At 42.7% G+C, this 287,078-nt stretch overlaps 1 protein-coding gene and 2 long non-coding RNA genes across 3 annotated transcripts; 2 read left to right on the forward strand and 1 right to left on the reverse strand.

The window, feature by feature from the left end:
- Nucleotides 1–32,655: 32,655 nt before the first annotated feature.
- Nucleotides 32,656–34,268, reverse strand: LOC309373359. The gene is made up of 3 exons (XR_014169994.1): nt 34,241–34,268; nt 33,097–33,246; nt 32,656–32,993 (listed from the first exon to the last, which is right to left on the reverse strand). It is a non-coding gene; the product is annotated as an uncharacterized lncRNA (long non-coding RNA).
- Nucleotides 34,269–78,538: 44,270 nt separating this feature from the next.
- ANGPT1 (angiopoietin 1) lies at nt 78,539–231,091 on the forward strand. The gene is made up of 9 exons (XM_081918873.1): nt 78,539–79,377; nt 161,284–161,439; nt 165,353–165,474; nt 179,316–179,548; nt 187,597–187,724; nt 190,825–190,926; nt 201,172–201,341; nt 216,320–216,450; nt 227,466–231,091. The coding sequence occupies exons 1-9, from the start codon at nt 79,081–79,083 to the stop codon at nt 227,624–227,626; spliced, it is 1,500 nt and encodes a 499-aa protein (XP_081774999.1). The 5' UTR covers nt 78,539–79,080; the 3' UTR covers nt 227,627–231,091.
- LOC309374893 lies at nt 110,140–116,485 on the forward strand. The gene is made up of 2 exons (XR_014170753.1): nt 110,140–111,000; nt 114,626–116,485. It is a non-coding gene; the product is annotated as an uncharacterized lncRNA (long non-coding RNA).
- Nucleotides 231,092–287,078: the final 55,987 nt, after the last annotated feature.

Genomic DNA, 287,078 nt, shown 5'->3' on the forward strand with positions numbered 1-287,078 from the left:
AATTACTAGGTGCTACACAGTCTAGCATGCTGCACTTTTATATGAGTTTCTGGAACAAATCACAAATTGGAGCAGAAATTTTAAAGTGCAACTGTTTGATTTCCCTCTCTAATCTTATACCAATAAACATATTGGCAAGGAACCCTTTTCGTTTTTTCATTTGAGAGTGGAAAGATTTCAGCAGGGCGTCAGGAGGTTCAGGAGGATGCAAAGGTCCCCTCTGGGAGACATTCAAGGTTGCAAAGGAACATTTAGTGGAATTATTTTCTTGTTTATACTTCAGAAAAAGCTACAGAAATTTTATTGACACAGAACCACCTCCTCCCACCATCTTTTTGGAAGCAACTCTTTTGTGAAGTGAAGAGTTTTGTGCCTTTGGCACACACGCCAAACACGCAGGACCATTTAAATATTTACAGAAGCTTTCCCCAGCCTGGTGTCTCCAGAAGTTGTTGGCCTACAACTCCCATCGTGCTTAACCAATGGTCATGCGGGCTGATGGGAGTTGTAGTCCAAAACACCAGGAGGGTATCAGGTTAGGGGGAAATGGTGGTTTATAGCAATAATCAGCAGGGATGGAGAAGATGTAACCTTCCATAGGTTGTTGGACTCCAATTCCCACCAGCTCCAGCCATTGTAGTTAAAGGCCAGGGATGACAGGAGATGCACCCCAGAAACTTCTGTCTCATCTCAGGCATTTAGATTGTTAATTTTCTTCAGGAACTGAAGGTATTTGGCGCTATGTGTTTGGTGACCAAGTCTGCATTAAGGGATAGAGGGGTTTGCTTTATGATCTGACCACCTTTTTGTCTGTATTGTATCAATGTTTTAACATTGTACTTCACACTGGATTTTTTGCAAGTCACTTTTAAGCCTGTTTTTGAGAAGTGGCTTGTAAACAGAAGAGAATCAGGCACCATCTTTTTACAGCTGTAGGTGGTTCCTCTTCTCCTTGACCTTTGATAGATGGACTACTATTACTCATGTCCTCCAATGTATATCTTGTTCCGATGTGGCATGTGGTATTTCAGAGTTTGATTCTTCCTATTTGTTTTTATGATATGGTCTTTCTGTACATGCATTCTGCCTTGGGACCTTATGTTGAAAAGAGGGCAACAAATACGACGACTACTACTAATGGCTTGTATCCAATGTAGCACTATGTAACCATCCTATCAGCGCAAGGATTTCCACTTGTGCAATGGGTCTCCCCCCCCAGTCCCCCTAAATCTGTTCTGAGTGTTCCCCCAACCCTCCAGAGCAGATTTGGGGAGGGCATGGGATGCACATAGGAGGGAGGATGGGAGAAGTCCCATTGCACAGGCAGAAATCCTTTCATTGATGAGACAAAGGAGTTGGATACCACCACATAGAACAAGAACAAGAACAAGAACAAGAACAAGAACAAGAACAAGAATAAAAGCAGCAGCAGCAGCAACCACCACCACCACCACCACCACAACAACAGTTAATAATAACAGTGATAATAATTCTTCACTGGAGTGAGTTGGACACAGAAACAGGTGTTCCTTCAGGAATAATCATATATGATTTGAACATTAGTCATGTTATACCTGAAGGAGTGTCTCCACCTTCATCGTTCTACCTGGACACTGAGGTCCAGCTCCAAGGGCCTTCTGGTGGTTCCCTCACTATGAGAAGTGAGGTTACAGGGAACCAGACAGAGGGCCTTCTCGGTAATGGCGACCATCCTGTGGAACACCCTCCCCTCAGATGTCAAGGAAATAAACAACTACCTGACTTTTAGAAGACATCTGAAGGCAGCCCTGTTTAGGGAAGTTTTTAGTGTTTGAGGTCTTATCACATCAATAATAATAATAATAATAATATTCTGTTGGGAGCTGCCCAGGGTGGCTGGGGAAACCCAGCAAGATGGTCGGGGTATAAATAATAAATTATTATTATTATTATTATTATTATTATTATTATTATTATTATTATTTGTAGGGATAGCTCATTTCCTGTCAATATGGCATTCCTGCTGGTCCATAAAGTTCAGCTTGCACAATTAACCTGTTTTCAGGAAGGCAGGGAGAGCAAATGGGTCGGGTGAGTCTTCCTTAAAGCAGCCGCTGTGCATCCTTCCTTGAAGATTAACTGCCTTGCTGAAATAAATACATGGTGCATTGTGACACTCTCTGTGTGCATCCCTGCTTGCTCTGGGTGGCTTCCAAGGACCTCCTAGAAAGAAGAGTTTTAATGTCGAGGGATTGCTGCTCTAATGAGAAATATTGGAAATATGTTTTACTTAACGGCCATGTGCTTTGACATCTCATCATTCCTATCTAACAGATGGCTTAGTAGAAATCTGGCACGGGTTGCTTTGAGTCACGGAAACCTCTATGAGCTGCGGCTAACTAAAAAAATGAAAATAAAATTCTCTGGAAAAGCCATTTCAGAATGGGGCCCTTTTCTAATTAGTCCAGTGATCTGGAAATGAAAGAAGAGGGGTGGAGAGGGAATCCTGCCAAGCTGGGCATATTGGGCCAATGCCATCACTGCACCGAGGCTGTTGGCCTCTTAGACAGTGATATGGGGGGACCCCTTGCAAGACGTGCTTGAGACCCGCTGCTCATTACCACATTTTGTGGTTTGAAAAGTATGTGTGGGAAAGTATGTTACGAAGAACCTCCCAAGAATACAGCATGTCTAATGCAGATGTAGCATGAAGACCTTATAATATGCAGTGGGGGTTAAGGAAGGGTTGATAACATTGGTGGACTAGGGGTGTCAGCTACCGCAGATTTCAAACTGGGGGCAGCTGGTCTCATTAAGCAGCTGAATTTCCCGAGTACTGACAACTGAGTCAACAGATTCAAGAACTCCTTTGTCCTGCTGGCAATAATGACATATATATATATATCTTCCCAAACTTTGTCAGCTCTTTCGTCTGAAGACTTGACATTGAGCTGCTCTCCAGAGCTTTGCAAAATCTTCAAATCCCTCCTTGCTCGATAGTCTTGACTTTCTAGATTTTGCATTTTTTGCCTGGTTCTAGACATCAAAGGTTGCTGTTTTGAGAGCTATTTGTGCGTGCCCAGAGCAGGGGGTGCCCTCTAGATCAGTGTTTCCCAACCTTGTGCCTCCAGCTGTTTTTGAACTACAATTCCCATCATCCCTGACCACTGGTCTTGCTAGCTAGGGATGATGGGAGTTGTAGGCCAAAAACATCTGGAGGCACAAGGTTGGGAAACACTGCTCTAGATGTTGCTGAACAACAACTACAACTGTTGGTGTTGACCTTTAAAGCCATAAACGGCCTCGGCCCAGTATATCTGAAGGAGCGTCTCCACCCCCAACGTTCTGCCTGGACGCTGAGGTCCAGCGCCGAGGGCCTTCTGGCGGTTCCCTCATTGCGAGAAGCAAAGCTACAGGGAACCAGGCAGAGGGCCTTCTCGGTAGTGGCGCCCGCCCTGTGGAACGCCCTCCCATCAGATGTCAAAGCGATAAACAACTACCTGACATTCAGAAGACATCTTAGGGCAGCCCTGTTCAGGGAAGTTTTTAATATGTGACATTTTAGTGTATTTTTGGTCTCTGTGGAAGCCGCCCAGAGTGGCTGGGGAAACCCAGCCAGATGGACGGGGTACAAATAATAAATAATAATAATAATAACTCCCTTCATCCTTGACCGTTGGCCATCTTGGCTGAGCCTGATGGGAGCTGAGTTAATGTATAAAGGGTTTATGCATGCAGAGAAAAATGCAAAGAAAGGGTTAATTTAGGCGCACTGGTTAATTTTAGGTGTGCTTGTCCTGCACTTGCAAGTAGTTAAGTGTGAGTCAGCAAGCATGTGAGAGTGACTCAGCACAATCTAAAATATAAATACCCTTGTGTTTGAAGCAAGATTGCTCTTTGCCCCTGCTAGAGTGTAATCTGTGTTCAAATGCTGCACGGAGAATATATTACAACTGTATGTAACCACTAAGCTGTAGAACTGCATAAAGGAACTGGCCCTACCCAGACTGCCTGGTGTTTTTCTATTCTATTGGCACATTCCACTGGCTTGTTGAATGAGCACTCTACGCATGCCCCAACAATGTATAGTTCAACAACATCTGGGGAGCACCACACGAACTAACCCCCATAGTGGCTTTGAGGCTCATAGGACAGAAGAAAGGGAAGCCAACAGCAGGTGGAGCCATAGCCAATGACAAGCAGAGCCAACTAATTCTTGCTTTGTCACCATCCTCTTCCCTGTTGAGTTTTGTAAAGGCAACACCAAGACAAAGGGAGCGGACAGCCATGTTCATTGCCTGAACTGGTTGCAAGTATTAAGGCAGGCAGGTGGGGGTTCATTGAGGGCAGACAGAGGTTGGTGGGGAAATGTCTTAGTTCACCTGATGGACCAACCCCCCTGGTTATCGCTGACTTAGAGGTATATTATGCATCTTAAGGTAAAGGTAAAGGAACCCCTGACCATTAGGTCCAGACGTGACCGACTCTGGGGTAGCGGCGCTCATCTCACTTTATTGGCCGAGGGAGCCGGCGTACAGCTTCTGGGCCATGTGATCATGACTAAGCCGCTTCTGGTGAACCAGAGCAGTGCACGGAAACGCCATTTACCTTCCTACCAGAGCGGTACCTATTTTATCTACTTGCACTTGATGTGCTTTCGAACTGCTAAGTGGGCAGGAGCTGGGACCAAGCAATGGGAGCTCACCCCGTTGCGGGGATTCGAACCGCCTACCTTCTGATTGGCAAGTCCTAGGCTCTGTGGTTTAACCCACAGCGCCACCTGCATCCTGGATTATGCATCTTACTGAATCATAATCAACAACCCTTTCACCTAATCCTATCTGTTTTTTGCCCAGCATAGGATTGGGTCTAATCAGTACAGTGGTACCTCTGATTAAGAACTTAATTCGTTCTGCAGGTCCGTTTTTAACCTGAAACTGTTCTTAACCTGAGGTACCACTTTAGCTAACAGAACCTCCTGCTGCCACCGCACAATTTCTGTTTTCATCCTGAAGCAAAGTTTTTAACCTGAGGTACTATTTCTGGGTCTGTAACCTGAAGCGTCTGTAACCTGAAGCGTCTGTAACCTGAAGCGTCTGTAATCCGAGGTACCACTGTACAGAAAAATGCTGTAACACCCTGGAGTGTAAATGATTTTTCATACAGGCCTAGCTTTCCTTACACAGAGACAATTTCTATGTAGCGGAACGATTATGTATGTTGACATTTGCAAACATCATGGGGCATCTGTTTCCACACACAAACACATGCTTGCAAGCTGTAGTGGCTTTCATGCATGGTTTGCACAAGAAAGTCTTGAGTTTAGTCAACAGCACATCCAATAGAATTGGGAAAGGCTCCTGTTTGAAACTCCAGAGAGATCTGCCAGTTATTGATGCTACTGTTAATATTTTATTAATAACCTCTTTAATTGACTCAAAGTGATGTACAATAAAATCAGGAAAAGAAAAACTGAAAACACAAAAAACTGCCTATACATTGAAAACAAAACTAAAACCAAATAGAATAGACACTCATGGCAAAGTCCCATTTAAACAGCTGTGAAAGGCTTTTGGAACAAAATTGTTTCCGGAAAGCACAGGCAGTGAGCACCTGTCATATCTCACCTGGAATGCTACTCCATAGAGTAGGGGCAGCCCCACTAAAAGCCCTGCTATGAGTTACCACAGAATGGGCTCCTGAGATCTTTGGAATTTTCTAGAGAAACTTTCCCACAGACCACCGTGAGCTACTGGCTGTAAGGGATGAGGCAGCCTCTCAATCTAATGCTGGCAATACAGTGGTACCTTGGGTTACAGACGCTTCAGGTTACAGACTTCGCTAACCCAGAAATAGTACCTTAGGTTAAGAACTTTACCTCAGGATGAGAACAGAAATCGTGAGGTGGCGGCGCGGCAGAAGCAGGAGGCCCCATTAGCTAAAGTGGTACCTCAGGTTAGGAACAGTTTCAGGTTAAGAACAGACCTCTGGAATGAATTAAGTTCTTATCCCAAGGTACCACTGTACTGGGCTAAGACCAGAGGCATAAGGCAACTTGCCTAATTCCCTGTGTTATTTGCATGCATCACGTGACCTCTGTTTCCCCACAATAACACATATTGAGAAGCCGCAGTGCTTTAAATGCAAAGTAGAAATAATTCTCTCAAATGCTGGTGCATTATATCATATTCACTGTTTTCTTGGTGGCTGCTCCCAGACTTTGAAATCTGGAGAAATTAGACTGGCTCCCTCCTTGTTGTCCTTCTGCTGGCAGGTGAAGCCTTTCCTGTTCCAACAGGCTCTGGGGAACTGGCTGCTTTTAATGAAAGGGCTGGATTTTATTGTAATTATCTGTATGACTTTAATAGATTTTTAAAATGTTCTATCAATGCTTAATTTTTTTAAAAAATGATTGTTGTTTTTAGCTGTTCTTATCTTTATCTGTAAGACACCTTGAGTCCCTACCAGGGAACAAAGAGAGATATAAATCATCATCATCAATTATGTGCTTTGATTCTGGAGAAAACGGTGCTGGTACTGCATAACCTTGAATACCCCCAGAAAAAGCACTAATAATTAATAATAATAATAATAATAATAATAATAATAATAATAATAAAGCTGAATGCAATGCTCTTCCTCAGTAAACAGCGTTTCTCCAAAAACAATGAGGACTAGATATTTGTTCTCTCTTTTTAAAAGAAAGCTGTGGTTTTCAGGATTCTGAATTACACGCTATCTTTAGTGCTAGACAGCTGCATTCTCTGGTGCGCAGTTTTGCTGCACCCCTGCATCTAGGCATCTGCTAGCATGTGCTCTGAAGAGTTGTCCTTTCTCACCAGCTTGAACTCATTAATCAAATCAGATATCAAGATAAACAATCGATGTATTATGGTGGCTGTGTTATGAAAATAGAATTACCTCACAAAGGCTTTTGGTTTCTCCTCACACATTTTTACAGCTCGTTCTTCATGTTTTCTTAGAAGCTTCCTGTTTTCCACGTCTTATTCATCGTCACTTTCACACAATCTCCTTTTCATGGGCCCACATTCCTCAGGATCCCCCCCTCACAAATCCACATTAATCAAGCCCAGCGCATGACATGCATTGTGCTGGCAAGGCCGCCATCAGACCTGTTTGAAGGATAATGGAGCCTGAAAAGTATGAGACTCTAAACAGATCTCTGGCAAGCCAGTATCTCCTTGGGAGCACTGGAAACCAATCAATGGAAACTCTGTCTTAGCTCAGTGGTGCTTGTGGATGTTCTCAGTTTGTCCAAAAGGATTTAGTTAGGACTTGATAATCTCTTTGGAAAGGCAAGCAAACCCCATCTCTCCATTTTCCGTTGAATGTTATAATGCAATGACTCCTTTACTAAAGGCAAGTTGCTTCCTCTTCAAAAGTTCAATCATCTCCAGTCATTTTTCTTTTATAAGGTTCTTTGGAAAGATGCTCTCACCCCATCATACAAATTACATTGTTCTCCTTTTCAAAAGAATCAGGTGACTTTAAGATCCCTACATCATGCCAAACCACACTTATTAATAATAATTTCATTTCATTTCAAATATATAGTGAGGGTGATATGATTCTCCTGCTTTGCTGGACTATGTATACACAAAGGTGTGGAGGGCACCAGCAGTATCAATGCTCTAATGTGCCAATCATTTTCTGTTTGGATAGTTGTTACAATGTAGTATGTGCAACCAGACCCAACAAACCTGAAGGAGCATCTCCACCCCTGTCGTTCAGCCTAGACACTGACTTCCAGCTTCAAGGGCCTTCTCACTGCAAGAAGTGAAGTTACAGGGAACCAGGCAGAGAGTCTTCCCGGTAGTGGTGCCTGCCCTGTGGAACGCCCTCCCATCAGGTGTCAAGGAGATAAGTAAGTAAACAACCTTTAGAAGATATTTGAAGGCAGCCCTATATAGGGAAGTTTATAATGTTTTATTATGTTTTTGTATATGCTGGAAGCTGCCAAAAGTGGCTAGGGAAACCCAGCCAAATGGGTTGGTTACAAATAAAATCATCATTATCACCATTATCACTATCATTATTGTTAACACACACCAGTCACCACTGCTAATATGGGAGCCCTCAGGCAGAAGAGTCGTGTGGAGATAGATGCTTCAAATGCAATATATAAACAAAACAAAGCAACATGTGTAGAATCTTTCCAGCATGGTCTACTCCAGAATGTCAGTTTCACAAAGACTTCCATACCCTGCTGGCTGAAATGACCTTATTTCAGCCAAGTGGCATCACCCTTAGGGGAGATGTGATATTCTGATAGCAGCCTCTCTCTCTTTGCTTGGTGAACAAGGACTTGTCCTAAACCAAATCCATGCTAGCCTCGAGTGATTCCACAGTAACAAAATGCGAAAGAATGTGTGTGTATAAAAAAGAAGAAAGCAGACCTTTTCTTAATGCAAGGCTGGGAGAACTGTACAATCATGAAAGTCTATCAGAATTAAAAACATAATGCATCGTGACTCTTCAGGGAAATATATAACAGACTTCTTTCCTGATATTCAGCCAGCAATCTAGGCAGATATTCTAAAAGAATACAGATACATGCAGGGAATGGGGTAGAGGAGATGGAGTAAATCTGGGGAATGAATCTTGCAAAGGTCTGCATGCTGGTTGTCCAACATAAATATATATAAGTCGACTGGTGACCTGCAGCCAAATATTGTATGCCTTATTCTTCAGGCACTTGTACCCATTCCCAACAACAGCATGTAGCTCTAGGCATGATGCACCATTTATCTCTTTGGCTTCTCAAACTTCATGTCTTCCCACTCTCTTTGCCTGCATTACACAGCTCTCTTTGTATGAGATTTTAAACCCATCTGGCCATTCCCAGCAGCTACATTATTTGTCTTTCTCTCTCTGTCTCCCCCCACACCGATCACAATGGGCCAACTTTGACAGGAGCTGATGATCTGCTCATTGTTGGTGCTTGCAAAGACCTGCGGGAACCACACCTTTACCCTAGCCACACCTGATGTCATGCCTGGTATAGGACAGGTTGGGCCCAAATCACCTGTTGGGTCAAATGAGGAGGCTTGATGGGTTTCATTAGACCAGTGTTTCCCAACCTTGGGCCTCCAGCTGTTTTTGAACTACAATTCCCATCATCCCTGACCACTGGTCTTCCTAGCTAGGGATGATGGGAGTTGTAGGCCAAAAACATCTGGAGGCCCAAGGTTGGGAAACACTGCATTAGACCCACAGGCTGGAGGCCCCCCACTCCCACTACTAGCTTGCAGGGTGCTAACGAACAGGCACCCTGTTCTTTAGTTCTAACTGTATGCTTTTTTGCACCTGGCTCTGGTTCACTAGATCTTGGGGTTCTAGTGATAGTAGATCCAATAAACCTGTAATCTCTTGCTACAAATCACCTGTTCTCATTATTACACCATAGTGGTTCTCAATACCTTTCATCCAGTCTCTCTGATGGTGAATGCTTGCGATTTGATGGACTGTTTCCTAGCTTCCTGGCCCTCGCTCCCTTCCCCTGAGGAATGCAGGTGTTCCCACATGGGAAAGACAGAGAGGGATGGGCCAGGTGTGTCTGCTGTGCCACAGGTGTGCTGCTGAGTGATGGCAGAAGGACTTAAGAAGAACACTGCTGGATCAGACCAAAGACCCAGCTACTTAACCATTCTGTTCCCACTGCAACCCACCAGATGAGTCCAATAGCCCTGTTGTTCTCCACTGCAGGTGCCAGCTTCTCTAGAAGATTGAGGGGGCCCAATGTGATGTTGCACAATGTTGTAAGGGACCAAACACCCTCAGGAAATAAATTTGGGCCCCCAAAACTGCCTCAGCAGTTCTCCACCATCTGCTATTCAGAGGTACACCACATTTTTGATACTGGAGGTAAAATACAGTGAATAGAGACATGCATCTTCTGTAGCCTTATCTTCCATGAATTTGCCTGCCTTTTACAGCCATTCAAGTGGGTGGATATCACTACACTTTGTAGTTTTCCCAGACTACATTTCCTCACACTTTAACTATACACTGTGTGAAGAAATGCTTTGCCCTGAATCTCCCACTCTTGACCTTCATTGGTTGACACTGAGGGTCAGAATGAGAGAGCGAGAGCAAAACATCTCCCTCTTCACTTTTCACACACCATGCACACTTATATTCACTGTTGTAGCCTTACCTCACTGGCGATTTGCTCTGGCTCCTTGATTATTTAGGTTTGCCTTTTCTACAACCCTTCCAGCTCCAAAATACGATTTTTAGGACTTCCGGGTCGGCGCCATCGCCGAATGGCGGACTCCCTCCGAGCTCCGGAGGGAGCCGGCTTGGCAGGGGCTGGGTCCTACCGCGCCGGCGACGCGGGGACCCTCAAAAACCACGGGCACGGAGACCGTGGACATGGGGACTCGGCTGGTACCGTCAGCGCCCTCCCGACTCGTGAAGGAGCCTTTTTAAAGGCTACGGATCGGGTGCCAGGGAGCGGCGTGGTACTGTGAGTCTATCGCTTCCCCTGCCGAGCGCAGCCGCAAGCCATTCGACGGAGAGCGCTGGCTTTTTCCAATTGAAATTCGGACATTTAACAACAACCCGTGAGTAATTGGGTAACCGGGTACAAAAGGAGAAAAAAAAAGGAATTTTTTTTTCGGATTCGGTACGAGCGGGGGGGGATCTAAAAAGGAAGTCAGTCCCCTCCCTGATTGTAAACATGCTAAAACAAGGACTGAGAAACCAAGATCAATTCAGAAGTTTATTGTTGATAAAAAATATAAAATTCCACGATGGAACTATCACAAGAATTGTGCTGGAGGAGAAAAGTCGAAGGTGAGAGGGAAATGGCAACCCCCCCTGGGAACCGGGGCGATTCCGAGAACCTGGCGGAGAGAGATGGAGAGTTTGACAGCTGTCAAAGTAGCTGTCAAATCGTGAGAATACAAAGAGGACTCTGTTACAAGTATTTTGCTGGCTAATTTTGATACAATTGGATATAAATATGGATACAAAATGTCGGGTGAAAAACGAAACAACAATTTGACTGTTGGATGAGAGGACACAAAGTTATGGCAATCCCCCTAGAGGGGCAGTGGGACATTACAAGCGACGTATGTGGAAAACTACTCTGGGATGTGTATTGGTATTAGCTCCTGGGAAAGTAGCAAAACTGAAATATTGTTGTGTCTACAGAGGTGACAACATAATAGAATTTTTCTATTGAAGTATGCTAGGAACTGGACGTAAGTTTTTGTTCCTGAATAACAAACCTCTGCAGAGATACTAGATTTCAGAATAAGAATGGTTTTGCAGCTGAACATGACAGAAACCTGAGAAAGTAAGAAGCAAAAGAGTTAAGGACCAACTACGCCACAGAAAGAACAATGGGAGGAGCAACAACGACCAAGGGAAATTAAAGGCCTCGATTAAACTGGACTCTTGAAATTAAACATTATTAAAACAAGCAAATCTAAAGAAAACCGGCAAGATGGATTGAGAAAAACTTGGCTGTGGACTTGAGACCTCCAGGCTGACAATATACTGATTGATGGACATGGGGAATCCAAACCGGGGAAGGGAGGGGGAATTTTAGAATCCAAAGGCTATGTAACCAACTTTTGGAATCTTCTACTATCTTCTATCTTCTATCTTTTTATACAACTTTGGCATTTTGATTTAACATGTTTTGGGGGGAAAAAAGGGGGAACTCGTGGAAGGAAATGGGGTAGATCTTGGGGGAAAAATCTTTTGTTCCACTTTGTTAAAGATGGGGGGAAAATCTTTTGTTCTATTTTGTTAAAGAGGAGGAGCGACGTTAAGACTGTAATTTAAATTGGTTATTAGGTACAACACATTAGGCATAAATTGGGAGTGAGAACTTGTGGAACCAACATAGGGAAAAGGGAATACAGCTGGGAGGGGAAGGAGGGAGTCCCAGAAAGAAGGTTATGAAAATAAGGGTTTAAAATTGGTCTTTTTTTCTTTCTTTCTTTTCTTTATCTTTTCTATCTTTTCTATTTTGTTATTATTGGAAACCTTAATAAATATGATATAAAAAAAAAAAAACAAAATACGATTTTTAAGGAGAAGTTGGGAGGCTTACACAGAAGCCATCATGTCAACTGAGCTCATTCTTCAATATGGCTCATAACTGCCAGCCTCAATCCAAAGCAGGGAGCATGTCCGTCATTCACATTCTTTCCTTTGGAAACCACTTTGTATCTTTTATTTTTAATTAATGTGTTGATCACATAACGAAGCATCTTATTCCAAACGTTGTGTATGCACTCTTTGGAGTATAATGGGATTGGTTAGGGAGAGGAACAATCCCATAAACCTTTTCTTATTACTTAACATAAACCAATTCATTTTAATAATGCCAGCTTCTACTGTATGCTCAGTGACCAGGTCTCAATCACTCTCTCTGTCTGTCTCTCACTGTTTCTTCAGTGAGCTACCCTACCTGCAAGATCATCAAAGTGCCTGTTTTCAGCCATAATTTCTAAGGGAAATGCAGATCATATATTTTAATTACTATGCTAAAAAAATAAAAATTAAAGCTTGATCTAATTTGTTCTTTGAGACCTGGGTTGACCTGTTCAAGGAAATAGGAATGATTCTCTTTCTACTTTGAAGCTGAAAGTCCTAGGGATTTTGATCTGCTATTGATGCTACGTTCTTGAAGTGCAGTAGTACTCACTGTGGGCACAATTTGATAAAAGTAAAGCTGATTATCTCTCTTGATTTGGTGCCATCCTTGCATACTCTTAAATCCTGCACCACTTTTTCTTTTCCATAGAAACAACTGAATAATAATAATAATAATAATAATAATAATAATAAATTTCATTATGTATACCCTGCCCATCTGTCTGGATTTCCCCAGCCACCCAGCATATATATTAGTTGAACAACCTTGGGCAAAGAGCACATCTGACCTGCCCAGTGTAGCAATTAATTTAATTATTTGTGACATTTTTATATCCCACCTTTCCTCCAAGGAACTCAAGGTGGCATGTATCACTCTCCCCCTTGACCTTTAAAGCCCTTTGTGGCTTAGGGCCCTCGTATCTACGGGACCGCCTCTCCTGGTATGCCCCACAGAGGACCTTAAGGTCCATGAATAACCGTAGTTTAGAGGTCCCGGGCCCTAAGGAAGTCAGACTATCCTCCACCAGGGCCAGGGCCTTTTCAGTGATGGAATGCTCTGTCCCATGAGACTAGGGCCCTTCAGGATTTAACCTCCTTCCATCTGGCCTGTAAGACAGAGCTATTCTGCCTGGCTTTTAATTTGAATTCAGCCTGGTCTTTTATTTCCCTTCTCTCCCCCCCCCTTCCCTTTTTATGAAGATCACCCACTCTGAGACCCCACAGCTAATTCTCCCCTGGCCTCCTCGCTGGCCCAAGTAGGACCAATTCAGCCAGCTAGCCCTGGGGATTATCTAATGCTTATTTCCCTTAAATTGATTTCTGAATTTTGAATTTTATTGTTATTCATGTTTTTATACTGTATTTTATGCTGCTTTTACAATTAAGTGTTTTGAAATTGTTGTTGGCTGCCCTGAGCCTGGTTTTTGAGCTGGGAAGGGTGGGGTATAAAAAAAATAATATTATTATTATTATTATTATTATTATTATTATTATTATTATTATTATTATCATATTGTCCTCACAACAACCCTGTGAGGTAGATTAGGAGTTTGTGACTGTCCAATGGTCCCCCAGTGAGATTTATGGCCACATGGGGATTTGAACCCTGGTCTCCCCTGGTCTCTTACATTAACCACTGCAGAATGATGGCTCTCCCACCTTCCCCCAAGGTCCCAGAGATACAACACCCCTTTATGTAGGTGAGTATCCATCGCATACACCTGCCCTACTCATGACATCATATAAGACATCAGTTGCGGCTAAGGTACAGCTGTGGCTAGATAGAAACAAGCAGAAGGTTAGGTACAAGAGAGCTGGATTTAATTTTGTCCCTTCCTCCTCCCCTCAAATACAGGTGACCAGACAGTCTGAGCAGTGAGCAGACTGTAACAGGGGGAAATGTCCTTGAAGAGCCAACCAATATTTTGTGTATGTTTTTCTTGAAGCTGGTTGAGACAAAATAGAAGACAAATGTAAGTGGCTTTTTGGAAGGCCCTGAGGACCTATCATGTTCAATTGGCCTTCCAGGCATGTGATGTTTATTAGCTGGGATGATGGTCTGGTTGAATTACATCCCCCCACTCCCCAACTCTCTTAAAAACACACACACACACACACACACACAGTGTTGCTGACTTGTCCTTTTAAGTTCTAAACCTTTGTATTATTGTTCTTTTCATCTTTTGTCATTTTAGATTGCTAGCCTACTTTGGATGTGCATTTGCCCAGAAAAGCAACTTTGAAGCGCTGTAAATAAAACAAATAAATGAAAATAAGTGAATGCCTCTCAGCTAAACAGTATTATCCTACGTTGGCAAGGGATATACAAAAATGTTAGTCTGATATTCTAACATGGCCGTTATTCGAGTTTCTGTTATCATTTTGCACAGCCCTTGATATCCAGGGGATTTTCATTTGGCAAAAGCAATGCACAGAACATCTCTCTGCCCTAAATTATACACGATTTTCCTAAACTCAAAGGGAGACTCGCATGTTTAATGCATTATAATGAAACCTGTGTCTTGGCAGCTTGCGGTAATACATTTGCTTTCTGTCTGAAATTTGGCATGGTCCTGTCATTAATAACATCTTAATCATTAGCAAATGAGTACAAAAGACTTGTGGAGCTCGAGCATCTTGTATGAGTTAAATTAGCTAATCAAAATAACAAGAATTCATTCTGGGCCAGGGCACACTCAGTAGTACCTAACTTCAAAGTGGGCCTCGTCTACTTAAATTCTTGCTAACATTTAGCAAGACTTGGCAAGCCCTAGGATGCACAGCAGACTGTTGCATTGTGACCTTTTATTGGGTATCTCTGCTCTTGCCGCTACCCCACTCCACTTGGGCTAGTTTCCACTAGGAGCTCTCCAAGGTCCTGTAGATCTTGTCCAGCTTGCTGTCTGGAACCTGCTACTTGTTGGCAGATGGCCTTCACTTCAGCTTTAGCCCTACTCAGTCTTTAGACCAGGGGTGGGGAAGCTGTGGGACAGATGTTGTTAGACTACAATCTCTGACAATGGGCCAGGCTGGCTGGGGCTGGTGGGATTTGGAGCCCAAGAACGTCTGAAGGACCAAAGGTTCCTCAACCCTACTTTAGACAGTGTATCATGAGTTCTTACTCCAAGTGGTATAGAACAGTAGTTCCAGTTAAGAGGCATCTACTCTTTTATCATTTAGGTATTTGGTCAATTCTACAATGCTATTTGATATTTATTACTACTACTGTTTTTAGTTTATGATTTTCCCCATGCAGTTTTACACATTGATCTGTAAGGTGCTTTGGGTATATTATAGATAGGAGATGCATAAATCTTTCACATAGGCATTTCTTTGATTGCTTGATCCACACTCTGCTGTTTTGAACACTATGTTGTTTAACTGGATTGTTAAATTTGGTGTATTTTAATTATGAATATATAAAAAGTTAATGTTTGATATACTTTGGTTTGATATACTATATAACACTATATAAATTAAACAACAAACAAATAGTAGAATAATAGTAGAACAATAGTTACTGAGTAACCTTTTGCCTGTTTTTTCTACCACAATGCCATTCCCAGCTTAATGTGAGAATCTGTAGGACGTGGGTGATTCTTTTGGAATTGTATTTTTGTGTTCCAGATTATCCCATAAAACATAACAACCACTTGTGTGGCAACACTGGTTTATTTGGTAGTATACACAAAGACCTTTTAGACAGATCAGAATAAAGTTATGGAACTGGAAAAAAATCAGAACTTTTTTGTTACCTTCAGCTGAAGTAGAGATCATTGCAAATGGAAGAAATGCAGATTTGTGGAAGCAATAAAGCAGATTTAAATATAAATAAATTCAAAAGCATGTAACCATAAAAAGACATCACACTGGACATCATATAAACTCAAAGCTTGCACAGTTTATATATAAAATTTCCTAGAACATTGATATGTACACCATGCATTCAAATAATATGTTTGGTTAATCAGATTTAAATTCTGAAGAACATGAGCTGTTCCCTCAAGATGTTATTTCAATATGTTCTCCCACAATGCTGTTTACATATTACAAAAGAACATGAGATATTTGACTACAGAACACAAAAAATTATAATGCAACTTTGTAAATAAGATGAAAACTCTCTCAAGGCTTGATTTTTCAGTGATGGAAAACTCTCTATTAAAGAGAATAAGAGGTGGATTAAAGCCTTTAATAAAGATATGCTATGAGAAGGCCAAGTCTACCAAATGAACAACATAATATGTTGCTAGGAAAAGAATATTTGTTATTGCATTTCTATAGTATATCTAGTTCCAGTTGTGAGAGATCAATATCTTTGGAACAAAGTGTCCCAGCTATATCATATAACATAATTTCTCTCCAAAATAGGAAACAGAGGACCAGTACAGCATTCAGCAGCCTATTACAAAATTTTCTTTTGCCTTGTATGTGGGTATATATATATATATATATGCAGGTTTTGGTGTCCTCGGGTGTCTTCCCGTGTAAAAGTTGGGGTGTCTAGGCGACGTTTCGACGAGGTCTCACTCGTCATCTTCAAGAAGATGACGAGTGAGACCTCGTCGAAACGTCGCCTAGACACCCCAACTTTTACACGGGAAGACACCCGAGGACACCAAAACCTGCATTCCTGTACCCGTGAAAATCTACGAAAGCAAATATATATATATATATATATATATATATATATATATATATATATATATATATATACACACACACACAGAGAGAGAGAGAGAGAGAGATTTCTTTCCACTACAATATATACTATACTTGGAAGCTCGGTCTGTAAATTTGCTTCATCCAAATCCTGAGGTAGGCATATTCAGAATGAAGCAGAGACCTCCAGAAGAAGAAGAAGAAGAAGAAGAAGAAGAAGAAGAAGAAGAAGAAGAAGAAGAAGAAGAAGAAGAAGAAGAAGAAGAAGAAGGAAGAAGAAGAGGAGGAGGAGGAGGAGGAGGAGGAGGAGTTTGGATTTGATATCCTGCTTTATCACTACCCTAAGGAGTCTCAAAGCTGCTAACATTCTCCTTTCCCTTCCTCCTCCACAACAAACACTCTGTGAGGTGACTGAGGCTGAGAGACTTCAAAGAAGTGTGACTGGCCCAAGGTCACCCAGCAGCTCCATGTGGAGGAGCGGGGAAGCGAACCCGGTTCACCAGATTACAAGACTACCGCTCTTAACCACTACACCACACTGGCTCTCGTGAGGCAAGACAAGGCCCCTTACAGGTGATCCAAGTGGAAGTGGGCCCCACAAGTTCTTTGGAGATATCTAGAGTTTCAAAAACTGCATTCTAAGGCTGTGTACACATTGGCAGCTTGAAACACAGGGAGGTCACCCCCAACCACCACTACGTTCCAGTCACATTCTTATATTGCAGTACTGACCAGAGAGGGGACAGGGATGTCTCCACCCATTATCTGATCTGTTTACCCACTGAAGCTGCCATCTGCATGTGTGTAATGGCTGTCTGAAATGTATGCACACCTCAGCTTAAATGCCCCGTGGTGTGTATAAATTTCATTAACAACAACAACTGCAGCTTCTGGTTTTTTAGCAAGATGGAAGGTAGTTGAAGGAAAGTGCATCAAATGGGCATAACTCTCAAGAAGCTACAGGGCTGTGGTTAATTTCACATGCACTCAGCTTCAAATACCAGTGTTGGGGACAAAGCAAGCAGTAACGTGTACATTGCTTATGTTGGCAACGCATCTTCATTTTTTAAAAAAATGTTTACAATATCATATAAAGAAAACACCAGGGGAGGAGAATGCAATGGAGTTTGCTGACTTAGAGCTGCAGCTTCCAATCCAGGGCTAGACTCTCACCCAACACACCCCAATTGAACTAAGAGGAAGGCACATTTGGCAAACCATCACCGTGATCAACTCCACCCGGAATCCTATGTCCCCATGGTGGAAGGATGTATGGATCCAGAATTGGCCTCCACAGTCACTTACGGACACACCGTTAAGACCATACTCATGGAAGACAATCTTACTTAGCTTCAAGCCAAAGAAGAAGACAATGTGTAGGGTGAGGGATGTTGATTCTATTAAAGATTTCCCATTTTTGCACTCTTTGGCTAGTTCTCTGAACATTACAATGAGTTTGTTAGTGGCATTTTGAATCAGCTTGTGTGTTGTATTTCTTCTCATCCCAGCCTTTCTACCTGTTTGTTTTTCTTCAGTTCTTTTGCATCCTTCTCAAGCTATCCCAGCTCCTTCTTCATTATAAAAACAGTAGTTAATATCTACTATTTTATTTACTGTCAGTCAGTAGTTCTTATCTACTATACAATGACAATTCATTTATGAATCTGCCTCAGCTTAGTAACTTAGCAGGAATACAAAAAGGTGTACTTTAAGGATATTAACTTTAAGTTACCTGTATACAGATTGAAGGTGCAAAACAGGAGGTTCTGGCCAAATAGAAAAATGTGTTTTTAATATGGTTAATGCAGTTTGTCTTTAAGTATGGAAACTAAGCGTATTCTACCTTTACCTAATTTGTGTGCATGTTGTCCTTAACATTGCCCATCATTTAAGTGCTTAATAAATATAGACTCCTAATGTGTCAAATCCCCCCACCCTTTTTCAAACTGCACATTGTTGACTTTCTAACTGCACAGCCCCCCCCCCAACTCTACATTTTTGGCCAACTGCCCACTAAAAAGAAGAAAGCAACCTCGTGACATATGCTAACCAATATAAACAACCCCAGTGACATGACATGCTCCTGGAGAATTGAGGGCATGGTGTTTCTTATTTCTCTGTCACGACAGGGGAAGCTTTCAGCCAAACAACACAAAAACACAAGCTGAGCTCTGAAGAAATATGCCAGAGAGCGGAAACCAGCTCAGCTTTCACCGCTCCTGGTATAAACAGGGCAGCTGCAGTGAAGGAAAAGAGATGGATCCCCTTACACCCAAGGCTTAATATGATAGCCTTTCACCTATGACATTAAAACAAACCAAGGTGTGTGTGTGTGTGTGTGTGGAAGGGAGAAGAGGGATTTTTTTTCCTATTCAAAGCAGGGTGCAGCAATAGCAGGAAAAATGCAACAGACAGAGTGAATTGTGTGTGACCATAATTTAACAAATGTAACAGAGACCTCCTGAAGAAGAAGAAGAAGAAGAAGAGGAGGAGGAGGAGGAGGAGGAGGAGGAGTTTGGATTTGATACCCCACTTTATCACTACCCTAAGGAGTCTCAAAGCAGCTAACAATCTCCTTTTCCCTTCCTCCCCCACAACAAACACTCTGTGAGGTGAGTGAGGCTGAGAGACTTCAGAGAAGTGTGACTAGCCCAAGGTCACCCAGCAGCTGCATGTGGAGGAGCAGAGATGTGAATCCAGTTCACCAGATTATGAGACTACCACTCTTAACCACTATACCACAACATTGGAACATGAATAATATTTTAGGGGGTTATTGTTACGATTTAGGCTTGTGTGTATCTGTCTATCTATTTACCTGTCTGTATTGCAGCTTCCTCCCCTGAGGACACTTAGAACGAATGAACAAAAATTCAATATTTGTTCATTGGTTTATTCGATGTAATTGCTAATGGTCACAATCTAAACAGATGTTAATCCATGTCAGGTAGGGATACTCAAGCATCCTGCTGTTTGCTGCAAGAGGGGCTCACTCCATGTGTGCTCCAAGAAAGCATGTGCAAAGCACTCATGGGGCTCAAAACAACTGCTGTCTCCAGCAATGGCTTGCCTGTCTTCCTGCCTGCTAGTATTCCCTCCCCCATCTTCTGCTTTGACTTCCATTTAATTCTAAGACTGTGCACTTTGCTTTCTGGGATGAGTTTCTATGTCCCCCCACCTCCAGAGTGTGATCAATTTTAGGCTTAAGCCTGTTAGGATAGACATCCCACCTTCTGGTGCAACTGGTCACCTCTACTCACAAAAAGAATAAGTTCACATAGCCCATGAAAATACTGAAGAAATGCATTCCATGGAACCACACAAACATGGTACACCTCTCTGCTTTGAACCCAACACCAGCATTTGGAGGATGTAAGAAAGATTTTAGTTCATAAATGAATATGTCATTCCAGTTTCCATAGAGTGTAGCCCTGTAAGTCTGAAAACAGAAGAATTTTGTGATCCCTCAAAGACAAACATGGCATATTATGGCGTATACCAGCCTATCCCAATGTACTGCGATCTAGATATGGTTGGACTGCAACTCCCACAAGCCTCAACTGGCCTAAACAATGTTCAAGTAGGATAGGAGTTGTAGTTTGAAATACCTGAAGGGCACTAAAGAAGGCTGGCACACAAACTTTGTGGACTCACCCATTACTTGTGATGAAATGAGCTGTCCCAGGGAGGTTTATACTGTATTATGATTAATTGTGTTAGCTTTGATGTTTTTCCCCCAGTCACAATTATTCTATCTCTCTCACAAACACACATGCCTGCCTAAGGTATTTGCTTGTGTTTTGCAATCAACATTGGGCCTTTTATGACTGAAACTTGGCACCCTGAGGGCTCTAATATTTATAAGAGGTGCCCAGAGCCTAATTTTGGATAGCTGTGCAAATTCCCCTTTGGTATGTTAGTTCATGACAGGAACACATCTATAAGCAAAAGGGAGCTCTCACTTCCTAGAAGGAAATGGGAATTGGGTTCCATTGTTCCTGTGGACTTTCATCAGGGTTGTGGACCCTCAAACCCACTGAAAATGTTAGGGTCACAGGAGTCTGTCAAGTCCATATAATGAGGGAAATTCATATTGATTGATGGCTCTCCAGAGGCTTGGAATCTGGGTGAGTTTTGGACAAGTGCAGATCCTTATCTAAATATCTAGTATATGCAGCATTGTGCTGGAAATCTTGCAAGACCAGGCTCCTTTTGGGAATAGCCAGAATGCTCAGGTCATATCACAGAAACTCTTTTGTTTTCCTGTTTTGGCTTTCCTATAGCATCTGGAAAATAGAAGTAGAATCTAATTCTTTATACTTTTTTGTGATTTTTCACCATAACCACAAATATATATATATATCATTTTACCCACTATGTATTATGCTGCAAACAACAGGGCTAGCCATTGTGCAGTCACCCTGCAATGTTGTTGGATTATAGACTCCCACAAGTGCCAGGCAGCATGGATCAGGGGAGTTGTAGCCCCACAACACCTGAAGGTCACCATGTTGGTTTCTTTAAGTGAGTGGAATTGGTGCAAGAAGATGGTTCTTAAGTGCAAACAAATGAGGAATGCAACATTCCTCTTAAATGTATGTTTGCTATGAAGGGCTACTATCTCATGAGAATATATTTGAAAGCCTGGATCTCCTAAAGGAATTTTGAACGGGGCGGGAGAAGTTTATATGTAAGGGGGGGATGACCAACCTCTGATCTAAAAAAAATAATTGCTGCTGTTTTGCTGATGCTGGGAAAGTTATAGCTTGATAGATGGTTGAAGTTCGCTAAAAGATGGCATTACCTGTTTCAGAAAGCTACCGATTACCACAGCCAAAACGATATGAAAATCTTAACACATTCAACTTAATCACCTTGTCAGGAAAAAAGAGCCCCGTGTCATTGATTAACTGATTGCATAAAACACAAATCAAGTGCTTCCAAAGAATAAATCAGTGATCTTTCCAAATATTGTCAGAGATGCAGACCAGACTTTGAAGGAACAAAAATGTTCTTTTAGCCAGCACTGTGTTTTGCTCATTTTGCTGATCTTATTTATTTGCAAATTTCTGTTCATGAAGATCTTACAGCAGAAATCAGGAACAATATTTAATTGAATTTAAAATAGTCATCTTAGTCAAAAACATATAAAAACCTGTTTTAATTTATGTCAATGGCTAAATGAAGGAGCTGATCCTACTGTCATTCTCTATATAGTCTGTTAAAAATATTAGGCCCTTAATTAAAAGAAAGAAAGAAATCTGTGACACAAGGGAAATCATGGAAAGTCATGAAAACATTACAGTTTGGATCTCAATTTCCCCCCTTGAATGCTTTGTGATGAAGAGGATCCTCATACAATATGCTCAAATAGCTCCTAATTTTGCCCCAAAGACAAGATTAGGCTCCTAGTGTTTATATATTGATCAGAGGACATTTCTAATTATATTTCTAGATCAACTTGCAACCATAATGGCTTCAAAAGCTGTTCACAATTAAACAGTTTAAAGCAATGAAATGAAACAATTCTATGCATGAAAACAACTCCAATCTTCTTTTACAAAACAACAGCATCAGAAACCAAATAGGGAAAGAGCTCAACCAAAAAGCAGCAGCAACAACAAGAAAGCAAAGAATGGAGAATTACAGCAAAAAAGCTGAATAAAAAAATGCAAAAATAGTTGGGAAGCTGTTAGCGCCAGTGAGAATTTTGTCACCACAGAAGTGGAGAAATGTTTCTGCACTATCACTTAAGGAGTGACTAGTTAACGTACGGCTGAAATAGGATGGATTCAGGCATATGTGGAATAGGACTTAGGTCTAACTTAATGGGACTGACTTAAGCAGGGCTACTGCTGTGCCTAAGCCTGGCAGAGGAAAAGCAAGCATTTCTCCTATTGATCCATATAGATGTTATACTCTAGGTCTAGAGATCTGCTTCATCCTAAACTGCTCATTCTGATGGGCCTTGCCATAGGATTTCCCCTTAACTCAGATAACTTGCAGAGCTTAATATTGAAATACAACCAACCTGAAGAATTTCAGTCAATAACCTTGGCACGACCAGGGGTAGATTCAATGTGTCAAACAACTTTCTTATGTGAAAATTTAGGAACTGTGCATCTCATACAGAATTTCTATTTAAATCCTCAGGAGGTTAATAATAATAATATTAAATAATACAAGAACGACTTCCTGCTCTTTAGTTTGCTGAACCCAAACAGATTAGATTAGCAGGAGCCAAAGCTGTCATGCAGAAAAGCACAAATCCCAGTAAGTTTATTTGGTACATAAAAATTCTAAAGAGAATGTGCGCATTTGCTTTTTTTATTACCGTTTATGGGAGCATTCAATTTTGTAGGTTTGAAGAAAAACACAGATGACTCATTCAGGAAAAAAGCAGGTCTAAGAATGAAATGTGTTCCTTCTATCCTGTGATACAGTAAAGAAGGAGGAGTTTCAGAAACATATCTGGAACTGTTCATGTATTTGGAATCAGGTGTCTTTGCAGACGCATTTGTCATCCCTCCCACAGAAATTGCAGATGGATTTACTGTGCAAAGCCTGTCAAAAGACAGTTGTAAGGCCTGACTCAAGAAAGACATTCTTCAGTGCTCCATTCCATCTGCTGAAAGCTTTCTTGGCTGGGAAATCTCATCACCTGAAGGTGTTCTGAGGCAGGGATGCACTACAAATTGGCAAGCTGAGATGAGACTTTGCAGAGCTCTGTATGCTTATTATTAAGCCACCTCAGTAGTTCAGGGCTGCTGCCTATGCTTCCTAGTATAATTAGTCATCCAAGGCAATAAGCCTTGCAGTCAATGAATGTTCATAAACATTTATCACCTCTTCAGGTGCTGGTAAAGGAACACACCAGATTTATGGGGAATACCTTGTGTTTGATTACCAGCAGTGTGAGGAGGCAAATACTCAGACTTCTGACTCAGAGGTGTAGACAAGGAGGATAGAACTGAATTGAAGGAAGAGCAATCATCCTCACAAGACACAAAGCTGCAGTAAAAGGTGATTAGTTCTGCCCAACATCTCCTGTATAGATGTCAGTCCATTGTGGGAAACCAACTTTGCTCCCGCCATAATGACAGAAAGAGATCCAGAATGGATTGTACATGAAACATACTTAGGGCTTCTCTTTGTCCCCCATTCAAGACTTAAAACACTTCCCAGTGGGTATTTGTATGCGGGAGGGAGCTGAAATGGTCATGGAAGGTAACAGGAAGTCAGAGTGTATGGTGGTGTGCCGAGGTAATACTCTGTTGGCATCCTACCTCTGTTAGAAATTATGATGAGATTCTGCATCTTATGAATCTGCCAAAACACCATAAAGGGCAGCCTTTATGGGTGACCTCTCAGCAGAAAGGGGTGCAATCTTTTGGCCAAACTGGGTTGTTGAAAGGTGCTCTTCTTGCTCTCAGAACTTAGCTGCAGTGTTGAGTCTAGGAGTATCCAATGGCTGTAATGAATTCCCCATTGTCCTCCATTGTCCTCCAGGGGATTAAAGGTAAAGGTAAAGAGACCCCTGACTGTTAGGTCCAGTCGCGGACGACTCTGGGGTTGCGCGCTCATCTCGTTTATAGGCTGAGGGAGCTGGTGTACAGCTTCCGGGTCATGTGGCCAGCATGACTAAGCCGCTTCTGGCAAACCAGAGCAGAGCACAGAAATGCTGTTTACCTTCCCGCCGGAGCGGTACCTATTTGTCTACTTGCACTTTGACGTGCTTTTGAACTGCTAGGTTGGCAGGAGCAGGGACCAAGCAACGGGAGCTCACCCCGTAGCGGGGATTCAAACTACTGACCTGATCAGCAAGCCCTAGGCTCTGTGGTTTAACCCACAGCACCACCTGCGTCCCTTTGGGTGCAGTTTAGGTCCAGCCAAATGTTTTTTGTTGTCTGAGCTGAAGAACCAGATGACACCCTCTCCCAGTTCCACAAATTGGGACTGGTGGTTGAATCTTTCTTCAGCACTGGCAACAGGACATCCCCCGCCAGCACATCAGAGGGCAGTAAGCCAGCTTAGCCCTGCATGCCAACGGGAGCTCACCCCATCGTGGAGATTTGAACAGCTGACCTTCTGATCAGCAAGTCCTACGCTCTGTGGTTAAGACCACAGTGCCACCCGTGTCCCTAATGAAGGGGAGACAATTGTCTACTGGAGACAATGAACAGTGCCTGATAGTTATGTCTGCTAAAGAGTGCAGGAATCCAATCAGTCATGCAGCTTTCCGAGGGTGTGGTGAAGTTGTCTTAACTGATCCACCAACACCTTGACAATGATCCTGACGAGATTTCAGTGCAGATACTGAATATGGGGAGTTCTGTATCTGCTGGGATATGGATGAGCTTTCTTGATGTAAATTGTGGAGAGGAGTCATTGTGCACAAGTAGAGCTTTGCATATTGATGGCTTCAGGTCTGAGCCATTTATTTCTCTGTTTATTTGGAGTATTACACCCTGCCTTCAAACTCAAAGAATTTGCATGGCAGTTTCCAACCATAAGATATTCAAAGGCAACAAGAGAATAATAAAAGCAGCATTATACTGTTCCAAAAACATAGAATCATTCTAAAATAACAGCAGCTAGAACAATAGCCATAGCAGCAAAACAGAGATCTGATTGCACACACGCACACACACACACACACACACACACACACAACCATGGGCAAAATAAAATGGTTTTTGACTTAGTGCCTGAAACCTCAATGTAATACGTGTCAGGCGAGGATCCCTGGTGAGCATGCTCCATAAAGTCCTGTGAGTTTCTAAGGGCGTGGTGCGGTTATCCAAACTGCTCCGCCAACAGGCAAAGATATTTTCTATTCTCCTAGGCCCTTTTGGAGTAGCTTTTCAATAGCTTTTAATTTGGTTAAAATAGATTTAATGAACTTGTCTGCTGCTGTCTTTACTGTGGTTTTGAAGCTTCTTCTTTGTCTGTTTGGATGCTTAAATACAGCTGTTAAAAATGATTTTGTAAATTGCCTTGGAATTTTTGAGGAAGGCAAACACAATATTGGCATGCCTAAATAAATAAATAAATAAAGGTCCAGTCTCCACTGTCTCACTATTCTCCAAAGCCTCTGGGAATGATATTCATTGGTGGTCAGGTCCAAGTATCTCCTGTCATAACAATAGGTAACTGTCCTTTGTCCAAGTTATCATTTATTTATTAATATTTTTCGGCATTTGAACCAGCCTTTCAAATATGTTCACATAGCAGCTTACTACAAATTAGGCAACTTGTGAGCTGGACAGACCAGCTGGTCTGGCTCAGAAGAAGGTAAATAAATACGTTGCTTGCTTGCCACTTTTATGAAACATCTGGAATGGTTCTGGAAGCAGAAGATCAGGAAGGCAGCATTTTAATAGATACTTCATTGCATGGATATTCTCTGTGCTGTCCAGGCAGAAAAAGGCTTGCATTTTTTAAGCAGGAAGGTAGAGCTTGCTGATCAGCCTTAGAAAATACATGAATTACAGTTCACACGATGGGCTTCTTTCCAGGATCCTCTGAGTTGCCTTCAGAGATGGATTATGTTTCCACAAATGGTTCCCCCCCTCCCCAATTCCTCCAAAGCAATAATCACCTCGCTAACCAGAAGTAAAGAACTTAATCTCTACTTGAAAAGGGAGATGAGGTTTCCTCTTTTCTGGGTACCAAGAGAGGACAGCTATAAATTGTCCTTGGTGTCTTACCAGTGGAAGCTGTCAATGAGGGACTTCCTTCTTCCAGGTAAATACTTCCAGGCAATTTTGCCAAGTGTGGCAGATGTTATGGCAACCCCATTAGCAGAGCAGGTGCTAAAGCACATGTTATATCTCATTATGGCTTTCTAGGCAAAGCTCCACTTAAAATCAAGTGGCTTACTTTATTTCCCAAAGCTTGTAGAAGAATGTTTGATAAAATACATTTTGTTTTACAGTTTAGTTTGTACTGTATTGAGTTTAGTTTTGTAACACACATAAAAAAGACTGGCTCATTTGCTTGGCTTAGATAAAAATAGCTCTAGTCGCACCAGAGGGATGACTGATATTTGTCAAGGGAGACATCTTGGATAATCGTAGCCTGATTCATTTGAAACAACAATAGACTATTGAATCAAAAAGCACAAAACCAAACGCGAACAATTTCCACATAAATCATAGGCCTTAGACAAAGATACAGAAAAGTGTTTTGGGGTGTTGCTGTTATTTATATTAAACAATACCCCAACCCAAGAGTCTGTACATATCTCCCTTGTTGTTGTTGTTTAGTCATTTAGTTGTGTCTGACTCTTCGTGACCCCATGGACCAGAGCATGCCAAGCACTCCTGTCTTTCACTGCCTCCCGCAGTTTGGTCAAACTCATGCTGGTAGCTTTGAGAACACTGTCCAACCATCTCGTCCTCTGTCGTCCCCTTCTCCTTGTGCCCTCCATCTTTCCCAACATCAGGGTCTTTTCCAGGGAGTCTTCTCTTCTCATGAGGTGGCCAAAGTATTGGAGCCTCAGCTTCATGTTCTGTCCTTCCAGTGACCACTCAGGGCTGATTTCCTTAAGAATGAATAGGTATGATCTTCTTGCAGGCCATGGGACTCTCAAGAGTCTCCACCAGCACCATAATTCAAAAGCATCAATTCTTCGGTGATCAGCCTTCTTTATGGTCCAGCTCTCACTTTCATATATCACTACGGGGAAAACCATAGCTTTAACTATACGGACCTTTGTTGGCAAGGTGATGTCTCTGCTTAAGACAGCATCTTAAAAAGCAGAGACCCACCCCCAAATACCTACTATAGTATACTTTGTCAGGCAAATGTTCTCCAAGGTTTCAGGGAGAAGCCTTTCCTATTACTGTTACTTGGAAATGTTGTAGACTAAACCTGGGAACCTGCATGCAGACTGTTATGTGCACTGCCACTAAGCTATGACCAAGTCCTCTGTGCTGGAAAGTGTGGTGATTTTCTTGATTCCAGAGAAAGAGGAAGTCCTGCAGTTCAAGCCACCACAATCTACAGAAATGGTGTGACTCATCCATTTTGAAAGGGAGAATGCTTTGAGGGGGAATGTTTTTAGCTTAAGTATTAGACATTCACAGTCTTGAAGACTGAGTTGAGGAACTTTAGATTGTATTTGCATTTTATCCTATACTGAAGCCAAGTGAGTGAGTGCTGAGTGGAGCAAGTAAAGGAGGAGGAGGAGGAGGAAGAGGAAGAGGAAGAGGAAGAGGAAGAGGAAGAGGAGGAGGAGGAGGAGGAGGAGGAGGAGGAGGAGTTTGGACTTGATATCCCTCCTTTCACTCCCCTTAAGGAGTCTCAAAGTAGCTAACAATCTCCTTTCCCTTCCTCCCCCACAACAAACACTCTGTGGGATGAGTGAGGTGTATTTTCTATTATCTGATACGGATAGTCAGATAACAGAGAAGGTCGCGAGGTACATCGAGAGAGCTGCGAAATTGAGGGCCACCATCTGAGTGACAGACTTGTTCATCTGACGGACCTCCTTTTGCTTGTTCTTTTCTTCCTTTTATCCCTATTTTCACTTTTAACTCTTGTATAGCTGTGGCCTGTTGGCTTTGCTAATAAAGTTTTGATTTGATTTGATCCCAGTTAGGTTGAGAGACTTCAGAGAAGTGTGCCTAGCCCAAGGTCACCCAGCAGTTGCTTGTTGAGGAGCGGGAAAGCGAACCCAGTTCACCAGATTACGAGTCCACTGCTCTTAACCACTACACCATGCAGAGCCGCCATCATTGAAGCAATGTGCTTTCACTCCTGCCCTCTCCCTTTGGGTGGCGTTTGGAGATGGATGGATGGGTGCGCCTCAGTCTATTCTTACATTCATTCACATTTTCACCTGCTCTTTTTCATTCCACTGAAACTGGTTTATTTCACACAAAACTCCCCCCCCTCCTCATTTCATCATCAAGCTTCAGATTTCCATTGGGCCCGCTCCTGGGGAACATAAATAAACCTTCCCAGATCTCTGCACCCAGGTCATCACCAGATCTCCCACCCTCCTCCATTTGTGTCTCTTGTTTGTGCTTGACTTTGTTATGGACTTCATTGGCTGCCATTTTCAGGACCAGACAGGAATTTTCCAACCAGGCCAATTGGCTCTCATCGGTTGGTTTTTGCCTGTCTCATAGCAATTGTCACAACTTTGGGTGGATTGGAATTGGGTATGCCTTAGTCTTGGTTGGAGGGGAGTTTGTAGCCTCTGCCTGCCCCTCCAAGGGAAAGGTTATCCCATTAAAGGGATCTGGGAAGAGATTATTTTGCCCAGACACCCAGGTGGGGGTTGGCTATTTTTCTGCGTCATGCAGAGTGATACAGTGGTTTTACCCTTGAAGCCCTAGTGATGAAGTAGACTCCACACACAAGACTTTGAAGAGGACTCTTTACTTGCAGAATGGCAACTATTAACAAGCAATAGTATTTATGCATATCAAGTCCAAAAATGTGTTTCTCTCCCTTGAGCACCTTTCTTGCTTCTTGCTTCTAAAACTCCTTTGTCTGTCCTCACAACAGTGTGTTCTTGGAGTCTCCATACGCAGCAAAACAACCAGCCAACCTTCAACTCCCATCCCTCCCATAAGACACTCACATCCTCACTTTTAAAGGGAGTTAACAAATTGAAAAGACAATGATTCAGCATTTCTGTGACCTGAATTGGAGACAAGATTTTGCAGCTGTTACATTACATAGGTTTTCTTTTCCCCAGTACGATTTATTCCTTGTAAAATACATCTTCTAACAAATACAGTACAAATAATAACAGCGGTGTCTTGGACCACAGCACTGCTCAAGACGGCGATCCCACAGAGGCATTCTTATTTGATGCATGTCTTAGGACTCCATCATTGCTGGGTTGAACCAGGAAATACTTCCAGCAGGCAAGCTGGAAGTCAACAGTTATACTCTGTGCCTATGCTAAACCTCTGACATCTGTAATCAATAAAGGTTATGGCCTTATTTGCCCCCAAATATGTTGTCCTGTAGGGACATGGGTGGCGCTGTGGGTTAAACCACAGAGCCTAGGACTTGCTGATCAGAAGGTCGGCAGTTCGAATCCCCGCGATGGGGTGAGCTCCCGTTGCTCGGTCCCTTCTGCCCACCTAGCAGTTCAAAAGCACACCAAAGTGCAAGTAGATAATTGGTACCACTCCGGCAGGAAGGTAAACAGCGTTTCCGTGTGCTGTTCTGGTTCACCAGAAGCGGCTTAGTCATGCTGGCCACATGACCCGGAAGCTGTACACCGGCTCCCTCAGCCAATAAAGTGAGATGAGCTCCACAACCCCAGAGCTGGTCACGACTGGACCTAATGGTCAGGGGTCCCTTTACCTTTATGTTGTCCTGTCTGGTTATTCCATTAGAGACGTGAGAAGCAGGTGGTGCTGTGCCTGGGCATGCAAACATGGGATTATAAAAGCTGGGGTGCGGACACAGGAAGCTGCCTTATACTGAGTCAGACCATTGGTCCACCTAGTGTAGGACTGACTAGCAGAGACCCTCCAGGCTTTCAGATACGCATTTCCCTCCAGTCCTACCTGGAGAAGCCAGGGATTGAACCTGGGAGCTCCTGATTGCAAGGCAGATGCTCTACCAGTGAGCTATGGCTATTCATCTTGTGTGGGGAAAGCCACTCTGGAAGTGGGCATGAGAATAAGAAGGATGCTGCCTCAGCCAAAGCTGGGCTCATGACAGTATTTTCTGTATATAAAATGTGTGGTTAATTATTGTTAATAGAGGATGTGAACACTATGTAGATTCGTTGTGAGCTGCTATTTCACTAATCATCTGTAGGCTGTTGCAGATGATTTCTGCAGCTTCTAATGCAAAGGAAATAAAATCCAAGCTAAACAGAAATGCATACCATCGTTTTTGCAAAACTGGGATACCAGTTATGAGATTCAGAAGGGAGGCAGACTCTCTTCATTGTCATGTTGTGTAAAGATAAATGTCACACAGATCTGCAAATGCCTGGCTTGATTAAACATGTGCTCTAATGAGAAATTTTTGAGGTTACGCATGCCTTTGGGTTCCATAAATCAGAATCACACTCTTAATCATCGGTAGTTTCTCATTGTTTAAAACCTTCATCATTAAACTAATCTGGGTACTTAAGGTTTTATGAGGCTGGATTTAGAGTTGCTGCAAAAAAAAATAGCCATTAAAAACTGTTGGTGCTGGTTCTTGAAATGTTTTGATGGCAACAATGTGTTGATGTCTAGAACAGTACAAAAAATTCCTGTATGTTAACACCCTCCAAAGCACCCCAAGAGAGGGATGTAGTTCAGTGATAAAACATCTGCTTTGAACACAGAAGATCCCATGTTCAATCTCTGACATCTCCAGGTAGGGCTACTAGCCATCCTACCAATGGCTGCTTTGTCTCTAGGGTTGGAGGCAGTAATGCTATTGACTACCGGTTGCTGAAAGTCACAGAAGAGGAGAGCACTCTTGTCCTGCTCAGGTCCTGCTTGCTGGTTTCTCACAGGCATCTGATTGGGCACTGTGACAATAGGATGCTGGACTAGAAGGGCCACTGCGTCAATCCAGCAGGCTCTTCTTATGTTCTTATGCCCGAGAGATACACTCGTCAGTTAGTGTAGACAATGCTGAGTTAGGTGGACCGGTAGTCTGACTTAGTCTATTGCCGGTTCCTGTGTTTCTCTATCTCTTCATCAGCACAGCTACGTTGAAGAACACTGGTGGCCGAACATGTTTATTAGGGGCTCCTGTGAAGGCCACCAATGAATATCTTTGTAATTTGATTTTTGCATTCATGATACAGCCTAGTGTGTTTTTCATTATTTCTTATTCTTCATCCATTACTATCATTGAAATAAATAAAAAATTGGAAACTGCAACAGATTTGATTTGGACGTTCACAAAATCAAATCAAAAAGTGTATATTAAGCATGGAAGATGTTGGCAGAGATCTCCAAATGTGGGCACGGATACAAGTTTTGCTGAGCTTTACAGGCCCCCAAACTCTTCTCTGACTCAGAATAAAATTCCAGGCGTACCCACCCAGCCGCCATGATGCCCAAAACACTCTTCCTCCCAGCTCCCTGATCTCCAAACCCTCATCCCTCTCCCATATATATTACAGTTACTGGATAGCACAGAGATAGCAGCAGTGTTGGCACTCCAGCTGCAATGGAGGAAGACTAATGTGAAGAGGGAGGTTGGGTTTCTCCTTTCCTTCTCTCTTGTGTGCTGTTAGGACAGTAGTTGTGGAGAAGTTTCCAGCATCCTTTGGGAGCGATGGTTTTTCTGAGGGCTACTCTGATTTCCAAAGTCAGACTAGCTTATAAACAAGATGAGCTGTTTCTTTTTGGGAAATAGTTGAACTGGAAAAGCTCTACAAGCTGAACTATTTAATGTATATTGAACTGTGCCTACATCTTGTTACAGCTGGCTTACCAGCGAAAGTTACTGGACCAAGAGAGCTTGTCTTCAGTAATCTTTGCTCTAAATAAAATCACAATTGGACAAAAGCACCTGAGGAGGGCATGGAGCAGGATTGGCCTTGAGAAGGTGCAAGCAGGCATAGGCAAACTCGGCCCTCCAGATGTTTGGGGACTACAATTCCCATCATCCCTGATCATTGGTCCTGTTAGCTAGGGAAGATGGGAGTTGTAGTCCCCAAAATATCCGGAGGGCTGAGTTTGCCTATGCCTGGTCTAGAGAGACTCTTGAGGACCAGGTAGAGAGATCTGAAGGGCTGCATTTGGCCCCCAGGCATAAGGCTCCTCAGCCTTGAGACATATAAGATTTTGCTTAAGATATGTGTCAGGCTCCTGTCCCAAAATGCAAGGACAACTTTTAGCTGAAAATAAAGAAGAGATCTTTATTCATTCTAAATAGCAGTACAGGCTCAGCAGCAAGCACAAGATCTAGAAGTCAAGATTCCACGGTATATGAGCAAGGCAAGAGATTCATACCTAACCAGAAGCTATGAAGATGTCCTGACTGGTGACATGCCTCTTCCGCCAAGCTATTAAAGATGATGTAGGATGAGCTCACTCATCTTATGCTTTTTCTCTATGGTTCTGCCATGCGTACACACAAACATTACACCTGGCTGGGTGCATCTGATCCTACTTTTGAAGGCAGCACCTGGTTCTCAGTGTCAACACTGTGTTCTGCCCCTCTTCCTCCAGCTCACCTACCGCCTCCTCCTGTTGGGTCCCTCTCTCTGGCACATGAGGCTCTGTGATCTGTAGGAGGGGCAAGGGAGAGAGCTGGTAGATCTGCTTCTCCCTCTCTGGCATCTGGAGTAACAAGAGAAGGACCTTCTTCCGTCATCCCTGAGATGCTCACCTTCCAGCCTTTCATCTGTTCCTTTTCCTTTCTCCTCCACTTGCGTCTGGGGCTGTGAAACCATGCCAGATCCTGAAGAAGTCAAGGAGCCTGTGATAATACATAAATAACTTTGAAGGTATCACCTCTCTTGGTTGACATACACTACATCTGGAAAGGTTAGAGTGGAAGAAAATGGTTAATGCAGCAGCAGAAAGCCTTCAGGGGGTTACACTGCTATAGAATAATACTAGTCATTCTGAGCATCTGCCTAAGAAAACTACATCTGAATTGGTCCCATTTCCGCCCCCTCTGTTCCATGTCAATATTCCATGCCTCATATCCATACAGCCATGCAGATCATACTGTACATAGCTTTTCATCACTGCCATTTTTGTTTTTCATTCTTGGGAAAGGTATCACTTTACCTATTCTCTCTGTGGGACATTCCTTGAGACTTAACCCAGCTATAATTCTCCGTGTGAAATGTTTATTACGGTTGTCATACAACATGTGCAGTGCCCATTCTTGGTACCCCTCCATCCCTTCATTTCCATGGTATGCTGGTTCTCCTCATTGGTCTTGACTTTGTTGTTTATACACACACACAAGGATCTGTGTCTGTTTCCTTTTTCCTTTCATTAGTGAGTCAAATGGCCCAATTTTTTTTGGCAGGCAGCATTTCGGAGAGATGTGCTATTGCAGGTGTTCCACAAGAAAGCGAGGGCCAATTCACACAACTCTCAGTGTGCTCCCTGATGCGAGCTGGATCGTTTCTTTATTCAAATTGGCCATTGGGCCAAGCCACTTATGTGATTATCCTGTCAAATGTTCACTTTACCCATCAAGATAGATAGGTTAGAAAACTTGGGGCTCCCCTCGCTTGCTCATTGGTAAACAGCAAATCACACAGTTGCAATGTGCAGTCACCTTAAGCAACCACATTTTCACAAGGGGGGGGGTGAGAATGCCATTCCATCAGAACACATCATTTCTCTTTGTTGTCCACAAAGTAGAAGTTGGAAAAAGACATTCTGAAATATAATATTAGGGCTGTCTTGACTGATCATGGATGAACACTTTTGGATTTAAAAGGAAGCTTTTGGGAATCACTGAATCATTTGGCCAAACTCTCAAAAGATTGCCATTTTTAATATTTTCTAACCTCTGGACAGCTGTTGGGGCATTTTTTTCCTGTCTTCCATCAAGACCTCTTCATTCTTACAACACGATCCCAGTCAATCAGGGATCACATTGGGAATGTATTGATGTCACAATGCCAAAAAACCTGTCATATTTGCTTGTTTGCAACAGTGCTAATGTGAGAAAACATAAGCCAATTCAGAATGATGCCCAATGTTTCTGTACCACTGCACCAATGTTTCCTGTTTTTAGGGTGATGAGAAAAAGAAAAATGGGAGGAAAGGTTGTCTATGAATAGGTTGATAGTGCATGCTTGAGTGTTTTGAAGCAAAAGTGACCTATAGAATATACCCTCTAGCCTTCAAACTTTACAATCTCAAGATGTACTTTTAATCTGAAACTGCAATAAGGATCACACTTCATTTTTATGTACCTGCCTGTCTTTCTCTCCCCCTCCCCATCATCTTATTCTGAAAAGCCCCTCCCCAAGTCTAAACAACAAAAAAAGAAAGAAAAATGATGGTAGTGGACAATGTGTGACTCACTCATGGATCCTGGCCTTGACTTGTAAACCAGCGATCTTGACAATGTAGCTCTTAAATTCAATATACAGATATGGGAAATGCCACAAACTGACTGACGCACTGGAAAAAATGAAGTAAACTTTCACTCAATCCACATCTTGGCATGCTCAGAGGTTTGCGTGTATTGGCCACGAGGGCTGGCTTGAAACTTTAAGTCATTTCTCAGGGTTTTAGTTTATTTTATTAGTATAACTACATCAATTACAAGAGCAACTGCCAATGGACCCTTTGTCAACTTGATCCTACAAATGTATACTTAGAGAGCAATCAACCCCGCCTCTCCCATCAACATTGCTGCAGGGGGTTAGGAATAGGCAGAGGAGTCCCTCTGCCAGGCTCTATTAACAGTGGGGAATCTCCTGGTCTGGAGGCTCTCACAACACCCGCCAAATGCAAGCATGGGCAGCCAAGAAGCTACCGCCAACAGCGTCCCATCAGAGGTAGCCAGAGAAGGCCATCTAAATGGGGAATTATGGGAGAAGGTCAGGGCTAGGCATAGATCTGCTGGACCCTGAGTCAGTCCATTTCCTGGAGAGGGGACTGATCTTGGACTCTCTGAGGATGCCATTAAAAAAACAAAACAAAAACCCACTGCAGTCCAAATACCCACAAATAGATTCCAGTACATAAAAATACAGGAACACACACATACAACTTGGACATTGGATAAAACTAAGCTACTCTGCATGTAAACATCCAGCCCCTCACAGCTCTGTGAGAATTTAGTGTAAGTGATCTCACTGTAATTTCTTTCTCCTTTTTTGTAAATAAATGTAGTATTATCATGCCTTCATCGGTCCATGTCCAAGCAACACTGGCTGGCTAAGCTTGGTTTCAAGCTGGCATGATAACTGTTCATGTAAGTCAGTGGTGGGAAGACTCATTAGGTTCAGCGCAGATCCCAATTTGGCACATTAGGACATTTTCACCAAACTTCCCCCCATGACCATCACACTTATATCATGTGTGTCTGCTCAAAAGAACAGGAGAAGGGGGACTCTTGCTTTTGGTGTCTTCAGACTAGATCAAACATTTATGGAACAGAGGAAGCAGCAATTCATAAGTAGTTAAAGCCCTACATGCTCCCCTCATGATGATTACAGCACCTTTCTAGGACCAGAAATGCACTTTGGAGTTCAGTGACGTATATATCAGAATATCATTCACTAATGCTTTGAATCAGGGATGGCTAACTTTTCTCCCTCCAGATGTTGTTTGTCTTCAGTTCCCATCACCCACTGGAAAAATCAAATAAAAGTCCTTAGGAGAACACCAGAATATAACTATTTTTTTGCCCTGTATTTTCTTCACCCATCTGTCAAGAACTGTGGTGGGTGGGTGGGAGGGAAAGGTTTTGAAATCTTTTGCATCACACAGAGATCTGCATTGTGAACCATTTTTAACACAATGAATAGTGTTTGGTTCCCTATCTCAGATGTTAAATACCGTATTTTTCGCTCTATAAGACGCACCAGACCACAAGACACACCTAGTTTTTGGAGGAGGGAAACAAGAAAAAAAATATTCTGAATCCCAGAAGCCAGAACAGCAAGAGGGATCACCGTGCAGTGAAAGCAGCAATCCCTCTTGCTGTTCTGGCTTCTGTGATAGCTGTGCAGCATGCATTCGCTCCATAAGACGCACACACATTTCCCCTTATTTTTTAGGAGGGAAAAAGTGAGTCTTATACAGCAAAAAATACGGTAATTTAATGATCAAATATAATTGGCTACATGTTGACTGTTGTTTATTTCCAAAACACACACACATGCAGCATCATCCGTTCCCGATTTTATAAGTCGTGACAATAATGCACAATCCTTTGTGGAAAAGACTGCCTATTTTTACCATTTGAACAAAAAATACAAACCATTTTGTGGGCCACATGAAAGCAATAAAGCCTATAAAAATAATGAGAAAGTCTGCTTTGCATTATAGGGAGACATTAAACTGGGTACATTTTTTTAATTAAAAAAATGCATATTGTAGGTGACACATGGTCATATTTTGTCCTGTTCATAGGTACTTTTGATTTGGAGGCTGTCGATGTTTCAGACTGTGATTTCCTGTTCCAATACTATATACATACATATATATTTGCCAGGTCAAGAATGTAAAAATGAGCATTGGTTGCGTTCTATTTATTCTGAGGACAATTTGGCACTGCACACAACATCCTTTCTATTAATTTTCTTAAGATTCCACATTTTGGTGGTTTTCTTCCTAAGATATAAAAGTGCCCGTATTATGTAGGAAGTCCACCAAAACGACTTCATATGTGAAAGATTGTACTCCAGAGGTTTCTGTGAAAAACAATTTCAAATACCGTTGTGCAAGAGCATTCCGTTTGTCAAAACCCAGTAATCATTTATATGGGCCAATTACATGTTCATTCCTTATTAATTGCAAACCTGTCTACTCCACATTCCCTCATAAAAAGCAGCTAATGACAATCTGAATGGCCAAAACATAAAATGAAAATCAAAACAAGTAAGGACGATCCATTACAACGGGGATGGGGAACATGTGGCTCTGCAGATGTGTTGAACCCCAGATGTTGCTGAGCCCAGCAGCCCCAGTCACCATGGACAGCGGTGAGAGATGATGGCAACTCTCCTTCATTAGCTGAGCTCTACAAGGCATGAAAGCCAACTTGGCCTCCCCTCCATGCTTATCTCCTCGAAAGAGTGGGTTAAAAATCTGATCTCTGCACAAGGCAGCCTGGGGATCATTATTTCCTGAATTAAACTTGGAGGTACGCTTCACTCTTACAATCAAGATTTCTTTTCACTAGATCATTGAAGTCGTAAATAATACCCACCCTTTGAGGACCACAGACACTGTGTTCCTGTGTTTTGACACTTTTTGAGCATGGCAACAACTTGCAGGTGGGTAGCTTTGCTAGTCTGCTGAAGCTGAAATGTCAAAGAATCTTGTGGAAGATTTCTTCCCTGAGATTTCTTGTAGTTGAGGCTTCCATGGTCTGGATTCCACTCCATCAGAGCTCTGGTGCATCTGATGGAAGCTTCCAGGAATCTCATCCATGGAAGCTTCTTTTGTAACAGATCAGTGGCTCTACAAAGATTATTGATTGTTTTCAGCATAACTCTCAGTCTGAAGGGGTGAGAACACTGATATGGATAGTTACAATGGGCAGCCTCCTTTGAAAACAGGTAAATCTTCTGTCTTTTGGTAACGGGAGTGATTGGATGATCTGTTTATATGATGGAAGAATGGACAAAGCACAGCATAGACTGAGGCAAGATCATGTAGAGATGGTTTCTTTTGTGGATAGATCATTTGGGGTTCCTGGGAGCCTTGAATTGCTCACTGGAGCAAGATTGAGGACATTGCATCATTCCTGGCCTGATTGCACTGGCTGCCAATTAGTTTCCAGGCCCAATTCTAAGTGCTGGTTTAAGAGCCTTAAATGGCTCAGGACCACAAGATGCCAAGGATCACCTCTCTCCAAATGAATTTACCTGGACCTTGAGATCATCTTCTGAGACCTTCTTTGTGTGCCTCCTCCACAAGAGGTCCCGAGGGTGGCAACACGATAACAGGCCTTTCTGCAGTGATTCGGCTGGCGTCTTCATTATACACCTTTAGGCGCCAGGCAAAAATGTTCCTCTTTCAACCAGGGCTTTGGCTGATTGACATTCAATGTCATTTTAAATGTGTTGTGGGAGGGGGCAATTTTTTTGGGGGGGGATGTTTTTAATTTTATTATGTATTCCATGGTCTGTTTGTTTTTTTAAGATTGTACAGTAATTTTATGTTGTGACTTGCCCTGAGATCTATGGATAAAGGGGAGCAGACAAATTTAAGAAATAATAATACAAAAAGAAAGAAAGAAATTGAATTAATTCATTTCTTGTGGTGCACAAATAGTGTTGTCCCAGCCTGCTAATGTTCTGCAATATTTGTAACTTGCTGATTTAACAACTGACTATATTTCCCATAACTTCTGAAGACACTGGGCCAGTATGTCTGCTGGATTAAGAGAAAGTGTTTCGTGTCCAATTCATATTCCTGGGACTGAAAGCTTCTCTATCCTCAGGGCACATGGCCTTGGGTTTGCTGGCACTCCCTGAGTTCTCCCCAATTCTTCCTTACACCACTCTTACATCCAATATGTTTACAGCCATACACACATGCATGTGTTCATCGCTTCAGATATGTGTTGCCTCACACTCAGCCTTTAGGGAAAGAGGGGATTTAAAAATCTAAATAAGTCCATTTATCAGTTCCTCAGTCCCAGTGTGTTCATAATAACCAGGTACTTAAGGGGAGAAGAGGGATTTTGAGGGTTTGGTCAAACTGCTGGGTGTGAGAGAGTTTGAATGATTCCAGCTGTGGCTAGTTGGGCAGCTAGTAGGATTCCTGGACGCTTCTTCCAATCTGCTGTGCCTGCAGTATGTTGCCAAACTGGCACAGTTGCCTTGCTTTGTTTGCTCTGAAAGCCAGCTATTTAGCTAAGGCAATGTGCCAGGCGAGATTTCGAGATGACAGGAGATGACATTACAAATGCAAATGTTGCTCACAGCAGAGGCATATGGAAGAGGTTCTCCATTTTGGCTGGAAGTTGGCAGTGTGACGCCCGTATATGTTTGCAATCCAGGTGGTGATCTCAATCCTCTCAGCTGTTGTATAAAAGGAAGAGAAGAGCACTCATGTGTCTGCTGCCTTGAGAAGAGTAGTTAAGTGATGTGACCAGCTTAAGCATGCAGAAACAATGAGCTACAAAGCCAAGTGCAGCTCACCAGCAATAAATCATGGTGTGCCTGTAGTTTGAGAACTCTCCTCTTTTTGCTACATGCCTAGGACTACAGAAAAAAGCTAGTGAATATTTATTTTTAGAAAGACACACACACACACACACACACACACACACACAGTCAGAGGAATTCAATTCAGTTGTCATTTAAAAGTGAACCCACCTAATTTGCTCTTTCTGAAACAATATGCAAACACAGACCTCCACTGAAATTTGGGCTTCTTTGAATTTTACAGTGCAGCACTCCAGCTAAGTACAGAAATACCCATACTAGAGTAAAGTAAGCATAAAAATAATTGTGAAAAGAACATGCGATTAAAAAAATATTATTGACATAGTGATGACAGAATAGTAACATTACACACTAGAGCTGTGCAACCACTTTGCCCAAATCCTGAACAGAGTCAGGTCAATTTGTAGTGAACCCAGATTGGGTTTAGGCGGCTATAAATCACAACAGAGCAGATTGGATTGACCCAAACTGATTTGTAATGATTTGTGCCAATTGGGAGCTCAAAACAGTCTCTGACAAAGTCAGACAGACTTTCTCCTATGTGTTGCAATTACAAAATTAAAGTTCTAAAAGAGTTGTTTACCCTGTTCAACCCACATTTTACCAGCTTCCTTGCAAGAATATTATGAAGGACTTTGTCGAAAGCATAACTGAAATCAAGATACACTTTGTCACCGGAATTCCGCTGATTGGTGGCCTGTATGTTGAGTCACATTGTAGTTTGGTAGGTTGCTTAACCACTGAAAACAAATGGGTTTTGTGTCTTATGAGCCACAAGTCAGGATGTGAGTACCATGAACAGGAATGTGTGGAACATAAAGGAATTTCCCTTGTACATTTGCTTTTAGGTGCATTCTGTGGAAGATACGCCTGCTTGTTTAGAATCGGCCACTGGAAGCCAGCTGTGCAGACTTTTTTGCATAGGATGCATTGTCAATGATGGACATTATTCCTGCTGCAAAAATAAAGACCCTCTGTATGGTAGCAGCATGAAGAACGTGCAGCGTGCAGAAGGCCAACCTTCTGGCAACCAGGGATGTCTGGCTTGTGTCTCTGCTGCTGATAAAGACATGGGCCCACTGCATCCTGAAGAGACCTTTGCACAGCAGGATAAGGCCTTCCCCACTCATCCCACACTTAGCCACTGCCAAGCAGTGTCAACACAGCAACACAGTACTGCCTCTAGAGTGGCTTAACCGACTGCAATTCATTGGAAATATATTAATTGGAGCAATTTCCCCAACTTCTTTGCTGAGCAGCTCAGTCATTTTCTAAGCACACTTTCCTTGTAACCAACACAACCCACTTCAGATTGACAAAAGCAGTTTTGACTCAGACATCTGGCTAAGTGTTCGTTCCAGGATATTAAAGAAAAACTTTCAGCAACCACAGTTATTTGTGAATTTCCTGAGTTTTACATGTGGTTCAGAGGAGCGATTGTTCAATCTGCAACAATAATAATTAGGAGAGGGAAATCTTCGAATGGATTTGTGTGTGAAATATTGATTGATGTAATCTGGAAATAAATATGGAGTGCAACTTTAAAAATGCACCTGATGGCTTTTAACGTTTTACAATGTACATGCGTATGAATAAATACAAACACCCCTCTTAACAGTATGTATTTGTCATAAACCTGTCATGCCATTGCTGGTATATTTCCCCAAAACATGCATTGTTTCACAGTAGAACCTTTTTGATCAGTTTCAAGAAAACGTCAAAAATGACAGGGAGACTGGTGAAAGGAAAAAAATACGATGAATGTAGAACTGAAAAGATTTCATGGTAAAGAGAAAAGGAAACCTGGTCTCAGTGGTTAAATCCCCAGCTTGGCTTTGAACCAGCTGTAAGGCAAAATGCTTCATATTTGGATTCAAGCTGGGACAAATATCTCCCCCAGGCACACATGCACTTTTGGGGGGGAGGGGTTTAAAAATGCTGTCTTATCTTACAAAGTGGCCAAGGATTTCCCCGTTTTGCCTTATTTCTATTCCAACAAAGCCTTTCTGCGACTTCAAGCAGCAGCACAGCTGTTGCAGCTGCATTGCTGGCCAAGTACCATTGCCCCCTGGGACACCCCAACCAAAAATGTGGCCATGTGTAGCCTGTGACAAAGACTGGGGACACTGATGCCATGGCATCAAGTCTAGAGTTCCAAATAACTTTACAATCCTGAATTTATAAGGACTGGTGTCCTCAGAATGGGAGAGATTTGGTGACATGACGATCCTACCTGGACATGTCCCATAGGCCAGGGAATGGCTGTAGTTGAGCAGTACAGCATCAGGTTCCCATGCAGCCTCTCCAGATATGGCATGGGATGTCCCTTGTCACTGGTGAGACACTGCTGTTCACTGTAGACAATCCTGGGCTAGGTAAACTAACAGTGTGACTACCTGTGTCTGAGAGACATGGCCCAGGACAGTATTTTTTTAGTTTTTGCAGGATCTGTGTATTTCCGCTGATGTTGCCTTGGCTGTTTTCTTGCCATCTACAGATGGTTCCCATATCATATCAGAACTTACAGCGGTCTATCTGGTGAGTGTGCAAAGGAGGGCTGTTTCTACCACGTAGGACTAGAGTAGTAGTAGTAGTAAGGTAAAGGTAAAGGGACCCCTAACCATTAGGTCCAGTCGTGGCCAACTCTGGGGTTGCGGCGCTCATCTCGCTTTATTGGTCAAGGGAGCTGGCATACAGCTTCCAGGTCATGTGGCCAACATGACTAAGCCACTTCTGGCGAACCAGAGCAGTGCACAGAAATGCCATTTACCTTCCCGCTGGAGTGGTACCTATTTATCTACTTTCACTTTGATGTGCTTTTGAACTGTTGGTTGGCAGGAGCAGGGACTGAGCAACGGGAGCTCACCCTGTCACGGGGATTTGAACTGCCGACCTTCTGATTGGCAAGTCCTAGGCACTGTGGTTTAACCCACAGCTCCACACGTGTCAGTAGTAGTAGTAATTTATTTATTACCTCCCCCCTCAATCTGGATGGGTTTCCCCAGCAACTCTGGGCAGCTCCCAACAGAATATTAAAAGCACAATGAAACATCAAACATTAAGAACTTCCCTAAACAGGGCTGCCTTCAGATGTCTTCTAAAAGTCAGATAGTTGTTTATTTCCTTGACATCTGATGGCAGGGTGTTCCACAGGGCGGGCGCCACTACTGAGAGGGTCCTCCTGTTCTTGTTATCCAGATATTTTAGGATGAATTTGCACAAATCCTTAAAAAAAAACAACCTCCCAGAAACTTCCACCAAATTCCTGTCCTATCTATAGCTTGGACCCAGCACTAATTTTGGTGCTGGCATGAATATAACCCACCAGTTGCAGCTAGCCCTAGACCCAGAAGCTAACCATGGGAATGGGAACACAGAGTTGGAGATCATTCCAGGCCTGCATGTGTATATGGCTTCCAGCAACCCCAGCCTAATTTTGACAGTGCATTCCAGTTTCTAAAGGCTGGCTTGCATATAGGCTTTGTGAGCAAGATGCCAATTTGGAGGGCATGAGGGTAAGCCTTGGGCTAATTTGTCATCTGCTGGCATCCATTAATATAAGCCAGGGCTTAAACACATCGTTCCAAACAGGGCCTGTCCATACAATCTATCTATCCTGAAGAAAGAATGGGTGAGTGGAATCCCCTTCAGCAAAAGTCTGCAATTACAGCTGTACAAATGTATTTGTATTTTATTTTAACAATCCCATCAATTAACGAGATAAGAAAGCACCTTGAAAAGGAGAGAAGAGAAACTTTCAGCAAAACGCTTTTCAGGTGGGGCATAATTTGGTTTTTTGTGAGTGTGCTTTCAATTCTACAAATCATTTCTCTGGTCATCTGCCTTCTTCAGTCTTCCTAGGTGTCCACACTTCCTGAACACCTCATGGTATCTTCATCTGGGCCTCTCATGGAGGCCCATCTCCCATGGTCCTGACATCTGTTCATGGTTATTTTTTTAAGTGAAGTCTTTTTACTTTTACATAAATCATTGTGAAGTATGTGTGTGAGAGTGTGTGTGTTTAAAGAAGACAAAGGGAAGAACTTTCCCAAAAACAAAGTCAGCAAGTGCATTGATTGTTGGAGAAATCTGGCTTCCTGAACTTGCGTGGAGGTAACATAAGGTAACTCCACCCCTGGGGCTTTTTCAAATCACAAAACATGAGGCATTTTCAGATCAGGAAACCTGGAGCTTTTTCACCCTAGAGGGGAAAAAAAAAGAATATGGAAATAAAACACACACCACACTAGGCCACCTCACAGTGGCAAGGTAAACTCAACCTTGCACCCACCTGAATTCTAAATCAATTATATAGCATCTTGCAAATGAGGCCCCAAATCATAAGCCTCCTTCATGGGGGAAGAAAACTTTTGAGAAACTGGAAAACAGGTTTCTGCACATGCTTACTACAATGCTACATTACTGTTTCTCTTGACAAATTATCCAAGTGTTCTTTTCTCCCCACAGAAGAGAAAATATTACCTTTTATTCTGCCTTCTACACCTTTTCAGATATATAATTAGATAACTGCCATAGAACAGCTGCTGCAATTAGTTTGCCAAGGCACAACACATTTATCTCTCTACAACTTTCTGTTTAACTCAAGTTTCTTCTCTTACTTTCTCTGTCAACAGCCTCCAGTTTCCTAATCTCTTTATTAATGCCCAGACCTGAGCATAAGATTCCAGAGGCAGTCTCAGAAGAGCTTCATGAAGAAGGGCTTGCTTCTTTCCGATGCTCACAATGGTGCCACCCCAAAGCATTCTGGGATTTTAATTCTGGCACATAGGGTGCTACTTTGATGACTTGTTTTTATAGATTGCTATATATACCAAACCCCTTCATGGATCACTGTCTTGTCGTGGTGAAGGGGCCTGTATAATTCCATGAAGCTATGCGCTATTCCATGCAGGGCCACCCAAGACGGACAGGTCATAGCCGAGAGTTTACACTAAATGTGATCCACCTGGAGAAGGAACGGGCAATCCATTCCAGTATTTTGCCAAGAAAACTCCATGGACATAAAAAAGGAGAAGCTTTGAGAAGAAAGTGAGTTTCTAATGCATGCTCTGGTTCATGGGGTCACGGAAAGTCAAACACAACTAAGACGACTAAACAACAAATATATACCAAAAAGAAGAAATTCACTTGTGATTTGGTGCTACAGTGAACGTAAATTCTCAATATTTATCCAGTCTTTTTTTTGTTTTTTTTATGCAAATATTTTTCCCCTATCATGCATTTTCATATGCTATTTTTGCTTTTATATGCCCACCTTGCTCTACATAGTATATATATATATGATTGTACACATCACTTTGCATTGCAGCATTTGGAGAAGTGTGAATTTTGAAATATGGTTGTGTTTCAGTCTGTGTATTGTTTCAGTAAATGTGAATTTGTTAGGTTTAGCTTTAAATGTGGACTCAACCGAATTTCTTTCCCGTTCTTACTTTCAGCGGAAATAAAACAATGTGGGACTTTTGTATAGACCCATCATGAATTACCTTCTGTTGTGCACTTTAGGATTTATGTCATACATGAAAAGAGCATCTTGAATTTGAAACAGAACGTGAACTGTTTAACTGTTTCGTCATCATATCTTGCCTGACTGAAGAACCTCATCAATCATGAGAAGAACAATGTGGCTTAGGCAAATGTATTGAAAATAAATACAGCTGTATTCATTGGTGTAATTTTAGTTTGCTTTTAAACTCAGATGTTCAATAAAAGTCACATGGCTTGCAAAAATTGATTGCAATTGGCTGAGTCTTGGCTGTGCCAGGACAAGTAAATTATGCCAGCGTAACTTTAGCTGAACGGGGGCTGGGTCAGCTGAGTCAGGAATCAGCTGGCTGAGATCTACTGCAGCCTGAGCTGCCCATCCCAGCAGATCTTAGACAGCATTTCCTCCCTAAATCCAACCCTCCATTGCCTGACTGACTCCCAAATAGATGAATGAAGCTATTGATCACTGTATATAGAGTCCCATCTTTTGACTTGGGCTTTTCAGTCTGGAAAAACACATCCATGTCATTAATCTGAATGCATGATTCATACTGTTGGATCAGAGCATGTTTTCCTGATTTGTCTCACTTGTTATATTTGTCTAAAAATGCTTAATAACTATTTGCAAGGGTGATAAAAACAAAGGATGAACTGCCCTTCTGTTGGCTTACAATTAAAGTTCACAGAAATTTCCTAGACCATTTATGCGACATCACTTATGCAGGAAGGCTCAGTTACTTCTTGTTAGATCTTTTTTGCCTTCGGACAGTCAAATGCTTCTGTGTTGAAAAAGATAACACAATTGAAATGGGAAGCTTTGCCTATCTTTATAAGAAATACGCACATATATTTATGAGCTTTGCCTGTCACATAAAAAGTCTCATCTGGAGTGTTTAACATGTTTGGTATTTTTTATATGTTCCAAATGCCAAATCAGCCCACACAACACAGAGCCCAAAGTCTTCACCTTGCAATTATTTCTTAAGCTATTTTTTTTTTATGAGGCTGCCTTCTCCTGCATGTTGTATGTCAGTTAACACTTGTTGCATAAAGCTGACAAAGAGCACTTTATGTAACTTCGCAACAAGAATATATTTGCCAACACTTCAGAGCTATTTTGGGTCGATAGGCTGTAATTATCTTACTCCTCCTAGATTTGATAACAGAATAATAAACTTGAAAGGCCATGGCTTAGCAACACCTGGATGTTGAAAATATGGCTAAGCTCACGGCTTGTTCAGAATCCAGTACATGACTCCCTTTACAGGCTGTAAAATATTTGTGATATATGCACTATAACAGCTTCTGCTAAGCTGGTGAAAAGAATAGGAACTGAACCCGAAGATAAAACACTGAATGAAAATGCAGACTTTTGCTGGGAAGAGAAAATGTATTCTGCCATCCAGGACACAGGGAAACAAATTGCCTTTGATATATTTATGTGCCTGCAGTAAGTAGTAATATGTTGGGGGAGGGGAGTAAAAAAGGTAGACACTCTTGGAAATGGTTGCAGATGAATCAGTCTATTTCTGGACTGTGTTGCCATCACATGTGCTCACTCATAAATTTGTTCTGTCTCAGTTCCACATCAATCTGCAATTTACTTCTTCCTTTTAGTGGAGAACTGCATTGTAATATTTCAGAAGTGCGAAAGCTGGTGGATAACTAAGTTCTGATTCACAAATCAGTGCAGAAGGTGCAGATGAGGTCGCTTCAAATCAGAATTCACAAAGATAAATTCCGCAAGCTTCCCTGGGAAAAAGAAAGTTGCTGACTGCTGTGCATTCATGCAGTCCAATTTCTGCATTATATTGGGCAAAAGGAGTGGCTCATGAACACAGGGAACATGGGTGAATTCCAGAACCCATGCCCACCCAGTTTGTGGGTGTAGTTTAAAGGTAAAGGTAAAGGTAAAGGGACCACTAACAATTAGGTCCAGTCATGGCCGACTCTGGGGTTGCGACGCTCATCTCGCTTTATTGGCTGAGGGAGCTGGTGTACAGCTTCAGGGTCATGTGGCCAGCATGACTAAGCTGCTTCTGGTGAACCAGAGCAGGAAATGCTGTTTACCTTCCCGCCAGACCGGTACCTACCGGTATTTATCTACTTGCATTTTGATGTGCTTTCGAAATGCTAGGTTGGCAGGAGCAGGGACCGAGCAACGGGAGCTCACCCCATTGCGGGGATTCGAACCACTGCCCTGCTGATTGGCAAGCCCTAGGCTCTGTGGTTTAACCCACAGTGCCACCCGCGTCCCTTTGGGTGCAGTTTAGGTCCAGCCAAATGTTTTTTGTCGTCTGAGGTGAAGAACCAGATGACACCCTCTCCCAGTTCCACAACTGGGACTGGTGGTTGAATCTTTCTTCAGCACTGGCAACAGGACATCCCCTTCCAGCACATCAGAGGGCAGTAAGCCAGCTTAGCCCTGCGTGGCACACTAAGCTGTGCCCTCCAGCATCTGTCCCCTGGGGCAGCTGCCTCAGTCTGCCATGCCTGGCCCACTTTCTATGATTTTATGCCCTGGTTGAGGACCTCCACAGCCTCTTCAGAGTTGTGTGAAGGAATACAGTGCTGGGTGTTGTCAACATATTAATGGAGAGGAATCAAATATGATTGGTAGGACACGTATTTTGATGCTGAAATTCCCATGCTCAATCCCTAAGAGGTAGCAGGTAATGGGACAGGTAATGCCAGAGACCCTAGAAAGGCATTAAATGAATAAGGCAGAACCTCACAAGAATTAGGGCAGGATTGACCTAAGGAGCCCCATCAGTGAATACCCTGTGCAAGGACTTCCACTGCACAAAAGGCTCTCCCCCCTCCTTCCTCCCCAGGAAAGCACATGTGGGAGGAGAAAGGAGATTATTCTGTCTGGTCAGCTGCAATGCTTGCACAGAGGGAAAGACTATAAGAGTGTGACATTGAGTTCCAGCTGTATACATGCATGTTCACTCAGCAGTAAATCCTACTGAGTTCCATCATAGGACTCACTACAAAATAAATATGCATAGGATTACAGCCTGTGACCTTTAACAGTACAACCCTATACATGTCTCCTCAGGAGTAAGCCCCCCTGAGTTAAATGCAAGTTACTCCCAGGTCAGTGTGCAAAGGTAAAAGTAAAGGACCCCTGGCCAGTTGTATGGGATTGCCACCTAATATGCAGAGAAATGGTGTCCTCCCTAAAAGAGGGCATGTGTTGTGGTGAAATCTGGAGACCGAACTCTTGTGTTGTGGGTGGGTAAGACTGGATAGCCACAACACCCCATTGGTAGGTCCCTCAATGTTGGGTTCAATCTGGCCAATGGGGCGCAGTCCAAACAGATTGAGGGACCTGTATATACCCATGCACATGACCCAGGGCTTCCTCTTTCGGCTCGTGCATTCGGAACACCTGCCCATCTCTCCCTACTTTTAGGGCCTTTTACGATTGACATTGCTATGCCATCATGTGTCGTCTGTTGTTGGGACAGGGGCACGGCAGGAATTTCCCCCACCAGGCTGATTGGCTGTTGCCATTTGGGTTTTGCCTGCTGCGTAGCAAATCGTTACAACTTATAAGGCACTGGTTCAGGTGATAGGGATGGGAGAATGGTCTCGCCATCCCTATGTGAAGGGTATTCAGTTAAAGGAATCCATGGTTCAACTTGTTTGGTCAACCCCTGACAGGGGGGTTGTGCCCGTGCCTGAGTCCAGGGGGCATGTTCGCCTACCCGGATGTTCACCCTTGGCTGACCTATGCTGGTGCCCTGGGTCAGAGCTGCCTGCAAGGGTGCAGGGAGCTAATCGAACCAGAGCCTATGCAACCACTCACCTTCTGTAATCAATAAAGTTGTGGCCTAAATTCTGCCAAAAACCAAAATTAAAATTTGAATCAAATGTGACTTTAGGGGGGAGGTCTCTAGGTCTAGCTTGTCATATGCAAGCCTTTCACCTGTGTAGCAAATGCATACAGTTCCTTCTCAATTAACATTTTTAGGCATGGGAAATATTTAGCAGAGCGCTCAGCTCATGATGTGGGAAATGGTGGCGAGAAAACCCCTTTTACCCAAAGTAAGATGTCGCTTTGGGAATAAAAATGAGGGGGAAACATTTTTTTTCCAAGGCAAATGTTTAATACATCATAAATGAGATGACACATTTCTATAGAAGTTCATGCTGTGTTCAAAGAGAATTGTAATATTTCTCCAGAAAGAGCTGGAGCCCATTTCAGATTTGCTTTATTGGAAACCTAAGGAGCCATGTAATGTTTGTTTACCTGAAGAGCATTACTAAATTCCTGAAATAACATCTGAAAGTTTCACAAGCCATTTTATTTCTCTCTGTGAAAAGCTATCTGTCAAAAGTTAACTGATATTAAAAACCGCCAGCCACCAGCAAGGCAAGACTTGCCTTCATAATGGGCTGGGCAGGATCCAGCTATTCAACCCCCTTGCCTTAGAGGACATCAGTGGGAACCAAGGGAATATTTGCCTCCATCATCGGCTGCGGAAGTTCCAGCTGATCTGCCTCAGAGGTCCTCAGTGAGAGCTGTTGCCTATCAACTGCCGCCATCTTTGAAAGACTTTTGGAGTTTTGAAGCAAAATATCAGTATTCTATAGAGAAGATAGAAAGAACAATATCCTGGCATGTGTAAAGATTCCACCCTTTTAAAAGTTACTTGGAATAAAATAAAATAGGGTATTTTTAAGTGGTAATAAAAATAAACTTCAATTTGCCTGCCTGGGAAATGGATTATAGATCCATATCCATCATGGAGATTGTGGACTGTTTCATGCCTGTACTTCTGAAAGGGGAGCACAAAGCTCATGCTGAGGGTGTGTTTCCTCAGCTGGGTTTCTTACCATACATACCATGAGAAAAGGTGTTGAAGACTGCAATTGGGGATCCTCAGGATGGGAGACATTTGTTTGAAATGTCCTCCAAAATAGGAAGAAGGCCAGAGACCAAGCAGTGACCAAAATTAGAAGAAGAAAAGTCTACATGGAAAGGTACAGGCATTGAGGAGAAGTGTGTCCAGTCATGTGAGAATGAACGAAAATTGGGTCTATTGGGTTCAATTTTCATTCATTCCAAAAGTCATGAGTAACGAATCGGCATGCTTTTCATTACCCATATTTTTTCCATTCAGACCCATTTGCCAGTGATTTGGAGATTGTGAGGGTTTTCCTTCCCAAGGAGCAGCTGCTCTTGGTTTTGGTGACTGCTCTTGGCAGTCACCATTTTAGTTTTTCCAGAGCATCTCATATGTTGTATCTTTCTGGAAAACATTGCCCCACCCACCCACAGAATGCCTTGGAACGGCGCAACATCTGAGGCATCATGGGAAAACAAAATGCATCTGCCAAGAGGTGACTGCTGAAATCAGCTCTGTCACTTTTATTGCCGTTTTGCATGATAAGCCGTGGCAAAAAAAAAAAAAAAAGATGTGAAAGATAGATGTAAGAAAAGAAAAGGTGGGCAGCAGAACAAACCATAGAATTAATGAGAGTTTTAAGAACAAAAATAAACCGAGAAACAGAACAAAATAGAAACTCTTGAGCACCCCAAGGAAAACCGCAGGGCCACTCAATAAAGAAGTAGGAGTGAAAGAAAGAAAGAAAGAAAGCCTGCTCAAGAAGTGTTGAAAGAAGCAGAAGCACATCAGTCAAGATGAGGGAGTTGCATTGTTTAATCAAAGAGTTGAAAATAACCTCCAAGGCCGAATACAGTGGTACCTCGGGTTACAGGTTATAGACTCCGCTAACCCAGAAATAGTACCTTGGGTTAAGAACTTTGCTCCAGGATGAGAATAGAAATCGCGTGGCGGCAGCAGGAGGCCCCATTAGCTAAAGTGGTACCTCAGGTTAAGAACAGTTTCAGGTTAAGAATGGACCTCCGGAACGAATTAAGTTCTAAACCCGAGGTACCACTGTACTTCAAAGGCTGAGTTGGGAGTTGTAGTTTAGCAACATATGGAGTGACAAAGATTCCCCACCCCTTATCTATCCCAAACCCCTGGAAATCTGCAGCTAGAGCATCCTTAAAAATTGGCCATTGAGCCTGTGCTTAGAAACCTCTAATAAAGGAGAGACCACCACTTTCTGGGTCCATTTGTACTGTCAGTATGAGGTAAAAAAACAAGGCATAAGGCAGATGAAAACAATTTGGAAAGTAGGGGTGAAAACCCATATAGATTTAATCAGGGTGAGCTCACTGAGAGCCTCCTATTCAGGGCTTTTTTTTCCAGCCGGAACTCTCCAGAACTCAGTTCCAGCACCTCTCAGGTGCGTGCCATGACCATGATAACAGAACAAAGGAGGTGTTCATGGTGAGTTCCAGCACCTCTTTTTCGATTTCGATTTGATATCCCACTTTATCACTACCCTAAAGAGTCTCAAAGCGGCTAACAATCTCCTTTCCCTTCCTCCCCCACAACAAACACTCTGTGAGGTGAGTGGGGCTGAGAGACTTCAGAGAAGTGTGACTGGCCCAAGGTCACCCAGCAGCTGCATGTAGAGGAGCGAGGAAGGGAACCCAGTTCACCAGATTACGAGTCCACCACTCTTAACCACTACACCACACTGGCTCTCTTTTTCTAGAGGAATAGCACGGCTCCAATTGTTTCTAAATGTGACCACGTCAGTACAACGCTGGGGGCATGCATAGATCTCTTGGGATACGTTAGCACTTTTGGTAACTTGGATTTTTTTAGTCTTTGTTATACTTTCCTCTTGTGGCATGTGGAAACACCCAATAAAGATTTTTTCTTCTTCTCAAAAACAGAGTATGGTGCCATCTCCTGCACCAATACATAAAAAAGAGCGTGAAAGGAATGTTCTGGAAACACCCCTTCCATCTGGGCCAACCAGTTCCACATTGTAAACCAGTTCCACATTGTAGCGATAATGTGAATGCTGGAGCGTGTCACAGGAAAAGCAGAATAATGCATTAACTTACTCGAGGTGGAGACCAAGAGGGATAAGGAAAAACGCAACATAGCTGCAGACTCACAGCTCATGTCCTCTGTCCCTGAGCACTTAGCCTATTATGACCTGAGGGCAACAGTGATGGTCAACTATCCAGATGAGTACCGCATATCAGCAGGGATCATTGTTTAGCTTCCTTTTCAGCTCTTTTGTTAGTCTTGTTTCACATATAATTATTAATAACTACCATTCACGATTTGTTAATCTTACAATACAATTATGTGCTGGAACTGTGATTTTTTTTAAAAAAATTGCTGTTCTTTATTGATTGCAATTTGCTTTGGAACTTGTCTGAAGGAAAAACACCATAAAAGTGCCATCAATTAAGTCCACAAGAAGCGATAATTAGCAGGTGGATAAATGAGAGAATGACTCCGAAAAAGTTGCACTGAGGCCGGATGACGTAGCATACTTAGATGATGAAGTTTATACAACTTGTAGATCTTCAGAAAATACTAGACTGATAGTTTTTCCTTGTGTCTCCCCCACCCCCGTTATCTGGCTGCTTAAATTGTAATTTGTCAGAGTTGTTTTCCATTATGTGGCAGTGCTGAAGTTCTTTGCCAGAGCTTTGCATAACAAGTCATTTAACAGTTTAGACTGCGGAAAGGACCATAGCCTCATCTGCACAGCATTGCCCTGCTCTCCTTGATGGATAAAACCTTTCTTCACTTGTGGAATTGGCCACAAGTATAAATAGACTGAGGTAAAGGAGTCTGGGTGACCCAATATATAGTCACAGTGTTCTTTCTCTTTAGAACGATGCCTGGAGACTTCATATTTGGTCACCAAGGCAAGGCTAATTTATGGCTGGGTACACTGCTAGATTTTAACAGTATCGCTTCTTTCCTTCTTTCTTTTCTTTCATTTTAACAAGCAGAGATAATGACAAATATGACCTGTGTCTAGCCTCGAAACTTCGCCTTGTTTACCTTCTAAGGGAAAAGAGCCTTGGACAAGACCAGCGGTTAAATAGCATGACTTCTTTATAGGGACATAGAATGGGAGAACAGAACCCTCTTAAATTGCAATTAGTCAGATAATCGTTTGCAGTTTGAATGGACCATGGCAGTAACAATTATTCCTACAGGCAGAGTAATACAAAGCACATGTCTCCTAATTAAAAACACGGGTCAGTAGGAAAAAAACAAATATAAAACCAAATGCTTCGCAAGGTCTTTAACATGGGTTTTTCTTTTCTTTTTCTTTTTAGCAATGTCCACAAAACTACTACAGAAACCCAGGTCACACAGTAAGTCACTATAGGAGCCTAAGTCACATAATTCCCATTAGAGAAATGTTACTGTCAAATAATTAATCTCACTTTAATCCATTTTTTAATTGGGGAAATGTTTAAGCCATGTCTTGAGCCAAAATAAGGATTCCAGAGCAGTGTGCATAAACATAATACAATGAGCCGCATTCAATTAAATCGCAATGATTCTGACTAGTGCAACAGAATTACCTGCTTCTCTCTTTCCCCACGCTACCCGAATCAGCTCTGGAGGGTCAGGAGAAACTCCAGAACAGCATGCAAGGGAGGCGAGTGAAGATAATTCTGCTGTGCAAGCAGAAGAGTTTGCACTGATGGAACAAGTGCCACACTGAATACAACCTTATATTAAAATAATTTTTTTTTTAAAAAAAAAGCAAGACAATGTGATATCTGAAAAATAATAAACCAAAATCTATTCCAACAGCTAAAACAATGCCATAAATTTAAAATGGTCAGGCAAATAAAAATGTATTAATCTGGTACCAAAAAATAAATAAATCACCATATAGATATTTTAATGTAGTTTGTCTGTATGCTTGCCTATGAACATTTTAATTTTGTTTCCTATTAGTGAAGGGTAAATTTCACTTGCTTGGCATTTATGAGATTTTTTTATTGTGTAAGTACAGTGTTAAGAAAAGGTTCCTCCATTCTGTTTTATAATGGTGGCTCGGCCATACTGCTCCATCCCTATTATGCTAACCGGTGCAATTTGCAGTTGCCAGCTCCAGTTGTAGTGGAGAACCACTTGAAAATTCAGCCACTTTCTCTGTCTCAATGCCTCCACTCCCAATCTCAACACATTCATGAATGCAATGGAGTTTTAGATCTGGCTGGGGTGGGGGCGGACACCTGCCCTATGTTTTTTAGAACCAATTGAGCGAACTGATCAAAATCATAGAGATTTTCTCTAAAACAACAATAACCACAGAGATTCATGCATGCTTTAAAAACCCCAAAAACCACTTCCGTTTTGCAGTGGGGTTTTCACTACTTTTGCATCCAAGTCCTTGATGATAACTGTATCTCAGACAGAGAGCTGTGCAAAAAGCTGGTATGTAAGGTTCTAGGGCATAGGTTGGGACCTTTTTTCAGCTTGAGGGTAGCATTCCACTCTGAGCAACCTTCTGGGAGCCCATGACAGTGATGCGTTGGGCCAGAGGCAAAGGTGGGTGGTGCAATTAATGTAAATTTCATCTTTGTACAACACACCTCACAAACACCCTTCTCTATCCTCCAGACTCACATCTGGCCTCCAGGCCTGAAGTTCTCCACCCTTGTTCTGCAGAACTGTGCAACATACAGCTCAGTGACAGTCCCAAACATTGGGAACAAGAGACACCTAGAACCCCTAAGCTCGTGTATGTACTGATATGCTGGTGAATTTTCATAACTTTTTTGTTAAAAAAATTGCAACCTGCTGTGCAAATGTTGTGCATTGAACTTAAGCCTGGAACAATGAGAAGCCTTCCATCCCTACGACCAGGGCATGAATGCTGAAGACACTGTTGTTTGCCCCCTTCCCCAGCAGCTTATATTCACTCTTGCAACTGACTGTGGAGGTTTCTTTTACTCATCATGGCTGAAATCCCTTGACCTTCATAAATTAGTCCAGTCCCCATATTTAAAACCATCTTAAAAGCCCTGAAGTAACCTGGTCCCTCCTCTGCACATGGTCTATAAAATTTATGCCTGGTTTGGAGAAAGTGGGTAAAAACATCCCCACCTGCACTCACATCACTGCTTAATTCCAAATATCTATAGTTCTGTGGCTGTGCCGCCTTGCCAAGCATTGGATCTCATCCATCGTGGAGAAGGCAGGGGGAAAAACAAAAACAAAGGATACCTCTGGTTTCTCCAGATTTGTAACAATTAAATCCTTGTTCTTGACACATCTTCTAAAGAATTATTATAAAAGAATTTCACTTCACTGGGTCCAAGTTTTCTAATTTTCATTTGCGTGATGAGAGATCCTAGATACCATAAATCTTAGATTGAGATACTGCTTTCTACTTAGGTAATACTGGAACCCTTAGCAGTGTGCCAGACATTTGGCAAAGCCAATCCATTTTTCAGGTGCCAGATTTCTGTGGCCGCAAGCGAGAACTGGCAGCATACTACTGCAATGTCACAATATCTTATATACAGACTATTCCAGTTCCCTTCTAATACCAAATCTGATGGTTCTGTGACTATCAGTCTGGCTGCAAAACGAGGCTACCCACAGATTAAGGTAGTGGCAGTGTCTGGGCATAGTTTATCTGGGCCTGGAACAAACTGTAGGAAGAAAGGCGCCAATGATGGGGCAAGAGGGGTAGATCTTATTGGCCAAACATTATATATAATGCTCACGGTCTCTACAAAATAATTTCCATCCTGGAAACAGAAACCTTTGTTTTTATGCGTCTTTCAGATTTCATCTCTTGCCCCCTCCCTTCCTACCACCCAGTACAAACCTTGAACATGAGCTCTCACAAAGCTGCCTTACTCAAGGTCATGCTGTTTATGCATCAAAGCCAGTATGGTCTACTCCAGGAATAACCAAATAGATGCCCTCCAGATGTTACTGGGCTTCAACTCTCATCATCCCTGACCATTGGTGATTCTGATTAGGACTGGTGGGAGGTGGAGTGCAACAACATCTGGATGGCACCACATTGGCTGCCCCCATTCTCCTCAGATTGGCAATCACACTTCAAGGTGTCAAGCATAGGTCTTCCTCATCACCTGCTACTAGGGATGGTGGGGGATTGGATTCAGTTCACATTTTAAGGTGAAAAACAACAAAAAATTCATAATTTATATGTCGCCTATCTGACTGGGTTGCTGCAGTCACTCTAGGCAGCTTCCAACCAAATATTAAAACACAAAAACTCTCGGACATTAAGGGCCTCCCTGTACGAGACTGCCTTCAGATGTCTTCTAAAGGTCAGGGAGATGTTGTTTACTTTCTTGACATATGATGGGAAGGCATTCCATAGGGCCGGTGCGACTACCAAGTAGGCCCTCTGCCTGGTTTCCTGTAGTCTTCACTTCTCCCCCTCCTCCTCATTGCTGTTGAGGTCTAGCATAATCCAGATACTAATACTTAAAAAAATGTTTTGTGAGCTTCCATGGGTAAACACTGAATTGCTTGCATCTGTGGGTTCAGTGTCACCATACTACAGATCTATGAGCCAAGAGCACACAGTGTTGACATGCTAATGCTGCAGGTACCAATGACAAAATGTTTATATGATGCTGAGCTTGTAGAACCACACATGGCTAAAAGAAAATTCCCTGCATTCTTCAGTTAGCCTGCATCACATTTGATTTGGGCCCCAGTAGACAAAATGGAAAGCTTCTGGTGATCTGTTTACATAAGGGCAGAGCTCTATAAGACTCCCCTAACAATCCCGAGCAGATGACTCCTTTGAGGTGGTAAAAAGTTGTTCCAAGGGGCTTGTTCTGTGGGCTGGTTCCAAAAACAAGTTCCCTGAGATGTGGATCGTGGGCTGCCAGCCCATAAACACAGAGCTGGAAACAGCTGGAAGCCTGGTGGTGATTGACAGTAACACAAAACACTTGGGATTCTGAAACAGCTGGGAAGCCAAATGACCATCTTTGCAACAAGCCAGGAACCAAGAGATTTTCTTTCCTTGATGTTATGATACAAAGAATTAGATAGCTACCAATGTGATATTAAAGGGCCAAGCACTGTACCAATCTGCAAAAATAAAATAAATGGAAGTTGCACCTTTTTGTTCAACTTATGCAGGCACCTACAATTAACCTCCAGAACCAGAGGTTCCACCCTAAGCATTCTTAGGAGTCTTCCCCATTTCACCTCTATCTCAGTAACCAAGGGGAAAGGGTCAGTGAGAAGGTAGTCCTGGGCCCTGTTGCAGGTATGAATGTCCATCTATACACTTGATCTGCCATGCTGGAGGTGCTGTGGATATACAAAGATGCTCCTCCACTCTGTTCCAACTGTGGGGAGTCATTGCCACCACAGAGATCTCTGCTGTTCCTGCCAAAGGCAAGCAGAAACCACCACGTGCTGCAGCAGTGTCCTCAGGAGCTGGGGTTCCAGTCAGAGACCTGCATTGTTTCCAGCAATTGGAAGGCTCAAAATGGTGACCTGATATACCCTGGCCTCCCTTGCCATCCCCAAGGGGTGTTGAAGTGCCTGGACACGGGTGCTGTGGCTGCACCAAATGGATTGGTGGCAATGGGTTGGACTAGGTAACTTTCAAGGTCCTTTTCGTGGAGATTTTATGTAGGCAGCAGGAACAGGATGGTCATTTTAACTGAATGAACATGCAATCTTTTGCCCCTTCATCTTTTTAGATCAGGATTATATAGATGACCTTCCACTTCAAATTTTGTCCACATGAATGAGTCTTTGGTTTTGGTTCCCAACACTTTCTCATTTTTCCAGTTTCCAAGTGTGTGTGTGTGTGTGTGTGTGTGTGTATTCTGCAATAAAATGTGTATGCATTTTCACATACATTTCCCGTTATGTACTATACTGCAATTTTTGTACAGACTCTAATTTTACCCCTTATAGAATGCATTGTTGCACATTATTTTCCCTTACACTAACAATTTTTTTTGTATGCACCTTTCATCTCTCTCTCTCTCTCTCTCTCTCTCTCTCTCTCTCTGTGTGTGTGTGTGTAAGCGCCACATTTTTTGATTAGAGACATGCATCACAACATTCAGAAAAGTGTGAATTTCAAAGGACGGCAGAGTTTCAGACCACACATTCGTTTGGAAAATATGACCTCGATAGGTTACCTTCAAAAATGAATCTGAAAGAATTCCTCCACCCTGATTCCTAAGAGGGGCATGTAGACACCACAAAATGCCCGCCTGCCCTGTACTCTTCTCCTAGGGATACTCCAAGCATCTCGCAATTGTCGCTGGTCATATGTGAGTGCTGAGAATTGGTTAGGAATCTCGACTCCCCCACTTCAAAACTACAGTTCTCAGAGTCTCCTGGGGAGAAAATGAAATTATTAAACCACAAGTCTGTGGGATAGATATGCCTTAAGATTCAGTTGTGACCCTGTCCTGCTGAGCTCGGGGAGCAAAATGCCCCACCACATATTTCAGCAGGGATACTGCAGCCTTTTCTGACCCTGTATTATTTTAACTTTTAAAAACAAAACCGTGCTGTTTCTCCTTTGTCTCTCTGTTATGTAAACCATGTGATGATGCCTCCCAACAGCATTTGTTCATATCCCCCACTTACTGCTATGGGGTGGGAGTCCTTTTCAAAAGTGACACTTGAAAGCATTGGCTTTTGGGGGGGGCAACAGCTTTGCTGCTGTTGAAAGGCAGGCAGCATATATCAATATTTCCAATAAATATGTAATAGTATCAGATAAGTTTCCCTGCAGCTGCTGGTAGTCAGCTTTAGGCTAATAGCACAGGAGGAAGTGGTGTGCATTGATTTATTTTGAAAATGCAGCCAAAAGAGCCATTCTAAAGAATACAGAAGGGGGTCTTCTCTTAAATGACACTTTGATTAAATTTAGTTATGAAATTGCAGAGCAATCCCAACACTCTGATCAGAGTTTCTGAATAGCGTTAAACTGTGGTGCCCAGAATTGGGCTCAGTGCTCCAAGTGGGGTCTGATCAAGGCAGAATAGAGTGGCACTATTAATTAAATAATGTATACCTCACCTTTACATTCCTGGGCAGCTAACGGAGTCATAGGAAACGCACCATCCTCTGAAAACCACTTATTCTTAGGTCCCTTAATCATGAACTGTTGGATGAATTGCTTGATGAGAGTATTACAATGACGTTCTTTGCATTTGAGATTGTTGGCAGTTTGGGTGCAATTCAAATAGAGTAGGGGGCGATTCCCATACTATCCCTTTAACTTTATCTGTCTGCTGTCTTCTCTCTATCTCTTTGATGATAAATCTTAGGTTGTGTCCAGTGCAGGGGCTGCTCATCAGTGCCCGAGGAGGGTGTGTGGGACACATGTCAGGTGGGGTCAGAGCTTGCCCAGCCTTCTCTGTTGGGTGGGCATGGGGGGCAGGTTACAGGGGGTGCTACTGGTGAGAACAGAGGGTGACGAGCACCCGCTCCCTGTCTGGTGCTTAGTGGGGGCAGAGGGTTCTCTCCGTTCTCATCAACCCCCTCCCCACCGCTGGAGCCAGGCAGGGTGTGGGGATCTCTGCAGGGGCCGGGGGCACCGGGTTTATGCCCCCCAAGATTCTGCACCCGGGGCATTGGCCCCTCTGCTTCCCCCTGCTATTCCACTGATCAAATGAACAACTTGATGTTAGAATTCCTTCTCCGTGATTGCAGTCATAGGATTCTATCATAGGATTGTTTTGACTCCACAGAGTGGGAAGTGACAGAAACAGGATGTTTGTGTTACTGTGTTCTGTGAAGTGGGACTATTGTCCTTTGTTCTTTTTCTCTTTGCCTGTCTGATGCTAGAGAGAGAGGGAGGGAACATGCCAGTCGGGCATGTGTCTCTGCCAGGGTCCTACTCGAGTGTAGGCTGAACTCCTGCTCCTCCTCACATTCTTTCTCTGGACCTCAAGGCAAGAGGTCATCTTGGATCTATCCTCTGAGAACAAAGGGCAGAGATTAGTTTAGGGCAACATGACCAGTTCCGCTGTACTGGACATTGAGCCTAGAGAGCACTCTAAAGGGAAAGGGAAAGGGACCCCTGACCATTAGGTCCAGTCGTGGCCGACTCTGGGGTTGTGGTGCTCATCTTGCTTTATTGGCCGAGGGAGCCAGCGTACAGCTTCCGGGTCATGTGGCCAGCATGACTAAGCCGCTTCTGGTGAACCAGAGCAGCACATGGAAATGCCATTTACCTTCCCGCTGGAGCGGTACCTATTTATCTACTTTTACGTTGACTTGCATTATTTATCTGCTTTTCAAACTGCTAGGTTGGCAGGAGCAGGGACCAAGCAACAGGAGCTCACCCCGTCGCAGGGATTCGAACCACCAACCTTCTGATCAGCAAGTCCTAGGCTCTGTGGTTTAACCCACAGCGCCACCCGTGTCCCTGGAGAGGACTCTAGGACATGACAAATATAATGTGGCATACTGAGCAGAACAGAAGGTGAGAGGCAGATTTTGGCCTCGCATAGGACACTGCTGAAATTTGAAAGACCAAAGTCTGCTCCTGCAAAGGGGCAAACATACCTTCTTTGCTTTTCCAACTAGATAGTTGACTAGAACTATAGAACTCTTCCCAATCAATAATACAATCAACATGGATAAACATCAGCTTTCCCATTTGATACCAAGTCTCACTGTGACTACCTTTCAGCTGAAGGTCTGCTCCAAGCAAGGATTTGTTTAACGAACATTAACTTTTGCTGCTGCATGTAGGGTCTATAGGCTAACACTCATTTACTTCCTGCAGAAGATTTTTATTTTGTCTGTTGAATATTGGAGTAAGAAAAAGATTGTCAGCTTGTCTGCCACCCCTCCTGCCAAATCCTAACTGCTTAGTGTTTTGGTTTTATTTTCCAGGAAGCTGTAACAAAAATGCCTATAATTGGCTATCCTGTAGCATGCTGCGAACTGAATCCAAAAATATTTTTAAATGGTTATTTGAGATTGCATATGTAGGAAGTTTCACCCCTGGAGTTTCATTTCAAAATGTATGAATTAGAAGCAAAAATTAAAGTGAATTGTGGTGTTTGTGTGTGATCCAGTCACCTGCCATTGTAGGAGGGTGCCACAGACAGGCTCTGTGTAATGATTTTAAAGTGTGATGTCAACTCCCAAGGGCATGTAAACATTTCTTCTGATAAATCTGGCTCCCAAACAGGGCAATATCTAATTGAGTTATTGGAATGTTTATTGATACAACTATCAGGTGAGTTCGCTCTAATTGGCAGGTCCCAGAAAGCGTAACCTTCACATTCCTAAACATGATGTCTATAATAATATGCTGACAGCAGCAGTGCCATTTTAATTTTTTGATTCCTTGCTAGGCTTCCAAGACAGAACACATACAGCTAAATCACTTAGTAAAACAAGTCATTTGTACAATTACTAGGCATTATCCAACCCAAACTAAGAAAGTAAGTCTGATAAATTCCAATTGGAAGGACTTAAGTGCACACTCAGCTATATTGTCCCACAACCAATATAAATGTTTATTTATAAATGTTTTATAATGGCTTTACTATCATTGAGATATCTGCATTCAATGCGAAATCAGGGGATTAGAAATTCTAATCAGGGGATTAGAAAGTCTCTCAGGTGAGGTGGTTGGTGACAAGGGACTAGTCCTAGTGACATGACAGGAGAATATATGGCTATTCTCCCAGGCTATTATTTGCGTATGGCTGCATGTTTAAACTAAATTCTCTAGTGCAGTATGTATGCTAAATTTAAAATATATTATATTTATAATTTTATATGTATTATTATTATTTTTTAAAAAAAGTTTAATGTTTGTTATTTTTGTGTACTTTTTGTGATTGCTGAACTGGCAAACTGTGGTTTGAACAATCATTAATAGTTTGCAATTTACTTGCCGTTTACTTATTCAGACACCACAGTAAACTATGGTCCGAAGAATTGATTACAAAAAAAAGCAAAGGAGGAAGAAAGTTTGTTCACTATGTATTTGAACATTTCTTAAGCACCACTCGAAGTCCACTCTGAGTTGAATAGAACCTCTCATAACCAAATTTTGCATGATGGTTCTTGAGATTCGAGAGCAGGTTTTTGTCTGTGTTTGGATACAAATGGACCTCATTCTAAATATTGGTATATTAAGAATATAATAATAATTTATTATTTATACCCCACCCATCTGGCTGAGTTTCCCCAGCCACTCTGGGTGGCTTCCAATCAAGTGTTAAAAACAATACAGCATTAAATATTAAAAACTTCCCTAAACAGGGCTGTCTTCAGATGTCTTTTAAAGATAAGATAGCTACTTATTTCCTTCATATCTGAAGGGAGGGCGTTCCACGAGGCAGGCACCACTACCAAGAAGGCCCTCTGTCTGGTTCCCTGTAACCTCACTCCTCGCAAAGGGGCGAACCGCTAGAAGGCCCTCGGCGCTGGATATCAGTGTCCAGGCTGCATGATGGGGGTGGAGACGCTCCTTCAGGTTTACAGGATCGAGGCCATTTAGGGCTTTAAAGGTCAGCACCAACACTTTGAATTGTGCTCGGAAACGTACTAGGAGCCAATGCAGATCTCTCAGGACCAGTGTTATGTGGTCCCGGTGGCCACTCCCAGTCACCAGTCTAGCTGCCGCATTCTGGATTAATCGCAATTTCCGGGTCACCTTCAAAGGTAGCCCCTTGTAGAGCACTTTGCAGTAGTCCAAGCAGGAGATAACTAGAGCATGCACCACTCTGGCGAGACAGTCTGCGGGCAGGTAGGGTCTCAGCCTGCGTACCAGGTGGAGCTGTTAGACAGCCGCCCTGGACACATAATTGTCCTGCGCCTCCATGGACAGCTGTGAGTCCAAAATGACTCCCAGGCTGCGCACCTGGTCCTTCAGGGGCACAGTTACCCCATTCAGGACCAGGAAGTCCCCCACACCTGCCCGCCTCCTGTCCCCCAAAAACAGTACTTCTGTCTTGTCAGGATTCAACCTCAGACTGAAATTGTCAAAGCTGCACTAATTTTAATCACTGGTTTCAAAACGGCACCCACTGTTGTTTTTCTTCTTCATAGAATTCCAATACAACCCCTGGTCCAAGGCTGTTAGTTTCATAATGGGAATTATTGGCCAGCATCCATGGAAGGAACATGTGTATGCGGAAGAGAACCATGCATGCTGCTGGAGCATATTTTCACAGTTCGTTGCTAAAGAGATAAGCGTCTGTTTTAAAAGTGCAGGGATTATTGTGGCAAAAATAGGATGTCAAGCTTTCAGCTCTCTTACACAGTTCTCTCCTAGATGCAATTTCTCTCCTTTCAGTCTTGGACATGGTAAGCAATGGGCCAGATCTATTTTCAAATGTTATTGGCAAACTCTTGTCTATGTCATACTTAACTGAGGGCCAGGACTGGATCGACTACCAAAGCACTCAGTAGGGGCATTGGTATATTTAGGGAACCAATGAAGCACAGCACAGTTTAAGTGATTATTTCTTGCACGGATACAAAGTATGCTGGGTAGTGTCATTAGGACTGCAGGCATACATGCCCAATTTCAGAGTTACAGCCTCCTCAGCAATGTGGCAAGGACTTTGAATTGCACAAGACATCCACTTGGGGGAGCAGGATGTCTCAGCCTAGCCACATGCATGATTGAAAAGTTGCTTAAAGATCAGCAATTAGCAACTAGAGTCGATCTTCTTGCAAAACCGTAGATAGTGCTTTTGATTAATGAATCTCAGCAGGCTTGATACTGGTCAAGGTTAAACAAGCAAATGCCTCTGAAGAGATTAGCCAAATCTTGAGTATTTTCTCAGTGAGCTGCAGATAGTCCCGTTCACATAATTAAGAATGATACTGTAATCAATTCCATAATTTTTCATACAGTACTGACAGGTCAAGCCATGTGTTATGTTATGTCACTTTTTTTTTTTAGGTGTGCATATCTCCATTTAGGTGCACCAATATTAAAAGAAATTAACTGGCTGACAGTTCATTTCCAAGCCTAAGTGAAGCTGCCGTCATTACTTTAGTTAGGTTTTCAGGTATGTCTTTCATCATTTGAACTTGCCCAGATGTCATCTGCCTATCCTCTCTTTCAGATCCTCTCACCATCAGGAGGTCATTATAAGTTTTTCCTGTGTGAGGGGAACTCCATGTTTGCAGCACTGGATTCAACTGAGCTAAATGAGTTTATATACTAAGTAGCCATGAAGCCAAATGCAAAAATCCTTTTCTTGCTGTTCTTTTTAAAAAGCAACTATTTGAAAGTACAGCAAATGTCCTCAAAACATACTGCCTTTTAAAATATAATATTGAGTATATCATTTGTTTTGTTATTTAGTCATTTAGTTGTGTCCAAATCTTCATGACCACATGGACCAGAGCACGCCATGCACTCCTGTCTTCTAGTGTCTCCCGCAGTTTGGTCAAACTCATGTTAGTACCTTCGAGAACACTGTCCAACCATCTCTTCCTCTGTCGTCCCCTTTAAATCCTATTGCAATTATATAATGAATGCATGAAGTGGTTCTATGAAAAAAGCATTGTGACAGACATGATAGTAACTCTATCACTGTTCTTAACCTGAAGCACCACTTTAGCTAATGGGGCCTCCTGCTGCTGCCGCGCCGCCAGAGCACAATTTCTGTTCTCATCCTGAAGCAAAGTTCTTAACCCAAGGTAATATTTCTGGGTTAGCGGAGTCTGTAACCTGAAGCATATGTAACCTGAAGCGTATGTAACCTGAGGTACCACTGTAATTGAAATGTATATTATTAAGCAGAAGCAATTGCAATAGATGACTTTAAAAAACCCCCAACCAACCACCAGTTACAGAAACACATTATTTCTTTATAACTGCCCCATTGTTATCGGGTACTTACTGTACATTTGATCTTTGAAGTATTGTAAAGTCAAAACATATGGCTAAATGGTTTGGGAATCATGTTACTGGAATTTAATATTATTTAGTCCAAGTGAAGCCAAAAGACTAAACTAGATTAAAGCTAATGTACCTTAGCTCAATTGGTTTATTGATTAGGCTTTGAGTTGAGTTTATATATAAAATATTTAAATACTTATAGACTGCATTTTTAAAAAATACAAGGGGAGAGAGAGAGAGAGAGAGAGAGAAAGAAAGAAAGAAAGAAAGAAAGAAAGAAAGAAAGAAAGAAAGAAAGAAAGAAAGAGTTAATTGGAAAACTGAGTTACTCAATTGCTGTTCATTGAATGGCTTATCAACCCTGGAGAAATCTACTCTCTGTACATTCAGATCTCTCGGAAAAAGTCACGGCTATTACTACTGTTACAGTAAAGAAAATCATAACAATATGCCATGAATAATTTTTTTTGAAACATGCCGGGCTGTGGTCTTTGTGGGTTAGTGTGGAAATGTGTGTCCCAGATTAATGTTCTCAACTGATTTTTAAGAAAGCCCATGGACTAGGGCATTATGACAACTGAAAATCTGCACCAACACAGTGTAACTCTGTGCATGTCTATTCAGAAGAAAGTCCCCAGGAGTTCTAGATAGGTATATATCAGTCTGCAGCCTCCGACATGGAACAAGAGAACCCACTGTTTGAGATTCAGCGAGGAACTGCAACTCAGGAGAAAGAGGAAAAGAATAGGGGTTTCAAAACGGAAAGCAATTCAACAAAGCTAATGAATTCAAACTACTAATATTACAAGAGAGAACCAACGAGGGTGTGAATAAACTATGCAGGTGCTGTGCTGAAAGATCACACGTGCGCCATGGTTCCTGTTGTCAGGGTTACCATTTCCTCTGTCTGAAAATGTTCAAAGCAGCTGCCTTTATTACCAAGTTATCATGCAAAAAGGAAAAAGAAAGGGAACATTGGAAAACAGCTCAAGGAAACAAAACTCAGTGTGGTGTTTCCCTTTCCAGTGTATAAATTGCATTCAAATTGCCTGCCGATTATAAGCAGAAGCCAGGAACGTAAATATATTGCTTGCGTTGTGCACAGGGCAGCCTAATAATAAACAGGGGAGGACACACATTAAGAAGGGGCAACTAAAGGGAGGCACAATTCCAAGGGAAGCAGAAAGGATGAAGAGCAGGAAGGAGGTCCAGCTATGGTTGCATAAAAAACATCAAGGATAAATTATGGTGGATGCATATCCTAAGATGAAAATGGGGTTTGAGAATCCTTAAGAGAGAGCGCCATCCCTTGCTTGTGTATTTGGAAAGAAGCTTCTTCCTCTCTGGTGATCGCTCGTAGCCATGTAAGATTGTCTTCCAATAAGAATTAATAATAATAATTTATTATTTGTACCCCACCTATCTGGTTGGGTTTCCCCAGCCACTCTGGGCGACTTCCAACAAAGATTAAAAATACATTAAAATGTCACACATTAAAAACTTCCCCAAACAGGCTGCCTTCAGATATCTTCTAAATGTCAGATAGTTGTTTATCTTTTTGACATCTGATGGGAGGGCATTCCACAGGGCGGGCACCACTACCGAGAAGGCCTTCTGCCTGGTTCCCTGTAGCTTTGCTTCTCGCAGTGAGGGAACCGCCAGAAGGCCCTCAGTGTAGGACCTCAGTGTCCGGACAGAACAATGGGGGTAGAGACGCTCCTTCAGGTATACTGGGCTGACTGTGGAGGCCAATTCTGGATCCACACATCTTTTACACTGTAACATTAACTTTGAACTTCCTCCTTGGTAAGAGTGCAAAGATTTTAAATCCTTTGGCAGGATCACATTCCTTGAAAATAAATTTTACGGTAGTAACATCAAGGCTGCAATCCTGTACCCCAAGAATGAGGAACCTGTGGCTCTCCAGATGTTGCAGATCTACCTCTCCTATCATACCTGGGCCAGGCTGGCTGGCTGGCACTGATGGGAGTTGTCCTCAGCAATACCCAGAAGGCCGTAGATTCCCCCATCTCTGCTGTACCCACTTAACTGCAAGCAAAATTCTTTGAATTCAATGAGGCTTCTTCTGGATAGAGTGTATCTATTTAACAACTCAATGTACTGCTTAACATTGTACCAGACCCAACAACTCAAATGTAACCCAGTAAGGGAGATGCAAATAAAAGAACAAGAAGGAGGTAACAAACATAGGGTGCAGCCAGGTGGTCTGTAGTGGTCCTTCAAAATTTCTTGACAGCAAAGACTTTAGCTCCTCCCCTTCACTCTTTTTTTTTTAATAAATATTTATTGAAGTTTTTAGAAAAAAGAATACAATGATAATAAACAGTGTTGCTTTGTTTTAACAAAATTTCATAACATCCTTAAACTTCCTCACGTCTCCTGCTCCCACTTGCATCATTAATAAATTTTTGTCAAGCAAATTATCATCTTATTTCCAAATTTGTAACCACTTATTTAAATACAATAAAGTAATTCTCCTACAAATTTCACTCTTATTTATGTGCTCTCTCCCATACTCAAGGACCTTTAAAAAAATCTTCTGTAAAGTGACAATTCTGGAAACATTGGGCCCAGCAATTAATAGTTGCTGCTGAAAAGTAGCAGCTAACAGCTCTGACAAGCATTTTTACTGTTCTGCTGCTCTTCAGTAGTATGAAAACACAACAGCTTCCTGATGAGTTTATAGTAATCCCAATGAAGAGTTGCAGACACCAGTTTAAAACATGCAGTAACCGTGGCAATAGGTCACTAGGGTGCTATATTGTTAAAAGTGAAATACCATTAAGAAAAAGAAAGCTGGTTTGCTGGCTGGCTGGGCATGTACTATGCAGATGATAGGCCGTTTTGCACCACAAAATGAATCTGTGCTCTGTTTACACTAGGAAATGAAACTCATTGGCTACTGGAAAGCTACTGACCCAGGGCATAAATCACATGTGCTCTTGGTGACATAAATTCAAAGAATGGAGGCTCATATTCGGGGCAGAGCTACGATGAAACTAATGAAGCTTAAGCTTCAGGGCCCCTATTCCCAGAGGGGCCCCAGAAGCGCATTTATTCATGCATGTGTATAACATTTCCCTAATTTTCATCTCCTCCATTAATCACTCTCTTCAGTGGTGTTTTATGTCTTTGTTGTGCTGTGTACCACCCTGATATCTATGAGAGGGAGGTATATAAATACTTTTATAAAGTATTTATAGCTATGGAAAGCTATGGTTTTCCCAGTAGTGATGTATGGAAGTGAGAGCTGGACCATAAAGAAGGCTGATCACCGAAGAATTGATGCTTTTGAATTCTGGTGCTGGAGGAGACTCTTGAGAGTCCCGTGGACTGCAAGAAGATCAAACGTATCCATTCTTAAGGAAATCAGCCCTGAGTGCTCACTGGAAGGACAGATCCTGAAGCTGAGGCTCCAATACTTTGGCCACCTCATGAGAAGAAAAGACTCCCTGGAAAAGACCCTGATGTTGGGAAAGATGGAGGGCACAAGGAGAAGGGGACGACAGAGGACGAGATGGTTGGATGGTGTTCACAAACCTACCAGCATGAGTTTGACCAAACTGCGGGAGGCAGTGGAAGACAGGAGTGCCTGGCGTGCTCTGGTCCATGGGGTCACGAAGAGTTGGACATGACTAAACGACTACACAACAACAAATAAAGTCTCTCTCTCTCTCTCTCTCTCTCTCTCTCACACACACACACACACACACAGGCACACACGCACAAACAGTATAGAAGTATACAGGTATAGAATTGCATTCCCCCCCTTTTAAAAAAATAAATAAATATTTAAATTTAATTTCTTCCAAAATGTTTGTGACATAGAGGCAAAATCTCCGTCTCGTTTGTGGCAAATCTAATTTGTGGCCAAAAGCCCCATGATGAATTTATTTAAGTGCAGCAGTGCTACTTTGTTCCACTATCCATTCCTATTAAAAGGTAAAGGTAAAGGTACCCCTGCCCGTACGGGCCAGTCTTGCCAGACTCTGGGGTTGTGCGCCCATCTCACTCAAGAGGCCAGGGGCCAGCGCTGTCCGGAGACACTTCCAGGTCACGTGGCCGGCGTGACATCGCTGCTCTGGCGAGCCAGAGCCGCACACGGAAACGCCGTTTACCTTCCCGCTGGTAAGCGGTCCCTATTTATCTACTTGCACCCGGAGGTGCTTTCGAACTGCTAGGTTGGCAGGCGCTGGGACCGAAAGATGGGAGCGCACCCCGCCGTGGGGATTCGAACCGCCGACCTTTCGATCGGCAAGCCCTAGACGCTGAGGCTTTTACCCACAGCGCCACCCGCATCCCATCCATTCCTATTAGCAGCACCTTATTTTTAGTATAGCAAATAAGTGATAATCTCTGTTCATATTTTCCCTTCTGATTGCAAGCATGTGGCTAGCTATCCTCCCTCCTCCTCCCCATACATTTTCTCAATTAAAATTATCTTTCCTTTCTAGTTGCCGTTTGTTCCATGGAGAGAAACATACAGCACCATGTAGGTATTTGCATGCTTTGCCCTATTGGGCAAAATTGGAATTCAAAAGGGAAAGAATTAACTCTTTCCTGCAAAACCACAGTTTGGAATCAAATAGGCTTCCCACAGCTGTTATAACATTTTAAATAGATGTAGGAGATCCTTTTTACATATTTTGCAGGTAAAAAGAGAAGAGTGGGAAGGAGCTGTGTGATGCAGGGATGCTAGTGAGTTCTATCTATATGCCTACCAACAAAATATCGCAACTCAAGTAATCTTGGATTATGCATGTGGTCAGTTTGTTGATGAAATATGTTAATGATTTCATGTCTCTCGTTCAAAGTTAAAGGAAGTTCCTCTCCCAAAAGAGCTCTAGGGAAAGTGTTCCCTTGGAATAAGGCTGAATCTACACATATGTGGAAAAAACACGGTGAAAATGTTTTTTTAAAAAAGCATTTTAAATTATATGTGGTATTTGCCATTAATTTACCAGCGTTATCTAGTGTCACATTTGTATAATGCACTTATATTTTCAGCTGCATAGCTGAGTCCCAAGTGTGCACCAATTTCCTACTCTGATCTGGCAATACCTCAGTCATTTGGGAGTACACCATATTTTCCCTTTCAAACAAAGGATGAACAAATCTATTTTCAGTTTGTTCTTGTGGTAGGTGTCTTGAACCACATGTGCACTAGATTCCAGGTCTCTATCTGATGTGGAACTATCAACTAATCTTGTACCCCACCAGTAAGTAAGAGTCTAGAGTCTTTCTGTAAAGAAACAAACAAACAAACAAACAAACAAACAATAATATTTTTGTTATTTATACCCTGCCCATCTGGCTGGTTTTCCCCAGCCACTCTGGGTGGCGTACAGCACATATAAAAATATAGTAAAATATCAAGCATTAAAAACTTCCTAACTGCCTTCAGATGAACTACTGTATACAGTGGTACCTCAGGTTAAATACTTACATAATTCGTTCTGGAGGTCCGTACTTAACCTGAAACTGTTCTTAACCTGAAGCACCACTTTAGCTAATGGGGCCTCCTGCTGCTGCTGCTGCCGCGCTGCCAAAGCACAATTTCTGTTCTCATCCTGAAGCAAAGTTCTTAACCTGACGTACTATTTCGGGGTTAGCGGAGTCTGTAACCTGAAGCGTATGTAACCTGAAGCATATGTAACCCGAGGTACCACTGTAGTTCTTTATCTGCTTGACATCTGATGGGAGGGCGTTCCACGGGGCGGGTGCCACTACTGAGAAGGCCCTTTGCTTGGTTCCCTGTAACCTCACTTCTTGCAGTGAGGGAAGCACCAGAAGGCCCTCGGAGGAGGTCCTCAGTGTCCGGGCAGAACAATGGGAGTGGAGGTGCTCTTTCAGGTATACTGGGCTGAGGCTGTTTAGGGATTTAAAGGTCAGCACCAACACCTTGAATTGTGCTTGGAAACGTACTGGGAGCCAGTGAAGATCCTTTAGCACCATATGGTCCTGGCAGCCACTCCCAGTCATCCGTCTAGCTGCCACATTCTGGATTATAGACAGATATGCATGACTCTACTTCCTATATATAAATGGCTCCTTCTGAGCACGGTGTTCAGGGTCCTGCTTCTTCGTTTATAACCATGCATATACTCAGAGCATCACAGCGTGAAACTGAAGGCTGGGTATAAAAATAAATATAAAGTTCTGGCAAGCCAAGCAGTGTATAAAAATGTAAGTGATCTTTCATTAATAAGCTGCCTTGCTTAAATAAGAAATAGCTGCAATTCTTGAATCTGAACTTTGTCTCCCTCTTTGTCTCTTTCTCACTGTGTCTGCACGCTTGTTTACTTACCTTGTAATCCTTCGTAGACGTCTCCTGCTTTGATGGGTGCTGTCTTCAGGGTCCAAAATAATTAGTGTTGAGCCAAGAATAGAAGAAAAAGGTATGCTTGGGGGCCATGGCAGTGCCCTATGGCAGGATTTGATGCCTTCTCTTCTGAAGAACCAAGGCTTTCCAGAGAAACAGCCTGGGGAGATGCCATCATGTGGAGAAAGTGGATAGAGTAAAGTCCTCACCCCTCCTCCAAACACAGAATTCATGTATATTCCGAATGTTGGAAGGTTTAAGAACTGATAAAGGAAAGTACTTCTACACACAGGTAAAGGTAAAGGTACCCCTGATCATTAGGTCCAGTCACGGACGACTCTGAGGTTGCATGCTCATCTCGCTCTATAGGCCGAGGGAGCCGGAGTTTGTCTGCAGACAGCTTCCAGGTCTTGTGGTCAGCATGACTAAGCCACTTCTGGTGAACCAGAGCAGCGTATGGAAACACCGTTTACCTTCCCGCCAGAGCGGTACCTATTTATCTACTTGCACTATGACATGCCTTCAAACTGCTAGGTAGGCAGGAGCAGGGACTGAGCAATGGGAGCTCACCCCATCGCAGGGATTCGAACCGCTGACCTGATCGGCAAGCCCTAGGCTCTGTGGTTTAGACCACAGTGCTACCTGCGTCCCCTTCTACACATAGTGTATAATTAAACTATGGAACTCACTGCTGCAGGAAGCAACAATGGCCAGCAGCTTCCATGGCTTTAAAAGAGGTTTGGACAAATTGATGGGAGGACAGGGGGCTATCGATGGCTGCTAGCCACGACATCTGTGCCCTGCATACACAGTTGGAGGCAATAATGGTTCTGAATACCAGTTTTCAGAAACCACAGGAGGGGAGTGGGCTCTTGGTCTCAGGACCTGCTTGCCAATTTCCCATACACATCTGGGTGGCCACTGTGAGAACAGTCTACTGTATTAGATGAGCCACTGTCCTCTCCATCCTGCAACTGCTACTGAAAAACCCATCTTGCCCTGAGGAGAACGGAGGAGAAATGGCTACAGATAGTTGCCTATTCTGTTTTGCTTGTAACATTTTGATTTCTGCGTCTTGTTATGTTCTTGTGTAAACTTCCCCAGAAAGACCTCAAGGGCACCATTGCTCACACCAGGGCCATGTTTGCAACATCTGAACTATGCATTGTGGTCTGCTTGGGTGCTTCACAATTTGTTTTCAATCCCAGGCAGATGCCAAAACACGGAGGTATACCAAGTCCCCCACAGGCCACCTCAAGGTGTGTATGTGTTGGTTTCTTTCTAAGCCTGAATGTGATAATTCCTCTGACACCCAACAGAATTTTACTAGAGTATAGACAAGGCCTCTTCTGTTCCCTGTCTGAAAATTACTTTAACAACAATAGCAAAAACCCTACTAACGAACAGGATGGGAACTGAAACTGAATTAAAACAGCTGCCTTAGTCAGTTGTGTAATTAGGGAACCTGCCCAACTGATATTCTGATATTCCTCACAATATAATCACATGTGATAGGAATGTTCAATGAGCCCAATTTGACTGAAAAATAGCTTTCATCTTTCCTTCACCTGCTTTCCCAAGCACAAAAAAGAGCCCTACCTTACCTTGAGGAAATATCTCTAATTTGCATTATCCCATCACGAGTGGGAAAATTAATTTCTGCCATCTGATAAGCTTCTTCTGAGGGAAATGTAGTCACTTCAGCTCTGGTGGTGCCCTTCTTCAAAGTAAGTTTTATTCCACCCCTTTTGAGGCAGGTCTAAGGAGTGGGAGACTGGCACGGAGGGCTTGGAGATGCAGGGATAGGGTGTAGCCCCCATTACATGGTGGGCCCAGCTTTCGATGGGACTTGATCCCGACTCAAAACAAGGCTGGGATTTTGAGAGGGGAGACTCTACATTTTGAAACTCCCCCTCCTCCAACATCAGCACCTTCGTTACTCCAAAGTAGGCATCGTCACACACCAGGTTGTGCCAACTCATGTGGGCCAAGCCCTTTTCTCTCCCCAACCCCAGGATTTTTGGAAGGGAACCAGCCCCTCCCACATGTCCCAAAAATCAGGGGGCGGAGGAGGCCGAGTGCAGAACCGAATGTGGCATGGATTAAGTGGCTGGTTCCTGGCTGCAGGGGGAAGGAGGGTTCAAGCAGCCCCCCACCGGGGGCTGAGGCTGGAGAAGGGGCCATCTGCCATTGAAGCCACGCTACCAATGTGTTCGGCTCCACAAGCAGTTCCGCCCAACATCGGGATGAGGCCATGCGACATTCTGTCAGTCCCCCTAATTGCCCTCGCAATTGCGCATCTGGCACACACCATACATTTAACCCCCTGGCCCCCAAAATCGTGTGTGTGTGTGTGTTAAATGGTGTGTATGCCTATTGCGTGCCTGGCATGCAAGTCTATATGTCTATATGACCTACTTTACAGCAGACAGTCCTCTAATAGGAGGGCCCTCAGAGGTCAGGGCTCTCTATTTGAGGATGCCCTCTGCCAGGCTTCAGGGAATTGACTTCCTCCCCACATGGCAGTAGATAAGCAGAGCAAAGGAAAAGGAGTCTTCTTAGCAGTTCGAAACTTTAATAATCACAGCGAGAGAACAAAGAACACATCTTCTAGAAATGGCGGTGCTTCCAGATAAGGTTCACACCCTCTTACATCCCAATTAATCTACTACGTCTTGTAATCTGAGTTTGCACCCTCTGTGCTTTCTGTTCTGCAGTTTTCTGAGCTCTCTGTGACTTTGGAGAAGGGTGTGTGTGAATGCTGTCCAGAGACTGTGAATCTGTTAACCCTCTCTCTTCCAATGTTACTTCTCCCTACTGTTCCCCATCGAGTATTTCCCAGCTTCTGCCTTCTGAACTAGGTCCCTCTGCAAACCACTGTTCCAAATCTATACTATCTTCCTGTTCCTAGGAAGATTCAGGAACCGGATCTGGAGTAGGGGGAGGGGGAGGCTCCCACCATTCCTTATCTGTGCAGCCCTCCTCAGCACAGTCCTTGACACCCTCCATTTGAAAGACTGTCAGCCCAATTCAGTTTAAAGACAACAAGAACAATAATAATGGGAAACAGGGCCCTTGGAGCTGCCCATCAACAGTTAATACCTGGACAACCTCCTGCTCACTCTTGCAGTTTTCTGTTTGAATGTGCATCTGTACCTACCCATTCCCAGATACTGAATGGTGTTGCAGGACAACAACTTCCATCAACCCTGACATTTGGCCATGCCATGTACCATTGCTGCAATGTAGAGTCAGCCAATCTAGCAAAGCCCTCTAGCTGATGATAGACTTCAATTCTCACCAGCCCCAGTCAGCATGGCCAACTGTTAGAGGTGATGGAAGTTGTTGTCCTGCAACATTGGGAGGGCATCACTTTAGCTACCTAGGCCTTAATGGAATAGTTTGGGTGACATAGATTGGTCCCTGCACCTTTAAGAGTGTTCCTAGTGTGTGGTGAAGATAGTTGAATGTCTCCCTTGCCTCAAGTTGTTCTTCATTGGTTTGGGCTCCTGCAGTTATGATTTATATGGTCTCTGAGGCAAGTTATCCTGAGACCTACAGTGTTTGCTGTATATATAGGCTTCATACGGATCTGAGTGTCTTCCTTATAATTTATTTACTCACGAAGCGGATGGGAAGGTATTTCAGCAATGCACGACAAGTACAGACCCCACCGTAACCTCAGTTTAGCCCCAAAATCTCCTGCAGCTCTTGGCGCAAGGAAGTCAAAGCTGCTCCTTTCTTAATCTCTGATTAGAAGTTCCTTTTCCCGTTGCGGATAGGTGTGCCTTCCAGGAAAGTGTTGCACGTTCAACAGACATTTCAGGGGCCCCGCCACCCAAGATGGTTTAGTGGATCATGAGGCAATTCATCACATACTTGCTAGAGTCTTGAGAGACAAAGGAAATACTTCTTTCACATATATATTTTTTTAAAAATGGATGGCTACAAATTAGACAAATCCAAGGGGGATATGTTGATTCTTCCCTCTATTTCTGATTGTCAGGCTGGGAGTATCAATTGTTTTGTAGCCCAAATTGCACAACTAATGCACCAGAGGGAAATATTAGTAGGCTTGTGGGGAACCCCAAGGTTTGCAAGTACAAAAAACTTTATGGGGTGGGGGGAAGCCCATGGGAAAGTCGTCTCACACTGAAGACTTAGCAGTCTCCGTTGTCGTAGAATGATGGACGAATGTAGCCGCATACATGCCATATATTTAAAGCACAAGATGTCCCCCTCCAAAACCCCTAGGAATTGCAGTTAGCTAAGGCCTCTGGGAGTTTAGGAGAAGGGGGGTTTCCCTCTGAATTTTCACTGCTAAGGCCTAAACATCAGAGGATGTCTGTCACCTTTATATCCTGTTCGAACTTTCTGAAGGCATATAACTGTGTTTGAAACTTACTGCAGAACTCAAAACACCTTTGATCTGAGCTTTATGGTCATTTTCTTATGTCCACGCAGTTGCTTCCGTTACCACGATTCTGTGCTTCTTTAGTCAAGGGCTTCCCACTCTGACAGTTGTTAATGCCAGCTATTAATTGAACTGTGTGACGGTTGTATCAGAAGCACATTAGGTTGTAAATCATGTGTCTGGTAGAAAAGAGGTTATGATTTCTATTTTTGCCATGAACAGGAAATTGGGTTGGAAGGGATTCAGGTATTTTGTGTGACGCGAACGTAACTTAACTTTATCTAGCAGCCTCAAAAGCAGGCAGGCAGGCAGGCAGGCAGGCAGGCAAGCAGGCAAGCAAGCAAATAAACAAACAAAAAAACTCTACACCAAACCCAAACAAACAAACTCTGCAAACTGTTTGTCACCCTTTTCAATGCCAAATATATCAATTCATGCACACTTGTACTGATGCCAGTGTGCACAGATAGACAAGATATAGATTATGAGATAGACAAGTGGATATAAAAGCATCTTAAACGCTGGGGCTGCAGACATACCATATATTTAAAGCACTTGGCTTCCCTCAAAGAATTCTGGGAATTGTAGTTTATTAAGGCTGCTGGGAATTGTAGGTTTGTAAACTGCAGTTCCTGTAACTGGACTTTACCTACCACAGATCTACAATTCCCAGCAGCCTTAACAAACTACAATTCCCAGAATTCTTTGAGGGAAGCCATGTCCTTTAAATGTGTTTTAAATGTACTGTATGCTGTGTACGCAGCTTTAGGGGCCATTCCTTCTCAAGTTTTATTGTGGGTGCGTTCTGCAATGTCCTTGACACAGTAACATTGGCAGTGGACATTGGCAGTGAATCTGTTCGGCTTTGATTTCTTCTGCAATGCTACCACAATTGGTTGCACTGCAGCCCCTCCAGACAGTGATAAAGTGAGACAAAAATGAACTTGAACATTTCATTTCAAGGATGGAAGAGTTCAATTTACCAAGGCCTGGGCGCAAAAACCTCTGGGTGGCGGTGGGAGATCATTCCAGAGTTCAGGTCCCACTATGGAGAAGGCCATTCTATGTGTTTCCTCCTTCATCCTCCAATCACAGTGGTGATCAAGAGAAGAGTGTACCTTGTCAGAATTGAGTTGGGTAGTAATGAAGGGGCTTCTCCTACAGATACTTGGATCATTGAGTTGTTTAGGGCTCCATAAAACCATTACTATCTGAGCAAATGTCTAGTTCACACCCACCCACCCACTCTCATACATATACCACACTGTTATGTCTGGCTATAAATACAAATCAGGGAGCCAGGGATGTAAGGAGGTTGAAGAAACTGAATGATAAGGGGTTAAAAGACACCAATTAATCCTTCAAAACAGACGAGGACTTTTTTCTGTCTGGCTCAAACTGTCTGCTCACTAAAGTAGCAGATGAACGAAAACAACAACAACAAAAAGATTTTATCTATGAAGAAAAGCTATAATTCTGATCTGACACTTTCAAAACACATTGGGGTGCGAAAACAATCAGAAAAATCTTTATGAAGTTAGTTGCTTCTAATTATAAATTGCAGCTATGTTGGTCAATTAGATTTGACAAACTGCTCCATAATATTCTTGCAAGGAAGCTGGTAAAATGTGGGCAGAGTGAGGTACAGTAACTGTTAGGTGGATTTGTAGACAATGAACAACTGGGCCCAGGATGAAAACCTTTGACACTCCATTTGTTGCTTTTTCCCAGGATGATGATGGTCTGGAGAAAGCCAAAAGACAATGTTAGAGATTGTTTTTTCTGCTTGACAAAGAGGCACTGGGCTGAAATCTGAACGTATTGTACAATATCTGAATTTGCCATCGGCAATAAGACCCATTGAACATAATGATGCACTTCCAGTTATAAAGCCACAAGTATATTGGAATTTTACTAAGAATGGCACTGAAAGTGAAAATCTTGGATCTGATGTGGAAGCTCAGTGTGAAGCATAGGACAACGACCCCTTATTTGCAGGACCATGTTCCTTAACCGGCCCTCATTTGTTAAAGCTAAGGAGGTCTTTTAGTGAGGGGTCGGCACCTTGAAGGGAGACCACCTAGTAGCCCCATGCAAGTGAATTATAGGCATGGAATTATATACAAAGTGAATACCTGGTGGGATATCCTATGGATATAAAACACTATTATAAAATGCATCTGTGGTCATAATTCAATGCAGCGCAACATATCCAGGTTTCAAGTAGGGTTTTCCTTGAGTCATTTGTCCTCAAGCAGCTTCCCCAGTTTTAAAAGTCATGTGCTGAGCTGCAAAGGGGACTGCAAGAGGAAAATTGCCATTGCAGAATTTTAATGTGTACACAGTATTAGTTGCAAATGTGCAGTGCGGCTCAATGGATCAGTGCCAAGTTGTTTGAAATCATAGTTGGGGGGTGGGGGGGAGAGAAATCATTGCTTCCCTCTTCCACATTATATATGCAAACAGTCTTTTCAATCTTGTATCGACATGCAAAGAAATAATCTGGTGAGTTACATTTCCCAAACTGTTTGCTTTTGCTTTAATCATATCTCCGATGCAGAAATGATTCTGTGTTTTGATGAAAGAAATGAAATTGGTCTCTGTTCTGTTATCATGCCTGCTTTCTACCCCAATCGTTTGACAAGAATCGCAACCCACTCTCCGATTTAGCATTCCCTGAGAGAGTCGCTCGGTCACATACCCATTATACGAGAGCAGATATTTTCCATGTGCGGCGGTCTGTGTGTTAATGTTTACTGGAGGGGGGGGGGGGATTACAGCAAGCCTGGACCCTGCAAGTCTATTTAAATAGTTCAGTTTGAACATGGGAAGTCTATTAAGGTGGACTGCTCGACTCGTTAAACTTTGTCAAAAGGCTCTTAGCCGTTTTCTGTGCAGAGGGAGCTGAGCAGGCGTGCATGTTTGAGGTCATGCTTCGAGCCAGAGTGTAAGATGATCTTCCTTTGCCGAACCCATCAGGCATCCCTTCGCACAGGGACACACTCACTCACACACATTCCACTCAAGTCATCTTGTGAAAAGCTGCCGGCTTCCAACTTGGCTTGAATGTACAACCTTAATAAAACACGCCGAGGTCTCCGAGAAAATAGCAGTTCAGCCGCAGCGAGGGTAGGAGAAAGAGGCTGGGGCTATGCCTGGGCAGCTGACTCAAAGAGGCTGCATGCTGAAGTGTAACAGAGGGGAAACGATAAATCCCGGCTACTATGCAATAAATTGCTCAAACTCCGGCTAAGGAAGCAATCAGCTCTGGTGCACTTAGTCACTGTTGTTGTTGTTGGTTTTTTTTAAGTCACCATTTATTATCTGAATCTTCTTCACTTTTCTTTACCTTCTCTGATCCCCCAAAGGGATTTCAAAAGACAAGGTAAAGCATTTTTTTTTTTTTTTAGAAAGAAAGAAAGAAAAGAAAAGGAAGGAAGGAAAGGGGTTGGGTCAAAATTGTCTCTAAGAGCAGGAAAGGAAAGGGACAGTAACATGACCATATTCCTTCAGCTTGCTTTCCTTGCTACACTTCTGACTCACCTAGGCTGCAGCAATCCACGTCGGGGTCCAGAGTCCAGTGCCAGAAGATATAACCGGATTCAGCATGGACAGTGCACCTACACGTTCATCCTTCCAGAACAGGATGGGAACTGTCGTGAAAGCACCACCGACCAATACAACGCTAACGCTCTCCAAAGGGATGCCCCCCACATGGAGCAGGATTTCTCGTCCCAGAAACTACAGCGCTTGGAGCATGTGATGGAAAACTACACTCAGTGGCTGCAAAAGGTAAGCACTCCATTTTTTTCCGATTTCTCGCACACCTTGCTCAAGTTGTACATGATATTCTGACTGAGATGTTATACTGGCCAGGCGAACATTGCGTACTTGCTGATAAAACGGTGACAGCATCCTCTCTGTTGTGGAGTAATGCAAATAAAGCTTGCTGCATGTTTCTTGAAGATTTTTCCCCAATCCTAAAACAAAACAAAAATTTGATCTCTTTAGTTTCCGAACATAAAAGCTGAAGCTTATAATAATCCGTTAGGAACTTCTGAAGGAATACATTTTCTATCATGTGCTGGTAGCTTATGATCAGCTAACCTGTTGACAAGCTAAAACAGGCTCTTAAAAAATAAACTGCATGCAACATTTTAAGCATAATCTTGGTGCTCGTGGAAATAAGTATTGCCAGTTGGTTAGGTAAGAGATTAAGCATTATGGATCTATAAAGAGAACTGTCAAGGTTTTTTTCTTTTTTAACCCTCATAAAAATAAAACAGCTTGCATCTTATATCAATATCAAGTTGAAATTTATTCCAGGGGATAACTGATGAATGGTTTAAGGGTAATTACGGTAATCGTTCACTCCATTGTGCCGCATCAATAAATCACTGAACTCCTTCCTTATTTTGGTTCAGCTAAGAAAAAGTTGATACAAGTTAGTAATGTTATAAATGTGCTTAGTCAGAAGAATTATGCTGGAAGTTTTAGATGAGACATGCATGCACCTTAGTAGAACTGTGGCTAGGTAAAGGGTTTGCTGTTTTTGTTTACACTGGATTGTCATCTGAAAAGCAGCTTTGAATCACACATCCCAATACATCACCTAACTAGTGATTTGAAAATTTTTTGGCCATTCTCTGTGCCTGAATATTCTGAGGGTGCCTTTCTACATTCTATGCACAATCCATTCCTTAAATATACTAAATGGTCACGAAATGTGGTTCATTATATCGCAACAGTGATAATCACCTGGACAGGTGGATTTCATGAGCACAATCCTGCACTACAATCCTATGCACCTCGACTCAGAAGTAAGACCCACTGTTTTCAGTTGGATTTACTCCTACATAATGGTGTATAGAATTGCAGCTTTAAAGCTTTCCGGAGAAGATCTGCCTCATTTAGACTTATGAACGTGTTGTTACTGCAGTTTTACTGGTTTAATGCTGCATTTTAACCTGAAGAATAGCTTGGGAGGAACCCAAGTGGCTTCCATGCATCACAATTCCAAGTGCATTTCCCTAGAGATAAGACTAATCCAATGCATTGGGAATTCCTCCTAGTTAAAGGTTTGTAGAATTTCAGCCTGTGCCTCCAACTTCATTGAGAGGAGACTTAAAGTAGAGGAACACTTTTATAATAAACACTTGTTCTATTCAGCATGGCTTTGAGCAAACCTTATGCAGGAGAGAAGTGTGTGCATTCACAAATCCTCTGTGTTCACGTGTCATTGCTTCTCTTGTGGAAAGAGCTGCTCTGCTAGAAGGCATCTAGGATGTTGTTCCGTGTTCTGCATTTGACCACTAGGGACTGAACTAAGCCCACTGTTTTATTTGCAATCTGCACAAGGGGGGGGCAAGAGAGGGGGAAGTAAGGGAGGAAAAAAAACCTACTTCTGAATTGCAGTTGGCCCCCAGGCTCTAAGAGAAGATAGCCACTGGCTGACTCATCACCTAAGTGGTATGTCTAGGGAGAGCACCCTTCAGTGGTTATTGGAATTTTGAAATTAGGCAAAAGGTTTCCTGACGGGTCCTTTCAAAGCAGCAAACAAACAAAGGTCACATCTCTTTCTGTGTCACTATTTCACAAAACAAAATAGCCTGCTTCCCAGCATTATAGCTGGTAGTGCAAATGACTCACTTCTATTGGGCTCCATTATAATATCCATTTGCTGCGTTGTTGGTGGCAATGTGGGCCATTTATATTGTAATTCCTCCTTTTTTATAGCAAAGACTATATTACAGTTCCAAAGCTGAGGTTTATGCCCCCTAATTCCCTCTCCCCAAATCCCTTCTGTTCAAATAAGTTTCTGTTTGAGCAATATATTGCCACAGACAGAGTAAATGAGAAATATTACTAGTCCCATGGCTATGACCCAAGTGCAGCATTAGAACTGCTTTAAGAATTTGGGAAGATATATATTTATATTCACAGTGCTTGTGTCTATGTGGGTTCCTGAGCCTTTCCTGTAATGTATCACATTCATTAAAACTGTTCGGCATTAGAGCACGTCAGAACATATTACTTCTATTAGAACATATCCCAAACACAGTCTTGTACACTTTGGAAGGCAGACTGGCAATGTAAGAAAGGATTGTAGTATGCATTGTTTAACGAGGAAGTTGACATTGCGAGGGTCTTAGTTTAGCTAATCTGGAAGAAATGTAGCCTGGTCTTTCTTTAACAAAAAGCGAAAGGCAGCAGATTTTGGGAAACAAAATAAATATTTTTAAACCCCTCTTAAAATGAACTGTCAGTTTAAATCTTCCTGAGGATTGCCTTGTCTGAGTTTCTGCATTGTCCAATGACATTTGCATATTCACGGTTGGTGCGGAAGTGATTGGCTGGAGGAAGACCCAGCTTAGCAATGAGGGGCTCTTTTGCCGAAACTACCAGAAGGTGATGGTTTGGGAAGCCTGTTTAGCACTTTTCCCTTGAAGGATTTGTTTTAACAAGGGTAGCTTCCTTCGTTATTTAACCCTGAGCTGCGCATCTGCCATGTTTGTTCTAACAGCGTCAAACAGACTGCTTACTGGTTTTTATTCCTTGCAATAACTGGCTGTCATGCAGCATTGAAATGCTTAGGTTGTAATTTCAGTGTTTAAACATTGTCAAAGAATAACTGACATTTTTAGCTTGGCAACTATTCAGGATTTTTTTCCCATGCTGAGCGAATGTATGGTACCAATAGAAGTACAAATAGTTTCACAACTGTGCAGATGTATGTATGGTATCCATTTAGCCCTCTCTCAACACAATGCTTGAGATTGCTGTAGGTGGATGAAGTTGCACATCGGCATAATGCGGCCAGCATTTTAAAAAAATAAAAAACTCTCTCATAACCGTTTCTAGCAAAAGTGTTTGGCATTCAATACCCAACAGTTAAAAGCATAACCTTGTTAAAGAGAAACCACTGGCGGTTGTTTCTGTAATCAGCCAAAATCTAAATTAAAAATGGGTCTGTTAAGCCGATCTCCCATGAATCGGATTGGAAGATAATTCAGGGGAATGTTCTCTGTTCCTCTTACCATGTGGCAGAGTTTTCATGACTGAGTAATTTGAATATGTTTTCATAAACCTCTCCATATACGCTTGGGATGCCTGATCGCATGTTGTACCTATTTTCTGACCGTAGACCACTTTAGTCTGTTAAGGGTGTTGTGTATGGAAGATGATGGCTCAGCATATATGATAGCCTTACAATGTTGACGTTTCCTGAATTTAGGCAGTCAGAATGTCTTTTCTGTTGTCATTCTCAAGATCCTATCTTGCCTGTTTGTTTCTGTCCTGTTCATATATTGCCTTTCTCAGGCCACATCTGCAACTATACATTTAAAGCAGTATCATGCCACTTTAAACACTCATGACTCCCCACAAAGAATCCTGGGAACTGTAGTTTGTTAAGGGTGCTGAGAGTTAATTTCACAGTGCTACGATTCCCGGAGTTCCCTGGGAAGAGGGATTGTCTTAAGCTACTCTGAAAAAAGATGGAGGAAGGCAGGTTTCATCTCAAGCTCCAAGTACAAGTTGGCAATGCAGTGAAAAGTGCTAACTGAGCCATTATCCTTCAGTGCTTGCTTTCTGCAAGCAGGGAGATGAGCAGGTTGTCATTGTTTTGCATACAGCAGCTGTTGAAAATGTTATCCCCACTCGCAGTCTGAGGTGGTACAATCCATTCTACCATCTCATTCCCACCTGGTTTTGCTCCATGTGTAGCTCAGTCCTAACCATCAGTTAGCAACTAAGAATGATAAGTGCCATATCATAGAGAACCATGGTCCAACTTATCTTTTAAAAAGGCCTTCTGAGCAGTGTGACTTGGCCATTTCATAATGTATGCTGAATTTGTGGAGGTTTTTATTATTATTATTATTTTAGATTTGCGCTCAAATTGTTGTGTATGTATTTATTTCTCTTAAACGTTCTGTTTTCTGATCTCTTTACTGAGCACCACTTCAGAAACATTGGTTGGCAGCTCCTTTATAAATTCTTCAACAAACAAACAAACAAACAAACAAACAAACAAACTGAAAAGCCACTTAAGTAACGCAGATGGAGTTCAGAGAGAAGAGAAATCCCAAAATGCTTTACTAGAGAAACTGTACAGAACATTGTATAATATGAGGAGAAACAGACTTATCTTTCTGACTTCAGGCCTTGTAGACAGCAGGGAGGCATTCAATCAAACATACAGAGGAAAACTCACTCAGTACTACATAGCCAGTGAGGCCATGTGCTACCTCAACAAACATCATGCCACTCTGGCTGGTTGCTAAGCAATACCTCCACTTGTCCAGTCTTGGCTAGTTGGCTAACAGAACTAACCATGAAGTTGCACATGAAATTATCCTTGCAGTTACACTTCAATTAAAAGGTATTCTGAACAGCAATGTTCTTCCCTGAGTAGTTGGTTTCTAAAGAAGTAGGAAATCTGTGTATGGATTTCTGCGGTTGCAAGGTGTTGTAGATCACATGCCCAGGGTGGATGTGATCCATTTTATCTCCTTTTGCTATTCCCTTCTCACTTTTTTCTGATACCTGACTCCCCCTCCTTCTATTTTTCCCACTTTTTCTCCCCACCCCAAAATGAACCAACCTGAATACTCTCTGAATTATTATTATTATTAAATTATTATTGTTATATTTTATTTACCGTATTTTTTGCACCCTAACACTCACTTTTTTCCTCCTAAAAAGTAAAGGGAAATGTCTGTGCGTGTTATGGAGGGAATGCCTACGGGTGGCATGCCTACGGATTTTCCTCCTCTAAAAACTACGTGCCTGTTATGGTTGGGTGTGTGTTATAGAGCAAAAATACGGTATATTCCACCCATCTGACTGGGTTTCCCCAGCCACTCTGGGCAGCTTATAGCCCCCCCCTTTTTTTTGGTAAAACATTAGGCATTAAAAATTTATTGATACAGGGCTGCCTTCGGATGTCTTACAAAAGTCAGATAGTTGTTTATTTCCTTATCTGATGGGAGGGCGTTCCACAGGGTGTGCGCAACTACCGAGAAGGCCCTCTGCCTGGTTCAGAACAATTGTATGGGAAGCAACTGAATCCAGTAAGAAATTCTCCAACTCCACGTTCGACCAGTGCTTGCTGGGATAGAATCCTTAGTTACAATATCAGCTGAGATTTATAGTTTTTCTAAGCATTACTGAGATTTAAGATGTGGCAATAAACCAAATCTCTTCTTGGCAGTGTCCATGAAACACTTTTCTGATTATTTTGTACAGAGAAAAAACCTAATGCACAGACTTTAGTTCATTCAGTTATGATAGCCTCCTCTCCATCTCAAAAACGAGAGAGATGTTGGATGATGCTAGTTGGTGCTATTCAATGCACCTCTTTTCAGTGTCACCCAAGTAGGAAGGGAGGAGAAATTAGATTCAGTATGCATTTAAAGATGAATATATCAGATTCACACTTTCCAAAACAATATGCAAATTGAAACACATCTTTCCTTTGAAATTCATAGTCCCTCCCACAACAAACATCCTTTAGCAAACATGCATAAAAATGAAGATATTATTGAAAAGAACATAAAAAAGTCTATTTTCTATTAGAGGAAATTGCTTATGAAATGTGTGCATTACTCAAAACAGCATTTAAAATTTGAAGACATTCACATTACAATGCTGGTGAAATTTCATGCGGATTTATATAGATATAGGTATAAATTGCTGGAAAATGTGGAGAACTGTATTTAAGATTGGGTTGATGAGAAATGGAGAAAAGTGAAATTGACAGATCCTTCCATCCTTATGGTTGGTTAGCCACCCACTTTGTCTCTAAGCCAGAATGACCAGGGGAAGTAGTGTTTTGGGAAACCTGTGGCTGGTGACGAGGGAAAGCCATGAGACAGATTTTAAAATGCCGTGGCTTGCTCTTGGTTGGTCAAGCCAGTGTAGTCTTAATCTGATCTGGCTGAAGCCCTGATACACCCAAATCAGGCGGATTTGGGTCAGTACTTGAGCTTTGACCAAACTGGCTACACAGCCCTATTTTTCATCACTTAGTCCTTTAAGCTGGAAATGTTAGACACAGAACCAGGCACTTTTTTTGAATGCAAAGCGTGTGTCTGCCCCTGGGCTAAAATGCTCTTTGTATGACAGAGCAGTATTGCCCAGGGTCTGGGAAGGAATTTACCCACAGCAGAACCAATGGTTGTTACAAAGCAGTCGCTGTGAGTGGGTGAGAAATTCAACTTCCCTACACTCTGTTTTGGGATTCTTACACCTGCAGCCAAGAACAGAGTCAGGCTGGAAGCGGGATTTTATTTAGCAATGAAAATTGTCTCAAAAGCAATGCACTTTGTGTCCAAAAATAAAAATAGTTGGCTGCTTTGGGCATTAAAAACATCTTTCTCCTATTCATGTGGCTGAATTTCGTTAAGAGCTTTATTCATCCACATTCTGGTAACCCACAGAGATATTCCAAGTGCCCACAACAAAAGTCAAGGGATCCCCAGCGTAGAAATGCTAAGGATTGGTCAGAATTGAGAGATTACTTATTTGGCAATGATAAAATAAATACACGCAAGTGGAAGCATCAAAGGGCCATTAGAAAAGAGAAGCAGCCTATCTTGCTTTGGGGGGGGGGGCATCATCACATTTCTTTAGTTTCTCAAAATGTTTCCCAGGCTTTGATGGAGAGCCTTGTCACAATGGGCCATCCAGCCCCGAATTATTTATTTTCATTAATAACAGTGGTAGGTCGGCGCTTTGCGGTCACACTAAATCATAGAAAACTATCAGTCATCAGACTTGTCTCTAGGCTTGTCCCTGACATTCTCCCTGGGAGAACTCACTATCCCTAAAGCACCAGTGTATATTTTACTAATCAAATGCAGAGGACAAATAGAGGCAACTGCTAATGTGATGAATAAATGGTGTATGTATGAGCTGCTAGGGTCCAACAAGGGATATCTGCAGATGGCAGTCAGCATCTTCTTGCACATCTGTTGCTGGTGTGGACGTGCATTTGGATGTGGGTCTACTGGCTGGACCAAAATGGCCCTCTGCATTTTTATTTTTATTTTAATTAAAGATTTTCTTGTCTTAAAGAAGTATGTGTAATGTCTCTCGTATTTTTTTCCATGTAACATTTTTACAAATCAGTTTCATTTGTTGAGACATTAGGGGTGGAGGGGGGGGAGGAAGATGGGGTGGGGGTGGGGTCGGGTGCCGATGTTTCTATTTTGCTTAATGTATGTAGGGTTTGGTGTCAGCGTTGCTCGTGCTGTTCACTTGTGTTCCTTTGGTGGTGAGAGAGGTTGGGGTTGGCCTAGGGTGTGGTTGTTTGTTTGTTTGTGATTGGCTGTGGTGATCTTTGCTTTCGTGTGTGAGCGGGGTGGGTGGGTGTTTTGGATCAGGTTAGCCATCTTGATTTGTATGCTGTTGGTGGCCAAGAATAAGCCCCAAATACCTGCACTTCCCCACCTCAGAAGGAGGATGGGGAATCCCCAACATAGAAGCATATTACATTGCCAACCAAATATGCCATATTATCCCGTATATACTAGAAGATAAGACAAAACAATGGGTACACCTAGAGAGGGCCCTCTGCATTTTGTGGCCCTGTTCATAAGCAATGAAGCAGAGGAAGGTTTATCCCATTGTGACAGGGGAGGGAGGTTTACACATTGAAATTTGCCACTGTTGTGGGGTCACTCACCTTTAGCAGATGGTGTCTTCTTCGTTCTATTTTTAAACTTCTGCTAGTGGGCGCTTTGCTCTCTCGTAGCTCCCAGATGCCATACCTAACAACCAAGGGATCATGAGACATTGTTGACAAGGCTGAAGACTATGAGAACTCTTGAGTTGCAAGGTTCATACATACATACATACATGCTTAATGTCATGATTTTTGAGAGAACATTCAAACATGCTATTCGCCACCTTGATTCCCGTGGTGTATTTTAAGAGAGCTGTGCCATATGATGGTTTCTAAGGAAGCATACATAGGTTTTCAACAAAGCTTGAGACAAAGCCATCCTTACGAATCCTCTTGCCAAAAAAAAGTCTATTTTGCCTGGGTTTTGTTGGACAAGATTACAGCTTTTAATTGGGAAATATTTAAACCTATGCATTGATCTCGTCCCACTCTTATTTACATTGAATGGTTTTGTGTGTGGTTCTATATTGCAACAAAGAGTTACTATTTGTAACGTGCTTGCTGCCTTTCAGTGTTACATAGGTCCCTGCTCTCAAGGAGCTTACAGTCTACAGGTCCCAATCTCTTATTTTGCTTTAAACCCTGGGAGCAAGGATTGAATTTCACCCCATTCTTAGATTGGTGTGAGTTTCTTGGAAAGTGATTTGCATTCCACAGGATGGGTAGAAGCAGAGAAAGGTGTTGTTGTGTCTTTGGGTTGCATGCAGACTACAGCAGTATGTACATTTAGATGCCAAGAAGCTCTACCATCAACCCAACCAGTGGCTGTTAGGGCTGGTGCACCTAATTTTTGGCACCTTTCTAGATGCAGTAACACACCTAGAACACCCACACATACACTCATGGAGCTCCATACAAGTAAAGATGTATCTGTTTTTCTGCAGTGTTGGGGAAAGCTTGCTTGTTCTTGCACAGTGCTTCTTACTTGCTGCAACAAATAGGATAGCCTACCTGAAATTCTGGATTGCAGCCAGCAGCAGCAGCAGCAGCTTTGCAAAAATACTGGGCCCTGGGGAAGGTCAATTCTGCAAAACGCTCATAATTGCTCCAGATTAATAGTGATGCTTGTTTCAGTTTCTAACTAGATCCTCTCCAAAACAGACACAAGTTGGGCAACCAATCTGATAACAAACATGCAGAGTTATTAGTTAGTAGGACATTTTAAAATTGCACTGTTCCAAAGTTTTACAATATTCTCTCCTGTCTGTTTCAATATTTACCTGATCTATATTTATTTTTTCCTGCCTTCCTTCCTCACCACTACTTATCTTCAAATAGGGACGCAGGTGGTGCTGTGAGTTAAACCACAGAGCCTAGGGCTTGCCAATCAGAAGGTCGGCGGTTCGAATCCCCGCAACTGGGTGCGCTCCCATTCCTCAGTCCCTGTTCCTGCCCACCTAGCAGTTGAAAAGCACGTTAAAGTGCAAGTAGATAAATAGGTGGCGGGAAGGTAAATGGTGTTTCCGTACGCTGCTCTGGTTCACCAGAAGTGGCTTAGTCATGCTGGCCACATGACCTAGAAGCTGTATGCCGGCTCCCTCAGCCAGTAAAGCGAGATGAGCGCTGCAACCTTTATTTATCTTCAAATCTACTCGCCCAGTACAGCTTTTCAAGGTTTCTATATAGAAAATGGGTTTCAGAGCTGCTTAAATAACAACATTCTTATAGGCTGAAAGAGCAGGTGGTGGAGACTTCTATCAAACATTTATACTTTATGTTTCTCAGTATTTTAAGGTCACCACGCAGTAGAGCTTTAAATGCATGTAGGGTTTTGTGGCAATCACTATGCATTATGAAGTTATTCCTGACAGCCCTTGAAACTAACACTGCTCTTAACTTGGGTGCATTTTATCTGATAATTTGAGAAGTATATCAGTTGCTGACCTTTGGAGCATTCAGTGATCTTGGAAAATATTTTATGCAGCTCTGAAAGTTCCAGGGATAACTCTTCAAAGCTATATCCTAAACAGCTTTTCTTTTTCTTTCTTTTTATTCTCTTTTTCAAATTTTGCCCTTCAGAGGCACAAAGAGTTGAGTTGCCCTTTGGGCTGTGTTATTTATGCGTGCTCTAAAGTTGTCTGCCAATGTGTAAAGGAGCTTCCTTCCTAAAGATACCATCTCTGGATTAAATAGACTGCCTTGCCCAGGTCAGATCTAAGGAGCAGCTGTTTGGGACATTGGCTCTCACTTTGCTAGGGAAGAATTGGAGTCAGTCTTCCAAGGCGGGGAGACATTTATGGGATGCCAACACTGTTTGGAGATGTGAACTTTACCTTAAAACCAGAGGAAGCATGTAAACATGAATAATGTCTCTCTAATATGTCCTGGTTTTTATATTATTATTCAGATGTCTCCTGATTCTGTGTGGAATGGGAGGGCAACACTGCTGTTGTTAAAATGCAGATTGTATCCTTTGCAGAAGCTGATAACTTCCTAGAGCAGATATTTTGGCACAGAGAACTTTGGCCTAGTTTCAGTCAGCCACACCCAACACATGCCAGGTTTTTTTTTGTTGTTGTTGTTTATGTTCTGTTCCCTATAGCTGCCACAACCCAGTTATTGCTGTAGTGGTCTTTCTCAAGTGAACAGCCTATATTGTTGTTGTTGTTCAGTCATTTAGTTGTGTCCGACTCTTCGTGACCCCATGGACCAGAGCACGCAGTTTGGTCAAACTCATGCTGGTAGCTTCGAGAACACTGTCCAACCATCTCGTCCTCTGTCATCCCCTTCTCCTTGTGCCCTGAATCCTTCCCAACATCAGGGTCTTTTCCAGGGAGTCTTCTCTTCTCATGAGGTGGCCAAAGTATTGGAGCCTCAGCTTCAGGATCTGTCCTTCCAGTGGAAAGTTTTACACATTTGCTGTGGTATTGTTGTGTGAAGTCTTCTGCCAGAACTTGCACAATAGTGTCATGGCTGTAGTCTCTTCTAATAGGTTATTTTTGTATCCCCCTGAGGATATTTTTTACTGCGTTTTTTAAAAAGAACATTATCTAATATTCTAATATAAGAATGCCGTGTCTTGGACACGATGCAAAACCAGTTGTCAATGAGAGGCATGCCAGGTATATCTTGCATTATGCCGATTAACACAGAAACACAGATTTGCAAATGTTCAGGCCATGTTGTCGTTCAGCTATTGCCAACATGTATTTGAGGAGCTTTTTGGATTAGGAATGAAATTGGAATAGGAATGAAATTTGGAATAGGAATGAAATTAGGTCACCTCTCCTGTAATGAGATCACTTACCTCATCTGGGATCACAATAAATAGACACAAATTCTATTTATTCTGTAGGACTTAATTGGTGTGTCTTCCAGTAATGGTCGGATAGGGGTCCATTCTTCCCTCAGAAATAGGCCTCTGTGGGATTTCCCAGGGCAGCTAGGAAACCCCTGTTTCCCTCATAGAGCTACAATTCCAAGAGTTCCATGGGAAGAGCAATTGATTGTTAAGCCATTCTGGGAATTGTAGCTCTCTGAGAGGAAAAGGCGACTGACTCCTAACAACTCTAAGCTCCCTTATCAGACTAAAGGCTCCAGTATTCTTTGGGTGAACCCAGTGTTTAAAGTGGTATATTGCTTTAAATGTACCTTGCTTTTTAAATGAAAGTTGGGAATCTGGGGTTTATGGGGGGTTTTGGGGGGCAACTACTGGAGTGTGCATTCATGGGGTGGGACCTCTGAAGGGTAATCTGCACTGGAGAAGTTGGAAGGCCTCAGTACTGCAGCTTTTGTCAGAGCAGTTGGCTCACTTTGAGATTCTGCAACTCCAGCCGCTGTTGCTGATGATCCCATTGCACCCTGTAAGCTTGTGCTTTAGGGTCAAGAAAGGAAAGGAGGGTTCATTCATACTCAGCTCAAAATGGTGGTGGTGCACATGCTAGCTTTCAAACTACCATAAAAGATTTTTTTAAAAAAAATGCTGTAGACCACTGATCCTTACATTTATCAGACTTCATTGCATTCACGAGTGACAGCAACTAGTTGAAACTGTGAAAAAGAGCAGCCTTATGTAAACTTACTAGAAAGTGTTACATTCCTTTTGCCCTTCTGCAGTAATTAAAATGAAAAAGAAAAACATTGTTGAAACCTTGAGTGTGGTGTAAAGAAACCGAGAAGTGTGTTACCAGATTTGACTTTATGAATCAACATTTTTACACTCCCACATATCCTGGAAAGATTTAGTGGTTTGTCCCATAGAAACTCTGGAGGAACTGTGAAAAGCTGGAAGTGTCTCACACTCCCTTCCCCAACTGTTACACAGAACACAACCATGTGACATAAATGCTTTTAGAATGATGGGACCTGTGACTTATGTACAGAGGAAGAGTGGATGTGAACTTCTACGAACAAAAGTCTTGGCTTTGAAGTCACTTGAGTTTCCTTTGTTCTTTTTCCACTGAACGATAATTTAACGTGATGGAATATTGGAAACTAGCTGTAGACTGAAATCCCACTTTTTTATCCTTAGCGAATTTCAAGCTGGATTCCGTCAGCGCTCCAAATGTCCATGTGGTTTTGAATCCTGTCGTATAACTCATTCCTACTTTGGAAGGGTATCAGAAAGTCTAGGGCTGTACCTATTTTGGGAAAGTGTGTTGGGTTGTGTAGTGTGTGTATATTTTGGGTTGTGCGTGTGGTCAAACCCCTCCCCCCCATTATAGTACAGACTTCCTGGCACACACATGCTGTCTTTATAAATCAGAATTAATCCATCCATTTGCATGCCAAGAAGTCCGCAGTTCCATTGTTGTTAATTTGATCATTCTGCACAACAGAGGCCTAATAGAGGCATTTAATTTATAAAGTGTTTGAAATCAAATAGCAGTGGGATGTAAATCAATATCAAATCTACTCAGACAGTTTTGCCCAGTTTAGCATACATTAACCCCATCATCCCTCAAATAATTCACTTGTGTTTACATGTTCTTAAATATTATTTAGTAACATGAAATTACCCCAAAATAGCAACCCACTACTCACCAGCAGGTCTATCAACAATTATTAAGATGATAGCTAAATGGAGTGTTTGTTTTCAGAGCTAGTGCACCTCTGAATACCAGATGTTGAATACCAAATGCTATGGACAAATAAGAAGGAAAGCCTCCATGCCCTGCTTATAAGCTTCCCAGATGCTTGTCAACATCTGGCTGGCTAGAGTTGTTCAACTGTGAGGATTGCACTCCTGCAAAGCTCCTATTAAGATCTTATCTATTTTCAGCTTGACTCACATCTGTTCAGGGGTGAACCAGATTTATTATGTAGGGTTATTTGCTCTTGGCTTAGACGAGGCTCTGGTATTTGAAGGCCTCTGCACTATGACCAAAGACCACTGCAGATGTAAAGATATTTAGTCAAACCCCCAATTGCCTGTGGTTCAAAGGGAGTTGGAGAAGCCAGATGATCAATGCACCCACAGCTGTACTTGAGAGTACAATACAGGACTTCCTTTACACCAGGGATGGATGGCCTGTCACTCTCCATATGTTGTCAGACTCTTTAACTCCCATAAACACCTGCCAGTCTGCGAGCTGCAGTCCAACAACACCTGGAGATCTATAGGTCTCCCATCCCAGCTTCAGGCTCTTTGGTCTGTTCAGAATGCTGAAATCATCTCTCTCTCCTATTATAGTTATCTCTCTCTGTTTCTTTGCACTCTCAACTCCATCAATTTCACCAGGTTTGTTCAACAAGGCTAAATACAGCTCAGCAGTCATGTATTTTGTCCTACCAGGTGCCACGCAACTCTCCTTTTTGTTTTTACACTCCTCGAAATGCAATAAAAATAGGATGTAATCCATCCTCTGGTGGACTGCTTGCACATGAGTGGATATTCTCAGACATTTCATGGATGAAAATACAGACATTTGGATCATTATATGTTTTTCCCCTGGCCAATTGCAGGTAGCTAAAGAACGTTTTCTTCCTGCTACATGCTGTGCTTGTCTAGAATCTGTCTTCCAGTGGCATTTGAAGCAAAGAGTCTTAGCAAACCAACTGCAACAGTGTTAAAGAAAGAAAGAAAGAAAGGGGAGGATTTGTTAATTTAAATAATGTCAGTGCCTCTTTTCCAAATGTAGCTCAGAAATGCAACAAGCAACATGTTTAAAATAAAAAAAATCAAAAACATTGCAGAACAGGACCAATATAACAGCTGAGTTGTAGCCATCAGCTCAACCACTAAGAATACAACCCCAACTCTGGGAGGAGGTTTTGCTCAGTGGTAGGGCATTTGTTTTGCCTGTAGAAGGTCCCAGGTTCAGTCACTGGTGTTGTTTCCAGGAAGGGCTGGAAGAGAACCCTGTCAGTGTATACAGTACCAAGCTAGATGGCCCAATGGTCTGACTCAATATAAGGCAGCATCATACATCCTAGTGTGGTGTAGTGGTTAAGAGCGGTAGTCTCGTAATCTGGTGAACCAGGTTCGCGTCCCCGCTCCTCCACATGCAGCTGCTGGGTGACCTTGGGCTAATCACACTTCTTTGAAGTCTCTCAGCCCCACTCACCTCACAGAGTGTTTGTTGTGGGGGAGGAAGGGAGAGGAGAATGTTAGCTGCTTTGAGACTCCTTAAAGGGAGTGAAAGGCGGGATATCAAATCCAAACTACTACTACTACTACTACTACTACTACTATTCTTCTTCTTCTTCTTCTTCTTCTTCTTCTTCTTCTTCTTCTTCTTCTTCTTCTTCTTCTTTCAAAAAAGCAGACAAGGAACATCTCCCCGACATCTAAAGGTAGCTTACTCCAAACTTCTTGCAGCCTTGACTGAGGATGGACTTCAAGTGTTGACAGACAGATGGGCATGTAATAGAGTCCAAGTCAGAAGTCAGCACCTTGGTCAGTGCACTGTGGGAGTCAGGCTTGGTGTAGCTGCAGCAGGTGTATTTGGATCAAAGAATCAATAGCCTGGAATGTTGCTCCAGCACTGGGCTGGCATACTGAAGGCTGAAAGTAGTCCTCTGGGGAAGACTGTGTCTGAGATTCTTCCTCCCCAGTTAAAGAGGCCATGCTTTCTTTCTGAGGCATATGATTCCATGGGGGTTTCACATCTCCTGCTTCCCACTGATCTTCCCAGATCAGGGAGCTTTTCCGGATGAGTTGTTGATGTCTGAAGATATCCCATTGTTGCAATGAAAAGTTTTGTTTATTTCTTGCATGTCCTTCTCAAGGTTTCTTATAAAATATGGTGTCTTATAGTGAGTTGATTGTCTGAACTGGACCCTCATTTCTGGAATGGTCATTGAGAGTTCAAATCTCCATTCCTGCTTAATTTATGTCATAAGCAGGTGTACACTAGGCAGTGGTATTAAGTTGTCCAGTAAAGAAAGGATGTCTTCTTGAAAAACAAGCACCATGCTCAAATAAAAGCAACTAAAATTATATTTATAACTGAAATCGCCATTAGCAGATATCTAAGCTGGAGCTGGTGGAGCAATGCCAAGAGAACACTTCTGAATGGAATGAAGAATGAATGAATACACATCCAAGGAGCAACCATATCACAATGTATCTTTTTAGACATGGAAGGATTGCCCACAGAGTTAGAATTTTGTGATGCATGAAACCCCAAAACATATGTAACTTAGCTTCAGCTAACCAGATTTCAGGTTGGGCACGCTTTTGTGAAAAGCAGCTTGGCCTGGATAACAAACTCTATTTCTCATGAGAACTTCATTTCTTGAGAGATTTTTTTCCAGGATATTCTTTTTCATTGACTATATCCAAAATACAGTCCGAACAGATTTGTCTGTGGTTTATCACCATCTCTGGTTGCTGGTCTCTTGTTTTGTTTTTGGATTCCCCCCCCCCCCCCCGTTATGCCAGGAGATATCCTGAAGACCTGAGGTGCACATCACTTAAAACAGCAAACAAATAAAAATTACCAAACCATTTAAAACTAGAAAAGTGATTTCCCCTTTGGTTGTTTTTTTTCTTCGGAGGAAAGTCAAGATATTATGGAAAACAGGTGGTCTTTACTGCTGCCTTGAATAAACAAACATGGGAGATATTTTCAAGATGTTCTGACCACAGTTAATGAAACAATGGAAAGGAAGAGAGTCAAATCATTTCTTTACTTACTCAGTCTTTCATTGACAGGGCGCTAAATGGATTCTGAGCTGCAACCTATAAACGTCAATTATGTAAAATCTAGCCCCACTAGGGGAGATACACACACACACACACACACACACATTCTGTGATGATCAGCATTCAAACTCATTATTTGATTAATGTGTGTGTGCCGCACACACACACACACACACACACACACACACACACGTGTTGGAACATTTTTGAATGTATTTATGCTAGAAGAGCTCTGGAGAATTCACTCATCTCTATATCTAAGAATTCCTTTTTAAAAAGCAAAAAGCACATTCAGAATAATAAATCAGTAACTTCCCCCCATGTGCACTAGTTTTTGTTTCAGTTCAGAACTAATACTCCTTGTTGACAATTCTTTTAAGTCATCCTGAAGGGGAAAAAACCTTCCTCCAGAATGCTCAAGAATATATATGTGTATATATATCAAAACCTCCCTTAACAGCTGAACTGGGAAATAAACAAGTGAGATGAAGGATGAGGGTCTTTACAAAATAATATATCACTCTTGTTGGTTCTTCTCAGTGCTCCACTTAAAATGCAATCTTAGAATCACTGAAGGAGGAAACGCGTCTTTTTGAATTAATATTTTGTGATGCAAAATACATCATTAAAAGGTATGACTCATTGTTACTTGTGACAATGGCTATTGTTCTCTATAATCATTCCCTGCAGCCTCTTCTCTACCCTCTTCCTCTGAATGCCAATTCAAACATATTTGAGCAAGTTGGAGAACCTTTGGTCCTCCAGATGTTGGTGAATTACGACTCCCATCATCCCTGGCCAATGGCCATGCATGCTAGGGCTAAGGGAGTTGTAGTTCAGCAACATCAGAAGGGATGATATTTTCCCACTGCACATCTAGATACTCATTTTGAAAGAGTTTCAACAGCATTGCTTTTTTGACGTAACCTGTAATGTTGATTTACTTTTGCCATCTTGCAGTTCCTTCAGTGGCTTGTTGGGTTTCCCCCTGTTAGTTTACCTGTGAAAAGCTAATCTAGCTGCTTGAAGGAGCCTTCACAACGTCTGACTCAGCAAGCCAAATACTGTTAACTGGCCTGCCATTAGCCCTCCGGGGTTTGGGTGCTTGCCTGAGACTGCAGAAGCCCCAGACAGGCCACAATATATGACTGCTGGTGTGTGTTTGGCTTTGTGGTTAGTATGCTGTGCAAAGTTTATAGTACCTTTATCCATAATCATATGGATAGGTTAATACAAAGCCAATGGTAAGGCAACGTTTCCATCTGAGTGCATAGATTCCCGCTGATGTCTCTGAACTGTAGGAATGCTTGAAGAATTCAGTCTTTGCACAGTCCATAGAATGCACACCTCTCTGACTACTTTGTTTATATCTTGCATTCCCATAAAAATGATCAAGGTCTCTTGAGCCAGTGTGGTGTAGTGGTTAAGAGCGGTAGACTCATAATCTGGTGAACCGGGTTCGCGTCTCCGCTCCTCCACATGCAGCTGCTGGGTGACCTTGGGCTAGTCACACTTCTTTGAAGTCGCTCAGCCCCACTCACCTCACAGAGTGTTTGCTGTGTGGGAGGAAGGGAAAGGAGAATGTTAGCCGCTTTGAGACTCCTTTGGGTAGTGATAAAGCGGGATATCAAATCCAAACTCCCCTTCTTTCTTCTTCTTCTTCTTCTTCTTCTTCTTCTTCTTCTTCTTCTTCTTCTTCTTCTTCTTCTTCTTCTCTCTTTCTCTGTCATGCAAAGTATACGTGAACTACTTCTGAGACACTGCCACTCTGCAATATCATTTCAGTTGTCTCAAAGCAGATGCGTTCTACCAGCATCCCTTAGTGGTACTGAAAATTTCACACCACACACAGTACAGTGATGTGTCTGTCTGCTTGCGGAGTTACTTATGAGTGATTAATCAAACCAATTATTATCCCACATTGCTCATGATCTCAGTTTATTATTGCTTGAGACTTACACGTAAGCAAGGAAATACAACACCATCAAATAGTTTCTGTTTTATTTTTACAATTAACACAATGGCCTTGTAAAATGACTGCTATGTTCCCAAGCAGAGAAAACCACAAGCACGACTTTCTTGAAAGTATCTACTTCTGGAGCCTATGTGGCCAAAATAGGCTGCCCCTGCAACTTTATGAAGAGACGTGATTCTCCTGAGGCATGTAACAATGATTTCTGGTTGATTTCAGGTTCATGTTGTGTTAGAATAGCAAGGTCATAGGTAAACCACTTACCCACCACAGTTTCTGATGACTGAAGAACATATGTCCATCATGGTATGTGTTAGCATATAGAAACCTCTGTTATTAATACTGCAACTGAATTCACAATAACCATTTGGTGGATTTTATCCATGGACCAAGCATTATATTACTGTTTCATTAGCAAAGATTTGGTAGTGAGAGGAAACATGCCCTTAAACCTGGCGATGGGTAATTCATGGCCTTCCAGATACTGCTAGAATCCAATTCCCATCAACCCCAGCCAGCAAAGCTCCTCTCCCCTCTGGTCTCCCAGGACCAGAATAAGTTTGAAGGGGGAGGAGCAGAGACAAACATGTTGACAGAGTCTCAAATTGCTTGGGATGGACCTGGGGAAGAAGGAGGTTTAAGCAACTGTGGGAAGATGGGGACCTCATTGAGGGCATGATCTAATAGGAAGAGTTGCTGTGCTTACTAGGCCTGGCCTCCTGAGCTGTTTGTTCCTTTGACTAAAGAGTTAACGTCAGGGTCCATAGGTTCCCTACCCCTGCCTTAAATAATCTTCAGTTTCCAGATAATTTTAGTGTATTTGATTCCTTTTTTAAACAATTTAATTTTTACTAGCAATTTATTTATTTACAGTCTAACCTCAGTTCCCGAACGCCTCCGTTATCGAACGTTTTGACTTCTGAATGCCAAAAACCCGGAAGTAACTGCTCTGGCTTTTGAATGCCTTTCGGAAGGCGAACATCTGACACGGCTTCCATTTTGAGTTTCCCTATTGTACTGAGGCGTCCTCTTTCAGTTTTCGGTTGTCAAACGTTTCAGAAGCCGAATGGTCTTCCGGAACGGATTACATTGGACAAGCAAAGTTTGACTTTATTTTGATTTCTTCTGCCCTTGCTTCACCACAAGGTCCCTGGGCTGGTTATATATATATATATATATATATATATATATATATATATATGCTTTCGTAGATTTTCACGGGTACAGGAATGCAGGTTTTGGTGTCCTCGGGTGTCTTCCCGTGTAAAAGTTGGGGTGTCTAGGCGACGTTTCGACGAGGTCTCACTCGTCATCTTCAGGCTGGTGCTTTCGGCTTCTTGTTACTGGAACAGAGCAGGATCTCAGTGTTTGAGTTCCTATAAATACTGTTGAGGGGGTGTGGTGTATAGCCTCCAATGTTCTGGGCAGAGAGGAAGTTCCCAGGCTAGTGTGCCTTTTCTTCTTTTGTTCCTTAATTACTTGAGGGATATCTTGAGTGATTTCTTGGGTGATATCCTGAGTACCACTTAGGTGGGTCATTAGGTGTGGATTAGTTGCTAAAGTCTTTGTGTCTTGACCTCTTGAACTTTGTGAAGAGTTTTTCTGAGAAGATGGCTGTACTGCACTTAGTTGTGCTCTGGCTTGGCTTCGTGTATAGGGGCGAGCTGTGGTTTTGTGGCCTGTGTCAGCCAGATCTGTGTAGGGATTGCAGGGGGGTGCAGCATCCGGAGGTGCCACCATGGTTTGGCTACTGGATGGTGTCTGTGAGATAGAGAAACACCCTCACAACATGAACAAGCGTGACGACACATCCCGCTTGCCAGACATCTGGAAATTAGCCCTCCCCACAAAAACTGACACCAGATCCAGAGGCACACAGAACGCCATCACCAATCAACCACACCAGACCCAAACCCAGACCCTCTCCACAGATAAATTACAGACACCATCCAGTAGCCAAACCATGGTGGCACCTCCGGATGCTGCACCCCCCTGCAATCCCTACACAGATCTGGCTGACACAGGCCACAAAACCACAGCTCGCCCCTATACACGAAGCCAAGCCAGAGCACAACTAAGTGCAGTACAGCCATCTTCTCAGAAAAACTCTTCACAAAGTTCAAGAGGTCAAGACACAAAGACTTTAGCAACTAATCCACACCTAATGACCCACCTAAGTGGTACTCAGGATATCACCCAAGAAATCACTCAAGATATCCCTCAAGTAATTAAGGAACAAAAGAAGAAAAGGCACACTAGCCTGGGAACTTCCTCTCTGCCCAGAACATTGGAGGCTATACACCACACCCCCTCAACAGTATTTATAGGAACTCAAACACTGAGATCCTGCTCTGTTCCAGTAACAAGAAGCCGAAAGCACCAGCCTGAAGATGATGAGTGAGACCTCGTCGAAACGTCGCCTAGACACCCCAACTTTTACACGGGAAGACACCCGAGGACACCAAAACCTGCATATATATATATATATATATATATATATATATATATATATATATATATACAGCACATTATTTTTGCTCTCTTTTTTATGTTTTCTGCCCGCCTTTTTTATTGTGCTTCAGTGGTAAGTTATGCAAAATGAGAGTTTATGTCAAGCTAATTTGCCAATAGAATCTAAGTATAAAAAACTATGCACATGCCGGATTAACATTTGATGTAAAATTAAAAACAAAACAAGTAAGACAGTTATATAACCATAAAACAAAGCAGTTCTGAATATAAAACAACAAAAAATAATTGCATGTGGAAAAATAATACAAAATATTTAACAACAATTCCACATATAGAAGCAGGTAAAAGTATTTCCAGTACAGATGCAAACTGGAATGAAGACGGATAGGATATAAGCAGAAGTCCTGCATGAATGGCAGCTGCTTTAAATTCACTTTGGCAATGGACTTTTGGTCACACAGATTGAGAAACAACCTTATGATGATGTTACATTTGCATTATGGGAGCTGTTGCAGCACATCCTGTTCTTCTGCAGTTCCAGTGAAGTCAGAAGACTTGACAGATATGGCAGTGAGCCTGGCAATGAGGCTCTTTCCCACGAAATTATTGCCTCACCTCTGAAACTTGGGCAAATGGAACAAGTAGTGTTGTGGAGTAGTAAATGAACAATACATGTTGCAGCAGGTTCCGCACCATAACAATATTTTAAGGGCCCTATTTTTCCCCAATATCAATACAACCTGATGGAACATAGGAAGCTGCCTTATTCTGGCTCAGAAATGCCATCCATCCAGTTCAGTATTGTCTATGGTGACTGACCGTGTCTCTCTAGGAATTCATACAAGGCTCTCTCCCTGTTCTACCAAGAGATATCAGGGATTGAACCTGGGACCTGCTGCAGGAAAATCAGATGCTCTGCCACTGAGCCACAGCCTCTCCCCAATGTAGGGAGTTGCCTTTTTCTGCATTAGTTCATGTAGCTGAGTGCTTTCTCTTCTTATAGACAGCAACTCTCCAAGATCTTGGGTTGGTCTTTCTCAGCACTGCTGCCTGGAAGTCTTTTAACTAAGCCCCCCAACCTTCTATGTGCAAAACAATACAGAACTAAAATATCATTGAAAGAACCAGACCCCTGACCATTAGGTCCAGTCGTGGCCAACTCTGGGGTTGCGTCACTCATCTTGCTTTACTGGCTGAGGGAGCTGGCATACAGCTTCTGGGTCATGTGGCTAGCATGAATAAGCCACTTCTGGTGAACCAGAACAGCGCATGGAAATGCCGTTTACCTTCCCGCTGGAGCAGTACCTATTTATCTACTTGCACTTTGATGTGCTTTCGAACTGCTAGGTTGGGACGCGAGTGGCGCTGTGGGTTAAACCACAGAGCCTAGGGCTTGCTGATCAGAAGGTCAGCGGTTTGAATCCCCGCAACGGGGTGAGCTCCTGCTGCTCGGTCCCTGCTCCTGCCAACCTAGAAAGCAATACAGATGGGGCTAAATAAATAAATCTGCATGTGTCCAACCTTGGCCTTGACTAGAATTGTTAGTAAAGTCTGAATACAAATTCAGAATGAATATGGGGGCTCTCTTAGGGCAGATGAATATGCACCATCACAATACGTGTTGTGTCTGTTGAGTTCAGGTACGTCTCTTTTTCCTAAATGTAACGTGAACGTAAGAAGGGTGTCACTGGATCAGGCCAAAGGTCCATACACCTCGGCATCTTGTTTTCACAATGGGCCAGCCAGAGCTACAGGAAGCCTGGAAGAAGTGTGATTCATTTGCTGCCAAGGAGCAGAATAGGCCTCCTCCTTCTCCCACTTTGATGAAGGGTCATAGCTCAGCGATAGCACATCTGCTTTGCATGCGAAAGGTCTCGGGTTTAATCCCTGGCATCTCCAGATTAGATTGGGAAAGGCCCCTGTCTGAAAGTCTGGAGAGCTTTTGCTGGTCACTGTTACCAGACAATCCTGAGATAGATGGATTAGCACTTAATCCAGGAAGCTGGTTTATACTGAGTCAGTATACTTAATCATTAATTAGTAGTCTGACCCACTATGACAGTGCACAGACAACAGCAGAACCCAGAATATGAGAATAAACTATATTATGCTCAAATTGTTGTTGTTGTTGTTTAGTCGTTTAGTCGTGTCCAACTCTTCATGACCCTATGGACCAGAGCACGCCAGGCACTCCTGTCTTCCATTGCCTCCCGCAGTTTGGTCAAATATGCTCAAATATGAAACAGCAAACAATAAAAAATAGCAAAATAATTATAACACATAATGGAAAATGGAGCCCTGTTTGGAAGTCTGTTTCCTCTAGCTGGTCTTTTTCAAGTCCAAGTACAGTGGTACCTCAGGTTACATATGCTTCAGGTTACATACGCTTCAGGTTACAGACTCTACTAACCCAGAAATAGTACCTCAGGTTAAGAACTTTGCTTCAGGATAAGAACAGAAATCGTGCTCCGGCGGCGTTGCAGCAGTGGGAGGCCCCATTAGCTAAAGTGGTGCTTCAGCTTAAGAAGCAGTTTCAGGTTAAGAACGGACCTCCAGAATGAATTAAGTACTTAACCCGAGGTACCGCTGTAATATGAAGACTCATAAGGCAGCTCTTATTTTCTACGTCCTTACGTTGGGAAGTTGATCGCACGTGGATGAAAATAGCCACGCCTCCTGGTCAAACATGGGCCATCTACCACAATACCCATGATGCAGTGTGTCTGTGAGTGCCTTCCACATGGACAACAGAATCCAAAGCCTCGGGACTCTTCTTTTAAACAGGTACGGAGAAATTAGCTGATGGGGTCATGATAATATGCAGATTCCTTGAATTAAAACCATGTACCCTGTGAAAAAACCTTCCTCTCTTTCTTATTAAGTATCAAATTGGTCCAGCATGAAAACCATTTGCTCTTTGCATTTGCTTTTCTGCTGAATGCTTATAGAGTAATACCCAGGGACATTCATCTTGTCGGACTCTAAAACCGAGTGAAAAATGAAACCTGTTGACAATGTTGCGTGTTGAGTTCCACAGTACCACCCCCCAAAAATTCACACATCACACGTTAATTTTTGTTTAAGGTTTTTGGCATATTTTTTGGCCACAACTTTATTAAAATACAGAAAATGTGAGTGGTTGCTTAGGCATTGGTTATGACTATCTGTCCTTGCCCCCAAGGGCAGAGCTGGTCCCTTCCGGACACCACCGGAAGCCAGAGGACAGAGCTGGTCCCTTCCGGGCACCTCGGAAGCCAGCGTGGGAAACAAGTATTGGGTGAGAAAATGAGGCTGGGACACAGACCATCACCTCTCACCCTCATGTTCCGGTGGGGCTTGCACGGCCCAAGCCCGGCACCACGGACAAGGACGAAAGAATGGCAAGCCCCTGGATTCCTTTAACGGAATTCCCTTTCGCATCATTTGGAGGGATAGGCACCTTACCCCTCCAAGCACCAATTTAACCAATGCCTAACCGCCAACCTTACAAGTTGTGACGATTTGCTACGCAGTAGGCAAAAACCAAATGGCAACAGCCAATCAGCCAAATGGCAAAATTCCTACCAGGCCCCCGCTCAAAGGCGAACGACCCCATGACAGGCATAGCAAGGTCAATTGAACCCAAGAACCACCCTATAGAAGGGAGGGGGGGCGGGTGATCCGATGCAAAACGGCCAAGAGGATGTCCTTTCGTCTATCTCCTCTACTTATAGACTCTGACCCCTCCTCCGAATTGGCAACACTCAAAAATCCCCAGCAACCCATTTAACCCTTTACAGGCTTGGGTTCCCAACAAATTTGCCTAGTCATGATGGTGGTCTGTTCCCCAACCGCAACACGTGCTCTCTGCTAGTGAGAACACGCTTTGCGTGTTGAGTTCCACAGTACCACCCCCCAAAAATTCACACATCACACGTTAATTTTTGTTTAAGGTTTTTGGCATATTTTTTGGCCACAACTTTATTAAAATACAGAAAATGTGAGTGGTTGCTTAGGCATTGGTTATGACTATCTGTCCTTGCCCCCAAGGGCAGAGCTGGTCCCTTCCGGACACCACCGGAAGCCAGAGGACAGAGCTGGTCCCTTCCGGGCACCTCGGAAGCCAGCGTGGGAAACAAGTATTGGGTGAGAAAATGAGGCTGGGACACAGACCATCACCTCTCACCCTCATGTTCCGGTGGGGCTTGCACGGCCCAAGCCCGGCACCACGGACAAGGACGAAAGAATGGCAAGCCCCTGGATTCCTTTAACGGAATTCCCTTTCGCATCATTTGGAGGGATAGGCACCTTACCCCTCCAAGCACCAATTTAACCAATGCCTAACCGCCATGGAGCCTCAGCTCACCGCCAAACCACTCACAGCCCCAACCAAGACCTCAGCTTGGTCACCACCGCACCAATCCAAGCCTCATTCCCTGAAGCAGAAAGGTGCACGCCATCAGCTCTGAAAAGGATGGCCTCTGAAAAGAAATCTCGGGGTGGGAAATCACATCACCACCCAGCTCCAAAGCCTTTTTGACCACTGCAGCATTGACGCATCTTCTGGCCCTTTCAGTGGCGGCCGAGCAACGACTGCCCCTCCAAACGCAGCGTTGCAAAAGCTTTGACCAAAAGATTCTCGCTGTTGGCACCATTGCCCGCAGCGTCTCCAGGTCACCCAGAATTGCAGCACGTAGTGACAAACAGTCCATGGTCACCAGGTCATTCTCGCTCAGCTGCACCACCATAGCAGCTGGCGGCCCCTCCAGGAGCAACTGCCTCTGGATACTTGGCAGGAACTCTGACCAGCGCATTCCTCGTCTGGACAGCCAAGACAACCGAATGTGTGGAGGAAGGCCGAGATCTGGACCCCATCCAGATTGCCGTGCTGCGACGCCAACCCAATGGACGATACTGTGTCCCACCATCCAAATGCGGACAACCGCTAAACCTAATAAAAGTATAAAATAAAAGCAGTGTAAGACACCAATTGTCAGCGAACATAACCTTTGAACGCATTTGATTTCCAGCGACCCAAATCCTTTATTCTGGCAGCTGACAAGCCCCAGTGGGCTGCTGTCGTGGCAGCCCCTATCCTAAAAGAATGGGGGGCGAAATCTTGGGCTGTGCCGCCACAAGCCAGAATCGCCTTACGCATCACCTTTGCAAACTGGTGTCTTGACAGGGGCAAACCATTCTTATGCCATAGCAGAGGCCCATCCCCTGGGGCGCATACCGCCAGGTATTTATTAAGATCTTTTACAGGGCAAGGGCCTGCTTCCCCCGTAGCAGGGATAAGATAAAACAAGCAAAATTGTAAGACACCAATAATGTTAATGAACATAACCTTTGAATGCATTCGATTTCCAACAACCTGTATTTTATATCCACTGCCTTAGTAACACACTTTCCGGCCTTCTCGGTGGTAGTTTATCTAGGCATTGGTTCACGACTAGCTGCACCTGACCTCAGCAGAGCAGCACTGACGACTGGGCCCCACCATATCGACAGTACCAGCAACATTGTGGGGGAGCAAAGAATCCCAAGGCAATTGCATCCCGCCAGGTGTCGTTCCCCTTAGGGGAAAGATGCACCCCATCTGCCCTAAAGAGGGGAACAGTCTTGAAGAAAAATAGCAGGGTGCAATATTACAGAACCACCTAAAGCAAGGACCTATTTTATTTATTTGATATTTTATTTACTTTATTTATTTTATTCTATTGTCCATCGCCTTATTAACATGCTTCCTGGCCTGCTCAGTGGTAGTTTGTCTAAGCATTGGTTCCCGACTAGCTGCACCTGACCTTAACAGGGCAGCACTGAGGACTGGGCCCCACCATGTCGCCAGTACAAATAAACAGCGTGGGGGAGCAATGAAACAGGATCAGACTCAAGCTCACCCCCAAATGCTCCCAGGGACTCTTGCGTAGCCCTACCCCTCGAAAGGGGTTGACAAAAACATAGTGAATCCTTGGATTCCCTTAATGGAATATCTTTGCGCATTGGAGGGGACAGGTGCTCCAACCCCCCCCTCCAGACCACCTTGAACCAATGCCTTAAATTATTTTGAGTCCAGGGAGAGCTGCCATCAACTCAATCCAAGTCCTCTTGCATGCAGGAATGCAAACTTATGCTGGAGGAAGACAGCAAACATTCTCGCCCAGCTGTACCACCAGCACTGCGGAAGGACCTGCACAGGTCACACTCGACCACACCAAAGGAAGGATCTCCTGCCAAAGCATTCTCCATCAGGACATCCAGTAAATGTTCACATGGGCAGGAAGACTGAGATGGCGCCCCAGTCCAAACTCGTCAACATGCTTGCCAGCCTAGTGTACGATGCTGTGACCCAAATGTGCACAGCTGCTCCTATGAAGGAAAAGAAAAAAAAAAAAAAAAAAAGGAGATAACAGACAAGCATCAGCACAGACATCATTGTGACACTTCCTGATATAACCCTTGTCAGCGTCAGACTTCCAAAGACCCGTATTCACAATCCTGTCTACTGACAAGGCCCCCAGTGTGCAGCCTTTGCAGCAGTCCTATTCGGAAGGAATGAGGTGTGTTCAGCGGTAAGCAAGCCGCAGGCCGTAATAACTGGTGCACGACGTAAGCACATTGATGCCTGGCTAATGGGAACCCATTTTCATGCACTAGGAGCGGGCCAGCCCCCAGGGAATGAAAGCCAAATATTCTGTTATCCATAACCGGGCAAGGGCCTTCCTCACCTGTGGCGGGAACCCTGATTGTGGCACTCCTGCCCACTAAGTCTGTTTTTGAGTTCCCGACTCTAATGACAAGCTCCAAAGGATAAGGAAAAGTCCTGAAGCAATAAGCCTCCAGACTCTCATCCCCGTGCTGGCACCAACAACCATTTCTCCAACCCTCAGTGCGAAAATGCAATGGACTACTGAAAGGAATCTCGCCTTGATCTTTAACCAGCAGACAAGTTTTAACTTGTTGCAGATACTGCATAGGTGAAATTGACCAACTTCCTGCCCGCTGTCCTATGAGGTTGGAGCCTATTCAACCTTCCAAGGCCCTACGCACTACAAATTTTATAAGGGTCTCTGAAAATTAAAGCTTCAGTGTAACAGACATTGCAGCGGACTGAATTCTGATAGTTATAACAGCACGCCCAATCTGCAGCAGGTGGACCAAATACTGCAGGATCTGCTCAGAGGATGGGGGCCAATTCATCTGAATGGCCAAGGACTGCCAGCTTAAGGCTAAGAAATCCATCCAGGCCATCCCATAAGAGCTAAAAGCAGAAGAGGAAATGGAAGCTGCTGCTCTCTATAAATGCTAATTGTTGTCACAATGCCACAGGTGGTCTGGAAAAGTCTGGCAACAGCTGAGTCTGGAGCCCAGGATCTGAAGCGCTTCCTCTGAAAATGGGATAGAGTGCCAGCAACACCATTAGAGGATCCCGTAATTTGGAGAGTAGAAAGCACAATATTAAACCTTAAGCGGCGCAGCTCGAAAGCGTGAGCGGAGGGGCGGAGAATCTGCTGGAGCATGAGGACTGTTTTGCCAAAACGCTCACCACTACCTGGTTATCAGACCAAAAGCAGATCCGATGGCCACTGAACTCCTTGGGCCACATGTGAATTGCTACTACAATGGGGAAAAACTCAAGAAAAGTTATGTCACATGATTGCCTCATCACACCGGGCTTGAGGCCATAGCTTTGCACACCAGCAGCCCTTGAAATAAAACCAAAGGGCAAAGATCCAGCAGCACCAGCATAAACCTGAAAATCCTTGTGCGGGTTCAAGGTATCCTGCCATGGCGAACTACTATTTCATACATTCAGGAATTGCTACCATCGCCTGATATCTGCCTTCACCACACTTGGTAGGCATACACAAAGGTAAGGGGACCTCAGGCCGCAGGCAGCGTGGCCTAGTGGGAAGATTAATTAAGTGACCCAGCAAGAACGGATCTGATGAACCATCACTTGCTACAGAGGAAGTATTACAAAATAACTTCCTTCAAGGCAGACAGCTTCTCCATAGGCAAGTGGTTTGTTTTAGCAACGATATCCCACTGGATCCCTAAATAAAATGGGAATATGGGCAAAAGGTATTGAGCTATTGCTTGCCAGCTTCCAGCCCCCCACTTGGGCAGGGGCATCTAGTGCTGCCATCATGATATGTAAATTTACAGGGCCGACGCTGGCCAGAACCCCTAAAGAAGTCCTGACAAAGTTACTGCCGAGCCAGCTTCCTTTTCCAACACGCACTCTGTGCAATGCAACTACACACTCTGTGCAATGCAAAAAACACGCTCTGTGCAATGCAACTATACACTCTGTGCAATGCATACCCAAACCCTCCGTGCAATGCAACTACAGACTCCGTTCAATGCAACTACACACTCTGTGCAATGCAAAAAACACGCTCTGTGCAATGCAAATGCACACTCCGTGCAATGCACACACAAACCCTCCGTGCAATGCAACTACGCACTCCGTTCAATGAAACTACACTCCATGCAATGAAACTACACACTCTGTGCAATGCACACACACTCCTTGCAATGCAAAAACAGACTCTGTGCAATGCAACTATACCCTCCATGCAAAGCACACACATTCCGTGCAATGCAACTACACACTCCGTGCAATGCACACACGCGCACACACTCCGTGCAATGCAACCCCACCTTCTGTACAATGCAACAACACACTCCGTGCAATGCAACAACACATTCCGTGCAATGCAACAATACACTCCGTGCAAATGCAAACACACCCTTTGTGCAATGCAACTGCAAATCTCTCATGCAATGCAATGCAATTGCAGCCCGTGCAGCACCGTGTCCTGCAACGCACAGAGCAAACTGCAATGCGGGCACGCAAAGGGGCTTTCTCCCACTTGCATATTGCAAGTGTGGCGCCCATTACATCCCTGGCAGTGAGGTAACCACCAAAAGGACCTAAGTGTCCAGGTAGACCAGTATGGGAGCATGCAGCTGTCCCATACAGGGACCAATCCTGCAACCTAGGCATTACCGGCACTATGACTGACCCAGGGAAACCATTGCTTATAGACCACATGGGGACACTATTCAGGCTGGAGATGCTTCCAGGCCATCGAATTCTGGGGCAAAGCCCTAGGAACACCTGCTAGGCCAGGCATAAATGTTTCCAGTGAAATAGGAGAGTTGAGGTAGCCCACCGCTTGTCCAGGTACCCCTGCTTGCCCTTTTACAGGGAAGCACCCCTTCAAGAAACCCAAAGTTCTTTTATCACAAATGGGCAGAACTACCCAGCAACAGAATAACCTAAAAGGAGCAGTTAGTTTTGTTTTGTTATAACAATGGCTAAGAGGGGGATATGAACCCTGTCTCCCAGGTCCTAGTCTTACACTTTTGCCACTAAGCCACAATGGCTCGTCTCTAAAATGGCAGTTGCCACTATCAGGGCAAAACAAACTTAAAGAAAATAAACTTGTTCAGAAATGGCATAGTTCAAGAGCATATGCAGAGTACTCATAGTCCTTGGAGGCACAGAGAGCCTCTGGGGCCCTCTGTCTGCCTCAGATATACATTAGGAGCAACTGGGCCTGCAAGCAGATACATTCCTATAGCAAGAATGAGTCACGTGACAGAGACTTAACAATTAACTGCTACCTGTAGCACTTAGGCTTAGAAGTTAATGTGCAGGCCGAATAGGCCTCCCTGTATCTGCTCTTGAGAATCTTAGTCTCATAGCAATATTAAAGGAAACCAAATTAGTGCTCCCACCCAAGGCTAGCTTAAAATTTGGCCAACAGCGCTGCACACACTCAAATTAAAGCCAACCTACGGGGATACTATAAACGAAAGTGATTCCAGCTAAGCTGGGAACAGCCCTGACTAGCCCCACAATTTCAACGAGAGAAATGGGGGAAACCTTTTGCAAAAGAAAGCCCCTAACGGGGGTTCTCTCCCTATTGGGAAAGGCAAGCCACGGATACAGGGAGAATCTTCCCACAGGGCAGGGTAAGGGATGGGGTGGGAAATCGGACAGGAAAAAGGGGGAATTAAATTATTTAAGGGACTAGAGAGGATTAAAAAGAAAGGGGGAAATAAGAAATAAAGAAATGTAACCAGACAATGAGAAGATTGTCCCAGTGCTCCATGTGATCCGATGCAAAACGGCCAAGAGGATGTCCTTTCGTCTATCTCCTCTACTTATAGACTCTGACCCCTCCTCCGAATTGGCAACACTCAAAAATCCCCAGCAACCCATTTAACCCTTTACAGGCTTGGGTTCCCAACAAATTTGCCTAGTCATGATGGTGGTCTGTTCCCCAACCGCAACACGTGCTCTCTGCTAGTGAGAACACGCTTTGTACAATTGAAGGGAGAGGGGAACGGTTAATCATTAATATTATCTACACATAGTAAATTCCTGCACTCTGCTAGGATGGTCAAAACAGCCCAAAATTGCAGTTGCTTGCAAAAGTCTAAATCAGACAGGTCAGGAGGTCGTTTTCTGCCTAACCAGCTACTTGAAACTGCTGATGCTAGCTACAGGTCAGAAGGTCGCTTCCTGCCTAGCCAGAAAACTGCTGTTAACCGAGAAAACCACTAGCAAGATGTTTCCTACTTTACTTCTGCTTAGTAATGCAAGAATAAGAAGAGATACGAAGGGAATGCTTAGCTAGCAAAAGAAGACACGTGTACAAGGAGGTGGGAGGGAGTGCTTGGCTTAGCAGAAAGACAGGAATGTTTAGCAAGCAATAAAATGTGTTAAGCAAGCAATATTTGCTAGCCGATTGGGGAAGTCTGGGGGTATAAGAAAGTCTGCTGAAGTGTCTTGCTTTACAGCCAGTATTTCTAGGAACTAACTAGCAGGCTGTCTCTGAGTACAGACCTTGACTCTGTGCTCAGATCTCAATAAACTCTTTTTCTCCAAAGAAGATTTTGCTTTCCTGGTACTTTTGTTCCCTCCGAGGTCCAGGGGATGGCGTGGCTAATGGATCCCTAGGTAAAAAAGGCTTCATTTCTTTGGGGGCTCGTCCGGGATCAGCCCCCTCCCCAAATACGGACCGGAGGGCCAGGCTCAACCAAGGTGAACAGCTCCAATCGGCGTTCGCATTTCCGGTGCACACCCTGCCAGTTTGTAGGGGGAGATTGCCACACCGTCCTGGAGCGGAGACATCTAGTTGAGGGAGAACAAGAGGACAGAACGGCGCCGAGGGGACAGGTCCGCAGCGGAGAAAGGTAAGCCCGAAGGAAAGGGCTAGGGGCCCGAGGGAAAGGGCTAGGGGCCCGAGGGAAAGGGCCAGAGGCCTGATCAGCCTCACCTGGTAGTTGGCAGTAGAGTGCCCGGCAGTAAGAATGCCACCAGGAAAGGAATTGGTAAAGGTTTGGGAAAGGGAATGGGGCAGAGGGAATTGAGTGTTTTGTTGACATGTTGTGTGTCAGATACTCCAGTGGATGAATTGTTGAATGAGGGCCAAGGCTTAGTGTCCCCTTGGCCGAGCGATTGTAGGGTTGTGCATTTTCTGACAAACTGTAGCATGTGACATGTTGAAATTAAGTTATTTTGGTGTGTTTTGTGTATTGCGTGCTGAAGTTATTTTGGTGTGTTTTGTGTATTGCATGCTGAAGTTATTTTGGTGTGTTTAGTGTGTTACATGTTGAAATTATATTGGTGTGTTTTGTATGTTGTATGTTGCATGTCAAGATACTCCAGTGACTGAATTGTCAAGTGTGGGCCAGGGCTTAGTGTCCCCTTGGCCGAGCAATTGTAGGTCTGTTGTGTGTGAAGTGTGAGAGAATTTTTACTGTGAATAGTAGCGAAGGATCTGGAAGAAATGGGTTCTGGCCAAAGTAAAAGTACCCCTTTGAAATGCTTTTGGGGATTCAAGCTAATGAGAGGGGAGGACGAGGACATTGTGTAAATTAGATTGGCCCACCCCAAAATAACAAATTGGCCGTCCACTGGGACCCTTGATTTGCAACTCATTAATCCATTATATCAGAACATTTTGAATGTCCACCCTGATCAAATCCCCTACATTTCCACATGGAAGACCAATATGGAAAAGAACCCCCCCCTCCTGGCTGAAGTCATGCTGCCAAAAGGTCTCAGGCAGCAGTATCTGCTCAGTCAGGAAAACAGGAGGACAACCCCCCAGTCCTCCAGGATTCAGAGAAGGAAGAAGATAAAGTTTTAATGCCCCCACCGCCTTATGCCCCGGCAACAGCCCTGGCACCACCCCCGCCACAGGGAACAGATGGCCCAGCCCCAATCCCGTGGACAAAAGAGTGGGGAAAGCAGTGAAAAGAGTGACCCTCCATAGGGCACATAAAGCACAGGAGAAGGGCGCGGCCAGAGTGATGCCTCTCCATAGAGTGTATGACCCTCTGGCCCCCGCGGGACCTGATGGGGTGGTGCCCAATAGAACTCATACAGTTCAACATGTCCCTTCTCTAGTGCAGATGTTTGTAATTGGAGGAACCAAAAACCCTTCATTTGAGGAAAACCCTGCCAAAATCATTAAGCTGTTTGAGGGAATTTTTTTAAAACATACAACCCCACTTTTTATGATGTGTAATATTTGATGGATGCCCTGCTAACTACAGAAGAGGCTAGGCAAATTCATGCTGAAGTCCGAGCACACATGAGAGCGCAGGGGGCAGGAGATCAAGCTGTTGCAGCAGGATATCCTGAAAATACACTGAATTGGGATTATCAGATCACTGAAGGGCAAAATACTCTCACCATTTATTGCCAGAATGTCTTAAATGGCATGAGGAGGGCAGCCAGAAAACTCACCAACTTCGTGGAGGCCAGAGAAATAGTACAAGGAACAGAGGAGGCCCCTGGAGCCTACTTAAAGAGGCTGAAGGAAGCCTACCGCCAGTATACTCCTGTGGACCCAGATGAGGCTGCCAATGCCCCTATCATAAAAACTGCTTTTGTAGCCCAGGCAGCGCCCGATATTTGCCGAAAAATCCAGATGGGCCACACCCTGAAATGGATGTTAGAAAATAGCCCAAACCACTTATAATCAGAGAGGAAAAGAGACCCAGAAGAAAAAGAAGTACCAGGCAAAGAAGTTGATGGCCCTGAAGACGGGAGGTCCACCGTTAGAAGAAGAGGAGGGCGAGGCCGCTTAGGAAAGAATCAGCGTGCCATCTGCCGAAAGGCACCTATTTCCTCTCCCAGGCTAAAATGAGGAAATGTCAGATGCTACTACTACATCCGCGTTAAAAATTCCAAGTCACCAGAGCCCTGAGCCTGGCAAAGGGACAGAAGATAAACATTTATACAGATTCTAAGTATGCATTCCTGACTTTACATGCCCATGGAGCCTTATGGAAAGAAAGAGGTTTGCTTACCTCCAGAGGAAGCCAGGTGGCCCACCCACAAGCTTTATTGAACCTTCTGGATGCTGTATGGGAGCCCGATGCAGTGGCAGTTATCCATTGTTATGGACACAAGACTGGACCAGGAGAAGTGGCCAGAGGAAACCGATTGGCAGACAGAGTGGCCAAGGAAGCAGCCCAAGAACTGGCTCCCCCAGGGATTCAGCACAGTAGAACGGCACCTATGGAAGATCTTGTCGTGGACTTTACTGAATTACCCCGTTGTGGACTACACCGCTACCTGCTGGTGGCAGTGTGCACCTACACCGGAGGGCCGAAGCATGGCCAACAAAGACTGAAAAGGCATTTGAAGTAACCAGGTGCCTGCTTAGGGAAATCATCCCTCGCTATGGATTGCCAAGGTCCATAGGATCTGACAATGGACCAGCATTTGTTCATGCAGTCCTACAGGGACTGGCAAAAGCGCTCCAGATCAACTGGAAGCTGCATACTGCTTATAGACCCCAGAGTTCTGGAAAGGTAGAGAGAATGAACAGGACTTTAAAGAATCAGCTATCCAAGCTGACGCAAGAAACAGGGTCTAATTGGGTGTCCATGTTGCCCTTGCCTTTGCTTAGAGTCTGTAGCCTCCCATTGAAACGTATTCACTTGTCACCCTTTTGAAGTGATGTTTGGGAGACCGGTTCCTTATGTGTGCATGCTTTCACCTATCCCTGCTCAAGATGTGGAATTGAACAATTATGTACAGTCTCTCTCTCGAGATTTTCTCTCTCAACCCAGGCCCGAACTTCTTGCATGACCAGTTTGAGCCAGGTGACGTGGTGTGGATGAGACCGGTCCCAGGCACCACTGCCGCCGTGCTGGAAGGGCCCATCTGCTCTCCACACCCACAGCTGTGAAGGTCGCTGGCACCACCCCTTGGGTCCACCACATAAGAAAGCTGCTTCAGATTGGACTGTGTCTCAGCATCCTGAAGATCCCCTCCAGTGACGACCGCCTTGCTGATATCTCTATGCACGGTGAAGAATTGGATGGGAGGGGCGCCCGCAGGCAGCGCCCCCAACGTAGACATTTGTTCTCCAGCCAATTTAGAGGCACCACCAGGACTTTTGATATTGGTACCAGAACTCACTCCAGACGATGTGGAACCACGTTACACCCTTGATGAACAGCAGTGGACCAGCCAAGAAGGAGCAACGTTCCAGGAAGGACCGGACAGCCGTGTTTTTGTGCCCCAACATCTGGCCAGCACAATTGTAAAGAATTACCACGAGCCCACCCATTTGGGAGGCCCAGCTGCTAAGGCGCACCTTGGGAGAATATTCTATATCCCAAAATGTGCCCTGTGCGCCAACCAAGAGACTGAGAACTATCGCCCTTTGAACTTCTATATGGCAGGCCAACCCCTTTCGTCCGAGGCATCCCCGCCGGTTTGGGCAGATGGGAGATCACATCACCCAAGAACAAGTGCAATCCCTGTGTTTGTTGTGTGTGTTTGCTCTCTTTCCAGGTATTCCCTCAAGCGTACACCTGCAGTCCCGTGGCAGTCTCGCTGAGCCGGTTCACCAGTCCCTCTGAGTGACAGCGTCTGGCGACCCCCTCATCCCCAACTGCAGTGAAAGTAGTCGAGGTGATCCCCTGGGTACATCACACGCATCTGAAGAAGGGTGTCTGGACTTGCAAAAGAAATCCCGCTGACCCTCTGAAGTTGATCATCACCTTGTGTCTGACGCTACCAGGAAAAAGCGTTAGGCCACGGGCAACGAGATCCTGCGACTAATCATCACAAGGACAGTTACAAAGACTTTCTCTTTTCTCTCTTATTTTCTTTATTGACTTGCTCTATGTCTTATTGCCCTGACCCTACCGAACCATACCAACCCTATTGGCCTGCTGGCCTCTGCTACGACTGGTTCGTCTTGCCGGTGGTAAGAGATGGCGTGCTCCTTGGCTATTGGCAACTGGGGTTTGATGAGGTTACCATATTAAGACATCCCACTACCCCGTTGTGGCTCCTCTTCCACACCACTGTCCAGCACATGTGGATAGTGCTCATACGGGAAGTTGCAGAGACGTTCGAAATCTATCGAGTTCTGGACTGCTCTTGCTGCTGTGGGAGGGTAGTCAACTGTTATCCGGGGGGTAGAGCACTGTACCAACCTGATCTAGCGGACCAGGTTCTAATCTTAATGCAGGCGATTGATGAGACGGAACCTATCTTAATGCAAGTACCGCAGGGGTGGGAGCCTTAGCCAGGTGTGCATTGAAATTACTAAACAAGTGCCAGTAAGAATTGCCACCCCAGGATTTCAGCTTCCATATGCTCTGGTCACTAGGGAGGCAGCACGAGAGTTCAATCCACCCAACAGGGCTAATAGAAAAATTGACCCACATAGTGGGAGCATCAGCTCACCGGTGGGCTCTCATCCTTGAGGCTCAACAGGTAGTCGGGCACAAATATCAGTGGGCTCTTCAACAATGAGCACACCCCCTGAATATTGGTGGGAGGAACCATGGAGATATTGGGTTTGGTGGGTAGGAGTGATATGTACCGCCCTTGTCGTATGGATGCTCTCGTATTTCTGTTGGCATGAACGGTATCGTATTTGTGGGGAGAATAGGCCCAATAATGCTTCTATTGCTTTTCTGCTTCTGTATACCCTGCTTATTGCAATGCTTGCAGCAAATGATGCAAAGACTCCTGTCACGGAAGCTAGGACCCACAGTCATCGCTGTGATGAGGGAGTATAGGCCCATACCCCAGAACGAACCTAAGTATTAGGTTGTTCAGAAGAAGAGGAGGGAGTGAAGGGAGAGGGGAACGGTTAATCATTAATATTATCTACACATAGTAAATTCCTGCACTCTGCTAGGATGGTCAAAACAGCCCAAAATTGCAGTTGCTTGCAAAAGTCTAAATCAGACAGGTCAGGAGGTCGTTTTCTGCCTAACCAGCTACTTGAAACTGCTGATGCTAGCTACAGGTCAGAAGGTCGCTTCCTGCCTAGCCAGAAAACTGCTGTTAACCGAGAAAACCACTAGCAAGATGTTTCCTACTTTACTTCTGCTTAGTAATGCAAGAATAAGAAGAGATACGAAGGGAATGCTTAGCTAGCAAAAGAAGACACGTGTACAAGGAGGTGGGAGGGAGTGCTTGGCTTAGCAGAAAGACAGGAATGTTTAGCAAGCAATAAAATGTGTTAAGCAAGCAATATTTGCTAGCCGATTGGGGAAGTCTGGGGGTATAAGAAAGTCTGCTGAAGTGTCTTGCTTTACAGCCAGTATTTCTAGGAACTAACTAGCAGGCTGTCTCTGAGTACAGACCTTGACTCTGTGCTCAGATCTCAATAAACTCTTTTTCTCCAAAGAAGATTTTGCTTTCCTGGTACTTTTGTTCCCTCCGAGGTCCAGGGGATGGCGTGGCTAATGGATCCCTAGGTAAAAAAGGCTTCACAATAAGCCGTGTAATTTATTAGGAATGAAATCCCTCTCTGCTATGATTAAAAGTACTGACAGATAAAATAGAGTTTTTGCACCTTTTGCATAGATCAGACTCAAAGCCTTGTCCAAGTGATTCATAAATACTAAAAAAAAAACTTGATGTAATTTAGTTGGAAGAAAGGGTCCCGTTACTCTTTGCTTAATCACCTCTGGGAAAAGTTAAAAGCTCATTACAAAAAGGAAAAATGGGGGGGGGGAGCACTACACATTTTTCATTTGGACTTTTTAAAGGTTATCCCATTAAGCTGAAAAGTTTTCGGCATCATTTTTTTTTGTTATGTACATGTTACAAATGCCCGCAACTGAAGAACAAAACAAAACACTTTGGGTTGTTTCACACATAATCATTCCCCCTTCGGCAGGAACATGTGATAAATAAGCAGATCTGAAAGAGGTATCACCTATCAAAGACTGCTGAGAGAACTTTTATCATCTTAAACTAGACAAAAAAAAAAAATCTTCCTCTGAACCTTTCTCAGCTTGGGTTTCTGTGTGTGAAGAAAGTTCACTGAAATAATGTAGCAGTTGATCTCTCCCCACTACTGCCATTTCTTTGTGGGCACGGTGTTTGTGATAATTCTGCAGGAGGTCTAGGCTGCTGGCTGACATTTTTAAATATATAACTCACAAGGTTAGGAAGCATTGACCTTACTCAGATTTGGCTTTATGATCATGCCCTATCATAATGTGATATTCTGCTGGGATCTGCTTCCCCAGTGAATTCCCTGTGGGGAATATGCTGGAGAAGCAGATTCCTGCAGCCTGCAGAACTGAATCAGTTCTGCTCAGTTTCATTGTTTGTGTGTTCCCCTGTTGGAAACAGGCATGCTCAAACCACTTTCTTTGCCCCCCCTGTCCAACTCACCACCCCCTAACAGCCCTGGATCACTTTGCAGGGCCCACCAGAAATGGTCTAGGGCTGCTTCCACCCAACCTAGTAGAAGCCCTACATGACCTGATTCACCTTGGCCTCAACTGAATCTGGTGCACAGCCCTAATAGAACCTCCTGCCTGTTCTAAAACAGGTCCCTAAAAGCAGGGGCACCATATTAGAGAACATGTATTCAAGGTCTGGTCTCTGAAATGCCTTACCACAGTCCTGGTTCACGCCTTGCAGTCTCCAGTGCTGAACAGTCCAATGTGCAGACATTAAAAGGAGTCTACTTGGCTGGTCCTGTACAGACTGACAGTAAATTTGGCTAACACAGAGGAGACATACAATTAAAGGTCCTCTTTTCACTACATTAATGAGCAGTGTAGGGTTTTAGGGCTGAACTCTTTTCTTCAAAGTTAAAAGCCAGTGGTTCTGCCTTACAGATGTTCTGTATTGTGCCTGCATTACAGTTGGAATAATTAAAATAGAGATGGGCATTGGCATTCTCATCGTAGCATTTCAGTCAGTCTATGTAGTTAGCAGAATGATGGCTGAAGCCTTTCATCGAATGCACAGCTTCACGTCCAGGGTGGCTGGCCACTTCCTCACCTGATAAAACCCTGTTTATAGGAAGAAGGCTAGACCGAAGCCTTTTCTCTGACTTGCCATTTAGGCCTGTTCTCAGGGAGTTTTATGCAAAAGGGAGCCTTCAGACATGAAACCCTCCACTTGCAACTTGATGTGGGATTGTCCAAGATGAAAACATCAATTGATCTTGCTGGTTGCTTAAAACAGATGTTATTTAGGTATGTGGAGGGAGCTGTTGAATCTAAAGAAGTCATTGACTCTCTCTCTCTCTCTCTCTCTCTCTCTCTCTGTGTGTGTGTGTGTCTTAGTTTTGCTTTGGGAATCTGTCAATACACATTTGTTTTGTCCATTCTTCTGTTTTGTCCATTCTTCGCATGTGTATATCAAAGTAGTAGGTGGGCAGTCATAGGCATTTCTTGACCATGTCACTTTGCAAAATGGCAGCTGTGATCAGGAAGGTCCCTGTGGTTATCCTCATGAATGTAGCTGGCTCACACTAACATCATCTCACTCTACCCTCTCAGTATGAAATCAGCTTGTGAAAATCTGGCCTGTTAATGTGAAGAGATCCCAAATCATGATAGAAATCAGGCATCTACCACAGGTTTTGCAGGCCTGTGTAAGCTGTGATACTCCAACCTCAGAAGAGCACCCGCCCACATACACACACTAGCATGGTACCAAAGGATACTTGAAGAATTCAGCTTTGTGAATTTCTGTGCAAGCTGACATCTTATCTAGATGTGGACTACTGTGTGGGCCAGACTGGTGTGTGGGGTGGACCCTACTTAACATTCTGATTTTATATGTCTCCTTTCCTTTCAAAAATAATGTTCCCGACTCAAAAATGATTAATAAATCAAAATGCATTACAAAAGTCATGTTTTAGGATACAATATGTTTAGAACCGTGTACATTGTGATAAAATACATATATATTTAAATATGATTTCCTATATATCTCTATATATGCACAGATTAATGCAGAAACAGGATGGAATGGACTTGTGTCATAACAGATTTGCATGACGGCATCTGTATTAATCCAAATAATCCTTATGAATGTATATACATATGACTTTTGAATGAATGAAATTGACATCCACCAGAGATAGCCTGATGTGTCCATCTCTAATGGTGACCCATTAGTGGAGTTTTAAGCCTCCAAGTTTTTCTTCCTGATTACCATAAACTGCAGAGATGGAATTGTCAAGCACCTGGAGGACCAGAATTTGTGGCTGGTGTGTGAAGAATGTGTCACCATGCTATAAAAGCAGGGCTTTGGGGTCTTGCTTTAAAGTGGGTTCCAGTTTTGAATGTTTCCCACATTACTGAATTGAGAGTTCAGCGCCATATTTCCTGTTAGTCATAGATGAAATGCCAACATTTTTAGAGTAAGCCCTAGGGCTAAACTAGACAAAATAAAGGAAAGCTGTGATGAGGATCTCATGCAGCGTTTTTGTTGTTGTTATTCATTAGCAGCTCCTCAGGGATGATTTTGAAAATTGTGGATGTGCTGGTGTGGGAGAAGAGGTTTTTAAAATCATTATCATTATATTATTACATTTGTCAGTCATTTTGTATTTAAAAAGTCTCAAAGGTGACCTAACATGACTTACTTAACCCTTCCTGTCATGCCCTTTCCTGATGTACCATATTTTTCGCTCTATAGGATGCACTTTTTCCCTCCAAAAATTAAGGGGAAATATGTGTGTGTCCTATAGAGCGAATGCAGGCTGCGCGGCTAAGCCCAAAGCCAGAACAGGGAGACGGAGCACTGCTTGAGAGAGGAATAACTAGAGGGGAAAGAGGAATATTGGAATAGTACTCTTCCACGCTGAAGCATGGTTAGACCTATGCGCAATAAATAATACAAAACTCGTAATTTAGCAAGCAGCGTTGAAATCAGACACAGTTTCCTAACTTTGCATAGCACTCCAGATACTTTCTTCCTGGTCATGATTCCCGCTTTGCTTAGATCTTACATCTGAAGAGTTTCTAGCAAAATGGGTAATTTTGCCCTGTAGCCAGCCCAGTTCTCAGTTACAAATATAGCTCCCCTCTCTTTCCTGGGATCCGTATGCAGGTATAATTACTGAATTCAGTCACTTAAGTATTGCGTTGCATCATATTTACAACTGTTAATTCAGCAAGTTTGTACTCCTATTCCCTCTTGTTGTTTTCAGTGGTTAAATAGCACTTTGTATATATCTGAAGAGAAATGACAAACAGTAGCAAAGAAGAACTGTAAAACCTGAACTCTTGGCATGCTATATGCATTTGCTCTTTGATTTTGCCAGGATTTTCTGGAGAAAGGGGATGGTGGGGGACTGTTCTGGCAGTCACTACAGGTATGTTTTGGAGTGAATGCCATCATAGCCTGCTACTTTAAGATCTAAGCTAATAAAACACAAGAGGTCAAAACCCAGCAAAACAGTGAGGGATAATAGTAAAATTGTCAACCAGCAGACAGTAGATCTTGTGTTCAGAAGCTGATGATTTGCCATTAGTTCTGAAGGAGCAGAGCACATCTTGGAGCTAGGATACATAAACCAATTCAGAGACAAGAAGCAGTGAGTTACAATGGAAATATTCTACAAGCGAACATGAACTTTGCCAGTTAATCAGGTAGGCCAAAGATGGGAGACATGTGGCCCTCCAGATGTTACTAGACTCCAACTCTCATTGTCCCTGACCACTGATGGAGTCCAACAACATCTAAAGGTTTTCCACTCATGAGGCTGATAAAAAACCCCAAACCAGATTACATTAAAAATGCTTTAACGCTGTAGCAAGGGAGCAGCTATAAGAAAATGAAAGGTTTTACTTTAAATACTATTTTGAGCGTATACACAGCAGCAGTTTATATGGAGCAGATGATGCACAGCTCAGCTGTTGAGGCTGAGGAGTGAATAAAAGAGGAAGAGCAAAAGTGGGTCACTGTTATTTTAAGAGGCTGTCACTTGTTAAAGTTGGAAGTTAGGGCAGTCTACCTCTGTACCAATCAGGCAGATTGTGCTTTGTACTGCTCAGTGCAGGCTGATTGTGTCACTGGTCTACAACTCTGCTGGGCATTCTCCCAAGTGTGGTGTCAACAGCATGCATTCCTGTGTACATCAATAGGCCACTCCATTTTGTTCTGAGTCAGGGCTTCAGCAGCCTGGAGGCAAGGCAACCCTTCGGTGGTACCCTGGACAGCTCCCTACAGGGCTCAGGTTGAAGACTCCATACAACTAGAGCTCAGGTGTTGTTTCAGTGACAGTCATTGTACGGCTGGAGCCCTCAGAGGGTAATGAGAGGATCAGAGAGGTCATTTTGTTCAAGTGTTTCCGGTGTTGTATGTACACCTGGGACTGGATCTGAAGGCAATTTTCACTTTGAATCCATGGTATCACCCCCTGAAGACAGTCTGACCCAGAATAAAGGAATACAGTACAATCCATTAGTGGCAGGCAGAATAGGAAAGAAGTAACACATTTATTCTCTACAGAATGTGCTGCCAGTGATTTTGTACATCAGAAAACAACCATATGAATAAACGTATTGAGTGGGATTCAAAGAATGAAGCCCACCAGCAGAAGCCCACACAAAGACTTCCACTAGCCCAACAGGGCTCCCCACTCCCTCTGTGCCTCCCCAGTTTTTGTCTGTGGGGTTGGGTGAACCCCCAGAACAGGGTGGAGGAGAGGGCCGATCATTCTATCAGTGCAAGCAGAAATGCTTGCACTGATGGAACGATCTGCCTGGTGCTACATTGAATTCCTCCCTTGGTGTAACATAGTTTTACATAGTGACAACCATTATATGTGATGACAATGGTGATGGTGATGTAAAAGGGGGCATCTGTGATAACAAAAAAGGTTGCGTCCAGTTAGAATTTTGCATGTGTCCAAAACAACAACAACCGCTTGTTTGGGAAACATTTCCAGAAACAGAACCATAACATGGGCACAAGATAGCTGCTTTCCTTTCTGGCAGATTTCTGGCTGCACAAATTTGCAATGGAAGAAGACTGACCAGAGCAAGGATTTAATAACCCACTCCGCTGCACTCAACCTTTCTCTTACTTGGCTCATTTTCATACAATAGTTATGCTACACCATTTTTAATGGGTCTTGTAGGATTTAAATGCAGGATGTGTGGTTTCATGGATACAACAAAAGAGCATAATATTTAGGTCAGAGAATGAAGGGAAAACTAATTATATAGGGCAGCAAATCATCACTTGCTAAAATTAAACGGTTTGTAATATTTTCCATTACAAATGACTTTCGTTTTATTTATCTTCTCTCAGTGCTGACCAAAGAGTGCAACAAAATGACCAGCTGTAGAGTATACTGACAGTAGCTACTCACCAGTTACATATAGTACCTCAGTAAATCTTGGGAGTAGACTGGAAGGGAGATATTCTGCCTCTAAAAACCAGGGGATTGCCAAACAGGACCAACATAGAAGGTTGGTTTTAAACATTAAAGCTCCCCCCCATACCCCAGATAGATCTCTCCACAGTTTGGCAAGGTTAAGCCACTCTGGAGGGACTCCTTTGCCTGCAAATTCCACACACTTCTATGAAAAAAGGGGGGAATTTAGCTTTTTGTAGATTTCCCTTTATATTTGGTGAGGGTTAGATTTTATTAGGTCCTGAACAACAGGTCAGATTGGAAAGATGGATCTGAAACAGTTCAAGTTGCTTCCCAGTGCAACAGATACACATGATAAATCTTATGGCTGGTGCATTGCCGTAGGACATCATTTCATGCAATTGATAACTCCGTTCCTGATTTCTTCTTCTGATCACTTGTGAGTGTAAAGTAGCTTTTGCAAAAGCTTGGAAATCTTCTTCAACACTTTAAAGCATACTGTGGGTCTGTGAGACTCTCTGTGGAATATGAGAATTGGCGTAAGTAGTAATAAAATCCATAAGATGCACATGTAAAGAATTGTTAATAGAATCTAGCCCCTCCAATTAAAAGTTAAGCTAAATATATATTTCTTCCAGAGGGATGTTATGCATTTAACACTTCACATTCTTTATTCAAAATAATACTCTTTCAACCCTAACTCATTATAATCTTCTGAATATATAGAAGATTCTTCTGCATTGTGTGAGAAAATTCTACCCCTTAAAAGAGATCATATTTTTGTTCATATCTGCAAATCAAACATAGTTCAACTTCACTTTTTTTTAGTGAAGCATTATATGAGAGCTCAGACACATCTGACTTGCATTTATGCAAATATGCATTGATGAATAATCATTAGTGAGCCATGTTAAAAGTATCAACTTTTTAATGTGGTGAGAGAAACTGCTTTAAATCACTCCCCACTCTCATGTCTGAGAATGGGAACTGAGTGGGGAAACATCAACTAAGAGTTTACAGAATTTGAGGAAGGTTGGATGGATCAGTTTACTTCTGCTCTGTGCCATTTTCGTAGTCCAGTCTATCCCATTTCAGCATTAATCTGCATTTCCTATCCCCACCCCCAAATAACACCCCCACATAATTTTTTGACATGTAGCTTTATATAATTGCTTTTAAATTGCTGATTATATTAATATTTTGGCGAAAAGCATGCCAATTCGTTTGCAATGTTTGCTTTTACAGTGGTACCTCTGGTTAAGAACTTAATTTGTTCTGGAGCTCCGTTCTTAACCTGAAACTGTTCTTAACCTGAGGTACCACTTTAGCTAATGGGGCCTCCCGCTGCCACTGCACAATTTCTGTTCTCATCCTGAAGCAAAGTTCTTAACCCGAGGTACTATTTTTGGGTTAGCGGAGTCTGTAACCTGAAGCATCTGTAACCCGAGGTACCACTGTATTGGTTGTTTTTTTTAATGATTATTTTAGCCTGTTCTTTGTAAACTGCTTAGAGGCTTTCTGGCAAGTGAAGTGTTGATCAATACATGTTGATCAATCAATCAATCAATCAGTCAGTCAGTCAGTCAGTCAGTCAAATATTGTACTGATGTTAGGTGCCTGAAAGTGTAACATTTTGGTGTTGTATTGCACTGAAACCCAACAAACAGAAAATATGGTATCTGTATGGTTTAATCACTCCAAATAGTATGGTCTCCTAGGTTTACACACCTTAAAAAAAAAATCTGTATGCAGGCTATCCACTCAGCAAATCTTTGGGCTGGGTGGCCTAAACACCAGCTAGTGAGAAAGAAATTGCAACAGAGGGATAACGCTGGCACTTTTTCAAAGAGAAAATGGGAGATGACTGTGATGAAAGCATATATAGTTGGGGGAGGTAGCCCACCAATGCCCATTTCTTTCCCCCCTCCCCTCCTTTCAACGTTGTTTCTTGAGGCAGTGATATAAAACAAGAGAAAGGGCGTACCTCAGTGGGAGAGCATTTGCTTTCCATGCAGAAGAAAGTTTGGGAATGTTCCCTGCTTGAAGACTTGTTGCCCGTCAGTGCAGACAACACTAAGCTCAATGGACCAATGGGCCTAGTTCAGCAGATAGCAGCTTCCCATGTTTCCATGACTGCAAAGTATGTAACCCAGTGAAAGACTCAAGCCGCCGGCCCCACGAGCCCTTTTCACTGTCACCAAACACTTCAGCGCAGATTTTTTAAAAAGGAGATAAAAGACACCTAAGGGTCTCCCGTATTCTGCCAACTTGTGTCTGCCTTTCTTTACCATTTGTGATGACTGACTGACTCTGTGTTTCATCAATGAAAGATGTTTCGGGCTACAGCTTTTTTTTCCGTCTTCCCCAGTGATACTCTTCAGCATGTTTAATAGATTCTGGTTAAGTAAACATCCTCCCCCAAAGCAGCAAATGTACAGTTTAAAGTATAAATAGTGCTACTGTGCCAAGTTCATAATTACTTGCACATTTAGCACTTTACCAACGTCTTCTGCATGGCCCATCAAAACCAGATCTGCATACTTACTATAATTGTCTTGAAACCCAAACCACTCAAATAATGCCGCATTGTTTACATATTTTGGATATTTGCTTTTTCCGTTTATATAAATCCAAGCATTTGTTTCAAAGTGTACATCTTAGCAGAGTGATAATAAAACCTTCGCCAACAAGCATGCAAAACAAGAATGATTCCATCCAGGCTGGAATATTTTTAAAAATAAAATAAAATAAAAATTAACATTTTATCTTAGCTCCTGGCTTCTGGATTGATTTTGTTCTTTCAATTGTAGGTTTGGATATATTGCTAGTTTTCATTATGTTTTAGGCAATTTTTTTGGTACTTTGTTTCATTGGACATCCCAGAAAAGTGGGATAGATAGATTAACCATGCATCGTTTAAGGAAATTTCATATTTTTGTGTACACTTTTTGTTGCAAAGTCTGGGGAAATATCTAATCCTACCAGCAAGCAAGTTTGGGAGTGACAGAGTGGTTTATGGCAAAAAGTGGATTGCAGGAATTCCCACCCCACTCCTAGCTCCCAGATGACTGTCCTTGTTACCCACAAATGTTCTGGTGTGCTGGGCTTACCAGTCACCACCCTTCTGCTGAAAAAACAGTTCAGTAAACATTGCCAATGGGAACCAGCCACTATGCCATTGGGGCATGGGAATCGGAAGATGGCTGCAGGGATGGGAGGAATCTTTTGTGGGGTAGGGCAAGAAACACATTCATTCATCTCATTTCAAAGCATTGACAAGTGTCAGTGTAGTAACTAGACAGCTGTCATGCAGTTGTGTAGCACAGAGACAACTAACGCAGTATCCGCTGAGTTGTTTCTTGCCAAAAGGCTGCTGGCAAATATATATGTCATGAGACAAAAAATTGGAAGGGTATAAGCAGAGAATTTCCTGGCACTCGAGAGAATGTGGCAGTTCATTGATAAAGCATGCACAAAGGCACCAGAATCATTAAAACTGGAGTATGCATTCTACAGCTGGGTGTCTTAGGCTGACTCTTGCATTGGGGAGCACGACCCAACTGTTCTGTAAGCAGAGGCTGTGGCTATGAAAGTAAGGTTGTGGTTGTGTGTAGGGATGGGGGTGGAGCATGCAATCACCTCCTGAATCATAATCCCCACTCCCAATTTTTAAGGTCACTCTCCTGATAGAAACCATCTGGTTCTGAGCAGCTGAACTATCAGAGCAACTCAGTTGTATGAGTTAATAAACGTTAGTGCAACAGTCAAACCTGAACAATTGTGGATTTGGATAGCGAAACAAAATGATTGAACTCCCCCCTTTTTTAACACAGCTAACAACACAGTTGGGAACTGGGTACAACTTGTCCTGCCAACTCCTGATTTTTACTGCAAGGCCTATCTACATGTAAATTATTCCAAAACGAAGCATAACAGATCTGATAAAATCTAGTGTGTGATATAAATAAGACATCTGGATAGCATCCAGCTGTGAATGTTTGCACCTCCACATCCATCCAAGTTCCTTAGTGCGGATGGTCTGTACCAAGCACAGTAACATCCCCATAATTTGGGAGTAAGGACTCCAAACATTTTAAGATATTTTCAGACACATGAAATGTTTTTAGATGGTTTCTAATTGCTTTTTAAAAAGTTTTTAGTGTGTTTTATCTTATTTAAATGGTATTGTTTTAACATTTTGATGTTTGCCATCCTGGGCTTCTTTGGGAAGAAGGGTGTAATACAAATTTAATAAATGTATGAATCAGAGAAGACTGGATTGTTTGTATTCTAGTCAAGCAAAAGCAGATATTTCTGGTGGCCTCCTCTCCTAGCTGTTGGATGAGGGTCTCAAGAAGCACTAGACAAAGTAAAAGGTTCAAGATTGGTTCACTACATTGAAGTTCATCACTTGATGACTGCAGTATCAAGTGTTGACTTACAGGAGTGAGAGATACAGTAAGAGAACTTGCATATACTTCACACCTCCAAATACAACTTGCTGGATCCAAAGGACGTTTGTCACTGTTTAGCTCCATTCAAATCAGCAGGACAAGTTTTTCATGACTCACTTAAAGTTCCATTTATGTCAATGGGACAAACATGTGACCCAACCCCAATTTTTCCTATGGAGTTAGTCCACACATTTAGTTTCAAGCCAAGAAGCATCCAGAGCAATACACCAGACAGAACACAATGCTTTGGGAGGTCACATAAGGCCACAGCTTTATTGATTCCAGATGTTAGAGGTGTTTGACATAGGCACTGGGTACAACCATTGACTTCTGGCCTCCTGCCTCCCAGAAGTATACACTGGGTCATTCCAGCAGGAGAATCCTATGACTTACATCAAATAGGAGCACTCCTGTAGGATGGCCATCTTGAGGAGTGCGGTACCCTTTGCTAAACTTGCTTGAAAGCCTGGAGATCTGCCACCTGTCACCATAGGCTATAGTGAGCTAGATGGACCAACAATTTGACTCATGTTAAGGCAATTTCCTATGTTATTTGTCTCTTTGCAGCAGGAAATGAATGTGTCCCATCAGTGCAAAGATTTATGATTGCACATCATAACTTTACCCCTCCCCAAATCTGCACTGGGGAAACTGACAGAACAGATTTAGGAGGTGTGCAGGGGGAGGAGAGGGGTGAAATTTGATTGTGCAAGTGTAAATCCTTGCATTGATGGGATGTGTTAATTGGATAACATGCTGTATCTGACCTTCCCCACCCAAGATAGCTTTTCATGTAAAATTGCCGTGTAAAATTTCATTGAAAGTCTTGATAGACTAAAAATAGGGCTTCCAGTCTCCAAAAATTATTTTAAAAGAGTTCTTGAGTCTGGATTGCCCTGTTTGAGTTCTGTTTTCCCACTTTCTGCCATCACCAAGCCTTGTAGTGTTGGCACTTTGAGCCATCCAAATCTCGGCCTAAGTTTGTTGCTTGGCATCGTTTCTGAGACTTGTTGATGTCAGGTTTTCTCAAGAATAGCTCTTCATTTTTCTTCATCTCAACTGATAGGAACCATCTGGTTCCTGGATGGCTTAACTCAATGAGCAACTCTGCTGTCTATAATAAATGGAGTGCAACTATCAAAAAAGGAACAACTGTGGACTTGTGGAGAAACAAAACAATTCCCCCTCTTTTTTTCAAATCAAACTCCATTGTGTGCTTACCATGCAGTGCAAACATGGTGAATCCTGCAGAAGTCAAGCAGTGTGAAGATTTAAGCAGTTGGCATGGGGTGGGGAGTCAGAAAGAGATTGCACAGCTGAGTGGATGTTTATTATCACCTTTCTCCCAGTGAAGGTCCATTTTATGCTGAACCTTCGTTGCCTCATGAATCACTCCCATGAAGCACCCCAACTGATTAACAATAAAATATATGGATGTATCTGCCTTTGGTTGGCAGCCTTAATTCACTATGGAGTCCCTCCTATGCCTGCAAATTGAATCAAATTCTGTGAAGTTACGGTCATTTTTAGATTCCCCATGACAACAAATGGGGGAAGACAAAACTTTGTTTTTAACAGATCAAATTCATTCCCGAAAAATGTGTTGAGCTGGAAAGACACACAGCAGCTCCAAAACAGAAGAAGCTGCTTACTAAAGCTACAGACACAAGTTAAATCTTGTGCCTGGTTGCAAACTTCTAAAATGAGCCCTCAGAATGGTGTTTGAACTGCATTCACCAACTCCTGCTTGGACGTGGCATGTTCTGTAGTGGATAAAGTGCTAAACTAGGACTGGAGAGTCGAGGTTTCAAATCCGCAGTCAGCTACGAAGTTCATTGGGGTGGCTTTAGAGTGCTGGTTGGTGCTGATGGGAGTTGCAGCTGAAGAAATATAGAAGGCCATGGATTCTGCATCGCTTCCTCAGCTGAGGAACCAGAGACAGATTTCGGGGAGCGTGACCGGTTTGGTTGCACTGGGCATCAAGCCTCAGGGGTGCCGCTGAGGGAGCCATGACACTGATTTAAAATGGAGTGCAAGAGACAAGGGTGTCAAATTTTGGTGTTCCACAGGGTACCACTGAAATCTGAGACCCTGAGGTCTGAAGCCAACACTGACGCTCCTCTTCAAATGGGCAAAAACTGTTCAGCCTAGGCAGACGTTTGGATTGCAGTAGATCAGGCATAGGCAAACTTTGCCCTCCAGATGTTTTGGGACTACAACTCCCATCACCCCTAGCTAACAGGACCAGTGGTCAGGGATGATGGGAATTGTAGTCCCCAAACATCTGGAGGGCCTAGTTTGCCTATGCCTGCAGTAGATCTTGACAGCCTTGAGCTGCTGCTAGCTTTTAATGATATTGTGTCACTGCCTGCTTTCTTCTTTCTCTTTTGATTGTTATTCTTTCCTAATTCTTTTATGCGCACTCTTATTATGTGTTACAGTTTTGTCATATGCTGTTTTGAGCTTTGGGGGAAATGGTATTATTAAATAGTGCAAATGTATAAATGAACGTATCGAAGCCTGCAATGTCAAGAAGGTTTGCTCACTGTTGTTGTGGGTTAGAGTGAGCCACAATGCAGCTAAGCAGGAGATGGATTTAAGCAACCTTTTTTCTTCTCTGGGTGCATTGCATAGAATGGAGTGAGGAGAGAGAAAGGCTTGAATCGGTAACTCCTAAACCGGCCTTTTCTGCTGAAGTTAGTGTGGTTGGTTTGTCAGCACTTGAGACCAGAGCGGGATTAAGTAGAGAATAGGCCTAAGTAAAATAAAGGCCAACTTAAACCTGTGCAGAAATAATAGAGCAGCAGTAAATGAGGAGTTTCGCCTTTTGTGCCATGTCTTCTTTTCTTTCTTTCTTTTAATTGCTCGCTCCGAAAGAAGCCATGCATAAACTCATTAAAATGCAACAGTCACGGTATGTAGCAAACTCATTGTCAGTAAAAAGGAAGGCCAGCTGAGGGGGAGCTGGGAATGGAAGGAGATTTCTACATAGGAGCTGGAGAGTCTCCACTTGCTTTGTTGCCCAGTTAAGACCCTGATCCTGTCAGCCCCTGTAGCATTTCCATTAGTCCGGCATTCTGTTCACCACGTGCCTGTGGGACATGCACAGGCAGGCCATGAGTGCAATATCCCTGCTTGTAATCCTCAACAACTGATACCTCAGGTTACATACACTTCAGGTTACAGACACATCAGGTTACAGACTCCACTAACCCAGAAATAGTACCTCAGCTTAAGAACTTTGCTTCAGGATGAGAACAGAAATCACGGGGCGGCAGTGGGAGGCCCCATTAGCTAAAGTGGTGTCTCAGGTTAAGAACAGTTTCAGGTTAAGAACGGACCTCCGGAACAAATTAAGTACTTAACTTGAGGTACCATTGTATTACCTTTTAAGTCTATCCAACTTGGTTGCCATCACTACATCTTCAGAAAGTTTAAGGATGTGCTGTGCGAAGTATTTGTTCTCTGCCACCCAACCCTTTCCCTCACTCTTGGTTCTGTGAATAATAATGCATGGCATAACAGTATTTATTTATTGGATTTATTTCTTGGATTTCTGCCCAGGCCGTTTACAATTTTAAAATACTGTAAAAAAAAAAAAAGAACATTATATAAAATGTAGAGTGACAAAAGCCTCTCAGGCCAACTGGGAATCAATTGTATCTGTGTTCCCTAGCCTGGAATCCCTTTCTTTGGCCTTTCCCTGAGGTAAAAGCTGTTCTGTAGGAAGCCAATGGGGTGTGTGCTCCCTAGTCTGGGTTCCCTCGCTACCAGAGCTCTGCATCACTCAATGAAGTTGTTTGATCTGGGATGGACAACACAATGTAGTTCCTCACACAATAGATGATAATCTGGAATTTTGTCCCTCAAGATATGGTAGTGTTAGGCGAATTCAGGGAGGATAGTTCCTTCAGTGGTTTTGTAATATTTTGTAGCCAAATGGAGTCTCCATGTTCAGTAGCAGATACCAGGTGCTGAGGACGAGTAACAGGGGAGTGCTGTTGTTTTCATGGCTTGCTAGTGAGTTCCTCAAAGATATCTGGCTGGTCATTCTTGGGAAAGAGCCGGTGGACTAAATGGACCCTTTGGCTTGGTTTGATTCAGCATGGCTTAAATATACAATAAACAAATAACGTAAGCGCTTGCGTTCTTATGCTCTTACTTTGTTTGTTTATTGTGCACATTTTATTCTGAGCGAGCTCAAAATGTTTGCACAGTAAAATCATCAAAACATTATAAAAGCCAGATAAAGTCAAAACCACAAAAAAGACGAAGGATCACAACAACGCAAGATGGTAAGTTGCATGTCAAACAAACACACACACACATGTCTTTGTGCGGCTGCTTTTGGCTAAGGCTACAGTCTGGCGTTGAACATCACACTGAGTGAGGAAAGTGCACTTCAGTTTTCTCTTCTGACCCATTTCCCCCGTATCAAAAATCACCCACCCAAGCTGCTTTTTACCTCATGAAAGAAAGCAATCAGTACTTTTATCATAACATTCCTCAGAAGAGTGAAATTGGCCCACAGCGAAAGAGGCAAGTGCTTCAATGATAGTCTGCTCCAGGTTGCTGACTCCTAAAGTTGTTTTGGCTTTTAAAAAAACAACCCCAGGAAAATACTTGTTCGACTGATTGTAAAGGGTAGTTCTTGCTTGTGTCTGGTCTATCTTCTTCAGACTACAGGTGGCAGTGGGGTAGGCTTAGGGGCATCCCATATTATGTGCAGGTGAGGAGGAAGAGTAGCCTACCACCTTCCCCTGGGTGGTAGGGGATATTTTTATATGGTGGAGCATCCAGTCATGCTTAGCTCCCAGCCTGAAGCAGTAAAAAAAACAAAAAAAAAACAGTCACAGGTTGAGAACTACACCATAAACACATCAAGCGTCACCTAAGCACAACACTGAACAAGTGAGATCTGCAATATAGTGTGCCAGCCATATCTCCAGGCCAGGCCAGGCCATTCCAGTCCCGTTTCTCTATTGGTTTACTGTGCTTCTCTCTGTCTGTTTTCCGCTGGGCACAATTTAAGGTTCTGGATTTGACCTGTACTACCCTAAATGATAGGGACGCTGGTGGTGCTGTGGGTTAAACTACAGAGCCTAGGGCTTGCTGATCAGAAAGGTCGGCTGTTCGAATCCCCGCGATAGGGTTAGCTCCCGTTGCTCGGTCCCTGCTCCTGCCAACCTAGCAGTTCGAAAGCACACAGTGCAAGTAGATAGATAAATAGGTACCGCTCCGGCAGGAAGGTAAAAGGCGTTTCTGTGCGCTGCTCTGGTTCGCCAGAAGCGGCTTAGTCATGCTGGCCACATGACCCGGAAGCTGTACGCCGGCTCCCTCGGCCAGTAAAGCGAGATGAGTGCCGCAACCCCAGAGTCATCTGTAACTGGACCTAATGGTCAGGGGTCCCTTTACCTTTACCTTTACAGAATCCACAGAATCACCTCGCTCTGTATAATCCATTGGGCCAGGAAGGGCATGGAAGAGGCTGTAGTGAGCACCGACCTTTCTCTAAAGGATATACTTGCTATAGTTTGTAAGCAGAGCCAAAATATCAAAAGGCCATTCATTTTGTAGAGCAGAGATGACTCTTCAGTGATGCTGAGATCCAGCTCCCCAAAGTTGATGTCCAGTAATGTCTAAAGGGACCCATCCTGAATGTAGGATGACAACCTGTCGTTCCTGTTGGATAAATCGTTGTTTCCTGCCATAAAACAGGTGATGATCAGCGGTGGAATTAAAGTGAACCCAAACGTTTTCAGATTTCTCTCATCCCCCTCTTAAAAAATTTAACTTATGTATTGATATTTATTCATAGATATATAAAAATACATACCCATTACAAAGTATCTTTTTTATAATATTGTAAGATAAAACAGCTACTTTCTTGAGAAAGAGCAAAGTCAGAAAAAGAAGAAAAAGAAAAGGACCCCCCCAAAAAAGAGAAAGGTAGAGAAAAGGAAAAGAAGAGGAAAACTACAGAAATATAGAAAAGAGCAAAAGGACTTTCAGCACTCTGTCCTGCAGCTGCATATAATATTTCTCTCTCTCTCTCCATAAACATTGATGCCTACAGATAGAAACTTTAAGTTATCCCAGATACTTGACATTACAGGATTTGATATCCTGTATTTGATAATTAAGATGTAATGATATTTAGGATTTGACAGGTGCCGAAACACTCAATTTTTAGTTAACATTTCACCTGAAAATGCATTTAAAAAAACAAAAAAAACCCCAATAAGTTCATAATCAAAATTTGGCATCCCCCCCACAAAAAAATACACAATATCTAGTGAAGACAATACACCGAAGTTCCAATTATCTTTCCAATAACTGTGATAACATTTTCTACATCTCATAGGATAGTGTTGAGGGGAAAACAAATAGGAAAGCAAAGAGCTATGCCATTTAAAATCCTCATTGTTACTCAGCGGTTTTTCACAAAGTATCACATGTGTGGACTAAGTTCTTACTAGTGTAGAACCATTATTATTTATTTAATTGCATGCTAAGGAGGTGGGGTCATTTAAGTTTATAACCATTTTTATTACTTTGCTTCTCCCCATGGATTTTGCTTTTGTTTTTTGTTTTGGAGGAGGAGGGTGGGGTGAACACTGGAGTTGCCTCTTGGAAAATCCAGTTTCATGGTCCCCTTCTAGCCTTCACTCCTGATAATTTCATTTGACTTTTGGCTGGATGAAAGTCTTCCTAATCGGATCCCATGGAGCACAGATGAAACAGATCCAAGGGGATGTCTCATTAAGAAAACAAGTCAAGGGGAATTTCTCCCCCTGTTTGTACTGTGCACGATATTGACAGAACCTAACCTCTTTTTTTTCTTTTCTTTCCCCCCGCCCCTTTACTGTCCGAGCCTGAGAGATCAGATCTTGTTTGGAATGTACCCCTAGAGTGCTTTGGCAAAGAGCGTGAGCTTGCCATGGCTGCTACATTTCAACAAGGCTTTTAGATTGTTTGAAAGTTGCAAAGCAACATGGGATTTGACTGTCGTGCTTTGCCAATTTCATTCGGCTTTGGCCAGTGGTGCAGGTCAGTCTTTAAATCCCTACAAAAGCCTAATAGACATTTTTATTAGGCTCAAAAAAGAAAAGAAAAATAGCAAGCGATTGGGCTGGCAACTGTCCATGCAAACTGTGACTAATACCGCCCCTCTTTTATGTTGAGAAGAGAGGAAAAGACAAAAAGAAGACATGGTTTTCTTTTTTATTATCCAGTGCCGGAAACTCACAGCTACCACCTGTTAAGAAAAAGCTATAAATTGTACACCTTTGCATGGTCCTCACTGATTGCACAGCAACAAGGCAGTGGTTTCAACAGAGCTAGAGGAGGAGAATATTCAGAACTGCAGAAATAATCTGGATAAAGTAAATAATTAGCATATCCATGCCAGTTTCCCATTACTGTGGACCAGAATTCTTTCAGTCCATTGCCCATTCCTCTGCCAGGCATGGAAGTTAAGAATCTCCATAACTGGTGCTTTCCCCTCTTGGCTGCGCTAAATTATAACCGCAAGGAAAAGGTATCAAAACAACTCACAAGGACTTCTGTAGCCCGATCCTATGGAAATTTACTTAAAAGTGAGGTAGATTTCAGAGAAACTGCCATCCATGTAAATGTCCTCAGGATCTGAGCCTTACAGGACATCTGTCTCTATAAAAGTTAAGTCCCACTGAGTTCAGTGGGGCTTACTCTGAGGTAAGCGGATATAGGATTACATTGCTTGCCTAATCACTTTTTTGCCACCCAGGCTGTTATCGTCTGATCGTCTTATCCAATTGAACTGGTTTCCAAACAGCCTGCAGACTCAGCTCAAGATGTTAGCTACTGATTATCTCATTGTTGTGCCTTTGAACTGCCTGGACTGTTTTCTTAGAAAAGCATCTTAAACTCAAATAATGTAAGAAAGAGCCATTGATAAGCCTATCCTTTATTATGTCATTTAATCCCCCTTTAAAGCCATCTAAACCTGAAGCCATCACCACATCTTGTGGGAACAAAGCAAAGTATGCATTTGCTCTATTATTAGGCAAAGTGAGGCATCCACCTCAGGTGGCAAATGCTAGGGAGACAGGAATGACCTCTGTATGTGGAATGTGGTGGCTCTGTGTTGCCATCTTTCCCTTTTCCTTAGGCAGTGAAGTATATCAGGACAGTGCTGATGTGAAGAAGTCATTTATTTTGTCTGTCCGAATTCAACTCTCATTTAATAAACCTTTATCATTTCTATCCTCCCATCTATTTTGCTAAACTATAAAACCTCAAATATTTTATCCTTCCATCCATAGTGAAAGAACTGGCTGGTGGACAAGATGGGCCATTGGCCTGATACAGTAGGCTCTTTTATGTTAATTACATAAGTTAAAGCTCCAGTCAAGATGGCAAATTCTTATTTTTAAAAAATATATAATTTTTAATCATTAAACCAGAATTCAGGAAAAATGGAACGTAAAAATCGACGAGATAAAGTATAATGGTATGTAAGGAATCCTTTCATCCCTAGTGTCAAGCTCTCATTTGGGATATTCTCTATAATAGACTAATATTACTATCCCTCTGGGGCTTGGACGGGAGCCCAAACAGTTAGTGGTCCTGATGGCTATCAATCTTGCCACCAATATAACTCAACAATGGCCCCTGAGACCTAGTTTACAGCAATGCAATGACAACTTACTATTGTGTAAAGGTTGCTTAAATGTTCCCTAGTTTCCTAATTCAAGGCTGACATGCCAACATTAACTTTTGGAACAGCTTGAATGTTAGTGTATAACAAACAGGACATGTTCCACTGTGATTTGGAAATCAGATTTTTTGTCCCTTGTTGACTGTATTCTCAGAACAATACAGTAAATCTGCATGTTTAGATATCCTTTCTTACAGTTTTGCAGATATTATACACATCAGAGTTCACTGCTACCCTGGGGGGAATAATAAGTTTCCTTATCCAAAAGAAACCACTGGATGATTTGGGCTTCTGCATTAACTCTTATTTTGCCTAGGTCTGGTGTTCATAAAGCCAGCATCCTTTGAAATAGGGACATCATTTGAAACATCCATTCTCTGTGCTGCATAAACAAGTACTGAAGACAAAACATGATCAAACCAAAGTCAGTTCTGATCAAATGAATGGATGTACAGTACAAAGTGAAATGCTCTTCATCCTATTGCTTTTGATGGGAATCAAGAGACCATCTGAGCCATCAGAGAAGCTGATAATAGAGAAAAGAGATGTGGTATGTAAACTGAATGACACTCAAGTGGATTTTCATTTATAGTCACTATGGTGTAGGAATTAAATTGTTGGATAGGAGGGCCTGGGAAACACAGGTTCAGATATCTACTGCACTCTGAAGCTCACTAAATGACTTTGGGCTATCTTTCAGCCTAAGAAATTAAAATGGGGAAAGAGGAAAGAAACAAAGTACAGGTATACTTCTCTGAGCTCCTTCGAAGAAGGATGGAATGAAAACGCAATAGCAATTAAGGTTGCGCTGAGATTTCCCCACTTGAAAAGGAAAACAACAAACTTAAAACACTTTGGCCGACCCCCTCTCAATTTTTTAAACCCCCCCCCCCAAAAAAAATCTGAGATATTTTTGTTTCGCTTTCCCTCTCTAATGAACGCTTTAAAAAGAGGCTTTTTCTACCTAACTCTAATAGTACGTACTCTGACCTTATCTGAATTAGGCAGCCAGATTTCTCTACTAGTTTTGCAACTTAATGGTAGCATACATGGGTTACAAACAGAAAGTCTCAGGTTCAATCCAGGTTCAGTTCCTAGCTAGGGCTGGGAAAATTCCCTGCCTGCAGGATTGATTGACTGCCAATCAGTGCCGACAATACTGAACTAGGTTCTGGCTTGGTGGTGTCATTTACTGTCCTGGTTTCAAACTTTCGTTCAAGTGCAAAACTCAAGGGGTGATACTGGCTCTCTCTCTCTCTCTGTGTGTCTCTCTCAGCCTTACCTATGAGGTTGTGGGTACAGTGGTACCCCGAGTTACAAACGCCTCAGATTACAAATGCTTCAGGTTACAAACTCCGCTAACCTGGAAGAGTTACCTTGAGTTGAGAACTTTGCCCCAGGATGAGAACGGAAATCGTGTGCCAGCGGCACAGACGCAGCAAGAGGCTCCATTAGCGAAAGCATGCCTCTAGTTAAGAACAGTTTCAGGTTAAGAACGCACCTCTGAAACGAATTAAGTTTGTAACTAGAGGTACCTCCGTATAATATATTTTTGGGGATGGATGACACCATGTATATAATTCTCAGTTCCTTGGAGAAAAGATTGCATGCAAATGCGCGCGTGTGTGTGTGTGTGTGTGTGTGTCAACAGGCCAGACTGAGTTTCTGAGAATAAATTTAGTCAAAGACTGCCTGAGCTCTTCAAGTGTATTTGAGTTTTAAAATCAAGAATTTGGATATGTATCATTTTTAAGATTACTACATGTGCATTTCCACGCTCTGCTCTGATTTGCCAGAAGTGGCTTAGTCATGCTGGCCACATGACCTGGAAGCTGTCTGCGGACAAACGCCGGTTCCCTTGGCCAGTAAAGCGAGATGAGTGCACAACCCCAGAGTCATCCACGACTGGACCTAACGGTCAGGGGTTACCTTTACCTTACAATATTTTAAACTCATTCATGGTGCAGCAATTACTCTCCCTCAGGGAAAAATATGCATCTAACAATTTTCCATTGATGTTATCTGTGATACTGCACTTAGCAATTATACTGTAGCATAGTTTGGAAACCATGTATAAGCGTTTCCTCAGTATACACCTGGAAAAAGCAACCTTAATATAATGCTAAGTAATGAAAATAGCTTTTAGAAAGAACTATTACCAGGAAAGCATTTATAGACTAGTTTAAAAAGAAACCTTTGTGGATTCCCTCTGAGGAATATAATATTAAGAAAAGTATTGAGCAGATCTTGTATTCTACATAAAAAGTGTGTAAAATAGTAATAACCTGTTACATATATTTCAAACTTTTGTTTCATACTTTTATTTAAGGATGGTGTACATGCTTATAGTACATTTAAGGGTCTCTATCTAGTGGTGTGGAGGTCTTAGACCCCCAAAATGCTTCTGTGATCTGTTAGTTAAGGGCAGTTTTAGATGTGTATTTACTATTTCAGAAACCATAGCTTTGGGGGAAGTAGAGTGAAAAAATGGGATCCAGTGCATTGATACAACTGTGTTGATGAAATGCATACTTCTGGCTATTTCAAACAATATTTTCAATACAACTCTTACTATCAAATCTATGTGATTTAAAGTAACCAATAGTAATTTCTTCATGTAAACATTTAATAGTCACATTCTTCATATTTCAGGGATTCCTTCTTCTAATTTCTTTTTTAGTGTCCCAGTTTTAAATATATTGTAGCCAGTGTGACACTCTCCAAATTTGATTAGACAATAATTGTCATCATCCCTGATCATAACCATGTTGGCTGGTGGGGCTGGTGGACTGTAATCTAATCACATCGCCAATTACATTGGCTACCCCTTCCTTAGTCTTTAATAAAGCATTTTTAAAGGATTTTTTCCAATATATATTTAAAGCCAAATGACAATATATTAATAAATTACAAATATAGCGCACAATTATTAGATGCTGCAGAATGGACTGCTGCTATATACATAATCTAGGATTGAGAGTAATCAGAAACTGTATCGGTTACCTTTCCTTTTGTGTGTTCAGACCTAGAAACCTCCCCCCCCCCCAAATAAATTCACACTTGACTCAAATTTTGGTTTGGTTTTTGGCAGAATTTAGGCCACAACTTTATTGATTACAGAAAATGAACGGTTGCCTAGGCTCTGGTTCAACTAGCTCCCTGCCATGCAGGTAGCACTTACCCAGGGTTCCAGCATAGGTCAGCCAAGGGTGAACACCTGGATAAGTGGAAAGCCAGGAACAGGCTATCTCCACCACCCAAATGTCCTCAGACTCAGGCATGGGCACAACCACCTCTCAGGGGTTGACCAAACCATAGAGTCCCTGGATTCCTTTAACAGAATACCCTTCACATAGGGATGGCAAGAGCGTTCTCCCATCCCTATCACCTGAACCAGAGCCTGTCCGCAACCTTACAAGTTGTGACGATTTTCTATGCGGCAGGCGAAACCCAAATGGCAACAGCCAATCAGCCAAGTGGGGGAAATTCCTGCCGTGCCCCAATGACAGACAACACATGACAGCATAGCAAGGTCAAGCTCAAAGCCCTAAAAGTAGGGAGAGGTGGGTGGGTGTTCTGAATGCACGGGCCGAAAGAGGAAGCTCTGGGACACGTGCATGGGCACAAATAGGTCCCTCGAACCATTTGAACTGTGTCCCATTGGCCAGTTTGAACTTTGAGGGACCTACCAGTCTGGTGTTGTGGCTGACCGACTGTAACACCCACAACACAGGGTGTCGGTTGTCCAGTTCTCACCGCAAAATGTGCCCTCTTTAAGGGAGGACCTGATTTAACGATTAGTCATGTAAGACTGTGACACACTATAACTTTAAAGCACCTTCCAAGTACATTTTCACACTCAGAGAATTCTGAGCACTGTAGTTTGTTAAGAATTGCAACACTCTGAGTGCCAAACTACAGTGCCCAGAATTCTTTGAGGGACAGAATGTGCTTTAAAAGCAGAGCATGTAATGCAACCTAATAGATGGCAAAAAGTGTCTAGAACACGCAGATCTTGTAGTAAATTGTCCAATTAAAGAGAAGCTTAGTGCCAATGTTCACAAATGTGCTGTCTCCATTAGGGTGGAAAGGGCCTTTTTGACAACATGCCCAAATTGTGGAGCCTCCTCCCTGTGGTGATCTTTAGTCTTAAAATACAGTTAATATGTATTGATGTAAACGAGGAAGTGCAGTGAAGTCACAAGGAAGCTGGAAAACCACAACGAGTCTGTTTTTATTAGCATAATTAGAAAGTGCATGAGTGAGGTATTCCAGCCATCCAGAAATCTTGAGCCAGGTCCCAACAGCTTGTACAAACTTATCCCTTGCTCCACTTTTAGTCTGTCTGGTGCATTTAAAATAATTTTTTTAAATGACAGCAGCATCTTGCAGAATGCTGTTTGGCACCTTTGCAAGCCTGCCTGCCTGCCTTCTCTTTAGGAAACTGGAAACTTTTCACATGGGAAAAGTCCTGTGCATGTCTACTTAGAAGTAGGTCCCTTGAGTTCAAGGTGACATACTCCCAGGTAAGTGCACACGATTGCAGCTGCAGCCTCCCAAACACCCATCCTGCCATTGCTTTCCCCTTCTCTAAACAGACCTCAGTGGCCGCCGAGACCACATAACACCGGCCTTGAAAGACCAACATTAGCTCCCAGTACATTTCTGAGCACAATTCAAAGTGTTGGTGCTGACCTTTAAAGCCCTAAACGGCCTCGGTCCAGTATACCTGAAGGAGCGTCTCCACCATTGTTCAGCCCGGACACTGAGGTCCAGCTCTGAGGGCCTTCTGGTGGTTACCTCCCTGCGAGAAGTGAGGTTATAGGGAACCAGGCAGAGGTCCTTCTTGTTAGTGGCACCTGCCCTGTGGAACGCCATCCCATCAGATGTCAAGGAAATAAACAACTATCTGACTTTTAGAACATATCTGAAAGTAGCCCTGTTTAGGGACGTTTTTAATGTCTCATGTTTTATTGTATTTTTAATCTTTTGCTGGGAGCTGCCCAGAGTGGCTGGGGAAAACCAGCTAGATAGGTGGGGTAAATAATAATAATAATGATGATGATGATGATGATGATGATGATGATGTGCAGCAGCAGACACCCTGGCTGCATTTGCACCATACATTTATGTGAAGGCTCCCCACACTTTTTGGAACTGGAAAAATGTGGGGGGGGGGCTCCGAAGATGCAGGGGGCTTCCTGCTTCACAGTTCTTCACAAGATGGAAGGTGACAAACATGGGGACAGGGTGGGGTGTGGTATGCTGGTCCTCACACTTCCCCCCGTACATGGTTCCATCTCCACCTTTGTAACGCTTGAAAAGGGCTCTTCTTCCTGGCTCTTACTCTGCTATTGTCTCTGGTCCTTTGACTCTCACCTGCCTGATTTCGGGCCTTGACATCCAGCCCATCTGTGACCAAGTCTGTTGCTCTTCTTGTTCTCTTCTGCCCTCAGACAAAGTGGGTTCCAGCTGCAATCCATCTCGGCTGAGCTAAACCCGGGCCGGACAGTAGCCACATCTACTGCCAATGCAATATATTTGGAGATTAATGAGGTATGCACTCAGGGAGGGGCAACACAGGTGTCCTAAAGATGAGTAGCAAAGATCCTTTTCCAAGTTCTTTTTGGATAGGTTACCTGAATGGATGCGGAGTCTCAAGGTCAGCTAAAATCAGTTCCAGACATGTGCATAAGCAAAACGTTTTTGGAATCGAGATTTGGTCTTTTCCCGAACAGCTGTAGTCTTTTCAGAGAACACAGGTCTAAGCTGAAGTCTCTTGATACCACAGGCAAAGCAGTTTTTCATTGGTGTAAATCCAACTTGAAAAAATAATATGAAAGGTTAGAATAACTATAGCTCAGGTGCTGAGCTGGCAGATCTTTCTTGCATTTCTAGAGTACTCCAGTTCATCCTGAGGAAGCCTCTTCAAAGAAAATGCCATAAGCCTCAAAGATTCTTCAAAAAATCCTTCTTCTTTGCTGAGCTTATCCCTCAGTGTGTGGATGGTGAAGGGGAAGGGCCTCTGGGGCTGGGGCAGCAGGCATCGCCCTCCTCTCCTCTCCTCTCCTTACTGTCTTGATCATTTGGGAAGGGCCATAGCTCAGTGGCACAGCATCTGTTTCGCATGCAGAAGTAGAATTTTCAGGGGAGGGGATTTCAAAAGTATGGCGCCACCACTGAAAAGACCCTATCAATGGTACTTGCCAACCTGAATGAACTTACCAGCAGGCTAGAGAGCTCCTCTGAGGCTGATCCTAAGGCCTGGGCAGGTTCATACATATCTAAGCAACACATTGGATAACCTGGTCTGCAAGACTGTCTCGGTTTTACAGGTTAGCACTGGCATTCTAAACTGAGCCAGGGTAACACATGCAACAGATGTAAAATCGGTATGGTCACAGGACCAGATTGTCTAGCTCTTGCACAAATTGTGGCAACTGCATTTTGCATAAGCTGAAGTTTCAAGCTGACTAAGAAGTCATGTGTGTTTTTATTTCATTCTTTCTCTCTGTGTGTGGAGTCCTAAGGTAGCAAACAACTTACAAGGGATTACTGCATGCCATGAACAAATATACCATTTGTCCTCCGCCGTGTAACATAATTTGTGTATTTAAGGACATGCTGTAACTGAGCTTTCATCATTCCATCAGAACCCTTTAATGTAACAAATACTTTTTGCTTTGTTTTATTTTTAAAAATGGCTTTTCATTAGGAAGGAACAGTCAATGGTTGAAAGAAGCTATTAAGCCCTAGGAACCCCGAGAGAACCTTCATTCGTCAAGAAAGGGTGTAGAAAGAAAAATTCAGGGTTGGTTTAAATTTACTGTAAAAAAGTAAGGATTCTGAAGGAAAAACATTTATTTCCCATTTGTTTGAGTGACAAGCAAATCTACTTATATATCCCAAAATACAATGTAAAAACTACGCACTATGCAAAAGATCTGAAAGAAAAGCAAAAAACTTTAAATACCGGCTACTATTTGGGGAGCTCCTCTGGGATGTTTCTTGGTAGATTTCAGGCTTTTTGCCACGCAGGCTGCAAATTATGTTCATGCTTCAGCTGGGCTCGTGCTACTAACATAGAAGTGGCATGATCAGAGTCACTTTAGAAAGATGATATCCTAGCCGCTCCTGTGCTTCATCATTCTCCGGGGTTCTAACATCTCAGAGTTTGTTGCCCTAGGCAGCATCCACCATCTTGTGCAACACAAGCAGGGCAAGGTAAAAACAAGAACTTTAAATATACCATACTTCCAGGAATCAGGCTCATCCTCAGCGCTTGGCATGGTGAGGCAAATGCATGTCAGAAGCATCCCATTCCCTTTATTATATTTATTATGTATTAAATCTGTTAGCCACTTTATCTTGTCCAAGGCAGCTCAAAGCGACTTACAATTTCTTTTAAATTAGGGTTACAGAAACAGAGGTGTTCTGCGGGATGAAATTGGGAGGCGGCTGCATTCTCACTCAGTGCTTTGCTTCAGAGCATTTTTACTCCTTCAGACTTGGTTTTTAAAATAAAATAAAAGGGGAAGGTGCCCACCTTCACTTCTGGCTGCCATCACCTGGAAGGCTTATGGGGGAGGCACCAGGAAGGCATAGTGAATCCTTGTGGACACATTGTTCAGACCCCCATCTGAAACCTGGGGCTGGCCCTGATCCAAAACTACACTTGGAGGATGAGTTCTCCAGCTCAGGGTCAGTGGTTGGAGCTCGAGATTCAGCAGAAGAAGTTAGGTGGAGCCTGAAGTTCAAGTGGTGGTGCTATGCCAAGAACAGTAAGTCAGGTTGTGACATTTGCCCGTTCGTTTGAAAAATGTCTGTACAGGGGGAGAGAAAGGGTTAATATGTAAACCAATAGGAAAGCCAGAGGCTTAGCCTGAGGTTTGAGTTAGTTGGTGGTGGTTAGTTGGTTGGTTTTAGTGGGTTGGTTGGTTGGGAAAGGCAGTTGGAAAAGCAGTTGGCAGGCAGTAGGAAATAGAGAGACAGTTAGTGCAGTGGGTTCTTGTGTGAGGGGAGGTAGAAGAGATAGAGACAGGATAAAATAAGACTAAGAAGGTAAAGAGTAACAATGTTTGGAATGCAGTTAAAGTTTGTTTGTGTCTGAAATAAACTACACTCTTCTTTGTTAACTTGAGAACCTGACTGAGACTAAGTGATTTACCGGGGAGGACCTGGTTGGTAGCAGCGGATTAGTGGTGTATGGGTCAATAGTCCATGAGACGAACAGGGGCTCCGTATGAATGCCACACAGGTCCTTAGGACTGATGCCAGCCAAACACAGCCAAGCACAGCAGCTGAAACTTCACCCACACTGTTTAGCAAGTAGTTTGTTCTTCACTTGAACTCCTCAGTCTTGCTGCCATCTTCCTCTTCCCTTCCAAACTACTGCTTCATGTTTGCAACTTTTGCCTGCCCAAATGATTCTACACCAGCCTCTCCCTCCAGCCGCAGTCGGCTTCAAGGCAGACCCTGAGCCACAGTCAGATCCTGCAAATAGCTGGCAGTTTCACATTCTGATAAACAACTTGATGATAATAGACACAGGCTACTCTCACTCTTTCTCTCTGAAATTTATTCATGGAAAGATATGACTCTGAGATGCACGATAATGATAGTAAGAAGAAGAAGAGTTTGGATTTGATATCCTGCTTTATCACTACCCTAGGGAGTCTCAAAGTGGCTAACAATGTCCTTTCCCTTCCTCCTCCACAACAAACACTCTGTGAGGTGAGTGAGGCTGAGAGACTTCAGAGAAGTGTGACTAGCCCAAGATCACCCAGCAGCTGCATGTGGAGGAGCGGAGAGCGAACCCGGTTTACCAGATTACGAGTCTACTGCTCGTAACCACTACCCTGCACTGGCGTAAGAATCATCATCATTATATCATTTGGACAGCGTTTCAGGTGCTCAAGGTTTTTTACCTGCATTATCTAGCTGTAATCCCAACAACACACCTGGACGGCAAAAGCAGCTAACCTTTATGGTACTAGAGCTGCATTGATGGTTGGCCAACCTTTCAAGGGTTGTCCCCCTCAGCCACATACAAAGAGATGTAAACACATTGCATACAAACCTTCAGCCAAGGGTGGTTTGGAAGAGGGGCAAGAAGGGCATTGTTTATTTTTAAAAAGGCAACAAGGAAGGTCTTGGCGATCAGACAGAAATGTTGGGGGCATGATACAACCTATGGCTTAGCAACCTCTGCTATTCTTATCCCGCATATTGCATATGGGACCAAGGCCAAAAGAGTGGTTTGGTGAAGGCCACCCTGTGAGTTCATGGAAGAGGCAGGCTTTAAATTAGTGACTTCCTAATTCAAAGCCCAGATTTGCAAGCTCACAAATGCTCCTGACTTGCATTAGCTGCAAAAATGTATTTGGTGTATATACTATTTAGACGAAGATGAGATTAGGAAAACATCTGGAAATGAATTAAGTAGAAACGTGTAAAACATCTATCAGATAGAGAACCTTTTTTTCCATATCTGGTCCAACCCAGATATTAATCACACACTTTTGCCTGCAAAACCTGAAGTCTTCCTTGGAGATTACTGTTTACATGTATATGTTCTGTTACTTACAATTAGTGAGCACATTTGCTTATTCACTGCCAAGGCATGAATTCAGCCAATCAGCTTCTTTTTCCTCTTCCGAATTCCAGTTAAACACAAGATCCTTCCAGGAACAAAAAGCTCATGCATTTCAAAATCCAATTTGTATTGAAATTTATCCCAGAGTTTAATAGGACACTTGATTAATGATCAGCTAACTAAGTTTGGAAGCTTGTTCTACGTTGTAAAAATAGATTTGTACCATTAGGTCTCTCCTCCCTTACAGAAAGTTATGTAAGATTTATTTGCCTGTAATTTGAATTTAATCCTGTCTGCCCTTCTATTGGTTGAGTAAAAAAGAAAGGAAGAAAGCAGCTACTCATTTCATAGAAAGCCAGAGGTGGAATGCTCTGATGAGGTCATTCTGTTCATCCTTTGCCAGTTCAGGATTATGCTGTCTAGAGTATTGCCCCACTGCCAACTCAACTGGAGCCAATTATGGACTGTGTATGTGTGTGTGTGTGTATATATATATATATATATACAAATATGCATCTCACTCTTTTTTCTCAATAAAAGCTTTACAGTGCTCCTAAGAATAGAACCGAGTTTAAATAGAAGGGAAATGATATGAAATGCCAATCATATTAACATTTTGTAGCCAGAAAAGCCAGTTTATATTAAATCTTTCTCGCCTTTCTTGTCCTCCAAAAGAAGTGCTAAAAGGTGAGGATTAGCAAAAGGCATTACAAAGAATGGCTTTTTATGTTGGCCTTTTGTGCTGGTTCTGCTGGTTCCCGGTACAGTCTGAGCCAAGTTTCTCCGCCTTTATCCAATCAAATGTACCCCTGCATTTACCCATACTTGACATTTGCTGTTGATGACTTTGATTCTGAGCTTCATTAGTTATTTGTCTGAAAGCTCTCGCACAAGAATAAGGGTTAAAATAATCAACCTCTTTAAAAGTTTCATGTTGAGGGGGGAGGGCTTCAGCATTTTCCCAGCACTCAAATTACAATGCACCGCTGCTGGAGAAAATGGGATTCGTTCACCAACTTGGGGGCAGAGATGGAGCTGAGCTTTGGGCTGCTGGCATGTGATTGCATGGTTTGTTGTCATGGGGCGCTTCAGATGTGACCGCTGTTGGAGCAGCATTGTGGAGCTGCAGTTGAATTAGATAGAGAGCTGTCATTAGTTGCTATGTCAGAAGTGCAATCAATGTATAGTGTATTTGTGGTGGGCCTATTAACTTTGTATATGTTTTGGGTGTTTCTGATTGTTCATTGCATGTGCATAGTCTTCCAAAGCAACTACTCTATTCTGAACTTAAAAATGGAAAGCGTAATGCTGGAGGTCAACAAAAGAGGTTTAAATACTATCTCAAGGCAAATCTTAAAAAATGTAGTATAAACACTGACAACTGGGAAACACTGGCCTGCGAGTGCTCCAGTTGGAGAACAGCCTTTATCAAAGGTGTCATGGGCTTTGAAGACACTCAAACTCAGGATGCAAGGGAGAAATATGCTAGGAGGAAGGCACACTTGGCAAATCCACACTGTGATCAACTCACACCTGGAAACCAATGTCCCCACTGTGGAAGGATGTGTGTATCCAGAATTGGCTTCCACCGTCACTTACGGACTCATTGTTAAAACCGTGTTTATGGAAGACAATCTTACTCGGCTACGAGTGATCGCAGAAGAAGAAGAAGAAGAAGAAGAAGAAGAAGAAGAAGAAGAAGAAGAAGAAGAAGAAGAAGAAGAAGAAGAATCCACACATTAAGAACCTGCCCAATTCTGCATGTTGATTAAAGCAAATTCCCATATATTTTTTCCCAATCACAAGAGGGATATGGTAGGAAATGTCAATTTCAAATTCAGTACTTTTCCAAGCACAATTCAAAGTGTTGATGCTGACCTTTAACGCCCTAAATGGCCTCAGCCCAGTATACCTGAAGGAGTGTCTCCACCCACATCTTTCAGCCCAGCCACTGAGGTCCAGCGCAGAGGGCCTTCTGGTGGTTCCCTCACTGTGGGAAGTGAGGCGACAGGGAACCAGGCAGAGGGCTTTCTTGGTAGTGATGCCCAGCCTGTGGAACACCCTCTGCTTCAGATGTCAAGGAAATAAACAACTATCTGACTTTTAGAAGACATCTGAAGGCAGCCCTGTTTAGGGAAGTTTTTAATGTCTGATGTTTTATTGTGTTTTTTGTATTCTGTTGGGAGCCGCCCAGAGTGGCTGGGGAGACCTGGCCAGATGGGTGGGTTATAAGTAATAAATTATTATTATTATTATTATTATTATTATTATTATTATTATTATTACCATGCAGGGGTTGCTGCTCATCATGATGTCAGCATAATAGTAGCAATAATTTTTACAGCCCTTGACTCATGAAATAATTGCTTACAGTGAGATGCCTTCATGTATGTTAAACAAATCAGACCTAAAGGTATGCAGCTTTGCCAGCAAGCTAGGAAAATGAATATTCTCAAGATTCCACCCTCCACTGACAACGACCCTAGTTCATGATGTGCAAATATTTCACGTGTCCTACACCTCATATAGTACACTCCACCTTTCCTTCCTTCAGCTGGGAATTCATGGAACGATGATGGCTCACTTCAACTGAAACAGAAGCACTTACGAATTTCCTCTTCATGCTTAACAAAATGGGTGGTTTGTTCCAAAGGAAACAATGATTTTTTTAAAAAGTAAAAATCCCCCTGCGTACGTCTTGCACTGATGTTAACAGCTCGAGTTTTAGAAGAAAATCATCGCGGACAACATGTGAGGAAAGTTTACAGTGAAAGGACAAAACTCGTTGCCAGAAACGTCAAGCGAGGCTTCTGAGGGTGGGTAATAGTGAGGGGGCTGGTCAGCAGTTTGTCAGCCTAGAGAAGAATTATTTGCATCTCTTTTAGGGGCAGGAAATAGCTTGTCGTTGACCTCCCTGTCTCATCCTTATAGAGGGCTGCCTGCTGCTTTCCTACAGATAAATCTTTATATGCCCTAACCTAAACCTGCCCTTAACAAGTTATTCTCATTGGGGAAGATTTTAAAGAAAAACATGGAGAGCAGAGCCCATATGTCAGATCAGATGCCACTAGCTTGTGTTCTTGCTGCTGGTCTTGGACCTGCTCTTACCGCTGCCTTAAACCCAGGCACCCCATCAATGTAAGATGCATCACACATGTTTCCTGACTACCTTTCGATGATAGCAGGACCAAGCTCCACTCAAGCTACGGTGTTGCTCTTCCTCAGACTTCATGACATGATATAAAGTCTGTGACCTAGTTAGAGCTGCTTCTGAAGGCTCTTCATTCCCTCCTCCAGAATTAGGATGGTCTCTGATTCAGTACCATATTGCTTTTGTGGGTGCTGTGATGAACGATAGCCTGCATCCTCATGCGTCACCCAGAGATTCAGTGCAATAAAAAACTAATATTTCTTCTCTGCAAAGGACACGGCTCGCCGTCATTCCAGAAATAAAAATCTGAACATCACATATCAGCGTTTTAATGTCCTTGAACGTGATTTCAGAGAATGCAGAATTCCCCTTTCCTTTTCGGAAAATAAATAAATAAATTGGCAGCCCTGTTATCTTTCTCTGCTGCTCTGTTTTATGGACTTCTGATTACACTGTAGCATGATTACAAAGCTGTTCCTCTGGCCAAGGCTTTTACTTGGCAGAATAATATAGGTTTATTAATGTCCACTATCTAACTTGGATTTATTGTAGCACTGAAATGGACCGCAGGAGAGTCCAGGAAAATGGAGCCAAGTAAAAAAAAGAGAGAGAGAGGTTATTATTATTATTATTTTAACGAGACTCAGATGAAGAGCTAAACAGAAATAACAGCAAGCAGTATTCTTGTTTAGCGGTGATGTCAAGCTAGATGCACAAGTGGAACTTGCTCATTGTTCATGCAAATGGCCATGTCACTCACAAGCAAAGCCTCTCAATTTTGGCTTGAATCTTTTTCAATAGCCAGCATGCTAAGTGTTTGTTATTGCAGTAACAAACCACTGTCCAAGAAAAGTGAAGAGGCACGGGCAACTCATTCTGCCCACCCCCTTCACTTTTTTTCATTCTATTTCAAGTGGAACATATGGATCTCACCAAAATAGAGTTCTCTAAGCACAAGGTGGCCTTTGGGGTTGGTGAAGAAGAAGAAGAAGAAGAGTTTGGATTTGATATCCTGCTTTATCACTACCTGAAGGAGTCTCAAAGCTGCTAACATTCTCCTTTCATTTCCTCCCCCACAACAAACACTCTGTGAGGTGAGTGGGGCTGAGAGACTTCAAAGACGTGTGACTGGCCCAAGGTCACCCAGCAGCTGCATGTGGAGGAGCGGAGATGCGAACCCGGTTCACCAGATTACGAGTCTACACTCTTAACCACTACAGTGATACCTCAGGTTACATACGCACCAGATTACATACACTTCAGGTTAGAGACTCCGCTAACCCAGAAATAGTGCTTCAGGTTAAGAACTTTGCTTCAGGATGAGAACAGAAATCGTGCTCCGGCGGCCCAGCGGCAGCAGGAGGCCCCATTAGCTAAAGTGGTGCTTCAGGTTAAGTACAGTTTCAGGTTAAGTACGGACCACCGGAACGAATTAAGTACTTAACCCAAGGTACCACTGTACACCATATTGATGAAATCCACAAGTGCTCCCTTACTCTTTACAGTAGGACTCACTTCAGCTTCTTTTTCTGTAAGCGGTTCTTTATGATGGATTCTCCATGGTGGGATGAAATCCTGTACCCACTAACCTGATAATTACCCCCTAGCTTCTGATTAGACAAGCACAGAATTGCCCTGGTTCCAGTTTATGCTATGAATGTGCATGAATCCACCACGTTGCTGAAACAAAGCAGGTCTGGATTTGGTCAGTACCCAGATGAGTGACTGCCCGAGAACCACATTTACACCACCTTAAGTTCCACGCATGGAAGAAAGACCGAATATAAATGTAAAGGGGGAAGGGATTAAATCTGGTAAGGTTTTACTGGCGCGATAAACATATTAATGGTTTGTGATGTGTAATTTCACACACAAACCCTTGTGTAACATCCAAGCCTTTTTTCTTTTGCTCAGTGGAATACAGCCACACCCAACACTTCTAAGAAATGGCTACGCTTGGTACTGTATTATCAATATTAAGGCCATTCAGCTTTATAGTTTGATGTCTCAGTAAAACCAAATGCAGATTTCCCTAAATTCTCAACAAGTCGAATCCAGAGTCGGCCACTAAGCCCACTGTTGAAAATACTCAGCGGCCATTTTGTTTTTCATATGTGATTCAGAATACTGGTGCATCCTGGGTAAATGGAGGCTGCACACTTACATTGAAAGTTTTTGTTCTCAATACTTGGAGAGTTTTATATGTGGAGAGTTATGCAGGCAATCTCATTAAAAGTAAAGTTAGGGCTAAGGCCATGTGGAGTTTAATAGATGGGTGCAGAATTATGGGAGTGGAAAGGAAGACATGTACTGTAGTTTCCATTAGCATTTTGCTATTTTTATGGTGCTGTGGGAAACTGAAAATCGCTCCTTTATTGCCATGGTCATTTCTGGAATTGTTCAGTTTATGTTCTCCTACAATTATAAAGCAAGTCCAACAGAGATGTATTGATACAATTCTTGGGGAGGAACTAAAGTAAACATTGCCATCTATATGGAATATTCATCACTAAACCACTTGTGCTACACATTAGTGCTATAAAAACTGAAGACCATAAATATACCAAACTTTATAGGACACCAATGAATATGGTTGTCTAACCTTATTAAGCGAAGCTGTAATCAAAAGTAGATATTAGATTTAAATCCAGGAACAGAAGTGCCATGCATGGGAGAAATAATCCTCTGTCTAATTTTTAATTGCCGGTGACTAGATGTAGCTAATCAAGTTTTCTGGTATGTATACCATCCTCTGTTTATTTCAATGAACAGAGATGAACCATATAAACTATATTTTTGGCTTCCTTTGCCTTTAACGGCAAAGTTAATTGCACATCGTTAAAAAATATTTTTTATTAATTTTAAATATAGGAACAAACCTACAATAAATTACAGTTTCATCCTTTCCCCCTCCCTACCTGCATAACAACCCCAACTAAGTCCACTTGGCATTAGTGTATTGTAGATGTGTCTTTCTTTTGATATAAATTCCTCTTGATTTAATCTTGATTTATTTAAATCAAGAGTGAGAGTCTCTCTCACGTTTATTATGAATTACACATATTGGGGAGAAGTGCAGTAGTGAAATACAGTATAATTTATTGTAGTTAATTTTAAGAGTATTTCACCGCAGATGTTTGTTTGCCCCTGAAGATAATAGAGGGTCATGCCTCCATGAAACATTATGATCATTGGATATGGAAATTCTAAACTTTATTATCTGGGATTTCAGGAGAGCTGAACAGCAACAGTGGATATAGTCTGGGTTTCACTGCTTTCATTGCTTTCAAGTGCACCCTTGGAATTTCAACTTTTGGTTGTCCATGTCTTGGAGATGAGCAAAAGGGCCCAAGAGTCTGATTTTCCACACTTCTCTGTCTAGGTTATAATTAACAACCAGGACATGGATGAAAAGCAGAGAAACACATTAGATGACTATGCAATCTGCTGAGCTATTTAACAAAAGTTTCTCCTTCAACAAACCTGAAGGGGTAGGGAAGTTTAAAAGATCTTGCAGAACTGCTGCCTTTTCCCAATTTGGGAGCAAGGTGGTATATAAATAGATTAAAATTTTGTTGTTATTGTTATTATCCAAAGGGGACTTTCCTGGGTTGGCAAACCCAATGCACTGAACATTTCTGATCTCAACCTGCACTTTGAGACTCCCTGCCTATTGAGATCAAGCAGACACCTTCACTGTACTATTTTCGGTGCCTGCTAAAAACATTCCTGTTTAGACAAGTCTACCAAGACGCTTAGAAAGTTGAGGTGATTTTAATCGGTTTTAGTATTCTAATTTTGTATGTTTTTTTGGTGATTTTTTTTTGTCGCTTTTATTGTTTTATCTTTTTTTGCTTTTTGGGGTTTTTTTAATAATCAAGTGGTTATACATTTCATGAAATAATAAACAAATACTATAAATAAAGAAGATGAAACAGCTTGTTAAATTCTAATTTAGCACAAGAAGGAAAAAAAGTGCATTTTGATTGTGGCCATGAAAGCACAGGCAACGGCGGTTTTTCACTGGCAAACCCAATATTTTCCTACTCAAATTGTGCATATATTTTGATTTTTCAGTAGGCATTGTTGCCCTAAGGTGATCCTTATCAAGCACAAGTGCATTTGGACCCCTGCAAGCCAGTTGGATTAGAAGCAGCGCATTTAAACATCACGTACGCCAAATACAGCTGTGTTTACTTCAGTGATTGCACATTCAAATAAACACCAACTGTTTATTTGTATGTGTGATCCAGTATACATCTCAGATAAATGCTCTCAATATGTTTATTGAAATATCATGTTGAGAGACAGAAAGTGAACATGTGTGGTCGGCCACAGTTCTGTATAGGCTGTCTCCGCCCCCTTGATAAATCAGCTGTTAACTCTGAATTATCCCTAGTGAATGGATGTGATTTTCTTGTTTTTTAACAGATTATGCCGGCAATTCAGCCTTGACAGATATAAGTGGCTTCAGCATGGAGCAATATGTTGAGAAACATAGGGGTAAATCTCTTCTTTGTGGTCTTGTTCACACATTATAGGAAGCCCAAACTATAGCTGACCGAGGACTGCAATTGAATGTGTAGATAGTTAGAGAGGAATTAATAGCCACTGTCTGCTCCCTGGTCCTTCTTGCTGCCATACCCCACTGATCTAAGCCAAGGTTTGGCTTAGCATGTTGTCTGAACCAGACCCTTCAGTTAAGCTCTCTCATCACTAATTGCGAGCTGCAGCCAAGAACAAGCCTTGGGTGATATACAGCAGTAAAAGAATAAAAGAATATAAGAAGTAAAAACTAATTTCCAAAAAGTTCTCAAAAAAGAAGTCAGATACTTCCCCTCTAGTCAACCCATCCTTCTGGGAAAGGCTGTAAAAATAATATTTTTAGTGTTTAGCACCCTCTGAAAGTGTACTGTGCCAAAGCCTGTCTAACTTCAATACATGAATTGCCTTTATGGAAATGCTATGTATTCTGAAACCGTACATATTTTTTGTTTATTTAAAAAAATTCAATACTGCTTAACTACTATTGTCCCTAAGCAGTGTATAAGAAATGCATTGAGTATAGGTAAAAATTGGCCAACATGATAAAAAGCAGGCTTCATTTAAAGTGCCTATGGGGGGGGGGGGTTCAGAAGTGGAGGTATCCCATCTGACCTCAGCTGGAAGGGAGTTCCACCAGACTGGGTCCATAGTACTGAATGAATGGCTCTAGGTGGATACAAACCATGCATCTGAGACATGAAAACCTCTAACAGCAACTTCCCCAAAGGCTGCAGTCATTGGGCAGGGATATGAGGGATTAGGTGGTCCTTGAGACTGGGGCTTCTTGGTAATGGCCCCATATATGTGGAACTCTCCCTTGAGGGATATATCTTTGACCTTGTTCCTTAGCAGCCTTTGAACAGCTGCGGGAAATAATCATTTTGTTCCCCTCTGCCTTTTAGTTAAAAGTGCAGTGGCCAATATTTTATTCTTTATACCGATGTGGTCTCAGTTTTAAATAGTTTTGAGCTGCATTGCTGCATTTGCTTGTGCTGGACTATGGAGTCCTTTCACACTGCCTTTAGTCTTGCTGTCTTAATTAATTTGATTTTATCTGTGTTTCGTGTTCTAACATGGAAGGCTTCGGTCCTGAACCACAGCAAATAAATGCTGATAATAAATTATCAGCCTACCTGGTGCACCAATCAGTTTGTGAATTACACTTCACACATGCTCATAGTTCCTTTCCCAATGTTGTTCATGATTTCTTTTTAGTATGGATGCATGTACCAGCTGCCATGTGTGCTGTTGAGCTATGGAGCAATTTATCGCCTTTCATCAACCTCCAAAACACACTGTATACTTAAAAGGGTTTTAACGGGTTTCAGCTTGAAAACCATTTCTTGTCATGCTAAGCTTCACCCTCTAACTGAGGCCAATTAATAGAATTCTGAAGCCTATTTGTGAGCTCAGAATCATCTGGGCACCCATTGCACTTCTTCCAGTCAAATGTAAAAGTGTAAACTACGCTGAGTAATAGTCAATCAAAGTAAGAGAGAATAGCTCTTACGTTATTTATAGGCACATGCCGGAAGCCACTAACCTTAACATGCACTCATGTTCAGCATTTCTGTTTGCGTTTTAATCATTAGCGTTTGGGTGGCTTCTATAAAGATCATTTGGTAAACACCGAAAGCAAAAAAATAAAATAAAAATCAGTTACTCCTAATACACGATCTCCTGGAATGTTTAATAAACAATAATATTTAACTCTGTGGCAGTTTTATTTCAGAGAACGTTGGAGCTTTATTACATCGCTGCTGAGTATTACCACATTGTTGAAAACACAGATTCAGTGTAATGAGTGTTTACAGAAAGCAGATGCCGCTGAATTTAATAGCATGAGCACCCATACTATTATGCAGGCAGGCTGCAAGCTAAGATAAAGCATAAAAAGAGCTGGCTTAGACAGAGGCTCCAAAGCAAAAAAGAAAGGAAAGCCATAAAGCGAATAAAGAAATGCATAAGAAAGCCTTTCCTGTAGAAACAACAGCCACCTATGGTTTAGCATTATATACAAATGAGGCCATACAATCTATGTTGTCACAGGAAACCATAGTTAATGGTTTACAGTGGTACTTGTAATTCGTTCTGGAGGTCCGTTCTTAACCTGAAACTGTTCTTAACCTGAGGTACCACTTTAGCTAATGGGGCCTCCCGCTGCTGCCACACGATTTCTGTTCTCATTCTGAGGTAAAGTTTCTGGGTTAGCAGAGTCTGTTACCTGAAGCGTCTGTAACCTGAAGCGTCTGTAACCCAAGGTACCACTGTACTGTGACTGAGCTTCTTTGCTCTGTTTTGCTCCTACCAACTAGCTCACAGAGGAAACAGACCACAAGTCCTGTCTTGGAATTGCATCCAAACCAGAGACTGCAGTTTGTTTCTCTCCCAAAGAAGGTTTTGCTGTACAAACCATGATACCCGGAACTTAACCCAGTGAGCTACCGTCAGTAATGTTTTCTAGGGTTGCCATAGTTCAAAAAGTAAAATTCCTGACACCTGCAAAGTTGCTTTTTTTAAGAAACCGACAAAAATTGTTGACACCCCCCCAAAAAAAATAGTGATTTAAAGCTTTTGGAGCTGTTTCTGCTGCTTTTTCCATCACATTGCTATACATCTGGGTTTTCCCTGACATTCTGCCAATTCTGCAAAATTCACCCCGACGCCCTTTTTACACCCAAAAACCAGGACATGTCAGGAATTTTCCTGACGTATGGCAAGCCTATGCTTGCTCTTGGTTTTTCTCTAGGTTCATTAGTGCAGAGGGGAACAGGTTGTTCCACTAGAAATGGGTGAGCTGTGCTACAACTTACCTTGGGTTGACTGGGAAATGCTCAGAAGACTTTTCACATACAATATTGCAAAAGATCTAGGATATTGATTGAAGTCAATATGATGTGTTTTTTAAAAATAAATATATATATATACACACATCACTCCCTCTCTTTGGATTTCTTTGTGTTTTTAATGTTTTATGGGCAACCCAGTCAGATGGGTGACATATAAATAATAAAAGTATTATTATTATTATTAAAGGTAAAGGGACCCCTGACCATTAGGTCCATGCAAATGACTCTGGGGTTGCGGCACTCATCTTGCTTTACTGGCCGAGGGAGTCAGTGTACAGCTTCCGGGTCATGTGGCCAGCATGACCAAGGCCCTTCTGGCGAACCAGAGCTGCGCACGGAAATGCCACTTACCTTCCTGCCAGAGTGGTACCAATTTATCTGCTTGGATTTGACATGCTTTCGAACTGCTAGGTTGGCCGGAGCTGGGACCAAGCAACGGGAGCTCACCCTGTCGTGGGGATTCAAACCGCTGACCTTCTGATTAGCAAGCCCTAGGCTCTGTTGTTTAGACCACAGCACCACCCACATCCCATTATTATTATTATTATTATTATTATTATTATTATTATTATTATTACATGAGGAAGCATCTTGTTCTCACAGTGACTAAGCAGATGTATTTAGGAAGCTCAAAGCCTGTGATATTTAGGATGTATTTAGATGTATTTAGGAAGCAAGCAAAGCCTGTCATATTTCTGAGCTTCTATTCTAATGCTTCCATTGGTTTTCTCCCTTTTCTGAGCTGAAAAATCATCTCTCAATCACCTATATTTGTTCTGGAGGGACAGCTCCATTTTCTCCCTCATAGGCAAACATTCTCTGCCTCCCACAAAAAACAAAAAAAAAACAAAAAAAACCCCACTACTTGGAGTTCTACATAGACAATCAAATTTGTTACAAATCTTTCTTGACCTCAGTCAGTGCAATTCATCAGCCTTTACCAGTCTGGCATGTGCAGAAGTACATAGATAAAAGATGAAAGGGTGCTTTTGTATTAATCCCATGCTGTACATTTCCCTTCTTACTTTTTCCCTCAGTCCCTAAATCAAGGCACACATCTAGCCCATACTGGGTGCTGCTTACTGTTCAGAATGAAACATGCTCATTTCCCCTGTAGCATTTCAAGTTTAATAGAAAAGGAGCGGCAGTAGAACTTGAGGGTGTTACCCGACTAAAATGGGGAAGGCAACTTCAGAGGGCTGGTTCAGATGGAAGACTAAAACTTTGCTTAGTAGGGAAATGAGCCTTTAAAAAATGCCTTGGGATTCTCATAACAATGCGATGTAAGTATAAAAGTGATTTAAATCTCACATATGAAAAGTTTCCAGGTTGTATAAAGGAAAGTTCATACACCTCTGAGCCTCTTTCTGGGTTTGACTAGCAAATGGGGCAACATTGCCCAGTGGTGCAGAGCCCAGAAAAGGAATGGGGGAGGAAGAATTACGTCTGCCCTCACAAGATCTCATGGGGTGGTGTTCATCCCTCAGGAACTCAGGTGAGAAAGGAAGGGCGGAAGCCATTAAAAGGATCTCTGGTTCTTTCCTCTCAACCTCAACTGGCCCCTTTGGGGGCTTGTTTGTATGTTTGTTGGTTTCTTTGTTTCCCTTTCCCTCATTGAAATGTTAATTCCCTCATGATGTTATGCATTGGAGAGAATTTTTGTTACAAGTGTGGGTGGAAATGGAATTAGGTAGGATCGGCATAGTAGTAGTAGTAATACTAATAGTAATTTATTAATACCCTGCCCATCTGGCTGGGTTTCCCCAGCCACTCTGGGCAGCTCCCAACAAAATATTAAAAATACAATAAAGCATAAAACATTAAAAACTTCCCTAAACAGGGTTGCCTTCAGATGTCTTCTAAAAGTCAGATACAGTGGTACCTTGGGTTACAAACGCTTCAGGTTAAGCGTTTTCAGGTTGCGGACCGCGGGAAACCCAGAAGTACCGGAAAGGGTTACTTCCGGGTTTTGCCGCTCACATATGTGCATAAGCGCTGAACCTCGCTTTGCGCATGCGCAGAAGCGCCAAATCACACCATGCGCTTGCGCAGACGTGGTGCTGCAGCTTACGAACGCTGTGGGTTGCAGACATGCCTCCATCACGGATTACGTCCACAACCTGAGGTTCCACTGTAGTTGTTTATTTCCTTGACATCTGATGGGAGTGCGTTGTACAGAATGGGCGCCACTACCGAGAAGGCCCTCTGCCTGGTTCCTAGTAAATGGGTCTGAGGGGAGCATTCTCTAAGACATGCCCAGCATGTTAGGATCCCTACCTAACAGGAATCTCTCCCCACTTGCTTAGTGAGAACCTGGATGCCAGGCTTTCATCAAACTAGAGTTCAATGCTGGAGAACTCCCACAGAGGGACTTTCTAAGCTCAGTGCATTGCCATTCCATCAGCAAAGGCAGAGTGGAATGAGGAACTCATCCTTGTCCTACAGCCATGCCAACCCAGCTTACTGACTGTAGTCAGTGAAAATCTCATCTGGTTTTCACCAAACTTCAGTGTCTTGTCTCAATTTTTTTCACTGCTCTCATGGGCCACAGAATGTGCCTATTTAGGCAATACATAACTGGCATTGTCTTTGCAGTGTGTTGCATCAAAGAATCTCAGCTGTTATTGAATTCTTCTTCTCACTCTCCCCCCCCCCCCAAAAAATGACTCCATCTTCAATGTATTTAAGTGACCATTATTCAAGACAGTAACACAGGGAGCACAGGGTCACATTCCTAGAATTGATTTTAAAAGGCTGTGAACTCCAAAGAAATATTATCAAAATAGCAATAGTGAAAACACCTCCTACATCTGCAAACACTCCGGAGATCCTGGCATCTGGTCAACAATGCCTATCTGTTCTTCACTGGAGAAGACATTCAGGTCTCCTGCCACTTTATGCCTAAATTCATCCTCTGCATCCCTAGCTGAAACACTCAAAATCTGACATGGGAACGAATATCCTGCACATGTTCAGGCAGGGACAAAGAAAGAACGGCTTAGCCAAGACTCAAAGACTCTGAACCCACTTGCAATGCTTTCCTCTGAATTACATTGACTTAGAAAGTTGCTAACTTCCATGGATAGTCAGTAAACCCAAGCTAGACTTTCATATCTTACCCGGTGAGTATCATTTGCAAAGTCCAATGCATGTTGAGCCCCTTTCTGTAACTGTTGTGAAGGGAGACTCCAGAAGAGGCAATCTGAATTGCTCTGTCTGCAGACAAGATGGTGGTGTCTCCATTTGCCGCCCTTTCTCAGGGCTCTCTCACAGGGCAGTGAGATAATATCACCAGAGGAGTGAGAGGCCCATCAAACTGATTCACAGACATGTGTATGAAGTTGTCTTTGCCTGCCTCTTTCTCCTTACATTCGTAGTTCTCAGCTATAACTATGACTGTGAATATACTATTTAATGTAGCCTACAGCCTACAAAAATAAATTAAGCATATTTCAGAAATGGAGCTGAATAGTCATACCATGATGCTAATGTTGTTGTTGCTGTTATTTCTGTTATTTAATAAATTTATAGTCCACTTTTCAAATAAATAAAAAAACTCTTCACAAAGCAGTATGTAAGTACACAGTTAACTAATGATCAAATTATATAGATGTATATGAAAAATTAATCACATGATTTAGCCATATGTACATTTGACTTTGTAAGCTGTGCACTCCTCATTTACTGTCCCAATAATAAAATACAGATCCCCCCCCATGGCCATCTGTAAAAAACAAGATGAATATATTTATTATAGCATAACCTTTTGTGGACTATAGTCCACTTCAGTTGATGCAGGTACTGGATTATAGTCCACAAGAGAAGCTTATTCATCATAAATTTGTCAGTCTTTAAGGTGCCACAAGATTTTCTTTACAAGACTTTCTTGTTTTTGTTTCCAGAGACTAACAAGGATATTTCTCTGGAAATTATTACAATGGAGTTCTGTGTTACAATTATTCTGTGAGAGGTTATCACACTCTAAAAATGTCATCAACCCAGTACTATTTTGGAGGAAATTAATTCACACACCCCCTCTGAATGTCACAAGCCAATTGCTTGTGGTTTTGCTCTATTTCTTGATTATGAGCTTCTCAGAACTGCAATTTTGCTACTAGATGTGTAAATCTAGCCTTCCCATTGTAACATATTATAATGTGTTTTCCATCCACAACTTTGGACACTATTGGTACTCCCCAAGGCAACATCAGAGGCCAAAGGGAAGGTAAGAGTTCATTTGGCCCCAACTGACTTTATTATATGGCTCATCACATAGTTTGTTGAATCAGCTGTTGTGTAAAAGTGCGCTGGGTGATTGATTTTTACAAGGGAAGCTGCAATGAACTTTAGTTTCCGGAATGGTAGGATTGATTCCTAAACATACTGCATATGAAAGGGCTACATCTCACTGTAGAAGAACCACAACTCACCTTGTCTTATAAGAAAATGGTATGCCTGAGGCTGCTGTCTATGAATCCAGGGAAGCTATATGTTGGAAAATTCAGGACAGTGTAGTTCTCCACACTAGATTCCAGTGAATGTAATGATGGCCACCACTTAGATGGCTATAAAAGAATATTAGACATATTCACAGTGGATAAGGCCATCAGTCGCTGCTGGCCACAATGGCTGTTCTACCTCCACTGCTGGAGGCAATCTGTTTCTGAATACCTACTGAAGTGAATCACAAGCAGGGACAGTGCTATTGTGGTTCTGGTCCTACTTGTGGCCTTCCTGTAGGCATCTGGTATGACACCAGAAAGTTGGACTAGAATGTGGGCCTTTGGTCTGATGGCAGGACTCATCTTCTGTCAGGCTTCAGGGAATCAGATCCCTCCCCCGGTGGCAGCAAAGAAGCAGATTAAAAAAGAAGAGTTCTTACCAATTAGTTTATTCAATAATCACAGCGAGAGACAAAGGAATGCAATCTCTCTCTAGAAATGGCATTGTTCCAAGTAAAGCCAACCCCCCCCCCCGTCTCTCTTATCCTACGTCATCCCTGCGCCGACTGAGCTGGGCTTTCTGTCTCTGAGCTTTCTGTTCGGCTACTCTCACTGCACGCTTGGGAAGTTGGCTCAGGAATGCTCTCCAAAGACACTGAGTCCGCCAGCTGTCTCTCCCCTGGTGTTTCTTCTTCCTGCTGTTCCTCTTCCAATATTTCCCAGCTTTCCCCCTCTGCAATCTCTGAACTAGGTCCTTCTGCAAACCACTGTTCTAAATCAATACTGCCCTCCTATTCATGAGAAGGTTCAGGAGAACAGCGGGCACCATTCCTCCTCAGTCCTGCCCCTGAAATCTTCTTATGATCTGTTGCTGATTTTACTTTTGTTTGCTGTGCTGGTAATATTTATGGGATTGTTTCCAAGCTTTGTTATTTTTGCTTTGCTTATTTTTTTTAAGCTCTTGCATTTCACATTGTTTTGAAGTCCGCTATGGAGAGGAAAAAGCGCTTATAAATTTATTACACACACACACACATTTAAATTGCAGATGCATTTTAACATAAATACGTTGCTGCCATTTAAACTCGTTACCTGTTCTGTTCTATAGCTTGAGAACTACATTGTGGAAAACATGAAATCAGAGATGGCGCAGTTACAGCAGAACGCTGTGCAGAACCATACCGCCACCATGCTGGAAATAGGAACCAGCCTCCTCAGCCAGACAGCAGAGCAGACAAGAAAGCTCACAGATGTCGAAACACAGGTATGTTTCCATGGCTGCATTCACCAGGCCATTAACTATGACAAAACATTTCCCCCTTTACTCCCCTTTTTCTGTATCATTTCCTCATACTGTGCTTCTCGGCATTTATTTATTATTTTTTGCTGCAGGAAACACACTTACTGATTGGTGGTAACAGCAGCAAAGGCTGGTTTCAGTTAAAGTGTTCTAGTTTGGGCCAAATGGGAGTTGCTTGGTATAGTTTGCTCTGCATGTGTTATCTCAGGCTGGACTAGCCAAGAAAGTGAGCTGCTGCTGACTTCAAATAAACAGCTTGGCTACTAGCTGTGAGCAACTGAAGCATTGAATGTGTCGAAAAGTTCTGATTGTGCCTTTTATATATGTGATCACTTGCCTCTTTAGGCTAGCTTCAGTGTTCACAGCCATGAAAAATACACTGTGCCCATGGTGTATTGCTATCAAAGACAATTATAGAACCCCAGGGTTGTAGAAATGTAGAGTTGGGAAAGACCTTTGGGGTCATCTATGCAAGAGTCTCAACTAAAGCAACAATGACAGATGGCCATCCAACCTCTGCTTAAAAACCTCCAAGGAAGGAGAATCCACCACCTTCCAAGGGAGTCCGTTTCATGGTCAAACTGCTCTTACTGTCAGAAAGTCCTTTCTGATGATTAGTTGGAATCTCCGCTCCCTTAACTTGAATCCACTAGTGCAGGTCCTACCCTCTAGAACAGGAGAAAACACTCTTACTCCATAAATGCTGCTGCAGGGCAATGGTGGGGCGCAGCCCATAGCTGAGGATCCAATGTAGAACAGAACCTGTGGAAGGCATTTTGCCGTGGGTCCCTTGAACCTGGATCCAGCCCTGGGACATGGGAACAACCAAAACACAAGTTTATCATCTCAGTGAGAACTTGTCCTGAATTGTAAGTTATTGTAGGGGCTTCTGTGACGTGCTTAAGATTGCAAGTCATTTAATGTCCCATGTGTAAGTTCATGTCCAACAATACTTCTCCTGTTTGATGGTGGTAGTGGAGGTGGGATGGCCTATGGTGCAGGCCATTCCATGTGTTGCCCCCTGTGCTGGTCACACCCAGAGTGTGGTATAGTGGTTAAGAGTGATAGACTCGTAATCTGGTGAACCGGGTTCGTGTCTCTGCTCCTCCACATGCAGCTCCTGGGTGACCTTGGGCTAGTCACACTTCTCTGAAGTCTCTCAGCCCCACTCACCTCACAGAGTGTTTGTTGTGGGGGAGGAAGGGAAAGGAGAATGTTAGCCGCTTTGAGACTCCTTCGGGTAATGATAAAGCGGGATATCAAATCCAAACTCTTCTTCTTCTATGGTGTAGTGGTTAAGAGCGGTGGACTCGTAATCTGGTTAACTGGGTTCCCTTCGACCGCTCCTCCACATGCAGCTGCTGAGTAACCTTGGGCTAGTTACACTTCTCTGAAGTCTCTCAGCCTCGCTCACCTCACAGAGTGTTTGTTGTGGGGGAGGAAGGGAAAGGAGATTGTTAGCTGCTTTGAGACTCCTTAAGTGGAGTGAAAGGTGGGGTATCAAGTCCAAACTCCTCCTCCTCCTCCTCCTCCTCCTCCTCCTCTTCTTCTTCTTCCAGGGCTAGAGAAAACACCAGACCCTTTCTGCCTGTTCAAGCTGTAATTAAGTAGGGACCCTGTTTCTACATAGCTTTAAAAGAGGATTAGACAAATTCATGGAGGAGAAGGCTATTGCTGGCTGTTAGACAAGATGGCTACGCACTGCCTCTACCACCAGAGGCAGTACTGCTCCTGAATACCATTTGCTGGAATCCACAAGAGGGAAGTGGCCTCTTGCGTCTGAGTCCTGTTTCCCACATGCATTTGGTAGACCACTGTGGTAACAGGATGCCGGACAAGATGGGCCATTTTGGCCTGATCCAGCAGGCACGTCTCATAGTCTTATGTTCCCAACAGTCTATACCAAAGGCTAAGAGGTCTAGAGAACATCTGTTTACTAATTGCAGTCCTGTTGGGAACCCATCACAGACAGGGCCTGGGTTTGAAGGGAGGAGACAGAGAAGTCCACAAGATCAGCATCCCAGCTTCTGATACATGTCCGTTGGCCCTAACTCATTGAGAGCCCTTTGATATTATCTATCTGTTCACAATTCATAATTCTCCGCCACTCTTTCCCCTTTCCCTTACAGTTTCAAGCATATGGTATCTAGCAGATGCTGCGCATCCAGACTGTCTGCTTAAAACAAATGTATGCATGTGTGTAATCACTACACTGGCCAGTTAGTTATACCAGCAGAGTGTTTGAGATGGATCATATTTTTTGTATTCTCCGAGCCTCAAACCGTGTTTACAGTATCCTTTCCCGAAATGATTACTTAAAACGCATATCAACATATAGAGTAACAAGATCAATTACACAAGAAAGGACAATTAATTTAGTCTAGCCAGAGATAATATACACATGGTGATGACAATATAGTCTTACTCAAGCTCTCAGCTTCTTAGTTTTCCATGGAAGGGCTAATAAAAGTTTCATATAAGACGGCCTTAGCTTGTAGGTAATGGAATATGAGCATGAGAAATTGCTGGAACCAAAATCTTATATTTTTAGTCTTAAGTCATAACAGAGAATAGAGGCTACACTATATATTTGAACTGCATTAGGAGAAAATAAGCATGTCAAGGTCAACTCACCCATCATCCTTGATAAACAAAGGCCGGCTTTTATATTACCAGAGCAGTGTAGATGCTGATCCCCATTGGCTTAGTCCTGCAGTCACAGTATTAAACATAAGAATTGACTTTTGGCACACATACCAAATATAGGGGGGATGCCCACTATCAGAAGGCAACACTAGACTTTATGCTTTACACAGGATTTCAGCCAAAGATTGTGACCCTTTTTTTGTTGAGTCACTCATAACACCAACTATTTTTCTGGCAATGCTATCCAAATATGTAGAGAAGATATGTGTTGTGATACAACAAGATAAATGTGTATTATTCAATAATTTTCTAGACCATCGCCCATCAGAACTGCCAGAGCCTTCTCCTTCTAATTTTATACTGACTCCCTCAAAACCTGATTTGATCATGCACGAATAAGTAGATTCACAATGTGATCCACAAGACAGTATTATTGGCTCTGAAGTAACTCATAGCTGGAGCACACATGATTTTGGGTCGTGGTAGAAAATAGTCTGTCTGTCTCCCTGTAATGACAGGCCTGTTATATCCTATGGCAAGTCTACATTTGACCAATGGTGCCTTCTTTAAATAACACACATGCACCATGCTTGGCATGCAGAGACATGATGATTGGTGGTGGTCCTATACATTCTCCATAACCTGATGGGCATTGACAGCTTTACATTTTATGTGTATCTAGGAATATTCCCCCATCCCCATATATAGGAAGGAATGGGTCCCCCCAAACATGTTTGGTTTAAAGGTGATCTGAAGGCTACTGTTCTAGGTGCTGTTGTTTGGTAAGGACAGAGGAAGAACCTAGTGAGGCTTAGAGTGACTGAGATTGAAGAAGCTCAAGGGAGGAATGTAGACTTACTTCCAAGGAGGTATGCAATATCTGAAGCTATGCTATAAATAAACCTAGACCAAACACAGCCAAAGAAATACCTTGGGACAATGATGTTTTGGAACTTCTGTTTACAGAACAGAAGCTGGGGAGCAGGTTGGCTTGTGTTTAAATTTAAATCACCCTGGCAAGCTACTTAGGTAAATGCACTTCATAAAAGAACAATGGAAAACCTGTAGAGACCAAAATAAAATGTCCTGTTGGTGCGTCTCTGTTTTGCAATATTTTTCTTTTGGATCATCACGATATGTCTGGGACCAAGCAAAGCAGAACAGCAATGTTGACTGCTAAAGTCAAAAGTATTGGAAGGCCTATCTATTATTTCTCGCTTGCCTCCTTCAGGTACTAAATCAAACGTCCCGACTAGAAATTCAGCTGCTGGAGAATTCATTATCTACTTACAAGCTGGAGAAACAACTGCTCCAGCAAACACATGAAATCTTGAAAATCCATGATAAAAATAGGTGAGTGCAGAGTTCTTTAATACTGTTGTAAAGCATGTGTGGAAGAACATTTTCAGTACCAAGAGGCCTTCTTACAGACATTCTCTAATTGATTGATTGATTGATTGATTGATTGATTGATTGATTGATTGGATTTCTTCTCCACTGTTTCTCAAAAAGGAGCCCAGGCTGGCAAGCAACAAAACAATACAATTATATATGAGACTATCAGGTAAAATGGCCAGTACTCTGTACTGTTATGCTTACAGTGACCCTAAACTTTTGAATGATACCAGTGGATGAGAGGCAGCAAGGTGTGATATTGGCATCTCAAAAGAACCCGGGAACCAGAAAGACTCATGAAGGGGCTCTGCTTCCCTTCACCCCCATGTCAATCACTGGGGGAAGGTAAATACTGAGTAGTACAGTTGGTGAAAGGAGTGTGAACTCTTCCTTCATACATTTGATACAATCACTGGCCCTGAATGAGTGCTAAAGCACTATATTGCTGTAGGTAAGTAGTAGATAAAATGATGGCCCTCTGAATATTGTTGGACCCATTAGGGCAGGCTTCCTCAACCTTGGCCCTCCAGATATTTCTGGACTACAACTCCCATGATCCCTAGCTAGCAGGGATGATGGGGATTGTAGTCTCAAAACATCTGGAGGGCCGAGGTTGAGGAAGCCTGCATTAGGGATATATGAATGTGCCTCATTCCATTCTGACATTTGTTCATACTGACATATTGGTCAATCTGCTCAACAGAATTTTCTTTCCCCCTTCTAATATGCTACCCACTTCATCATTCACGTAAGTAGAATTATACTGTATATGTATTTTTGTGGTATGTAATGCCATACATAGACACTATATTTTGATATTAAATTTTTGACATTATTTTCCTTACATCTCACTTCTTTGCAGTTATTTCATTGTGTTTATTTCAATGTAGTCCTCTCCTTTGTGGAAAGGCAGTGCTGCGCTGTGCTTACGGTGGAATCCTCTGGCATTCCTAGTGCTAATCAATCGCAGCTAGCATGGTAAATGAGAAGATTTGTAGTCCAGCAATGCTGTTGATTGGCTTGCGGAAACCATGGCTCTCAAGATATTGGTCAGTGATCAGGGATGATGGGAGCTGCTGTCTAGCAGCATCTAGAGAACCACAGGTTAGCTACACCTGCTCTAGATCAATGGGGAGAAATCAGGGTGGGGGGGCGGGTCAGATTATGGAGGACTATATTTATTCATCTCCAACCTGAACAGTACATGGTTACCCACCTCTCCTTCCTTGCTTTGGAGATGTCTTTATTTCTCTTGTTGATCTTGGAATGAGATTGTCACCCCTACTTACATTAATCACTAGCACTGTTTTTAACTCTTTTTAAAATCTATAGCTAGGGAAGGGTCTATGCCTACTAAATCCTTGGGAGGCTTTTGGGGGAGGGTTTTTCTCATTCTTTAAACAAAGCGCTACTTTTAAAAAAAAACCTAGGAAGTCTCCCAGGTATGAAGAAATTCCTACTTTGTCTGTGGGTGGCCTCATGTCACTGCCCTCTTGATTGGCAGTGGGCCACCAACTATAGGGGGAATTCTATATGGCCCTATCAGGAGTATTGGATATGGAGCAGGGCTATTCATGTTATCTTAAGAAACATTGTTCCATGTAAAGGCAGGGGGTAGCTTAAGAAAGGGACAAATAGACAAATGAAATTGGATATTATTATGCTTTCCCAAACCATTCCAATTATTAACTAACATCAAGGACTGCTTTTTGTACTTCTTGGACAATTGCTGCAAAAACACTTACACACACTGATATTCTTAAAGAACCTAGGAACAGCTTCGTGCTTAGCAAACAGTTTGCATGTATTCAGAGATGCTTTTAACAGGACATTCACAACCTGATTGTATCATTTTGCAGGGTCTTTCGTTCCATTAATTGCACTTAGGAGATGATAAAACAATCTCATAGAGAGATATCGCATGATTCCTAATTGACTAGTTTATCAAGCAATTATTGTAGTCACCAAGTAGTTGACTTGGTTGTCACTAGGGATGGAGGGAGCAGTCTGTTGCCAGTCAATGCTTGTTTGACATGTTTTCATCCCAATTTCGCATTGATCTGTACATTTTGGGGGTGGGGAAAGAATCCATATGAAAATTTGTATCCAAATACTTACTTAAATGCGTATTTTATCACAAAATGCAAATTCACATTTTCTTTCAATATAGACATTTGTAAGCATATTTTACCCTAAAATATGTATTTTGGTGCATTTTTATAAAAGAAAATAACCATATCACAATATGTGGAAAAATCCAAAGTTTAATTACAGGCTCATCAAGGTAGTTCCTCCCCCCAAATCCTCCCAGGGATTTAGTATGCATTATTAAATAGACCAGTTTGCTTAAAAAATGTGGAGCAGCGCCCTTAAGGACCTTCATGTCACAAGAAAGCACAACAGCCACTCATGCCATCTTTCCATTCTGTTGCAGAAATGAAACCCCGAAACCATATGGGTAGGGTAAATTACATAGGTGTTTCCCATCTGATATTCATCCCACTGGGAACCTTTCGACAGCAACCTTTTGGTGAAATTTGCAATTGGCTCTGCTCACATTGTTCTTAGCATTCAACCACTCTTGTACAACCAGAGTTAAAGCTGTGGGAACGTGGTCTCTGCATCCTTGTGGTAATGCATAAAAGGCCACTTTGTTATATAGGAATACTGGCCCCGTAGGAAGGCAGAGCAGGGAGATTCGGTAACCGGCTGAAATCTGGACCCTTTATAGGTAATGTGCTTTATCAACTTCTGCTTCCGTATTATTGAATTAGCTGCAAGACCATTACAAAGCTTCAGTGTCAAAGTGGGAATGTGTGTGGCTTTTTAACCCACTGACCTACTGATTGTATTAGTGACCTGCCAATTATCGGCTTAGGCCTAAGTATTTATTTAGAATGTGGAAAAGGCAGAGATTCCTATAGGTGATAACTGGTGTGCTTAATATTTTGCATTTATTTATGTGCTTTAACAATGTGTCACAGTGTTAAGATATGTTTGGCAGTAAATAAACATGGCCTGCCTTGACCTTTGTGTGTGGCTGCATCGACTTACACACTGATGTGCCCTTTTAATGTGATGAAATAGCCTGGCCTTGTATATGGAAGGAAGGGATGTGTTGAAAATAAACCTATTTTCATGCTGCAGTTAAAGGGAGGAAGGGGAGCAGAAACTGTTTGTTCAAGAAAGCAGAATGCAGTAAGGTCCATTAATAAAATTAGCAGAAGTGAGCGGACTGGAGAGATAATCTTTTCTTGTTATAGAGATCACAACTTTTTCACTGTCTCACTTATTTCCAAAAAGCGGTTGAATTGGAACAACAGGATTGAGATACTAGGCTACTCAGAAACTTCCCTATAGATAATGGAGAAAAGTTGCCTAGCCCATAGCCCACAAACTGGTTGAATTGAAAGTTTGGATAATAATTGAGTGAGGATGGTTCCTCAATATGCTTGTGGCATTGCCCCCTTCTAATGTTTTACCCAGATTTTAGAATCTGATTTTATTTCCAGAATGGCACTGATGCCTTAACTGTTGATTATACCTTAAACAAATAAAAATAAAATAAAAACCCAGAGTTTGTTCAGACCCCTGCACATAATCAGTTTGATGCAGTTTGCAGTTAACATCTTTTTCCTTTGTGGATTATGAAAGCAGACCAGTACATATTCACTTATTGTTTTGTTGTTTCTGTTTTAACTATCTATTTGTGATTTTATCTCATGTTTTAATCTTGTGTATCACCCTGAGATCGTTTAATGCAGGGAAGTATATAAATCGAATAAAAATAAATAAATATGCACTTAGATTAAATCACAGCACAAAAAGGAATCGGTGTGATTGCACAATCACATCACAATTCTTTTAATCAATGCATGTACTTCAGTCAATGCATTTTTCATACATAACAAAATGCAGGCAGAACTATCACATCTGTTCTTTTCAATGAACTGGCAGCACGCATGCATGCTTTGGAAAGCAGATTCCAACTGCAGCTCAGAGCAAAAAGTATCTGCATGTGAGATCATCACCAAGAAAGATCCATGCCGGGGGTGAGTGAAAAGTAGCTCTGGATCTGTTTGTGGACTGGCAACTTCCAATTGTTTAACAGCGGCAATGGCAAAATGACTCCCCCCAATTCCAAATTATATTGCTGGAATGAAGAAAATTGGGGAAGGGGAACACACAGGAGTGGGGTTTTAGGGGCTGTGCAATTGGTTCTGGTACTGAAACAAATCCTTGGGCTCAAAATTCTTTAATTCTAAGTACAGTTGTACCTTGGTTTGCAAACGCCTTGCGAGTCAAACGTTTTGGCTCTCGAACGCCACAAACCCAGAAGTAAGTGTTCCGGTTTGCGAATGTTCTTTGGAACCCAGACATCCGACAGGGCTTCCACAGCTTCCAATTGGCTGCAGGAGCTTCCTGCAGCCAATCAGAAGCCACACCTTGGTTTCTGAACATTTTGGAAGTCGAATGGACTTCTGGAATGGATTCCGTTTGACTTCCGAGGTACCACTGTATGTCTTTTGCATCCGGGTTTGATTAGTTGATCTTAAGGTTCTAGTTATTTTTTAAAAGGCTATGAGTCATGAGGGTTATGTACTACCTTCGGTGCCAGAGACAATATGCCTTTGAACATGATTTGCTGAGAATCATGAGTGGGAGAGGACCACACCACTCATGTCCTGCTAACAGACTTCCTGCAGGCCTTTTGTTAGCCACCGTGACTAAATGCTGGACTAAAGGAACATTTGGTCTAATCCTGCAAACTCTTCTTACGCTGTCAAACAAAATAGGTCTTGTCATCTGAGATTGCCCATCCTGATCTACACATGTTTCCTATCCCTCCCCCCACATACCAATCTTCCCCTGTAAGAATATTGTAATTTAAGGAGCAGCCTTTCGTTGGAAAGGATATCCCTGCGTTTCCAACACAAGGGCTTGCGACTGCTCAGCCATGAACAAAAAGTGCTTAAAAAAGGATTTTGGCATGAGAATTGCCACAGCAGCGACATTATGATCCCTTCACCAATTTTTTTTTTTAAAAAAAATCTGTAGTGTTAGTATAATGCGCTGTCAAAAAACATCTGGTGCTATAATATTCCGTGCAAGAGGAATGTGTAATACCTTGGACGTAATTTTTTTTTTAATAGATGCATTGAAAACTATGGGCCAAAACATACATGATGTGGTGGGGCATCTGTAATCAGAGCTCTTGATGCTTTATTACAGCTCTAAGCAGCTGTGGGACCCCCAAAATTAGATGAGGGCAGTGGCACCAGGAGGTGGTGCAGTGTTGAAACCTTTGTCACTGTGCTGTTTTCCTAGTTAAAATATGTCCCTTCCCCTGAAGTCCCGTTGGGGGAAGCTAATAAGCTCAGGAGGTCCCCTTTCCTCCTAGTAGAGCTAATAGCAGCTTGGGCAGGGGGATTTTGGTCAGGGAAACAGAGCAACAGGGAAGCACTGGACATCATTTCCCCCAGCACCCTGCCCCATTCCAATTCATGCCGCCCCACAGCCGGTATCCTGTGCCTCCACAGACGGAGACAATATGTTTCCGAATACCAGTTGTTGGAAACTACGGGAGGGGAGATTGCTCTTGTGCTCACGTGCTCCTAGCGGGTTTCCCACAGGTACCTGGGTGGTCACTGGGCCATTGGCTTGATCCAGCAGGCACTTCTGATGTTCTTCTGCTATGAAGCCTTTTTAACAAAATAAAATTAAAAGCCAGGAGATCTGATCTCCTGCATCACATCAGCAGCACCTCTGCCTGCGAAATCCCCGCTATGGAAAGGCTCTGTGGGCTCCTCTGTTATGGCGTTTTGATTTGCGGCAAAGCCTCAGTAGCTTGCCAAGCTTTTGTTTTTATCCCATTCCTGCTGTTTGCTTGCATTCTGTTTGGCTCTGTGTAAATGATCCCAGTTTGTATTGCTTGTTATTTTGTGGTGTGTGTGTGTGTGTGTGTGTGTGTGTGTGTACATGCCTTCTAGGTGGCCCCATTGGCCTGAAAGGTGGGTTGGAGAAATGCTCTTATGACTAAATAAAATGTCCAGTTTACATCCCCCCCAATACATATTTTATTTCAAAATTCAAAGTTACATTTTGTCACTCAACAGTTAAAATCCTATTTAATAATAATAATAATAATAATAATAATAATAATAATAATAATAATAATAAATTTATATTTACATGCTGCCCATCTGACTGGGTTGCCCCAGCCACTCTGGGTGGCTCCCAACAAAATATTACAAACACAATAAAACATCAACCATAAAAAAAAAACTTCCTGGAATACTGTTGCCTTCCCACTCACCCATCCTCAATGTTTATAATCAAGATTGCATACAGTTTCATTCTAAAATTCCATCACATCCACTTACATCTTCTTTAATGGTTTTCTTAATAAGTTCTGCTGTTTTGTCCCCTTAAACTTCAAACCCCACTGTGGACTTCACATATGGAAAATTACTTTTTAAATAGACTAGAAAAGGTTTCCAGTACTCCTTGAAAGAGCCAGTTTACATCTTCAGTAAGAAATAACATGTATTTTATTAATAACAGCAACAACCGCAACAAAATATGCCCCACCAGGTAGCTCAATGCAAGGGATTGCTTACGGTTGTTGTTGTTTTTTTGAAAAAGGATGACAACTCTTCTGATGTTTGTGAATTGCTTTATTTGTTTTAAAATACTTGTAGGCTGAATCACCAAGTTTCACTGAACCATGTTCCACTTATGTGCTAAGAAATCAAAACAATAAGCCAGATAGAACACATTGACCTCCTAATACAAGACAGCAGAAGGAAAGCTCTCTCAGAGAAGAATATTGCTGACGTGAATGCCAAGTTTCAAGCCATTCAAGCCCCTTGGGGGGAAAAACTGGCTTCTGGAGGTGAGGCAGTAAAAGATTCTGAAGCCATGAAGCCACTACAGAAAAGGCCCTGTGCCTTGTGCCTGTCTGTCTCACAGATCTAAGCTGTAGGTGAGCAAGGAGGGCTCCCTTTGTTGATGTTAATGTTAATATTTTTAGCAGAACCAGTAAGGGAGTGAGACTCGAATTAGAAAAAAAAAAGTGTGCAGATAAGCTCAAGGTCAAGATTGTCAGAGAATTCCATCTCTAAAACAACCATTCCATCTTCATAGCAGGTGAAGTGTCATCTCGAATTCCCTTATACATATAAAATACAGTAAAAATGTATACAATATGCAGGGCATTTATCCCAGTGATGGCAGTTATCTGTATCTGTTGGACAGACTAAATCTTATTATCTGTACTTTTAAAATGTCCAGGCTCTTGAGAACCCTAATATATCTCTAAATACTGGTCCACATCCTGTTCTCAAATGCATCTGAGTTAAAATCCTCTTTAAAAACTTCAAGCATGGTCTGGACCAGATTAGCAGATCTACCTTGCAAAGGAAATTGTCTGAATCAAGCAATCCTAGCCCCAGGGGAGAATCATCAGGGCTGCTTCCACGGTCTACTTCATCACCTTTTTTTCCACAGTAGCTACAACAGAGAATTTTTTACATTGGCCTTTCTGTCTAACCTCTCCCTAAGAGTGAAGTTTATTAGCAGAACAGGGAGAAGGGGGTTAAGTATACTCTCCTGCTGATCCACCCTGCTGGTTTACATCCTGACAAACGTAACGCACCATTTGTCCGGTAGAAAATTGATTTCGGGCCTTCTTTAAGATCAATAGACTTGACAGCATTAGATAATATTGTGGCATTTGGGACTAGGAACTAGCGGCTCTTAAACGTTGTCATCTAAAGGAATATGCCCCCTAGCTAACATGCCCTAAAGACAACACACTTTTCTTTGCACCTTTAACCTGATCTTGCTACATCTAAAGCCTATTTCAAATGATCTGTATTTCCTATGTGGGCTGTAATAATAGACACAAGCATGATCATTATTCATGAAAATCCACACGTGGCCTTCTTGCTTTTCCTACATGCTCTCCATGTAGGAAACGTATGATATTTGAAGCATCCCTAATTATTTCCTTGAAATAGGGATGGATCTGTCACGTTTTGTTCTCACAGGCTCATTTTCCCAACATTAAATTGAGTTCTCCACATTTTTCAGCAATTTGCTAATTCTTTTTCAATTTGCTAATTCTTTTTTCAGGGCCAGTGTGGTGCAGTGGTTAAGAGCAGTGGACTCGTAATCTGGTGAACCGGGTTCGCGTCTCCGCTCCTCCACATGCAGCTGCTGGGTGACCTTGGTCTAATCACACTTCTCTAAAGTCTCTCAGCCCCACTCACCTCACAGAGTGTTTGTTGTGAGGGATGGAGGGAAAGGAGAATGTTAGCCGCTTTGAGACTGCTTAAGGGGAGTGAAAGGAGGGATATCAAATCCAAACTACTACCACTACTACTACTACTATTCTTCTTCTTCTTCTTCTTCTTATCCTCATGAAAATTTATCAGCATTTTTGAGTGAATTTTTCCCAGTAAACACATTATTATATGCAGGGTTTTTTTTTTTTTACTCATGTACCTGTTTTTTCAAGAACTTTATAATTTCACAAAACACATGCAATTAGTTTCCCTTAAAAAATGCCAACACTTGATCTTATCAAAAATTTAAAAGAAATAGAATCCAATTCTTGAGCTGGCCGCAGTGTGCCCTGCAAACTCAGTAGAAGGCTGATAGAAGGTCTCAATAGCAGGACTTTATTCTCTGCTGGTATTTCTGCCTTTAAACATGGCTTCAAAATCCACCATCTAAATATAGGCCTGTGGTTTCATTGTGAGGTATGTTGTGCAGCTAAATAAAGGAGACATGAAATTAGTGGTCTGACCACCGTTGACAAGTAATTACCATGTTACTGAGAATGTCACTCTTTCTGGATCTGCACACCACCCTGAATACTTCAATATGGTTTTCATTGCCCTTTCTGCAGAGAGAATCATTAAGGCAGTGCGTATGATTCCCTTATCTATACACTGATTCTGAAATTAATGCAAAGCCACATTTGTAAATGTAAACGGGAAAGGGAAATCTAAAATACCCAGACTCTTTCTTGCACTACATGAAGCTGACATGACTTTCATGAAGTCATCTATAAATGGTCAGATGTGTTGTTGCTTAAGCAGTAAAACATCTGTAGGCTTCCTCATTCCACAACATCCCAGTCAGTGGGGTTAAAAATGCTACCATCTCTCTTCTTTCCTTGACATAGGCAACATTCCACTAATCTAACTCCCGTGGCCGACTCATTACTGGGAATTAATTTACTGTTATGTAAAATATTGTCTGGGAGGTAACAAACAAGACAGCATGCTGCATTGTGGAAATCAACAAATATATACAGACACCCCCACTTAACCTCCCTCCTCAAGGAAGCAGTACATCATAGATCCTTTGAAATTTAAGCTTTCCTGAATTTTGCAATGCAGGTCTTCACCCAAGCAGTATGTACAAAAATGCATATACTAAGATAAAGTGTGTGTGAAAGTGCACATGCACACAACAATAACATAGAAAAATGCATTTGATTCGGGGAAAGCACTTGCAAAAATGTGTATATTTTTCAAAACATACACAAATTTTTACAATCGTACAGTTGTACAGACTGTACATATTTACAGTTGTACCTTGGTTCTGGAACACCTTGCCACTCAAACTTTTTGGCTCCTGAATGCCACAAGCCCGGAAGTGAGTGTTCCAGTTTTGAATGTTTTTTTGGAAGCTGAATATCTGACGCAGTTTCCCCGCTGCTTCCGATTGAGTGCAGGAAGCTCCTGCAGCCAATCGGAAGCTGCGCCTTGGTTTTCGAACGTTTACAGAAGTCGACTGGACTTTCGGTACGGATTCTGTTCGAGAACCAAAGTATGACTGTATTAGGAAAAAATACCACATTAAAATGTTGATGTATTTTCATGAGGATCTACCAAAAAAAGAAAAGCAAAAAACAAATTGTTGCAGAAATGGTGTATAGAGGGTTCAGTATGTGGGGGATACTGATGGCGCTGTGGGTTAAACCACAGAGCCTAGGACTTGCCGATCAGAAGGTCGGCAGTTCGAATCCCTGTGATGGGGTGAGCTCCTGTTGCTTGGTCCCTGCTCCTGCCAACCTAGCAGTTCGAAAAGCAGATAAATAGTACAAGTCAAAGTGCAAGTAGATAAATAGGTACCGCTCCAGCGGGAAAGTAAATGGCATTTCCATGCACTGCTCTGGTTCACCAGAAGCAGCTTAGTCATGCTGGCTACATGACCTGGAAGCTGTACGCCGGCTCCCTCGGCCAATAAAGTGAGATGAGCGCTGCAACCACAGAGTCAGTCATGATTGGACCTAATGGTCAGGGGCCCCTTTACCTTTACCTATGTGGGGGACAGCTTTCTTATGAGCATCCTAGAAAAGCCAAGCAGAAATGGTTGTAAGAATAAGAACTTCACTAACTGCTTTGAGCTTCTCAGAAACATCTGGTTGGCCATGGTGGGAAGCAGGGAGGCTGGACTCAATCGGCCTTTTGCCTGATCCAGCAAGGCTCTTTTCATGTTCTTCTAATCCATAATCCCTCCTACTTTTCACTTTGTGAGACAAAAAGTCATGCTTTTAGGAGGTGTGTTTCTTGTACATCAAATGTTTCATAATTTAAATGGAAAGCATATTTGTGTTTCATTTTCATTACTTTTCCTTTCTAGAAAAATATTACTCCAGAGTGTAGAAGCAGATCCATGGCTTTAATTAAGTATATGTTTATCATATGTAACATCCCACATTGAATGTCTGTGATAGTCAATAAAAACAATAACATATGGATACTATTATATCCCGAGGTTTGGGTAGATGAACTGTGTTCAAGGCACTCTGCCACTGATCTGTTATCCAGAAATAAAAGCCTTAAGAGGGATGTGGGGGGAATTTCAAATTAAATCTTGGATAGCACGTGGATCACTGGCAGTCTTGAATCCACTGGTTAGTCTGTGGATATAAAAAGCATGATCTTTGGCATACGGAATCAAAAGACTGGTCTGCAGATGGGATATATTTACATCTTCCTTGTTATAACAGGAAGGTTTTGATGCTAAAACCTCCAAGCAGCACCACATGAGTGGTTTTATGATGCTGAGTCTTGATGCTAATACTGGACTACCACGAGTAGTCCATTGCTATAGTGTCCAGTGGAACTCCGGGGCAAAATGCACATCCATTTATGAAGATGCTCCCTAATCATCTCTGTAAGACCTGGTGATTAGGGATGTGAGTGAAGATTATCAGGAACAGATACAGCTTTTAGGAGCTCACAGTGCTCACCTCAGAGAAGAGTGAGCGGAAGAAGAACATTTCCCATTTAGATTTGCAGTCCTCCACCCCTCTTCCTTCCTCTGAAACCAACAAAGCCCATAGCAGTGATGTGCCCACAGGGAGAGGAATGGGAGAAAGCCATATATTTTCCTCTTTCAGGCTAAGAAGGAGAGCAGGCCAAGAAAAATTATGTCGGTGACCCCCTTCGTAAATGTAGTTTCCAGAGAAAGATGTAAAGATGCCTGTGTTAGAAGAACCTTGTCTGTTTGGAGACCTACCTCAAAAGAAGAGGCAACTCCTCCAAACTCCTCCAAACTCCGAGCTTTCTATCCCACTGGGAGCAAGATCTGAGTGCGGGTAGGAACAAAAATCCCATAATAAGGAGGACCATGGTCCCACATGGGGAACTTTCCAGAAAGGGCTGCATTCCAGTGGTGGGTGGGGCCAGAGAGAAAAGTGGCTGGCGCAATGGAGGAGACTCTTACTTTGGACATTTCAATTACACAAAAACCAGGGGTTTCTATACGGACATCCCTTCTCCAGTCAGGGAAGCAATAGGCGTTTTTGTAGTTCAAGGACACTCTGGTTAGGCCCAAACACTTGAGGAGAGTGTGGATCTGGGGTGTTGAGTAGTGTGACCCTGAGAGGGGTCTGTGGAGAGAGTACTGAGGGTCAGAGAGGGACGCCGAGAAGGCCACATTCTGCTCCCAGGTCCAAGATTCCCCCATCCCCGTGTTGTAGCCTGAAGTTCTCAATGAAGAGTGAACGCCCTCTGATTCACCATGAAAATATATTTCAAACATGCACAAGCCAACTTCACTGAAAGAAATTCTGGCAGAGTAAAGTATCATGTTAGCTTGTGCCTAATTTCCTCTTTGGATGAACTATTATATTCTTTATCTGGATCACCTTTGCTGTGTCGGTTTTCACTTCCCTGTTCTCTAAAGACGCTATGTACCTCACATAACCCTACAATCTGAGAACACTTAGGGTGCCATATTTCCTCTGACACCTCACAGAGAAATTAAGTAGATTTGGAGAAACTGATATTTTTTAACTTTAAATGTCCTTGGATCCTAGTACAACTAAAGACTATGGGGGCAAGGGGGACACACGAGGATCTGGGTATCACTCTCATTTAGAGAGAGAGAGAGAGAGAGAGAGAGAGAGAGAGAGAGAGAGAGAGAGAGAGAAGATCTTACATCATCTTGCTTTTTCTAAACACATATTTAATATATTCCTGTATGCTGTACATGTTATCTCACTTGGAAATCTGAATCGTAATAAAATGCGCGCGGGGGTGGGTGGGTGGTATTTTTATTTTCCATGCAGCCGTAGTCAGTCTAGTCACCTTTACTCTTTAGCCAAATATTAGTTTTCAGATAGGAAACCATTCACATTATAACGATGGTATGTTGCCAGGTGTCAAGGTTTGGCCATGTTTGTCAGCAGTATTATCCAGAAACAGGCCTGCGTTATGTTGCTCCTCTGAGGATGAGCAATGAGGGGCTCACTAGGCTTTGCGAAACTCATTTCTGCTCCCTTTGCCGTTTCTCCAGCCAGTAACCTCCAAAGTGTCTTGAAATCACACTTTAAATGCAACTCAGTGCTGTATTTTAGTGTAGACTCTTCTGCTGTAATGATAAACTGTGGTCATGGGGGGACCCATCCTGTTTAACCACCTGTGGCAAAACGTGAGGTGCCCTTTCCTGCAGAAGCCTCAGTTGCCTAGGTCACATGGCAGTGGCTTCTTCTGGCAAGATCTCACAGAACTCTCACGAGATCTTGCCAGAAGAGGCCATTGCTGCACAAGTGCTGCCCCGCAGGATTCCACCACCCAAGGCGGCAACTTCAGCCCACCTCATGGGCAGGCATGCCTTGACTATAGTTTATGGTAATAATAAGGTGAGCTTTGGGCTAGTGTGCTTCTCCTTCACTCCTCCTCCCCTTACCCTCCTATTCTTTGCAGGTTCTAGCTGCCCACTGTATTGGGAACCCCCCTCAAAAAAAAGTGTATTTTAGGAGAAAGTTGCAGTTCAATGCTGATGCATTTTCATGAGGATTTTTTTAAAATAAAAAATTGCAAACTGATGTGGAAATGTGGAGACCTGAAACTAAGAGAGGGAAATTGAGAAACTGAGAAACCAAAAGTGACAGATGCAATCACTCCTATCGTTGGGAGGCTACCCTAAAGAGCTGGGTTGGTTCTCAAAGGCTTTGGGCCCCTTCCACATATAAAAGACAGCCTAGTTAGAGTGATGGACTAAGAACTGGAAGACTAAGATACTAGTCCCCACTCAGCAACCTTGGCTAATCACTGTCTCTCAGCCTAACCTACCTCACATGGTGGTTGTGAGGGGAAAATGAGATGGACAACCATGGGTACCATGTGGAGCTCCTTGAAGGAATGGTGGGATATAAATGTAATGAATGAATGACCTGCAGCCTCTCATCTCCTCTGCTCGATTCTACAGCAGCTACTCCCATACATTAGCTCTAACAAAGATGTGGTATTGATGTGTTTTGCCCCTACTAGTTTATTGGAACACAAAATCCTTGAAATGGAAGAAAGACATAAAGGGGAGCTGGATACGTTGAAGGAGGAGAAAGAGAACCTGCAAGGCTTGGTTTCACGTCAGACCTACATCATCCAAGAACTGGAGAGGCAGCTGAGTAAGGCAACCACCAATAACAGTATTCTGCAAAAACAACAGCTGGAGCTCATGGACACCGTTCACAACTTAGTCAGTCTTTGTTCTAAAGAAGGAGGTAAGATGGCATATGCTTGAACAATTAAATCAGGGGTGGCTATGGATTTCTCCACAGAATGTCTCCAATGCAATGACTTCCATCTTATTGAGTCAATTCTGTCCCAGATTTCTATTAGCATGTCATTCTGAAGATAAAGCTATATTTTCCAAATACCTGCTTAGGCCGGCTTCCTTGAACACATTCAGAATCAAATGACCAATGGGTACTGAATTATGCTCCTTGTGGATTGTAAAGCCATTATCCAATTTAACACCTAAGATTATAATGTAGACTTTCAGAACTACTATGGTATGATTCAGTGGGTTGCTAGATCCCCCCCCCAAGTTCTGCATGTCTCCATCTGACCTCACGGAAGTGTTGTATGAGTAGAACTTATGCATAGTTAAGTGGGCAAGAGTGAATAAGACAGATTAAGGAATTGTTGAGTTCCAAGGCTGGCTTCTAAGCCTAAGGACAGCAACCGGACTCCCATTTTTGAGGATTTTGCTAGGTAGCCACCAGGACCAGTCCTACTAATGGACCAAGTGGGACTAGTAAGTGCCAAGAGATTTCCAAGATAAGCCTCATAACACATGCATTAGACAAGCATATATTGACATGTTAGTATTAAAGCAGCACCCATGGAAGTTTTATCCTCAGAACAATCCCTTGAGGGAGCATAACAGTGAGAATCGTGGCTGAGCTGGGACTTGTGTTTGCCTTGGGAAAGGCTGGACTAAACAGAGTGGGGTGTTGAAGGGACCCTGGGTCAACCTGGGTGAACCAAGTACATGTTCAAAACTCAGGATGACAAGAGTAGCAGATCACTACAGTTCCACATAGCAAAGATGGCTGGACACAGGACCCAGGAGGCATCAGTCAACCACTTGTTCATAACAAAGTCCCTACTCCTGCAGAGCCTTTATATCTCTCTAGGCCCTGTCAACCTCTCCCGGGTCTCATTTGCTTTCCAACCAGTAGGGATCATTGAAAGGGCAGCCCCCAGACCTGAAATGGAGCACCACCACTTGGTGTACTCTTTGTGACCATAGGAAAGTTAGAGGTCTCTGCTGCGGTGAGACATGGTGGCTCTACTGTCACTAGGGATCATGGTGACTTAGGTCCAAGTGCAACTGCATCAGAGCTTTTGTCTTTACCAACCTACAAGAAATTTTTGACTCTCATTGGCTGAACTTTGAATGGAACTATACAATCTTAATAATGAGTAGGATCAACAGTCTCACCAACAAGTGGGATCACAAACCCATGTCTGCGATCACTGTTGAATAGCCGAGCATGCAATCAGGAAAAGTCAGTTTTAGGTTAATATAACAACCATATTTGACAGATATTTGAAAAGCCACAAAGCACTACATCCTTCATTATATCAACATGTGATTAGAAATGTCAGGAAATGTTGAAATATGCTAGTATCGAGATAAGCATCCTTCGATTAGTAATAGGATTGGTTAATTTACATCGGAACCAGTAAATACCGTGTTTTGAATTTCTTATTCCTTGTGTCAGATCTTAGATTACTGAGTAAATCAAAATTAATTTTGCTTGACACAGCCTTTTCTCAACATCCTCTGATATATAATATCACATTATTATCAGGGGGTTGGGAATTACTAAACTAGTGTTGGACAATCTTTGGTTGATCAAAGGAAAGTTCCTGACTCCATATGAGGACAATTCAGAATCTATTCACACCAACATAGGAACACATGAAGTATGACCATTGGTTCGTCTAGGTCAGTACATCAACTGGCAGCACCAGCTTCTGGGAGTTCAGGTGGGGTGCTCTTTACCTGGAGATTGAGCCTAGGACCTTCTGCATGCAAAGCAGATGTTCTGTCATTGAGCTACAGCCCTTCCCCATGCATTAGGGAGTATGGTTGTTGTTGTTTAGTCATGTCTGACTCTTCCTGACCCCATGGACCAGAGCACACCAGGCACTCCTGTCTTCCACTGCCTCCCGCAGTTTGGTCAAACTCATGCTGGTAGCTTTGAGAACACTGTCCAACCATCTTGTCCTCTGTCGTCCCCTTTCTCCTTGTGCCCTCCATCTTTCCCAACTCAATGGACAAAAACAACAGGGAGTCTGGTAGATGCCAGGAAATGTTACAAGTGCCAGCCTCCAGCCTAGCTTCCTGTGTCCATCAACTCCTACTTCAATATTCAGCTTCTCACACTTTACCTCAAGGTTTATTATAGCATGAAAAAAGCTGAATCCCAACACTAAGGAAATACTGTGTCAACTTTGCACATGCACATTTCCTAGGTAAAAGGTGGGATTTCAAGGTGTATAAAAATTCCCACAGCAACAACAACAGAATTGGAAATATTGGAAGCTTCCGTTCTAAACCAAATAATGCCAAATTGTGAGGGTGATTTTCACTAAGAAAGCAATGTGGGAGGACTAAGTTAACCCCACTCCTCACACACTGCAGTTCTGATCCTGTTTGGTCCTCCAACACTGGTGTTCACACACGCACACGCACATTCACTCAAAACATCAATTGTTGCATTGTATATCATATGTAGTTTGGCCTTAAAAGAGAGTATAGCAATTGCAATCTTGCATTGTTGCTGAGTGACAGTCAGCAAGGTTCTATCTACACCCCAGACTTGGTTATCTTGTCTAGCACAAGGTACTGGAAATTCTGAAGTCTTCCTGTGATTAATTATACCCCACCCCATAAATAGGTATAAAACAGACAAGCTTCTGCAGCTGAACTGCTCCGCTTAGCAAATTAAACATGATAATTAAACATTAATTAGTGCATATTTAAACATTAAAAAGAACCCTGCCGCATCACACCAAAGGCCGATCTAGTCCACCACCCTGTTTCCCGCAGCAGCCAAACAAATGCCTAAGAAAAACCAAAAGCAGAACATGAATGCAATAACTTTCTCCCACTGTTGCTTCCCAGCAACTGATATCAAAGATCACTATATACCCACAAATGTTTATTTGCATTTATGCTTCACTTCCCAGCCAAAAAAAGGTTCCAATAGTGGCTGTGAAATGAGGGCGTTGTTTTTTTTTTAAAAAGTGCAGGCACAGCACTATCGCGGTTATTAAAACACACAATATACTTTGCTCCCTAGGATCATAATCCAATGTAGTAAAGAGGCCGAACAGCCTACAGTACATGGATGCCTTACTGCTGCTGCCCTTTCCTTCTCAGGCAGAATCATCTCTGTGGAGAGAGTAAATGCCCACTCATTCTAGCATTCCGTCCACAGGGATATGACTGGTCCACTTCCAGTTACAGAGCAGATTCAAGGAAGGAGAGGCAAGCTAGGCTCAGTTTTTAATATAAGCCCTAACTATGAATCCGGATCACAAAGAGGCTGCCATATACTGAGTCAAACCATTGTTCTATATCACTCACAATGGTTTACAGGTTGAGAGCAGCTCTCCAAGTTTCAGGATGAAGTCTTTCTTCTGCCGCAAGCAGTGTCCAGGCAGAAAATCTGCTAAATGTCCGGGAAAATCTGGACGTATGGCAACTGATGTCGGCAGTGTTGTTTTTGCTGATTTTCCTAAGGAGAAAGCTCAAAATCTCTTTGCTGTTTTGCAGAAATAAGCTCAACAACTTTTCTGTCCAGATTTTCACTTATTGAAATATAGCAACCCTACCAGGCATGCTTGGACTGCCCAGGGACTGAACCCAGGATCTTCTGCATGCAAAGTAGAAGCATGTCTTCTAGCACTGAGTTATTATGGTCTTTCATGTTTAACTGTGAATCCTACTGATGTCTGCAGCATGGGTAGCCAATGTGATGCACTTCAGATGTTGTGGATGATTGGCTGTGCTGGCTTGGTCTGATGGGAGTTGTAGTCACCAAATTCTGGAGTGCACCACATTGGCTTTGCTGGTCTCCCAGATTTACTGCTAGGATGCGGGTGGCACTGTGGGTTAAACCACAGAAGGTCAGCAGTTCGAATCCCCGCGACGGGGTGAGCTTCCATTGCTCGGTCCCTGCTCCTGCCAACCTAGCAGTTCGAAAGCACGTCAAAGTGCAAGTAGATAATTGGTACCGCTCAGGTGGGAAGGTAAATGGCGTTTCTGTGTGCTGCTCTGGTTCACCAGAAGTGGCTTAGTCATGCTGGTCACATGACCCAGAAACTGTATGCCTGCTCCCTCAGCCAATAAAGCAAGATGAGCGCTGCAACCCCAGAGTCGGCCATGACTGGACCTAATGGTCAGGGGTCCCTTTAGCTTTACCTAAGTGTCTTAAAGAAGTATATCCTAAATCTCTAAATAAATAAATAAATGTCCAGTAGCACCTTAGAGACCAACTAAGTTTGTTCTGGGTATAAGCTTTCATGTGCTTATAAGGTGCTACTGGACAATTTTTTATTTATTTCGGCTGTGTCAGACCAACACGGCTACCTACCTGAATCTAAATCTCTAAAAGCTGCTTGTTAACTAGTAACCAAAATGATCAAGGGATTGGAGCAACATTCCTAGAGGAGGAAAGGGTTACAATGTTGGGGGGGGTTCAGTTTAGGGGGGGGAGCAAGTAAGGGAAGATAGAATAGAGGTGCACAAGGGCAGTGACTGGAAGATAATTCTTGGCACAGAAGTCATTTCGTTTGGATACAAGAGAACGTAGTTCCATCCTGGAGTAATTACAAATTGGAACTTTGCCAAGAAGGCAAAGGTTTTCGTTGCTCACACAAAAAAGAGAAAGAAAGAGGAAATGCAGCAGTCTTTAAGGAACACAATTTCATGGCAGCTCAGTTTTCAAGCCAGTTTTATTTTTGGGGAAACGCACCTGTAAGGGAATTATTGTTCCACCACACCATGCTGAGATTCCTGATTTGATGTAAAAACAAAAGGAACTGAGTTATCAAGCTTGTATTTCATTTTCTTCATGCAGTCCTTCTTCACAATAAAACATTCCTGCCATTTTTTCCCTATTGTTTAGTAATAAAATCGGAGACAGAAATTCAACAGATAGAGAATATGTGTGGTTGTAAATGATCCACCTGTTGAATTTCTGTGTGTACTGAACTTTTTTTAAAAAAATATACAGTATTTATTTTTTCATAAACAGATAAATATATATACAGATAAATATATATACAGATTTGTAAGAAAAAAACAACTAATAAATATTTAAAATAATAGATGGGGGAGTATGAGGACAATCAATGACTACCCTGCTGGAGAAACAATATTCTGTTGCCATAAATAAAAACTTTCCCCCAGAAATTCAGCAGGTAGAGAATGTGTGTGATTGTAAAAAAAAAAAAGCAGGAAAAAACCTCTACCTGTTGGATTCCTTCCTGCAAGTGCTTTTTGGTGGTGGTGACTTACAGGAAACAAAACATCTACCATAAAAATAGCAGGATTCTACCTTGGATAGCAATCACAGCATGCAATTCACTCCAGCTGGAATGATAGAATATGGTGACATCTGTTGATCGGATCAGCTGCTGGAATTTGTATTTGGCCTAGGTTACAAAACAACCTGCCAACCTAGCAGTTCGAAAGCACGTCAAAGTGCAAGTAGATAAATAGGTACCGCTCCGGCGGGAAGGTAAACGGCGTTTCTGTGTGCTGCTCTGGCTTTGCCAGAAGCAGCTTAGTCATGCTGGCCACATGACCTGGAAGCTGTATGCCGGCTCCCTCGGCCAATAAAGCAAGATAAGCACCGCAACTCCAGAGCCGTCCGTGACTGGACCTAATGGTTACAAAACAATTGTTTTAGCTAAAGTTCTTCTAGGTAAGGTTCAATATGCTGACTTCATTTTTTAAGGCCTGGGACCAGCATAACACAGGGAGCTTCTCATAGAAGCCTTCTTGCTCAGCAAGACTAGGGCTGTTCTGGGTTCTGCCTTTTCTCTTTATCAGAGCTTCAAGGCAACTGGCAAGCCTTTATAGCCTTAGCCGTTATTTAGTGGAATTTGCTTCCCAGAGGAAGATAAAATCTTTTTTATCTGAGCAATCTTTCAGCAACCCAGACTGATGATAACATATGAATGAAGCCAACAGCACCCTATTTTATTGTTCCGATTTCTCATTCTATTTTCCCACTGTTTGACTTCTAAGCTGCCTTGATTTTTCTTTCAAGATAAACAGCCTAAAACAATAAACTCTGGGCCTCATCCATCGGGCTGTGCTAGGAACTCAAAAGAAAAGTGAGGTGAAGAAGGCAGCAAATGGATGTTTTCCTTGATAATAAAAGGGAGAGAGTATGTGCTAATCTGGCAATGTAACAGTAGCTCTGTTGCCTTTTCCCTCTCTAAGTGTAACAAAAGACGTTAAGATCCCCCCGTAAAACTTTTACTGCTGCTACTATTTAACATTTATATAGTGCCAACAGATTGTGAGTCACGAATCCTGCCGTTAATAGGTAATGTGAGTTTTATGTATCGTAGCATAACTTAAACATAGGGCTTCCACCTTCGTTTGTCAGCAGATAGTGTGTGCTTCAAACAGGCATGTTGGCAGGATGGAGAAGCTTCCTCCATCAAACCTGTAGCTGTTTATTTCTGTCTGTTAATTTACTGCATGGTTAGGCAAACTAAGGCCCGGGGGCCAGATCTGGCCCAGTCGCCTTCTAAATCCAGCCTGTAGACAGTCCGGGAATCAGTGTGTTTGTACATGAATAGAACGTGTGCTTTTATTTAAAATGCATCTCTGGGTTATTTGTGGGGCATAGGAATTCGTTCTTCTTTTTTTCAAAACATAGTCCGGCCCCCCACAATGTCTAAGGGACGGTGGACCGGCCCCCTGCTGAAAAAGTTTGCTGACCCCTGATTTACTGTATCGTTTGCTGGAGAGGTCTGTACCTTGCTGAAGACCTTCTCATTAACAGCAGCAGCAACAACAACAACAACAATTTATTACTTATACCCCACCCATCTGGCTAGGCCTCCCCAGCCACTCTGAGCAGCTCCCAAAAGAATATTAAAAACATGATGAAACATGAGACATTAAAAACTTCCTTAAACAGGATTGTTTTCAGATGTCTTCTAAAAGTCAGATAGCTGTTTATTTCCTTGACATCCAATGGGAGGGCGTGCCACAGGGCGGGTGCCACTACCGAGAAGGTCCTCTACCTGGTTGCCTGTAACCTCACTTCTCGCAGTGAGGGAACCACCTGAAGGCCCTCGGAGTAGCAGGGTTATCATCCTCATTCCCCCATGAGGTCCAGGTAGTATCAACACTCCCCATCTCTTTAGGCACCAGGTGAGGACTTGCTTCTTTCTTCAGGGCTTATCACTGGAGTCTTAAGTCGCTATGAATGCTTCTGCCCAGTGTAGGCTAATTCACCAACTGCAGGTGTTCTTGGGCTGGATCTACACTGACCTGTTGAACATTACGGTATTTCCTCCTATTGGAACGCTATTAGATATGTCGTCCTAAAATGTCACAGGGCATATTTGTTAATCAAAACATTTTTTACCTTTGGCTTTCCCCCCTGTCTAATGTAAGTAATACCTGGCCACGCCATTCTCCAAAATGCTGGTGGTGGTCGCTGGTTGCTGCGCTCCACCTTCTGGTCTCACATTTTAATTCTTCCTCTCTCCCTCCATTTCCTTTGTTATCTGCCCCCTTGAATACTATGGGGGGGGGAGAGGCGGAGTTTGAATGCAGTGAAAACAAAAAGGCAAAACACTACCTAGGGACATATGAGCAGTGTGCACCGATATAGCAGCATAAAACAATTAAAAAATAAGCAATAAAAAGACAAGGTAATAACACTTTATGAACGTAAAAAGTAGGGTGCCATGTGTCCATCTACATTATCAAAAGCATTTCTTAACCCTTCTTTAATGTTAAAAACCACAAGTGTGGATCTGCCCTTTGACCAGGATAACCTAGACTCAGTTGCTCAGGCTGCGGTATCACTCTGCTTGTCACTGAATTAAATGCCTCTAATTTTTGTATATTATATTGATCTATTTATGAAAGTATTTTTATGTCACCACATTGTAAAATATTAGAGCAACCATTAACAAAAAATACACCATTAGAAATAACACTGCAATGCGGCTGTTACTGCTGATGTCAACACCATACTCGTTTTCTGTTTTCCAGTTGTACTAAAGAATACAAAAAGAGAAGATGACAGGCCATTCAGAGACTGTGCTGATGCATACCAAGCTGGCTTCAACAAAAGTGGTGTCTACACTATTTATGTTAATAACATATCAGAACCTAAAAAGGTAAATAATTTTTGTGGGTTGTTGTTGTTGTTTTCAACTGTTTCATTAGATACTCCGCAGAGCTTAAGAGTTGGCCTTTTGCAATCTGGGTATCATATCTTTAAATTATAATGTTGTGAGATATGATGCATCCCTGGCCCCTCTCCTCAATTTCTGCAGGAAGGGATTTAAAAGCAGGTGTCTGCTTATCAGGGATTTCGAAATTTTGCAGTATTAAGGTAAGTTGCAATATTGTGCCTCAAAAAAACAAAAACCGAAAAAACCATGATCCTCTAAATACAAAGACGTCTAAATAATCTAGCAAGAAAAAGCAATGCTTGGAGCAGTGTTATATAGTTTCAAAATGCGTGTCCCATCAGTGATCCATTTCATTGGTATCTCCAGTTACCAGAGGGAAAGAAGAAAGAGTACTGGGTGCAGTCACCTATGTACCACAAAGACTTCTTCCGACCAGTCCATCATTAGGGATGTAAGAAGGCATCCTTTTTCATTCTGCCATATATTAGTCACGTGTGGCCTTGTTTCCATTCAGCTACTGTTCGCCTTCAGCCAAAGATAACATCATTTGTGTTGCTGTACCCATCATAGTCACTGGATTTATTTTTTTACCAGACATGGGACAGAAAAGGGAGGGAGATGACAATTCCCACTCCTGTTTCTATTTTTGATGGAATTCTTTCAGCTGACATATGACTGGAACTGGCAGCATCTAAAATAAAGTTGAGAGCTATGGTAATATTTTAATCCTGAAACAACAGCAAAAGCGCACGCTTCCATAGGGCTGTTGTAAATTTGATACATCTCTTATCAGTTTAGGGAGTTTCATTTCATTAGAATCCACTGCATTGTGATGATTCAGGTTATATTCCATCCACTATCAAGCAAATAAAATAAAAAAGCAGAGCAATTCAAGTTCTTATTTCGTGTGTGTATTCAGGTTTCGACCTCAAAACATGCTGAAGGTGTTTAATAGCTGAGTTCCTTGACCTTGTCTGGGACATGAGCCAGTTGAGGACATTTGTTGGCTCAGATAGTGGTAAGCTAACATTTATAATCAGCCTGCCATTCCTGTTCATGTGGCAGGTGTTCCCTTCCATTGCTATGGAGTGGACCAGACCACACAGTGAATAATTTAGTGCTGCAAATCCCTCTGTCATTGTCTGATTCCTCGTTTTTTAATTTGCTACATTACTCAGAACAGTAAAACTCCCTAACCTGTTCAGGAAAGGATTTTTTAAATTTTAAAAAAAATACGCTTCAAGAAGTTTCCTGTATGTGTAGGCCTGCTTATACATCTCTCCCAGCCATGCCCTCCCCACAGCTGCCATATGGAAACATAAGCCTACAGACTGGTGTATGAGGATTTAATGTGCATAAAAAGTAGCCACTGTGTTTCTGGGAGCTTGATGCGAGTGTTAAATAAGATACATGAATTGCTTTAAAGAGGCGGCTATAAATCAAAGACCAATGAAGCCACATGGTGCAGATAAATGTTTGCACTCAAATGTCATTGTGGGAGGAAGCAGAGAGCCAAATTGTTTTTCTCCAAGCAAAAGCACTTCTTTAGATTTTTTTCCTTTTTTGATCTTCCCTCCTCAAATAAGGCTTCCATTTGGTGGCGGGGGGTGGGGGACATTGTACAATCCCCTTCCTCTGATACAAAATGCGGGGTTCTTGGCTGCATAAAGAAGACTGGAAGTTCATTCAGTAGTGGGAACCGCATAACACCAGAATGGACAATACCCCTTGGAGTGAAAGGCATGGAATTGATTCAGCTAAGGATAAAATAGCATCCTTTGGACAATTATGAAGGAAACAGTTGAAAGGAATTGGGTAGTGACCCCCATGTGATCAGGCCATGTACAGCGTTATGTTACCAGCTAGTGTCATGAGGTCCGCTTCCTTCTATGTTCCTGCGTGAGAATGCTGAGACCTGCACTGAATTCATAACAACTTTTGTTAAAATCACGCTCAAAACACCAGCAGAGCATGTAGCCTTGCTAAGAGATCACATTGAGAAGAACTCTGAAATACTTTCAACCATTCTGGAGTGTGTGCATCTGAGTATGAACATATTTAAGGAAATTGCTTCAAGAAAGAAGACTGAGGAAAACCTGAAAAACTGGGTTTTTCGTCGTCCCCCCCCTTGGAAAAGGAAAAGGCTGAGAATATTTTGACTAACTTGTTTCCTAAATACATGACCATGTAAGCTATACAATCAGTGAAAGCTCCTTTTGGCATAGGAATGCATCTCATATATATGTGTGTGTGTGTGTGTGTGTGTGTGTGTGTGTGTGTGTGTGTGGCCCGGCATCTCCTATAAAAGATGTGCAGTATAAAGCGCACAGTGGTGTGGATCCTTCATGCCATTTGCATGCACCTGCAGGAACATGGAAGCCACTGCCCAACCCTTCCCACACGTGGCCAACGGTGGTTGTGTGGGTCTCTTCCACCTGTTACACTCTCTCAGCTGAGGCTAGAAAGAATTGTGCTATAGATCCCATCCATGTGGATGTTTCAACCGGACAGATAGCAAATCTGTGTTAGATAGCACCTGAGGGAAACAGCTCTGAGAGAGCTGCTGGTGTGTGGAAAGGGGGCCTTACTTACATAGTTAAATGCATGTGGGCAGAGGTGTATTTCGCACAGTGTGAGTGGTGCAGCACCTTCTCAAAGTGTGGTAAGTGCTTGCCTGTCTTCTGAGGGATCTGACAGGGTCAGAGGATAGTGTAACTCAAACTATTTTGAAGGCTTGTTTTCCCTCTGCCAGGCTTAGCTTGTGGCTCTACTGCTAGTGGAGTTTGGATCTGGAGTAACTTACGCCAGCTTGCTTTGTGCCAGCTTCTTGTGTATACGATTGCTCCCTGGGTCTCTGAGATTGAGAAATCCACCCTCCATGTTCAGTAACCCTCTTTTTCCCCGTTTTCCCCCTTTTTTAGAATCTAGGCATTAAAAAACATGGGTTACTATCTAATTTGCTTTTTTGCAAAGTTTTCTGAAGACTCAGATTGGCCACTGCAGGAGGCAGGAAGCTGACCTGGATATATCAAGGGCCCAGATCCACACAGTGAATTTTACGAGTGTATCTTCTTATGCCTAGGTTTTTTGTAACATGGAGACCGCAGGAGGAGGCTGGACAGTCATACAACACCGAGAAGATGGGAGCCTAGATTTCCAAAAAAGCTGGAAAGAATACAAGATGGTAAGCTGGGGGGAGTTACTTACAGGAATTCTATCCCTAGAATCCATGGGGATATTGCTATAAAATCATTCTTATTTTGAAGCAGACACTGTGTTAAGAATGTGGCCTTTAAACAGGAAAGCCAGAAGAACCATGTGACTCAAGTCTCATATAGCCATCTAAAGAACCCTTTCTTGATTTGATTTAACATGAATCATACTTCTTAGAGCTCCTCTGCTTAGAAACTCCCCATGCCTCGCAGATTTTGGGATGTATCTGTTGCCTTTGTCTATGCTTTCCATTCCTCACCCCAAGAGGATGTGTCACATTCAGCATGAATAATAAAAGTAACCTTGGGTAAGCTCCAAACTCCCTTGTGAAAAAGGGGAAAGGACTTCTGCTCAAGAATGGGAGCTTCTCATGTAGTAAGGGAGAATTGTCTCTGAAAGGAAACACGGAGAAATGACTAGTATTTTAAAGGAGAAAGCTGGTTTGGATAACAGTCACTGTTCTGAGGAAAACTGCTATATTTGATACCTTGCCCTAGATCAAGGTTTCCCAAACTTGGGTCTCCAGCTGTTTCTGGACTACAACTCCCATCATCCCTAGCTAGCAGAACCAGTGGTCAGGGATGGTGGGAATTATAGTCCAAAAACAGCTGGAGACCCAAATTTGGGAAACCCTGCCCTAGATTATTCCTTTTAAAAAACACAGCACAAATTATGTATTAAATTCGAGGTGGGGGAATAACAGATGTTCAGTATTTTAAACCTGGGGATGGATAATCAGATGGTGAAGAACATCTTTTCTCTATAGCCCAAGGGTCCTCTCAAGGATCATCTTTCAAATATAATTCAGGCAATATTTTTTCATTTCTGCATTTGCAGAAAGAGGTCTCGAGAATGACTAATTTATTTAAGAAACAGGGAGACTGAAAACTTCCCAGCTGTTTTTATCCTACAAAACCCATAAAAGCTTGTGTTACTCCACAGTCAGACACATTGTTGACTCCAGCATTAAAACTTAGGGCTGTGGAGAGACTCATTGCTGGGATGCCCTCAGATGGAGGTGCTGTTTGAACTTGTGCCACCACATAGGTGTTCTTGTCCAAGTGGGTAGTAATTGCAGCCCATTGAATGTTCCAGTCCAACCTGAAGGCAGCAGACCCATAAGCAGTTCACGCTCATGGGAAGAGTATACAGTGGTACCTTGGGTTACATACACTTCAGGTTACAGACACTTCAGGTTACAGACTCCGCTAACTCAGAAATAGTAGCTCAGGTTAAGAACGTTGCTTCAGGATGAGAACAGAAATCATGCTTCAGCAGTGCGGCAGCAGCGAGAGGCCCCACTAGCTAAAGTTAAGGTTAAGAACATTCAGGTTAAGAACAGGCTTCCGGAACGAATTAAGTACCATACTTAACCCGAGAAACCACTGTATGCTGAAGGCAAGAGTTCAGGGTCGAGGTAGTACCATGGACAGCTCCAAGAGCAGCTCAGGCTGTAGACAGACTGACAGGAGCAGGCCCAAATGTTGCTTCAGCACCAGGCACTCCTAGACTGAGACTAAAATGGGGCTGTTACTCAGTCCAGCTGGCTTCCTCTGCCTCTGGTAGGCAAATGCACTTTGCCTGCTTTAGCAGCCATTGGCTCCACTATCACTGATGAGACTGAGGCTATGATGTGGTTTCTCTGTGAGAATGAATCGTCAGACTCTGAGGACATCTGCATTCCTTCTGCTAGTTGTGCAATAGTGGCATGATGGGAAGTAGGTTTGTCTGGATTAAGGATGGGCAGACCTGCCTAAGTCCATTCTATGTCAGTTTCACTGGTGTTCTCAGCTATAGATCTGCTACATCCTATTTTTTGCAGGCTTTCCAAAATTAACAGAAACAAAGTTCACATGTAAATTGTATGAACTTTGAATTCATTTACCCATAAAATATGCATTTTCAATACATTCCTTTCCATCCTAACATACACATTTTGTGTGAAAACAAAAAATATTCCTTCCAGTAGCACCTTAAAGACCAACTAAGTTAGTTCTTGGTATGAGCTTTCGTGTGCATGCACACTTCTTCAGATACACTGAAACAGAAGAAGTGTATCTGAAGAAGTGTGCATGCACACGAAAGCTCATACCAAGAACTAACTTAGTTGGTCTTTAAGGTGCTACTGGAAGGAATATTTTTTGTTTTGACTATGGCAGACCAACACGGCTACCTATCTGTAACATTTTGTGTGCTTACTAATGTTTTGAAAATGTGCACCTTTTGAGACCACTATTGCGGAGCAAAACCCAAAGAAGTGGATAATCCAACTAATAGTTGTGTTCTACTGTGCAAGAAAACTGAGAAATGCTGAATTGGCTTGGTCCTCTTTTTTAAGGACACAATGAATTTATACACCACCCTTATTTGTATTCAGTCACCTCCTCTGAACTCCTGTTCTGAAGTCAATAGATGGTGGTAGCTAACACTGATTTGGGCTTTTCTGTTCTGCATTTAATCCCAGAGATAAAATGCGGCTATTTAAATAGTTGGGTATTTGTTCCGTTACAAAAGTATTTATATATTGCCATTTGTATATTATAACGTCAGGGTGGTGTACAAAAATAATTCACAATATATCAGTACATTAAAATGACTGGCTGCAGGGGGGGGGGGATTAAACAACTGCATAGCCTGTCAGCATTAAAAAAAAAAAAGTCTTCAAGAGATGCCTGAAAGTCAAAACTGATGATGCTTGCTGGATCTCTGCTGGAGGATTGTTCCACAGTATGGGGCTACTGTCAGTAAATGCCCAAATGTAACTGAAGCCTGTTGGGTTTCTGGAACACAAGGAACAACTTGACAGCACTTCTCCATGTGATCTTGTGACAAATGAAATTAGCTGTCCTTGTGTCCTCCAGAGGGTGCCAGGTTATAGAGAAGTTTCAAGACTTTCTGAAGGATGCCAGGGTACACCACAAGGCTAAAACTAGAAGACATAATGTCAAGCAACTTATTAAATTAGGAAGAAATTGTTCCTGATTAAATATTTTCCTTTTTTTCCAAATGAGGTGTTGACTACATTTTTAAAAGCTTTGTGTTTTCAGAGTTAGTCATGCCTGCTTCACTGTTTCCATTCTGCTCTCACTACTAATGATTTTTTTTTTTTAGTGGGAAAACCACTTTTACATGCATTTGTCAAACAAAAAACATTTGGCTTAGCTTGAAGGGTATGTTTTTGATCAAAATAAATATTCTGCATTTTTAAACAACTCACACTATTGATTTTATGGTTCTTTGTTAATTTAAATACAGCTACTATAGATTATTTCAGTTCCTTGTTTCTGGCATGTGGCATACTTAACTAGGATAAGGATGTGCATTATATTCAGATGAGTTCTGAATCATAGCAGGGTCACTTTGGTGGGATTGAGGATTTCTAGAGGTGAAGGCAGATCTCTGTGAGGTGGTATAAGTTGAACAGGGACCCCTGAAACACTTTGTGATGCCTCAGCAATCTAGACATTAAAGGGAAAAAATGCTGCAAACAGGCATCTTCTGAAAGCAAAATTAAATGCCTCCAAGCCTACAATATAGGGACGCGGGTGGTGCTGTGGTTTAAACCACAGAGCCTAGGACTTGCCGATCAGAAAGTCGGCGGTTTGAATCCCGCAACAGGGTGGGCTCCCATTGCTCAGTCCCTGCTCCCTGCCAACCTAGCAGTTTGAAAGCACGTCAAAGTGCAAGTAGATAAATAGGTACTGCTCCGGCGGGAAGGTAAATGGCCTGGAAGCTGTACGGCAGCTCCTTTGGCCAATAAAGCGAGATGAGCACCACAACCTAATGGTCAGGGGTCCCTTTATCTTTACCTTTAAACCTACAATATACAGTGGTACCTCAGGTTACATACGCTTCAGGTAACATATGCTTCAGGTTACAGACTCCACTAACCCAGAAATAGTACCTCGGGTTAATAAGTTTGCTTCAGGATGAGAACAGAAATCATGCTCTGGTGGCACGGCGGCAGCAGGAGGCCCCATTAGCTAAAGTGGTGCTTCAGGTTAAGAACAGTTTCCAGTTAAGAACGGACCTCCACAATGAATTAAGTACTTAACACGAAGTACCACTGTACAAGAAAGGCCAGGGTGGATTATGAGAAATTTGAAAGTAGTGGCTCAGTTATCAGGAGGCCAGGCATGTGCCACTGCTTGACCAAACTCTCTGCAGCTGGGTGAAAGGAGAAGGTTGAGTGGTATGGATGGACAAGATCAGAGTAAGAAACTTGATGTGCCAAAAATCATGTAACCAGAAGCTGAGACACTTCCACCCCACGCAGTTCAGCAAACCTATTAGATAAAACCACAAGCCACCACATACATTCTTGTTTAATTAATTTATAGTCATTTCTCAGCTACTGAACAAAAAGCTGATTACACTTTCTTTGCCTGAGCTTGTGGTAAAAATAATCCGCTATCCTCCCTTTGTGAATGTTACTGAATAACATCTGTTTGAGGAATTGTGTTGACATGCGGCTATATATCTGCTTGGTTCGGCTGAGTACAGCATTTCTAGGGATGCTGTAATAAATGCTACCCATGTATTATTTAAATAATACCCATATGGCAGCCTTCCCTAGTCAGAAAGGACAAGGAGAGTTCAGCTATAGCAAAAAGAGTTGTTTCATAACACATAGCGCTTGGCTGCATTGTATATAAATTCTGTTGAGGAAATTATAGCTGCCTTCAGAAGATTTGTTCATGCAATGCAGAAGGGTGTCCCATTTAGCCTTGCCCCAGACATCACATATTCCCGCTTCACGATACCACACAAACATCTAAAGTGCAGAACCTTGAAATATCAGGTTCCCAGATGTGTGGCTGCACAGGAAAAATGGAAGTAGGGTGAAGCAAAAATCTACTAACACTTACCATCCAAACAGGAGAGGGAAAACTGCAAAGGAAGGCCTCCCTCCCCTATTCCGGGCAGCCTATCCAGAAGGATACCATGACTGATGGCATCAAAAGCCTTCAAGAGAATCAGCAGTGTTGAACTCTCTCACCCCTCTCTTGACAATAGTAATTTCACAGGGTGACTAAGGCAGTTTCAGTTCCAAAATCAGGTCTAAAGCCCCACTGAAATGGATCTGGAAAATCCCATTTCATTCCAGAGAACCTGGAGCTAGTTAATGACCATTCACTGAAACACAAAATAGGAGGTCAAAGCACGTAGGATTCCCAATCAGCCTCCTACCTAAGTACTAGCCCAGGCATAGAAGAAGAAGAGTTTGGATTTGATATCCTGCTTTATCACTACCCAAAGAAGTCTCAAAACAGCTAACATTTTCCTTTCCCTTCCTTCTCCACAACAAACACTCTGTGAGGTGAGTGGGGCTGAGAGACTTCAAAGAAGTGTGACTGGCCCAAGGTCACCCAGCAGCTGCATGTGGAGGAGCGGAGATACGAACCCGGTTCACCAGATTATGAGACTACCGCTCTTAACCACTACACCACACTGGCTCTCCCATCATCCCTGACCACTGGTCCTCTTAGCTAGGGATCACGGGAGTTGTAGGCCAAAAACATCTGGAGGGCCAAATTTACCTATGCCTCTACTAGCCAAGCTCAACCCTACTTAATTTCTAAGATAAAATGGGATTGGGTTATTTCAAATGGGATTGTGGCCAGAGGAGACCCCTGTTCTGGTTCTCAAACAGGTCTTTGCTCTCCTCATGCCTCATCTTCCTGGGTGAGAGAAGAGAAAAACCATGGCTGCTTTGTGGTTGTCTGAGATTTGGCTCAGGTGGGTGAGCTAGAAGACAGCCAGTGGGTCTTCTGCAGGCACATGGAGGAAGCATGAAGATGCACACCATTCATAGCCAAACTATGGAATTTATTACTAGAAGAAATAGTGATGGCTGTGAAGGAAACGGGCTGCTTAAAAAGATACAGAAATATTGTATATAGTTTGGTTGGGGAATCAAGGAGTTAATTTGCTATCTCTCTAAGGTAAGCATCTCAGGAGGTTTTAGGAAATAATGAGATAAGGTGTGGATTCTGGGTGGGCCCGTCTACAAACAGGATTCAGACAAAAGTGCACTTCTTTGATGTTTGTGTCTGTTTGTAGTTTGGGATATGCAAAGGTATATTTAGCTAGCTACTTGCAATGATTGTCAGACTGGCACGGATCTCTAGAACAATAAATCATGTAGGTGTTGGAAGATGACAAGCCAGAGGGAGCTGCAAACTGCCAAAAGGTTTCTAGGACTTTTATCTTTAGGGCCTTAACTCTCAGCTGTTGGGATGAGTTCAACCTGCTTTTGTTTTCTGTACTTTGCTCCTCTTGTGGGATTGATTTTGTCTATTATAAAACTAATGAATCTTAAGCATCAAGGCACCTAATTCTAGAGGGGGCCCAGAAGTGACCTTAGTCAACATTGCTTTTTTTTAAAAAAAAAAGATGATATGAGTTGCACAACTCAAATTGATCAATTTTGTGTTAATCAAAGTTTGAGAGTCAGTAGCACAGGTGTTGTAAAGGTTTGGTAATCTGTCATGGAACAACCCCATTGGAGAAGATAACAGTGGTTACCCAGACCTCTTTGCTGGTTACAAAGGGGCCCCCATTACCGTTCAAGCTTCAAGCCCCCAAAATATAGGTCCACCACTGATGGTTTGCATGTAACTATTCATATGTGAAAACATTTTATCCTAAGAACAACCTTTCTATTTATCCTTTTCGTTAGCTTTTAATCTTGGCTCATGAAACCTTGTGGTCTCTATTATTTTAACCACCCACCCTTAACAACCAAACCCCACAGTAGAGGTGTTCCTGGGGGAGTTTGTGGCTTTTTTGGTGAAATGAAGACTTTGACCTTGTGGTAACGAAACATAAGGGACAGCAAACAGAGAGGAACACTCTGGTTGGCCTGATCTAAAGAAATGTCCACAACCTGAATGACTTTAAAAGGGCATTGGGCAAATTCACGGGGTATAAGGTTATCAATGGTTGCTAGCTTTGACTGCTATTCTTACAATTTTGACTTTGTTGTTGATTCCCCCCTCGCAAAACGTTATACATATTATTTATGGTGTGTGTGGTTTTTTGTTACTGCCTTGTGAGAAATATCAAAAAAGTGGAGTATGCATCAAAACAAATTGTGCACAGTAATAAAATTATTGCCAGAAATGTTCAAAGACTGCTGCGTATTCCCATGTAAAGCTTGAGAATCTCCCTGATTATTCTTTATAGTCCCTGGAAAGGCATGCTTGCTGAGATTGGGGAGAGGGGGGCTTACCTGACATATTAACTGCTTTCTTCAGTGGGCTGTCTGACAAGAGATGAACCCATAGGCTATACTGTCTGTGTCTGGTTTCAATTTGGGGGGAGCACTTACAAAAAACGCCAAAGCTTCCTATGAACATTATCAGACAAAATAAACAACGCAAGAGAGAAAATGGTTTAATGACGCTGAAGGAACACGATTCAAATAGGATACCCTTATGAAATTTGCCAAAGGTAATAAATCCCTTTTGCACCATCCATGGGATTTTCCCCTGCCCCCTTGTTAACATCGAGTCTGCAAATTCTGAGTGGCTCTATTAAGAGTCATGCAAGATCCTTGCAGTTGCTTTCAAAACTCACACAGACTCCCTGACCCTTTTTGTTATTTCAGCTCCACTAATTGCAGCACAATTAACGGGAAATGTAGATTGGCCTTTGGTGGTTCTTGCTAAGTAGCTGAAACATTATAAAATGCCATTTGTCTCCAGTTCCCTTTGTTATATATCCCTCTGATCAGAACGTCATTGAAGTAACATTTTAACAATTGGCTATTGTTATTGGACACGACTGGTTTAATGTAGCCATATCAGTTCGCACCAACGCAAATGGTGGTCTTTATAACTGTGGGCTCATCATATTTGCCCTGTGATGTCCAGGCACGGGACTGAGAGGTTTTAGGTATGTCCTTCTACTTCTCCTGGGAAAACCTGCTGTTTACTGCTGAATCGGAACAAACGTCAGTCAGGTTTTCTGTGGATTGACATTTGTTCCAATTCAGCAGTAAACTGTGGGTTTTCCTGGGCAACAATAAAAACAGGACAAAAGAAAAAACCGCCCAGACCTGTGCCTGGAAATCACAGGGGGGAAATGGAAGAAACCATGGGACAAAGGAAAGTAGGCTTCTTATGCCTTGCATGCTGGGCAGAGCCAAGGAAAACATCCTCCCCTCTGCAATAAGGAGAGCCAAGTGATGCATTATGTCCTTAGACCATTAGGGCGCAAAGCCCTCTAAAGTGACGTCCAACAGAGCTGTCCAGGGTCATGTCTTTTCTTCTAGTGCATTCAGCACCAATGCTTGCTGCTTTGCTACTTCAGCTGCACAACCAGACAGACAATGGCAATGGCTCTATGGGAAACTCCAGGTGTCCTAAGGGATAAAGGCATCCCACTTAAAAGACAGTCTGCCATTTTAAAACATACCACAAGGGCAATTAGCTGTGTCCCAAATTAATGTTTCCTTTGCTTGCCAGGTTGTTTATTTTATTTCAAGGTCAGCAGGAGCTTAAATATTGCAAATTTGATTGTGTATGCACGAACGCACATGTGTGTGAGTCTAGAGGGCTGCTGGATGTCCCAACCAGGCCAAAATTATGAATAAAAATAACATTATGTTGTAATTTCAAGAGGCTTATCAAGTGGGCAAAAATATGTGGATTAATTATAACAGGCATTTCTAGATATGGTAATCCTTTGGGCTAGGATTATGTTTTGGTAGTAGTGGTGCTGTTTTTATTTTATGACACTTTTCTACATAGATGTTCCTAATGTGGCTCACAAAAAAAGTGTAGAACCTATCAGTTTGGAAAACACACGCTGTCTTCTTTCGGGTTTTCAAAAGCTCTTTCCTTTTCAATATCATGTATTAGTAGACAGCTATTTTAGCAGCTGGGACATGGGTGGAGCTGTGGGTTAAACCACAGAGCCTAGGGCCTGCCGATCAGAAGGCTGGCAGTTCGAATCCCTGCGACGGGGTGAGCTCCCGTTGCTCGGTCCCAGCTCCTGCCAACCTAGCAGTTTGAAAGCACACAGTGCAAGTAGATAAATAGGTACCACTCCAGTGGGAAGGTAAACAGCACTTCCATGCACTTCTCTGGTTCGCCAGAAAGCGGCTTAGTCATACTGGCCACATGACCCGGAAGCTGTACACCGGCTCCCTCAGCCAATAAAACGATATGAGCGCCGCAACCCCAGAGTCATCCACGACTGGACCTAACGGTCAGGGGTCCCTTTACCTTTATTTTAGCAGCTAATGCTGTCCATCTCTCCTGTTGTCTCCTGGGAATTTTTTACCATCCTTTTTTGCATTTTCTAGACGACATGAGTTCCATTCAAACTAAGCTTAGTATTATTATTCCTTTAATTTTATAATAAATAAATTCATTTTAAAATCCTAGAACAATTAATAGCATTAAAGCCACAAAACCAACTCTTTAATAAAATTCCACATGCATAGGGAGGTATGCTGTGCACTCGTTGCATGAGTGCAAGGATTTATGCTTGTGCAATGGGATTCCCACTCCTCCTACCACTGCAAATGCCCTGCATCCTTCTCAAATTTGATCCAAAGGGTTGGGGGGAATTCCACAGCAAATTTAGGGTGTACAGGAGAAAGAGAGAGTGGAAGCTCCATTGCACAAGCAGAAATCTTTGTGCTAACAATGCAGGTTGTCTAGCACTACATTGGATACAACCCAGAAATATAATTAATAATTACTAAAGTAGTATAACAAAGTAATTAATGAAGTAGAGTATAAATGTTCTCTGCAGCAGAAGCAAACGCAAGGTCTATCAAAATCAATTGGAAAATTAGGGTATCATGGCTACCTTATGACTAATTTTGTCTGGATCCAACCTGATATATTTTAATTCTTTTGCAAAGAGTACATCTGATCCGACCTAAAGCTTGCCATGTTTTAATAAACGAGGAGTTGGGAAAAAGAAGTAGTAACTCTATGCCTCAAACATGAGGAAACTTTCATAGCAATCTCATGTCATCATAGTCAACAAACAGCGGCAATAATAATAGTTGTCAACGAAAACACGATCTCGTATTTCCAAATTGCATCTGACAACTTCAATAATATTGTGGGTATTAGTCAAGTTTTATCACAACTATGAAAGTTGGTTTCCCTTCAAGTGACAGTTGCTATAGTTTAAGTATTAAAGAAATGTAAGCAAAGACCAATAAATTGAATATTATCTCTTTTTTTTCTAGGGCTTTGGTAGTCCTTCTGGAGAATATTGGCTGGGGAATGAGTTTATCTTTGCAATAACCACTAGTCAAAGACACTATTCTCTAAGAATTGAACTAATGGATTGGGAAGGAAGCCGGGCATATTCACAATACGATAGATTTTACATAGGAAATGAAAAGCAGAATTACAGGTGAGTCCAGATGTTTTTGTCACTGTGTGCATGCAATGAATTAGAAACTCACTAACCAAACATATACAATTGGAAGGTAGCTTTTAGTAGATGGAATATGAGAAAATATGTGAAGCTCGATTACATGAATTAGACTATTCTGTATTGTCTACACTGACTGCCTAGGTACAAACTTATACTTGTTGACATATAAGATATCCATATACTATGGACATGTAAATATAAAGTGGTCATGTTTGACAAGGCATCCCCATTCGGCTGGTATAACGTTCTAGAGATATTTCCCACAACTACCTATGTTTACTTAAAAGTATGTCTCATCATGTTCAGTGGTGTTTACCCCCAGGTAGGTGTGCAGATCGTGTTCTTGCTAATAAAGAGTTAACTCAAACTTGCACGGTGTGATTTACTGCTGGCTTGCTCCTGACAGTAGGTGTGCATACAGTTGTAGCCTAAAATAATTTAAGTGCTTGAATCAGCACTCTGAATTATTGCGACTTTTTTCTTTTCTTTTCTTTTCTTTTCTTTTCTTTTCTTTTCTTTTCTTTTCTTTTCTTTTCTTTTCTTTTCTTTTCTTTTCTTTTCTTGCATTCACTGGACATATTGTTGCCCCTAAATCATGTCACTGAGTCAATTCCTTGGCTCAAAATATGAATCTTGGGACTCATAATGCTCACCTCATTTTTTTTTTAATTTTTATTTTTTTAAGTTCAGAGTCTTTCTCTGGCTTGGATTGTAATCTGAACCAGAGAAGAACTCCTCCACACCACAAATCTTTCCACCATTCACCTATCTGGCAGCTGATTTTCTGGCACTTGCAGGGAGGCAATGAAAGAAGGAGGTGTCTCTGCCCCCCCCCCCCGGTGTATAGATCATTATTATGGCAGTGACGCAGATGCTAACAGACTGGGAAAGGTAATTTACCCAGGAACCTGCATTTCTAGGAGCTTCCCATGCTGCCATGACATTGTTCCCAGTGCCAGGGAAAAGGGGTGAAGGGTGTGTCAGAGAGAGATACAACTCTCCTTGCCTCGAGCGTAGCAGCTGCTGCCACAGCTAGTTGGGGGGAGAAGAATAGAGTTGAGAGCTGATATTACCTTATTGCACATCCAGTTCCATCATCTGCAGTGCAACAAGGTTCAATTTGGTTTAGAATTACCAAACTATTGAATTTTGACTTAATTTTATGCATATTTTGAAAATACTGGGGGGAAATAATGGTGGTAGGGGGTTTTTAAGCCATACAAGAAAATTCTGCTTGCATCAGTTAAAACCCCAAAGATTAACATTTCCCAAGGTAGAAATAAGAGACTAGCTAGTGATCTAATAGCTGAGGTTAAGCTGCACAGTTCTTTCTCTAGCCAAGCTCAGTTTCTTATCTGTTGGAGCCAAGATCCAACAGTGATAGGGGAATCTCATGGACTTGATATACTGGTGTTTGTCTCCTTATTGCCCAGCTTGTCTAGTATAGTTTCAAAGTCTGTAAACTCACAAAATCTTATGGATGTCTTTCCATTAACACAAATAAAGGCAAAAGCACCCTGTCTCTCAGCACCCGAATATAGCCTTATCTAGCCAAAGCCAGCCTACATTCAGGACTTTCAGAAGTTCCATTTTTCTAATGTTTCTTTATATGTGATAATTTCCATTCTTTTTGTGATCTCTCACACTCTGTAAAAGCCACTTCTAGAAAAGTAGCATAATCTAGCAATTACGGTATTTCCATGTTATTTGCGGCCAGAAAAAAATCCATTTGTTATTCTGTTAATCTGGAAAATCACAGGAGTTTTCAGTTGCAATTTCACATGATGAAATATGGGCCAGTGTTCCGGCACACTGTTCTTCCCTCCACATCAGTCCAAAAGCCACAGTACCATAATGCAACAGGTAATTCAGTGTGAAAGGAACATTAAAATCCAGTATCTGCTAACTTTGTAATCAGGAAAAGTAGAGCAACATCTGAATGCACCCTTAGTCTCAGATTTTAGTTTCAGTTCCTGGCAGTGCTTTCCCCCCAGCTGGAGCACAGTTCTGGCACTAATAATAATAATAATAATAATAATAATAATAATAATAATTTATTAATTTATTATTTATACCCTGTCCATCTGGCTGGGTTTCCCCAGCCATTCTGGGTGGCTTCCAACATAATATTAAAATACAATAATCTATTAAACATTAAAAGCTGACCTTAACAGGGCTTTCTTCAGATGTCTTCTAAAAGTCTGGTAGTTGTTTTTCTCTTTGGCATCTGGTGGGAGGGCGTTCCACAGGGCAGGTGCCACTACCGAGAAGGCCCTCTGCCTTGTTCCCTATAACTTGGCTTCTCACAGCGAGGGAACTGCCAGAAGGCCCTGGGCGCTGGACCTCAGTGTCCGGGCAGAACGATGGGGGTGGAGACGCTCCTTCAGGTATACTGGACCAAGGCCGTTTAGGGCTTTAAAGGTCAGCACCAGTTTGTGGGCTGGTGCTCCCCTGTCCTGCTTTCTGCCTTTACTTACTTCTGAGAATCCCCAAACAAACATTTCAAGTCAAAATGCAAGCTGGCCAGCATGTGTGAGTCTACACTTTTCTTTAGATCTATGACTCCACCTATCTCCTAGCCATGGGGTGGGGGCAGTTCATCTTTCTCTTTCTTCCATCTGTCTCCTGTGTAGTGGCAGTGGGCTTTAAGGTTTCCAGCCAGGCATCTACCATTACACATGTATGCATTTGCGTGAGGGCCCTTCCTAGCTGCCCTAGCCATCTGCCTGAATCTAAGAGAACGAGGGAGGTGGGGACACATTTATTTGGCCTACACCAGAACCAGGGGGGACCCCCAAACCAGCTAGGGAGGCAGCTTATTGTAGTTTTTAGCACCTCTGTGGGCAGTGAACGCAGCTGTTGTCAAACCAGTAAGGAAAGGTAAAAGGTAAAGCACCCCTGGATGGTTAAATCCAGTCAAAGGTGACTATGGGGTTGTGACACTCATCTTGCTTTCAGACATGGCAAGCATGACTAAACTGCTTCTGGCACAACAGAATGTTGTGATGCAAGCCAGAGTGCACAGAAATGCCATTTGCCTTCCTGTCACAGTGGTACCTATTTATCTATTTTCACTGGCGTGCTTTCGAACTGCTAGGTTGGTAGGAGCTGGGATAGAGCAATGGGAGCTCACCCCGTCATGGGGATTCGAGCTGCCGACCTTCTGATTGGCAAGCCCAAGAGGTTCAGTGGTTTGGACCACAGCGCCACCCGCATCCCTAATGTCAAAACCAGTATCTGTTCAGGGCTGCCCCGAGTCACCTGGTGACTTATTGTAACATGTTGAGTTATGGTACCTGTTTTCCTGGGGGGGGGGGAGCGCCGGTCCTTGGCATCTTGAGTTAAAGGTGAAAATTATCTGACATTCTGAGAAGATGCAGGCTGGTCAGAGTAGTTAGAACTAATCCTATGAGTCTATTTATATTGTCCCATCATGATGCTTTACAAAGTAGCATAAGTCATAAAGCGAGAGCTTTGTCCTTTACAGCTAACAGTCTAAATTGCTGCTAAAATAATGAGGTGTGTTACCAATATGCAAATCTCTTCATCTTGGAAGATTTAAACTTGGCCAGTGTCCCCCCCCCCCCAGTTTTTTTTTTAACCAAAGAATGTTGATCATCAAGGCATTAGTGTAGGAACTTGTTACAGCCTCGTGAATAAAAAGTCTCACTTCCCTTGCCAAATCTAGGATGGCTACAGAAGTTGGCTGTGGAACTGAGGAGGGAGCTAAATCTTAAGGCTGGATGCCAAACAGCTGGCCAACCTACCACAGAGCAGAGCGTGTCTGTGCCTTTGATGGCGCAACTTTCATTGGTTTGCATTGTGCATAGCAAGCCCAAGAAGTGCCTACTGAGCAAAAATCCACTGTTGCTTTCTTTTCACATTGCTAGTTGCCTGTTGCATCTACTCTGAATATCCCTCACGGGAAACAGATTCCTTTCAGCCAAGCAAATGATCTTTCTTGCTGATGAAACTATTAACAGCAACAATGATCCTGCATCCAATATTTCCTGTTAGCAAGAAAACACAGAGGAAGGATGCACTGCATTTTTAACTTCCAAAGACTACCATTTCCATCAGCAATAATAAGAACCAGCAAAGAAACTGGTTTCCAAGTTGGCCTGGGCATTAGTTCAAGGAAACCTAAAATAGAAAACAGAAAACAACGTGAAGGAGTGGGAGGGGGGAAGCCTTGGGAGCTGGAAGAACCGCTTTGTTTGCATTCAGAACACTAATGCCTTATCAAAGGACAAATAACGCTGCTCCAACATTTCCTTGCAATCACTGATATATGGATTCAGAGGCTATGGAGTGATATATTACGCCTGAGAAAATATGGAAAATCATTTTTCATGCGGCTCTACAAAACACTATAGAAAGTTTTGATTCAGCCTGGATCATTCCCAATCGGTGACTTCAGACATGTTCTGCTTATTCTCCTAACTGTTTGTATTTCCTTCTTTCTACTACTTTTTATTAGCCTAAAGGATCTCTGATTTGAAAGCAGTAATGCTGAACACATGTACATTAAAAAAATACCCTCTCTTTTCAGAACCATACAGCTGCTATATATATATATATATATATATATATATATATTCTGAGAAGGCAGGATAAAATATATCCCAGATGGGTATAAAAAAAGTGCGAAGGAGCTTAGAGTATTGGCTGATAATAAGTGGCATTTACTAATCAATGCTGAATGATGACCTAATTCCTGAATCTGAACGCATCTCATCTGATTTATATGTTCTTTAATATTACTTTCTGGCAGTATTTGCATGCAGAAATGATTAAACGGGTTATCTCCAAGTATCCTTTTAGACCACAGGGTAACTCTATTCAAGTAAGGGCCGTTTAGATACACATTTTAAATAATGGCAAAATATTCATATTTACATTCCAGGGGCCAAATTAATCTCTCTCTATATCTATATGAGGAAATAAAGAGAGTTAAACAGAAGACTTTGTAATCATGGGGAATGCACATTTGTTTCTGGCACGCCTTGCATATACTTTATGAGCTTTCATCTGTGTTTGTTTCAAATTAGAATATTTGGCTGAAACAAATTTTCACATTAGCATTCACATTCATCAGATGTATTTGATTTAAATAGTATACACCAGAACATAAACTTCTCTCTGATTTTGCAAGCAAATTTCAGATGGGAATTTACTAAATAATGTGTCTGGGAGTGGGGGCAATGGCAAGAAGTAGTGCGATGGGAATTAATGAAACAGCCAAACAACGTGTTGCACTGAACATGGGGATAGCATCCTGCCATTACATTCTCCACTCTCAAATATAATGTGGGGGACATTTCACCCATGCCATACGATTGCCTTGTTGTGCTTTCCCCTGCCTCCAGCAGCATCAACAGCCAATAATGGTATCAGAGGTAGGGAAGTACATAATATTATGATATCACAATGGGAATGATGCAGTGGCGTAGCGTGGGTTGTCAGCACCCGGGGCAAGGCAAGTAATTTGCGCCCCCTAACTCGGTAGGGGCAGAGAGCTGTGAGTGTGAGCGCCACCCCAGATGTTGCACCCAGTGCGGCCGGCCCCCCCTGCACCCCCACGCTACGCCACTGGAAGGATGTACTCCAGAACAGCCTAGGTGGGTTGGAACACCCAATTTTCTCCTTCTCTGGTTACAGAACCTCCAAGTTCCCATCAAATCAATCCTAACCCAAATGAGCTCACTCAAGCCATATGACTGTAGAACACAACGCTGTAGAACGCAACACATAATAAGATTTTAGCAGATGTGCTTTCTGTACATATTTTGCAAATGTTCTCCACATGGAGATTTATCCCTGCATTCAACAGGCCACCATGACTTCTCGGGAATGACTTGAAATATACCAAAACGTGTAGTGATTTAATCTAGTGCCCATTAGCAAAAGATCCATTTTGGAACAACGCCAAAGTGCTTTATCAGTTGAGTGACCAAAGTCTGAAGTGGCACTGTGTGAGCTATCTCTGAGCATTAGCGAACGTTAAGAGAAACGTTGTTTGGCTAACTGAAAGCTGACGCTATTGTTCTCGTAAGGTTTGTAAACTCACAGTTGTAGCTTAATCCAATCAAATCCCAGTCCATGCAATATGTTGACAGCTAGATAGGACGCATTCATACATCATCCATCAGTTTCCACCCTTCACCCGCCCTGTGTTTTTTTAAAAGAGAAAAAAATTGAAAGCTGTCATCAATTATCACTAGGCATTTGCAGTAGGTGTGAGCCAAATGCTTAAAAAAAAATATTACAGGGTTTTTATGGTTTTGTTTTGTTTCTTGGCTAAAGCTTGCCTCACCATGATCTGTCTGCCTCCACCCCACACTCCTCGGTTGCACAGAAAATCCTCCTTAAGATGCGGGGGGGGGGGGAGCCTGGGAGAAGGGGTGTGGCCTAGAGAGAGTGCCGGGAAGGGCCAATTCAGAAGTTTGGTGCATTGCTTGCTGTAGATGTCCTATCACTGATCTACCACAACTCAATAGATGATCATGTCCTGTTGATGCTCTAGTTCAGCCTTTCTCAACCTGTGCGTCCCCAGCTGTTGTTGAACTACAACTCCCATCACCCCTAGCTAGCAAAGCCAGAGCTCAGGGATGATGGGAGTTGTAGTCCAACAACATCTGAGGACCCACAGGTTGAGAACCGCTGCTCTAGTTCAAGACTCCTGTTCTCCTTTCTCATGCTTCTTAATCTTAAAGCAGGCCATCCCCGAACATGATGAGGCAGGAGATTCCACAAACAAGCAATTATATGAGACTTTTATCAGTATGGAAAACTAAGACCTGCCAGATACCTGATTGCATTAAATCTCCCTGACAATCTGCTGCAAACCGAACCATGCATAAAGCAAACTCATTACTGAGTAGTCTTTATTAGTCTGTTTAGCAGTAATAACAAGCCCCATGTACCTAATTCCTGATTCTATTTAAAGAGACGGGGTCATAATTCTGAACTGCAGATTTTTTTTATAAGGCCATGACTCTGATTTTTAAAAGAAGAAAAAAAGGGTTCAGGGTTCAGTCTGAACCCTCCTGGCCTGGTCAGTATGGCACCAGCTAACAACTTAAAGTATAAATAGATGACAATGAGTGAACCTTTCACTCATATCTGACTCTAGAAGCCACAAATGACGCCATGGGAGTAGAAATATGTTTAACAGGCTGTTTGTGTTTTTCAAACTGGGGTCTTAGTGGCACATCATTCATCTTGGCACTTCTTGAAACCCACATTATGTCCTTAGAAAGCAAATCAAGGATTCCAAGACAACATTTATTTATTTCAAATTTCTGTAAACATTTCCAGGAATACCCTTTCCAGTTCTTGATTTTTCTGCACTGATTACCTACACTTAGAAATTAGCTGTTTGTTAAAGAACTTTCATGCCCTGAGTTATAAAATGAAAAACTGTGTTTATATGAACACCCTATAACCCAGTTGTGACATCACTATAAGTTGGGCTGTTAAAGACAGCTTTGCAGCCACTTGTATAATCTGATTCCCTCACTCGTTTCCCAGTATGAGTAACCCATAGCTAATCCACAAGCCAGAAACAGAACCCGAGATCACACTGTGCCTTCCATTTCTGATTTGGAGACAAACAATGGTTTTAATAAACCATAGGTTCCATGGGTAGAAAAACACAGCAATCTATGGTTTGTTCAAACCAGGGAGTCAGTGGGAGAATTAGAATATACAGGTATAAAACATGACAGCCAAATCTCATTGTTTGGGCATCATGTCTGTGCTTGGTGTATGTTTCAAACTACACACATTCCTTAGGCATTTCTGTATCTCCGACCAACTCATGGGTTCTACACAACCCCCCTTGCCTTCACATTAGCATTACAAGGCAAGCACTAGTATGGCAACTTCTTGTTTTCCATATAATAAGGGATGGGGAAGATATTAGGCTCATTTCATCTTTAATGCAAGCCTACTTAATCACATTTCCTGAAGCTAGTGAACTGAAACACAACTACTGTATCCTTTGAAATTCATGTTTTAGATCCTTACCCTGAGCACAACTATCCTGTCTGAATTAAGTGTCAATTTGTTTGCCCACATCCAATCCTTTGCTACATCCAGACACTGCTTTGGGACCTCCATGGCCTTCCCAGAATAAGGCGTAAAGGAGAAATCAATATACAATTCAACTCTCCAGGGTTTCTGCTATGTGCAGTGTTAGGTTGTGGGTGAACATATCAGACGACACAGCGATTCTTCAAACAGCTCTTGTTTATTCACAAGCCAGGACAGAACTGAACTGAAGGGTTCAGTCAGCCTGCTTGTATAGAGCTCCAGTACAACGTTACTGTAACAACTTTCTAAAACTATCCAATCACGGAATGTCACTTTCGATCCCTTATTTGCATAACTATCTACAGTCTCCCCCTGCTGGCCCAGGGTGAGAACTTCAGTACATAACATGCATAGTCCAGGCCTGCAATTCCAGCAAATATATCTGCATCATTAACCAGGTTAGGTCAAGGCAGCTTCAGTCACTGCCTCTGAGCATAACAAGCCCATGTGCTTATTTTCTTCTGCTATTAGTGAATACAGAAGGAAATCAAATAATTTTTGGCATAGAAAATAAGCATTTTTCTTGTAACTATGACAATTACTGTATCCTATTATGCATTTTCGAATACTTGGGAACTTCCCCGTAATCACTGTCTTGCCTTAAGTGAATGTTCCCTTGCCAAAGTAGGAGTACATCCCTGATTTCATGTGTGTGATACAAAAAATATCGACTTCTTTGCAAGGAAAAAATATTTTTGGCTTCAGATGAATTGAAAATATACAATTACTGGCGCTTGATTTTGCAATAAAGTTGAATCAACGCCTGGCATATTTTCAGATGAGGCTCATTCTCTCTCTCTCCTTTTACCTCTAGATAAAAAGTGTTTAGTAGTTAAAGCAATAAATCAGAATTAGGACATTACTCAAGCATAATCTGGACCAGTTGTTGCCTTTTGAGGCCTCCTTAGAAGACCCAAGCCAATCAGAACAGATAGATGTCTAGATTTCGTCCCAGGGGAATTATTCAACCGCTTTGGGTAACTCATTTGGAAATTCAACCCTTAGAAATAAAGGAAGTTTTCCTAAATATCTCATTAAAAGGTCCAGTTCCAGGCAAAGAATTTGTTTGCTTCTGAGTAAACATATTTGAATCTAGCTCCAGATTTTATCTGCTGGATTCTGAATCTGTTGTAAATGTGTAAATGTGATCAGTTCTGGGGCCTGCAATCCTAGGGTCTAAGAGGAAGGGGGCATTGCAGAGACTATAGGATAAAGCAGATCTCTGTGTATGAAGCTGGAGAGAGATTTCCTTTCTCAGAGAAGGGGACCTCACCGTTTTGGTCCAGTCTTCACCAACAGTCAGTAGATGTTGGTGGAGGCAAAAAGGATGCTGATGCAGAGCATGCTGGGGATGATCAGAGGAAGGATCCATGCCATTCTCCCTCCTCCAGGGAGGGAAGTCCACCCTCACAGCTGGCACAGCAAATTACATTCACCTTGTTCCAAATGGGAGGGAAATTCCTAAAGAGGGCACAGAGACAAATTGCAGGCTCCATTCACTGTTACTCTGTTGGCATTTGACAAGGCAGTTTGTCACCTGCCTATAGAATTGGAGCCTTGGTGAATCTTCCAGTATTCATCTGATGTCAACGAGTACACTTTCTCTGTACCTTGCATAATCATCTCTGAAATATACTCAGAGTCGAGAGTGGATTTCATGTTCTTTATTCAGCTCATAGTGGTGAGGAGGAATGGAAGTTCCCCCAGGATGTCTGCTTTATATACATTATTTACACAATGGGCCTCACGTGATTGGCTAATTCTGGGATTCGCCTGTAGGCCAATCAGGTTACAGATTCACTTCCACCTGGAGCTGGATTGGGTGGCTCCTGTGGACCAATCAGACTGCTGCATTCTGGATCCTATTGTTCTAGGACCAATCAGACTACTGCATTTTAGATCCTATTCAACTCAGTACATAACAATCCCCTTACTCGCCTTTTGCCTAAACTAAAAAGTCCTGACTGCGGCAATCTTTTCTCCACATGTGAATTGCCCTCTCTTTCTGTTTCTCACTTAGAATCCAGTTGCATGTGTGTTCTGTTACAGATACTCATTTAGCGGTGTCTCACTGCGCAGTCTCCTATCAACCATAATCTCCCTTCCATCTGTACTGGAAACCATCTCTGTAGCATGATGTGAAAGATATGTTAAGCCATTAACACTAGAGAAATCAAAACTCAAAATTGCAAAGGCTCAAAGAGAACTTCTGGTAAAACACAATTATGCTATTAGACTGGAAGAATGTCATAAATATAGACAGCTGTGGGAGAGAACAAGGAAAGAATTTAGTCCATTCTCCTCTTTCGGTAATCAGGGTTTTTTTCTCCTTTACAGTGATACATCAGGTTACAGATGCTTTGGGTTAAAGACACTTTGGGTTACAAACTCCACTAACCAGGAAGTGCTTGCTGCAGGTTAAGAACTTTGCCCCAGGATAAGAACAGAAATCGCGAACCAGCAGCACAGCAGCAGCAGGAAGCCCCATTAGCAAAAGCACGTTTCAGGTTAAGAACCATTTCAGGTTAAGAACAGGCCTCTGGAATGAATTAAGTTCTTAACCCGAGGTACCACTGTATAGTTAACTTTCCCCTACATGCAAAAAATATTATATGAATTTTATCAACAGATAATTTTATCACCAGATACCCCAATGAATGACTCATCTAACATTATGGGGGAATAAGGTGGTTCTCATTCCCACAGCGGGTGGCGCTGTGGCCTAAACCACTGAGCCTCTAGGGCTTGCCGATTGGAAGGTCGGTGATTCGAATCCCCACGATGGAGTGAGCTCCCATTGCTCTGTCCCAGCTTCTGCCAACCTAGCAGTTCGAAAGCCCACCAGCGCAAGTAGATAAATAGGTACTGCTGTGGCGGGAAGGTAAACGGTGTTTCCGTGTGCTCTGGTTTCCGCCACAGTGTCCCGTTGCACCAGAAGCAGTTTAGTCATGCTGGCCACATGACCTGGAAAGCTGTCTGCAGACAAACGCCAGCTCCCTCGGCCTGAACTACAACTCCCATCAGCACCAGCCAGCATAGCCAATGCTCAGGGATGATGGGTGTTGTTATCCAAGACACATGGTAGATAGATAGATAATACTTTATTCGGCTATAAGCCCACAAGGTAAAACCAATCAATAAATAAAATAGCATTTTACATTCTAAAATATCAACTAAAATATTTCAACGCATAATCTCCTTCACATTACATACAATCTCTAGATGTACCGTATTGTGGCCTTGAAGATAAAGATGGTGCATGCATAGAGTTTACTAGATTTTTAATAGTCATGCAGCATTCCACGAAGTCTTTTATATGAAAGAACTGAAATCAGGAATCTGGCAACCTGTAATGTTCTATAAGAGTCAATGTCCTGGAGTAGATAGGCTAGATGTAATTCAGGTGGTTTAGCAACAGTTTCCAAAATGATTGAACTCAGAATCCTTGATCGGGGAACAATATATAAAGGACAATTAAACAAGATATGATAAAGGGATTATATTGATTTGTTGTCACATGTGCATAAAACAGAGGTTTTACCGTTAGAAAATCTATTGCTCAACACATTTGAGGGGAACACATTAAATCTGGCTCTAACAAATGCGAATCTATGCGACGCAACCAATAAGGTAGACAAATATCGAGGTATCTGGGACATGGATGTAATGCCCTGATTTATCAGGGACAAGACATATGGTAGGGAGTCTAAGCCTGGTCTACAATATTCAACATTATTAATATTCAACATTATTAATTAATTCAAAGTTCAGTTGGGAGGATTTTTAGAAGCTTCCTTACCAATCAGTCTTGACCCATCACTATCCCAATTGCAAAGTCTTTCTCTGTGCAGATACTGAAGTAGCACATACTGCTAATCTAAAATGGCAGGGCAAAGACTGGCTTTCTTTGAGCTCCGGTACTGGCAAACCAGTGAGACATGTTAAGTTGAGAAGCAATGCCTGGCCCAAAGTCACCCAGTGAACTTATTGGTGTCGTTTGACCCTTTAATTAGTCCCCTTTCCCCTCCTATAAAAACTATGAAAGACACTGTGTGTGTATAAGAGTTTATGCATGCAGAGAAAAAGGACAAGAAAGGGTTACTTTAGGTGTGATCGTCCTTTACCTGCAGCTGGTTAAGTGTGAGTCAGCAAACTTGTGAGTGAGTGACTCAGCACAATCTAAAGTATAAATACCCTTGTGTTTGTAGCACGTTCCACTGGATCCCCACCCCTTGGCTAGAACCAATTCTGTGTTGGAATGCCACAAGGAGGACATTTTGATTGAAATACATTTTATTAATTTTGCCATAAGCTACCTCAGTCTGTTGGGACAGACTGAAGTAGGGTTACTTTATACTACAGTTGTACAGTATATTACTGCTAAGCTGAGGAACAGCATTATATTTTGGGCTGCCTGTCAGTGAAAGAACTGACCATACCCAAACTGTCTGGGTTTTTCTTTGACAACCACATCCTGGGTTTTTTCCATTTACACAATCTGCTGGTGTGTTGAATGGGCACTCTGCACATGCCCCAACACATGGCCGAGTGGGGATTCAAACTCTGGTCTCCCAGGTCCATTCAATACATGGGTAGTGAATATGGGACCTTCTGTGTTCATTCATTCAATTCCATTCATGCTCTTTGTATGCCGATTTCCCACAAAATAAAATTATGCTGAAAGCAGCTTACAACAAAGAAAATAAGGCTGCATTCAAACAAACAGTTCGAAAACACTTTCATAAAGCCATAGCAAAACAACAGCAATGACCTACAAAGACACCACATTTCAATGCTATAAACATGACAAGATTATTTGTTCATGTGCAGATTATGCCATGACCAGTTTGGATTTAAGTTGAGCAAAAATTCTCATGGAGTTTCTATACATCCAGATTAACAAACCCCTGGCTCTTTCTTTTAGCACTTTCGGCTATTGACTTCATGATGGGATTTAGCCAGAGTTCTTTAAATGGTGTCAAAAAGCCAGGTTCCACTATTTCTGCTGACATTTGCTTCTGTGAGCTTGGCGGGGGGCTGATGTACTGACAATCTGTGACAGTTTAAAATAAGCTTGTAGATACCATGTTCCGGAGTCGTTTTTCTATCAGCACTATTCCGAAGGAGTTTTTTTTCCTCTAGGGGAAAAAAAAAAGTAAGATCATTTACCAAAAATAAGCCATGGGAGTCCAAGTTCAGTAAATCTAGAAGGCTTTAATCTCAATTTAGTTTGTTTATATTCAACAACAAAAAAAAGCATAAGGACCAGCGGAATACTTATTGCTCCAAAACGTAGCCTGTGTATTGCTTTAGAAAACAATATCTAATTGGCACTGCATTTCAACTGTGCCTCATAAAGCGTGACTGTTTTTATGCCCAGCCTTTCACTGACTTTTTCCAAGATACTTTATCTTAGCTCTGCATTTGGAACTTCCCCTACATTGGATTTATCTTGCCGTTTTGATTGGCTGCATTCTTTCCAACGTAGTGCCCTTAATTCTCCCCTTACCGATCCAATTCTGGCTGTGTGTAAAGGGATTATGTAGCAACGTTCTCTTAGGTGGGAATGGGCATTGTGTAGCTGACAGTGCAATTGTACAAGAACGCAATAAAAGCTATCCAGGTAGAAGAAGAAGAGTTTGGATTTGATATCCCACTTTATCACTACCCGAAGGAGTCTCAAAGCAGCTAACATTCTCCTTTCCCTTCCTCCCCCACAACAAACACTCTGTGAGGTGAGTGGGGCTGAGAGACTTCAAAGTGTGACTGGCCCAAGGTCACCCAGCAGCTGCATGTGGAGGAGCGGGGAATCAAACCTGGTTCACCAGATTACGACACTACCGCTCTTAACCACTATACCACACTGGCAGGTAGAACAAAAGCCATCACAGATCACAGCCATTGATCCTCCATGAACTTGTGAATCCTTTTTTTTTTTTTACCTTTTAAACATTTTATTTATACTTTTCAGATATATACATTTCACTGACCTTACAATCATTCTAACATTTTAAAACTTGACTCCCTTCCCCCTCTTTCTGCAGGTTCCCTTAACTTTATTTTAAATATCTTCTGCATATCCAGATTAACGTAACTTACTCATTTATTTATCTTCTTTAAATATATACTCTTATGTAGCTGCAGGTTATTACAACAACCCTGCCTTTGTTTTTATCTGTTTACAATTTATCTGTAAATATTCAATAAACCCTTTCCGTTCTTTTATAAAAAAATTGTTACCTCGGTTTCTTATTCTTCCGGTAAGTTTTGCCATTTCCGCATATTCCATAAGTTTTTGCATCCATTCTTCCTTTGCTGGGACTTGTTTAATCCTCTGTTAAAACCACCTAAGTTGGTGGCCATCACTACTTTCTGTGGGAACCAATTAAATAGTCTAACTGCACACTGTGTGAAAAATTCCTTTCTTTGGTCTCTCCTGAATCTTCCGACCTTCACCTTCATTGTATGTCCATGAGTTCTAGGACTCAGCTAGACTGGTAAAGAAAAAGTCATTTATATGTGTTGTATGTGTGATATAACATTGTGCCAACAGATGGCGACATGGAGTCCCGTTTTTCTCCATGTTTTCCCTGTTTAAATTTACAACTCTTTAAACTGAAATGCTTCTTTGATGTGTCTAGATCCAGCCCTAGTGTGAGCCATTCTAAGTCTGTTGTACACAGTGGGGGAAATCACAAATTAGTTAAGTCATAATGATATGGCTGAAATATGATTTCAGCATTTTCAGGATTTCGGGAATCTTCCTGACTTGTCACCACCACAGAATTCCAAATCAAGTGTGGTTCGTTGTGTGGCTGTATTGGATAACACGAAGAACCTCTCTTGTCTCTTTGTAGGCTGTATCTAAAGGGTCATTCAGGAACCGCAGGAAAACAGAGCAGCTTGATACTGCACGGAGCTGACTTTAGTACCAAAGATGCTGACAATGACAACTGCATGTGCAAATGTGCCCTTATGCTAACAGGAGGTAAGCATCAAATGATAAAAAACACTCATAATAAAGGGATGGATGGATCAAAAGATGAATGAATGGATGGATCAATGGAGAAAGAGCTACTTTCTACTGAATCATGATTCTAATCCTTCCAGCCCGCTGCTACCAACAGTTTTCCAAAGGGCTTCAAACAGAAGTTCTTTTCGGCTTACTGAGATTCCTTTAGCTAAAGTTTCACTGAAAATCAATGGGAAATTGGTCCTCCTTAGGGGAAACATCTGCAGGGTTTAAAGGGAGTCTTGTTAAGGCTTGTGAAACCTGGTGTGTTCAATGTTTCTTTTCTGTTACTGAGCTACCTTCTGTTTCTGTTACTGCTCTCTACCTTCTAAGAAGTGACGAATTGATTTAAATCTTCTTCTTTTTAAGAAAGACGCAGGGCGAAAGGTGCGGATAATGGAGACCTGGTTTTGGGTCTCCTGTCTCACAACATTTTTGTTAGATTTGGATTGGGACCACAGTATCTATTCATGTTCACTAGATTTAGTTCTGTTCTGGAAATGGGACAAATAAGTGAACACTGGGGATTTCAGTTCCAGTTTCTGATTTTGTCATCTGCCCCTCCCCCATGGCTGCTTGTTACAAATGATAGTGGTGATGATGTTGGGGTGGACGGTGGGGGTGTCATCTGATCTCAAGTCACTATCATCTTGGTATATTATTTATAGCGCCAAACAAAAACAATACTGCTGATGTATTGATAAGAGTCCAATGGGAAATTCACTGGGAATGTTGAGTTAGTAACCAAGATGCCCCCCACCAGGGTGATCCTAGACATTTGAAGTGAGTCCTAGTAATTTCTTGTGCAAAGCTTCCAAGTAAGAAAAAGCTATATGGACATATAAGGAGATGCTTTTACCCGTTTTTGTCAGCTGTATGACTAACGATGCTTGAGTCATTTTTTTCAGGGTCGGTGCTACTAATTGATTGTGCATAAACATCTTTAAATAGGATATGATGGGTTATTTTTTTTCATGGATTTGCAATGTACAGCCAGCTTCCTGTGAGATAGCGCTTTGAGCACTTCACAACACTGAACCGTAGAAAGATCCGTTCAATTCTTTTGTCACAACAAACTGTCTGATAACAAAAAGTGGCTGTGATAACTATGTAATAAAAATAATTCATCTTATAAAATAATTGTATCTTAGACAGTAGAAAGCCTTATCAGACTTTCTGTTGGTTTTGGCAACACCATAGACAGCCTTTTGATTATGAATTCTATAAAATATACACAAGTTCTGCAGCTATCTTGACAGCCTGGAGGGTTTTGTAGTCTCTGGGAGATGAGCAAAATATTTTATGTGTAGCAAGTGACAAAAGAGATGAACAGAGATGGAGACTGGAATAACCAGAGATTAAAAACTACAACTGGAAAGCCACAATTTATTCTGTACTGTTGTTAAATGTTTTAGTGCCAAAGTCCCTTGAGGAAAGTTTGAAGGAGGTTGGGATATTTAGCCTGGAGAAAAAGCAATTAAAAAGTGACACGATAGACATCTTCAAATAATTGAAGGGCTGCCACAGAGATTACAGAATCATAGAGTTGGAAGGACCACAAGGATCATCGAGTCCAACCCCCTACAATCCAGGAATCTTTCACCCAATGTGGGGCTCAAATTCACAGCCCTGAGACTAAGAGTCTCACGCTCTACCAACTGAGTTGTGATAAAGCAGGTTCATTTTATGTTGCTTCAAAGGATGGGACCTAAAATAATTGGATTGAATTACAAACATGTGATTTTTGACTAGACATTGAGTAGAACTTGGGAACATAAGAAGGTATGAAGACATTCTGAAATGAAACATATTTGATCTTGTTATAGGATTAATGCAGCAAATGTGTATAAAACTAATTGCAATATTCAAGTGCAACGTCCCATCACTGCAAAGATTTCTGCATGTGCAATGGGATTTCTTCCCCCCCCCCCTCCTCCCCATTTACGCTACCCAGCTCTGCTCTGGAGGGTTCGGGAGGGACCTCTAGGACAAATCTGGGTGATGCATGGTGGGAGGAGAGATCATCTGTCAATTCAGCAAAAGTTAAACACTTGATTTAAAGGCTAAGAAATAACAAGGCCAACGGGAGAAGATTTTGGGTAGAATTCACTGTTGTGCAAAGGTGTTAGCTCCATCAGCACAAACATTTCTGCTTGCCAAATGGAACAATCTCCCAACCCTCCCAAGCAGATTTGGGGAGGGTGTCGGGGAGGAGAGAGGGGAAAGTCCCATTGCACTGGAGGGACTCATTGTGTTGGCTTCCACCAGCTCAACAACTTGATTGAATTTCTCTTTCCAGCATGATGTGGAGCAGTGGGCTTCAAGTTTGGCCAAACTTTAAAGCTCTGTGTAGAAAACTCTATAGTTAATGCTCTGATCCTTCTAGGTAGTATTCTAAAAGCCGCTATTTATTTTGCATCTAAAATGTTTGCATGCCATTCATGCAATCATTTGATAGGCCGGGTGGAACCGAAAGAGGTAATTATGGAAGGCCAAGCAAGATTTAGAGCAGGTAGATCTACCACAGTCTATTGCTTTGTGCTGGCATACCTGGCTCAGAGGTTTGCAACAGGATATAAAAGGTCCCTTGATGCAGCTTTTGTTGACCTGTTATGATCATCATAATTACCTACAGTGCTGTGAAGTATATACAGATCGCAAAAGTAGAGCAGTCTGTTTCCAAAAAGGTTTACAATCTTCACTGAACCATCAAAAAAGGTCTTTTCCATTGAAAACCCGTAGAAGTACTGAGCACATTTATTATTAAGACAAGGCCATATTTAAGGCCATTTGCATATTTAAATCACATTTAAATGCCGTGGTGGCTGGTGCACATTGCCAATGGTAGGACGGAAGGCAGAGGGAGCCACCGTAGGCAGAGACAGAGCTAGTGGCAGGCAGAGCCAAGTCATTCTAGTTTTGCCCCTCCTTCCTTCATGTCAAACAATGAGACTTAGAAGGAAGAAAGTGACAGGCAATTTCAGCCCCTGGACTGGTTTGTAAGTAGGAAGGGAGGCAGGAGAGGCTAGCTGAGGGCAGACCATGAATGTACCAGCCTCCACAGTTATAGAGCCAATGTCCATAGAGTTTGTAGGCATATAGTTACAGGACATTGAACTGTTGCGTTTTACATCGCCTGTTGAATGTGTGGATGTGCTAAATGCTGAGCTGTATGTTATTATAATGGGTGTTCTTTCTAAGGAACAGACATACAAAACAATAATTTACTTTTTCATAGGATCTAAGCAAAGTTCTTTATGTGTGTGTGTGTTTGTTTGCTTGTGTGTGTGTGTGTGTGTGTGTGTGTGTGTGTGTGTGAGAGAGAGAGAGAGAGAGAGAGAGAGAGAGAGAGAGAGAGAGTTGTGCACATGCAGGCAGCCAGTTTAACCTGAACTCGGGGACATAAACACAACATTTCTACTGAAAACTAGTTCCTCAGTGTTCAGTGCATTCATCACTTTCTGACTGCACTGTCAATGTATGTGCCCATGAGCCATCACAGACCTAATACCAGAGATGGAGCAGTCATATTATCCAATGGCCCATCAAACAGACATTATCAATAGTAAGTCTATACCTTCAGATGTCAGTCTTTTCATGTAGACTAGGCAAACTCCAGCAATGTGCATACATGAGTGAACTAGTTCAGAATTATCCGAAAAATGTTTTGTTTTGTTTTGGGTTTTTTTTGGATGGATTTCCAAGCTACCCAACATCTCTAGTTGTGGAACTTTCTGCCTCAGAAAGAGAAAGATAGAAACCAGCTTGAAGACAAAAGATTGTAGACCGCCGAGTGTCCCTATTTTCCAGGGATGTCCCTGATTTAGGGAAGCCATCCTGTTTTCTGATTTGATCCTGGAATATCCTGCTTTTTTCCCTTAGGATGTCCATATTTTCATTGCAAAAATGTTAGAAGGTATGGCAGGATGTCCTTATTTTCTTTGGAGAAATGTTGGAGGGTATGGAGTTATTTGACTCACGAGCAGTCTGAAGGCAATCCTGTATAGGGAAGGGTTTTTTTTAATGTTTAATGTTTAATGTTTTATTGTGTTTTTATATATATGTTGGAAGCTGCCCAGAGTGCACCCCATCAATTAGTGATTGGCAAACAAAATTATTTGAATTTGTTGAACTCGCAAAAATGACACAAAAAAATAGAAACCAAAAAAACCACAAAGTTTATTAACGATTGGAACAAATTTATGACATACATCGAAGGGAATTATAGAAACTTAAAAACTATAGCAGGTCTGATATAGATCTTACGATGTGCAAACCATCAACATTCACCAGCTGCAGGAAAAATAAATTATGTATATCAAGAAGCCTGAAATCGGGAGGGATGGAGGTCAATAGGGAGTAGAAGAATGAGTTAAGTTCCTGAAGATATAAAGAAACAAATGTGAAGACAAAGAACGTTAATGGAAACGGACAATATTTTTATGTTATGTTTAGACATTTTCTATCTATTTTTTTCTTTTTTTTGTAACTGTGGATTTGTTTTTCCTTTTTGGTTAATTATATGAAACTCAATAAAAAGAAATGAAGAAAAAAAAAGGAAGCTGCCCAGAGTGGCTGGGGCAACCCAGTAAGATGTGTGGGGTATAAATTGTAAAATTATCATTATGGAATGGGATGTTCCTCTTTCCATCAGAGAAATGTTGGAGGGTATGCTGCGGTTCCAATAAATAAGACATATTTTTAGCTAGGAATATTGAATTAAAATCAGCAGATGCTCAACTAGTAATCTAAACAGAAAGATGAGGATTTAGAAACATCAGTAGAATTATTTCTTGCTCTCCCCCTACAGGTCCATAAATAGCAAACCTTGATTGTTTTAGGCCAGTATAATTTCTGGTGTGAATGAATAAATGTTTACTGTTGAAATGATTGAAGCCATTGACCATAACAATATTTGAAATGTTTTTAAAACAACAAATAAAAAAAATCTAGAATGATGGAACCACCAAGAATAATGCAAAATCCTTCCAGTTATATTGAATCATTCTGGCAGTATAATATATCTCTGGGGATGAAACGGACCAGCTCAGAAGCTGATTGCAATTCTGTCTAGTCAATCACCACTCCCTTAGCTGTATGAGAAAAATTCAGAGATTTGTAGGGGAGATGGCTGCAATTCGGATGTGGATTAATTTAACAGGCCGAAATTCCCCTTTCCCCATTTTATCTGTGCAGTTATCTGCCAGTCTACTGTTGCTGGGCTGGGGATAGCGCCATAAGTAGAGTTTTAAAAAGACCATTCCTCACATTATTCTCCAGAATAAGTTGCAGTTGTTGCTTAGCAAAAATCGAACCTTTGAGGCAATGGCAACTTTTAAACACTTGAAACTATGGGGAAAATATGGAGATCTGTCCTGTAGCCAGGTCAGCAGGAAGGCAGGAAGTTAGCATCCTGGGACCTGTTTCACACACACACACACGCATCACTTGATCTCTCAGCTGAATGTGTGAAGCATCTTCACTGGAAAAGCATTGTTTGAGTTGGAATTGCATGAGTTGCAGGTTTTCTCTGAGGGGATTAAACTTTGATAGTTCATCCAAGCAAACGAGCAATGATTTGATGAGGCAGTCAAGAAGGGATAAACAACACATGTTTGTGTGAGCTGGACCACATAGATAAACCATAATAGACATGTCTCCAGTACCCCATAAAGGAGACCCCACTTAATTGTGCAAGTCAGCCGGGAGTCCTTAAATGTGGTACGTACTTTAGCAGATCGTTCCTGTAGGCATAATTTAGGTAGTCTGTCATGTAGGGCTGCTTTGGGATTACACAGTGTTTAGGTTGCCTTGCTCAGAAAAGAAAAATATCCCCCAAGAAAGTCTGTCTTTCATGCTATGATGGTTGTTGTGAAGTAGAATGGTAATAGATACCACTTTCCTGGTCCATACTCCTGACAGTGTAAATGGAGCTGAGAGCCGCTTATGTGTTCCAGGCTCAGCTCTGGAAAGGGGGAGGGGGAAATCGAGGATTAGATTTTTCCATGTTTAGCTTTGTCTTAAATTTCTGCAAGATTATGCTCTTGTTACAGTCAAACATCAGCTCTGCTGCTTTCTTTTTCTTTGGTTATTAGCCCCTTAGGTATAGCTTTGTAATCAAAGAGAGGTCAGCTGTATCAAAATAGCAGAATGCCAGAATGTATTTGGCAATGATCCTTCCCCAAAGATCTTGTTATGAAGTGTTACTTCGGGGGTGGGGAGCCTACAAAGTATTGTTCAAAAAAAAATATGCAAGAAATTACTTTGCAAGGCTCAAGTCATAAATTCACTCTGGTCGAAATGCACAGAGTCGCGTAAACCTTGGAGCTATGCGCTGATCATTGTTACCACTGGTTAAAAAAGAAAACAAGGACTCCTTTCCTTTGGATGGAATGTAGAGGACCAATTCTGCTGACAAAGTGCACAAACCGCATGGGAAGCACATTCTGCCCACAAAAAAAGAAATTTGTGTTTAATTCCCCTGCATCTCCAGAGATAGGACAGGAATCCTTGAACACCAAAGGTGCCTTTTATTATTTTTATTATTCTTTCTTACAAAAAAAAAAGTTAGTAAGCATTTCAGTTTGGAAGACGCCGTGTTGTTCCGTGGAGTCAAAGAAATCTCACACCGCTCTGCTAACTGTGTGTGCTCAGTTTTGATTGTTACTTGGCTCTGCTAGGCTCCCCTGCAGATGCTTCCAGCAGGTTCACAGATGCTGTGTTGCTGCACAAAACAAGCAGCCTCTAGTTTAAATGGAACAAAAGGTGCAGACTGGCTTCCTTCCCCTTTGGGAGATGGGGGGATCTCTTTATTTCATTATTAGCCTTCAGCCCCAAAAGCACAAACCTAAGCTGTCCTGCTATATACTCCTTTCAAAAAAGGGACTTCTGTAATGAGTAAAGCCATGCTTCTGATACATTGCTTTGCTTCAGAATTCTTGTCTTGCAGGTCCCTCTGCACTGTGCTTTGTAGAAGGAACAGTTTATCTGAGGGCCAAACTAGATTTGATGTGAGTGGGAACCATGATAGTTTTTAAATTTGGTAAAAAGCAGCCAAGTGGGTTTGGATTCAGTCTGCTTTGTTTGGATGAAAATGTCCCCAAACTGCTATCAGCAATGGAGATAACCTACATCCATACATTAAAAGCATTTTTTTATAATCCTGTGACAAGCATGAAGCATCCTGGGAACTGTAGTTTGTTAAGGGTGCTGGGAATTATAGTCCTGTGAGGTCATCACCTTTAACCTCCTAGAGTTTTCAGGATGTTCCATGACTCTTAAAGTGGTAATGGTGATGATAGATAGCTTTTCCTGCCACCTAAACAGCAGCTTCCAGCGGGGGTGCAGAGTTTTAGCTTAGTGAGATGAATTAATGTCCCCTCCCCAGCATTGCAACTGCAGGTCAAGTGAAATTGCTTCCACGGTGGCTGCTTTTAACCAAAGGAAAAGATTTCAGGAGATCCGGTCAGAGATCTCCCACACACTATTTAGCTTGGCTCTTAGAGTGACCGCTGAAACGTTACCTAAACTGAAATTCAAGGCTAATGTGGGGGTTCCTTTTCAGGTGAACAGCTTTTGAGGGTAGCCCAATTTTGTTTGGAAAGAGTACTAAGAGTTCTCACAGGAGTTTCGCATATCCCTTATTGATTTGCTTGGAAAGAGGTTGGGGGTGGGAGGAAGGAGAATTGTAAGTAATAGGTCCACATTATTTTATTCTCTCGTCAATGTACATGGTGAGTCTCTGCCACAAATCTGCTGACAGTCTAAATTTCGTTGGTGGTGGGTGGGGGTATCAAAGAGGGCAAAAAGGAGTGGAAATAAGAAACAACAGAATGAAAGGCTAAGTGGGTAAAACCAGTGTTAACAAGGCTTTTGTGCATTTACAGTGGACGCTTGGGTTGCAAACGTGATCTGTGCAGGAAACATGTTTGCAACCCGCAGTGCCATGTCTGTGCATGTGCGGGTCGTGATTTGGCACTTCTGCGCATGTGCAAAGCATGATTTAGCGCTTCTGCTCATATGCAAGCGCCGAAACCCGAAAGTAACCCGTTCTGGTATTTCTGGGTTTGGCGCAGTGTGCAACCTGAAATCATGCAACTCGAAGCGTCTGTAACCCAAGGTATGACTGTATTTGTTTATAAAAGTAGCTACCGTATTTTTTGCTCCATAAGACACACTTTTTTCTTCCTAAAAGGTAAGGGGAAATGTGAGTGCGTCTTATGGAGTGAATAGCGCTGCGCAGAGAGGGAGAGCTGTGCAACGCCCGTTCAGCGAAGCGGGAGGAGGAACAGAAGGAGACCCTGTTTCTCCTCCCGCTTCACTGAAGGGGCCCTGTGCAGCTCTCCCTCTCTGCACAGCGCCTCTCCTATGAAGGAGAGGTGCTGCACACAGAAGGAGAACTGCGCAGCACCCCTTCAGCGACGTGCCTGTCCTGGCTTCTGCCTTATCCATGAGCAGCCTCTTCGGGCAGGGGGAGACTTCATCCTGCTGCCCTGAAGAGGCTTGGCGCAGTTATCCTAGAAGCCAGAACAGCCACACAGTATCCCAGAAGCCAGATCCCTCTTGCTGTTCTGACTTCTGGGATTCAGAATATTTTTTTCTTGTTTTCCTCCTCCCAAAACTAGGTGTGTATTATTCTCTGGTGTGTCTTATGGAGCGAAAAATACGGTATATACCACCAATTCATACAATATAACAAGGCAGTGTGTAACAATATATACAAAGTATAAAACACCATATAAACAGTACAAAATGATTGTTAAAGTGACTGGCTGATCAAAAAAATTATACTGTTGCATAGGCCTGTCTTCAAGAGATGCCTGAAAGTCAATAGCAAGCATACCTGTTGAATCTCTGCTGGAAGAGTATTCCACAGCATGGTCCTGGTAACACTAACTACTCGACTTCTACGGGAGGTCAGTCAGGCCTCTGAAACATGGGGGTTGAATGAGATAGCCCCCAAAGTTCCTTACAAGTCCATGATTCTATGCCTGCGAACATATCGTCATGGGTGACCAAGTGTTAGAGGGTCTGGAAACCAAGCCTTATATAAGGTTACCAGGTTGTTGTTTTTCAATGAATCCGGGGACACTTTTCAACTACAATGGATTTTGTATGGGGACTGATTTGTAAATCCGGGGACTGTTCCCAGGAAACGGGGGCGTCTGGCAACCTTACCTTATGAGGAATGGTTGAAGGCCATAGCTGTCAACTTCCAGATTTGAAAATAAGGGATCAGCAGCCTCACCTGTTCCAGGGACAGTCTACGGGATACCTAACAATCCAGGATAGCAGCGGGAAGCAGCGGGAAATGGCGTTGGAATAAGAGAATTTCCCGCCAAAAAAGGGAAGGTTGACAACTATGTTGAAGGCATTGGTTATGTTTAGCCTGGAGAGCAGAAGAGTGGGAGGTGTTGTGATAGCCATCTTCAAGTGTTCGAAGGGAGCAGAGGGTAGGACCCAAACTAATGTTTTCAAATGACAAGAAAGGAGATTCCAACTAAACATTTGGAGGAACTTTCTGGTAGTAAGAGCTGTTTGACAGTGGAAGGGACATATGGAAAGTGGTGGGCTCTCCCTTGTTGGAGGTTTTTAAGCAGAGGTTGGATGGCTATCTGTCAGGGAATCTTTGGCTGTGATTTCTGCACTGCAGGGAGTATGATTTGATTTAGAATAATAGAATTGTAGAGTTGGAAGGTACCCTTAGGGTCATCTAGTCCAACCCCCTGCAATGCATAAAGTTCTGCCTTGCTCAAACTGTGCTAGTAAAGTGATATGATCCTTTTCTGTATTCTAATTAAAACGAGTTGAGTTTGTTTGAGTGAGTGTCATCAAGAATAAGAGTCTGCAAATGTTTGTTTCTGAATGATTTATTTAGCCATTGTTTACCTCTTTAAAGTTTGGCTACAAATATTTAAACAACCCAAAAAAAAATCTTCAGAGGGCAAAACTTGATCTCGCATAATTTTATGCTTTCAAGAAGGAAATGTTGTGATTGCCCACAAACACGGCTGGAGCATGTATGCTTCTTAATCAAGGAAAGAAGACTTGCTGATCAGAAGGTCAGCGGTTTGAATCCCCACAACGGGGTGAGCTCCCGTTGCTCGGTCCCAGCTCCTGCCAACCTAGCAGTTCGAAAGCACATCAAAGTACAAGTAGATAAATAGGCCCCACTCCGGCGGGAAGGTAAACGGCGTTTCCGTGCGCTGCTCTCATTCACCAGAAGCAGCTTAGTCATGCTGGCCATATGACCCAGAAGCTGTCTGCGGACAAACGCCGGCTGCCTCGGCCAATAAAGCAAGATGAGCACCGCAACCCCAGAGTCGGCCATGACTGGACCTAATGGGCAGGGGTCCCTTTACCTTTTAACCCCATTCAGTTTGGTCACAAGGCCTGGCAGCCTAGCATAAGAGCTCTATTCCATAAGTGTAGAGACAATGACATGAATGAATAGATTTGCAGATGCACCCATGAAAATTTATCAGCTTGTAGAAATGCATGCATGTTGGGTGTCAGTGTTGTGAAATGACTATAAAATAAGATGTTAAGAAGTCAAACAAATGGAAGGATGTCTCGTTCAGTGTCATTTGATCTAGAACCAACTCTGATTATAGGCAAGGACCCAAAATTTAGCTGCTGTCAAGGGTTTGCAATATCCACTGGAATAGTTGTTCCTTTCTTTTTGAGAAGCAGACCTGTATGCCACATAACAAAATATTTTTTGAAAAATCCCTCACTTTCAGAGTACTGCTATTCCTATTTCTATTATTATGACCGTTTTTTATGTAGCCACTCGTGCAGTTCTTAGAATCCCAACCTCAAAATATTTCTTCTTTTTCAAAAAAGAAGAAGAAACTCAAACTATGGCCTCCACGGCCTTTACCGTGGAGTTGGATTCTACACATTTGCCAGCCAGCATGCTGTTGCAAGCCAAAGTGAGCATGCTTACATGTTGGTGTATGGTCTAATGGTTTTGTTCTTAATGATTTCAGGATGGTGGTTTGATGCCTGTGGGCCTTCCAATCTCAATGGAATGTTCTACTCTGCTGGGCAGCACCATGGAAAAATAAATGGAATCAAATGGCACTACTTCAAAGGCCCCAGTTATTCATTACGTTCCACAACTATGATGATCCGGCCCTTAGACTTTTAAACGCGCCAAGCAAAAGCAAGAACAATGTGCAGTATAGCTACCATATTCTGAAGAACTTCGTATGTGACCTTCAGAAGCAGAGGGTGAGGACTTCCTGAAAGCACCAAATGGCAGCCGCCCATCAGTACTCAGATCTTCCCTGTCACAGGCTGCAGTAAACGGACACAAGTCACCACCCAACACACCAGGATGCAGATGACACTGTGGTTGCTTGGACTAGCGAAGGTGTTTATTGCGGCAGATCAGTGGACAACATTACGGTTCGGTTGCCACAAATGAACCTAATACTTTTGAGCAGAAGCTTGTTTGCTTGTACAAAACTGCCAGATTAAACTAGATGAAATTTTGTAAAGCAGAAATACATCATCATCATCATCATCACCATCATCCGTGGAGAAAAGGATGCTTGTCAGTGAAGGAAATAACACAGAATCTATGCAAAAAAAAGCACAACCGATATTTATTTTAATTGGTACACGTGCCTTAAAAAAGAAACACAAAGATGGTCGTTCAAAGCGTTGCTTGGTATCAGCAAACACCATTTAGATGGATAACGTCTCTTTAATGTAGGATCAATATGGTATGTTGGAGCAATTTCTCATTAAGTCAGTTTCAAATGTGAAACATGCCCCCAATAAAGAGACTGTGAATCATGATGGACAGAGAATGATAAGAGCAATACGCAGAGAGTTGTCAATGGTCCTGCATGGCTGGGGTGAATGTAGGTAATCCTGATAATTGGCATAATCCTTCAACTGGGATTTATAGCATGATAACAAAAGAAACCAGGGATTTTTCTTTCTGACTGTTACGGCTCTGGCCTCTAGCAAATGAAGTCTGAATGTCAAACCCAGATATTTTGTAAGGTGAAATAAAGGTTATTTTGCAAACGGAATTTCCTTTGAAATATACGGCATGGATGCAGATGGCGTAACCACATATTTGGTTCATGAAGCAGTGTTTTGTTGTTGTTTTTGCATGTGCACATTTTAGAGTTAATTACTTCTGGATTGCTTTTAGACCTTCGTTTCTTCTCTATGTTATTCACCCTTAATCTGCAAAATAAGTTAAGCAGGAGACTATCAGTTCTTTGCTGTGCTTCAGTTACTGCTGTGAAATAGTAAATACAGGAGAACTAAGGGAATACTTACAGTTATGTATTGTAATTGCAGTGGGCATGGGCGCAGAGTAGCCACAGTTAAAGGCATTAATTTCAGTGGGAAAATTAAGCCTATGCGTAATTCTTCTATTTGAAATGAATGGGACTTAAAAGTGCTCATCTGAATCATGTCCCATACGTAGGGCTGCAATAAACGTGTAGCTTTCGGTAGTTGTATGGAAGGGGTTTGTTGTGCTCTAGTGCTACAATGTTGATTCCTGATTAACTTGCCTCCAATGTATGCACTTCTAGAATTTCATGTGCCTCATTGTGTACATTGTCGACCAGCTCAGACAGACATATGGCCCAAGGGAAACACACCTATGCTTCATTTATTGTAACTCATGTGCATCAAAGATCTCATACATAGGAAGTTGCCTTATGCAGGTCCTTCTAGCTCAGCACTGCTTCTGTGCAGACTATCAGTATCTTTCTAGGGTTTTAGATGTGAGTTCCCTCCAGTTCTACCTGCAGATGTCAAGTATTAAACCATGTACTCTATCACAAAGCTTGTGGTCCTTCTCTTGCAGAAATGGGTGAGATAACCATTCACACATAAAAATTAGGCTCATTCCATTATTTTTGAGAGCCATCCTTTTTAAGAAAATGGGGGTCAGAGAAAGCTGACCGGCCATACCTTGGATGTGGTCCACATCCAATATTATTTGCTCAGTTGGCATTCATCTATGTGCGTTTTCAGAATACATGGGAACTTATCAGGTCCACAAAACGTTGACAAGACTTCAGAGCTCCAGTGTGCATGAGAAGTTAAATGGGGAAACCAATGTGAATGGGAACTCAAGGAACCCACAGTAAAATCTTCTGTGTGATGGGAACTTGTGTGCATGTGTGGTGCTGAGCAAATGCTATCAACAAAGCATGGACATGCACTGCACACATTCCTTATGTGTGTGTAGATTGGGGGTTTTCCAGCTATCAAGGTATCATTATCCGAGCTTTCCTATGCCATGAGAAGTATCTGAGTGAGGAAGGATCATCTTATGGGGGAAATCATTTACAAATCAGCATCTCAGGAAGTCCTTGTTGTAAGAACACCGTGTTCAGCACTGTTCAACAAGTCTCACTCTGACTTTCAACTGTGTTTCATGTATCATTATGGGTGTACCTTAGGGGTGTCTAACCTGTGGGCTGCAGACCACATCTGGTCCTCCAAGAGGTCTTATTTGTGCCCCCTCATCACACACACCCATTAAATGGGACAGGCCACTAGCCATGATGGCTATAGTCTGCCTCCATAGTTGGAGACAGTAATGTTTCTGAATACCAGTTGCTGGAAACCACAGGAAGGGAGAGTGCTCTTGTGCACAAATCCTGCTTGTGTGTTTCTCACAGGCATCCAGTTGTCCACTGTGAGAGCACCATGCTGGACTAAATGGGCCATTGGGCTGATCCAGCAGGCTCTTTTAAGTTTGATGTCCTCCATCACTCCTGAAGACAACAGGCTAACATAGGAAGTGCAGGGCAGGCTGTCATGTAGACACATTGCTCTGCCTTCCGACACAGTCAATCCCTCACGCTCAGCCTCTGTCACTTGAGATGACCACCTCACTGTGTCTAATGTTTGATATATTTTTAACTTTTGAATCACTGCAAATTATTTTATAGCAAGTGATTCAGAAATGGAAATGAATAACTAATAAATAAACAGTAGTGGAATCTGGCCCTGTTGAAATGAGCACACAGTTGGGTTGCTCTGAAGCGTGAGCCTCTTTTTGAAGGAAATAAAAAAATGTTCAACAAGTGTTTCTAATGTTGTGCTTAAGAAAGTTGACTATCCACCCTCTTCATCCCTGGTAGGCAGCTTGCTTTGCTTCCATTTATGGGAATGATGAAGCTTGCACAGGTTTCCTACTGAAAATCTGGAAGTACAAGGGGCTGACCACAGGATTATTTGTAACCGTGATGGCTCAATGTCTCTCAAGTTTAGAAGGTCTTTTGTATTGATGTATCCGTATGTATTTTTCTTTGCATTATCCTGCCTGAAGGGTTAGTTTGTTGTGTTCCAACTTGTTCTTTGCTCAGTGGTTCCTTCATACTTCTGGTTTCTCTCCCATTCCAGCAGTCTTCATTTAAGTCCAAAAAGTGTGCTACTTCTCAAAAATTCTTTTTTTTTAAGTCTCCAAATCAGGAATGCCATCGTGTAGATCGTATTGCAAAGGACAATTAAAAAAAAATAATAAAGGAAAAGATATGTCAAAACTCAAGCATGATATTTACTGTTTATTTATCTCAGTTTGAACAAATGGGAACATGGTTTCCTATCCTTTATAATAAAAACATTTAAAACACATTGGTTGGCTCCGTGTTTTGCTGTGTTTGGAGTGTACATTCTTGTGGTAGCCCACATTTGAGAGGAGGGAAAACCTAAGTAGAACAATATTCAGAAGTTCAGGCTGGCAATCTGAGGGCTGAGAAGATCAAGTCTCTTTGACACTACTAGAACTTGGGGACATCCAGTGAAGCTGGTTATTGAAAGATTCAGGAAAGACAAAAGGAAGTACTTCTTCACACAGCACCAAGGTAAATGATGGAATGCAGTCCCACAAAAAGTAGTAATGGGCACCAACTTGGATGGCTTTCAAAGAGGATTAGGCAAATTCATGGAGGATAAGGCTGTAAATATGTTCCAATATGCCCCTGCATGCCAATTGCTGGGTATCCCTGTCGCACCAGCGCCGGAGGAGAAAAAAACTTTAACATGTAGCAGAGTTCCCCCAAAATAGACCCGAGGCAATTAATATTTCATCCAGCAGAGCTTTTACTTTCATCTGAAGGCAAATAAGCATAATGGTCACAAATCCAGTACATTCAGGATCGGCACAGTCCATAAAAAATCCAGTTGCAGCACTTACAAAAACTCATAACAAGACTAAACCTTAACCCTAAGCATACTGTGTACAGAACACCATACCAAAAGTAAAAACCAGGCTCCTCACTTAAATTTATAGTCAGCATGACCTTAATTGGAAGAGATAAGAGAACCAGTTCAAGGCAGCTGTGCTCAGCTTCTCTGAAGGTATAACCCAAACAATCATGAACCTTCTGCTTGCTTCTTTCACAAAGAGGAAAAACCTGACAAACCCAAGTGGAGACAGGGCTCAAGTACTCAGCTTCTGCTTTCAGGCTCCCCCTAGGCATTTGATTGGCCACTATGAGATCAGAGTGAAGGACAAGATGGGCCATTGGCCTGATCAAGCAGGCTCTTCTTATGTTCTAAAAGCACTCCACAATTTATTTATTTTTAAATATTCTGTCTCTTGCTAACAAACGATACAATTCCATTTCTTGCTGGTTCCTACCAGCTGATTACTACACAACTTAATTTGGATTTGGATTTCCTTTCTAATGACTCATTTTCCTTTGGGCCATCTTTGTATGAAATGGAATTACTTGTTTCTTCTTCCCTAATGACTTTTTATTCATTAATCACTCTCTGGTTTATGAAGCCTGGCAGTGACCAGCTTCAATTAGCTCGAATTCTTTTACCAGATCCCAGCCATTGTTTCATATATATAGCTCAAGGATGGCGGGAGTATTTTCAGCATCTCTTTGTAACAGATTTATCCACTTTTTTCTTCAGGGAAGTTAAGCATAATTAGACTTCTTTCTTGTATACATTCAAGCCAGCCTAGCTTAAAGCAGGGGTTGGGGGTGGGAGCCAGTACAAAAGACATAGGGGAATAGAGCAATGTGTCTTTGCTTCTTTCAAGTCCTAGATTATCATGCCAATTAGTACTTACAGGCTCTTGTATGCCTTGAAAGTAAATGCAAAGGATTTTTTTTTAGGAAGGGGGTGGAATCCAATCTGCTGAAATGCATTTATAACTGTAGCAAAATATTAAGATACAGCATATAGATACACAGTGGTACCTCGGGTTAAGTACTTAATTCATTAAGGAGGTCCATTCTTAACCTGAAACTGTTCTTAACCTGAAGCACCACTTTAGCTAATGGGGCCTCCTGCTGCCACTGCGCTGCTGGAGCATGATTTCTGTTCTCATCCTGAAGCAAAGTTCTTAACCTGAAGCATTATTTCTGGGTTAGCGGAGTCTGTAACCTGAAGCATATGTAACCTGAAGCATACGTAACCTGAGGTACCACTGTATAGATATACCAAGGGTGTGCCTCAGGTCTTTGTGTTCTCTGAATTATAAGGAAAATTGGGTGATTCAGTGAAGTTTTTCACATTTCCAAGTCAGAATGCACCATTAACAGGGTGTCTCAAAGTGAATCAGGACCTTGCTAAATTTGATTGGCTCTGTGGCTTCGGCTCTCCTAAAACAACAACAACAACAACAACAACAACAACAACAACAACAACAACGGCTGTTGCTTTACCACCCTGAGAAACAAAGCCAAGCTGCCTGGGAAAACATCCAGAGTTCAAGAAGGGAGTGTGTGCAGAGGTGGGAATATATTTTGAGTTGATGGACTGGTCTAGCTTTTAGTTGCATTGAATGGTTTTCACAGGCCAGTTGAATCAGAGCGATTTGAAGGAGGGATTAAAAACTGGGTTTATTTTGCAAGTGGATCCATGCCTCCCCCCATTTAAGTGCATGGAGAGCACTTCATTCTGTCCCCCAAAATCTGTGGGGGGGGGAGAAGCCCACCCTCTTCCAATGTGGTAACAGCATCTTTGCTGGGAAAGAATCTTTACTGGGAAGCTTTACGACACCGCAGTCTTTACTGGGAGTCTCTGCTATTATACCACCACACCATTCACCTATGCACGTCAATGGAAAGAACTCCACATTTTGGAGATGCCACCTTTTTATTTTATTTAATATATATATATATAGTTGACTGCTCCCTCGTGTGCTTTCAGGCAACTCTCTGTGCCCTAAAGGGTGCAGAAGAGTAAAGAAAGCAAGAGAGAGAGAGGACCTGAACAGGTGGTAGACATTATTATGATGAAGAAACACCATTTCTCCTTCTCCTAAAAGTCCTTTTTTCTAGGACAAGTCAATATGTTGAGTTCAGTTGCAAGTTATTGCTGGTCTCCTAGAAATATATAGAAGGCAAGTAGATGTTAAACTGTTTGTAGTATATCTATATCAATGCTATGTTTTGATACAGGAGAGCCTTCAGACATGCAATTCCCACCCTATGGTCCTGAAGGCATTATACCTTGTGATTTTTCTGAACCTTTAGCCTTGATTGAATGCTAAAGCCTTCACCGGCTTCATATACAAAGAATCAATTTGGCTCTCAAAGTGGGAGAATAATGGTGCAGTCCTAACTATGTCTACTCAGAAATAAGTCCTACTGAATCCAGTGGGACTTACAGGCACTGGTGACTGGTATCCATTGGGACCGGCAGGGTGGAAGACAGGGAAACCAACAGCCCATAGAACCAGAGACAAGGACAGGCAAAGCTAATTAATTCTGGTCTTGTCCTCATCTGCCTTCAGTCTCCTGAGTTCTACAAGGACAGCACTGAGATGAAGGAAGAGAAAGCTGTCACAGGCAATGCCACCCCCTGGACTGGTTGTCTGTAAGAAGGCCAGCTGATGGAGGCTGTCAGAGTCCAGAGAGTTGGTGGGGCATTGTCACATTCACCCTAATGGACCAGCCTCCACGGCTCCCATATAAGTAGCGTTAGAATTGCAGCCTAAAGCATCTCATGGTACAAGTATCTAGCCCTAGCTGTGTAACTAGTCAACATGAATGGATAGTTTCAGATTTACTATCAGTATATCGAAATGTCAGTGGGCATCAGGCTCTAAAATGGATGACATAACCCAGAGAACATTCACTTTCTTAAAGAGACTTCAGCGGGGGTGTCTCAAGAAACAGCCCATATTTCTACTGAGTCAGGAACCCTTAAGTCAAATAAATCATCTTCAGATAATATTTATTCTTCCATGTTTAAATGTAGACCCATCCTCCAGCATCCCTTTCATGCTTAAACTTAGAAGCACTGTCTGCTCTCAGGGAAACTACAAATCTCTGATTTCTTCACATTCAGATGCATCATTGAACTGTTCATTTATTTTCTTTAGGGAAATGGAGCAGAACTCCTCAGTGTATATTTTCTTTTCCTTTTTTGTGAGGCAAAACTTTGAGATTTTTCTCCTCTACTAAAGGGTTTGGCTTTAGATCTTGTCTCGCATCCACTGTATGTTATTTTGTCTTTCCTCTTCTGAAAATGTGATTCCAATGGGGTGATAGCCAGGCAAAATTCTGCCTTCATAAAACCGGAGTAGAACCCCTCTTTTTGTTCCTCACATATGTAGTGGCATCTACAGCAGCAAACACCGCCATATAGCTCCAAGCAGGTTATACAAAGCTGACACGGACATGGTGTAGCATCATCCATCTTAATCCTTTATGGTTGTTCTACGGTGTGCATTAAACTGCACATCATAGATATGCAAACATAGCAGGGCCCAGATTAACAAGAGATACAGACTGAAGGACTTTGCCCATGCTGGAGATAGGATGCATTAAATAAAAAAATGCAACCACTCCTTAAATTAGAACCATGTGGTTGAATGCACCTTGATGGAATCAGCAATGCAGGAATTGTAAACTTCTTTAACATACATAGGAAGCTGACCTTACTTTCGGGTCGGGCTACTTGTCTATCTGGCAATGACTCTCCAGGCAGGCAAGAGAGAGCTTAAGGCCTTTCCCATCACCTGTTATATGTCATTAAACTGCAGGTGCAAGAAACTTTATCTGTGCAAAGAAAGTGCTCCACCACTCAACTATGGTCCTTCCTTTAGGTAGCTATTGTAAGGAAAGCTAATAGCCACTCAAAAGTGGCATGCTATAGGCCCAGGTGTTTACTTAGCTGAAAGAAGTGCTGTACCAAGAAGAGCTGTGGTTGAAAGAAGGGAGCTCAAATTTCTATCAGGTAAGTGATGAAAGTAGCATTCAAGACCAGAAATAATGCTCACCCTCACAGCCAGTATAAAATAAGGCTGTTATGCTACACATAGCTACACATACACAACTGTTTCCATCCAGCAAGAGAGATATAGGCGTGAAAGTGAGCTTTTGTGAGACTGGTGACTGGGAGTAGCCACCAAGACCACATAACACCAGTCCTGAAAGACCTACATTGGCTCCCAGTAAGTTTCTGAGCACAATTCAGACTTTTGGTGCTGACTTTTAAAGCCCTAAACGGCCTCCGTCCAGTATACCTGAAGAAGTGTCTCCACCCCCATCGTTCAGTCCGGACATTGAGGTCCAGCTCCGAGGGCCTTTTGGTGGTTCCCTCACTGCGAGAAGTGAGGTTACAGGGAACCAGGCAGAGGGCCTTCTTGGTAGTGGCGCCTGCCCTGTGGAATGCCCTCCCATCAGATGTCTAGGAACTAAATAACTATCTGACTTTTACAACACATCTGAAGGCAGCCCTCTTTAAGGAAGTTTTTAATGTTCAATGCTTTATCGTGTTTTTAATATTCTGTTGGAAGCCACCCAGAGTGGCTGGGGAAACCCAGTCAGATGTGTGGGGTATAAATAAATTATTATTATTATTATTATTATTATTATTATTATTATTAGTGCTCCATAGCCAGATTTTAAAGCAGAGCAGCAGCCCTGCTGCTGAACAAGGTAAAGATCTGGTGTAATTTTACGCTGGCTTAATTTACACCAGCCTGCTTTACGCCACCTTCTTGAGCATAGGATTGCTTCATAAGTCCTACCAAAGTCAATAGGATTTGCCCACAGAAGACATGACTGTAAATAAGCAGTGAGGAAATTACCAGCATCTAGGAGCCATAATGAAATACACAAGGGTCTTTCAGCTGAGTTCTTTTGATGTCTGCTGCCACCTATAGCATATTAGTAACATTTTTAATGAAGCCAAAAGAGCCAAGTTCAAATGAACTGTTTTCACCATACAAAACTAGAGGAGGAGATTGAGGGCTGAAAAGCAGTTGATCCATTTTTTTTGATAAATTGTCTTTTATTTTCTAAATACACATCAGCGTTGTGCTAGGATTATGTCCTGTTTAAGACAAAAGAAAAGACCCTGATGTTGGGAAATATTGAGGGCACAGGGAGAAGGGGGCGACAGAGGACGAAATGGTTGGACAGTGTTCTCGAAGCTACTAGCATGAGTTTGACCAAACTGCAGGAGGCAGTGGAAGACAGGAGTGCCTGGCATGCTTTGGTCCATGGGGTCACGAAGAGTCGGACACGACTAAACTACTAAACCTCAACAACATCATGCACACATCCCACAGGGGAATAAAGAATTAATCCAGGACTGGTGCGGCAGAGTTCGACTTTTCATGAAAAGTTATGAGAACTATGTACAAACATTAACCCATCATATCCTGAGGTGTTAACTTCCCAAACACCCAGTGGCTTTGCTGAGGTCTAATTACTTCATGGATGTTATCCTGTATCTGGTAATAGTCAACTGAGGTTATCCTGAGCCACACTTAAGATCGTAGCCGTTTGCTTGATCAGGTCTCAGGTCTCTGAACAGAAGGCAGACTTCATTAGCAAGACTGCAATAAACTGCCAATATTGCAGAACATAAGATAGCACTTAATGCAGAATTACATTAGATTTTAAAAGCAAGGACTAGGAATCAAGCTTGTGGTTATGATGATAATTAAAATGGGAGTTTAACTATGTGCTTTCCTTTATCTGTCTTAAGTCTTACAACATTCAGCTTTTTCCATGAGTTTCAGTATTATGAGAGAGAGAGAGAATAACTTTCCTCTGTCAACTCTCTCCAATAACATTATAAATTTCTATCATGTCACCTCTTAGTTGCCTTTTGTTTAAGCTAAAAAAATCCCAGGTTCGGTAGGAATCTTCCTCCACCTATCATTTCTATAAACCCAAAATCTCTCCTGGAAGTGTATGCGTTGACTGGAGGAGAAACAGGAAATATCTCGGCCTAAATGGAAAATCCATCCCTGAACATTCACCTGCTATTTTCTTTCATGTTCAGTAGTGAAATTCATGCAGACGCAGGAACTTACACCATTGCTTACATTTCATTCATTGATGGCAACACACAGAGATAGATTTATTCCGCAAAACTAAATAGGGTGGACCTGCACTGCCTGCACTCGGATGGCTCTAATTAGCAATAATAATAAAAAATACACTCCTTCTCCCACCCCCACAGTACCTGCCAAAAAGGTACAGTTCTGGTTTGAATTAATAGCTTAGCAGGCAGCGAAAGCCGCTAATCTTCTTGCCCTACATCAGCTATCTTGTTTCTTTGACCTTTTTGCTTTCTTCTGTTCCAGCCAGAGCAGCATGCAGATTGGGCTCAAGAGGTCACAATGCTACAGATAACCTTTGCATTCTAGCCAGGACTTCCCACCATAACTAATTCGCTTTAACAAATATTTTTCGGGAAATCAATATTTGGAACGCTGAGCAGATCCAGTTGTTGATGCTGTTCTCATTCCTTGCCAATCAGACAAGTCACAAAAATCAGCTAGCCTCAATGAAAGCACTGAAATGAACAGGAATAAAAATTACTCGGTGAAAACCACCTAATTCTTTGGCAATGCAGTGTTGGCTGTAGAAAGGAGGGGAATTCCATTGTCAACATGGTCCATAGTGTTCTGCACCATCTATTAAAATGGTTTCCTGCACACTTTCCATTTTGTACCTGTGAAATCAATTATTTTCTAGTGTCTTGTGTGTTTTTTTAAATATGCACGGTTTCATAAAATAATTTTTAACAGGCCTACCTATGTACTTAAACAGCATGATACTGAACACTTTTAAAGGCTCTGATCTTGAAGCAGTAACAAAACAGTGGACCATAGGTGCATCTCACTGTGAGATATTTATTCACACAAATTGTAAGTTCTCCAGTGAAGTTCTATGTTTCATGCAAAGCTGCCAGGAAGGGCAATACTAACTAAGGTCTGTCTGTGACCTGCTTTCTCACATTAACATTCTTGGTATAGATCTGCTGCAGGGGGATTCATGAGTGAGGGAGTCATGTCCCTCCACATTTTGCTAGACCCCAGTCCACATCAGTCCACATCAGCCCCAGTACATGCAGCCAATGCTCAGGGGTATTGGGAGCAGTAATCCACTTAAGGGGTGTAGATTCCCCATCATTGATCGGCTGTTATGCAGCTCCATTTCCCATGCTCAAATTAGCATGATAAGGTCCATGGGTGCCAACTTGAATGAAATATGGGGGAGGGGGACAAGGAAGCTCCGCCCTGCAGAATCGATCACACGATGCGATATACACATGCACATCATTTGAATGGCACTGCCCATCAACTTTGGTGGGCCCAGGGGCCCTCAAATATGTTATGGCAAAGGGACCTCAGCCCCTAGCAGTTAGCTCATATGATAAGGACTATAGTTAACTAGTAGAGCCAATACTGGGCTTCTTTTATGGGCCAGAATTGCTCTGGCTTCTGAGAGCAGCAATGCTGCTGGGAAGGGGAGATTCTTCAGTTAGCTCTCCTCCCACACAGCCTGGGGCTATTTATGTTACCCAAATGGTGTAAGGTAAAGGTAAAGGACCCCTGGATGGTTAAGTCCTGTCAAAGGCGACTATGGGGTTGCGGCGCTCATATCGCTTTAGGTCAAGGGAGCCGGCGTTTGTCCACAGACAGCCTTTCAGGTCATGGGGCCAGCATGACTAAACCACTTCTAGCACAATGAGACATCATGAGGTAAGCCAGAGTGCATGGAAACGGAGTACAGTGGTACCTCAGGGTAAGAACTTAATTCGTTCTGGAGGTTCATTCTTAATCTGAATCTGTTCTTAACCTGAGGTACCACTTTAGCTAATGGGGCCGCCCACTGCCGCTGCACTGCTGCCGCACAATTTCTATTCTCATCCTGAAGCAAAGTTCTTAACCCAAGGTACTATTTCTGGGTTAGCGGAGTCTGTAATCTGAAGCGTCTGTAACCCGAGGTACCACTATATACCATCCCACTGCAGCAGTGCCTATTTATCTACTTGCACTGGCATGCTTTCGAACAGCTAGGTTGGCAGGAGCTGGGATAGAGCAATGGTAGCTCACCCCATCGTGGAGATTTGAATCTTCTGATCAGCAAGCCCAAGAGGCTCAGTGGTTTAGACCACAGCGCCACCCGCTCCCCTAGTCAAATGGTGTGGCAATGGTTATATTATGAGAAAGAGTCTTGTGGCAGCAGGACACATAATGATATTTACAGAGATAGTTCAGTGCACAATTAAACTATGGAACTTGCTGCCACAGGAGGAAGTAAAGGCTACAAACCTGGATGGCTTTAAAAGAGGATTTAACAAATTTGTGAAGGGCAAGGCTATCAGTGGACCCTCGATTGAAAGCAGTAGTTTTTCTGAATGCCAGTTGCTGGAAACCACAGGATGGAAGAGTACTCTTGTGCTGGGGTCCTTCTTGCTTTTTTCCTGCAGGCATCTGCATGGCCATTGGCTTGGTCCACCAGGTTCTTCTTATGTTTTTAGACATAAAAAAGGAGTGCAAAAAAGGAGTTGGTGCAGGCATAGCTTGGAATTCATTCATAAACGATTCCGATTATGGGCCGAGATGACCCTGTTTACACTTCCTACTCATCGGCACTGGCAGCTTTCTAATCTGAAAGAGTTAAGACCAAAAGAAAATCAGCTGTAATGCATCAAAAAATGTCAAAACACTCAAAGCCTTGTCCAATGTATCTAAATGCAGAAGGAGATTGCTAGTGCCCGGCCAATGAATTAAAAGATTAGTGTCAGGGAATAGGATAAACTTGGGATTGCACCAGGAAATATTACATTACTTTGTTTATTCCAGAGAGTTTGTCTCCAGCGAGTGGCTCATGTGTTATTATCAGGGAAGATTGCACAATGTGTATCTTGACCAGCTACAAGGGGGGTAGGGGTGAGGGGCAAGGGCTACACTGAAAGCGAGATTTTTGTAATTTTTCGCATAAAGTAAAACTGGATCTAACCAAAGGTCCAGCTGCTCAATATTCTGTTTGCCACAGTAGCCAGCTATGAAAAATACACGAGTTGAAGGCAATGGATTCCCACCACCTCAGGAACCTCAGGCCTCAAATGTGTATGGTGCTCAGGTTTATCCTCCCTGCAGCTCACACCCCTCATGTTCCTGTTCTGCACCTTCCTCAGGTGTGTTTGCCTGGCTGGAATGTGTCAATGAGAAGTGATAATGCCTCTTGCTTGCCATTGTGTGCTGAATGATCTGCCTCCTGTTTTTTGTCCAAAGGAAGCACAAATGTAAGTAATAAAGAGAAGAAGTGTTGCCCTACCATTAGGCAAAACATCTTCTGATGGAACATCTTCTGATGGAAAGGACCACAGCTCAGTAGTAGAGCATCTGCTTTGCATGCAGAAAGTCCCAGTTTCAATCCCTTGCATCTCCTCATAAGACTGGGAATGTCCCCCATCTGAAATCTTGGAGAGCCTCCAGGGTAGACAGTGCTTTTTTTCTCAGGGTACTCAAGAGTACACAGTATCGGCACCATTTTTTTTTCCTAAAGGAAAAGAATTGAGTGTAGACAATACTGAACAAGATGGGCTGATGGTTTAAAGTAGCTTCCTGTGATCCTGTGTCCTTCACCTCAGGAAGAAATATGTGCTGGGCCAACCCTGAGGACAAGCTAGGTGGGCCTCAGTCAACACAGGTGGCATTGAACATAGTCCTAACTCAGTTGACCAAGCCTTTCATTCTGTTTCATGGGAATGGGAATCATAATCAAAAGTAAGCCATCTGTGGGGAAGCTTTTGTGATCAAGTGACAGGAGATGCTAATTGGGCAATCGCCTGTCTTTGTTGGCCTCAAATTGGCTGCTTTGCAATCATTGCCTTCTGCAAACGTCTTTTGTGCTCATCAACAGACTTAAACGCAAAAGTTAATATAGACAAAGTGTTGATTTCAGGAAATCTCCAATCACAGCAGGGTTCAGTTGAAAGTATGGCAGGGCAAATTACCTTTGTGTAATTCTATTTTCAGAATTCAGTATCTACTGCGGAATTATCTTTAACAACCGACAGGGTGGCGTCATGGCAAGTGTCAAGTTTCGGACCTTTTCATAGCTTAAATTCCTACATTTAGTCAAAGGTTATATGACTCCTCTCGGGCAGCACAGTAGGTGGCCTAAAAGAGTGATATGAAGCTCAGGGAAATGATCTAACTGCCAAGTATCCTTTCGCTGAATGCCTTTGTGTGAATCCCATCAACAGTCTTATCCACACAACGGAGGTAAATCAAAACACTTGAACTGAAGCCAAATTAGACCCACTGAAGTCAACGAATGTCTTGGAATTAAATTCTGTTGGCTTCAGCTGATGTTATTGTCAAATAGCTGTGCATAAGATTGCATCTTAAGCCAGGTTTAATGGAGATGCAAGCTGGGTGAAAGTTTGCTTCAAACCAAGACGAAAAATAGGAATAATCAGTCTCTCCCATTCAGCAACTCCCCCCACCCTTCCTCAAACTTATTTTTAAGAATTAAATAGCTTGATCGTGTGCAGGATTGCAGCCTAAGTAAAAGAAACAAAACCTAGAGAAACCAGTGAAATATATTTCTCTTTTGACCACGTTGGAAAGAGCCTTTTTTGCAATCATATACTCCTTTGCCTGGGAGTAAGCTCTGGGGAATGAAATGGGACTTTCTCAACATAGTATTTTGTCTTTAAAGGGCCGGGGAGTATAGTAGTCACCTGCTTTGCCTAACCCCTGGTAGTTAATGCACATTTTAATATTAATTCTTCAAATCAACTCTCCCCACCTAGAACACTAAGTTTTTATATATATATGTGCCTAAGGTAAGGCTAATTGCCACTCATTATTCATGAAACATTGTATGTAGCATCCTTTCCTTACAATCTGTTCTTTATTTCAGGGGAAAACAACCAATCCTTATACTCTAATAATCACTACTGTACATTGTCTTGCAGAATAGTCAGCACTAATCAGAAAGGAGAAGGGGCAAAATAGTTTTCCCATTTTTATGTTTAGCTTTTCTGTGCTTTTCGGCCCACGAAAAGGCATCTACTCTGATTTTCTGTGCCTTTATTAGGAGATATTTCCTAGCTAGAAATAACATTCTAATCATTTTTTCCTTAGTATTTTCATCCTTCATCTTGAGTTTGTAGGTCCAAAGCGTATTCCTTTTTAATGAAAACACATACCTAGAGAAAGGCTTGGCTTCTGTTTTACCTGGATTAGAATCTTCTCGGGACAATTTCTCAGGAACAAAACATTTAGGAGAGGAAGGAATTAATACTATGCATAGTATGCATATACATGGATCTTCTAAACTGTGGGAGCAAACCTCCAGATGTTGGACTCTCAGCAGTTACAACCTGCAAGGTCAATGGACAGGAAAAGGGGATTTGGAGTACAAAAACATCTGGCAAACTACTGATTGGCTATCCTAGTTCTATGCCAGCCTTTCCCAACCTTGGGTCCTCAGATGTTGTTGGACTGCAATTCTCATCATTCCTGGCCATTGGGCCGTGTTGGCTGGGACTGTTGTGAGTTAGAATTCAAGAACATCTGGGAAGCCAAGGTTGGAAAATGCTGTTTATTTTAAACGGGTTTGAGTAAACATTCATAGAACACAACCTGAAATAAATACATTATATCCATATATCTATATGGATATATAGTTATCTACCTATCTCTACATTTCTATGAGAAAGAGAACATTGTTTTAATAACGGTAAGCTTATTCCATGAGTATTGAGATCCTGGACCACATCAGTATCTGAACAGGTGACTCACCAGGAACCCTGTGAACATTGTCCTGGGTTTTACAGAGGATGCAAATTAATGGCACAAAATATGCATAAACTAAATAACGTTTTAAATGCTATATGCATTTCAAAGGCAGTATGTCATGTGCTATTGGGGTGAGGCTGTCATTTGAGCAAAGTATCTGAAGTTTTGGTGGATACATGGAATTCCTTTTATGGTGTGAAATAGACCTGAAGAAAAAATTTGAAAGGAATGACACTCAAAGGCAGGTTGGGTGCCCTCTAACTTGAGGGGCTATAGATGTGCATTTGCCTTGAATTTGGACAAAAAGCAAGAAACAGTAAAAATCCAAAAGGTGAAAAACACCAGGTAGCGCAATAGAATAAGTATTTAAGTAAGATTTGGAACAGTCAAATGTTTACAGCAGAAGAAGACCTAATGGAGGCTTCTGAAGAATAATAATCTTTAAAAGTCTGCTTCGTTTGATTCCTGCCAAATAACAATTAGTTCTGGAAGTCCGTGAGAATTCCTTGAAGACCAAAAGTGATTTTCTCTGGTGTTTTTCACCTTTGGGGGTTTTAGGTCTGTATTTCGACAACACATAAAATGATTACTGTATGAATTCCATGATAATATAATCCAGCATGAATATAAATCCTTCGGGCATCCCAGGAGTTAGTATCAGTTTTTGGGAAAGACTTTACACAGCCACTTTCCTCCCCAGCTCCCCCCCCCCCACTCCTATCAGACAATTGAACCATTTAAAAACAGCCGAAGCCAAGAGTTTTCTCTGGAGCTTTTCCTCCAACAGCAAATGTCGTACCGCAGCCCAGGCTAATTCCCGTAACGAAGTAACACATCCAGCATTGCACTTTCTTCAAACGGGCCTGATCTCAACCTAATCCAAAAATGACATCTGTAGTTCTGCACTAAGTTGTGTTAGCTGGCTGATTAGATCTAATGTTTGACTTTAAGACCATTCCGCCTCTCTTTGTTCCAAGAATTTCCTAAGCTGTGAATTTACTCTACTTATTGTCCCGTGTTTCAAACTGGACTGGGAGCAATGAAATGTGTCAATAATTCTGTTACCTTAGATTCTCTACCTTCCAAAAAAACAACCACCCTGGTTTCAATTATATCTGGGCCAACATCTGTTTCTGACAATATATATATATAAACCATGTTCAGCCCACTGAAAACTATTCTATCATGAAGGTGGCAGCCAGAAATGGCCACATTTTCAAACATATCTGAGCCAATCAGAAGAATAGGGTAGGTCCTAATAATTATATATCAGATGGGAAACGCAAAGCGGTGAGCCATCAGCATACGGCAGAAGTTGCCTAATGAGGGTGTTAGATGCAGCTCTGTGGGGAGTTCCAAAATGTAGAGGCTGCCATGGAAAGTTGCCCTCTCCTGGGCTTTTCCCAAGATTCCCCACACTACTAAGAGGGCCTCCCTCTGCTTATCTTAACAGCTTGTAGCGAAGAAGGCTGCCTTTCAGATGTTTGTGGGATAACTCACTTAGGGGTTTAACTATGAACATGAGCATCTGAAATTGGGCCACTGGTCACAGTGTTGGTCAGAGTGTTGGCCGAGGACTTGGATGACCAGGGTTCAAATCTCCACTCAGCTATGAAGCTAACTGGGTGATGTTGGGCCAGTCTGTGATGGCCTGGGACTCGGGCTCAGACTCAGAACCAGAGGAGTCTCAGTCCACACCGGATCCTTTGCCTCAGGCATAATCTGAACCAAGTCTGGGGCCTGATTCTGAAGAGCCCCAGTCTGCACAGCAACAAGCACCAGCTGGGCCGAGTCAGGGGCCTGAGCCTGCCCTGGCTCCAGATGCAGGGATTACCTCGTTGTGTCAGCTGGGCCATCACTTACAGCTGCTCCACTACCGGTTGGGTCAGGGGAGCCTGAGGCAGCCCCTGGGTCTAGTAACCCACCGACGTCTCCCGAGCTGCAGAGACTAAAGTCTGAGAGAAGGAGAGACCTGAGTACTTGCAGGAGGAGTGCTCGCCTTCGGGCAAAACAGGAAGGTGATTCACCGGGGGACCAGGACTGGCCGCCACCCCGACAAAGATAAAAGGCTGTTGGACCCTGCCCCAGGTTGCGGGAGCAACATTGCTGTATGCTAGATCCTGCCTAAGATCCTGTACCTGTCCTTGCCTGGTTTATTGCCTCGTGTCCTGCCTTGGCCCTGTAGGACTGTCTCCTAGAGGAACCTCTGGATTCTGGTCCAGTCCTGGACCGTGTTTCACGGGTTACCCCTGGGCCCAGCACACAGTCACTCACTCCCTGCCTAACCAACCTTACGGGGCTGTTGTGGGGTTTAAATGAGGAGGGGAACAACCATGTAGGTTAAAAGGGGCACCATAGAGAAGAAGGTGAGATATAAATGCAACAAATGAATAAATAAAAAGAAATAAATTGGAAACCAGGGCACCAGGTGTTACAGAAGTTCTCAGAAAGAGTTCTTTCTTTTTACTGCCTTCTGGAGCTACTCGGTCAGCTGGGGCTCCTACCAGGGTGCTGTGGTTTTAATGAACTTCTGCCATCTTTCACAACTTTTTTTTCTGAGCTAAAAGGCCCCAAATGTTGTAACCTTCCCTCACAGGATGCTTTTGGTTGCTGTTTTCTGCACTTTTTTTCAGCTCTACATAGACTGGAAGCAGGGGATTCAATCTAGTTCACAATTAAAGGTAAATCTAACTAATTTGCACTTTCCAAAACAATACACAAACTGTGACACAACCATCCTTTAACGCGTCTCCAAATTTTGCAGTGCAGCATCCCAGCCATGTAATGTATACAAAATGCATATACTGGGGTCAAGTGTGCATAAAAGGCATAAGTGAAAATAACCTGCATTATATGAGGGGAAATGACTTTGAGGGGGAAATTTGTGTATTAGGCAAAATGGCATAAGAAATGTGTATTCGGATAATATTAACAAAAATTTGGACCCAAATGCTGATGGATTTTCATGAAGAGTTTTTTGCAAACTGATGTGGAAATGTGGAAAACTGAAGAAAGGAAAAATAAAAAACAAAGTGAAAGAGTCACCCATTCATATCCCTAAAATATCCTTTGATTGGTGTGATTCTAGGGTGTGATTGTCAGAACTGCTTGCAGTTTTCCAAGTGTGGTTTCACCATAGATTTGTATAATTGTACTGTGATATTGACAGTTTTAGTTTGTTTCCTAATCATCCCCAAGGTTGGATTTTCCTTGATTTGCAGCACCAGCACACTGGATCGACATTTTCATCAAACTATCCACCGCAACCTCAGGATCCCATTTTTCTGGTGGGTCACAGTCATTATCTCTTTGTATTTTCATAACTAATATAAATATATATGGAATTATGGTCTTTTTAGAGCACTGTAGTCATCTTCTGATGCCTTGTAGCTGTTCACAGCCAAGCCGAGACATTCGGCTTCGCAAAAGTATCAGCATTTGAAATCACTCAAATGCTGACAAAACCTTCTCTCAGAAGAGGTTAAATGGATTAATGTTTAATTTCTAACGACGTCTCCAGGCTAGCTTTTCATTAGAGGGTTATTCTAACTATGTTCCGGTCCCACAGGGAGCTCATCTGAACCAAGCAAACCTGTGAAAATATCTGTTAAAGCTTCTCTCATTTCCACCCAAACTTCCTTTATCAGTCTTGGATGGATGTTGTTTGCCTTGGGCTCCTGACAACTATAATATCCCTGGCTCTGTAGCAATGGCAGCCAAAGTTGTTGGCAAAGCTAGCACAGTGTCTAATTCTTTGTTTGATACCTAGAGAAACTCCATCTCAGTCGGGGTGGTTTTATTGCCAAGTTCTCCTGGCACTTCACTTTTGGAATGCCATTGCAAAATAATACTCCTGCATTTCTTGGGCTTTGTTTTTAATTTCTATCTGTTGCAGACAACAGATGCTTTCTGTCAGTGAATCGTTTTGTATGTGTGTTTTTAAAAAATCAGTTTGTCTTGGAAAGGTCCCCCCCCCCCACAGACTGTCATTCAGATCCACTGAATAAAGCCCACAAGCTGTAGTTTGTACCACTTGTGCATTTACTTAGCAGAATAGCATCTTCTTGGCGAGAAGGTTCTGGGTTCCTTGCACTAATGGAACGAGCCACTAATTTGGATACGACGCGTGTCCCACTTCCCTTTCTTCCATATTGTTTATATATTCTTTGCAGACATCCGACAAGAAAAGTGTACACATGTTAAGCTATGTGTGTGAAGGTCAATTTGAAATCCTGATCATGCAGAATTGCTAATCACATGGAAGCCCATGACTGAACACACATAGGTTCTTCTTTGCAAACTGAACACACAGTCGGTATATCTTAAATATTAAATAAATAAGCCAACATTTTCTTCAGTGGAATATAAAGGTTGGTTGATGAATGAACAGAATCATTTCCTTGAATAAATTCAACACTGTGGGATTTGCTAAAATGTCTGCTTCAAAGGTTGGTGCCAAAGGAATTGAATGGGTGTGAGCTGGATAGTTTTTTTTATAAATTAATGAGGATGTTATGAAGCAATGATTAATGAATGGAACCACTGAAATGATGTCCTGAATTGAAATGTATTTGACCTTGCTATAGGATTAATAGATAGATTTATGGAGCTAACTGCAGTTAATTGACCAGGTAGGCAATCTCTCTGGGAGCTGAATGAGAGAGAAGGAGCATCTCATAAGTAGCTTCAAAGGCCCATCACAGAGGATGACGGATGGCTGAGGTGGAAAACCTACAAACACAATAAGTTGCCTTACACTAAGTCAGATCATTAGTCCATCTAGCTCAATATTGTCTACACTGACTGGCAGAGACTCTCTAGGGCAGGCATGGCCAAACGTGGCCCTCCAGATGTTTTGGGACTACAACTCCCATCATCCCTAGCTAACAGGACCAGTGGTCAGGGATGATGGGAGTTGTAGTCCCAAAACATCTGGAGGACCAAGTTTGGCCATGCCTGCCTAGGGTTTCAGATAAGATACTCACCCAGCCAACCTGGAGAAGCCGGGAATTGAACCTGCAAAGCAGCTGTCTACCACTGAGCTATGAACTTTCAAACACCTGAAGAAGACTCCAGAGAAGGGGTCAGTGTCGAGGCTGAGGTACTGAGGGGAACTTAACAGACTCTGGTAAAGTGTACCCTTTCATCCTTACTAACTCTATTTTAATCATCTTAGGCTGTGGATTGAGAATTTTGGCAGTACCTTAATCAAGCAATAATGCAGTAAAAAGATAAAGGACACATTAAAATATAATATTACAAAATGGTACCAGGCTCTGATACTAACCGTGACTTCACTGGTAGGAGGGAAAGGATGATAATCGTAATATGGAATGTGACATTTCGGTATAGAGCAGATTAGTGCACGAAAAAAGACAGAGTAGACCAACAGATTTATATATTTATTTATGATTTGATTTGATTCTATGTATGAATTGCTACCCATAAAATCTCGAAGCAATTTCACATGTTTTTTTATAAAAAAACCCAATAAAAACATTTAAAAATAATCCCAATGTAAAAAAAAACCAACCAGTTAAAACAGTTCCATGTGTAATAACAGTTCCGTACATACAAACAATTACAAACAAATCCATATGTAAAACCCGTTTCATATCCAACACAGCTACAGACCGGATACAACACAGATCTCCACCTGAAAATAAACACATAAATAACGTATATGTCAGGGGCAGTGCCCTGAAGTTTGGGTCTAGGAAGTGCAAAACTAGCTGCAGCTGCAACACCCAGGACGTTTCTTTACGTTGCTGGGCTATTATTATTTTCAATGTATTATTATTTTTGAAGGGAGATTTTTTTGACAGCTGCAGGGGGCCTTCCAGGACCTGTGCCCACAACAGCCTTTGCCCCACAATGCCAAGTGCTGGTGCCAATCTGGATGTTTTAAAAATCCAGAGAGCACAAATGCTCCCTTAAAGAGCATCGCCTTTTCTTTAGCAAAATCACACTTATTCCAAAAGGCAGATGCAGAGGTTTAAGAAATCTGTTTCTGATGAGGATTAATGTGATAAAGTTCTGCCAGGGTGTGTGTGTGTGTGTGTATGCAGTCTTTATCTAAATAGAGATTTCCAGGTCTGCCTTATCACAGGCCCAGGCTCGCTAATATTTCCCTCTGATCTTTTTACCCTTTCTACCTTTCATTTGGTTCCAAGCTGTCTCAGCTGCGCTTGCCAAAAACCCCATGTCATTTCCTCTCTTAAATGCAAAACCCCCTTACCGTCTGCCTCCTGTTGTCATATTGTTTCCTCAGGGTTGTTGTTTTTTTAAGGGAATATTTAATAGTAGATTTCCCACTATCACATCAAGGCATCTAAATAAAGTGGCTTGCTCTTTTCAAAAACTCCAAATCTGTGGTTCTAGTTTAGGTGGAACGAACGGATCGGCAAATCAACGTAACCGAGGTCACATTTCGGTCAAGACCAAAACCCAGACTGTATGTTTTCTCCCATCTTTTGAAATAGTCAGAATGTCTGTCCTGAAAGAACCACCGCTTGACTATATACAGCGATGCTTTCCTGCCAGGAAGCTAACATAATTTGCATTACGCTCAGGAATATGACATTTTGTCAACAGGAGGTAAAGATTGGAATCCTTGATATATTGTCACGTCCCGGGATCAATTCTCACCTCTCCTTCACCTTCACCTTCTCCTTCGTACTTGGACGTTCATACCTGAATACAGCCCCAGCTGGTGCCCATTGAGACTGATAGGGTGGAATGCAAGGAGGTGACCAGTAGGTGGCACCGCAGCCAATGGCAGACAGAGCCACCCCCTGACTGGTGGTACATAATAGAGCATGCAGGCAGAGGTTGGTGGGGCAGTGCCCCATTCACCTTCATGGACCAGCCTCCATTTCCTTATTATAAAATGCACAGGTAGGCTGACAAATGCTGAGGACATTGCTGTGTAGAATTAGGTCTTCGACAAAGCAATAAAATCCTTTAGGAATGTAGCCATACTGTTGTGGCTAGAATTTTCTCCTTTTTTTAAGTAAGAGGAAGGAAGGAAAAGAAAAACACCCTCAGCCACCTGGTCTTTAAGGCAGGAAAGGTGTTGTTGAGTGGCCATCTATCATGGATGCTTTAGTTGAGATTCCTGCATTGCAGGGGGTTGGACTAGAACACCCTCAGGGTCCCCCCAACACTACAATTCTATGATTCTTTGATTCTATGCAGCTAGGTTACACCTCTCATCAGCCTCAGCCAGCATGGCCAATGGCAAAGAATGATGGGAGTTATAGTCCAGCAAATTCTGGAGGGCACCATTAAACCATGGAATTCACTCCCTCCCAAGAAATAGGGAGAGATTTTTAAAGAGGATTGGTTGAATTCACGGCTGTAGCTGGAGCCACTCTTTTAATTGGAAAAGGAGTGGAGAAGGCCTGGGTAAGCCCCTTGGTGTTCTGAATGATGCAATTCAGCCGAAGGTCATTTTGTGGTAAGAAATTAAATGGAGAGTTTTGTGCCCTTGCCCACATTGCACAACGGCCATATAAAGTTCATTAGAGGCAGGAATATTTGGCAACTGCAAGTCACAAGAGAGCATGGGTATTCTGATGAAAGCTGGTAGCCAAGCTACTGTGCATTTCTTGCCCTCAGAGGGTGATTTTGCCTGCTTTGCAAGTGAAAATATGCCAGTGTAAATACAGGTCTCTGGTAGAGCAAGAAAACTCCTATTTAGAACACCATCATTTATTGCTTTTGTTGTTGTTTAGTCGTTTAGTCGTGTCCGACTCTTCATGATCCCATGGACCAGAGCACGCCAGGCACTCCTGTCTTCCACTGCCTCCCATAGTTTGGTTAAACTCATGCTGGTAGCTTCAAGAACACTGTCCAACCATCTCGTCCTCTGTCATCCCCTTCTCCTTGTTTATTGCTTTAGTGATCACTAACTTAGGTACATAGGAACCTGTCTTGTGATGAGCTAGGGACCACCTAGTCCAGCATTGTCTACCTTGGCATGATGCCATCCAGATGCTGTTTGACTATCCCTAATCATTGGCCATGCTGGATTGGTCTCTTGGAAGTGGGAATTCAATAACATCTGGAGGATATCCATGGTGTTCACTGACTAGAAGCAGCCCTCTAGGGTGTCAGGCAAGAATCTTTCCCAGTCCCACCTGCAAATGCCAGGAACTGGAGATGTAAACAGCAGCTTGGCTAGAATGTATACTGCAGATCCAAAAAGATACCACAACCAGGGCAAAGGAGATGCCGGCAGGGTTCGTGAGCAGAGTCAAGGAAGCTATTAAAGGCAAGAGGATCCCTTTTTAAAAATGCAAGTCTTGCCCAGATAAAGAGAACAAAAAAGAACACAAAATGAAAGTGAACAATAAGAGATGAAAAAAGAATTGAGGAGCACATCACTGAAAACTTTAAGATACTTTAGAATTTGCTACTTGTTTCAGAAAGTGCCAATTAGGTATGTGAAATATACTTGGAGTTGAGTGTGGATTTCATGCTCTTTATTCAGCTCATAGTAGTGAGGAATGGAATTTCCCCCGAAATGTCTGCTTTATATACATTATTTACACAATGGGCCCCACGTGATTGGCTATTTCTGGGATTCTCCTGTAGGCCAATCAGGTTGCGGATTCATTTCTACCTGGAGTTGGATCGGGTGGCTCCTGCGGACCAATCAGACTGCTGCATTCTGAATCCTATTGTCCTAGGACCAATCAGACTGCTACATTCTGAATCCTATTGTTCTAGGACCAATCAGACTGCTGCATTTTGGATCCTATTCAACTCAATACAGAACAGTATGTTTGCCTTTGAATGTAACCTGAATTAAATTCCTTCCCCATCCCTATGAAACTTACATAATTCCTTGGTGCTAGTGGGGAGAGGTAAAAGTTGCGTGGGATAGATTCTTTGTGTTGTGCGTTTATCAGCGTACACAAGCACACATCTTTGTTGATAAAACACAACACACAAAAGAATTTTGATGGAAACATATGTACACAATGACATCAAGACTGCTTTTTTGGGGGTACTGATTTAGCACTGTAGTTGGGCCCTTTGTTGATGTGGACTGGGGGCAGACACAAAAATGCTGAAGAAACTGAAAGCTGCAGCAAACCACACAGGTGCGGTTCCCTTACAAAATTTAAATGGACATCCGTGTTGTTTCTGGTTGATGAAGTTTCTCCTGGTTGGTTTGGTCCACCTTGTGGCAAGAGCAGCAGAAGATGACCAAACACCGCACCATATTGTACACAGACCCAACAGCAATAGGCACCATTTCTTTATAGCTGCTCTGCTATTTCCTTTTAACTTCTGAATGGGGAATGAGTGGCATTCACAATTTGCTTCTCCACATCTGGACACAAAGGATTTCAATCAACATGCTATGGTTTGGAGAGCAGTTGCCTTCCAAGAATAATCCCAGAGGACTCATTTTTGATGATAAATATTTCACAACTTCCACAAGTGGAAGCCAGTGCAAAGCAGGATGGAAACCGATGCTGCACCGAGCCAGCATATTTGGCAAGACAACAAGTGATGTACAAATGAAGGCCTCTCTTTGTTTTCTTTGTCTTCTGTCTTAGTCCTCCTCCGTGTTGAACCTATAGAGATGCACAGGCAAGCTGGGACGAGATGAAAACCCAAAAATGTATCTTCTCCCGGTTATAAAGCTACCAAGCCACAAAGGATGTTTATATGAATTGGTTGAATAATAACACATTCCAACTGCAAAGAAGGTCACAATCCAAGAGAGGATAACAGTAAAATAAACTTTGTACTAATTCCTGATTATTTTCTTAGTGGAAAATTCTTGTTTCACTTCATTGCTTTGAAAGCTCTTCTGCTTTCATTCGAACCCTGAGCCTTTGGTAAGCTTGTGTGCCCCCACCCCCCACATAAATTTCTTTTCCTGAATCCCACTCTTTAAACAATATTTTTGGCTGAGTCATCACATTTGCTGCCAAATAACCATCAGGAGACTTGGTGCCCCTTGAGAATAAACTAGGGAAACCACTTTTCCTATTATGGAGAGGGGCACAACATATCAGAGACAGAAACTGCTGTGGTATGGCCAAGTTCCTACAAAAACAAAATGTCCAATTTGTGCTTAAATAACTTGTAAATTGTTTTCCTCAGGTGGAACCTGCACAAAATGTTGTAGCATAGTTCACTGTTTTCCTGTTCAGTCAGCCATGTCCACTTCCACAATGTTGTTGTTGTTGTTTAGTCATTTATTCATGTCCGACTCTTCGTGACCCCATGGACCAGAGCACACCAGGCACTCCTGTCTTCCACTGCCTCCCGCAGTTTGGTCAAACTCATGCTGGTAGCTTCAAGAACACTGTCCAACCATCTCGTCCTCTGTCGTCCCCTTCTCCTTGTGCCCTCCATCTTTCCCAACATCAGGGTCTTTTCCAGGGAGTCTTCTCTTCTCATGAGGTGGCCAAAGTATTGGAGCCTCAGCTTCACGATCTGTCCTTCCAGTGAGCACTCAGGGCTGATTTCCTTCAGAATGGATGCGTTTGATCTTCTTGCAGTCCATGGGACTCTCAAGAGTTTCCTCCAGCACCATAATTCAAAAGCATCAATTCTTCGGCAATCAGCCTTCTTTATGGTCCAGCTCTCACTTCCATACACTACTGGGAAAACCATAGCTTTAACCATATGGACCTTTGTTGGCAAAGTGATGTCTCTGCTTTTTAAGATGCTGTCTAGGTTTGTCATTGCTTTTCTCCCAAGAAGCAGGCATCTTTTAATTTCGTGACTGCTGTCACCATCTGCAGTGATCATGGAGCCCAAGAAAGTAAAATCTCTCACTGCCTCCATTTCTTTCCCTTCTATTTGCCAGGAAGTGATGGGACCAGTGGCCACGCTCTTTGTTTTTTTTTGATGTTGAGCTTCAGACCATATTTTCCGCTCTCCTCTTTCACCTCATTAAGAGGTTTTTTAATTCCTCCTCACTTTCTGCCATCAAAGTTGTGTCATCTGCATATCTGAGGTTGTTGATATTTCTTCCGGCAATCTTAATTCCGGCTTGGGATTCATCCAGCCCAGCCTTTTGCATGATGAATTCTGCATATAAGTTAACTAAGCAGGAAGACAATATACAGCCTTGTCGTACTCCTTTCCCAATTTTGAACCAATCAGTTGTTCCATATCCAGTTCTAGTTGTAGCTTTTTGTCCCTGATCACCTCATCTGTCTCCTGAGAAATCTCTATGTGGGACAAGAAGCTACACTTCCACAATACTCTGTCCCAATTCCCCTCCTACCCAGTTTTCATTCCCCCTCCAAAAAACAAATCACTCATTCCTAAATTGAGCCATTCTTAGGATCTTCTCCTTAAAGATTTTTGTTCTACTTCTGCAAATATTGATGTTCCCCTTACGGCTGTCAATATTTTCCCTTTGTGCATGGAGGGTGCCGTTCATATGCAACGATATTCACATCAACATTGACAACAGAATGAAGGATGATTTCCTGGAGCTCCATGAAAGATGTAATGAAGACACAACAAATTGCCCGTCCTTGTTGAGGAGCAAATGAAGGCTTAAAACTTCAGGAGTCACATATTTGCCTCCTCCATGAAACAACATCTTAGGAAATTAGCATATCAGGTGGGAACCTTCAGCCCAGTTCTCAGCCCAGATCTTATTACATGTGGGAAGTTGTGGTGTTTTTTTTCATTGGGAGATAATTATGAAGAAGAGTCACAGTTCCATGATTTGTATCTGAAAGTTCCTAGGTTCAATACCTGGCACCTCTAGTTATGGTTAGGAATAGGCCTAAAATTCTGGAGAGCTGTTGCTAGTCAGTGTAGACAAGGCTGAGCTAAATATGCTTATGGTCTGACTCAGTATAAGTTGGCTTGTTATGAAACACAAGAAATGTGCAAGTGGAGGTCTCCAGAAAAATGGAACTGACAGTGTTCTTCAGAAGAACTTCAGCAGTGCATTCTGGTATGTTGTACCACCACTGCCAGGGGCAAAATACTTCTCAATACCATTTATTGGAAACTGCATGAATGGAGGGTGTTGTGGTGCTCAGGTCGTACTTTGGGACTTCCCTTAGGCATTTGACTGGCCACTGATACGTTCTTCTACTTTTAATGTCCCATCTTTCCAATTCCTCTCATGCAAATTAAGGACACCCACAGAAAAATGGTTTCACTATCTGCCTATATCAATCTCACCAAGGACAGGTAAGATAGATTTTTAGCTTTGGAGGGTAACCAACTGTTATCCCCAGCTATAAGCCATGAAAGAGATTGAGCAGATCAAGTGTTGCCAGAATGGTTACCAAAATTATTCCAATCTAGATCATCTCCCACTATAATATAAGCCAAAAAGCAGCAGGGGCCAATTAAAGAAACAACCGCTCCCATAGTTGAAGATAACAATGTTGGATGCATTTCAGCAGCATGGAGAAGTGTCCAATCCTGGCTTGTTTTCTATGGAACTGAGCATCCCTTTTGTGTTTTGGAACTCACTTGCTCATTCACTCACCATTTCATAGCAAGCCAAAAAACAGATGGTCGTTATACACAGCTAGTTTCATATCTCTTGGCACCAAAGTGAATCATAAACGTAGAACAACAGTGTGGAACAGATTTTGGGCAAGTATAAAGCCGTTTTAATATAACAGTAATGTATGGAAAAATGGAACCCACTGGCTACATCCAAAACAGTAGAAAACAAACGTCCAAAAGTTCATTCGGCTCTTGGGGAGGGGGCAGACAGGCTGGAGAAGCAGAGCCTCAAGATTACAAGTGAGATGTTTGATGTGTTTCATTATGCCCAGATTCAGTGACCTTCTTTGCAGACATTGAGCTGACAAAATGCTGAGAGATAGAGACCCCAAGGCTGATTAACGGCAAGTTACAGTGATGTCCTTACATAGCAAGAACCAAAAGAAATGTGCTCTCATAACTCCCCTCCACCACCGAAGAGATTCCATTTCATGTTCTAGACGATAAGACAGTAGTGGTGATGTGGTCAATGCATTACTTCACTGCCTCCCATCTGCATTGTAATTTATTCCAGGGTGAAGGGGTGAAGCTAGTACAGCACAAAGCATCAGTCAAAGCAGCATGGCAGTGGTGGGGAATACATTTGTTAGAGTCACCTCTCTGCATTAAGGCCCACTGGGCCTGTTGCCCAGGAAATAGCCAACACAATGAGGTGTTCTTTATTTCTATCTATACAGGAAGAGCAAGGCCACTTGTATTGTCCATCTATACTTGATTTTTCTGGGTGAGAAGGTCTAAAGCAGGGCTGTAAACAGAGATGGGGAAGAGATTCAATTCACTTTGCATCGAAAGGCAAATCTACCTAATTTGTACTTTCCGAAACAATATGCAAACCCCTCCCCCCCCAAAAAGCCATGATTCAAAATTTGCACTTCTTTGAATTTTGCAGTGTAGTTCTCCAGCCAAGCAATGCATATAAAAATGCATAATTCATGAAAATAACATACAAAAAAATCATTACATTAGGGGAAATTGATTTGTGAAGACCTACATTCTGAGCAACATTGCACTCAATAATGGGTGCATTGGGAGAATTCTCATTAAAAACAGACAAATTTTTGTGAGAATTTTAATTGCAAACTGAGGTGGAAATGTGAAGAACTCAACTTTAAAGTGGATAAATGAGAAATGGAGAGAAAGTAAAACTGACACATTAACCTATCAGTTGTTTCAACAAGGACGCGGGTGGTGCTGTGGTCTAAACCACTGAGCCTCTTGGGCTTGCAATTCGGAAGGTGAGCAGTTCAAATCACCGTGATGGGGTGAGCTCCCATTGCTCTGTCCTAGCTCCTGCCAACCTAGCAGTTCGAAAGCCTGCAAGTGAAAGTAGATAAATAGGTACCACTGTGGCGGGAAAGTAAACGTTATTTCTGTGCACTCTGGCTTCCATCACAGTGTTCTGTTGTGGCAGAAGCAGTTTAGTCATGCTGGCCACAAGACCTGGAAAGCTGTCTGTGGACAACGCCAGCTCACTCAGCCTGAAAAGCGAGATGAGCGCCACAACCCCATAGTAACCTTTGACTGGAATTAACCATCCATGGGTCCTTTACCCTTTTTACTTGTGTCAACAGAACTGCACTAGATGGACCAATGGTTTGACGGAGGGAGGCAGCTTCCTATCTTCTTAAACTGTGAGCAATAACCACTGGTTTAGATGGCATCCAGATAACATTTGAGTTTTCACCACCAGTTAAAGCCTCATCTTTTCACCCAGGCCTTTTGTTGATTTTCTTTTCTCCTTTGCACTCTGTATTTTTATTTGTACTTGGTACTGTGCATTGCTTTGTGTGGATTTCAACTATTTAGTAGGATTTGAATTTGTTCAGAATGTTGTAAACTGCTCTGGTAGTCATAATGCCTGAAAATACAGCCTATAAATAAACAATTGCAGTAGAGCTTCCCTCATCCCTAACCACTGGATGTACTGGTTTGGGAGTTGGGAGTACAACAATACCTGGAGGAACATTGCTTCAACATTCCTGGTTTAGGGCTTTAATGGAAAACAGAACACGAAGTTATACCTTAAAAGCAAATGAATGCCCAACTCTGGCTCCATACCATTTAAGTCTGGAGGTGTCTTTTAAGGAAACCTGACTGCTCCAAGGTGCATTGGTGTATGATAGTTGATAGTCAGAGACGAGAGTTAACATACCACCTGAGAGCTGGAAGGCATTGGGCATGACTTTCAAGCAGAAAATGCATTATTTCTACTTCATGACAAAGCGTGGACAGGAAGCTGCTGAACGATACAGGAATCTGTCTGGAATAATGTTTGTTCCTATGACTTCCTATGAAAGCCCCTCACACAGCAATTTATTAGAAGAGACTGGACAGGCTCCAGGAGTTTAAACAGGACTGCTGTAACCTGCTGGTTGGCAATGCCAGCTTCCTCCCCCAGCATGACTTTTAAAAAACCCTTCCCGTTTTTCATGGGCTTTGATTTGTAATTCCATATTTTGGCTTCCAGTGTCTTAGAATATGATTTCCTGAATTGCTGATATGATGTTTCCTCTTGCAGATGCCTACACTCCACCCCCTCCCTCTCAAAACCCCCTCATTTCCATGCAAAGAAAACTGACACATTTTGCCTTGTCTATCATTTCTGGTCTGGATGAAAAACAGCAGGTATTCTGGCTGAAGTCTGCTATTGATAAAGCCATAGTGTTTCTAAATTACTAAAACGGGGAGGGGGGGAGTCTTCTGTCTTTGTTTGCCTGTTTCTTCCCACTCAAGCCTATCAAAATGCCTGAGGTGAAAAGAAAATTAAAAGGAAACAAACTGTTTGGAATGGGGTGGGAAATGAGTTTTGGACTTCACAATGACTACCCATACAACAAAAATAAATAATAGATAGTATATATATAACATTCCAGTACCATTAAGCAGGGGGTGGGGAATAAAAAGCACAGGAGAAAAGACTGCATTAATAGGTGTGCACACATAAGAATTAAAACACTGTACGGGAGATTAATGCCAGTCTCTGACTCCAGCAAAGAATGGAAACAAAAGGCTTTGTGTTGCCATGGCATAGACAATGTCGTTGCCCATCTAGTCATCTGACAAAATAGTATTTTTCAATTTGACTGGTGTCTACCCATAAACTTGTAGCATTTATGGCCCCACATATGCATCAGGTATCATCTGGAAGAGTGTACAGATCAGCTCCATGTCATCAGTTTAATGGAGGAGCATTCTCCACTTAGGGCAAACAATAATCTCAAAGATGGATGTGTTTTCCCTTCTAGGGGAGGTCAGAGAACACAATTCTTCCAACAACTTCCAGCTGGCAGCTTCTCTGACTTGTTCACTCATCTTGTCACACACACACACACACACACACACACACACACACCTACACCTGTGTCAGCCAATGGTTTTAATCTGCTTGTGCCATATGGAGAACTGCAATAGGAAACTGCCTCCTAAATGTTTGTAGAACACATTTATTTATTTCCCCATAGAATAGCCTTGAAACTTTTGTCTTACTTTTCATTGCCTCTGAAACCCAAAGATCAAAGGTTTTACAGAAGATTTGGCCACATCTATTGATGTTTCCTTATGGGCTTTGGTAAACATAGGAAGTCCCTTCTGTGATTTCTCCATCCTGGGTTCAGAACAATACCCTGCTCACCCATGGATAACTGGGTGGTTGGAACAGTTAGTTGAGCAGCAATCAGAACAAATCAAGTGACTTTTGGTTTCCAGTGCCAATATAATGCCATCATACCTACTTTTACAGTGTAGGCCATTAGCACACAATCTTATTGACCAATTCACCCTTGAAAATTCATTCCCAGTCCTTCCTGCATTACCTTCAACCAGACAGCATGTTTGCAAAGCACTTATTTAGAGGTGTGTAGCGGGTGGCGCTGTGGGTAAAACCTCAGTGCCTAGGGCTTGCCGATCGTATGGTCGGTGGTTCGAATCCCCGCAGCGGGGTGAGCTCCCGTTTTTCGGTCCCTACTCCTGCCCACCTAGCAGTTCAAAAGCACCCCTAAGTGCAAGTAGATAAATAGGTACCGCTTTCTAGCGGGAAGGTAAATGGCGTTTCCGTGTGCTGCGCTGGTGCTGGCGCACCAGAGCAGCTTCGTCACGCTGGCCACGTGACCCGGAAGTGTCTGCGGACAGCGCTGGCTCCCGGCCTCTTGAGCGAGATGAGTGCGCAACCCTAGAGTCGGACACGACTGGCCCGTACGGGCAGGGGTACCTTTACCTTTACCTTTTACACTTCTCCACCAGGAAAACACATGCAAATCTATGGATTGGCTCTACACTGGAACCACTCCGATGCACATTTTAAATTTGCTACAGACTTATGGGCAGGTTTCATTCAGTTTGTTGGAGGCTGAAGACTCACAGATGAAGTAGTAGCTTTGGCCCAGGGTAGATCCATGCCATATTATTTCTGGCTTAAAACATATAATTTCTCATGTTCTGTCTGCAGCTGAATCATTTGAATCCAGAGAGCAATAAATCTTGGGTCAAGCAGCAGTGCGGATAAAGCTTGGCATTGCTGGACTACTGCCTGCAAGTCTTTAAAAGGCTTTTAAATTCATTTCAGTTTTTGCTTTGTCTGGTCGCAAAATAGAGGCGTACGTACTGAAAGAATTGCACAGCCCACTTCATAACGGTACAATAAAGTCACCTAGCATATTATCCTTTTACCAGAAATAAGTTTTAAAAAACAAAAACCCTCCAAAGCTGCTTTTTGCAGCTGCCTCTTCAATAAGCCGAGACACAACTCCCCAGATTCAAAGATTATGGAAGTGTACATAAGCACATTGAGGATTAAGCACATATTGGAACATGGAAATCCATCTTGGCATGCTTTATAAGAAACCATCCTCTGAAAGTAGAGTTACACAGTCATGTACATAGAGCCTAATCAGTCATTTCCCCAATCAGGTGTTTCATTGACTTGTAAAATAAAGCTGAGAAAGGAAATGAAAACTATTATTTCTATATTTTGCACATTGTAGTAATGATGCCTACACATGAATTAAAAAGAACTTCATAATAAGATGCATCAACCATATAGAGATTTGTATCATAGCCAACAGCGCTGTTCTTTTCTAGGCAGCTCAGAACAGCTGACATATAGGGATGGACATATAATAATGGCATAGACAGGTCAGTGTCAGGAGCTCGGCCTATACCCGATCGGCATGTTCTCTCCCTCCTGGCCGATCGTTTGGGAGTTTCAAAAGCTTTCTTCAGCCTGAAAATCACAGCGACTGATGCCAACTGACACCAGCACACTTAGGGATCCACAGAGTTTGTGCATCTCGCGTGACAGACCTCAGCAACTCAGCATTTTTGCTAATCTACTGTATTTACATATAAACACACACGGAGCACTGCAACATGGCTCCCTCTCTCTCTAGCATCAGACAGCAAAGAGGAGAAAAAGAACAAAGGACAATAGTCTCACTTCATGGAACACAGTAACACAAACATCCTGTTTCGGTCACTTCCCACTCCGTGGAGTCAAAACATATACAGTCATGTGATAGACAACAATCCCATGACTGCAATCATGGAGCAGGAATTCTAACAGTCAGCCTACTTCCAGTCTGCATCATTTTTACCTGTTTTCACTGATAAGTCTGTTTTACCCTGTTTCTACAGTCCTATGGCAGGATCTGTGAAGATGAGCACCTTAGGATGCAGTAGATCTCTGGCATATTCTAACAAGAGTCCCACCTCTGGCCTGCCTGCAGATTTTCCCCTACTTTCTGCTCACAGAAGTGTTCACTGGATAAAAGAGTCTTCCATCAGCAAATGGACATACTTAGGCAAAATCCAATGTATAATTTGATGTGTGTTTACCATAGAGGATATGCCTTTGGGATTCTCTGCTTCAGACATAATGCAAAATGACTTGGGGCTTTTGTTGCACGTCTCAGCCACGCTATGCAAAAGACCTGTTCCTTTTCTGTTCCTTTTTTTCTAAGCAAAGAAAAAACGCCGCTTTGTGCCATCAGATTCCTCTGCAGGTGACGAGTTCTGTTATATCTGATCAGATCTGGGTGGCCCAGATTATCCACTTAAACACAGGAGGGCCTGTGATAAGTCCCTGCTGTTTCTCAGCTAATAACGCTTCAAAAAACACTCTGAAGGGGAAAATTACTACTCGCTTTCCTGCGTTTTCAGCCAAGCAACATGATTTTCCAAAGTACTTTGGGCTTTCTCTACCGACCTTGCTTTCCCATTCAATTAGTCGTTCTGCCTTCGCTTAAGTAATGCAAGTTGATCTGAACACAGCGGGAGGGTGTTAACTTCTGCAAGAATCCCGTCTTCCAATAAAAACGATAATCATAGTCACCAATCTTATGAGAGCCACAATCACTCTTCATTAGCAGAAGTCAGAGTGACATAGATAGTCCTCATTCAGTTACTACAATTTTCCATCATGTGTACCAAGTTGCAGTGCATAATTTAGAACAGGTTCCCCACCCCCCCACACACAAATAGGTATGATAGCTAAAGAAGTAACTTTTGATAGCTGAGTCGAAACTGGAAACACACTTCAATTGCGGTATACAAGCCTATGGTTAATAATGCAATCCGATGCATATTTACTCCAAGGTAAGCCCCAATGGATTCAATGGGACTTAAACCCAGGGAGTTGCATATAGGATTGCAGCCTTCAAAGCTACAGTGGTACCTCGGGTTACATACGCTTCAGGTTACATACACTTCAGGTTACAGACTCTGCTAACCCAGAAATAGTGCTTCAGGTTAAGCACTTTGCTTCAGGCTGAGAACAGAAATCGTGCTCCAGCAGCGCAGCAGCAGCAGCAGCATTAGCTAAAGTGGTGCTTCAGGTTAAGAACAGTTTCAGGTTAAGTACGGACCTCCGGAACGAATTACCGTAAGTACATAACCTGAGGTACCACTGTACCTTATATACTCAAGTATAAGCCAACTTTTTCAGCACATTTTTTATGCTGAAAAAGCCCCCCTCGGCTTATACTCGAGTGAGGGTCCTTCCGGGCTGCTCCTTTCTCCTCCGCCGCCTTTGCCGCTGGCAGCAGTGGCAGAGGAACTAGCAGCCCGAAAGCAGCCGTTTCAGGCTGCTTGTTCTTCCTCCTCCATTGCCGCCACCAGCCTCTGCCTCTTGGCAGCACCCTAGATAGGCAGGGGGCGGGAGGGGCTGGGGGGAGAGAGAAGCCCCCTCTGCTGTGTGTGAATGCGTACGCACACTCACTCTGGCCCACAGGAGGTTTGTGGTGTGCTGAACTGGCTTATACTCGAGTCAATAAGTTTTCCCAGTTTTTTGTGGTAAAATTAGGTGTCACGGCTTATATTCTGGTCGGCTTATACTGAAGTATATATGGTAAGCTAGGTCTTTAAAAGAAGAGGGAATGCAAATATGTTTTGCAGTCCTTTTTTGAAATAGTTACAATATAACAATAATAATAATTCATTGCTTTTTGCAACTATTCAGAAGGAAAACGAAGGAAAAATTATTGACAGCCAACCACAAACTGTACATAATCAAAACAAAAAAAATTCCTTCCAGTAGCACCTTAAAGACCAACTAAGTTAGTTCTTGGTATGAGCTTTCGTGTGCATGCACACTTCTTCAGATACACTGAAAGTCACCAGACCCTTCTATATAGTGAGAAGGACTTGGAGAGACCTGGTCTGAACAAAGACATTGGATTCTTATCACATTATACATGACAAAGCCATTTTTCACCTTCTCACCCCTTGCTTTTTCCTGTAAGACCTATTGCAGTCGTTAAGAGTCGTCAACAGGCTCATCACAGCTATCTGCCAATCACCCATTCCCACCACCCTTCTGAGTAATACCCCTCCCCACCTTCTCACTATATAGAAGGGTCTGGTGACTTCTGTTTCAGTGTATCTGAAGAAGTGTGCATGCACACGAAAGCTCATACCAAGAACTAACTTAGTTGGTCTTTAAGGTGCTACTGGAAGAAATTTTTTTTGTTTTGACTATGGCGGACCAACACGGCTACCTATCTGTAACTGTACATAATCAAGTCAAAGCCCTAGCAAAACCCTCTTTTCCATCTGAAAGTCCTAATCAGAACATACAAGACACAGCTGCCAAGCCCATTCATACATCTTTTTCAAACAGAAAGTTATTTGAAATCTAAGAAGCCCAGGTTCCTTCACTGGCGCCTTTGCTCAGTTATCTTTATTATGGGAGATGAAGGAATTACTGGGGGAAGTGATGGATGTTCCGTGATCAATTAAACGATGGTGTGTTTATGATTCCTGAAGGGCTAAGTAGCGAGAAGTGACTAACACCTTTCATAAAAGGAGATGATGAGTACATTTTGTACACTGAATTAAATGCAATCAGATTACAACTAGCAACAGAGGGATTGCCCTGTACCTAATATTTCAAAAGATTGTATAAGCCCTTGGAGAGTAGCTGAAGAAAACACTGCCACTTCCACAGTTCATGCTGATCCTTTTAGACAGATTTCCTGTAAGAGGAGTGAACTTATGAAAGACTAAAAAAAGATAAAAGCCTATTAAAAGTATATTTTTCCCCAGGGGGCTTTTACATTTGTAATCTTTCAAACATTGTCTTTTTTGTGATTAATGCGATGCATCAAAACATACTTATTTAGTTTGGATCTCTGACAAAACACCAGACTAGCTATTTCCCATGAAAAAAAAATTATTTGAAGAATGTCTTCTCAACTTTTTTTTTTTCATTTACAACAGAAGCAAACAATTCAGAATTGTAGGCTATGGGTTGTATCCAGTCCTTCTTGGAGTAGACTCACTGAAATCAATGAACTTGACTTTCCAACCCCCACTCCAGCAAACCTACCCAGGTATGTACCGTAATTTTACCATGCAATTTTGCATGCCATTTTAGTGTGTGTATGTGTGTGTGTGTGTGTATGTGTAGATTGTATAAATATAAACGTTATAAAACACAGTAAAAAAATAGGACAATCAATTTAATTCAGTGGGTCCTTTTTCTACAAGGCTTACCTTGATACAATTCTATGCATACATGCATTGACCCATTCATAACTAAAAATGAAGAGCAGGGGTATCAAGGTGTTTTTCAGTGGAATTTACTTAAATGTAAATGTAGTTTCATTATGGTGTTAGGATGTTATGTACTGCTGTGTGTGTTTGTGTGTGTGTGTGTGTGTGTGTGTGTGTGTGTGTCTATCTATATAATAATGGATCAACATAATAACTGTCTACATTTGTAAATGTAGTTTCATTATGGTGTTAGGATGTTATGTACTGCTGTGTGTGTTTGTGTGTGTGTGTGTGTGTGTGTGTGTGTGTGTGTGTCTATCTATATAATAATGGATCAACATAATAACTGTCTACATTTTTGGACCCTTGTTGGGGATGCAGCTATGGAGACTAGCATGACGAGCTCCTGATTTTCAAGTTTACCACTACACCACTGCTTCTGAGTCAGGAACTGCTGACCACTTCCCCATGTGGTGAGCTGCATAACTGCAGCCTCTCAGGTAAAGGGACCCCTGACCATTAGGTCCAGTCGTGACTGACTCTGGGGTTGCGGCGCTCATCTCACTTTATTGGCTGAGGGAGCCAGCGTACAGCTTCCGGGTCATGTGGCCAGCATTACTCAGCCGCTTCTGGCGAACCAGAGCAACACACGGAAACACCGTTTACCTTCCCGCCAGAACAGTACCTATTTATCTACTTGCACTTTGACATGCTTTCGAACTGCTAGGTTGGCAGGAGCAGGGACCGAGTAACGGGGGCTCACTCCGTCACGGGGATTCGAACCGCCGACCTTCTGATCAGCAAGTCCTAGGCTCTGTGGTTTAACCCACAGTGCCACCTCAGGTAAGACCATTTAAAAGATGGCTTGGATTCACCATCCCAGATTGTCCAAAAGGACTTCCTTTTCCAGCAGAGCATTCTTTGAGCAACAAAGTCAACCAGAGTTGTAATGCGGCTTGCCTATCCGTCTTGTTCTTTGGTCCTGATATTCTGTAGACCTGCCTTCTGATTTGCCCTCCAACCCTGGTTGCTTTTTGGCCCTGTAGCTTCGTTTTTCTCCGCCTTGTGTGTCACCTTGTATGTGCTTCATTCATTTTCTTCCCTCCTCTAGAGGAAATCTTTCCTCCAGCAAATCCTGCACTTTCTCTTGCTGGCTTTAATCATGGTTCACCTTTACACATGCTAACTACAGTTAACACTAACTGGATTCACTCTTTGCAAATCCTCTCCAATTCTTGGTTGAGACAGAAAACCTGATTATCATCAAGGTAGTTGGTTAAGACAGTGAGAGGAGCATTTGTGCCAAGGAGGGGAAGGGAAGGTATCCCACCCTCATGGTAAAGATGTAATTAGGTTTAAGTCTGCAGGAACATATCGTCTTCATTTTGCAAACCCTCTTAATGCGACGGATAAACATTTGTAAAACCTAGGAAAATGTGTGTAACAAAGCATAAGGTATTGTAAGGATAAACAGCATACATTTAAAGCACACACGCATCGTGCAGCTTGGGAACTGTAGGTTGTTAAGGGTGCTGGGAACTCACTGTGTGGGTAAACTACAGTTTCCAGGATTCTTGTGAGGAGGATCTTTGAATGTATGGTATGTTTGCAGCCTGAGCAAATGAGGCATTTGTAGTAAATTCACAGTCTCCTTTACAAACTTTTCAAAATTAAACCTCACATCCATCCGTGGAAATAATTCTAATCTGTGCATATCAATAAAATAACAATGAGCCCTTGGGGACGTCTCTCCCCAATAAATTACAGAGTGTTTGATTCCAGGATTAATATGCTTTGTTTGAAATGTGGTATTTAAATCTTCTTGATCCAAATATATTCCAACTGGGGCACAGAGCTTTGATATGTGACTTTATTAAAAACATAAACCAGGAAGGCAGACCTGAAGACACTTGACTGCTGAAAGCTAAATGGCTTCGTGATTTATTGTTAACATGACATTCCAGCCAGGAGTCCAGAGTCAGGTTTACCCTGCTCAGGTTGGAATGTGGGTGGGCCCCTTCCAAAACAATCCCTATGGTGCAGACCCTTGACCCAAGTAATTGTTTCACCATGACAGTAGGAAGGCATGAAATAATTATTTAAGGCTGCAATCCTAAGCACGCTTACTAAGGAGTGAGAGATCCATTAAACTCATTTGGACTTACTTCATGGCAGACAAGCACAGATTGGGCTGACAATCAGGAAGCCCAACTGTAGGTGATGTGATAGATATTATCTGCCTTGTTATGAGCTCAGCCGGCATTCAACCTCTATGGTTCAACAAGGGATGAACTATAAGTAAACAGTTGCAGTTATAGCGTTAAAGTCTCTACTCCATGCAACAAAACACACAAGAAATGGTAGCAGAATAGTGTCGGGCAGAATCATCTTCAATAAATATGGATACTTCAGCTAGATTCCCACTAGTTGTTGTTGTTTAGTCGTTTAGTCGTGTCTGACTCTTCTTGACCCCATGGACCAGAGCACGCCAGGCACTCCTGTCTTCCACTGCCTCCTGCAGTTTGGTCAAACTCATGCTGGTAGCTTCAAGAACACTGTCCAACCATCTCGTTCTCTGTCGTCCCCTTCTCCTTGTGCCCTCCATCTTTCCCAACATCAGGGTCTTTTCCAGGGAGTCTTCTCTTCTCATGAGGTGGCCACAGTATTGAGTCTCAGCTTCACGATCTGTCCTTCAAGTGAGCACTCAGGGCTCATTTCCTTAAGAATGGATAGATTTGATCTTGCAGTCCATGGGACTCTCAGGAGTCTCCTCCAGCACCAAGATTCCCACTATCCATCTCTAAATCAATTTCAGATTCTGAAAAGTCAAAGAACATAAGAACGTAAGACAAGGCTGCAGGAGCTAGCCAGTGGCCCATCTAGTCTAGCATCCTGTTCTCACAGTGGTTGACCAGAGGCCTGTGGGAAGCCTACAACCTGGACATGAGTCCGACAGCATGCTGCCCACTTGCAATTCTCAACAAGTAGTATTCAGAAGCATGAAGCCTCTGACTGTATAGGCAGAACATAGCCATCATGGCCAGTAGCAGCTGAAAGCCTTTTCCTCAGTGGATTTGTCCAATCCTCCTTTAAAGCCATTCAATTTCCAAAGGTGAACTTCTCTCCAGAAGAATAACCATGTTAGACCATTGCAACAACTGTGTGTCATGTGATGCCTTAAAGTGTATCATTTACATTTCATAAACATTTCATTACATTTCATTCCTCACTTCATTTACATTTCATTCCTCACTGCCCACCTCATGAGATAAGCCTTTTAGAACTTGTGGTGGACCTTTCTAGGCAACCAGTTGCTGTTGGAAGCCACCATGCTAAGGCAGCAGAACGTGATGGAAAAAACCTGATGACTCCAACCAAATTTCCATACAACACCAGCAATCCACACCTGTCTAAATATTCCCACCCCTTTCCATTAACAAACACCCCTAAAATGTATCCGTGGGTCAGAACTTGAAAACATTTTTAGATAATCAAATGCAACAGCTAAAGAGCTTTTGGACTCTATAATATTTGACAGTTACAAGAAACAGACTTTTGCCCGAACTAGAGGGAATATCGGTATTCTATTCTTCAGAAGAATAGTCCACTTCTATAAAAGTATAAAAGGCTTTATTTCAAAGGAACTTCGGTTAGGAATCAGCCAATTAATGAATACTTTGCACTTACAGAGTTTTGTTTTGTTTTTTAATCTAAGAAACTCAGCACTCTGCAAAGATTAATTGAAGCTGACAATCTTCTCCGAGGCAAGTATTATCACCCTGATAGTCTGCCTTTGTTCCTTCTTGACTACGCGAATCAGAGAGAGAAATCTGGGTTGGGAACAGAACCCAGGAGAACATGTTCATTCCACATCTGGATTTATTCCTTTCTCTCCAGAACACACAAGATGAATGTGTAGCTCCATTGACAGTGGTGGCAAGCCACCAATCAATTGTCTGATCTTTCCGTTGTTTCTGGCAAGTTGTGAACACTCTGTTGTTCACACTGCATGCCATATTCCACTACGAGCCTGTTGATTTTCTTTTTATTTCTGCTTCTTGTACTGCTTTCCCACATGATGGTAGTGGCTGTCCATCATAATAAACTTTGGCCCCATTGGCACTATACATTTAAAGCAGCATCATAGACTTTAAAAAGTCGTGGGCTCCCCCAAGGAATCCTGGGAACCCAAGTTGTTAATGGCACTATAAGTTGTTAGGAAACCCCCTATTCCCCTGTCAGAGCTAAAATTCCCAGAGTGGTTGAACAATTAGTCCCTCTTCCCAGGGAACTCTCAACCTCTAACAAACCTCAGATCCTAGGATTCTTTAAGGGAGGACAAGATGGTTAAAGTGGTATGATACTTCTCCAAATGGATAGTGCAGATGGGACAAAACAATTTTGCAGCTTGCACATCCTAGAATGTTGGTTTTCCAGTAAATCATGTAAGGTTTTACTCACAAGGAAGATTGCCCCTACTATAAACTACTATATTTCAAAAAGTGAAAATCCGGACAGAAATGGGGGGTGGGCAAAGTTGTTGAGCTTTTTTTGGTTTTGCGTACTTAGTTTCCCCCCTTTCCTTTTCAACATACTTGTAAAATAGTTTTATGCAAAAGTCTATTGTAGTAAAAGCCATTTGTTAACAGAGCTATTTTATACATCACAGTGAAGAAAGTCAAGAAAGATACAAAATATTGAGCACCATATGTGTCTATATATTAAAAAGAATGGCCAACTTACACCCAAAGCTTTTGTGCTTTTCTCTTGACCTTCAGATTGTCTTCAAGCTCCACTATTCAGCAACATCTCTGCTCCCCTTACCAATTCCTTCTTAGGTCACATTATCCTTGAACCCCAAGACAACTTTTCATTTTTATACTCAGTTGTCGTCATATTTAAGGACTGCAAAATGCCAACCAAGCGTGCCTTGTAAAAATAATTCTCACAAGAAGGTTGTACAGGAGTTCTGAAAGACCTTGTAAAGAATTTAATAGAACTTGATATATGAGACCTTCTTTCGTATTCTTACTTCGCTTGGGTTCTCGCAGCTTTTACAGGCAAGGCCAAGGAGGTAGTCAAACGTCTGAGAGCAATGCAGGACACAATTATAACAGTTTTCTACAGCATTCAAGTATCGGCCACATGAAAAGCAGAATGTGTCTTCTGTTATTACTGGATAGATAGATGGATTGATCATGTGTTGAATGCCGAGTTCTTTACGTTCTTCACCATGCTCAAAACAAAAAAAATTCCTTCCAGTAGCACCTTAAAGACCAACTAAGTTAGTTCTTGGTATGAGCTTTCGTGTGCATGCACACTTCTGAAGAAGAACTAACTTAGTTGGTCTTTAAGGTGCTACTGGAAGGAATTTTTTTTGTTTTGACTATGGCAGACCAACACGGCTACCTATCTGTAACTTCACCATGCTCATTCTTGTATCAACCTTATAATGCAGCCATGAAGAACATTTGGCTCTCCAGGTGTTGCTGAACTACAACTCACATCATGCAATTGGCCATGTAGTTGAGCAACATCTGGAGGGCCAAAGATTCCTGGCACCCGTTATGGGTGGCTAACCCAAGTCTGTAAGCTGAATCCAGGTTTCACCCTAACACTAACCCAGCAACTGCTCTGGTTAGGAAATAAAGCATTCTGCTTGCTCTTTAGAGATACTCTCTTTGTATGTTTCATGATGGCAATGATAATGGCAACAGCAAATAACAAACCTCATCAATATGCTGTTGTTGTCATAGTTGTAGCTAACAATAAAATATCTCATTTTACAAATAGACAATGATGTATCAAAGCCCCGATGTTAGACCCAGATACAGGTTTCCAAGTCTACCCAAATCACTTGTCACTGGACCTCACAGACTCAGGTCAATTCATTCATAATCCTCTTAATGAGGTCTGTTGTGTATTGAAAGCACAATCTCTACCTATATAAGTCCCTAGAAGAGGAAAGCATCCTACTTCCCCATACTTGACTCTGATGGTCTTTCTTTTTAGTAGTAATAATAATAAGCTTGCTTGTTTGAAGATCCCCTTTCTATACCTGCCATATGCATATCTGAGATGGAGCAGATTTTGGCCTTTCCCTCTCACCAACAGTCACTTCCTTGCTGTGGTAACTTTAGCTGAAAATGGCTGCCAGAAAGTAGAATTCTGATCCACTAAAATTTTGCAGAATCCCAAATAAATTCAGCAGTGCACTTTGGACACAGATGGAGATGCCTAAGATGGCTAGATGTCTCTCTGTCTTTATCTAGACCCCAGTGTGATGAGGGGACATTATACTTGACATCCCTTGGCTACACTGCTTCTGTGTGACAAAGGCTCAGATAGGTTCAGGGTGACGGCCTGGATCATGAGGAATTCTTGTAGATAAAGAAGATTATATGACACAAATTCTGGTTTGCAAAATATTATTCTTGAGGTTTTGATTTTTATTTTTTCTAGGGCATTGCTAAAAGAGATGCTTATGGTCCAATCTGATGTTATGAGGAATGGATATTACCCTGGGGTATGCATTCAAGTTCATATAAAAACATGGCTTATTCTTTGAGTAAGTGGTGATGATTGCTTGTGTATCCTTTACTTCATTTCCAGCTGCGTTTTAGTAATTTCTTAAATTCCATTCAAATGAGGGATTGGAAATAGGCGATCAAAGTTGGAAAAACAATTCTGAATGGCACTTGCCTCCTCTTCTTACGGCAGGCCTAAGGAGCAGGCAGTGGCTCACATTTTAGCTAAGGGGAAAGTTAATATAAAAGGCAAAATCAAGAAGGCTCGTGCTAGAAGGGAGAAGAAAACTGAGGGACAGTTCCAGATGGCGGACTGAGTTTTGCATGAACAATGCAGTAAACAACTGAGAAGCCATGTAGATTGTGTAACAGCTAATTATAATATAAATTTGTGTAAATGATTGTTACCAGTAGTTTTGTGTAAATCACTGTTCCACTGGATGATCTGGATAGACAAGAAGGTATCATTTTCCATTTGCCCTGGATTAATCACATGCAGCACTGTTTGCATTCTGCTGCAGTTCATCTGCCACCAAAACTGATGGTACTTGTCTCATTGTCCCCTGTGACAAAATTGCATAGTTTATTTAACTTACATAGGGTAGGATTCCTCCTCTCATGAGCCCCATCAGCAGAAGCTCTGTGCTAAGACTTCTGCTTGCACAAGAGAGCTTTCCCGCTTTTCCTCCCACACCAGCCCCACAGTCCCCCAAAACTGACTCTGGGGGAGACAGGAGAACATTCCCTCAATGCAAAGGAAATGCAATGGGTGGAAAATTATTGTTTGCACACTCAAAACAACAACAGCCACGGTGAATACCAGTTATATCTGCTGGACTGATTTCCATTCTGGACATGGGACAACTAAGTGAGCACTGGCCAATTTCCAGTCCCGTTTCTGTTTTTGTCGGAATTTCCCAACATCCCTCAGTAATGACAAGCTCTCTGGAAACTTCCAAGAACTTGTAGCAATTGGAAAAGACATTCTCCTGCTTTGTCATTATAAAACAGGGCGGGGACAACGATCCTCAGGCCCAGGGTCTGAATGTGGCCCTCAGGCCTATATATCTGGACCTCAGAATTCTCCCCATGCTGGGACCTACTTTGCACCCCAAGTGTTTTTGCCTGGCTGGAACGTGTCCTTGAGATCTGATAATGCCTCCCAGTTGCCCTGATGAAGTATAGAGAGGAATGTGTGTAGAAACTAGCCTAAAGTACAAGAACAGAGCTTACATTCATTGCTCTGCTCACTTTTGTCTCTGATCCCCACCCACTACTGGCATGTGACTCTCATAAGATTGCCCAGACAGGAACAAAGCTCTCCAGCTGTTGAGGGTTCCCCACTATGGTTATAACAAGTGAGATACGATAAACAAGATAAACAGGCTTGTTGCCCTTAGCAGTGGGCACCCTTTGCAGATCCTCCATTTTCCAGGGACAGTCCCTGATTTACAGAAGCCATCCCAGTTTCTGATTTGATCCCGGAATGTGCAGCTTTTCCTTAGGACGTCCCTATTTTCATCAGAGAAATGTTGGAGGGTATGGACTCGTGCGACTCCCGAGCTAAGGAGATAAGTAACTATAAAACCTTTAAAAGAAATATGAAGGCAGCCCTGTACAGGGAAGTTTTTAAACGTTTAGTGTTTTATTGTGTTTTTTATATGTTGGAAGCTGCCCAGAGTGGCTGGGGCAACCCAGTTGGCTGGGCGGGGTATAAATAATAATATTAATATTGAATAAAGGTAAAGGTAAAGGGACCCCTGACCATTAGGTCCAGTCGTGACCGACTCTGGGGTTGCAGTGCTCATCTCGCTTTATTGGCCGAGGGAGCCGGCATACAGCTTCCGGGTCATGTGGCCAGCATGACTAAGCCACTTCTGGCGAACCAGGGCAGTGCATGGAAATGCCGCTTACCTTCCCGCTGGAGCGGTACCTATTTATCTACTTGCACTTTGACGTGCTTCCGAACTGCTAGGTTGGCAGGAGCAGGGACCGAACAATGGGAGCTCACCCTGTCGCAGGGATTCGAACCGCCGACCTTCTGATTGGCAATTCCTAGGCTCTGTGGTTTAACCCACAGCGCCACCCACGTCCCACCATTAATATTGAATTGGACGTCCCTATTTTCATTGGAGAAATGTTTGAGGGTATGCCATTGTATTGCTTGCACAGGTCATTGGTGATAGTCATTGAGTGACCAGGCAGTGACAGCCCCAGCCCCCAGGAATCATAAGGAAGGAATAAAGACTCTAACAATGTTATATGGAATTAAAATTAGGCCACAACTTTAATAAACTTCTGAATGTAGGAAGACCTTGGCTTAGGCCTTGGGCGTGTATCTCTCCCAGCCCCCCTGGGCAGAGGGAACTGGGGCTCATCAGGATAAATGGGATATGGGGGTGCTCTGCAAGATGTAAGTGTAGCAGGCAGTCAAGCCCATATCGCCGCACGCAGGGTAGTTCAGTGTATGGCCAGTGACACCCATATATATGACCCCTTTAAGAGGGGGACTCTGGAATCGCCCCGCAGGGGGGTGAGTCACCATTTCATGCCCACCCACCCCATATAAGGAAGAAAAGACTAAAGCATTTCACCTAAGGCCATAACCGCCAAAGTTGTGATGAATTGCTATGGGGAAGACAAAACTTGTCAATGCATGAAAATTTCTTCCCAGTCCTTCAACAGCAACCAGTCAAAGACCGTAGCAGTGCCCGCTAAACAGGAAGAAAAAGTTAACCTGCAAACAGGAAACATTAAGCAAAAGGAGGGGGGAAAGGTGAATCTCCAGAGCCGACTGCCTGGCTATTGTCAGCTCCACCCCCTATTTATAAATGGGACTGGCCCCACCTCCCAGCAGGAAACTTGATTACTGAGGCTGGGCATGAACCTCCAAAAATTAACACTGAGAGGCAACCCAGCCCCTGTTTGCCAGTAAGCTCCTTGGGAACTGTAGCACCACGCACAATCCTGCAAAGGGCACTGTGGCGTTCATACAGAACCCCCAGTCGTTTCACGGACTATTGACCTGTGTACCACTACTTTATTCTTCCGCTGCCACCAATTTTGTGGTAAAAAAAACAGGGTTCCCCAGTGAAGTACTGAGTCTTAGTCAGGTAGAGTTAACAATGAAGATTAAAGTTTATTTCAAACACAAACAAGTTTTAAAATATATTTGAAACGCTGTCACTCTATTCCCTCTCAGTCTTGTCCTTGACTCTAACTCACTCTGACTCCTCTATCACCCCTCCCAAAAGAACTAGTGTCAAAACCTCTGGGTTCATCCTCAAAATCATGTAGGCTCCGCCTCCAGGCTTTCTTATTGGTCAATCTATTAACCCTTTCTCTTCCCCAATACAAGCGTATCACTAAAGAATGGTCAAACGCCACAGGCACCCACAATGTAAAGTGTGAGTGCTCATTATTGAAGCTAGTGTGGTGTAGTCACTCTGGTCAGCGACTGAAATAAATCAGTTCAGTGTGGTCTAATGGTCAGAGTGTTGGAGTACAACCTGGGAAACCAAGTCTCAAATGCCCATTTCAGTCATGAAGTTCAATGGTTTAGGCCAGTCACTGCCTCTCAGCCTAACCTACCTCACACAGGGTTGTTGTGGGGAATGAGCTCCTTGGAGAAAAAGGTGGGATATAAATACAATAAATAAACAAATTCCAGTTGGCCGGGCAGCCAATGGGAGGCTCAGACCAGAAGTGAAATTTTGCCTCTCTGGACTGTGCTAGGGCTTTGAAATCCCAGTGGCTTCCCCCCTGACCAAGCTCTGTGTACAAGAGACTTTGCCACCCTGTGTCCCTCATTTTCCATGTATTCCTGCTACGGATAGGTATGTAGGGAGAGTACATATATACAACCTGGGGAAGGGGAAGATAATCATCTCTGCACAGAAACATAAAGCAGATGTCTGAAATATTTTGCTGAATGTGATGAATCACTTTCTGTGAAAATGACAATTCTATTTTTGTCTGACTAATGTATCAAGCAAAAAGCTGGAGTTCAGCTTTTTATGCTGGAGTGCATAAATGTACACCGGGGGATATTTTTTTGTCATGGAGATGCTAATGTTTACCTCCCAAAGGGCTATATTCAGCAGAATTAGGCTAAGAAAGTAGAATTTTGCACAAACCACTATTCTCAAACAAAGCTGTCTCATCTCTTCAGCTCTTTCCAGCTTCCAAAGCAGTTGGATGTCCAGTCCTGTACATATTGGAAAGCAATGGACACAGTGCTGTTCTAAGACAACAGTTCTAAGCACACTTACTAGAGAGTATGTCCGGCTGCAATTGTGTGACCTAATTCTGGAAAAGCATGCTTAAGACCAGTCCACCTGGCTGTAGTGTCACTGAAGGACCATACTGAGGGCATATAACTTTTCAAAGGAGGCATTTGACAACCCACTCTTGGCATGGTAAATGCGCCATAGAAATGACAATTCCTGCTTCAGCAGCTGCCTCCTTCTGCAGGACTGATTGTGCAGATGACAGGTTAATAGGTTATGATTTCTGATGCCTCATCAATGAACAGCCCTTCCTGAAGTGTTGCCACACCTTTTAAAAATCTCTCGCACCTTTAAAAAATCAGATTAAATGAAAATGTCAAGAGATCCTGTCACAGATCTCTTGCATCATACGTGGTTTGACCCTAACATACTACCTAAATTTACACACTATTGTAATTATTTTCTAGCAATGATTAAGATCAGACTGCAAAGCAGTTTAGATATTTCAGATCACACGAGTCGAGCTGTAGACCAGCTATCCTGATTACATGAGATTGCAAATTTTGAACGATTTCAACGATAACATTTTAAAAACTGAGCATTTCTTACTCCCAATTGCATTTTAACGATATAGTACCACCTGTAAATATTCCCCAAACACTTATTTAGTTAATTATTGCACAGACAAACACATTAAAATATCTGTATACACATGCATCACATTCCAGAACGTTCCAGGCTTCTTATTACGGACAGATTCCTCAAACTGTCCCTTGAAAGATTTCGTTAAGTGTAGCAACTCAAGAGAGCATTGGGGTTCCTGTGTTTTCACCAAACCTGCTATATCACTGCTGTGGAGAACAATATTATTATTGGTGTGTTTAGGGAAAGCTGCATTGCCATGCGTGATGAATTTCTCCCTATGGAATGCTAGTCTCCAAAGCCATTGAACCATTTATGTGCACAGGAATGCATGCTAAGTGATTATAACACATTGTACTGGAAATGTTCAATCAAAGACATGCAATCTACTAAATAAGAGCCACATTTCTATTCGGGGGGGAAATGTCCAAAAGGGGTAGGGAACAATATTTTAGATCAGTACAGTATTCTTTGTGAAACGCTATTGCCAGTTCTTTTCTTGCCAGCAAGTCATTCAGCTGAAACTTGCATTCCTTAAAAGAAGGCCAAATAGATTATCATTAGTTTGATGGTGACAAATATGATTTATCACAAGGCCGAAGAAGAGCATGACAGGTTCTTCAGAAAGGAAGCCAATCTGTGGTAGATCTGGCAAAGGCTGTGGAATTATTAAGAGAAAGGGTGGGGAAGAATAATAACACTAGGAGGCATCTATAAGTTCTGGAGAGACATCTTGAAGTGTACTCTTGTATAATGGAAATAAACTCTCAGTATGGAAAGCAGGGGTGCAAATGCAATGAAATGTGAGGAGTTGTCCTTCATTTTATGGGCAGCCTATGAGAATTGCAGCTAATTTTTCTGCTTCATAAGCCGTGATGACAGATGGTGAAGTTTGGTGGTAGTTGGCTTTGGCCGGTTTTGTGACCAGCCAAGTCCAACAAGAGAGTATTCTCGGGTGGAACATAGGAAACGCCTTATTATACTGAGTTTGACCCACTGGACCATTTAGCTCTATATTGATTATATCTACTGACAGCAGCTCTTCAGGACTTTCAACAGGGAGTCTATCTCTCACCTCTACCTGGAGATGCTGAGGATTGAACCGGGAACCTTCTCCTTGCAAGGCAGGTGCTTTGCCGTTGAGCTGTGGTGTGAGCACATTTGTGTGTGCTTGCATGCATCCACACTCCCAAACTGTGTGCAACAAGGATTTAAATGTGCCTTGTAAAATTAAACCACTATGTTGGAAGTGCCCTCAATGTCCATTAGGAATAAGAAGGGCCCCATGCAGCACTAATGAGCTCATATTTCTCTCTGATCATATTACACCCATCAACAACCCCAGTGTGCTGGTCCCGGGGGGGGTTACCGTGTGGCGTGGTCTGAGTTCAGTCCTGGGTCGAGGGTCTGGAGGCTGTCTGTCAAGGGCGAAGTGGGGTCCAAGGCAAGGAGCCCGGCGTGGTCAGGAACTCCGGAAGAGCAGGTCAGGGTGCCAGCAGGAACAGGTTTCCAACGATGTTGCTCCCGCAACCTGGGACTGGGCTGACTGGCCTTTATCTCCTCTGGGGCCTAGGGCGGTCCCAGCCCACAGGTGATTCGCCTCTCCTGGCCTTAAGGCGAGCACTCCTCGTGAGAGAACGTAGTTCCCTCCGCCTCTCTGCCCTGAGCAGAGGGTAGGTCATACCTATATGGGGAGTGACATCATCCCAGTGCAGGTCAAGAGTGCTTTCCAGCCAAAGGGATGTACACAGCAGATAACTAGGTATTTTTTTGTCAAAGATAACACAGTCCCTTTGTGGCGTTAGCCCTCCTAGGTGTGTGACATCATACTGGGTTCATAAGGAAAGGGTTTTACCCGAGAGTAACGGGTTGGTGGCAGCAGGGAAGCGAGCACAGTGATGGCACAGGGATCAATATACCGTTAAACATCTGGGGACCCTGTGTGATCACCACACCCTTCTACAGCTCTGGATAGCTATGCACACCAATCTAATGGCTATACAGCTATTCCCAGGTCCAAGCTCTGTGGAGCAGTTGCAGCAACAGGGGACTCCACCAGTCTATGTACCTTCCCCAAACCAGCTTCATGGATGCAGCCAGAGACTGTGCCTGCCTGGGAACGTCCTCTGCTCATCCCTTTTTAATTCCCTTCTGGTTCTGGGAGACAGTGGTGCAGGAGAGGGTGGGGAAGCACCCAGCCCTTCACTTGATTGACCTGCCTGGTTCTTTTCTTCTTCTGACCCATCCTGTGCTCCATCTTCTATCTCTGAAGTTTCCCCTGCTTCTGACTCTTGCCCTCTGCCTGGTACAGGTCCCCACAAACACTGCACTCTTGCCAGTGTCCTGCCAGTCCCTGCCAGGGGACAAGGAGGATTTTATGCAGACAGAGAGTTATTGGTAGATTCCAGTGAAATCTCTGATCTTCTGTAGGTAGTTCATCTTTTACTAGCATATATGATTAATTCTTTCCCTAAGGGCACATACACGTTTGCTGACAGTTGTAGCTCTTTATATGTAAATACATTTGAAATGTTTGCCTTATGAGTTCAAGACAATCTCTGAAAGGAGATCAGAGTCTCCCCACCCTGTCAAGTAAGGAATTGAGACAGCTTGCCTTGGTTAAACTAGGCAGCACAATCCAGGTCATTTGCAATGACCTCCATTTCTGAAACCTGCTGAAATGGATCGTGTGTTTCCGATGGTGGTGGTTCCGAAACAATTAAATTAAATGTTTAGCCTCAACTCTAATCACAGGAATCACATCTAGTGCTTTTTGTGTAGCTATGATGTTCTTTTTTTAGAGGGGGGAAAGAATGACAAGTTTCACACAGAAAAAAGAAAAGCAGCCAACAAATACTGTGTTTGCTCTGTATCCTAATTATTAATCTATGTTAATGTAATTAATTATAAAACTATGTTGATATAATGAACTGCATCAAGAAATTCATATGGATGGAAGGAGAACATGGTCTGGGAACTTCATGTTTCAATGATTTAGAAATAAACACCAGCCCAGTGGTACCTCGGGTTACAGACGCTTCGTGTTACGCGTTTTCAGGTTACGGACTGCAGGAAACCCAGAAGTACTGGAAAGGGTTACTTCTGGGTTTCACCTCTCGCACATGCACAGAAGTGCCAAATTGCGCATGTGCAGAAACTCCAAATCGCGTCACACGCGTGCGCAGATGTGGCGCTGCAGGTTACGAACGCTGTGGGTTGCAGGCGTGCCTCCATCACGGATTACATCTGCAACCCGAACTTCCACTGTAAATCTATTTGATGCAATGGAATTTCTGTCTCCTGTCTTCTCCCCTGCAGATCCCGCATAACCCGTAAGTCTGTTCCAGAGGGTTTGAGGACCCTCTGGAGCAGACCTGGGGGACACGGGGAGAAGAGAGGAAGGGGAAGTCCTGTTGCACAAGTGGAGCAGTTTTGACAGATGATCAGATCAACATGCAAACCTGACATCTGAAGTCAAGAACGCAGCATAGGGCCCCTTGTTTTCCCCCTGTTTCTCTCTATGTAATTGGTTTAATCAGATTCCAAAGAACTTCATGCCTATGTTTTCCGAAATACCTTTGATATTAAATGACTTTTTAATCTCCAGCTAAGGCGAATGCTCTAAACTCAGACATTAAACATCACGCATCTATCACATCTGGATATTTCAAACATCAAGTCACACAGAAAGATTGCTCTCTCTGTGTCTCAAGTGTCTGCCCTACTTAAGAGCCCAGATGAAAATACCCATGTCTGCAGGAAAGGAGACGATGAAAATCCCATACTTTTACAATATATCAATGTTAAAGAGGAGTAATTCAAGAGTGCCCTACCATTTACTTGACATGTGGTTAGTCTCTAATTTTTATTGGAGAAATAAATCATCTCCACCAATTTATGACATGAGGATATGAATATGTTGCAGACAGAAGGGAAACCATCTTGAAGGCAGGGTGGCCTAAAATCATTTGTTATTCTCTTTTGCCAAAATTTACTATGTGCTTGATTAAGGTATTCCACCACCACCCTAGTCAATAAATAGGGGCCTTGCAACATACATTTGGAAATATTTGCGGAGCCATGTTATGACCTTCCTGTTTGTCCAGACACTTTAGGTGACAATTTGCTTGCTATTTCTGCTCTTGGGTTTTACATTTTATGTCGGCCCTTTTCCTTGATGTTTATTATGTTTAACTTTTTTCAAAAAAGAAGAAGCATTGTATTCATATTGTGCGTTAATGGCTTCATTCTTCCTTTTGTACGTTGTGTTGGAATCTATCAATGAAGGGCAGTTAAGAAATACCGTATTTTTCACCCTTATAGGACGCGCCGGCCCATAGGACGCACCTAGTTTTTGGGGGGGAAATCAAGGGGGGGAAATTTATTTCCCCCCCAGGTTTGCACAGCCATCCCCAAGCTAGAAGAAGGAGACAAAGCGCTCCGTCTCCGTCTTCTGCCTTCAGCGACAGCCTCCCTAGCCTCTGTGGGGCAATGCACTCCGTTGCCCTGCAGAGGTTTTGCGCAGCCATCCCCAAGCTAGAAGAGGGAGACGGAGCGCTCTGCCTTCAAGGACAGCCTCTCTAGCCTCCGTGGGGCAGCAGCTTGCCCCGCTGTTCCCCGAGTTTGTGGGGCTGGCAGGGGAGAGAAGCAAGCTTGCTTCTCCCCCCCCCCCCGTCAGCCTCCAGATCAGGTTGGGGAATAGCGGGGTGGCGGCGCTGCACCTCCCCGCTGTCCCCCAAGCTTTTGGGCTGCAGGCTGCTGCCCGCAAGCCTTGCGAGCCCGCAGGACCTCCCGCCAGGCTTGCAAGACTTGTGGATGGCTTCCTGAAGCCTGGAGAGCGAGAAGGGTCGGTGCCCACCGACCCCTCTCGCTCTCCAGGCTTCAGCAAAAGCCTGCATTCGCCCCATAGGACGCACACAAAATTCCCCTTCATTTTTGGAGGGGAAAAAGTGCGTCCTATAGGGCGAAAAATACAGTACTCTAAAAGAAATAACAAGTACATATTCAGAACCACGATAAAAGCCAGGAAACAGATTGAACAGCAGCATCCTTGAGCAGCAGGTACAAGATGTGGTGGTGGTTGCCAACTTCGGAAGTCTTTTTAAAGGGGGCAAGGCAAATTCATGGGGATTAAGGCTATCAGTGGCTCCTAGTTATGGCAAGAGAATATAAGAAGGGCCCCACTGGATCAGGGCAATGGCCCACCTGGTCCAGCATCCTGTTCTCACAGTGGCCAACCAGATGCTTGAGGGATACTGGTAAGGAGGACCTGAGCACAAGAGCCCTCTCCCCATCAAGTGGTACTCAGAAACATTAATGCTTCCAACCACAAAGGCAGGGCATGATAGTGTTGAGAAATCCATTCTACCTTAAGGAACAGGCATGAGATTGTTGCATGCCACATGTCTGTTTACATTCCAGCACAGCTTGCTGGGATCTTCCTTTTGTGTATAGCTTTTGCTGTTCTCTCCGAGACGACATAAGAGAGAGACGACATGTTTCTTTCTTCTGCTTTAGGTTTAATAAATCTGTAGCTGTAGCATGACTTACGCCTCACGCCTACTTCTGTGTGCGCAGTACACTCTGCTAATTCCGTGCCCTGGCTTTTGAAGCTCGGGTCGCTGATGTATGTCGGAGCACGGGCCGATGGAAGCAGATGGCACAGCTGGGGCTTATCAGCTGGTCTCTCTGCCCTCTGCATGTCGACAGATGGCAAGCAACCTTATACAGTGGTACCTCAGGTTAAGTACTTAATTCGTTCCGGAGGTCCGTTCTTAACCTGAAACTGTTCTTAACCTGAAGCGCCACTTTAGCTAATGGGGCCTCCCACTGCTGCTGCGCCGCCACCACACGATTTCTGTTCTCATCCTGAAGCAAAGTTCTTAACCCGAGGTTCTATTTCTGGGTTAGCAGAGTCTGTAACCTGAAGCGTATGTAACCTGAAGCGTATGTAACCCAAGGTACCACTGTACTCCATGAATCTATCCAATCCTCTTTCAATGCTATTTCGAAGATAAGAGGCGGTATACCTCTGAATGCCAGTTGTTGGACAACAACAGCAGGAGAGGGCTACTGGCTTTAGATTCTGTCTGTGAGCTTCCCAGAGGCATCAGGTTGGTCACTTTGGAAAGCAAGATTTTGGGCTACTATCAGCCTTTGGTCTGATCTAGCGGAGCTCTCCTTATGTTCTTATTAGCATTTTCCATTAATAGCAGATCAGATCTACTGTTGTTGTTGTTTAGTTGTTTAGTCGTGTCCGACTCTTCGTGACCCCCTGGACCAGAGTATGCCAGGCACTCCTGTCTTCCACTGCCTCCCACAGTTTGGTCAAACTCATGTTAGTAGCTTCAAGGATACTGTCCAGCAATCTCGTCCTCTGTCGTCCCCTTCTCCTTGTGCCCTCCATCTTTCCCAACATCAGGGTCTTTTCCAGGGAGTCTTCTCTTATCATGAGGTGGCCAAAGTATCGGAGCCTCAGCTTCAGGATCCGTCCTTCCAGTGGGCACTCAGGGCTGATTTCCATCAGAATGGATTGGTTTGATCTTCTTGCAGTCCATGGGACTCTCAAGAGTCTCCTCCAGCACCATAATTCAAAAGCATCAATTCTTCAGCGATCAGCCTTCTTTATGGTCCAGCTCTCACTTCCATACATCACTACTGGGAAAACCATAGCTTTAACTATACGGACCTTATCAGATCTACTAGAGCCACTAAAAAAAGCGAAAGTGATTTAAAAAGACGGCACTTGCCGCAAATTCATTCCAAGGCAAAACTGAAAACGGTGTCATAGCTTTGGTTGCAGCTGGTGCTGATGACCAGGGCAGGGACACACACACACACTGTCAGGGACTGGGCAGAGGAGGAATGGTGGAAACCACCTCCCTAGCCTGACCCTTCCAGAGAAGAAGAGGACAATTCAGAATTACAACAGGGGTTTGAGGGAGATCACCGCTCAGAAGCAGATGAGGGGGAAAGCTGGGAAATAACTGGAGAGAAAGAAGAAGAAGCACCAGAGCAGGGGACAGCTGATGGACACAGTGTCTTTAGAAAGCATTCCAGACCCTCCCCTCTCCCAGAACCTGGTGAGCATAGAAAGTAGGAGAGCAGAGAGCTCAGAGGCAGAGGGTACTCTCAGAGGAGAGAGGGAGGGTGTAGAGACTCATTTGGGGCAACGCCATTACTCTGAGAGGCTACATTCCAAAACGCCTCTCTCTGTGAATATTGAATAAAAGCTGATGGTAAGGACTTTTCCCTTGTCTTGTCTATTCCTTGCAACCTGCCGGGAGGGTTGGTCCCTCTGCTGCCTGATACATGCTAAGCAGGGGGGCGCCAGTCCAGCACTCGCCGCCAATGCTTCTGGAGCGACCCCACTGGATCAAAGCAGGACTATGCTGAGCCACTTGCCCCAGTCGACGCAGCCCTTGGTGGTGGAGAGGAGCGCCGTGCCATTCCAATATGCAGATGATACCCAGCTCTACCTCTCTTTCAAATCAGAACCAGTGAAGGCGGTGAAGGTCATGTGTGAGTGCCTGGAGGTGGTTGGAGGATGGATGGCAGCTAACAGACAAGACAGAAGTACTGTTTTGGGGGGACAGGAGCGGGAGGGTGTGGAGGACTCCCTGGTCCTGAATGGGGCAACTGTGCCTGGGAGTCATTTTGGACTCACAGCTGTCCATGGAGGCGCAGGTCAACTCTGTGTCCAGGGCAGCTGTTTACCAGCTCCATCTGGACGCAGGCTGAGACCCTATCTGCCAACAGACTGCCTCGCCAGAGTGGTGCATGCTCTGGTTATCTCCCACTTGGACTACTGCAATGCGGTCTATGTGGGGCTACCTTTGAAGGTGACCTGGAAACTACAACTAATCCAGAATGCGGCAGCTAGACTGGTGACTGGGAGTGACTGCCAAGACCATATAACACTGGTCCTGAAAGACCTACATTGGCTCCCAGTACGTTTCTGAGCACAATTAAAAGTGTTGGTGTTGACCATTAAAGCCCTAAACAGCTTCGGTCCAGTATATCTGAAGGAGCATCTCCACCCCCATCGTTCTGCCCGGACACTGAGGTCCAGCGCCAAGGGCCTTCTGGTGGTTCCCTCACTGCGAGAAGCCAAGTTACAGGGAACCAGGCAGAGGGCCTTCTCGGTAGTGGCACCCACCCTGTGGAACGCCCTCCCACCAGATGGCAAAGAGAACAACAACTACCAGACTTTTAGAAGACATCTGAAGGCAGCCCTGTTTAGGGAAGCTTTTAATGTTTGAGGCATTACTGTATTTTAATATTATGTTGGAAGCTGCCCAGAGTGGCTGGGGAAACCCAGCCAGATGGGCGGTGTATAAATAATAAATTATTATTATTATTATTATTATTGTTATTATTATTATTATTATTATTCCATGCTGGAATTGCCTGCATGGGGTTGCCTGGTTCATACCGCCTTAAAAATTGTGCACCTGGGGCCACGGCTCCCTTGCGACTCCCCACGCTAAGCCCCTGACTGAAAGGGCAAGAAACGACCTCCAACTGCAGTGGTGTCCACATGGATGTTCCTTCTGTGCAAGGAGGTCGAGTAGGAATGAAAGTTTTTATGAACATTTGCCCTGGATTGCTCTTTATGTGACTGAAATTCACATGCTTCTTTTGAGCTGGAGGCCAAATAAGGAGCTTGCCAATCAATTTCTCCTTAAGTATAACATAAAGCAGTTATTAATCACAGTTGCAATACTATGCATTTCTAACATTTTGTTGATTACAAGGTTTTGATTAATCAAGTACTTTTTACCCGTCAAATGTGCTTGCAGTCTACCATTAACATCTGGTCTGCGGCAGATATTTCCTCTGTGTGTTTAAATGACTTTGTATATCTTACTACATAATATTTTTGTAAGAAAACACTTTCAGCAATATGAATGCAAAAGTTGATTATCCTTTAGAAATCAGGGGCTCTAAATATTTTAGTACAACACACATTTATTGTTCTCTCTTCGGTGCGGTGCTTTCTTATAAAATCCTGCATAGTAGAACTGCCAAGGGCAAAGACTGTTCCTTTTAAAACATTCATCCAATAAAACTACAGCTTTTCCCCTTTGAATCATTTGTAATGGAAACAGACATAATCATCAAAGGGAAGAAGGGAAGAAATGGCTTTTAAGCTTTGAATTATAAAGCGCTATATATTGGCCTATTATACTAATGATAGTTCAATTTATGAACTGTCACTAGTGATAAAATTGCAAAGTTCAGTGCATTTCCACTAGATTTACGGCAAAGTGGGACCACATTTTACTTCTGGAAACAGTTTGCAGACATTTATAGGCTCAGCCTTGCTTTCCTTTTGATGCTGCAATGGACAATAAAGGCTTAGAAAGATAAGGGCTGCCCCATCTGATAAAAGTGACCGTTCATAGAATCATAGAAGCGCAAAACTGGAAGGGACCACAAGGCTCATCTAGTCCAACCTGCTGCAAGGTAGGAATATTTCACCCAATGTGGGGCTCAAACCCACAACCCTGATATTAAGGGGTCTCATGCTTTACCAGTTGAGCTATCTGTATGTTATCAATCTTTTCATGTTTCTTTTCATGTTTCTAAGAGTTGTATGTCTGCCACTCAACCAGGCATACCAGCTTGCCCCCGCAATAGAGGGCCCCACCACCACAACATGCTCACATTATGCTTGCATGCATACTGATGTCTCCTTATTGTCTTTAAGTAATATTGTTTTGACTGCTGTTGGCACTCACCAGCTAAATTTGCTCTTAGAAGGAGTAATTGAAGTCTTCAACTTGAGTAGGTTGGACTGCCAGCCTCTCATCAAGCAATTCCACTGGAAACAGTGTTCTCTGATGAAGAAATTCAAAAAAATCTACTGCCAACCTAGCAGTTCAAAAGCACATCAAAGTGCTTCCCGCTCTGGTGGGAAGGTAAACGGCATTTCTGTGCACTGCTCTGGTTCGCCAGAAGCGGCTTAGTCATGCTGGCCACATGACCCAGAAGCTGTATGCCGGCTCCCTCGGCCAATAAAGCGAGATGAGTGCCGCAACCCCAGAGTTGGTCACGACTGGACCTAATTGCCTTTACCTTTAAGGGTGTTTATCTAATCACTAGCAGGGCATGTGTGAAACTATCCTTCAAGAGGACATCTAAGAATACAGCCAGAAGTTTACAGTACCACTGAAAGTCAAACTTACTTCATTTCAGATTGGTTTGTGGCCACAGTAGAAACTTTCTCACAAAAGCCTACTTAAAAGATTATGTTGAGATAAAGAGGATGAGAAAAAGAAGCCATTTTTTCCCCCAGTAAAACAACAGTGCTCCTTGTATTGCAGGGTCTGTTGCCTCCCCCAAATCCTTTTGGTGACTATAGAAAACCCAGAGAGTTGTCTGCAAGATAGGTGGTTATAATGGATATGAATGGAACTTGGAAGTAGACACACACCAGCTCTGGTCCAGTTTAAGGCAGTTATCACTAATCTTATTGAAAACATGGAATAACTGAGTAATGACTTACTTTTATTAAGTTCCATTGCTTTCAATTCAATTTAATTATGACTAAGTTTAGCTGGATCAGGGCCATAACCTTTAGATTTCTGACCTTTAGAAATGTTGGTCTAACGTGTAGCTAGATATCAAAGTCTTTTCCCTATGTCAATATAAGAAATAAGTCAGAACAGACGGACATCTTGC

Source organism: Podarcis melisellensis, assembly GCF_964234715.1.
Source record: "Podarcis melisellensis genome assembly, chromosome: 7".
Lineage (NCBI taxonomy): Eukaryota > Metazoa > Chordata > Lepidosauria > Squamata > Lacertidae > Podarcis > Podarcis melisellensis.

Excerpts from the sequence above, each read along its gene's own strand:
- ANGPT1 (XM_081918873.1), top strand. The coding sequence starts at position 79,081 with ATGACCATATTCCTTCAGCTTGCTTTCCTTGCTACACTTCTGACTCAC. Across the intron at positions 187,725-190,824 it reads ACATATCAGAACCTAAAAAG|GTTTTTTGTAACATGGAGAC; the intron begins GTAAATAATTTT and ends TCTTATGCCTAG. Across the intron at positions 190,927-201,171 it reads GCTGGAAAGAATACAAGATG|GGCTTTGGTAGTCCTTCTGG; the intron begins GTAAGCTGGGGG and ends TTTTTTTTCTAG.